At 48.8% G+C, this 204,835-nt stretch overlaps 1 protein-coding gene across 4 annotated transcripts; it reads left to right on the top strand.

Annotated features, from left to right (window-relative positions):
* Positions 1–1,689: 1,689 nt before the first annotated feature.
* On the top strand, positions 1,690–144,885 carry SF1 (splicing factor 1). 4 transcript variants are annotated; one of them, XM_030219674.1, is made up of 13 exons: positions 1,690–2,073; positions 2,605–2,733; positions 4,484–4,559; positions 7,599–7,751; positions 8,231–8,320; positions 44,734–44,917; positions 45,006–45,121; positions 45,210–45,317; positions 78,068–78,082; positions 105,402–105,585; positions 105,735–105,963; positions 143,812–143,979; positions 144,066–144,885. In XM_030219674.1, exons 1-13 carry the CDS (start codon positions 2,043–2,045, stop codon positions 144,392–144,394), a joined length of 1,812 nt encoding a protein of 603 aa, XP_030075534.1. In that variant the 5' UTR covers positions 1,690–2,042; the 3' UTR covers positions 144,395–144,885. The 4 variants fall into 4 exon arrangements, with proteins under 4 accessions (XP_030075534.1, XP_030075535.1, XP_030075537.1 ...); XM_030219675.1 differs by having other exon boundaries at positions 2,608–2,733; XM_030219677.1 differs by lacking the exon at positions 1,690–2,073 and adding an exon at positions 2,167–2,362.
* The last annotated feature ends 59,950 nt before the right edge of the window (positions 144,886–204,835 follow it).

Genomic DNA, 204,835 nt, shown 5'->3' on the forward strand with positions numbered 1-204,835 from the left:
AGAACCATAATTCGAGACAGCTTCAGCCTCCATCGATTCTGAGGTGGATATAGACCATCGCATTTTCTGGAGGGAAGAGAGATGAACGTGGAAGGGTTATGTCTGAGTAGCAGACATGTGCCGTAGTGAGTGCAAAGATGGCTTGTAGGCATGTTGATGCTGCTGGAGGATTTGCTTTAATAAGTCAAGCATTTGTGTACATTTAAGTTAGAGAGCGTAGATGTGAGGTAGCAGAATAAGCATGCAAACTAGATGGTGAGGCAGAGGTTGATGGATATCTGCAGTCAGAATGGTGAGAAGTATGTGACTTACTTGAGGTAGAGCTAGAGTCATGGGACCAATGAGAGTGTGACTTATAGTGTCACTTAGAAGAACTCCTGTGATAGTGGTAAGATGCAGGGCTATGTGAGGCTGCAGGAGCTGCAGGTATCAAGGGGTGTACTGAAGCTTCCAGTGCCAGCATTTGCTTTTGGTGATTTGGAGGGGGTGTGTACCATGAAAGAGATGCCGATTCAAGGGAGTAGGGGAAAGCCCTCTGCTGGTAGGGCCCAAATGCATCATATGAAGGTGGAGCCGGCCCCATGACACCAAGTCAAAGAGTGAAGGCATCAGTGTCGAATGCTGAGCCAAATCAGTGTTTGAGCTAGCATGTTTATGCCAGACTCCATGCATTAAAGCGTCACAGTTTGAGATAGGCTTGTTTACTGTAGAATTAATGGAGCTCACTTTTGAAGCAGAGGAAATTTTTATAAGTCTGCGGACTTACAGTGCTTCTTAGAGATCATATTCACAATGTGAATCATAACTTGGTTGATAGAAGGCTAAGGGCAGGATTGAAGGTAATCCCTTAGTTTAAGTTCCATGAATTTTCAGTGCTCTAGGCAGCATCTGGGCACAGAGCACTACCTCACATTATAGTCACAGCTCTGACAACGTATATATTTTGGGTGAGTATCCCTTAGACACTTTTCCTTACAGCGCTCACCGTGTTTAAAACCAGATTTCTTGTCACTCATGGTTATCAATAGAAATCAAACAAAATAAAACATGGAAAAGAAAATAAGATGATACCTTTTTTATTGGACAAAACTTAATACATTTCTTGATTAGCTTTCGAAGGTTGCCCTTCTTCGTCAGATCGGAAATAAACAAATGTGGTAGCAGATAGTATATATAAGAGAAACTTCAAAGCAAAACAGTCCGACTCATGGTGAAGAATATAGCTGCAGTATAAAATTCTGTTAAACGCTTAAGAGTTGGACTTGAGAACAGAAGAACTGACAGGAGAACCAACTGGCCAGTTTGATAGGGACAGTACCCGCACTTGTGCACAAATGGATTCTGTCACCTGTCCTGAAGTGAAGACACCAAGATGCTGAATATGCTAAATCGACCAATCCGATGCTTTCCATTATAGTCTCCAATAGTACCGCTCCATTTTCCCCACACGACATCCTAGCAACGGCCAATCAAAAGGAAGAAAAGAAACTCTTCCTATCTGCTCCTCCTCACGTCTTGTATTCCTTTTAGCAGACGCAGAATGACTGACAACAGTCTGAACCAATCTTCTTTCGCATTTGATATTCAGCCAATAGCAGTAAGGGGTGAAAAAAGGTTGACGAACGCTATTCGTCCTACTCCCAGCCTTTATGACGGACGTCTGTTCCGACCAATAAGGTGAGAGGAAAGAAGAAGAGGGGACGCTCAAAAGACCTTTACCGAGTTTCGGGAAAGTTCTCGCGCCGCTTATGTCTTGGCGACGGTTAAATTTCTGTTGAAGTGGGATTTGTTGTTATTATTATTTATATATGATTTAAATTATGTAAACAGAAAATTTGCTGCGTGGTAAAAAAAACCCCAAAACAAACAAAAAAGGAATTCTATCGCCACGCGTAACGCGTCAGGGAAAAGAGAGAGGTCCGCCATTTTGTTTTGTCTTTCCTCCGTCGCCGCTGTGTGAAGAGAATTCTTTATAGTATAAGAACAAAAAGGGGTGCATTTTTTATTTTTCTGGTATCTGTGCGGGGAGTGGCGGCTGTCAGATGGCGACCGGCGCGAACGCCACACCGCTGGGTAAGATATAGCTGCCGCCGTTCGCTGGCTCCAAGCGGGGCTTCGAGCTGCCGGGGCCCGTTGCTACTTGTGTCTTCCCTTTCCTACCCTTCTCGGCCCGGCTCCTCAGCTATAACCTGCTTATCCTCCTCCCCCATCGCTTCCTCTTCAAGCGCATCCGCACTGGGTGCACTCCCCACCTCCGGTCCCCTCTCCGCCTCCGTTCGATTCTTTCCCGACGGCCATGGTGCTGTATCAGCAGCAGCTGTCAATGGCCAGTTGCAGAAATCGGGCAAAGCTGCAGGGGGAGGTGAGTGAGGAGTTAGGGAATGGGAAGAGAGGTTAATATGAGAAAAGACAGTTAAGGTCCCTGAGCACTGAGATGCCAAAGAAGAAGAGTCGATGATAGGGATGGGGGCATTAGAGGAGTGAAGGCGGTTCAGATTAGCACCTAAAGGGAGATGAGACCCGTGGTGGGAGAGACAGAGTTGTTATAACTTTCTCCTAAACTGTTATCTCTTATTTTTGTGTGTGATTGGTTTTGTCTTGCAGTAGATTTCAGCAGGAAGCGGAAGAGAAGCCGCTGGAACAGCGAGACATGTGACCAGAAAACTGTAATCCCGGGAATGCCGACGGTCATCCCTCCAGGACTTTCTCGAGATCAGGAGAGAGCTTACATAGGTAACCAGTTTTGTTTTCCTACCGTGTTTGCTTGGCCGAATCGTGTATGTACACTTGAAGTGTTCTATTACTAGAGATGTAGATTTCATGTCGTTTTCGTGGCCCCCACTACCCGTGATTGCATTTACAGCTTTTTTTTTTTTTTTTTTTTTGTGATATTCAGTATATTGCTCACCAGTAGCCTGCCTCCATTACAGCTTTGTGGTGTTCGTGGCCAAGGAGGATTCTTCACAGGGTGGCAAAATTGGGTGTACAAGTGGCAAGGTGTTTGTAGAAAGCTTAAAAATTGTAGTTGGGAATCTGCTGCTATGTACAATGGTTAATATTGCTGAGAGGGAGGTAATGTTTTAATGCCTGGTGATAAAGTGGTTTATTCTGTTGTGTAATGGTGAAACAGATGTGCAAACTAGGTATATATGTTATCCGTCTCAACAATTTAAAAGTTGTTTAATTTTAACTGTGTGCAATGTTTTTGTTTCACATCTGCCTTTGAGCCAAATTCAAAACTATTTGTGAAAATATTGATAACTAAATTCAGGTTTCTGTCAACATTATACTCTCCACCTCTAAAGCATGATGATATACATAATGGTCTTTTTACAGCCCTTCCCCTATTCTTTGTTACTTTCTAAATAGGTGGCATTGTTTAGCAACACTGGTACAAAATACAAACCTTATTTATTGTACTTGTGGTTGGAATCCACTTGATAAGAACTTGCCTCTTCCCTTTACAGAAGAACTGAGGTATCTTGAGTTTTTTTTTATTTTATTTTTCTACAGCAAGTTCTCTTCCTGTGCAGGCTGAGTAGGGTGGATTTTGTTAGTAGAGCTCAAATCTTTAGGTATGGTATAGTAGTGTATAAGAAAAAAAAAAATAGCTACGCTTATAGATTTGGAGAATTTGTGTGTTGGAGACTACTATGGAAGTAGTTGGTGAAGCTGGCAATTTTAGTGATTAGTTTGAGAAACTACCTTGACATTAGCTTATTAGCTGCTGGTTTTCTATTATTTGGATTTATGAAGACCAGTTTGGTAAACAGACCCTTTTTTTATTATTCATCAATTCCCCTGAAAACACATAGTGACATTGTATTTAAATAGGTTAATGCAATCAGATACAGGGGTGTAAGATTGACTTTATTTGTGTGATAGGGTTTTGACAATGTAGAGAATGCACAGGACAAGAGTGGAATGTTGCAGTCTGGAGATGGGAGAGGGTATCCAGCACCATTGCTTCATTTTGCTGTATTGGTAAATAAAAACCATGGTGACTCCTTTACTGAATTAGAACAGTTCTATTAATCTAATTTTTTTGTAGTTTCTCTGCCAGTTTAGAAACATTTAGCTGAGAGTTGGTACCAGATAAACTGACCAGCCCAGCTGTTATATAGCGTATGCTTATAAAATAGACTGGGCTAGTGTTCTGCTGGCTTGCATACACTATTTGCTACTAGTTCTAGTTTCTGACCCACTTGAAATTGATTGCATATGGTCAAGGGAGCAGGCAGCTCCTTCACCTAACGCCCTGTTTAATTGCTGGTAAAGGCTGTGATCTTTAATAAGAATAGTCCTACTTCAGCAGGGATATGAGAAAAGATGTCTGGAGCATTTTGGAGGGAGTTTTTCCCCCTCTAAACATTGACATGTCAATCTCCAGTTCTTCATACTTTTGTTGTAAAGATTTGAGTTGTTTTGTGGTAACATTGTCTTTTTTCCATCCTTTTTTCTTTCCTAACCTGGTTTCTTCCAGTGCAACTACAGATAGAAGACCTGACTCGTAAACTGCGCACAGGAGACCTGGGGATCCCCCCTAACCCTGAGGACAGGTTGGGAATACAGTTGTACAGCTGACAGTAACACTTTTTACCTTTCTCAATACATTTTTTTGGTCGCAACATAATAGCAGTTTCGCTTATGAAACTTTTTTTTCAAGTCAGGATGCTTGGGGCTGGGAATTTGTTTTAATGGATAGAATAAGAAATTGCCTGAGAAATCAAGTTGCACCAGTGATGAGAGTAACTAATTTTTGATTTCTGGTCCTGATCTCTCTAACCAAAATTGTATTTACTGTGATTTTTTTTTAAGTAAAAAGCCACAAGCAAATATGCTTGGTTTTAGCAGTTTTTCCAGACATGTTGGATTTCTTTCATATAGAAAAGGAACAGTGAAAGTGAAATCTTTGGGTTTTCTGATTTCTTCAGCTTTCTGGTCATAGCTGCTAATTTTACTTGTTAAACGAACCATTTTACACAGTCGGGTTTTTCAGAGGAATTAGAATACCACATTTGGATGTTTCTTAGTAGAATCATACTTTTAGGGTGCTCATTCTGAGTCATCTGTGTGCTCGCTCTTCCCTGAGGAGAACTGTGAATTTTCTTTGTAGGAATAACTGAGGTCTGTGCAACAGACTATAAGAAAAACCCGTTTTTGAGACAGTGGCCCAGCAAACAGTATTAAATGGCCAGGCTTTGCTGATGGGTGACAGCAGTTCTGTGTAGCCTTTTGATTGCTGGTTTTATTAGTAGTTTTCAGCTGTCAGGAAGGTTAGAGCAGCTTGGGTTCTATGATCTTGGTCTATGCTGTTAATAGCAGCAGTCGCCACAGCTGTATTTTTTAAATTTTTTTTTTTTTTTTTTTTTTGGGGGGGGGGGGGGGGGGGCGGAGTTTAGACTTTCACTGAATGAATCCATTGTATCATAGCATTTGACCAGCCTGAAAACTGTGGTTACTAAACTGGACAAACACCTTTTGTGATTTTTGGTGACCTTTGCATAGATATCTACTTTAGCAAAACAGAATAGGTTAAACACGCATCATTGAGCATCCTTTTGGGATATTACATCCAGAGACTTGATTTTTAAATTGAAGGGGTTTAGTTTATTTCTACAGACTTGTTGCAGCTTGGAAAGTTGCTGTCAAACTTTTGAAGGGGTTTAAAACTTGTTTTGTGTGTGTATACCTAATTCAACAAACAGTTTAGAAATGGACTGAACACCCCCTTTTACTCCTGGGATTTCTGTTGTGTAATAGCATGGGACACAACCGAAAGTCTTTTTTTTTTTTTTTTTTTCTTTTGGATCCAAAATGATTGTATTTCTTTGTAATAAAAGATAATTTTATTAAGGTGATGCAATGGCTGCTAAAACAATTTACTTGTATATATGTACTTGAAAATGTGGCCTCATTAAATTCTCACTTCGAATCATTAATTCTTCATAATAGAACTGGTTGCATTTCAAGCACCACTTGGAAATTTGGGTCTCCTAAAGTGGTCTGGTTTTGTGAATTAGTTTTAATGTTACTCAATCTTTCACCAAGGTTCTTAATCTCTTCAGGAGATTGAGAATTAAATAGTTTTTGCATATTGCTTGCTGTTCCTCTGTTCAGTTGAATTGATATGTGCTAATATGGCAAGACAACTTCAAAGTGAATCCCTTCAAATTTAATCTGTTTTTGCTATAGGTCTAGCATGTTAGATAAGTATTTTTCATGAAAATAATGCTGTTGAATTCAGTAGAGCCTGATAGGTCTTGAAATCTCAGGCCTTATTTAAAGAACAAGGAATTGATGCTATGTATACTGATGGCTGGTTCTTTTCAATGCCAAGATTCTGTTAAAATAAAGCTATCCAATGGGAATGTTGGGGGGGAGGGGTTATAGACCTTCTGCAAGAAACAAAATGCAACCTAATTCCTGTCAAGGTACTGTACATTGCAGAAGTCCTTCACTTCTTCATTACTATTTATTTTAAGTTTTATAGACGTTAAAGGCTAGATTAAAAATTTATTAGTAAGAAGTTTAGGATGCTGGATGGCTCTCTCTTCTGTTGCTTTTGGGGTTCTGAGTGTTTTGATATGTTAGGTATAGAAGTATAATGTTCAGTTATGATCCAACTTTTCTTTCTGGTATTTAACAGTGTGACCAAATGTCTACTTTAGGTTAAGAAGACAGCTGAAAAATGCCCAGATATTAATTCTTGTTCTCTAATCAGTAGAAAAGGTTCAATAACAAAAGGTGTTTAATAACTTGACACCAGTAACTTCTTCCATTCTTGCAGCTTGCAGTTAAAATTTTGCGTTGATGAAATTTTAAAATTGTAGATCTGTAACTTTTTTTTCTTACTGTAAATAAAAACAACACTGTGGTGAATAAAACTGACACTTGTTTACTTGTAGCTATGGCTTACCTTTAACCCACTTTCTGAGCGTCTAAACCTTTTTTGTGGAGTAGGTTGATCTCTCCTGTTTTAGTGGTTTACAGGTCCAGAATGTGGGTGAGATAAGGTTTTACAGGCACTGCAGCCTCTGCTGGAAGCTGCAGAATAATTTTAACACTTGGTTTTTCTCTAACCCAGCAATCCCCTCTCCCTCAGCCTGAACTGGTTGAAACTTGACACTGAAGCTGGCGACACATTGAAGGGGAACAGAGCAGAAGTTCTCAACCATGGTTTTGGCTGCCGTAGAACTCCTGCATTTTGATTTAGCTACCAAACTTGTCCATGTTAGCTGAATTATTACAGTATCCTGTAGCACACCTGCCCCTTTTGTTCCACAGTGCTAAATCTTTCAAGCCATTTGGGTGTGTTCCTAATTAAAAAAAAAATATATATATATGGCTACATTGATTTGAGTCAAAAGCTCACTTTGGCATAATGTTCACACTTTCTACTGTTGACATTTTCTACTATCACATTACTTTTTTTTTTGTCCCACCCTTGCTGCAATTTGTGTCCCGTCCCTGCCCCCCCCCCCCCCCTTTAACTTAGCATTTAGCAGATTAGGATTTATAGGTCTATTATGCAAGATGGGTTTTAATGTTCATGGTGTTCATTACAAGATGGAATAATTACTGGGTGCTTCCTGCAGGTCTCCTTCCCCTGAGCCAATTTACAATAGTGAGGGGAAGCGCCTAAATACTCGTGAGTTCAGAACGCGGAAGAAGCTGGAAGAGGAGCGGCACAACCTAATCACAGAGATGGTGGGCCTCAACCCAGACTTTAAGCCACCAGCTGATTACAAGTGAGCATGAGTGGGCACAGAGATCTGTGTACAAATCCTGATAGAATAGAAATGTGTAACTTTGCTTACTGCTTACGGTCTGTCCTTTTTTTTTTTTTTTTTTTTTTTGAAAGTTGAGGTTAATGGCATGGTAGAGAGGGTATGGTTACACTTGATTTTAGTTTGGAAGAGTTTTCTCAACTCGCTTCCATTCTAAATGGACCTGTCCTGCCATGTTTTGTATATCGCCTTTTCACTCATGCGCTAGTTGGAGACTAAACCACATTTAAAGGGATTCTTGTTACTTTAACTCTTCTGAGTTGTTGCCAACAATTTATGGTTTAGTGTACAGAAATGCTGAAGTTGTTTAGTAATGAAGGTGAAATAAAGGAAGCCAACATGTTCCTCTTTATATCAGACCCATAAACTGCCTGCCTTGTGGAGGGGTGCTTATATACCATCAGTGTGGAGCTAGCTTTAGAATGTGATTTGTGTTTCAGACCCCCAGCAACCCGTGTAAGTGACAAGGTGATGATTCCGCAGGATGAATACCCAGAGATTAACTTTGTGGGGCTTCTAATTGGACCCAGGTGAGTTTACTTAAAACTCCTGTAGTTCTCTTTTAAAATGTTGCTCTATATTCCTGGATAAGTATTTCTAAGAATGGAGTCCAGATCAATGAGTTGTATTTCCCGACCAGCAGATGGAGGTAGAGAAACCTGTTTCCAGTGACATCACAGCAGATGCAGCCTAGAGAGAGTCAATATTTTTGCAGCAGCAAGTCCATCCAGTAGATGGTGCAGATTGGACTAGTGCAGCTTCTTTTTTTTTTTTTTTTTTCTGTTTCCTGACTCCCAGGACCGAGTCCTAGGGCTGGTTGGTCTTCCAGGATTGGACTAAGTTGAGTCATGGTGCTCCAGTGGGCCATAATATTAGCAAGAAGTCGGTGGACAGGCTGGTTCACTACCCTTTATATAATCAATTCCACCACAATAGAGTGCTTCTTCGAACCCATCCGCAAAATTTTGCACAGTCATTTCAGAATTTCATCTCAAGTTCTGTGTGTTGGTCGTGTCTCCCCCCCCCCCCCCCCCCCCATTCTACAGAAACAGTCTTCCCTTCATATCCTTGACTGCAGGCATGCATTACCCTACTACTTAGATGGAACAAAAGAGATCAGAAGTTCTTCCCAATCCTAAAATTCTTGCTCTTCTGCCTTGAAATGCAGTCTGATACTGGTATAAGTGAGCTGTGTAGTCCCCTGAAGACCAGTCTGTTCTTGGTCTCAGCAGATGTTAGCAGTGGTAAGCCTGTGCAGTCCCGGTTTGCTTATTGGTACCTGGGGGTTTGGTTCCTTCTTTCCCTGTTTGGGTCTTCCTGGTTTTCAGATGAGAGAAGATAAGCGAAACACCTAGTAAAACAAATCCTCTTTCTGCTGCTGGACTGGGGTTGAGGCCAGTTGGGGGGGGGGGGGGGGGGTGTTAGGTGGCTGAGTCACCCCCTTCCCCCTCCTTGGTTCCTGATTTTTATATTTGCTGTCCTTCTCTACCTGGGGTTAGACAGGCAGTCTTGATGTCTCTCTTTGTTTCCCTGTGAAAGTTCAGTGGTTTGTAGTATGGGGTTCCCTGGTAATTTGAGCTCAGAAGGGTATTTATACCTGGTGCCTTGAATTTGCAGCGCTTGAAGCACTGTACTCTGTTTCATGCAGTGGACTCTGGGGCACTGTGGCTCTGCTGGGCTTGGTTAGGGAGTGAGCGGTGACACAAAATGCAGAACAGACGAAGAAATCTCTATGAAGATGAATTTATTCAACCAACAATGCCCGATACATGCTGTGTTTCACCCACACATGGGCTGTCTCGGGCTATAAATAAATACAATCACATTAACAGTATACAGATTAATACATAAAATAGAGTAAATTAAAACAAATTCCATATAAATAAAAATATGAATATACAGATACACCTAAAGCATAATATACAGCAACACAGATATGGAAAAAAAAAATATAAAATCAAGCATGTTATTAAAAAAGACACATCACTAAAATATAAACACTAAAAATATGCATATATATATATATATATATATATGTATATATAAACATAAAAACATGATGGCAGATAAAGGCCAGATGGCCCATCCAGTCTGCCCATCCTCTGTAACCCCCAACTCTTACTTTTCCTAAGCGAACCCACATCTTTTAAAATTCTGACACAGTCCTTGACTCAACAACCTCCACTGGGAGGCCATTCCACGCCTCCACCACCCTTTCCATGAAATACTTTCCTCAGCGACCCTCCAGACCTGCCAAGACGCTTGGGTTATGCACACCTACCAGCAGAGGGAGACTGAGAACACTAAAACTTAACAATGCATAAGCCACCTGCCAACCCCCAAGCAACCAGTAAATCTTGGTCTCCAGCAGAGGGTGGACGTGCAGCCTGAGCAGTCTGGTCTGTAGGCTTAGGGGTTGTTTTTAGGCCTCTTGTTTCAATTAGCACCCTGTACTTGGGCTAAAACTGTGTGCTTCGGGGAAGTGGGTCCGGTGGGGCTCCGTTTTCCCCTGGGGTGTCACACCGGTGGTTGGGTCCCTCCCCCTGCTGTGCTCTCCTGAGTAGTCAGCCCTGTGCCTCGGCTCCTGTGATCTTGCAGGAACCTTGAGTGCCTTTGCCCTTGTCAGCTATTAGCAACCGGGCTGGGAAGAAGAAGAAAAAAAAAAAAAATGGAACACTCTGTTTGGTTTGGGTCTGGCTGCGAGAGCTGCAGTGCAGTTCATGAGAGTGAGTGAGTAGGCCGCTGCTGCCTTTTGTTTTGCTTACCTCCTCCCTTCCCTGAGGGATGTCGTCGGGGAAACTGTCCCGTTGCCGTTTTTGTTTGCGCCGAGGTCTGGACGTGCCGGGGGCACAATGCAGGCTCTGTGGGGAGCTGAAGCCGCCTCTTCACCTCTGGTCTTGTCTGCGGAGGTTCCCGGGGTCAGTTCGGGCTCAGCTGATGCATCCTCGCACTCGGGTGCTGAGGCGGCGGTTCCGATTTTGGCGGGAACCGCTGCCATTTTTTATTCCGCCGGCCGTGCGGCTTCGCCTCAGCCGTTGCAGGATTTTCCGGGCCAGAACGTAGGCTGGTTTCCGGAGAGCGCAGGGGGCATGGGTTTCCCTCCTGACTTTTATTTGGTCTGTTCCAGGCATGGAAGTCAGGATCCCAGCAGGCAGACCTTCAGAAGGGGGTAAGGTGCCAAGCCCCCACGTCTGGATTGGTCAGAGGACCCTGAGTTTTTGTCCTTACAGCACTCGGACGAAGAGTGCAGTGTTCTTGGGGACGAAGTTCTTTGGGACACCTGTCCTGAGGAGGAGGGTTCCTTGCCAGATGAAGATCCCTCGGTAGTGAGGATCTTTCATAGAGATGAGCTGTCTGAATTGATCAGGTGGTGATCAATCTCCTGAGACTACAGTGGGGGAGGTAAAGCAGGTAGACCCGTTGGTTAAGGGTATTCGTCAGTCCCGTACTTTTCCCATGAATAAAGACCTCGGAGATATGGTCATGCAGGAGTGGCTCTCCCCAGATTCTGCCTTTAGGGTGGCTAGAGCCATGGCGAGGCTTTGTCCTCTTCCGCAGGAAGATAGGGGACTAAGGCTTCCTACAGTAGATGCGGTGGTGACGGCGGTCACCAAAGCCACTGCTATTCTTGTTGATGGGGGGGGGGGGGCTGCTCTTCAGGATCCCCAAGATAGGAAGTTAGAGTCCTTTATTAGGCGTAGTTTTGATCTGTCTGCCTTGTCGCTGCAGGCCTCAGTGTGTGGAGGTTTAGTGGCTCGGGCTTGCTTCCGCTGGGCTGAAGAGCTCTTGGATGATCCGATGGTGGACAGATCTTTCTGGGTGCAGGAACTGGCCAAGCTGGGGATGGGCTCTTCTTTCTTGGCGGATGCTGTTTATGATTTACTGCGAGCGTCTGCAAAAAATATGGCATTGGTTGTGGGAGCTTGTCGGGCTCTTTGGCTTCGAGGTTGGGTCGCAGATGCGGCTTCCAAGTCCAGGTTGTGTTCTCTTCCCTTCAAGGGTTCTGTGCTTTTTGGAGAAGAGCTGGATAAGTTGGTACGCAGTCTTGGGGATGCTAAGGTTCCACGTCTGCCAGAGATGCGTCCTGGATCAGGTGGTCTAGGGCTGTTGGGGTGTGGTTGTCTGCGAGATGCTTGGCGGTACAGGCTGGCTAGGTCACATGGTGCGCCTAGAGGCTGGTTTTTTTCAGGTTACTCAGCCCTTTCGTGGAGGCCATCTGGGAGGTCAGGATGCATCTTCAGCGGGTTCTGCCACGGTGCGTGCTTCTCAATGAAGATGTGTGGGTCCAGCCTCTGGTTTGAGTGGGTGCTCGTCTACATCAGTTTTACCAGAGGTGGACCCACATCATGTCAGATCAGTGGGTGCTCGAATTGGTGCGCAACAGGGTATGCCCTAGAGTTCGACGGTCCTCTTCCTGGGATCTCCGTGTCGCTCTCGGCTCAAGGCCAGGGCAATTCGCCAGACCCTCCTTCGTTTGATCGATCTGGCTCAAGGCCAGGGCAATTCGCCAGACCCTCCTTCGTTTGATCGATCTGGCTCAAGGCCAGGGCAATTCGCCAGACTCTCCTTCGTTTGATCGATCTGGGGGCTCTGGTTCCCGTTCCCACCTCGGAGGGGGAGGGCGGGTTGTTCGATTCATTTCGTGGTTCCCAAGAAGGAGGGTTCCTTTCGGCCTATTTTAGATCTGAAAAAGGGTCAACGGGGCGCTGAAGGTTCCCTCCTTTCGGATGGAGATGTGTTCGATCATCTTAGCAGTTCAGTCGGGGGAGTTCCTCACTTCATTGGATCTCAGTCGAGGGAGTTCCTCACTTCGTTGGATCTGACGGAAGCCTATCTACATATTCCCATCCGGGCGACGCATCAGCGTTTTTCTTCATTTTGCTGTCTTAGGGCAGCATTTTCAATTCTGTGCTCTGCCGTTCGGTCTTGAGACGGCACCTCATACTTTTTCCAAGGTTATGGTGGTTATGGCGGCGGCGTTGAGGAAGCAAGGAGTCTTGGTCCATCCGTATCTCGACGATTAGCTGATTCGAGTCAAGGCAAGAGAGTGCAGAGGCGACCGCGAGAGTATTGAGTTTCTTGGAGTTGCTCGGTTGGTTGGTGAACGTGGACAAGTCACCTAGTTCCTTTGCAGTCCCTGGAGCATCTAGGGGTTCGTTTCGACACGTCGAAGGGGCGAGTGTTCTTGCCGTCAGCTCGGATTGCCAAGATGCAGGTTCTGATTTGTCAGCTTTGCTCCGAGAGGCTTCCTTCCGCTCATGGCAGCATTGATAGAAGTAGTCTCATGGGCCACGGCCGTGTGTGGCGAATTTTTGAAAATTGGTGTCAGGAGTGATCTTATTTGCCTTGGCACATTTCGGTTCCAGAAGTGCTAGAATTTTTGCAGGATGGTATGGTTAGAGGTCTTGCTCTTTCATCTTTGAAGGTACAGGTGGCTGCTCTGGCTTGTTTTCGGGGGAAGGTACAGTATCCTTGGCATCTTCTCCGGATGTGGTTCGATCGAGATGGCCTCCATTCTTGCTTACGGCTTGGCTCTTGAAAGGCACAGATTGAGAAAGAAGGGTTTCTTGGCCAGGGTAATTGATACGATGTTGCAGTCGCGTAAGAAGTCCACGTCGTTGGCGTATGTGCGGGTGTGGCGCATTTTTGAGAATTGGTGTCATGAGCGGAATTTGGTCCCTTTGCGGGCTTCGGTGATGGAGGTTTTGGAGTTTTTGCAGGATGGTTTGGACAGGGGGCTCTCGCTTTCTTCCTTGAAGGTGCAGGTTTCCGCTTTGTCTTGTTTCAGAGGTAAGATTCGGAGAGTCTCCTTGGCGGCTTCTCCGGACGTAGGGCGGTTCCTGAGGGCAGTGAAGTTGATTCGGCCGCCCCGTCGTCTGATGGTTCCGCCTTGGGATTTGAATCCGGTCTTGGAGAGACTGGTGGGTCCTCCGTTTGAACCATTGGTGTCCATCACATGTAAAGATCTTACGTTGAAAACTGTTTTTCTGGTGGCCATTGCTTCCGCTCGTAGAATTTCAGAGCTGCAAGCTTTGTCTTGTAGGGAGCCTTTTCTGTCCTTTGCGAAAGAGAAAGTGACTTTGCGTACGGTTCCTTCTTTTGTTCCTAAGGTGGTTTCGGCGTTTCATGTGAATCAAGTGATTTCGTTACCGGTGTTGGGGGATCGTTCGGGGGATATCTCTCAGCATTGGTTGGCTAAGTTGGATGTTCGGCGCGCCTTGCGGTCCTATTTGAACAGAACGAGAGAATTCCGGGCTTCGGATAGGTTGTTTGTTTTGTTTGGAGGTCCCAAGAAAGGAGCTGCGGCCTCCAAGGGGACTGTGGCTAGGTGGTTGAAGGAGGCTATTGCCTCAGCTTATTTGTTGAAGCGGCGTATGGTGTCCCTGTTAAGGCACATTCTACTCGGGGGGGGGGGGGGGTTTGCTGCTTCCTGGGCGGAGAGTAGTTTTGTTCCTCCGCAGGATATTTGTAAGGCAGCGGCAAGGTCATCCATTCATTCCTTTGTGAAGCATTATAGGATTGATCAGGCAAAAGAGGATGCGTGTTTTGGAGCGGCGGTGCTGTCTTCTGCTCTTCGAGGGTCCCACCCTTAAGTTTCTACTGCTTTAGTACTTCCCACGCGTCTTGACCGGTCTGGAGGGTCGCTGAGGAAGGTGAAATTAGGCCTTACTTGCTAATTTTCTTTTCTCTAGACCCTCCAGACCGGTCAAGATCCCGCCCTATTGATTATCAGAAGTATTGTTAGTATTGTTAGTATCGGAAGTATTTGAGCCGTGTTCTGCTATGACTATTCTTTACTTTTTGTGGGTTGTAGAGTTTTCTTCGACTATAATATTTTACAGAGCGGGGCGCTTGACGTTCCGTCTGAGCACACTGTTTGTGTTTGGCTATTGGTTTTCCAGGTACAGGAGTTTTCTAGATTCAGAGTTACTGTTGCAGGGGGTTTCTCTGCTTTGCTAAGTGTATACTGGCTATTGTGGGCTGGGCACAGGTTATATGTACATAGTTTGAAGTTAGTGTTCTCTGTCTCTCTCTGCTGGTAGGCGAGCATAACCCACGCGTCTTGACCGGTCTGGAGGGTCTAGAGGATAGAAAATTAGCAGGTAAGGCCTAATTTCACCATTTATGTGAATGGCCTAATTTCACCATTTATGTGAATGAACATACCTATTGATTTCCAATACAAAAATAATCTTGTAGAGCAAATTACATACAGTTAACTTTCTGCTAACTGAGAAACCTATGACAAAAAATAACACATGTTACAAAAACATGCACCTCAAAACAAATCAAATCAACATATAGCGGTAATGCGATACATAAGTCAAAATTATATTTAAAAATATATATTGAACACACGTACATAAATAATTGTATAGTATATACATATATCTATAAAATAGAAGGATGATATATATAACCATTAAAATTATCACAAATATATGTACATATATATCTTAAAAGAAACAATATTTTATTTTAACGAGGAGTACCAAATCAAATTTCTTTAGGACACACTGCTTTGCGGAGGGTATCAAACGTGAGAACTATGTAAATTGGTATAATTATTCCAAAAGTAACTGGACAATAAAGATACGGGTTTCAAAAATGCAATGACACAAAACCAAACACAATGAAAACATATTGAAAATTATATTTTTAAGATATCAATAAATTGATAAAAATAAGAAAGAAGAAAACATATGAAAAAAGTGTTAAAAATAATATCTTAATATGTATAGAGAAGCTTCTTTAAGCCTACCAAATTATGTTGAGAACTGGTGTAACTCACATATGTGGCGTAACTCATGACTTCAGTTATATGTGAAGAGCTATCTATATTTCTCTGAGGACAAGCGGGCTGCTTGTTCTCACATGTAGGTCGATGTCCGCGTTGGGCTGAGAATCGGCAATTTTGCAAGCAAAATATGGCGCTTGTGCAGCACGCACCATGCATGCGCAGCCGTCTTCCCACTGTAATCCGTTGGGTTGGTCGTGAGCCCTTGGGCCCTGGCCAAGGCCAGCAGGGCGCCGACCCAGGCCAAGGGGAGACCGACCCACCACCGCACACCCCAGCTACACAATACCCCCTAAGCTATCCCTCCCCACAGTCCCTCAGGAAGAAGGGAAATAGGCATACAGGCGGGCCTCGCGGCCGAACCGGAACCCACGCACACAGAGCCACTCGTGCGAGCCTCACGGCTGAACTGGAACCCAATCACACACAGGGAGGGGTGAAAGAACCCAGAGGGCCCGAAGATGCCAGACACGCGCTGAACACCAGCAATAGGGCAGAGGGTGAAACAAAGGACCAGAGCGGGCCACGCCCACGTAGGGGACTAGCGCAGGACAGGGGAACTAACACAGCACCCCCCCCCCCCCCCCCCCACCAGGTTAGGAGCCCCAGGCAGAAGCCAGAGGAACCAGATACAAAAGGAAGGCAGAAAGCCTTTGCCTCAAACCCACTGTAGACAGAGGCACACGGAACACAAAGGGTTAAGCTTGTAGAGCCAGCAGAGAGAGAGTGCCATAAATCAACAAACAATCAGAGAGAACGCTTCCCCTCCCAAGAGGGAGTGGGGCCCATCCAGCAAACACACTGGCAGAGGCAGGAATACAATACACTCAGTACACAAAGAGTTAAACTCACTGAGCCAGCAAGCCGGGACAGTGGGAAGAGAAATCCTTAAAACAAACAAACAAAGGAGAAGGCTCTCACTCAGCCCAGAGCCCCGGAGGCTGAGCAATGCCCAGCCCCCACTAAACAAATGAGCAGCTGACCCTGATTACAGAGCTACGCGCGCACACACACACAGCAGCAGCTAACCCAGAGGGAAGGAAAAGAATACTCTAATACAACACAGATCCCTGTCAGAACCTAGAGCACGTTCTGAGAGAAACCTATCAGGCTTTCCTGTTACCACCAAGTAAGTAACGCAAAAGCAGAGAAACTCTTCAGCTGCAGGCTAAAGTACTATCCCCTGACGTCAGCACAACCCCTGGCAGCCAATCAGAAGAGACGTCCCCCCTCCCCCTCAGCCAAACCGGCAGAATCATAACACCCACCAATCGCGTGAGCATTCCCGCTCAGTTACTTTTTTTCTCCGCAGTGTGAGGTGCAGTCGAATTTTTCCCCGCTCCTCGCAGGCCCAGGAGAGTTTTTCTGCATTGATTTCTTTCTTTCTATTTTGCTTTTACGATTTACTGTTTAAAAAAAAAAAACTCCCATAGTTTTCTTTACTTTTATGCCCTGTGTCAAGTTTCCTTTGTTTTTCGACGTGGCCGGCTTAGGAAGTGCGGTCAGGTTGCTCCCTTATTTTCGTGCCCTTTTTTTCTTTTAACAAGCACGATCATGTCTCTTGATTTCGCCGAAGCCGTTTTTTCTTCCATGTCATCGAAGACACCCAGCAGCTTCAAACGTTGTACTCGGTGCAACCGGATTAGCTCTGGTACCGATACCCATGCTTGGTGTATCCAGTGCCTTGGGCCTGACCACGGCCCAGCCACTTGTAGTCTGTGTCTTTGCATGAAGAAACGGACCCAAGAGTCTCGAGAGGCCCAACGAGAGAAGCTTTTTGGGGCTCAGTCCGGTCCTTCGACATCGGTACCGAGGTCGGCGGTATCGACATCGAGGGACGCATCAACGTTGGGAGTGAAGGTAATGGATGCGGAACGACCTACTCATGCTGGGAGCAGTGAGGCATCGAGTGGGTCTCCACCTGTATCGAGGCCTCCTGTTATGCAGGCACCCCGGTACCGACCTTTATTGGACCCGGCCTCGAGGAGACATGAGGATTCCACGTCTTCCTCATCGATACCGATGAGTCTCGTTAACGGGCATCGAGTGAAGGCAAAGAAGCACCGTTGTCGTTCTCCTTCGACACATGGTGCCAGGAGCTCCGGAGCGTTGAGGGATTTGGCACCAGAGAAGCATCGGCGCCAAGAGGATTGCTCTTCCTATATTCAGGAGGTGCCGATGCGTCGGTCTAGCAGCCCGGTACCTGCTCCCGAGCTTCAAGAGATTCTGCCACCGGCTCCTATGCCAACCCTGCAGCCTTGTCCAACGGCGGCTCTCAACAAGCGCATCGGGGCCCTGCTTCCAGAGCTTCTGGAAGGATTACTGCGGCAGTCTGCTTCGGTGTCGGGTGCTTAAACGTTCCGGCTCGTGTTCGTCACTCTTCTTTTGTCCGCGCTCGGTACGGTCGTGTTTGCGCCATTCGCGCCCCTTAAGTTGACCCTCGCGCGTCTTTTTGACTTTTCGCTAGTTAAAAAAAAAAATGGAATTTTGGAGAGATGCCTTTTCGGTCTTTTTCCCCTTCCCGTATTTCCAGTTTTTGCCCTGTTAAGTTTCCTTTCGTTTTCGGGGTAGGCCCTTTTGAGGCCTCGGTTCGAGTTTTTTCTCTCCCTCTTTTTGGTGCCGCAATTACGAGTTTTGATTTCGCTGGCATGATTTTTCCGCCCATGTCATTGAAGTCTCCCAGCGGCTTCAAGAAGTGCACCCAGTGCGCCCGGGTAATCTCGCTCACTGATAGGCACGCGTTGTGTCTTCAGTGTCTGGGGGCTGGGCACCGCCCGCAGGCCTGTAGTCTTTGCGCCCTTTTACAAAAAAGGACTCGGGTAGCGAGATTGGCCCAGTGGAATGTGTTGTTCTCGGGCTCTTCGTCGACGACAGCACCGGGAGTATCGAGTGCATCGACGTCGTCAGCGTCAAGACCTCCGACCTCGGCATCGACCCTCTGCATTGTCGGTACCGAGACATCGGAAGGCTGCGTCGGCGTCGGTGGTACCGGGACCTCCACTAGTGCTGATGTCGTCGGATGGTGGTGCTTCGACTGGCGTGCAGGTGAGGGAGGGCTGTCCATTCCCCTGCTGGTGGCGGTGAGCCTTCGGGTGGGTCTCCCCCTACCCTGAGGGCTATTGCGGTACAGCCCCCCCCCCCCCCCACCCCCGTGACCGACCTTCTTCGGCCTCGGCCCCGAGGAAGAGATGGTTGGATTCTATGTCCTCCTCGTCGGTACCGGGAAGTTCCGGTGACATGCTTCGTTTGAAAAAGTCAAGCATCGACACCGGTCTCCTTCCCGCATCGGTACCGAGAGCTCTGGGTCGCCGAGGGAGTCGGCACCCAGTAGGCATCGGCACCGGGAGGACCGCTCACCCTCTGTTCAGGAGGTGTCGATGCGCTCCACCTTGGACAGCCTGGAACAGCCTCCACGCCCGGAACAGACTCTGACTTCGACGCCTGCATCGGCTTCCATGTCTTTCTCCACAGCTGCCCTGCACGAGAGTCTCCGGGCCGTTCTTCCAGAGATCCTGGGAGAGCTGTTGCGCCCTTCCCCTCCGGTACCGGGGGTGCTTGCGCCTCCGGTACCGTCGAGTGAGGCGCCGGCTGGCCCCTTGCCCGGGGTGAGGTCTCCGACATCGGTGCCGCTTGCGGTACCGACTGCGGTCGCCTCCCAGGAAGGCTCCCCGACTATGTCGGCCGAGGCAGCTTCGCCGGTGCGAGCGAGGGAGTCTACCTCTCGACGCTCACACCGTGGCCGTGTTTCCACAGAGCCGGGCACGGCTTCAGACACAGGTTCATGAACTTGTCTGATACCGATGGTGAGGTCTCGTGGGAGGAGGAGGAGGACATCAGGTATTTCTCTGACGAGGAGTCTGATGGCCTTCCTTCTGATCCCACTCCCTTCCCTGAAAGGCAGCTTTCTCCTCCCGAGAGTCTGTCTTTTGCGGCCTTTGTCCGGGAGATGTCTACGGCTATCCCCTTCCCGGTGGTTGTGGAGGACGAGCCCAGGGCTGAAATGTTTGAGCTCCTGGACTATCCTTCTCCACCTAAGGAAGCGTCCACAGTACCCATGCATCATGTCCTAAAAAAGACATTGCTGGCGAACTGGACCAAGCCTTTAAGTAATCCCCACATTCCCAAGAAGATCGAGTCCCAGTACCGGATCCATGGGGACCCAGAGCTGATGCGCACTCAGTTGCCTCATGACTCTGGGGTTGTGGATCTGGCCCTAAAGAAGGCTAAGAGTTCTAGAGAGCATGCTTCGGCGCCCCCGGGCAAAGACTCTAGAACCTTAGACTCCTTTGGGAGGAAGGCCTACCATTCCTCTATGCTCGTGGCCAAAATTCAGTCTTACCAGCTCTACACGAGCATACACATGCGGAACAATGTGCGGCAGTTGGCGGGCTTGGTGGACAAGCTCCCTCCTGAGCAAGCCAAGCCATTTCAGGAGGTGGTCAGGCAGCTGAAGGCATGCAGAAAATTCCTGGCCAGAGGGGTATATGATACCTTTGATGTTGTGTCCAGGGCCGCTGCTCAAGGTGTGGTGATGCGCAGATTCTCATGGCTGCGTGCCTCCGACCTGGAAAATAGGATCCAGCAGCGGATTGCGGACTAGCCTTGCCGTGCGGACAATATTTTTGGAGAGAAGATCGAACAGGTGGTAGAGCAGCTCCACCAGCGGGATACCGTTTTCGACAAGTTCTCCCGCCGGCAGCCTTCAGCTTCTACCTCCACAGGTAGACGTTTTTATGGGGGAAGGAAGACTGTTCCCTACTCTTCTGGTAAGCGTAGGTACAATCCTCCTTCTCGACAGCCTGCGGCCCAGGCTAAGCCCCAGCGCGCTCGCTCTCGTCAGCAGCGTGCGCCTCAGCAAGGCCCCTCGGCTCCCCAGCAAAAGCAAGGGGCGAGCTTTTGACTGGCTCCAGCAGAGCATAGCCGGCATCAACGTGTCAGTGCCGGGCGACCTGCCGGTCGGGGGGGAGGTTGAAAGTTTTTCACCAAAGGTGGCCTCTCATAACCTCTGACCAGTGGGTTCTCCAAATAGTCTGGCAAGGATACACCCTCAATTTGGCCTCAAAACCTCCAAATTGCCCACCAGGAGATCAGTCTTACAGCTTCCAGCACACGCAGGTACTTGCAGAGGAACTCTCCGCCCTTCTCAGCGCCAATGCGGTCGAGCCCGTGCCATCCGGGCAAGAAGGGCTGGGATTCTATTCCAGGTACTTCCTTGTGGAAAAGAAAACAGGGGGGATGCGTCCCATCCTAGACCTAAGGGCCCTGAACAAATATCTGGTCAAGGAAAAGTTCAGGATGCTTTCCCTGGGCACCCTTCTTCCCATGATTCAGGAAAACGACTGGCTATGCTGTCTGGACTTGAAGGACGCCTACACGCACATCCCGATACTGCCAGCTCACAGAGTATCTGCGATTTCAGCCGGGCACACGTCACTTCCAGTACTGTGTGCTACCCTTTGTGCTCGCCTCTGCGCCCAGAGTGTTCACGAAGTGCTTGGCTGTAGTAGCAGCGGCGCTTCGCAGGCTGGGAGTGCACGTGTTCCCCTATCTCGACGATTGGCTGGTGAAGAACACATCTGAGGCAGGAGCTCTACAGTCCATGCGGATGACTATTCGTCTCCTGGAGCTACTGGGGTTTGTGATAAATTATCCAAAGTCCCATCTTCTCCCAGTGCAGAGACTCGGATTCATAGGAGCTCTGTTGGATTCTCGGACGGCTCGTGCCTATCTCCCAGAGACGAGAGCCAACAACTTGTTGTATCTCGTCTCGCGGGTGCGAGCGTTCCAGCAGATCACAGCTCGGCAGATGTTGAGATTGCTGGGCCACATGGCCTCCACAGTTCATGTGACTCCCATGGCCCGCATTCACATGCGATCTGCTCAATGGACCCTAGCCTCCCAGTGGTTTCAGGCTGCTGGGGATCTAGAAGACGTGATCCACATGTCCACGAGTTTTCTCAAATCCCTGTATTGGACGATTTGGTCCAATTTGATTCTGGGACGCCCTTTCCAAATTCCTCAGCCACGAAAAGTGCTGACTACGGATGCGTCTCTCCTGGGGTGGGGGGGCTCATGTTGATGGGCTCCACACCTAGGGAAACTGGTTCCTCCAGGAACGCGATCTGCAGATCAATCTCCTGGAGTTACGAGCGGTCTGGAACGCTCTGAAGGCTTTCAGAGATCGGCTGTCCCACCAAATTATCCAAATTCAGACAACCAGGTTGCCATGTATTACATCAACAAGCAGGGGGGCACCGGATCTCGCCCCCTGTGTCAGGAAGCCGTCAGCATGTGGCTCTGGGCTCGCCGTCACGGCATGGTGCTCCAAGCCACATATCTGGCAGGCGTAAACAGTCTGGCTGACAGGTTGAGCAGGATTATGCAACCTCACGAGTGGTCGCTCAATTCCCGAGTAGTGCGCCAGATCTTCCAGGTGTGGGGCACCCCCTTGGTAGATCTCTTTGCATCTCGAGCCAACCACAAGGTCCCTCAGTTCTGTTCCAGGCTTCAGGCCAACGGCAGACTGGCATCGGATGCCTTCCTCCTGGACTGGGGGGAAGGTCTGCTGTATGCTTATCCTCCCATACCTCTGGTGGGGAAGACTTTGTTGAAACTCAAGCAAGACCGAGGCACCATGATTCTGATTGCTCCCTTTTGGCCGTGTCAGATCTGGTTCCCTCTTCTTCTGGAGTTGTCCTCCGAAGAACCGTGTTTTCCGACCCTCATCACACAGGACGAAGGGGCGCTTCTGCATCCCAACCTCCAGTCTCTGGCTCTCACGGCCTGGATGTTGAGAGCGTAGACTTTGCCTCTTTGGGTCTATCAGAGGGTGTCTCCCGCATCTTGCTTGCTTCCAGGAAAGATTCCACTAAGAGGAGTTACTTCTTTCTATGGAGGAGGTTTGCCGTCTGGTGTGACAGCAAGGCCCTAGATCCTCGCTCTTGTCCTACACAGACCCTGCTTGAATACCTTCTGCACTTGTCTGAGTCTGGTCTCAAGACCAACTCTGTAAGGGTTCACCTTAGTGCAATCAGTGCATACCATTACCGTGTGGAAGGTAAGCCGATCTCAGGACAGCCTTTAGTTGTTCGCTTCATGAGAGGTTTGCTTTTGTCAAAGCCCCCCGTCAAACCTCCTACAGTGTCATGGGATCTCATTGTCGTTCTCACCCAGCTGATGAAACCTTTTGAGCTACTGAACTCCTGCCATCTGAAGTACTTGACCTGGAAGGTCATTTTCTTGGTGGTAGTTACTTCAGCTCGTAGAGTCAGTGAGCTTCAGGCCCTGGTAGCCCAGGCCCCTTACACCAAATTTCATCATAACAGAGTAGTCCTCCGCACTCACCCTAAGTTCTTGCCAAAGGTTGTGTCGGAGTTCCATCTGAACCAGTCAATAGTCTTGCCAACATTCTTTCCCCGTCCTCATTCCTGCCCTGCTGAACGTCAGCTGCGCACATTGGACTGCAAAAGAGCTTTGGCCTTCTATCTGGAGCGGACACAGCCCAACAGACAGTCCGCCCAATTGTTTGTTTCTTTTGATCCCAACAGGAGGGGAGTGGCTGTGGGGAAACGCACCATATCCAATTGGCTAGCAGATTGCATTTCCTTCACTTACGCCCAGGCTGGACTGGCTCTTGAGGGTTATGTCACGGCTCATAATGTTAGAGCCATGGCAGCGTCGGTAGCCCACTTGAAGTCAGCCACTATTGAAGAGATTTGCAAAGCTGCGACGTGGTCATCTGTCCACATATTCACATCTCATTACTGCCTGCAGCAGGATACCCGACGCGACAGTCGGTTCGGGCAGTCAGTGCTTCAGAATCTGTTCGGGGTTTAGAATCCAACTCCACCCCCCTAGGCCCATGTTTATTCTGTTCCAGGCTACACTCTGTTAGTTGGATAAATTGTTAGGTCAATCTCAGTTATGTCCTCGCCGTTGCGAGGCCCAGTTGACCATGTTTGTTGTTTTGAGTGAGCCTGGGGGCTAGGGATACCCCATCAGTGAGAACAAGCAGCCTGCTTGTCCTCGGAGAAAGCGAATGCTACGTACCTGTAGAAGGTATTCTCCGAGGATGGCAGGCTGATTGATCTCACAAACACGCCCGCCTCCCCTTTGGAGTTGTCTTTTCCATTGTCTTTGTCTTGCTACATATGGGACTGACTAACACGAGCTGGTTCGGGCGGGAAGACGGCCGCGCATGCGCATCGGTGCGCGAGGACTAAGAAAGGCCTTTGCTAGTAAAGTGTTCCGATTGGAGGGGCTGCCGTGGACGTCACCCATCAGTGAGAACAATCAGCCTGCTGTCCTCGGATAATACCTTCTACAGGTATGTAGCATTCGCTTTACTTCCTTTGTCTGGGAAATGGCTGCGGCTATTCCTTTCCCTATGGAGGTTGAGGATGAACCCAGGGCTGAGATGCTTGAGGTCCTGGATTATCCTTCTCAACCTAGAGAGGCTGCAACGGCTCCTTTGCATAATGTACTGAAGGAAGTCCTTATGCGAAACTGGTCATTCCCTCTGTCTAACCCCATGATCCCGAAGAGAACTGAATCCCAATATCGGATCCATGGGGAACCTGGATTGATGAAGTCTCAGCTACCTCACAACTCCATGGTGGTGGACTCCGCTCTTAAAAGAGCCAAGAGTACTAGGGACTATGCCTCGGTGCCCACAGGCAGAGAATCTAGAGCCTTGGACTCTTTTGGGAGGAAGGCATATCAGGCCGGCTATGCTGCTATGCTCGCCAAAATCCAGACATACCAGCTCTTCATGAGCATCCACTTGCGGAACTCTGTGAGGCAACTGTCTAGCTTGATTGATGCGCTCCCTCCGCAGCAGGCCGAGCTGTTTCGCTAGGTGGTCAGGCAGCAGAAGGCGTGTCAAATTCCTGGCCAGAGGTACGTTTGACACTTTTGATGTAGCATCCAGAATCGCTGCTCAAGGGCTCTCATGGCTGCGTGTCTCTGACCTGGATCATTCGTTCCAGCAGCGGATGGCGGGTGTTCATTGCCGTTGGATAACCTTTTTGGTGAGAAAGTAGAGGATCTGGTTGACCAGCTCATAAAGCACAATGATACTATGGCTTCTGTCTCCCGCCGGGCGTCTTCTGCTACTACTTTAATTCAGACATACAGTCAGGTTGCCATGTACTACACCAACAAGCAGGGGGCACCGGATCTCACCCTCTGTGTCAGGAAGCTGTCTAGATGTGGCTTTGGGCACGCCGTCATGGCATTTTTTCTCCAAGCCTCTTATCTGGCAGGTGTAAACAGTCTGGCTGACAGACTGAGCAGGATAATGCAACCTCACGAGTGGTCACAACATGGGCGTAGTCCACAAGATCTTCCGAGCATGGGGCACCCCCTCGGTCGACCTTTGTGCCACTCAGATCAATCACAAGGTCCCTCAGTTCTGTTCCAGGCTTCAGGCCCACGATAGACTAGTGTCAAATGCCTTTCTCCTACATTGGGGGACAGGCCTCCTGTATGCGTATCCTTCCATACCTGTAGTAGAGAAGACTTTGCTGAAACTCAAGCAAGACTGCAGAACCACGATCCTGAGTGCACCTTTCTGGCTGCGTCAGACCTGGTTCCCTCTTCTGGAGTTGTCCTCCGAGGAACCGTGGAGATTGTAGTGCTTTCTAACCCTCATCGCTCAGAATGAGGGGTCATTTTTACATCCCAACCCCCAGTCTCTGGCTCTCAGGGCCTGGATGTTAAGAGCTTAGAATTCGCCTCCTTAGGCCTTTCAGAGGGTGTCTCCCGAGTCTTGCTTACGTATAGGAAAGATTCCACAAAGAGGTGTTACTCTTTTAAATGGAGGAGGTTTGCCGTCTGGTGTGACAGCAAGGCCCTAGATCCTCTTTCTTGTCTAAACAGACCCTGCTTGAATACCTTCTACACTTATCAGAGTCTGGTCTCAAGACCAACTCCGTAACGGTTCACCTTAGTGCGATTAGTGCTTATCACCGCCGTGTAGAGAGTAAGCCTATCTGTGGACAGTCTGTAGTTCGATTCATGAGAGGTTTGCTTTTGTCAAAGCCCCCTGTCAAACCTCCACCAGTGTCATGGGATCTCAACGTTCTGTCACCCAGCTGATGAAAGCTCCTTTTGAGCCACTGAATTCCTGCCATCTGAAGTACTTGACCTTGGAAGGTCGTTTTCTTGATGGCTGTTACTTCAGCTCGTAGAGTCAGTGAGCTTCAGGCCTTGGTAGTGCATGCACCTTATATATTAAGTTCCATCAGAACAGAGTAGTCCTCTGCACGCACCCTAAGTTCCTGCCAAAGGTGGTGTCTGAGTTCCATCTGATTGTCAATTGTCTTGCCAACATTCTTTCCCCTTCCTTGTACCTGCCCTGGCGAAAGCAGTTTGCACACCTTGGACTGCAAGAGAGCTTTGGCCTTTTATGTGGAGCGGACAAAACCCTTTAGACAGTCTGCCCAGTTTGTTTCTTTTGACCCCCAACAGGAGGGGAGTCGTCATCGGAAAACGCACAGTCTCCAATTGGCTAGCAGATTGCACATACTTCACTTATGCCCAAACTGGGTTGATTCTGGAGGGCCCTGTCACGGCTCACAATGTCAGAGCCATGGCTGCGTCAGTGGTTTACTTAAAGTCAGCCTCCATTGAAGAGATTTGCATTTCTGCAACGTGCTCATCAGTCCACACATTCACATCTCACTACTGCCTTCAGCAGGACACCCGATGCGACAGTCGGTTTGGGCAGTCGGTGCTGCATAATCTGTTCGGGGTTTAGAATCCAACTCCACCCCCCTCGACCTGTTTTTGTTCTGTTCCAGACTGCACTCTCAAGTTAGTTGTTTATGATTTCAGGTCAATCTGTTATGTCCTTGCCGTTGCGAGGCTCAATTGACCAATGTTCATTGTTTTCAGTGAGCCTGGGTGCTAGGGATACCCCACATGTGAGAACAAGCAGCCTGCTTGTCCTTGAAGAAAGCGAAGATACATACCTGTAGCAGGTATTCTCCGAAGACATCAGGCTGATTATTCTCACAAACCCGCCCACCTCCCCTTTGGAGTTGTTGTTTGTTGTTTATTTGCTTTTTGATTAAACTGAGTGGGAACGCTCATGTGATGGGTTGGAAGATGGCCGCGCTGTGCGCGCTGCACGTGCACCAGAAGACTCTGACAAAACGTTTTTTATATTTTGCTTGCAAAATTGCCAATTCTCGGGCCGATGCGGACGTTGACCCACATGTGAGAACAATCAGCCTGCTGTCCTCGGAGAATATCTGCTACAGATATGTATCTTCACTTTATCTAATGTGTCTTTATTTTTTTAATAACATGTTTGGTTTTATATATGCTTTTTACATATCTTTGTCTTGCTGTTATGGTTTAGATGTATTTGTATATTCATATTTATATGTATTTTATTCATGTATTCATGTTTTAATTCATACTTTTCTCAGCAATCCTCCAGACCGTTCAAGACGCTTGGGTTATGCACTCTACCAGCAGAGGGAGACTGAGAACACTAAAACTTCTTATACCAGTAGCCTGTGCAGACCTACTAACCAGTATTTTCTCAGCCTCAGCAGAGGGTAGACGTTTGCAGCCTGTGCAGTGTACTCAGTCTGGTAGGCCCATTTGGGGTTTCTAGGTTGGGTTGTAAATGTTAGAGAACCCAAACTTGGATCTCTATTACAGGGTGTAAGTCCTAAGGGGCTTCTTATTCCCTGTGGGGTGTCACACCCGGGTGGCCGGGTCCCTCCCCCTGTGCTCTTCCTCTGGAGGACTGCTTGACCTCGGCTACAGACCTTGTTCTGTACCCTTGAGGCGTTTAGGCTTCAGCAACGAGGTTTTAAAATAAATTAAATGTTTTTAAAAGGCGGCTATTTTGGCCATTCTTGTGGCAGTCGAGAGATAAAAATGTCTTCAAGAGCGTTCTTGCCTTAGGTGGTTTTGCCTATTAGTCTGTCAGAGCACAAAGCAACTGATCGCTGCCGTTATGTCTAAGCCGGCGAGGTGTCGATTTTGCGCAAAGTGCGGCGTTGAAGTGAAAGGTGGCCAATGTAGATTTTGTGGGAAGCCTACGTTGTCAGTGCTCCTGCCCCCCTGAGTTGGCGGAGGTGTTCGGCGGCGTTTTGACCGCACATTCCAGGCTGGCAACGGCGGGGCGGTTGGCAGGAAACGCGGCCATTTTGGCTGTGCGTCCTGGGTCGGCCTCGACGGAGCCATTTTTGGCGGGAAGCGCGGTCCTTTTGGCTGCGCATTCCGTACCAGCGCCAGGGCACCTGTGTGTGGCGGGAAGCACGCCTAGTTTAGCTGCGGATCACGCGATGGATCTGCTGCCGTGGGAGCGAGGGGGTCCGGCACGGTGACTGCGGGAAGTGTTGGTGCTTCAGCAGCGTCGGGGGGGGGGGGTCTGGTTTCCCCCCTGAGTTTGTTTGGTCTCTGTATAATGCCTGGAGAGCTGGCCCCACTCAGGCTTTTTGTTCCCCGGGGGCTGCTAGCTCAGTGGGAGCTAAGCGCCCACGGGTGGATATTTCGGAGCCTATGGAGATACTATCTCTGCCTGGGTCGGAGGTTTGGAGTGACCCAGGAGAGGAAGATCTCTTAGATGAGTCTGAGGATCAGGATTGGCTAAGGCCTGGGGAAGATTCTTCAGTGGTTCGCATTTTTCATGAGGAGGAGGAGTTAGATCTCATTGATCAGGTGATGTCTACTTTGAAGTTTGCTCTGGCAGCCACTTCTTCTGCGGAGGGACCCCAGGTAGATCCCTTGGTTAAGGGGATTCGGAGAGCCTCCCGTTCCTTTCCCATGAATTCAGACATTAGAGACATGGTTTTTCCGGAATGGTCTGTGCCGGAGGCTGCTTGTAAGGTGTCCAGGGCTATGGCGCGGCTGTATCCCTTGCCTCCAGAAGATTTGGCCCTGCTGAAACCCACCTACTGTGGATGCGGTGGTTACGGAGGTTACTAAGGCTACGGCCATTCTGGTGGATGGTGGTACAGCCTTACAGGATCCTCAGGATAGGAAGCTAGAGTCCTTTCTGAAGCACAGCTTTGATTTGTCGGCTTTGGCCTTGCAAGCCTCTGTGTGTGGGGGCTTGGTAGCCAGAGCTTGTTTCCGTTGAACAGAGAAGCTCTTGGATGAGCCTGCGTTAGATAGTACTGGTTTGGTTCAGGACCTGGCCAAATTGGAGATGGGGTCTTCGTTTTTGGCAGACACCCTTTATGATTTGCTAAGGGCTTCGGCTAAGAATATGGCTCTGGCGGTGACGGCTCGCAGGGCTCTTTGGCTTAGGGGCTGGGTGGCAGATGCAGCCTCTAAAGCAAAGTTGTGTTCTCTACCTTTCAAAGGTTCTATGTTGTTGGGAGAGGACTTGGATAAACTGATGAGTGGTCTTGGGGATACCAAGGTCTCACGGTTGCCGGAGTTACGGCCTAAGGCGGCTAGTCGAGGGGGTTCGGCTAGAGGTCGGTTTAAGGATGCGAGGCGGTACAGGCTGGGCAGATTTGTATCTCCTTCTAAAAGCCGGTTTTTCCAGCGGACACAGTCATTTCGAGGGGGTCGCCGAGGAGGTCGGGACTCCTCCGGAGGTGCTGGAAATGATGGTAAGTCCTCCTTATGAAGGTGTGCGGGTCCAGCCTCTGGTGAAGGTCGGGGCGCGACTTCCTCTGTTTTATCAGGGGTGCACCCAAATTACTTCAGATCAGTGGGTGCTGGAGGTCATTCGCGACGGTTATGCGCTCGAGTTTGAGCACCTGCTGCCGGATCTGTTTCTTCCCTCTCCTTGTCACTCTCGAGTCAAGTTAAAGGCTATTCAAGAGACTCTGGGTCGCTTAATCCAGTTGGGAGCTGTGGTACCCATTCCTCAGCACGAGCAGGGAATGGGTTGTTGTTCCATTTACTTTGTGGTGCCGAAGAAGGAGGACCAGTTTTGATCAATTTTAGATGTCAAGAGGGTCAATGGGGCGCTCAAGGTGCCATCCTTCTGCATGGAGACTCTGCGCTCGGTCATAGTGGCTGTTCGTCAGGGAGAATTTCTCACGTCACTGGATCTCACGGAAGCGTATCTGCACGTGCCGATTCGAGAGGCCCATCAGCGTTTCCTTCGTTTTGCTGTTTTAGGGAGGCATTTTCAGTTCTGTGCTCTGCCTTTTGGTCCGTTAACGGCTCCACGCACCTTTTCCAAGATAATGGTGGTGGTAGCAGCAGCTTTGCGGAGGCAGGGAATTCTGGTACATCGGTATCTGGACGACTTGTTGATCCGGGCGAAGTCTCAGGCTCACAGTGTTGCGGCGATGGCTCAGGTGGTCGCGTTTCTGGAATCGCTCGGATGGGTAGAGAATGTAGTCAAGTCAGTTGATCCCATCGCAAAGTCTGGAGTACTTAGGAGTGCGGTTCGACACGGCAGTGGGTGGTGGTTTTCTGCCAGATTCTCGGATCGCCTCTCTTCAGCAGCAGGTCCGGCTGTTAATGTCCATTCAGAGTCCGACGGTTCGAATGTACCTTTGGGTTCTGGGCCAAATGGCAGTGACAATAGAGGTAGTACCATGGGCCAGGGCGCATATGCGTCAGCTTCAGGTGGCTCCGTTGTCCCGGTGGTCTCCCCAGGTACACAGTTTGGAGTTGCGGTAGCCATTGAGGGGGGCTCCTCAGCGCAGTCTCCAGTGGTGGCTGTGCTATGCCCATCTGAAAAAGGGCATGCCGTTGGAACCTCCTCCTCAGTGGGTGATTCTGGTAACGGATGCCAGTCTGCTGGGCTGGGGAGCTCAGTGTCTCGGTCGGTCCACGCAGGGGCGGTGGTCGACGGAGGAAGCTCAGTGGTCTATCAACCGGTTGGAGACGAGGGCGATTCAGCTAGCTCTGTTGGCGTTTCGCTCAAGTGTAGTCGGAAAGGCGGTAAGAGTCATGTCCGTCAACATGACAGTGGTAGCGTATGTCAACTGGCAGGGCGGTACAAAGAGTCCGCGGTTGGCAATCGAGACGGCTCTGCTCATGAGTTGGGCGGAAAGGCATCTAGTGCAGATTTCGGTTGCGCACGTGGCCAGGGTGGACTACATGAACGTGGATTTTCTAAGCAGACACATGTTGGACCCCGGAGAATGGTCTCTGCACTGGTCGGCGTTCGACCAGATAGTTCTAAAGTGGGGAATGCCAGTAGTGGATCTCATGGCGTCGGCACAGAGTGCTCAGGTTCTACTCTACTTGTATCATTTGTGTTCGAACAGGACTTGGACACTGTAATCTATATATATAAAAGGCAACCCCAACGTTCTATGAAGCCTCCAGCCCGAAGTGTGAAGCGTCAGAGATATCCGGTTTCCCCATGAGTGAAGGAAAACAGCACAGCACGAAATCCCTCTCTGTAACAGTGAAGGACTCAGAGGGGGGAGGAGAGAGATGCCCTCACTCTCTCTGTAACACAAACACAGCACAGCAGGAAACAACACTGAAGGACTGGACTCGGAGGGGGGAGGGGAGGGCAGAGGGCAGGGACACTCCCACATGCACACTCTGAAGAAAACCTTGCTAGCCCCCGTTTCATTTGCATCAGAAACGGGGCTTTTTTACTAGTGAGATTATATTTTAAAAATTCAAAATCCCTCTTTGGAGGGGAGAGAATATGGATCTACCCTGTCACGAAACAGACCCATATAAAGAGAGATGCATTCTTGGCCTTGAAAAAGGGGACATTGGAAGTGGGGGGAGGGGGTCTTTTTTCTAGCATGTCCGTGTAAATGTATAGTAAGACTGGGAACAACAAAATGTGTTTTATTCACCAGAACAGCTCAAATCATTCGTAGAAATGAAACAACTGAAAAGTTAAAATTAAATGAGACATGCGGCCTATTTAATTAAATATAAATATTATGATTATGTAAACTTCTCTGTTCATTTAGCCCCACTCGCACATTATTTTGTGGTTTAAGGAAGCATGATTATTATGATGGTTATTCATGTAATTTAGTGTTATATTATTGCTGTATTTCATAAACAATTTGTATGCTTGTTTATTGAAAAAAAAAAAAAAAAAAAAAGAAAGAAACAGGGAGAACAGAAGAGCAAGTTTGAGGCTCTTGGGTCTTGGGCTTTGGCCCCTGCACCATATTGCGGGTGCACACTCTGGATTCCGGGGTCTTCCCCCCTCCCCCCCCCCCCCTCGGTGAGCTCTGTGCCTCAGCCTCCTCCCCCGCTTTGCCTGGGATGAGTTCCTTGAGGGGAACCAGGAATAGCAGTGAGCACCATTTAAAAAAAAAAAACAACAAAAAACCCTAAAAGCAAACTTAGAGCCACGACATGGAGGAGCTGTGTGGTGTGTATTAGGGCAGCTACCAGATTCTCTGGGGCAGTGGGGTGTGTAGGTGATGGGACGCAATTAGCTGAGCACCGCTGAGGCGGCTTGTCTTCCCAGGCTGAAAAGGTGTGTGATCGGCCTGTTCAGCGCGCCATGTGGTGTCGGCACTCAGTCTTTGCTGCATGTTCGAGGATCCTGCTCCGGTTCTCAGAGCCGAGCCCGAATTGGGTGTCCTGGAAGCGGGAAGTCTGGGTAAGGTCCTTAGCCTGGTGAATGAAGTTGCGATATGGGAGACTACTTTGGCAGCACATTTGGTCTCGGATGCGGTGGTGGTGGGAATGTCTGCCACTTTGTTGCTGGCTGCACATGTGCTGGACTCAGGAGCAGTGCCTCCTGTACTTGCTAGATGAATGCCTTGACATTTTCTGCGGCATTCACGCCAGATTCTGTCCTACTGCATCAAGCATATATTGCCTTTAGTGGGGCTGCCCCTAGAATCTTTGGGAAGACAAATAGTAGGGACTCAGTATGTTCTGGGGCATCTGCAGTAGCGCTTGGACCTAAGAATGCCCAGAGGAGGATTTGGATGAGGTGCGGTCCTTGAGATCGGAGCTTCTGCTGGAGGGGGAGCATGTCCAGGGGAAACCTGGAATGAGGAGACTCTAGAGGACCCTTCTGCTGCTCTTCTGGGAGAGGATCCATCAGTGGTGAGAACTTTTCAGCGTCTGGAGTTCCTGGCCTGTTAGTGGAGGTTCTACAGGTGTTAAAGATTTTGGAGGATCTCCCTCAGGTGACCAGGATGGGTGACTCTCTTTTGAAGGGGGTTTGCGGCCTGCCCCAGACCTTTCCCTACCATGAAGACCTGAAGGAGTTGGTGGAGGGAGAGTGGTACACTCCGGATTTTCCATTATGCATAGGTAGGGCAATGGCTCGGCTTTACCAACTCCCTTTGGCGGATTTGGAATCCTTTCAAGTTCATAAGATAGACTCTCTAGTAACGGTTTTTACCAAGATGTCTATTCCCGTAGAAGGGGGATGGCTCTCAAAAGATCCTCAAGATTGTCAAATGGTGGTGCTCCTGAAGCATTCCTTTGAGGTTTTGGCCTTGGCCTTGCAGGCATCTATTTGCTTTGGTTATGTGACTTGAGACTGGTTTTTGGTGGGCTGATTCTCCAGCATCCTCTTCTTTGGACATGGTAAATTTGGAGTACTGCCCAGTGGTGTGCTGGTAAATGTTTAACAGGCTCTCTCCCCCGTCCCCCTCTGCACCCCCCCCCCCCCAAAATTGCAGAGCTGGCTATAGCCGGGGAGAGAGCCTGGGTGGGGGGTGGCAATGCATTACGCCAGGAAAAAAAATTAAATGATCCCAGTTTCCAATCTAATTCATGTTTAATGTCGATAAAATGCCATAAATATAAACTTTTAATGTTGAGCACCTGATTCTCAAAGTGAACATATTCCAAACACTATAATGAAAATAAAATGATTTTTTTCTACCTTCGTTGTTTGGTGACTGTTTTTCTGATCATGCTGGCCCAGTATCCGATTCTGCTGCTATCTGTCCTCATAACTCCGTTTCCAGGGCTTCCTTTCCATTTATTTCTTTCCTTTCCTCCTTTTTTCTTCATTTCTGGTCCTCAGCTTCTGCCTATTTTCTTCATCCATGTGCAGTTTTTCTCCTCTCTTCCTTTTCCCTCATCTCATCTCCTTCCTCACTCTTCCCTTCCCTCCATCCATGTCCAGCGGCCCTCCTCGCCCCCTGCCCTCCATCCACCCATGTCCAGCAGTGACCCTCCTCTCCCCTGCATGCACCCATACCCAGTGACCCTTCTCTCCCCTCCATCCACCCATGCCGAGCGACTCCATTCTTTCCCCTGCCACCCACTCTCGAGTTGTTCAGCGAATTCTCCTCCCTCCCTTCAGATCCGGTCCCTCACCGACTCCTTGTCCTTCGAATTCTTTGGGGCAGGCAGTCTTGCCTGCCTGCTGCCAGCGCTGACTCTCCACCGCTGCCGGATCGTGCTTCAAAATGGCCGCCGAGACTTCAGCAGAAGTCTCGCAAGGCCGCCTCTGGAAGTCTCGGGGGCCATTTTTAAAGCGCGAACCGGCAGCAGGGGAGAGTCAGCACTGGCAGTGGGCAGGCAAGACTGCCTGCCCCAAAGAATTAGGACAAGGAGTCGGTGAGGGTCTGGATCCGGAGGGAGGGAGGAGAGCCAGAGCCGGCTCACGCGTTTTAACAACCAGCTCGCAAGTTGGAAGAAAATTTAACAACTGGCTCTTATGAGCCGGCTCCAGCACACCACTGGTACTGCCTTTCTGGCAGACGCCTTGTATGACTTAGGTTCCTTGTGGAGGCACAAACCATCTCTAATGGTAGCTGAGCAATGGTTTCTGTGGCTCAGGAGTTGGGCGGCTGATGTAGCCTCCAAAGTCCGTTTGAGGCAGCTCCCCTCTTCGGGGAAGACTTAGAGAAGCTGGTGAAGAGCTTGGGAGAGTCCAAAGTGCCACCGCTTCCAGAGGATTGGTCATGATCGGCTGCCCGGTCAGCAGGTCGGAGGTGTCTGTGGGTATTTCAACGATATCGATTGGGTAGAGGAGCCTGGTCACAGCGAGCTCGTTTCTGGAGTAGGGGCTAGTCCTTTTTGAGGCGGTAGAAGAAAGGCCTTCCAGAGATGCCCGGGGATGTCCGGGCTTCCCAGTGTTCTGGGGACCCAGCCTTCATAGGCGGCAGATTGCAGCTGTCTTACTGGAGGTTGGTCCATATAACAGACCAATGAGTCCTCAATATTATCCAGAGCGGTTATGCCCTGGAGTTTCGTTGGCCTCTTCCGGATGCCTTCCTCATGTCGCCAGTCAAGGCAGAAGCTGTCCGTTGGACCTTACGTCTGCTAGCTCTTCGGGCGGTAGTTCCAGTTCCTCTGGGCAAGGGTTCTGGGAAGTATTCATTTTATTTTGTGCCCAAGAAGGAAGATTCCTTGCATCTGATTTTAGATCTCAAGTGGGTGAATCGGGCTCTGTGTGTTTCTCCCTTTCACATGGAAATCCTCTGGTCTGTCATAGTGGCGGTTTAGCTGGGGGAGTTTCCTACGTCAGATCTGACTGAGGCATACCTGCATATTTCGATGCTCCCGGAATATCAAATATCTTTGCTTTTCAGTTTTGGGGGAGTATTACCAGTTTCAAGCAATGCCCTTCAATTTGGCCACAGCACCGAGAACCTTTTCCAAGGTGATGGTTGTGGCAGCGGCCCATCTTCAGCAGGAGGGCATTCTAGTGCATCCTTACTTGAACAACTGGCTTTTTTGAGCATGAGAGCAGGAAAGTGGCTCGGGTTGGTCTACTCCAGCATCTGGTATGGATAGCCAATGTAGCCAAGAGTTCTGTAGCCCCCAGCCAGACGCTGGAGTACTTTTCGACACCCGGAACGGGATGGAGCATCTTCAGTGGCCAGAGTGCAGAAGATTCGGACTCTGATTCGCCGTCACCTCGCCCTGTCTTGATGGCACAGCGGAGAGTAGATCCCTTGGTGAAGGGGATCCTTAAATCAGTTAAGTCTTTTCCCATGCATCAAGAAGACAGAGAGAGTTCAAGTTCAGTACGATGTTCCGTATGCTCTATTTTGTTTAGCCAGGTCCATGATCTGGTTTTTATCTTGTTCCAGACCAGGATAAGACTTTGCTAAAACCCCAAGTCGTTGATGGCAGTGATCTCGGCGGTGTCCAAAAAAGGCTGCAGTGCCCGTTGATTGGGGTACGGTGCTAAAGACCCTCAAGATCGTATTGTGGGAAACTCTTTTGAAGTACTGTTTTGATGTTTCTGCTTTAGCGGTTCAGGCTTGGTTGCTGGAGCGTGCTTTCGGCGTCCATAGCCTGTTCTAAATAGATTCTCAAATGATTTGGCCTTGATCGGGAGGCCTCTCAAATTTGAGATGTTCCACTTTATTGGCAGATGCGCTGTATGATTTGTTTCAACCTTTGGCCAAATCTATGGCTCTGTGTGGCAGCGTGGCATTCTCTCTGGTTTCATGGTTGCTCTGCGGATGTGGCCTACAAATCCAAACTTAGTAAGTTTTTCTCTTTCGAGGGTCCTTGTTTGGTGAGGAGCTGGACAAATTAGTAATGAGTTTTGGAGAGTCCAAAGTACTGCGGCTTCCGGAGGATTGTCCTATATTTGGGGGGGGGGGGGGGGGGGAGAGCGCATGGGTTCTAGGCTAGTAGAGGCTGTGCGTGTGATTTCAGACATTTTCTGGTTGGCTGGTTCTCAAAGGTCACGTTTTTTTCAGTACTCTGCCCTTTCACGGGGGCAATGATGTTGTTCTGCTTCTCAGTCCCAAGGTCAAATGTCACAATGAAGGTGGGGCCCATCCTCTTGATTCTGGTAAGAGCTTGGTTGTGAGCTTTTTATTGGAGTTGGGCCCACATTTCCTCTGACCAGTGGGTTCTCAAGGTTATTCGCGACGGGTACACTCTCAGATGTCTTTTTGTTGTCTCCTTGTCGCTGCTGTGTGAAGGTGGCAAACAAATATCCTAGAGAGGCTTCTGAGGCTGCTGGTGGTCTGCCCATTCTTCGGGAAGAAGTTGGCACAGGCCATTATTCCATCTATTTTGTAGTACCAAAGAGGGAAGGCACTTTTGGGCCATTTTAGATCGCAAGAACATGAATTGGGCCTTAAGCCTTTGTTCAGAGTTGGACACATTTCAGGACCGTGTATTTCTTTCCCTCTCTCTCTGATTCACAAACTTCAGTGTTAGATTTGTGATTTCCTTTGCCGCCTGGCTCCCTGGGCAAGGGATTATCTTCAGGTTCTTGGTTCCATGGCAGTGGCCATAGATGTGGTACTGTGGGCCAAAGCTCATATGCAATCTCTGCAGTGGTCTCTTCTCTCCCGTGGTGCCTTCAGTCAGGTCTGTTGGAGGATCAGTTGCTACTTTGGGCAGCGACTCGCACGAGTCTCTGTTGGTGGCTCCTTACTCTGTGCATTCAAGGGTGTTCTGTTGGATCCTTCTCAATGTCTGTGGTGATGACTGATGCCAGCCTCATGGACTGGGGAGCCCATTCCTGGGGCAGTTGGCACAGGGACTCTGGTCACAGGAGGAAACATTTTGTCCCATCAACCTGTTGGAGACCAGGGCAATACGATTCGGCTCTTAGTGTGTTGCAGCCTGATCCTAGGGCAAGGCGGTATGAGTTCTCTGATAATTCTACGGCAGTGGCATACGTCAATCGCTAGGGTGGTACAAGGAGTTGCCAGCTGGTGGTGGAGACGGCCCTTCTCATGATTTTGGCAGAATCTTGGATCTGTTTGCAGCTCATGTGGCTGGGACGCAGAATGTTCAAGTCAATTTCTCAGTCATCAGACTCTGGACCCAGGAGAATGGGCTTTAAGTTCCGAGGCCTACGAAAGCATAGTCTGTCGGTGGGATGTTCCAGTCATGGATTTGATGGTGGTGCAGTACAATGCCAAGACAGCGCGGTTCTTCAATCAGAGGGCATCAATGCCCTGATTTGCCCCGCCTTATGTGTTTCCTCCATGGCCCCTGTTGGATCGAATCATTCAGCAAATTGAAAGTCGCATAGGGCTGGTAGTCCTGGTAGATCCAGATTGGCCGAGAAGACCGTATGCTGGTCTGATGCGGTAGAATCAACTCTGTGGTAGAATCGACGCTGAAGCTGCCAGATTTTGTGGAGCTTCTGATGTAAGGGCCAATAGCCATGCCAGTCCGGCTTTGTTTTGTCTTATGGCTTGGCTCTTAGAGGGCGCAGATAAGAGAGAAGTTATTCTTACAATGTTATTGCCATAATGCTATGGTCTTGCCATGCCTCTACCTCTCACTTATGAGGGTTTGGAGAGTTTGAGGCCTGATGTGCAGATTGGAATGTGGAGGCCTTGCATGCTTCGGTTGCACAGATTCAGGATTTTTTGCAGGTTGCGATTTTGACTTCCTCAGCGACCCTCCAGACCGGTCAAGACGCGTGGGTTATGCACTCCTACCAGCAGAGGGAGACTGAGAAAACACTGAGCTTTGGATACTGTATATATAACCTGTGCAGTACACCCACTAGCCAGTATTTTCTCAGTCTCAGCAGAGGTAGAAGGACAGCCTGTGCAGTCTTCACTGGTCTGGTGAGGTAGTTTTCCTCATAGGAAGTAAGAATTGGGTTGTTGGTTCCAATTTGGTTAATTCTGTGTCTCCCTGTACGTGGAAAAAAAAAAAAAAAAGTGTGCTTCGGGGCCCTGGGTCCGGTGGGGCCCAGTGTTTCCCCTGGGGTGTTACACCTGTGTTGCGGGTCCCTCCCCCTAAGCTGCTCTCCATCTTTGAATAAGTGGCAGCTCTGTGCCTCGGCTGCTTTCCATGTACTGGAGCCTTGAGTGCCTCACAATTTTCAGCTGCCAGCAGTGTTCTGGGCCTTTAAGAGCCTTTTATTATTTATTTAGTGCGGAACGGAAGGGAGTTCAGTTCCCTGCACTAGACGGGAGAGCAGTGCGAAATTGCTTAGCAGAGTATTTGGCGCGAAGCGGACTGTGTGGGGGTTTAATTATGACAGGCAAGCTGCTTCGTTGCCGCGCCTGTTCGCGGCGGGGATTAGAGACGGCGGGCGGTCAGTGTCGCCTCTGTGGTGAGCCTAAACAGCTGATTTCGGCGCCCCCCGTGTTGGCCGCGGAAGTGCCGACGGCTTCGCCGGTGTTGGTGACAGCGGGATCGCAGGCAGGCGCGATGTCGGCGGTTGCAGTTTCGGCGGGAACGGCCGCCATTTTGAATCAGGCGCGATCCGCGGAAGCGCCGAGTGTGGGGCCAGCTTCCTCCGGTTTAGGGCAGAAAGTTCCCTCGGAGGGCTCAGGAAGTGCCGGTTTTCCTCCAGATTTTGTGTGGACCCTGTTCCAAGCCTGGAAGGCCGGGCCTCCTCAAGTGGAGGAGGGTCATGGCTCTGTGCTAACTAAGAGGCCAAGGTTGGAATGGTCAGAAGATGGGGACTGTTTGTCTCAGCTGGGTTCTGAAGACCCAATAGGTATTGAGGAGGAGGTAGAGGGGTTTGAAGACTCTCTAAGCCTTATTGATGCCTTGCCTGGTGAGGATCCCTCTGTGGTCAGAATCTTCCATAGGGATGAGCTTGCGGAGCTCATAGACCAGGTCACGGTGACACTTAAGTTTGAGCCTGAGGTGCCCGTGGGTGAATCGGGACAGGACCCTTTGGTAAAGGGTATTCACAGTAAGGCGCGGTCCTTTCCTATGAACAAGGATCTCCGGGAGATGATTTCCCAGGAGTGGAAGTCACCGGATGCTCCATGCAAAGTCTCTAAGGCAATGGCGCGGCTCTATCCTCTGCCTCAGCAGGATAAGATTCCTTGAGGGCCCCTACGGTAGATGCAGTGGTTACAGCAGTGACTAGAGCGACGGCGATCCCGGTAGACGGCGGAGCCGCTCTTCGCGACCCCCAGGATAGGAGGGTTGACGCCTTCCTTAAGCGTAGTTTTGATTTGTCGGCGCTCGCGCTCCAGGCCTCGGTATGTGGGGGTCTAGTAGCCCGAGCATGTTTTCGCTGGGCCGAGAAACTCCTGGATGAGTCAGTGGAGGTTGGGGCCTCCGGAGTTCAGGAATTAGCCAAGCTCGAGATGGGTTCGTCTTTCTTGTCGGATGCCCTTTATGATTTGTTGAGGGCGTCCGCCAAGAATATGGCTATGATAGTGGGAGCGCGTAGGGCCCTATGGCTGAGAGGCTGGGTCGCGGATGCGGCTTCTAAAGCGAAGTTGTGCTCTCTTCCCTTTAAGGGAACCATGCTCTTTGGAGAGGATTTGGACAATTTGGTGAAGGGCCTTAGTGAGGCGAAGATTCCTCGCCTGCCGGATTTACGTCCCAAGTTGGGCACCAGGGGGGTGTCTGCTCGTGGTCGTTTTGCTGAGGCCCGGCGGTATAGGCCGGGACGGACTAGTGGGTCTTTTAGAGGACGGTTTTTTCAGCGCACCCAGTCCTTTCGAGGGAATCGTCGCGGAGGGCGTGACTTTGCCTCGAGAGGACAGTCTTCCGGACGGAATGTGCAATGAAGGTGTGCGGACCCAGGCTCTGGTACGAGTAGGGGCTCGGCTGAGTCGGTTTTACCAGAGCTGGGTCCAAATCACGTCCGATCAGTGGGTTCTCGAGGTGATTCGAGATGGGTATGCGCTGGAATTCGAAGAGTCGCCTCCCGAGAGGTTTCTGGAGTCCCCGTGTCATTCAAGAATAAAGAAAGCAGCAGTTCGGGACACGTTGCGTCGCCTTCTTGCCCTGGGAGCAGTGGTTCCTGTTCCGCCCGCGCAGAGATGCTTAGGGTGCTATTCCATCTATTTTGTAGTACCAAAGAAGGAGGATGCCTGGCGTCCGGTGTTGGATCTCAAGGGAGTCAATTCAGCGCTCAAGGTTCTCTCTTTTCGCATGGAGACGTTGCGGTCCGTTATTGTAGCGGTGCGGCAGGGAGAGTTCCTGACGTCGCTGGATTTGACGGAAGCTTATCTTCACATTCCCATTCGGACGGCGCATCAGCGTTTTCTGCGCTTTGCGGTCTTAGGAAAGCATTTTCAGTTTTGTGCTCTTCCCTTCGGGCTAGCTACAGCTCCCCGAACCTTCTCCAAGGTCATGGTAGTAGTGGCGGCGGCTTTGCGGAAACAGGGCGTGTTGGTACACCCGTATCTGGACGATTGGTTGATTCGGGCCAAGTCTCGGTCGGAGAGCGAAGTGGCTACAGCGCGAGTGGTAGCCTTGCTGGAATCGCTTGGTTGGGTAGTGAACCACAGCAAGAGCCATCTCGTCCCATCCCAATCTCTCGAGTATCTAGGAGTGCGCTTCGAGACGCTCAACGGTCGAGTGGTGTTGCCGGCTCTTCGGATCCGCAAATTACAGGAGCAGATTCGTCACTTCCTGGCGGGGGACAGACCGACAGCGCGTGCTTACCTTCAGGTCTTGGGCATGATGGCAGCGACGATAGAGGTGGTTCCCTGGGCCAGAGCACACATGCGGCAGTTGCAGTCGGCACTTCTCAGTCGGTGGTCTCCTCAATCGCAGGGGTTGGAGATGCGTTTGCCTCTGGCTGCTCTTCCGCGTCTCAGCCTCCGTTGGTGGCTAGACGTTCGAAACCTAGTGAAGGGAATGCCGCTGGAAGCTCCAGAATGGGTAATTCTCACCACGGATGCCAGCCTGTCAGGTTGGGGGGCTCATTGTCTCGGGCAGGTGGCGCAGGGACGGTGGTCTCAGGAGGAAGCCCAGTGGTCCATCAACCGGTTGGAGACACGGGCCATTCGTTTGGCTCTTCAGTATTTACAGACGATGCTTCAAGGCAAGGCTGTCAGAGTTCTCTGCGACAATGCCACGGCCGTAGCATACGTCAATCGGCAAGGGGGCACAAGGAGTCGCGCAGTCGCAGAGGAAGCAGCGCAGTTGTGCCAGTGGGCGGAACTTCATCTTCAGGCCTTGTCGGCAGCTCATGTGGCCGGGGTGGACAACGTAGACGCCGATTATCTGAGCAGACATACTCTAGACCCCGGGGAATGGGCTCTTCATCGATCGGTTTTCAATCGCATTGTGTCGGTGTGGGGGATTCCTGTGATGGATCTCATGGCAACGGCGTGCAATGCGCAAGTGCGGCGGTTCTTCAGTCGCAGAAGAGACCCGCGGTCGGAAGGGATCGACGCCCTGCTGCTGCCGTGGCCTCAGGAGTTGCTGTACGTGTTCTCTCCGTGGCCATTAGTGGGGAGAGTAGTTCAACGCATCGAACGGCACCCGGGTCGGGTGATTCTGATAGCTCCAAATTGGCCGCGTCGCCCGTGGTACGGAGATCTGGTGCGTCTGGCGGTGGCGGAGCCCCTGCCGTTGACAGAGACAGTGTTGTTGTGTCAAGGTCCCATCACTCTCCCAGATCCGGCTCAGTTCTCGCTTATGGCTTGGCTCTTGAAAGGAGCAAGTTGAGGAAGAAGGGTTTTTCTTCCAGAGTTGTGGCTACGATGTTGAGTTCCCGGAGGCAGTCCACTTCACTGGCGTACGTTCGAGTCTGGAGGCTTTTTGAGCACTGGTGCCTGGCTCGGGATTTGAGGGCGATACACGCTTCGGTCGCGGATGTGTTAGAATTTTTGCAGGATGGTCTGGACAAGGGGCTGGCCTTGTCTACGTTGAAGGTTCAGGTGGCAGCCTTGTCTTGTTTTCGTGGCAAGGTTCAAGGTAGGTCATTGGCTTCGTCTCCGGATGTGATTCGATTTTTGAAGGGAGTGAAATTGCTTCGGCCTCCGCAACGCCGGCTGGTTCCTCCGTGGGATTTGAATCTGGTTTTGGAAGCGTTAATTCGGCCTCCGTTTGAACCGTTGGCTTCGGCTACGGACAAGGATCTATCCTTAAAGACGGTGTTTTTGGTAGCCATTTCTTCAGCGCGCAGAGTTTCGGAACTCCAGGCTTTGTCTTGTAGAACGCCATTCTTGTCTTTTTCCAAGGAAAGGGTTTCTCTGCGACCGGTGCCCTCATTTTTGCCCAAGGTAGTGTCCGACTTTCATGTGAATCAGGTCATTTCTCTGCCAGTCTTGGGGAATCTGGCTGGAGACTCGGAACAGCGTCGACTGGCGAAGTTGGACGTGAAGCGAGTGTTGCGGTGTTATCTATCTAGAACTCGGGAGTTCAGAACGTCTGATCGGCTGTTCGTTCTTTTTGGCGGTTCTAAAAAGGGAGCAGCTGCGTCCAAGGCAACGATAGCTCGGTGGTTGAAGGAGGCGATTGCGTCTGCTTACGTCTTGAAGGGTCGTACGGTACCTAAGGGTTTTTCGGCTCATTCCACCAGGGGAGTAGCAGCCTCTTGGGCGGAAAGTAGTATGCTTCCTCCTCTAGAGGTTTGTCGGGCGGCAGTCTGGTCCTCTCTGCATTCGTTTGTTAAACATTATCGGATTGATGTGCATGCTAGAGAGGAGGCAGGTTTTGGGGCTGCTGTGTTGACCTCTGGCCTAAGGGGGTCCCACCCGTAGAGATTTACTGCTTTGGTACGTCCCACGTGTCTTGACCGGTCTGGAGGGTCGCTGAGGAAGGTGAAATTAGGTCTTACCTGCTAATTTTCTTTCCTCTAGACCCTCCAGACCGGTCAAGGGCCCGCCCGGTGGGTTTCTGTAGGCCAGGAGGTAGACTTTAGTAATTGGATATCTCTTGGCAGCTGATGATTGTATTTACATAATTCAGACTCTGGTTCCTTTCAGATGTTGGTTAGTATGAGTCTGAATCAGGTGTGGTTGGATAGCCCACCGGTAGAAGCACAAGCAGAATTCAGTGAATAAAACAGATTAAAAGAACATAAATCTGTTCTGCCATTTGGCAATGTCCACGTACAGGGTTGATAGTTTTGGTTAGGGTTTTAGTTTCTCTGCTTTGTTACGGTTATACTGGCTAGTGGGTGTACTGCACAGGTTATATATACAGTATCCAAAGCTCAGTGTTTTCTCAGTCTCCCTCTGCTGGTAGGAGTGCATAACCCACGCGTCTTGACCGGTCTGGAGGGTCTAGAGGAAAGAAAATTAGCAGGTAAGACCTAATTTCACCTTGTTTTCAGGGCCAAGTCAAAGGTAAGCCTTTGGCGAGTCATCTGGATTGGTGTTTTCTCTGGGCTGTTAGTCTCCAGCATCCGAGGTGAGATCACTTTCCTGCTTGGGACCTGAATTAGTCCTCTTTGTTGATTTGGCCTCCTTTTGACTCTGAAGTCTGTTTTCTTGGTTCCATGTCTTTGGTTCACCATTTTGGAATTGCAGGCTCTTTCCTGCAGAACGCCCTTCTTGGAGTTTTCGAGAGTGTGATTTTGTGATCTCTTCCTTTCTTCCTAAGGTCTTGGTTGTCCTTTCATTTGAACCAGGCAGTGGTCTTGCACACTCTGGGGTCATATTTTGGCTCAGATGAGCAGTGTTGTCTGCATAAGCTAGATTTGGGGAGAGTTTTGCAGGTGTATATGTGTAGGATGGAGGATTTTTGGTGTTCAAACCGTCTTTTTGTTCTGTTTGGTGGTTGTTGCAAAGGTTTGGCTGACTTTAAGGCTACTATTATACATCGTATTAAGGAAGTGATCGGTTCTGCCTATCAGTGACCTGGTCTTCTCTCCATACCTTTGTCATTACTGGGTAGATATTCAAGCACGTAGGGACGCGGTTTTAGGGGAGCGCATTCTTACAGCGGGGCTTTCTGGGTCCCAGTCTTAAATGCACTGCAGTGGTACTTCCCATCAGGCATATCTGGGCCAGTCTGGAGGGATGCTAAGGAAGGACAAATTAGGTTTTACCTGTTAATTTTCTTTTTTTTTTTTTTTATAGTCTCTCTTGACCATCCCAGATCCCTCTGTGCAGTATGCCGATTCCTTTTTTTTTTTCTTTTTTCCTGGATAGTCGTGTTTTTGGCTTTGCAGAGAGAGAGAGCTGGTTCTGATTTATGTTGAGCTCTAATTTTATTGTTCAAAAAAAAAAGTAGCACACAATTCATCCTTTTTATTGGATTATTAGCCAGTGCTATTGCTTGTTTTGTGAGTGGCTGATGTGGGCCCAGCGAGCACAGATAGTTTCCTTTCTCTTTTGTCCACTTTTGATTTGATACGCAGATACTGATTCAAGCTGAGTTTGGATAAAAGGTATTATTGGCTCACACAGCAATCCAGAATTCTCAGTCTCCTCCTGCTGGTAGGCATGCACAACCCATTAGTCATTTCTGGGCTGGTCCGGCAGGACTAAAGGAAAAAAAAATTAGCAGGTAAGATCTAATTTGTCCTTTCACGTGTAATTCTTGGTTTCAAATCAGATATTAAGTGTTTAATGAAATCCTTATGTAGAAGAAATACATTGTCTCAGTGATTCAACTGAAAAGTGGTTTAAATAAGCATGTTGTGTGTTTATTTTCCAGGGGAAATACCTTAAAAAATATTGAGAAGGAATGCAATGCCAAGATCATGATCCGTGGTAAAGGTTCTGTAAAAGAAGGGAAGGTGGGACGTAAAGATGGCCAAATGTTGCCTGGGGAGGACGAGCCTTTGCATGCGTTGGTCACTGCCAACACGATGGAGAATGTGAAGAAAGCAGTGGAACAGGTACAGGGCCTCTTTGACTTGAACAAGTCTGAGACAAAATTGGTGTGATGGTGAAGGGTGTTGGTATTTATGAAATTGATTCTTGCAGATCAGGAATATCCTGAAACAAGGTATTGAGACCCCAGAAGACCAAAATGACCTAAGGAAGATGCAGCTGCGGGAATTGGCCCGTCTGAATGGAACACTTCGTGAAGATGACAATAGGTAGGCTGTGCTAGTATGAAGAATATAGTAAGTACTTGAAAGTTCTTTTCCTGCTAATAGAGCTTGACCTATCTTGTTGTATTTGTAGGATTTTGAGACCCTGGCAAAACACAGAGACACGCAGCATTACCAACAATACGCTGTGTGCCAAATGTGGAGGTGCTGGACACATTGCATCAGACTGCAAATTTGCAAGGTAAGCTTACAGGATGTTGACCTGAGTTTTATTAAGTACTATTTCTACCACTCTAATTGCCCCCCCCCCCCCCCCCCCCCCCCCCCCCCCCGGAGTGTTCCTTAAGGCAGGATTTGACAAACAAGGTGCCAGGTCACCATGGCACCTAGAAATTGCATTCTGGGTCCCAGAATCAATCTCTTGAAAGCCTTTTTTTCTTTTGCAGAGCTGCTTCACAAATTGTCTCCCCACTCTGCACTGCAATTTGGCTCTATAAACTTGAGCTGCATGGACTTCTGCACCCCATGGCTCAAGTCTGTAGGGAGCCAAATGAGTGGAGAGCTAAGAGACCCAGGTCCATATGTGTCAGACTTCCAAGTACCTGGGAATGAGAGACTTGGTGAAGGCTGGGTGTGGGGACCCAGGCCATGGATGATATATGAAACAGTCTTTTGCCTCTCTGCTTCACCTTTCAAGGTGTTACCAATAAAATGTTTTGGGAAGGGAGGCTGTTGGCTTTGCCAGCGATTTGCAGAAGCAACTTTAACTGATTTACTAGAGTTTCATTGTCTGACACTGCCTTGTAGTCCATTCACTTTTGGACCCACAGTCTGCCCCTTATAACCATCTACCCCCTCCCCCAGACATGGTTGAGTGGATTACATGGCCCAATATTGCAGATAAGGGGTTCTGCCTGGGCTGTCTCTGGCTGAAGGGTGACTTGGTTCTTATGGGACATTAATGTTGCTTGTTGTCACTCTTCCAAGGAGAGACTGTTCTAGAGTTTTTCATTCTCTTTGCAAATATATTTCTCTGAGGACAAGCAGGCTGCTTGTTCTCGCTGATGGGTGACGTCCACGGCAGCCCCTCCAATCAGAACTTCTCTAGCAAAGGCCTTTGCTAGTCCTCGCGCGCCGATGTGCACCGCGCATGCGCGGCCGTCTTCCCGCCTGAACCAGCTCGTGTTCGTCAGTCTTCTTTTGTCCGTGCTCGGTACGGTCGTGTTTGCGCCGTTCGCGCCCCTTAAGTTGACCCTCGCGCGTCTTTTGACTTTTCGCTTACAAAAAAAAAAGGGATTTCGGAAAAGGGCCTTACGGTCTTTTTCCCTTCCCCGTACTTCTAGTTTTTGGCCCCGATAAGTTTTCTTTCGTTTTCGGGGTAGGCCCCTTTGAGGCCTCGGGTCGAGTTTTTTTTCTCCCATTCTTTTTGGTGCCTTACCGCAATTACGAGTTTTGATTTTGCCGGCGTGATTTTTCCGCCCATGTCATCGAAGTCTCCCAGCGGCTTCAAGAAGTGCACCCAGTGTGCCCGGGTAATCTCGCTCACTGATAGGCACGCGTTGTGTCTTCAGTGTCTGGGGGCTGGGCACCGCCCGCAGGCCTGTAGTCTTTGCGCCCTTTTACAGAAAAGGACTCAGGTAGCGAGATTAGCCCAGTGGAACGTTTTGTTCTCGGGCTCTTCGTCGGCATCGGCACCGGGAGTATCGAGTGCGTCGACGTAGACAGCGTCAAGACCTCCGCCCTCGGCCGCAACTGTATCGATTGCATCGAGGCATCGACCCTCTGCATCGTCGGGGCCGAGACATCGGAAGGCTGCGTCGGTGGTACCGGGACCTCCACTAGTGCTGATGTCGTCGGACGGTGGTGCTTCGTCTGGAGTGCAGGTGAGGGCTGTCCATTCCCTTGCTGCTGGCGGTGAGCCTTCGGGTGGGTCTCCCCCTACCCTGAGGGCTCCTGCGGTACAGCCCCCACTGAGACCGACCTTCGGCCTGGGCCCCGATGAAGCGACGGCTGGATTCTACGTCCTCGTCGGTACCGGAAAGTTCCGATGACGTGCTTCGTTTGAAAAAGTCAAAGAAGCATCGACACCGGTCTCCTTCCCGCGTCGGTACCGAGAGCTCTGGGTCGCCGAGGGAGTCGGCACCCAGCAGGCATCGGCACCGGGAGGACGGCTCACTCTCTGTTCAGGAGGTGTCGATGTGCTCCACCTTGGACAGCCCGGAACAGCCTCCACGCCCGGGAACAGATTCTGACTTGGACTCCTGCATCGGCTTCCATGTCTTTCTCCACAGCCGCCCTGCACGAGAGTCTCCGGGCCGTTCTCCCAGAGATCCTGGGAGAGCTGTTGCGCCCTTCCCCTCCGGTACCGGGGGTGCTTGCACCACCGGTACCGTTGAGTGAGGTGCCGGCTGGCCCCTTGCCCGGGGTGAGGTCTCCGACATCGGTGCCGCTTGTGGTACCGACTGCGGTCGCCTCCCAGGAAGGCTCCCCGATGACGTCGGCGGAGGGAGCTTCGCCGGTGCGGGCGAGGGAGTCTACCTCTCGATGCTCCCACCGTGGCCGTGGTTCCACGGAGTCGAGCCGGGCACGGCTTCAGACGCAGGTCCGTGAACTTGTGTCTGATACTGATGGTGAGGCCTCGTGGGAGGAGGAGGAGGACATCAGATATTTCTCTGACGAGGAGTCTGATGGCCTTCCTTCTGATCCCACTCCCTCCCCTGAAAGGCAGCTTTCTCCTCCCGAGAGTCTGTCTTTTGCGGCCTTAGTCCGGGAGATGTCTACGGCCATCCCCTTCCCGGTGGTTGTGGAGGACGAGCCCAGGGCTGAAATGTTTGAGCTCCTGGACTATCCTTCTCCACCTAAGGAAGCGTCCACAGTACCCATGCATCATGTCCTAAAAAAGACATTGCTGGCGAACTGGACCAAGCCTTTAAGTAATCCCCACATTCCCAAGAAGATCGAGTCCCAGTACCGGATCCATGGGGACCCAGAGCTGATGCGCACTCAGTTGCCTCACTACTCTGGAGTTGTGGATTTGGCCCTAAAGAAGGCTAAGAGTTCTAGAGAGCATGCTTCGGCGCCCCCGTGGCAAAGACTCTAGAACCTTAGACTCCTTTGGGAGGAAGGCCTACCATTCCTCTATGCTCGTGGCCAAAATTCAGTCTTACCAGCTCTACACGAGCATACACATGCGGAACAAGCCAAGCCATTTCAGGAGGTGGTCAGGCAGCTGAAGGCGTGCAGAAAATTCCTGGCCAGAGGGGTGTATGACACCTTTGATGTTGCGTCCAGGGCCGCTGCTCAAGGTGTGGTGATGCGCAGACTCTCATGGCTGCGTGCCTCCGACCTGGAGAATAGGATCCAGCAGCGGATTGCGGACTCGCCTTGCCGTGCGGATAATGTTTTTGGAGGGAAGGTCGAACAGGTGGTAGAACAGCTCCACCAGCGGGATACCGCTTTCGACAAGTTCTCCCGCCGGCAGCCTTCAGCTTCTACCTCCACAGGTAGACGTTTTTATGGGGGAAGGAAGACTGTTCCCTACTCTTCTGGTAAGCGTAGGTACAATCCTCCTTCTCGACAGCCCGCAGCCCAGGCTAAGCCCCAGCGCGCTCGCTCTCGTCAGCAGCGTGCGCCTCAGCAAGGCCCCTCGGCTCCCCAGCAAAAGCAAGGGGCGAGCTTTTCACTGGCTCCAGCAGAGCATAGCCGACATCCAAGTGTCAGTGCCGGGCGATCTACCGGTCGGAGGGAGGTTGAAAGTTTTTCACCAAAGGTGGCCTCTCATAACCTCCGATCAGTGGGTTCTTCAAATAGTCCGGCAAGGATACACCCTCAATTTGGCCTCCAAACCTCCAAATTGTCCACCGGGAGCTCAGTCTTACAGCTTCCAACACAAGCAGGTACTTGCAGAGGAACTCTCCGCCCTTCTCAGCACCAATGCGGTTGAGCCCGTGCCTTCCGGGCAGGAAGGGCTGGGATTCTATTCCAGGTACTTCCTTGTGGAAAAGAAAACAGGGGGGATGCGTCCCATCCTAGACCTAAGGGCCCTGAACAAATATCTCGTAAAAGAAAAGTTCAGGATGCTTTCCCTGGGCACCCTTCTTCCCATGATTCAGGAAAACGATTGGCTATGCTCTCTGGACTTGAAGGACGCCTACACGCACATCCCGATACTGCCAGCTCACAGACAGTATCTGCGATTTCAGCTGGGCACACGTCACTTCCAGTACTGTGTGCTACCCTTTGGGCTTGCCTCTGCGCCCAGAGTGTTCATGAAGTGCTTGGCTGTAGTAGCTGCGGCACTTCGCAGGCTGGGGGTACACGTGTTCCCATATCTCGACGATTGGCTGGTGAAGAACACATCCGAGGCATGAGCTCTACAGTCCATGCAGATGACTATTCGCCTCCTGGAGCTACTGGGGTTTGTGATAAATTATCCAAAGTCCCATCTTCTCCCAGTACAGAGACTCAAATTCATAGGAGCTCTGCTGGATTCTCGGACGGCTCTTGCCTATCTCCCAGAGGCAAGAGCCAACAACTTGTTGTCCCTCGTCTCGCGGGTGCGAGCGTTCCAGCAGATCACAGCTCGGCAGATGTTGAGATTGCTGGGCCACATGGCCTCCACAGTTCATGTGACTCCCATGGCCCGCCTTCACATGAGATCTGCTCAATGGACCCTAGCTTCCCAGTGGTTTCAGGCTGCTGGGGATCTAGAAGACGTGATCCACCTGTCCACGAGTTTTCTCAAATCCCTGTATTGGTGGACGATTTGGTCCAATTTGACTCTGGGACGTCCTTTCCAAATTCCTCAGCCACAAAAAGTGCTGACTACGGATGCGTCTCTCCTGGGGTGGGGAGCTCATGTCGATGGGCTTCACACCAAGGGAAGCTGGTCCCTCCAGGAACGCGATCTGCAGATCAATCTCCTGGAGTTACGAGCGGTCTGGAACGCTCTGAAGGCTTTCAGAGATCGGCTGTCCCACCAAATTATCCAAATTCAGACAGATAACCAGGTTGCCATGTTTTACATAAACAAGCAGGGGGGCACCGGATCTCGCCCCCTGTGTCAGGAAGCCGTCAGCATGTGGCTTTGGGCTCGCCGTCAGGGCATGGTGCTCCAAGCCACTTATCTGGCAGGCGTAAACAACAGTCTAGCCGACAGGTTGAGCAGGATTATGCAACCTCACGAGTGGTCGCTCAATTCCCGTGTAGTGCGACAGATCTTCCAGGTGTGGGGCACCCCCTTGGTAGATCTCTTTGCATCTCGAGCCAACCACAAAGTCCCTCAGTTCTGTTCCAGGCTTCAGGCCCACGGCAGACTGGCATCGGATGCCTTCCTCCTGGACTGGGGGGAAGGTCTGCTGTATGCTTATCCTCCCATACCTCTGGTGGGGAAGACTTTGTTGAAACTCAAGCAAGACCGAGGCATCATGATTCTGATTTGCTCCTTTTTGGCCGCGTCAGATTTGGTTCCCTCTTCTTCTGGAGTTGTCCTCCGAAGAACCGTGGAGATTGGAGTGTTTTCTGACCCTCATCACACAGGACGAAGGGGCGCTTCTGCATCCCAACCTCCAGTCTCTGGCTCTCACGGCCTGGATGTTGAGAGCGTAGACTTTGCCTCTTTGGGTCTGTCAGAGGGTGTCTCCCGCATCTTGCTTGCTTCCAGGAAAGATTCCACTAAGGAGTTACTTCTTTCTATGGAGGAGGTTTGCAGTCTGGTGTGACAGCAAGGCCCTAGATCCTCGCTCTTGTCCTACACAGACCCTGCTTGAATATCTTCTGCACTTGTCTGAGTCTGGTCTCAAGACCAACTCTGTAAGGGTTCACCTTAGTGCAATCAGTGCATACCATTACCGTGTGGAAGGTAAGCCGATCTCAGGACAGCCTTTAGTTGTTCGCTTCATGAGAGGTTTGCTTTTGTCAAAGCCCCCTGTCAAACCTCCTACAGTGTCATGGGATCTCAATGTCGTTCTCACCCAGCTAATGAAACCTCCTTTTGAGCCACTGAACTCCTGCCATCTGAAGTACTTGACCTGGAAGGTCATTTTCTTGGTGGCAGTTACTTCAGCTCGTAGCGTCAGTGAGCTTCAGGCCCTGGTAGCCCAGGCCCCTTACACCAAATTTCATCATAACAGAGTAGTCCTCCGCACTCACCCTAAGTTCTTGCCAAAGTTTGTGTCGGAGTTCCATCTGAACCAGTCAATTGTCTTGCCAACATTCTTTCCCCGTCCTCATTCCTGCCCTGCTGAACGTCAGTTGCACACATTGGACTGCAAAAGAGCATTAGCCTTCTATCTGGAGCGGACACAGCCCAACAGACAGTCCGCCCAATTGTTTGTTTCTTTTGATCCCAACAGGAGGGGAGTGGCTGTGGGGAAACGCACCATATCCAATTGGCTAGCAGATTGCATTTCCTTCACTTACGCCCAGGCTGGGCTGGCTCTTGAGGGTCATGTCACGGCTCATAATGTTAGAGCCATGGCAGCGTTGGTAGCCCACTTGAAGTCAGCCACTATTGAAGAGATTTGCAAAGCTGCGACGTGGTCATCTGTCCACACATTCACATCTCATTACTGCCTGCAGCAGGATACCCGACGCGACAGTCGGTTCGGGCAGTCAGTGCTTCAGAATCTGTTCGGGGTTTAGGATCCAACTCCACCCCCCTAGGCCCATGTTTTATTCTGTTCCAGGCTACACTCTGTTAGTTGGAAAAATTGTTAGGTCAATCTCAGTTATGTCCTCGCCGTTGCGAGGCCCAGTTGACCATGTTTGTTGTTTTGAGTGAGCCTGGGGGCTAGGGATACCCCATCAGTGAGAACAAGCAGCCTGCTTGTCCTCGGAGAAAGCGAATGCTACATACCTGTAGAAGGTATTCCCCTGAGGACAGCAGGCCGATTGTTCTCACAAACCCGCCCGCCTCCCCTTTGGAGTTGTCTTCCCTTGTCTTGCTACATATGAGACTGACGAACACGAGCCGGTTCGGGCGGGAAGACAGCCGCGCATGCGCGGTGCGCATGGGCGCGCGAGGACTAGCAAAGTCCTTTGCTAGAGAAGTTCCGATTGGAGGGGCTGCCGTGGACGTCACCCATCAGTGAGAACAATCAGCCTGCTGTCCTCTGAGAATTCCTTCTACAGGTATGTAGCATTCGCTTTGTTGTTGATCTTGGTACTAATGTTGGACTTGTTGATGCTCTTGATGTAAATATTTGATAGCCGTTCTGTGCCTTGGGTGCTCAATTCCATTGAGTCTAATAGTTGTAAGTTATTTTTCGTACATATGCTTTTTGTGTGGTTTCTATGCCTATCGCCCATCCTTCCCTTGGCAGCTTCATTCTACTGCAGCACAGCAGGTTATAAAGGGTGCTGCACTCATGCAGACTCCTTTGTATTTTCTCCTTTACAACCCACTACCAAGAGTCTGTAGTCATCTCATCCTGCTTGTCCAAGGAGAAAGTGAGGTTACTTACCTGTAATGGAGTTTTCTATGTACAGTAGGAAAAATCAGTCTTGTGATCAATACCATACCAATGGGTTGTGTCCATCCACCAGCGGAAGGAGACAGAGAAAATAGTTTCAAGTACTTCACCTCTTAAGCATATTGTGCAGTCTGGAATGCTCAGTATTTTCTCTGTCTCCTAGTGGATGGTGGGTGGATTGTGCAGCTCTGGTGCCTGGCTGGCTGCTACTGCCCTCCTTGGATTTCCTTGGTGGCATTGAGCGGGAGTTATAGCTGATTACCTGGAGTTTGACTTGGACTAGATGATACCCAGTAACTAGGTCCCTCATCTCTCAACTGGGGTGACACTCGGTGATACCTGTTCCCTACCCCCTCCCCTTCCAGCTTCACCCTGCCCCTCTGTGGTGTCATGGGGAATGTTGTGAAGCTTTACTATTGAAGTTCTGCTGGAGTCCTGAACGCATATTACAGCACAACAAGTATATGCCTTTCTTTCTTTTCCAAGGTTGTGCTGCTGAGCAGACGACATGCTTCCTGTGGTTAGTTCCATATGGGTCTGTCTGGACTTGGAAAATTTTTGCTCCGGGGGGACCCCTTTTTGTTCAAGTTGGTTCTGAATTTTAGCAGAAAGCATTCATTTGGCGCCCATTTCATGTTTTTTCTCTGAGGCGTTTCCTAATGATGTGGCGCTAGTTTCTCACCCACCAGGAGAAAAAAAGACACTGGTTTTCTTTGTGCGTTCCCTTATGGCGCTGCTGCTAGCGATTTGTTTTTTTTCCTTGAGTGTCAGTGTGGCGGAATGGCTTAACATTTTTTGGTAGGATCCTTCCTTTCAAGTTCTGTAGCTTTGCTGTGGTGTGGTCCACTTCAGGATTCTGTTCTCAGAGGGGTTAACTGGAGTCTTCTTCCCCCGGTACTGCTTCCAGTCTCGAGTAGCGTTGTCTGTCTTGGGGCGGTTGGATGCCTCAGCGCTGTGTCCTTTTTTTGCCTTCCTGCGATGTTTTGTCAGTTTTTTTTTTCTTCTTTACCTATTCTGCCTTTGTGGCATCTGCTCAGCTGTTTAGTTTTTTGCACAGAAAAATACAACAAAAAAACCACCAGACATGACCCTCTTGGCAAGGCTGTCGTCTGACTGGCCTTTAGTTTTTCTTTTGGCTATATGGCAGTAACGAGCTGCAGGCTTTGGTAGCTAATCTTGTATTTGGGGGTGGCTGCAGCTCGTTAGCCTAGCAGTTTTTCAGTCTGCCTTTCTGCATTTTGTGTCTTGGGAGTCCGGTAGGGTCTTGTTGGGCTTGAGTGCGGATTGCTGTTTTCTGCATGCTCCTGCCATCTCCTTGCAGGGTAGATGTTCTGCCTTGGTTAGTGTCTGAGGTGGTTATTTGTTCCTCTTTGGCTCATGCAGGTCTGGATTCCCTGGTCCCAGGTGGCATTCTTATCATCTATCAGGCTGTTGACTGCACAACTTTCAGTCTTTGGCATTTCGATTGGTTTGGTTTTATTCTTGCACATCTCACTAGCCGTGCTGGTTCCTGCCTGACTCCGGTACACTTCTCAGTCCTGAGTGTACTTCACGCCCTTCCAGCATTGATCCTTCTGTAGGTTCTTTTATGTGATTTTTCTTGACGTTATGAGTGTCAATTCCTGGCTCCTTACCTATTCTTTCCTTTGAGAATACTTAGCGCTGCTTTCCCTCAGGGAGTTGCTTCTCCCTGTAATGCAAATCAGGTTTTTGTTGCCCTGCTTTTGAGTGGTCTGAAGCTATAGCAGTCTTTTATAGTGTTTGTTCTTTGTTTATTTCTTTTGGGAGGGGTCCTTTGCAGTTCTCCTTTGTTTTTCTTCAGGAACATTTTATTCCTTTGCGCATGTACTTGGCAGGGCTTAGGTGTTGGCATTCTAGAACTAGTATCTGATCTCTTTGCCTGGCAGTTTTTCTCTCCTGGATAGCATTCTGACGCTCTCTAAGGGACTGTTCTGTCTCAGGTCAGGTATGTCTACTTAAGGGGTTAACAGGCTGACATGTCAGCTCTCTCATCCTGAATTCTTCAGGATGCACTGTCATCCCGTCTCTCAGCTGACGCCCTGTTTTCTTCCCTGGACTTCCTATCTTGGGCATTGTTGCCTTCCAGTCTCTCTTAGGGTTCTTTCTGAAATTTCTTTCCCCCCCCCCCCCCCCCCCCCCCCAGGAGTTTCCTGTTGTTGCCTGCTGTTCTGCTTTCTATCTTTTCCAGGACAGCCATTATATTTCCAGGCATGATTTGCCACCTTCTGGCTTTGTCCCTGTCATGGCTTGCTAGGTCGACACTCCCTCCTCCTTTGGAGGTTGGGCCTTCTATCTCTGCCTGTAGAGACTGGCTCCATTGGCTCTACCTTGGTGTGTTGAATCTGGCTATCTCTTTGGATATTGAGCCGTACTCCCTCTCTGGGTTTTGAGTTTTGTCCCATTGCTGGATGTTAAATCTTATTCCATCTCTGCCTGTCCTGTAGGGCTCCATCTAGGGATGTTGAGCTTAAATCCTTTTCCGGAGGTGTAACCTTGCTTCGACTCTAGATGGCGAGCCTTGCTTAGTCTCTGGATGACGAGGCTACCTCCAGCTCTGGAGGACGACCCTTGCTACAGCTTTGGATAGTGAGCCTTGCTACGGCTCTGCAGGTCAAGCTACAGCGTTAGATGTCTAGTCTTGCTCCATCTTTTTCAAGCCGTCCTCCTTCTCTAGAGGCCGAGCCCTGCTCCATCGTTGTTTGTCTAGTTCTACTCCATCTCTGAACGTTGGGCCTTGCTTCATTTGTGGATGTTCTGGACTGACTATGAATCCTGATGATTGATTTGTGTTTTGGGTCTGAGGGTGTTTTCCTAGGAACTGTGGGACCCCTTAGAGTGTGGCCTCTGTCCTAGAAAACACCAGGGAATACCTTGAGAGTGGGACACTTGCCCAGAGGCAAGTGGGACCCAGTATGTGGGGTGGAGGGTGCTAGTGTAGAGCACAAGAGGCAGGTGGACCTGAGCAGTGCTGGGTTAGCCCCAGGCAGGTGGGTAGGCTTTTCGAGACACTTAATCTCTGGCTCTCGAGCATAGCTCTATTCCTGTTCCTTTGCCTCTGAGGAGAGATTTGTGTCTGGATTCTCCTGAGAGTTCGGAGTGCATATGCCACGGTTGCAATGGTTTTCTTCTCTAGTGGATTTTCGGCTCGTGTGGTGGCCTGCCTTCCATCTTTGTTGTTGCGACATAGTTCTTATGGTCCTTCAGTCATTTCTTGCGGTTCCAGTCTTGTGTTCTTGGCCTTTAGAACTCTTTAAGCTACTTCCTCGAGCTTTCCTAGGTCTCTGGACATTAGTTTCCTTCCAGGTGTTTCTACCTATCTCTCTCTTCATAGACTGTTTTCTCCCCACAGTCTGGAGGTCTCTTGGTGTCTACTCCAATTATGTTCTTACCTGATGATTTTCTTTCCTTTAATCATACCAGACCAGTCAGATGCCTGCCCTCTGTTTTCTTGTTTTGCTTCCTTGTGGCTTCTTCTAGGGTTCGACTCCGGGTCGGTGATAGGTCCATTTTTGAGTTCTGGAAATCTCTGGAGGACAGGATTCATCCTTACTGTCCTTGCCACTTTGAAGGATGATCTACAGCCATCAAGAGCAGGCATTCCAATGATGAGCCGCTTCTCCTACATGAGTGCATCTGCAGGTCAGACCAAATGGCTGAGGGGGGGGGGCCCTCCTTCCTTTTCAGTGGGTAGTTTGGCTGCCCTTAGTTGTGCAAGAGTCTGGAAGGTGGAGTTCTGGTAAACTCTGGTTTCCTGTTTTCTTGTTTGTAGCATTTGAGAACACCATTGCTTGGCTATTTGAAATACTGAGCATTCCAGGCTGCATGATATACCCTTAAGAGGCAAAGTATTATTATTTATTTGGATTTTGCTCATACCTTTTTCAGTAGTAGCTAAAGGTGAGTTACATTCAGGTACACTGGGTATTTCTCTGTCCCTGGAGGGCTCACAATCTAATTTTGAACCTGGCAATAGAGGGTTAAGTGACTTGCCCAAGATCACAAGGAGTAGCAGTGGGATTTGAACCGGCCACCTCTAGATGTCAAGACTAGTGCTCTAACCACTAGGCTACTCCTCCACTCCGTACTTGGGAGTTATTTTCTCTGTCTTCTTCCACTGGTGGATGGACAATAACCCATTGGTCTGGACTGGTCTGGTATGATGAAAGAAAATGACCAGTTAAGAACGTTTTTCCACAACCTTCTTTCTCCCAGCTGCCTGCTCCCCCCTTGCCAAAGAAGGAAATGAGCTGACTGAATGGTGGGGGGGGGGGTGCTGGTGGTACATTCTCATAATATCTTTGTAAAAGGTGGCTTTGAGCTCTGGGGGAGCAAATCTGTGGCTGATATTTTGTCCTCTGCAGAGGTCCCCTGTTCTCTGCAAACTACTACAAACAAAACGGGATTGCATGCACACACTATAGGTAGTTATACATGATGGAGCTTGTGTGCCAGTATTCTCTGAGGTCTAAAAGAAATCATTCCTCAGCAATCCTCCAGACCGTTCCAAGACGCTTGGGTTATGCACTCCTACCAGCAGAGGGAGACTGAGAACACTAAAACTTCTTATACAAGTAGCCTGTGCAGACCTTCTACTAACCAGTATTTTCTCAGTCTCAGCCGAGGGTAGAAGTGTGCAGCCTGTGCAGTGTACTCAGTCTGGTAGGCCCGTTTGGGGTTTCTAGGTTGGGTTGTAAATGTTAAAGAACCCACACTTGGATCGCTATTACAGGGTGTAAGTCCTAAGGGGCTTCTTATTCCCTGTGGGGTGTCACACCCGGGTGGCCAGGTCCCCTCCCCCTGTGCGCTTCCTCTGGAGGACTGCTTGACCTCTGCTACAGACCTCGTTCTGTACCCTTGAGGCGTTTAGGCATCAGCAATGAGGTTTAAAAAAAAAAAAGTTTTTAAAAGGTGGCTATTTTGGCCGTTCTTGTGGCAGTCCAGAGAGAGAACATTTTCAAGGGCGTTCTTGCCTTAGGCGGTTTTGCCTATTAGTCTGTCAGAGCACAAAGCAACTGTTTGTTTTTATTGTGTTCGTGGCCATTATGTCTAAGCCGGCGAGGTGTCGATTTTGTGCGAAGCGCGGCGTTGAAGTGAAAGGTGGCCAATTTAAATTTTGTGGGGAGCCTACGTTGTCAGCGCTCTTGCCCCCCATGCTTTCTCCTGAGTTGGTGGAGGTATTGGACGGCGATTTGACCACACGTTCTGGGCCGGCAATGGCGGGGACAGTTTTGGTGGGAAACGCAGCCATTTTGGCTACGCGTCCAGGGTCGGCCTCGAGCCGTTTTTGACGGGAAGCACGCATTCCGTACCAGCGCCGGGGGACCCGTGTGTGGCGGGAAGCGTGCCTAGTTTAGCCGCGGATCACACAATGGACATGCCGCCACGGGAGTGAGGGGGGTCTGTCACGGAGACTGTGGGAAGTGTTGTTTTGGGCTTCAGCATCGTCGGGGGGGGGGGGGGGGGGGGTCTGGTTTCCCTCCTGAGTTTGTTTGGTCTCTGTATAATGCCTGTAGAGCTGGCCCCTCTCAGGCTTTTTGTTCCCCGGAGGCTGCTAGCTCAGTGAGAGTTAAGCGCCTGCGGGTGGATATCTTGGAGCCTTTGGAGATACTTTCTCTGCCTGGGTCGGAGGTTTGGAGTTACCCAGGAGAGGAGGATCTCTGCCTGGGTCGGAGGTTTGGAGTGACCCAGGAGAGGAGGATCTCTCTTAGATGAGTCTGAGGATCAGGATGGGCTAAGGCCTGGGGAAGATTCTTAAGTGGTTCGCATTATTCATAAGGAGGGGTTGTTAGAGCTCATTGATCAGATGATCTCTACTTTTGAAGTTCGCTCCGGCGGCCACTCCCTCTGCGGAGGGACCCAAGGTAGATCCCTTGGTTAAGGAGATTCGGAGAGCCTCCCGTTCCTTTCCCATGAATTCAGACATTAGAGACATGGTTTTTCAGGACTGGTCTGTGCCGGAGACTGCTTGTAAGGTGTCTAGGGCTATGGCACGGCTGTATCCCTTGCCTCCGGAAGATTTGGCCCTGCTGAAACGGTGGTTACTAAGGCTACGGCCATTCCGGTAGATGGCGGTACAACCTTACGGGATCCTCAGGATTGGAAGCTAGAGTCCTTTCTGAAGCGCAGCTTTGATTTATCGTCTTTGGCCTTGCAAGCCTCTGTGTGTGGGGGCTTGGTAGCCAGAGCTTGTTTCCGTTGGGCGGAGAAGCTCTTGGATGAGCCTGTGTTAAGACTGGTCTGGTTCAGGACCTGGCCTAATTGGAGATGGGGTCTTCGTTTTTGGCGGACACCCTTTATGATTTGCTAAGGGCTTCGGCTAAGAATATGGCTCTGGCGGTGACGGCTCGCAGGGGCTCTTTGGCTTAGGGGCTGGGTGGCAGACGTGGCCTCTAAAGCAAAGTTGTGTTCTCTACCTTTCAAAGGTTCTATGTTGTTGGGAGAGGACGGATAAACTGATGAGTGGTCTTGGGGATACCAAGATCTCACGGTTGCTGGAGTTACGGCCTAAGGCGGCTAGTCGAGGGGGTTCGGCTAGAGGTCAGTTTAAGGATGCGAGGCGGTACAGGCCGGGCAGATTTGTATCTCCTTCTAAAAGCCGTTTTTTCCAGCGGACACAGTCATTTCGATGGGGTCGCCGAGGAGGTCGGGACTCCTCCGGAGGTGCCGGAAATGATGGTAAGTCCTCCTTATGAAGGTGTGCGGGTCCAGCCTCTGGTGAAGGTTGGGGCGCGACTTCCTCTGTTTTATCAGGGGTGCACCCAAATTACTTCAGATCAGTGGGTGCTGGAGGTCGTTCGCGACGGTTATGCGCTCGAGTTTGAGCACCCGCTGCTGGATCTGTTTCTTCCCTCTCCTTGTCACTCTCGAGTCAAGTTAAAGGCTATTCAAGAGACTCTGGGTCGCTTAATCCAGTTGGGAGCTGTGGTACCCATTCCTCAGCACGAGCAGGGAATGGGGGGTTGTTCCATTTACTTTGTGGTGCCGAAGGAGGACCAGTTTTGATCAATTTTAGATGTCAAGAGGGTCAATGGGGCGCTCAAGGTGCCATCCTTCTGCATGCAGACTCTGCGCTCGGTCATAGTGGCTGTTCGTCAGGGAGAATTTCTCACGTCACTGGATCTCACGGAAGCGTATCTGCACGTGCCGATTCGAGAGGCCCATCAGCGTTACCTTCGTTTTGCTGTTTTAGGGAGGCACTTTCAGTTCTGTGCTCTGCCTTTTGGTCCGGCAACGGCTCCACGCACCTTTTCCAAGATAATGGTGGTGGTAGCAGCAGCTTTGCGGAGGCAGGGAATTCTGGTACATCGGTATCTGGACGACTGGTTGATCCGGGCGAAGTCTCAGGCTCAGTGTGGCGGTGACGGCTCAGGTGGTCGCGTTTCTAGAATCGCTCGGATGGGTAGAGAATGTAGTCAAAAGTCAGTTGATCCCATCGCAGAGTCTGGAGTACTTGGGAGTGCGGTTCGACACGGCAGTGGGTGGTGTTTTTCTGCCGGATTCTTGGATCGCCTCTCTTCAGCAGCAGGTCTGGCTGTTAATGTCCGTTCAGAGTCCGACGGTTCGAATATACCTTTGGGTTCTGGGCCAAATGGCAGCCACAATAGAGGTAGTACCATGGGCCAGGGCACATATTTGTCAGCTTCAGTCGTCTCTGTTGTCCAGGTGATCTCCCCAGGTACACAGTTTGGAGTTGCGGTTGCCATTGTTGGGGGCTCCTCAGCGCAGTCTCCAGTGGTGGCTGTGCTCGGCCCATCTGAAAAAGGGCATGCCGTTGGAACCTCCTCAGTGGGTGATTCTGGTAACGGATGCCAGTCTGCTGGGCTGGGGAGCTCAGTGGCTCGGTCAGTCCGCGCAGGGGCGGTGGTCGACGGAGGAAGCTCAGTGGTCTATCAACCGGTTGGGCGGTACAAAGAGTCCGCGGCTGGCAATCGAGACGGCTCTGCTCATGAATTGGGCGGAAAGGCATCTAGTGCAGATTTCGGTGGCGCACGTGGCCGGGGTGGACAACGTAAAGGCGGATTTTCTAAGCAGACACATGTTGGACCCCGGAGAATGGTCTCTGCACCGGTCGGTGTTCGACCAGATAGTTCTAAAGTGGGGAATGCCAGTAGTGGATGTCGTGGCATCAGCACAGAATGCTCAGGTTCCTTGGTATTTCAGTCTGCTTCGGGATCCGCGAGCGGAAGGGATCGATGCGTTGGTCCTTGCGTCGGTCCTTCCGTGGCCTCAGCGGGTGGTGCTGTGTATGTATTTCCTCCGTGGCCCTTGATAGGTCGAGTCCTACAGAGGGTAGAATATCATGCGGGTCCAGTGTTGGTGGCTCCGAATTGGCCACGTCGGCCCTGGTTCGGGGATCTGATGCGCCTGTTAGAAGGCGAGCCTCTGCGGCTGGGGGGGCTCTGTGCTGTTGTGTCAGGGTCCAATTGTCATGCCGGATCCGGCTCGGTTCTCTCTTACAGTGTGGCCCTTGAGAAGGAAAGGATTTTCTCCTCAGGTGGATTCAGACGATGCTGCAGTCTCTCAAACGTTCGTCTGTGGCCTATGTGCATGTGTGGCGCATATTTGAAGATTGGTGTAGGGACCGGGCATGTGTCCCTTTGACAGCTTCTGTGTCGTGCATTTTAGATTTCTTGCAGGATGGTTTTGAGAAGGGCCTTTCATTGTCATCCTAGAAGGTGCAGCTGGCTGCTTTGGCATGTTTTTGGGGTAAGGTGCAGGGCAGGTCGGTTGCGTCTTTCCCAGATGTGGTCCGTTTTTTGAGGGGGCGTGAAGTTGCTTCGTCCTCCTCAGGGGCCGGTAGTTCCTCAGTGGGATCTTAATATCGTTCTTGACTCTTTGGCGGGTTCTCTTTTGAGCCCTTGGAGTCTTGTTCGATAAAAAAACCTTACTATGAAGGTGGTCTTTTTGGTAGCTATATCATCGGCTCGCAGGATTTCGGAACGTCAGGCTCTTTCATGTTGGCCTCCGTTTCTGTGCTTTTCTAAGGAAAAGGTTTTGCTGCGTCCAGTGCCTTCGTTTTTGCCTAAGGTGGTATCCTCCTTTCATGTCAATCAAGTGATTTTGTTGCCAGTCTTGGGGGACCGGACGGTGGATGCTTCCCAGCGCCGTTTGGCAAAATTGGATGTGCGCAGAGTGTTGAAGGTTTACTTGCGCAGGTCGGAGGAATTCAGGTCTTCGTACAGGTTATTTGTCCTTCATGGGGGGCCCAAGAAGGTAGCGCAGGTCCCACCATTAGATGTGTTTACTGCTTTGGTATGTCCCAAGCGTCTTGAATGGTCTGGAGGATTGCTGAGGAAGGTGAAATTAGGCCTTACCTGCTAATTTTCTTTCCTCTAGATCCTCCAAGACCGTTCAAGAGCCCACCCAGTGTTTCGAACAGTTCAGTATGATATTTTCTTTAGACTTCAGTTGCTGATATTTCTAGTAGCTCCTGTGATTTGGGTCCTGGAGTTTTACTAAGGGCAGTTTGTGGTACCGTTTGTGCCCATCTGCAGTTGAATTCCCCCGTCTTAGGAGGAGATCTGAGTGTGGATTCAGTGGTTTTGTTTAGGTGGAGGTGCTTTGTTCCTCTGCTTTGTTACTGTTTTACTGGTTAGTAGAAGGTCTGCACAGGCTACTTGTATAAGAAGTTTTAGTGTTCTCAGTCTCCTGCTGGTAGGAGTGCATAACTACTACTACTACTACTATTTAGCATTTCTATAGCGCTACAAGATATGCAGCCCAAGCGTCTTGAACGGTCTGGAGGATCTAGAGGAAAGAAAATTAGCAGGTAAGGCCTAATTTCACCTTCTCTGTATTTTTTATTACTTTTTATAATGCTGTGAGCCCCATCACCAACACATTGTGATTAAATATATTAAGAGTGCTCAGTGAAATACATATTACTCAGGCGAGTCTACTGGAAACATATTACTGAGACATATTACTGTTTCCAGTAGACTCGCTTGAGTAATATGTATTTCACTGAGCACTCGTAATATATTTAAACACAATGTTTTGGGGATGGGGCTCACAGCATTATAAAAAAAAAAATAAAAAGTACAGAGATAAGTGAGAATTATACAACTGTATCTATGTGACATGTGATTAGGGCCAATACTGGGCAGACTTGTATGGTCTGTGTCTAATATATGGAATTCTGGTTTAGGATGGACTGGAAAGGGCTTAGACAACAACTTCAGTGGCTGGAACATAAGGACAGTGCTGGACAGATTTTTATGATCTGTGTCCCACAAATGAGAAGACGCATAGACTGGAGTGGGCTTCAACGACAACTCCAGCAGCTGGAACATAAGGATAGGGCCAGATAGACTTCTATGGTCTATGTTCCAGAAACACAAAAGAAAAACCATAATCAAGTATATAATATCACATTCGTTGATTATCAATTCATGATTAAATGTGTGCCTATTGGGCAGACTGAGTGGACGATTCAGGTCTTTATTTGCTGTCACTATGTTACAATTAATCCTCTTTGCTACCGGGCTGATGAGCAGACCTCAGCTCTGACACAGGCATGAGCATTGGATGTCACCTGACCTACTCATGCTTGCATGTGGTGACCTCTCAGCACACAGTGCCAGTAAATCAGAGACAAATCTTACATGTACACATCAGAGTGTTCCAAGTTTCAGCTTCCATTTCTTCCTTGCCTACAGTGCTGTGGCTCAAATCCAGAGAGAGACTAAGGGAGCTGACTGGAATTTTCTTTTATGTACCATTAAATTCTTAGTGATGGGTGGGGATGGGTTAAATTCTTGTTGGGATGGGTTACATTTTTGCGGGGACTGGTGGGGATGTGGTAAGATTCCAGCGGGGACAGGTGGGGATGGCTAAGATTTCTGTCCCCGTGCAACTCTCTACTCCCAAGCCCCCTGAAAACCAAATGTTCTGGGATCATACCCCCTATAAAATTTATATATCACTGATATTGGTCTGGGAATCCTCCTCAACAAAAGCCACAGAGTTTCCAAACTTTCCTTTTCATGAGGGTTTCATCCCCTCTACCTCATGGCCCCTACAAAATGTTGAATCTGGATATAGGGAAAAATATCCCCCCCCCCCCCCCGGTAAACAACACATGGGAGCACAGCGTATCAAAACTCTTCATCCTCCCTCCCTGCAGCACAGCATGGAAATTTACAATACCCACTTGTTCCCACCGCACAAAAATGGCATTTACTCTCCCTGCCCCAAATGCTTGTTCCCATCTCAAATGCACCAGCGTCGATACCCCATCTGACTCCCCATTTCGTCCGCACTTTTCCTCACAATTTCACCAAATGCCTCACATATGGATTTTGTATCCCAGCCAAGATCACATCCACTTCCTCAGTAGTCCATAAATAAGAGCTCATCGGCCTATGCAAGCTATATGATTGCTCCAACTGACTAGCGGGCTTAGTTATCCCCCTCTCCCAGTCCATAATCAACCTCAGTTGAGCAGCAACATAATACCATTCAGTGTTGGGCACTGCTCTACCCCCCCTCCCCCCCCCACCTCAGGAGTGCCCCTTAACACTCGCCCTACCAACCGGGGATGCCCCCCCCCCCCCCCCCCACCATATAAACTGTGACACCAAACCCTGCAATTGTTTAAATATCCGTTTCAGAACCGCTACTGACAGCGCCTGAAACAAGAACAATCATCTCGGCAGCACATTCATCTTCACCACTGCCATACACCCCCACCACGAGAGCCACAGTCCTTTCCACCGGGACAGCTCCCCCTTAATCTGGTCTATTATGCACCCTTCCCAAGTCCCTAGAAATCTGAATCCCCAGATACCGAATGTGATGCTTGGCCCATTTAAACGCAAACAATGCTCTCAATCTACTTCCCCCCCCCCCCCCCCCCCCCCCTATTTCAGAGAAATACCCAAAAGCTCACTCTTATCCATGTTAACCCTTAGGCCAGCATATCGTTCAAATTTCCTAAAAATCTCCAACACTGCTGGTAATGCCTGCTCAGGATCCACTACATAAAGTAGGACATCTGCAAACACAATGTGATGTTCCATCCCCCCAACCCTAATACCCCGAAAAACTGGATGCTGATGTTATCAGTACTGTCAACGGTTATATGTACAGTGCAAAAAGGAGGGGTGACAAGGGACAACCCTGCCTTGTACCTCTACCAATTGGGAAAAAGGATGTATATCCTCCATTAATATTAATGCATGCCTTAGGAGCTGTGTACAAAGCTGCTAACCAAACCCCAAAATTGTCTCCCAAGCCCATGCACTTCATCACTTCTCTCAAAACCCCCCAGCTTACCCAGTCAAAAGCTTTCTCTGCATCTATAGCCAACAAAGCTGTACTAGACCAGGCTCTCTGTGCCTCCCATATTAAATGAAGAGTGCGCCTTATGTTATCCCTTACCTGCCTCTTCGGGATAAACCCAGATTGATCTGTATGGATCAACTTCGGAAACACCCTAGCCAACCTATTAGCCAGGACCTTAGCTACTATTTTTGCATCCACATTCAAGAGGGAAATAGGCCTATAGGAACCACAAATCACAGGATTTTTCCCAGGCTTAGACAAAACCGTTATCCCAGTCTCAGACATAGATACCGGTAGCCCACTACTCTCAAATTCCATTTCCCACCCTCACCAAGAGGTCTCCCAACTCCTCCGCAAAGCATTTATAAAACCTTGCCGAGTATCCATCTAAACCTGGTGCTTTACCATTAGGGAGCCGTTTTATCACACTCTGTACCTCCCCTAATCTAATAGGCTCCCCAAGCTGATCTTTCACACTCATCCAAACGTGGTAATGGGATCTGATCCAAAAACCGAGCCATATCTACCATCGATGTTTCCTCAGAAGCTCTATAAAGTTCTTGATAGTATTTTACAAAACAATTTCCAATATCTGAGTCAGCATAGTGCCATCCTCCCCTCTCATCCTTCAACTTCTGAATAAGGGTACGTACTCTCCGCGCCCACAAATAACGGGCCAACATTGCACTAGACTTATTAGCAAACTCAAAATATTGTTGCTTAAGCTTAGATCTCATAAAATCCACCTCTGCCATTTGCAATTGTGCTATTTCCCCCCTCACTTGCTTAAGGTCTGCCCATACCTGCAATGTAGGGTTCCTCTTGTGCCGCTGTTCTAGATAACAATAATCTGTTCTGTAAAGCCAACAATTGCTGCCCTTTTTCCCTTTTCTTATGCAACCCCACTTAATCAAAATCCCCCTTACCACTACCTTCAGCGCATCTCATAACATAACATCTGTAAAATCCGCCCCTTTCTTTCCGAGCACTCTACCAAAACCCTCATCCACACCCTTGTCACCTCTCGTTTAGACTACTGCAATCTGCTTTTTGCTGGCCTCCCACTTAGTCACCTCTCCCCTCTCCAGTCGGTTCAAAACTCTGCTGCCCGTCTCATCTTCCGCCAGGGTTGCTTTACTCATACTACCCTCTCCTCAAGACCCTTCACTGGCTCCCTATCCATTTTCACATCCTGTTCAAACTTCTTCTACTAACCTATAAATGTACTCACTCTGCTGCTCCCCAGTATCTCTCCACACTCGTCCTTCCCGTGCACTCCGCTCCATGGATAAATCCGTCTTATCTGTTCCCTTCTCCACTACTGCCAACTCCAGACTTCGCGCCTTCTGTCTCGCTGCACCCTACGCCTGGAATAAACTTCCTGAGCCCCTACGTCTTGCCCCATCCTTGGCCACCTTTAAATCTAGACTGAAAGCCCACCTCTTTAACATTGCTTTTGACTCGTAACCACTTGTAACCACTCGCCTCCACCTACCCTCCTCTCTTCCTTCCCGTTCACAATTGATTTGATTTGCTTACTTTATTTATTTTTTGTCTATTAGATTGTAAGCTCTTTGAGCAGGGACTGTCTTTCTTCTATGTTTGTGCAGCGCTACGTATGCCTTGTAGCGCTATAGAAATGCTAAGTAGTAGTAGTAGTAGTAAAGGCAGATTTTGTATAAAAATCAATGCACTTATTCTTCTAATTTCCCCTCTGCAGGGTTGTGGTTTACATGAATTGAGGTATGTTAGTAAGGCATACAGAGGGAGCAGGGTTCTATATAAAAGAACAGTTGTGTAAGTAGTTTAAGGATTAAGATACAGTAGTGGATCACATTGCTTCCTTGAAATGTTTGTGTTCTGAAAAACATAGTAAGTCGTAACACGTGTGCTGAATTGAGTTCATAGGGTAAATGCAGTAATGTACTCAATACATATTTTCTCTTAGAGGACAAGCAGGGTTTCGTATTCTCACAGCTGGGTAACGTCTGACTGGGCCAGGTGTGGACGCTGATTAGCGAGACTGAGAATTTTAACGCCCCACTGCGCATGTGCTGGTGCCTTCCCGCCTGCTCTACGAGCACAGGTCTTTCAGTCTTGTTTTTTCCGTGGCATAGGGAGGACATGTTTTGTGTTCTTGCAGTGCATTTACCTCTTTTTTTTTTTTTTTTTTTTTTTTTTGTTTGTTTTTTTTTTTGTGCCTTCCAGTGGTTAGTTTCCTAGGCTATCATTTTAAATTATTTTCTTTTCTAATTTCCCTTTACTTTGACTAGTTTTTGGGGCTCTTCAGGTTTTTTATTTTTCACCAGCTGCTAGGCCCCTTTTTGGTTCACAGTTGAGAAGTTTAATTTGGCTGCAATTCTTTTCTCGGTGTCCCAAAAAGACCCCTAGTGGCTTCAAGAGGTGTGCCCAATGTAATTGGTTGAGTTCTGTGACAGACCTGCACTCTTGGTTCATTGGGTGCCTTGGGCCTGACCTTAACTCTTGTTCTCTCTGTTTAAAAAATGCAGCTGAGGACGCAGAGGGTGCAGCAGGTCCAACATGTGAAATCTTTTGACTCCTTGAAGGCCAGTACACTGTCATGGGCACTGGGAGGATTGTAAATATGTAAAAATAAGACATTGTAAAAACATTTACAATATAAATAAGTCCTTAACAAAAAGCAAAGAGAAGTCCTGTTGCTAATACAATAAACAATATCTGTAGATATTAAGATAAGTAATCTAAATATCATACAATATTAACCAAAACAACTCTGGTATTAACTGATGATAAACATAACACTGTCAAATTGCACAAATAGAATTTAAGATATATATAAAAAAATAGTAATATAAACGAAAGAACTAATATATACAAATGTTTTTAATAAACCCAATTCCTCAGCAACCCTCCAGACCGGTCAAGACGCTTGGGTTATGCTCGCCTACCAGCAAAAGGAACAGAGAACACTAACTTCAAACTATGTACATATAACCTGTGCCTAGCCATCTATAGCCAGTATTTTCTCAGTCTCAGCAGAGGGTAGACAGGCAGCCTGTGCAGCTTGTCCGGTCTGGTAGGATTCAGAAATCAATTTAGAGAGCTTAGTTTCGTCTATTGGTCTGGATTAGGGAAAATCCCTGTACCTGGAATACTTTGGTGTGCTGAGGGTTGGTGGGTCCGGTGGGGCCTGCCGTTGTTCCCTCTGGGGTGTCACACCCGGGTGGCCGGGTCCCTCCCCCTATCTGGCTCCCCCGTTTGGGCAGCTTTGTGCCTTGGCTGCAGTTTTATGCTGCAGCCTTGAGTGCCGAGTAGTTTAGCAGCAGCAGGGATCAAATAAAGGCTGCAGTAAAGTTTTGAAAAAAAAAAAGAGTGGAGGCCCAGACGGTGTTGAGAGCTACTGCAGCTGCACTCCAGGGGTCCGGAGCTGTTCAGCTGTGTGAGGGGAGCTGAGGTTTGCTTTACTCTGGTGAGTTCCCTTTTGTTTTTCGCGGGGTTTTTTTGCTGTTGCGGTGTGCGCGGATGTCGGGGAAACCGCTTCGGTCCCGGTCTTGTGCGCGTCGGGGGGTCGATGTGGTTGGCGATTCCTGCCGTTTTTGTGGGGAACCCAAGTCTCCAGCTTTGGCGCCGCCGGTGTTAACGGTGGAGGTCCCCGCAGCTGGCTCTCAGGAGGCTGCAGCGCCTCAGGCTAGCGGTTCAGTGGTGGTCCCGATTTTGGCGGGAACCGCCGCCATTTTGGATTCGGCTCCGCAAGGCCCAGAGATGGTTGGAGGGACCTCAGGGCAGCCTGTTTTCAGGCCTTTCGGGGGGGGGGGGGGGATGCCTCTGGCAAGATGGGATTCCCTCCGGAATTTATTTGGAGCTTATTCCAGGCCTGGCAGGCCGGGCCAACGCGAGTGGAGCCCCTTAGTCTTGGGACGGGTGGGGCTAGCACTAAGAGACCATGTGTAGAGTGGTCTGAGGACTTAGAGAGTTTTTCTCCTCCGGATTCGGAGGGCGACTTTAGTCCCCTGGAGGAGGATGAGGGGTCATTGGCTGGTCGAGAGAGGGAGCTTGTGCTGCCTGGGGTGGACCCTTCGGTGGTGCGCATTTTCCACAGCGACGAATTGTCGGACCTTGTTGAGCAGCTGTCTGTGACTCTCATTTGATCCAGCGGCAGCTCCGTTAGCAGACGAGAAGCAGGATCCACTGGTTAAGGGGATCCGACGGGTATCTCGTACTTTTCCTATGAACGCGTATCTCGGAGAAATGATTATGCAGGAGTGACATTTGCTGGAAGCTCAGTGTAGAATAGCTCGGGCTATGGCTAAGCTCTACCCCCTTCCGCAGGAGGATAGAGATTCTTTTAAGCCTCCGACCGTGGATGCCGTGGTGACGGCAGTGACTAAGGCTACAGCAATTCCTGTGGATGGGGGGGCTGCGTTGCGGGACCCTCAGGACAGGAAATTGGAGACTTTCCTGAAGCACAGTTTTGATTTGTCTGCTTTGGCGTTGCAAGCGTCGGTTTGTGGAGGTCTGGTGGCTCGGGCGTGTTTCCATTGGGCTGAGCGGCTCCTAGATAGCCCGCAGGCTGATAGGGCCTCCTTAATTCAGGACTTGGCAAAGTTGGAGATGGGGTCGTCCTTCTTGACAGATTGACAGATGCGCTATATGATTTGTTGCGGGCTTCGGCCAAGAACATGACCCTAGCGGTGGCAGCGTGACGGGCCCTGTGGTTGTGGGGCTGGGTTGCAAATGCCGCTTCCAAGGCAAAACTTTGTTCGCTCCCTTTTAAAGGTTCTTTGCTTTTTGGGGAGGAATTGGATAAGTTGGTTAGGGGTCTTGGTGACGCTAAGGTTCCTTGGCTTCTGGAGCTTAGTCCTAAGGCTTCTAAAGGGGTCTGCGGTGCGTGGACAGTTTTGCGAAGCTCGGCGGTATCGGCCTGGTAGGTCATCTGGTGGGACATGGGGTCATTTTTTCCAGACAACCCAGTCCTTTCGAGGTGGCCGCCGTAGAGGGCGAGATTCCTCTTCAGGAGCGACTGGTCCGTCCCGTGTGTCGCAATGATGGTTTGGGGACCCAGCCTCTGGTTCGCGTGGGGGCTCGCTTACGCTTGTTCTACCAGAGGTGGGTCCAGATCACGTCAGACCAGTGGGTGCTGCAGATAGTGCAAGATGGGTACGCACTAGAGTTTGACGGTCCTCTGTCTGATTTATTCCTTGTATCTCCTTGTCATTCAAGGCGCAAGGCGAGAGCGGTGCGAGATACTGTGTCGCGTCTGTTTGGTTTAGGAGCAGTTGTGCCTGTTCCTCCAGGTGAACGAGGAGTGGGTTGTTACTCCATTTACTTTGTGGTTCCCAAAAAAGAGGGTTCTTTTCGGCCCATTTTGGACCTCAAGAAGGTCAATGCAACTCTAAAAGTTCCTTTTTTTTTTTTCCTACCCCGTGCTTTCCCACTCATGGCAGGCTCAGTGTGGCTTTTCCTTCCTTTCGGATGGAGACGTTACGCTCCAGTCATTGTAGCGGTGCAGGAAGGGGAGTTTCTGACTTTTTTAGATCTACAGAGGCTTACTTGCACATCCCCATCCTAGAGGCGCACCAGCGTTTCTTTCATTTTGTGGTGTTAGGGAGACACTTTGTTTTGTATGCTTTCATTTGGCCTGGCAACAGCTCTGCGCACCTTTTCCAAGGTGATGGTGGTTGTGGCGGCTGCTCTGCGGTTGCAGGGCATTTTGGTTCATCCGTATCTAGATGACTTGCTGATTCGGGCCAAAACAAAGAGAGCGAGGAGGCCACTGGCTGGGTGGTGACCTTTTTGCAGTCGCTGGGCTGGGTTGTCAATCTGGCCAAGAGTCACCTAGTACTGTTGCAGTCCCTAGAGTATCTGGGAGTCCGTTTCGACACAAAGAGAGGCCGGGTGTTTTTGACAGCTCCTCGCGTTTCCAAGCTGCAAGCTCAGATCCGTGAGTTCAGAGGGCGCCTTCGGCGTGGGAGTATCTTCAGGTACTGGGGCTGATGGCGGCAACCATAGAGGTAGTTCCTTGGGCCAGGGCCCATATGAGACCGTTGCAGGGAGCTTTGTTGTCTCGTTGGTCCCCTCAGTCCCAGTGTTTGGAGGAGAGGCTCTCTGCCGGAGGTTGCTCTTCGCAGCCTCCGCTGGTGGCTCCACTCTCCGAACCTAGCGAAAAGCATGCCACTAGAGACTCCGAATTGGGTGGTGCTGACCACGGATGCGAGTCTGACGGGCTGGGGGGAGCGCATTGTCTGGGGCAGGTGGCCCAAGGACTTTGGACGTTGGAGGAGGCGTGTTGGTCCATCAATTGCCTGGAGACGCGAGCAATTCGGTTAGCTCTTCGGTCCTTTCAGAGTCTTCTAGAAGGCAAGGCAGTCAGGGTTCTTTCCGACAATGCCACGGCCGTCGCTTATGTAAATCGACAGGGGGGAACGAAAAGTCCAGGGTTAGCTGTAGAGGCGGCAGAGTTGCTGTTGTGGGCAGAAGCTCATCTTCAGAGCCTCTCGGCGGGGCACGTGGCAGGGGTGGACAACGTGAGCGTGGATTATCTAAGCAGGCATATGTTGGATCCCGGAGAGTGGGCTCTCCATCCCTCCGTGTTCGAGCGGATAGTGTTGCAGTGGGGTCGACCGATGTTGGATCTCATGGCGTCGGCTGACAATGCGCAAGTCTCTCGGTTTTTCAGTCGAAGAGATGCTCGAGCCGAGGGCATCGACGCGTTGATTCTTCCGTGGCCGACTCAGCAGTTGCTCTACGTGTTTCCGCTGTGGCCGCTGGTGGGCCGAGTGCAGCGGATCGGTCGTCATTGCGCCCAATTGGCCTTGTCGTCCGTGGTATGGAGATCTGATGCGTTTGCTAGTACAGGATCCGATTCCCCTGGGGCCTCAGGTGAGACTGGTTCAGGGGCCGATTGAGATGGCCGACCCCTCTCCATTCTTGCTTACGACTTGGTTAGGATATTCTGAGCATCTACTACTGGCAGAGCCAGTTCTGGGGTAAGTGGCATACTGTCTCCCAGAGACAACCTCTGTCCACCCTACCTTAAAGCCAGCCCTGGTCATTTTATTGTCATTTACTACCATTTTCTGCATCCTGCCATTCAGATCATCTAGTTTACAACTTTGTTCTACTTACTCATTAGCATCCACATTGTTCTTCAGCCACATCACTCTCTACCAGTCAGCGGTTTTCATTACAATTCTTTCCTGCAGTTAGTCCCTGTGTCAATTTGCACTACTTATTCTTTAAAATATCCCATGATAGCCAGGGAGCATAGGAAAGTGTGTGTGTTGAATAAGGAAGGCCTCGACGAATCTCTGAGACGGGTCTCCGTGGCTTTCAAGTCCCACGAAGGTTATGTTTGCTGTACAGCTGCCTGCCTCACTTGAAAGCTTCTCGCTGAAACAGCGGAAGAGAAGGAAAAGTAGTTACCTCAGGTTTTTTATGTCGTCTAGCTCTGTTCTGGGGTGGCTTGCTTCCCTGTACCTCTCTGGCTCGCTTCTTCAATATTCCGGGCTGCTGGCAGTGTGAGTGCACTAAGCACACTGCCTTCGGCGGCTCCGGAAGCTCTCCCTCTGTTGCAGCATCCCGCCTATGCGGGACAGGAAACTGTAACAGAGGGAAAGCTTCCGGGCCGCCGAAGGCAGTGTGCTTACTGCACTGACCCTGCCGGCAGCCCAGAACATTGAAGAAGCGAGCCAGAGAGGTACAGGGAAGCAAGCCAGCCCAGAACAGAGCCAGACAATGTAAAAAACCTGAGGTAACTACTTTTCTCTCTCTGCTGGGAGAGTGGCTGGGCATGCTTGCCAACAGAGAGGGCTCTGTGTGCCCTCTCAGGCACGCGTGCCATAGGTTCGCCATCACTGGTCTAGAGCAAACAAAATTAGCAGGTAAGGCCTAATTTCACCTTCTGTTAGTAATACAACATGTGTGCAATTCTGATCACCACATCTCAAAAAAGATATAGTGGAATTAGGAAAGGTACAGAGAAGGGTGACAAAACTGATAAAGCAAATGGAACAACTTCTCTGTGAGGAAAGGGTAAAGTGGCTAGGGCTCTTAAGCTTGGAGAAAAGATGGCTGATTGGGAGATATGATAGAGGTCTACAAAATAATTAGTGGAAGAATGGAACGGATGGACATGAATCGCTTGTTTCTTCAGCAATCCTCCAGACCGTTCAAGACGCTTGGGTTATGCACGCCTACCAGCAGAGGGAGACTGAGAACGTTGTCAGCGCTCTTGCCCCCCGTGCTTTCCCCTGAGTCGGCGATTTGACCGTACATTTCGGGCCGGCAACGGCAGGGCCGGTTTTTGTGGGAAACGCGGCCATTTTGGCTGCGCGTCCCGGGTCAGCCTCGACAGAGCCATTTTTGGCGGGAAGCGCGGCCCTTTTGGTAGAGCATTCCGTACCAGCGCCGGGGGACCCGTGTGTGGCGGGAAGCGCGCCTAGTTTAGCAGCGGATCACGCGATGGACCTGCCGCCTCGGGAGCGAGGGGGTCCGTTGCAGAGACTGCGGGAAGTATTCGGGCTTCAGCATCGTCGGGGGGGGGGGGGTGGTCTGGCTTCCCCCCTGAGTTTGTTTGGTCTCTGTATAATGCCTGTAGAGCTGGCCCCTCTCAGGCTGTTTGTTCCCCGCAGGCTGCTAGCTCAGTGGGAGTTGAGCGCCCACGGGTGGATATTTCGGAGCCTATGGAGACTCTGGGTCGCTTAATCCAGTTGGGAGCTGTGGTACCCATTCCTCGGCACGAGCTGGGAATGGGTGGTTGTTCCATTTACTTTGTGGTGCCGAAGGAGGACCAGTTTTGACCCATTTTAGATCTCAAGAGGGTCAATGGGGCGCTCAAGGTGCCAACCTTCCGCATGGAGACTCTGTGCTCAGTCATAGTGGCTTTTTGTCAGGGAGAATTTTTCACGTCACTGGATCTCACGGAAGTGTATCTGCACGTGCCGATTCGAGAGGCCCATCAGCGTTTCCTTCGTTTTGCTGTTTTAGGGAGGCACTTTCAGTTCTGTGCTCTGCCTTTTGGTCTGGCAACGGCTCCACGCACCTTCTCCCAAGATAATGATGGAGGAGTGGCCTAGTAGTTAGAGTGGTGGACTTTGGTCCTGAGGAACTAAGTTTGATTCCCTTCAGGCACAGGCAGCTCCTTGTGACTCTGAGCAGGTCACTTAACCCTCCATTGTCCCAGGTACAAATAAGTACCTGTATATAATACGTAAGCCGCATTGAACCTGCTATGAGTGGGAAAGCGCAGGGTACAAATGTAAGTGGAGGAGTGGCCTAGTGGTTAGGGTGGTGGACTTTGGTCCTGGGGAACTGAGGAACTGATTTCGATTCCCACTTCAGGCACAGGCAGCCCCTTGTGACTCTGGGCAAGTCACTTAACCCTCCATTGCCTCATGTAAGCCACCTTCAGCCTGCCATGAGTGGGAAAGCACGGGGTATAAATGTAACAAAAAAATAAAAATCAGGAAAAAAAGTAAAAAAAAATAATGGTGGTTGTAGCAGCGGCTTTGCGGAGGCAGGGAATTCTGGTGCATCCGTATCTGGACGACTGGTTGATCTGGGCGAAGTCTCGGGCTCACAGTGTGGCAGCGACGGCTCAGGTGGTCGCGTTTCTGGAATCACTCGGATGGGTAGTGAATGAAGTCAAGTCAGTTGATCCCATCGCAGAGTCTGGAGTACTTGGGCGTGTGGTTCGACACGGCAGTGGGTGGTGTTTTTCTGCCGGATTCTCGGATCGCCTCTCTTCAGCAGCAGGTCCGGCTGTTAATGTCCGTTCAGAGTTCGAATGTACCTTCGGGTTCTGGTCCTCATGGCAGCCACAATAGAGGTAGTACCATGGGCCAGGGCGCAAATGCGTCAGCTTCAGGCAGCATTGTTGTCCAGGAGGTCTCCTCAGGTACACAGTTTGGGGTTGCGGTTGCCATTGAGGGGGGGCTCCTCGGCGCAGTCTCCAGTGGTGGCTGTACTCGGCTCATCGGAAAAAGGGTATGCCGTTGGAACCTCCTCCTCAGTGGGTGATTCTGGTAACGGATGCCAGTCTGCTGGGCTGGGGAGCTCAGTGTCCGTCGGTCCACACAGGGGCAGTGGTCTGTCAACCGGTTCGAGACTAGGGCCATTTGGCTAGCTCTGTTGGCATTTCGCTCAAGTGTGGTCGGAAAGGCGGTAAGAGTCATGTCCGACAACGCAACAGCGGTAACGTATGTCAACCGTCAGGGCGGTACAAAGAGTCCGCGGTTGGCAATCGAGACAGCTCTGCTCATGAGTTGGGCGGAAAGGCAGCTAGTGCAGATTTCGGCGGCGCACGTGGCCGGGGTGGACAACGTGAACGCAGATTTTCTAAGCAGACATGTTGGACCCCGGAGAATGGTCTCTGCACCGGTCGGTGTTTGACCAGATAGTTCTAAAGTGGGGAATGCCAGTAGTGGATCTCATGGCGTCGGCACAAAATGCTCAGGTTCCTCGGTATTTCAGTCGGCGTCGGGATCCGCGAGCAGAAGGGATCGATGCGTTGGTCCTTCCGTGGCCTCAGCGGATATTGCTGTACGTGTTTCCCCCGTGGCCCTTGATAGGTCGAGTCCTACAGAGGGTTGAAGGTTATGCGGGTCTGGTGTTGGTGGCTCCGAATTGGCTGCGTCGGCCGTGGTTCAGTGATCTGATGCGCTTGTTAGAAGGCAAGCCTCTGCGGCTGAGGGGCTCGGTGCTGTTGTGTCAGGGTCCACTTGTCATGCCGGATCAGAATGCCAAATTGCCCACCACTGAGCTTCATACATCAACAAGCAGGTACTTGTAGAGGAAATAGCCACCTTTCTACAGGCCAATGTGGTTGACCCTGTGCCACCAGGGCAAGAAGGGAAGGGATTCTATTTCAGGTACTCCTTTTGGTGCAAAATGGGGGGGGGGGGGGAGGGGGAGGTGAGATTTTGTCTCATCCTAAACCTAGGGGCCCTGAACAAATTCCTAGTCAAAGAAGTTCCAGATGATTTCCCTGGGCACCCTCTCCCTATGATTCAGGAGTATGATTGACTGTGCTCTGTGGACTTGAAGGATGCTTATACCCACATTTTGATACTTCCCAGTCATAGGAGGTATCTCAGATTTCGGAAACACCATTCCCAGTACTGCATTCTGCCATTTGGCCTCGCGTCAGCGCCCATGGTTTTCACCGTGTCTAGTGGTAATACTGTCATATTTATGCAATCTGGAAGTATGTGTTTAAGAGCACATCGCAGGAAGGGGTGACAGAATCAGTGCACCTAACGTTTTGGGTGTTTTGGAGCTATTAGGGTTTGTCATAAACTGCCACAAGTCCCACCTTCTTCCGGTCCAGCAGTTGGAGTACATAGGAGCCCTGTTTGATACATTTTAGTCTTGGGCTTTTCTCCCACAAGCAAGAGCGGACACCTTGACAGCACTATCCTTTGCAGTCCGCAGCAGCAAGCAGGTTACAGTTCGGCAAATGTTGATTGATCGGTCACATGGCCTCAACAGTGCATGTCTCTCCCACAACTCCAACGGGAGGTGGGAGAGTATTTTTCAGCTATTTTATATGACTGAGGGACCTGTGGTGGGTGGAGTGACACTAGCCAGGGCTTTTGTTTTTTTTTCTTTTTTTGGGGGGGAGGGGGGGGTACACAGGCAGCTGTCCTGGGCCCCACAGCTTCAAGGGGTCACTGTTACCTTTTAGTCCTCCAGCGGAATTGTCAGATTAACAGCAGCACGCAGGCGACACAGCACAAATTAATTAACATGTGCCTGCCCTAGTGCGGCGGTCCACAGCAGTTAGAGGGAGGAAGGAGGAAGCCGGAGAACTGAAGTTGTGAGGGGGGGGGGGGGGGAGATGCCACTGCGCTGCCTCATATTCAGTTCTCCAGCATCCTTCCTTCTTTCCTTCCTCTCACTGCTGTGGACCCCGGACTGCCGCACCAGGGCCAGTAGATATAAATAATGCAGCCCCTTTCTTTTGTTCAGAATTTAAAAGGAGACACCTCTCTATACACGTACAATCCATTCTGATGCTTTGAAGTGTAATAAGGCATTTAAAAAAAAACAACAAAGGGGGGGTCACTTGTGTTCTTTAAATCATACGAACAGAAAATTGTATTAAAAAGTGAATGGAACTTTTTTTTTTTTTAGTAGTTTTTTTTTTAGTAGTATTGGGGAAATTGTTTATTCTGTTTTCTTTAATACCAATTTTGCAAAGCGTTTGCTTTATTAGGGGTGGCTAGTCCCTTTGGTATGAAACAGTGACACAAGAAGAGCTCTAATTTAATTAAAGACGGGTTTCACTGATAGCCCGATGAGCAAAGGTAAATGCAGGCGCTAGAGGCCACTAGTGCACACATTTACTTGCGCCCCCATGATCATTGGGCTGAAAGCACTCTAGCGAAGCCATAACGCAGAGTTCATTTAAATTAGATTTAAATGAGCTCTGCTTGTATTCTGCCCATATGAACAGAGAACAGCACTCTGATCGTAGAAGCAGAATAGCACCTTAAACCTGTGCCAGTTCAGAGCTGGTATTAGTTTAGCCTCCCCCCCCCATTAATCAAGCAGACCAGGCTGTTGGCTGGACCCACCTCCCAAAATGAGCCTTGGTGGCCTAATGCCCTCCCAAGCACCCATCACCCCTCACGAGGACACATGGGGCTGGAGGTTCGGTGGATCTCCAAACCACCCCCAATCACACTCCCCAAATAATATACCTAGTGGCCCAAGTGGGCTTCTGAAACAACCCGCTGTACCTGTTGTTGGAGGAGGGAACAACCCTCCAAAGCAGGATTATTCTACAACTGAAGGTAATTTTGTTTACGGTTGCTATCTCCCTTTTACCTCCCTGTTCCAGTTTTTCTATTTACAGAATAAAGGTTATTTAAAGTTGTACTATGTGTGTTAGTAGTGGGGGGAGGGCAGGGAAGAGAATCAGAAGGGGCCTCTCCTTAATTTCTGTCCTGAGCCCCAGAAGGTCTAAAATTGGCCCTGGCACTTGCTCATGCGCAGTGGGATGCTACTAGAAAGTTCAGACTCGCTAGTCAGCGTCTGCCCTGGACTTCGTCAGATGTCACCCAGCTGTGAGAATACTTGGCCTGCTCTCCTTTTGAGAACACCTGCTACAGGTGAGTAACTTTGCTTTATTGGTAAAAAATCTTTGGGAGCCCTTTCTAATAATTGTTTTTTCTTTTTTCTTTTATAAATTTATTGCCTGGTTGACCCTGAATGCTGAATCTCCCTTCAGCATGAGCCTCTTAAAGTAAGTTATCCTTTCTTGCTGCTGTGAATTTTATATCATTCTACATGTTATATGTTGTGTGGTAGGACATAATTTGTTATTCAGTGTGGTCTAGTTTTAAATTGTATGATATTCTGTTTGTTACGATAACAAATATACCTTCTACTTTTAGTGCTTGAGATATCTGTATTTTCTCTTGTATGAGATGCATCATTGCATGTTTTGAATTCAAGTCCCTAACTAGTTCTGCAACACAAATGCTACATAATTTTAATAGGACTGAAGTAACCCAGGAGAGCTAAATTTTTTCCATCACATAGCTTCCCGCTATTCCACAACCTGTGGGATAGTTGTGTCCATCAACCAGCAGGTGGGGAATAAAGAACTGAAAATTGAGCTGAGACATCTCTTGGCATCCAGTCCAGCTCCTCAGTATTTTCTATCTCCAGCAGGTGGATGGGCACTTCAGCCTCTGGTTCTGAGTGCTTTGCTCCTGGTTCAGTTGATCAGTGTGTCCCCAGTTGAGCTTTGCGGGTGGCTTGAGTCTACAGAATCAGATCTGGATGTCTTCAGATCTCTGTCTCTGGTGCCCCGTGAGTTTTCTTCTTCCCTTCTTCACCTCTTCCCTGTTTCCTGTGGAGCTGTCCTTTTCCAGCAAAACAACCTTAAAAAAAAAAAGAGAGAGAGAAGGAAAGGTTTGCTGGAGCGTGAGGGACACAGAGTATGAGTGTTTCTCATCTGGGGTAAGACTTGTGAAGACTGTGAGCTTGGGAGGAGCATCCAGCAGTGGCAAGTCCGACTAAAGTTTGACTTTAGAATGATTGGAGCGCTGCAATTTCTGCTTGATGTAGGGGAGGGATCCTGCTTCACATTTGGGACACGTGCTGTGCTGGTGATGGGACTCTGCAGAGGTAGTTGAGCAGTGTTCCTGCTGTGGGACCTGAGAGCTAGCGGTGGGCATTGCATTGTGTAAGCCAATAATCACACGGAACATGGAGGAAACGGCCAGTGGCAGTACTTCTTTGGATTTGGCGCAGCATCTGTATATGCTGGGGTTTATGGGCTGTCCAGCAGGGTCAGTGAACTGATGCAGGAGAGCATGATAACGATCGCCATTTTATTGGGGCCGACTGTCAGTGAGGAGCAGCCTTGGGCATCACATTTGGAGCACAGCTTCCGTTTTATAGCCTCTGAGCCTGACAGAGCATTCAGCTGCATCGGGATCTTTGTTTTTTCCAGAGTTTGTATTGCTCTTACAGAAGGCCTATTTTTACTCAAGTGGTTAGAGTTGCTGCCCCTCTGACTCTTAAGAGAGCTCATTTAGACCTCCAGGAGTGGGCAGATAATCTCTGCTTCTCCCTCCTTATCTGATGTGGCCTCCTGTCTATTTAGAGGAGCCTTTGTTAAATGAGCTGTTAGAGGAGGGGGATGATCTGAAAGTACTGAGATTCTTTTTTTCATAAAGAGGAGCCCAGTACTCTTAAGAACATACAGTGGTGGAAATAAGTATTTGATCCCTTGCTGATTTTGTAAGTTTGCCCACTGACAAAGACATGAGCAGCCCATAATTGAAGGGTAGGTTATTGGTAACAGTGAGAGATAGCACATCACAAATTAAATCCGGAAAATCACATTGTGGAAAGTATATGAATTTATTTGCATTCTGCAGAGGGAAATAAGTATTTGATCCCTCTGGCAAACAAGACCTAATACTTGGTGGCAAAACCCTTGTTGGCAAGCACAGCGGTCAGACGTCTTCTGTAGTTGATGATGAGGTTTGCACACATGTCAGGAGGAATTTTGGTCCACTCCTCTTTGCAGATCATCTCTAAATCATTAAGAGTTCTGGGCTGTCGCTTGGCAACTCGCAGCTTCAGCTCCCTCCATAAGTTTTCAATGGGATTAAGGTCTGGTGACTGGCTAGGCCACTCCATGACCCTAATGTGCTTCTTCCTGAGCCACTCCTTTGTTGCCTTGGCTGTATGTTTTGGGTCATTGTCGTGCTGGAAGACCCAGCCACGACCCATTTTTAAGGCCCTGGCGGAGGGAAGGAGGTTGTCACTCAGAATTGTACGGTACATGGCCCCATCCATTCTCCCATTGATGCGGTGAAGTAGTCCTGTGCCCTTAGCAGAGAAACACCCCCAAAACATAACATTTCCACCTCCATGCTTGACAGTGGGGACGGTGTTCTTTGGGTCATAGGCAGCATTTCTCTTCCTCCAAACACGGCGAGTTGAGTTCATGCCAAAGAGCTCAATTTTTGTCTCATCTGACCACAGCACCTTCTCCCAATCACTCTCGGCATCATCCAGGTGTTCACTGGCAAACTTCAGACGGGCCGTCACATGTGCCTTCCGGAGCAGGGGGACCTTGCGGGCACTGCAGGATTGCAATCCGTTATGTCGTAATGTGTTACCAATGGTTTTCGTGGTGACAGTGGTCCCAGCTGCCTTGAGATCATTGACAAGTTCCCCCCTTGTAGTTGTAGGCTGATTTCTAACCTTCCTCATGATCAAGGATACCCCACGAGGTGAGATTTTGCGTGGAGCCCCAGATCTTTGTCGATTGACAGTCATTTTGTACTTCTTCCATTTTCTTACTATGGCACCAACAGTTGTCTCCTTCTCGCCCAGCGTCTTACTGATGGTTTTGTAGCCCATTCCAGCCTTGTGCAGGTGTATGATCTTGTCCCTGACATCCTTAGACAGCTCCTTGCTCTTGGCCATTTTGTAGAGGTTAGAGTCTGACTGATTCACTGAGTCTGTGGACAGGTGTCTTTCATACAGGTGACCATTGCCGACAGCTGTCTGTCATGCAGGTAACGAGTTGATTTGGAGCATCTACCTGGTCTGTAGGGGCCAGATCTCTTACTGGTTGGTGGGGGATCAAATACTTATTTCCCTCTGCAGAATGCAAATAAATTCATATACTTTCCACAATGTGATTTTCCGGATTTAATTTGTGATGTGCTATCTCTCACTGTTACCAATAACCTACCCTTCAATTATGGGCTGCTCATGTCTTTGTCAGTGGGCAAACTTACAAAATCAGCAAGGGATCAAATACTTATTTCCACCACTGTAAGAAGAACCATACTGGGTCAGGCCAGTGGTCTATCTAGCTCAGTATCCTGCTTCCAACAGTGGCCAATCCAGGTCACAACTACCTGGCAGAAACCCAGTTAGTAGCAACATTCCATTCTACCAATCTTGGGGCAAGCAGTGGTTTCCCTCATGTCCATATCAATAACAGACTAAGGACATTTCCTCCAGGAATTTGTCCAAACTTTTTAAAAATGTAGGTAAGCTAATCACTGTTACCACATCCTGAGTGGAAAAAAAATTTCCTGCTTTTTGTTTTAAAAGTATTTCCATGAAATTCCATTGAGCGTCACCTGGTCTTTTCACTTTTTAAAAGAGCAAAAAACCGATACTCTTTTACCTATTCTACTCCATGCAGGATTTTATAGACCACAATCATATCCCCCTCAGCAGTCTCTTCTTCATATGGGAGGAGTTCCATCTCCTTTATCATTTTGGTCGCTGTTCTTTGAACTTTTATCTAATTCCATTATCTTTTTTTTGTTTTTGGTGACCAGAATTAAATGCAGTACTCAAGATGAGGTTGCACCATGGCGCGATAGAGGCATTATAATCTTGCTCTCATTTTGTATCCCTTTCCTAATAATGGCTAGCATCCTGTTTGCTTTTTTTTGACCGCCGCTACCACACACTGGACAGAAGACTTCTACGGTGGACCCTATCATCAGATATTCATGATTCAGATTATTCCTAATATGTATCACTTTGCTTTTGTCCACATTACATTTTGTCTGCCATTTGGATGCCCAGACTTCCAGTTTCCTAAGGTGTTCCTGCAGTTTTTGACAACTTCGAATAGTTTGTCTCCTCTGCAAATTAAATCAGCTCGCTTGTCATTCCGATTTCCAGATCTTTTATAAATACCTTAAATAGCATTGGTCCCAGTACAGATCCCAGCGGCACGCCACTATTCACCTGCCTCCATTGAGAAAAATGGCCATTGCCTCAGCAATCCTCCGTCTTGACCATTCAAGACACTTGGGTTATGCACTCCTACCAGCAGAGGGAGACTGAGAACACAAAAACTTCTTATACCAGTAGCCTGTGCAGACCTTCTACTAACCAGTATTTTCTCAGTCTCAGCAGAGAGTAGATGTGTGCAGCCTGTGCAGTGTACTCAGTCTGGTAGGCCCGTTTGGGGTTTCTAGGTTGGTTGTAAATGTTAAAGAACCCACACTTGGATCTCTTTCACAGGGTGTAAGTTCTAAGGGGCTTCTTATTCCCTGTGGGGTGTCACACCCGGGTGGCCGGGTCCCTCTCCCTGTGCTCTTCCTCTGGAGGGCTGCTTGACCTCAGCTACAGACCTCGTTCTGTACCCTTGAGGCGTTTAGGCATCAGCAACGAGGTTTAAAAAAAACAAAACGTTTTTAAACGGCTGTTTTGGCCGTTCTTGTGGCAGTCCAGAGAGAAAACATCTTCAAGGGCGTTCTTGCCTTAGGCGGTTTTGCCTATTAGTCTGTCAGAGCACAAAGCAACTGTTTGTTTTTATTGTGTTCATGGCCATTATGTCTAAGCCGGCGAGGTGTCGGTTTTGTGCAAAGAGCGGCGTTGAAGTGAAAGGTGGCCAATGTAGACTTTGTGGGGAGCCTACGTTGTCAGTGCTTTCCCCCTGTACTTTCCTCTGAGTCGGTGGAGGTGTTGGGCGGCGATTTGACCACACATTCCGGGCCGGCAACGGCGAGGCTGGTTTTGGTGGGAAATGCGGCCATTTTGGCTGCGCGTCCCGGGTCGGCCTCGACGGGGCCGTTCTTGGCGGGAAGCGCGGCCCTTTTGGCCGCGCATTCTGTACCGGCGCCGGGGGACCCCGTGTGTGGCGGGAAGCGTGCCTAGTATAGCTGCGGATCACGCGATGGACCTGCCACCTTGGGAGTGAGGGGGGTCCATCGCGGAGACTGCGGGAAGTGTTGTGGCTTCAGCAGCATCGGGGGGGGGGGGGGGGTCTGGCTTCCCCCCTGAGTGAGTTTGGTCTCTGTATAATGCCTGGAGAGCTGGCCCCTCTCAGGCTGTTTGTTCCCCGGAGGCTGCTAGCTCAGTGGGAGTTGAGCGCCCACGGGTGGCTATTTCAGAGCCTATGGAGATACTTTCTCTGCCTGGGTCGGACGTTTGGAGGATCTCTTAGATGTGTCTGAGGATCAGGATGGGCTAAGACCTGGGGAAGATTCTTCAGTGGTTCGCATTTTTCATAAGGAGGGGTTGTTAGAGCTCATTGATCAGATGATCTCTACTTTGAAGTTTGCTCCAGCAGCCACTCCCTCTGCGGAGGGACCCCAGGTAGATCCCTTGGTTATGGGGATTCGGAGAGCCTCCCGTTCCTTTCCCATGAATTCAATTAGGGACATGGTTTTTCAGGACTGGTCTGTGCCGGAGGCTGCTTGTAAGGTGTCTAGGGCTATGGCGCGGCTGTATCCCTTGCCTCCAGAAGATTTGGCCCTGCTGAAAGCACCTACTGTTGATGCGGTGGTTACGGCGGTTACTAAGGCTATGGCCATTCCGGTGGATGGCGGTACAGCCTTACGGGATCCTCAGGATAGGAAGCTAGAGTCCTTTCTGAAGCGCAGCTTTGATTTGTCTGCTTTGGCCTTGCAAGCCTCTGTGTGGGGGGGGCTTGGTAGCCAGAGCTTGTTTCCGTTGGGCGGAGAAGCTCTTGGATGAGCCTGCGTTAGATAGGACTGGTTTGGTTCAGGACCTGGCCAAATTGGAGATGGGGGTCTTTGTTTTTGGCAGACACCCTTTATGATTTGCTAAGGGCTTCGGCTAAGAATATGGCTCTGGCGGTGACGGCTCGCAGGGCTCTTTGGCTTAGGGGCTAGGTGGCTGTTGCAGCCTCTAAAGCAAAGTTGTGTTCTCCACCTTTCAAAGGTTCTATGTTGTTGGGAGAGGACTTGGATAAACTGATGAGTGGTCTTGGGGATACCAAGGTCTCACGGTTGCCGGAGTTACGGCCTAAGGTGGCTAGTCGAGGGTGTTCAGCTAGAGGTCGGTTTAAGGACGCGAGGCGGTACAGACCGGGCAGATTTGTCTCTCCTTCTAAAAGCCGGTTTTTCCAGCGGACGCATTCCTTTCGAGGGGTTCGTCGAGGAGGTCGGGACTCCTTTGGAGGTGCCGGAATTGGTAATGTCCTCCTTATGAAGGTGTGCAGGTCAAGCCTCTGGTGAAGGTCGGGGCGCGACGTCGTTTGTTTTTATCAGGGGTGCACCAAAATTACTTCAGATCAGTGGGTGCTGGAGGTCGTTCGCGACGGTTATGCGCTCGAGTTCGAGCACCTGCTGCCGAATCTGTTTCTTCCCTCTCCTTGTCACTCTCGAGTCAAGTTAAAGGCTATTCAAGAGACTCTGGGTCGCTTAATCCAGTTGAGAACTGGGGTACCTGTTCCTCGGCACGAGCTGGGAATGAGTTGTTATTCCATTTACTATGTGGTGCCGAAGAAGGAGGACCAGTTTCGACCCATTTTAGATCTCAAGAGGGTCAATGGGGCGCTCAAGATGCCATCCTTCTGCATGGAGACTCTGTGCTCGGTCATAGTAGCTGTTCGTTAGGGAGAATTTCTCACGTCATTGGATCTCGCGGAAGCGTATCTGCACGTGCCGATTCGAGAGGCCCATCAGCGTTCCCTTCGTTTTGCTGTTTTAGGGAGGCACTTCCAGTTCTGTGCTCTTGCCTTTTGGTCCGGCAACGGCTCCACGCACCTTCTCCAAGATAATGGTGGTGGTAGCAGCAGCTTTGCGGAGGCAGGGAATTCTGGTGCATCCGTATCTGGACGACTGGTTGATCCGGGCGAAGTCTCGGGCTCATAGTGTGGCGACGACGGCTCAGGTGGTCGCGTTTCTGGAATCGCTCGGATGAGTAGTGAATGTAGTCAAGTCAGTTGATCACATCGCAGAGTCTGAAGTACTTGGGAGTGCGGTTCGACACGGCAGTGGGTGGTGTTTTTCTGCCGGATTCTCTGATCGCCTCTCTTCAGCAGCAGGTCCGGCTGTTAATGTCCGTTCAGAGTTCGAATGTACCTTCGGGTTCTGGTCCTCATGGCAGCCACAATAGAGGTAGTACCATGCGTCAGCTTCAGGTGGTTCTGTTGTCCAGGTGGTCTCCCCAGGTACACAGTTTGGAGTTGCGGTTGCCATTGAGGGGGGCTCCTCGGTGCAGTCTCCAGTGGTGGCTGTGCTCGGCCCATCTGAAAAAGGGTATGCCGTTGGAACCTCCTCAGTGGGTGATTCTAGTAACGGATGCCAGTCTGCCGGGCTGGGGAGCTCAGTGTCTCGGTCAGTCTGTGCAGGGGCGGTGGTCGACGGAGGAAGCTCAGCGGTGTATCAACCGGTTGGAGACAAGGACGATTCGGCTAGCTCTGTTGGCGTTTCGCTCAAGTGTGGTCGGAAAGGCAGTAAGAGTCATGTCCGACAACGCAACAGCGGTAGTGTATGTCAACCGTCAGGGTGGTACAAAGAGTCCGAGGTTGGCAATCGAGACAGCTCTGCTCATGAGTTGGGCGGAAAGGCAGCTAGTGCAGATTTCAGCGGCGCACGTGGCCAGGGTGGGCAACGTGAACGCGGATTTTCTGAGCAGACACATGTTGGACCCCAGAGAATGGTCTCTGCACTGGTTGGTGTTCGACCAGATAGTTCTAAAGTGGGGAATGCCAGTAGTGGATCTCATGGCGTCGGCACAGAATGCTCAGGTTCCTTGGTATTTCAGTTGGCGTCGGGATCCGCGAGCGGAAGGGATCAATGCGTTGGTCCTTCCGTGGCCTCAGTGGGTATTGCTGTATGTTTCCCCCGTGGCCCTTGATAGGTCGAGTCCTACAGAGGGTAGAACGTCATGCGGGTCTGGTGTTGTTTTTGGCTCCGAATTGGCCGCGTCGGCCGTGGTTCGGGGATCTGATGCGCCTGTTAGAAGGCGAGCCTCTGCGGCTGGGGGGCTCAGTGCTGTTGTGTCAGGGTCCACTTGTCATGCCGGATCGGTTCTCTCTTACAGTGTGGCCCTTGAGAGGGAACGGTTGAGAAGGAAAGGGTTTTCCCCTCAGGTGAGTCAGACGATGATGCAGTCTCGCAAACGTTCGACGTCTTTGGCCTATGTGCCTGTGTGGGGACCGGGCGTGTGTCCCTTTGACAGCTTCTGTGTCGTGCATTTTAGATTTCTTGCAGGATGGTTTTGAGAAGGGCCTTTCATTGTCATCTTTGAAGGTGCAGCAGGCTGCTTTGGCGTGCTTTCGGGGTAAGGTGCAGGGCAGGTCAGTTGCGTCTTTCCCGGATGTGGTCCGTTTTTTGAGGGGGGTGAAGTTGCTTCGTCCTCCTCAGGGGCCGGTAGTTCCTCAGTGGGATCTTAATATCGTTCTTGACTCTTTGGCGGGTTCTCTTTTTGAGCCCTTGGAGTCTTGTTTGATAAAAGACCTTACTATGAAGGTGGTCTTTTTGGTAGCCATATCGTCAGCTTGCCGGATTTCGGAACTTCAGGCTCTTTCATGTAGGCCTCCGTTTCTGTGGTTTTCTAAGGAAAAGGTTTTGCTCCGTCCAGTGCCTTCGTTTTTGCCTAAGGTGGTATCCTCCTTTCATGTCAATCAAGTGATTTCGTTGCCAGTCTTGGGGGACCGGACGGTGGATGCTTCTCAGCGCCGTTTGGCAAAATTGGATGTGCGCAGAGTGTTGAAGGTTTACTTGCGCAGGTCGGAGGAATTCAGGTCTTCGTACAGGTTTTGTCCTTCATGTGGGGCCCAAGAAGGGAGCGGCTGATTCTAAGGCATCTATAGCTCGGTGGTTGAAGGATGCCATCTCTTCGGCTTACATATTGCATGGTCGTACGGTGCCGGTGGGGCTCAAGGCACATTCCACTAGGGGGATGGCGGCTTCTTGGGCAGAGAGTAGTTTTGTTCCACCGGTGGACATTTGTAGAGCGGCGGTGTGGTCCTCCCTTCATTGTTTTGTCTAACATTACAGAGTGGATGTACAGGCAAGGGAGGATGCCAGTTTTGGAGCTGCAGTCCTGTCCTTTGGGCTTTGCAGGTCCCACCCTTAGATGTGTTTACTGCTTTGGTACGTCCCAAGCGTCTTGAACGGTCTGGAGGATTGCTGAGGAAGGTGAAATTAGGCCTTACCTGCTAATTTTCTTTCCTCTAGATCCTCCAGACCGTTCAAGAGCCCACCCAGTGTATCGGACAGTTCAAGAGCCCACCCAGTGTATCGGACAGTTCAGTATGATAATTTCTTTAGACTTCAGTTGCTGATATTTCTAGTAGCTCCTGTGATTTGGGTCCTGGAGTTTTACTAAGGGCAGTTTGTGGTACCGTTTGTGGTACCGTTTGTGCCCATCTGCAGTTGAATTCCCCCGTCTTAAGGGGAGGAGATCTGAGTGTGGATTCAGTGGTTTTGTTTAGGTGGCGGTGTTTTGTTCCTCTGCTTTGTTACTGTTTTACTGGTTAGTAGAAGGTCTGCACAGGCTAACTTGTATAAGAAGTTTTAGTGTTCTTAGTCTCCTTCTGCTGGTAGGAGTGCATAACCCAAGCGTCTTGAACGGTCTGGAGGATCTAGAGGAAAGAAAATTAGCAGGTAAGGCCTAATTTCACCTTACTAACAGTAGTTCTGCAAGTTCATTGTTGAATTCTATCAGTACTCTGGGATGAATATTGTCCGGTTCAGATTTGATACTCTTCAATTTGTCAAATTGAGCCATTACATCCTCCAAGTTTATAGAGATTTCATTCAGTTTCTCCGACTCGGCTTTGAATACCATTTCTGGCACCGGTAGCTCTCCCAGTTCTTCCTCAGTGAAGACTGAAGCAAAGACTTCATTTAATTTCTCAACTATGGCATTGTCTTCCCCGATTTGCTCTTTTTACCCCTCAGTCATCTAGCGGTTCAACCGATACTTCCCTATCATCAAGCCGATCAATCCATAGACTGGTAGGTTGTGTCCATCTACCAGCAGGTGGGGATAGAGAGTAATCTTTTGCTTCTCTATATGTGGTCATGTGCTGCTGGAAATTCCCCAGTATGTTCTCTATCTCAGCAGGTGTGTGGTCACACAGTAGCAGCTCTGGCTAGGTCTCCAAGCCTAATTGTTTAGGTTTTGTTGAGTACCTGGGGTTGAGGGCTCATCGTGAGCAAGTGCAAACCTGGTGGTGCCAGGTCCCTCCTTTTCTCTCCCCTCCCGCTGGCTCCGTTTAAATTTTTTTTTTTTTTTAACGTTCAAAAAGGACGTCCATTTGCAGCTGCTCACTGGAACAAGTCGTCGCTGCTCGGAGCAAGAAGCAGGTAATTTTTACTTTTTACTAGCGGGCAGGGGGTTCCCCGAACGGTCTCCACGTGGCTATGGCCTCGGATGGCAAGGGCGCGAAAAGACGCTCCCTGGAACGCGTTCGCACGCCTAGCGGGGGGATCTAAGGTAGAGTCACCCTTTTTGGGCGCCCTTTCAGAACCGGGAGAGTTCATCGGTTTCTCCGGCGCGGCGGCCTTTCCCGCCGTAGGTGCCCGTCACCCGCTGGCCGCCCTCCCGGTCGTGACCGGCCACGCGGCTCGGTCGGCTGCTTCTTCTTGGGCCGTCCTCGAGTTGGGAGACGTTAATAGCTTGGTTGCCCTTGAATTGGGCGACAGTAAGAAGTCGGTGAAATTAAAACACCCTTCTTCCCGCGCGGCTCCTTCTTGGAGTTTCGCGCCGGACGCCATTTTGGACGCGTAACGCGCCTCTCCCCCGCTACTGGGAGCGCAGATGGAGGGCGCCTCTAGGGCCGCGGCACAGGCTGCAGAAATGCACAGACTGGGGAGTTTCTTCCCTGAGTTCATTTTGCTGCTGCATCAAGCCTTCCTTATGCAGAGCACTGCCCCTGCCCACCTCCCTGATCGGGGTGATGAGTCCTCTATGCTTAAGCGCCCTCAGGTGGATCTTCCACCCTCGGGGGACTCGGTCTCCTCTGATGTGGATGACGGCAGCGTGTCTGAGTTCTCCCAGAGATCCTTAGCGGAATCGATGGAAGAGTCTGATCCTCGCTCGGATGGAGCGAACGACCCCTCTGCAGCGCGGCTTTTTCGCTCAGAGGATTTGCCCAACCTGCTTGTGCAGGCCATGAGCATTTTGAAGATTGCCTCTCCGGAGGAAGGCTCTCTCTCAGCCTCTACTGGCTCCGCCATTATGCTGGGAATGAAGCGCCTGCCTAGAACCTTCCACGTTCATGAAGCCATGCAGACCTTAATTTCAGCGCAATGGGATGCCCCTGAGGCGAGCCTGAAAGTAGCCAGGGCTATGTCCTGTCTGTACCCCTTTCCTGAGGGAGAACGGGAAGCCTTTGTCTGGCCCACGGTAGATTCCCTAATCGCTGCCGTGACTAAGAAAACGGCGCTGCCGGAGGAAGGTGGCACTGCCCTGAAGGACGCCCAAGATAGGAGAATGGAGGCGGCCTTAATGTCGTCCTTTGAGGCGGCCGCTCTGATTTTGCAAGCCTCGGTTTGCGGCTCCTACATGGCTAGGGCGTGCCTGACTGTTTTGCAGCGGGCTTCCCCCTCGGACCCTTGCTGGAGGGCGGAATGGCCGACCCTGGAGTTGGGTTTGGCCTACTTGGCAGACTTGCTGTATGATGTTTTGAGAGCCTCGGCCAAGGGCATGGCTCAGACATTCTCTGCGCTGCGGTGGCTATGGCTTAAGCACTGGTCTGCTGACCATGCCTCTAAATCTCGCCTAGCCAAGCTGCCTTTTAAAGGCAAGCTGCTCTTTGGGGACGAGCTGGACAAGATCCTGACGGAGCTCGGCACATCCAAGGGCAAGAGGTTGCCGGAGGTCAGGACTCGGGCCGGCAGTGCCTGTCCTGGTTCCTCTAAGGGCCGATTCCAGGAAGCCCGTCGGTATCGCCCGGGCAAGTCGACCTCCTCTGCCTCCGCTTCCTTCAAACGGAACTTCTCCCCCAAGCAGCATTCCTTTCGTAGGGACCGCTGTCCCGGAGGTTCGTCCTCCGGCCCGACCCCGGGGTCGCGTACCCAATGACGGGGACCTGGTCCATGGCCCAGTGCGGATAGGAGGAAGGTTGTCCTCTATTCTGGGCGAGTGGACCAGGGTAACTTCAGATGCTTGGGTTCTGGAAGTCATCAGACTGCTACAAGCTAGAGTTCTGCCGACCCCTAAGAGACGGGTTTGTAAACTCTCCTTGAAAGTCTCAGGTCAAAGCAGCTGCCGTGCAGCAGACTTTGAGCAACCTGATCCGCCTGGGTGCGGTGGTCCCGGTGCCAGCTTGGCAAGGGGTGCTACTCCATTTACTTTGTGGTGCCAAAGAAAGAAGGATCTGCTTGGCCTATTCTCGACCTCAAGGGAGTCAATCAGGCCTTGAAAGTTCGGCACTTCCGGATGGAGACCCTCTGCTCCGTAATAGCTGCGGTGAAGAAGGGAGAATTCCTGGCCTCCCTGGACATCAAGGAAGCTTACCTACATATTCCTATCTGGCCGCCTCATCAGCGCTTTCTGCGCTTTGCAGTGCTGGGCCGACACTTCCAGTTCAGAGCCCTCCCGTTCGGGTTGGCTACGGCTCCACGGACCTTCTCTAAAGTAATGGTGGTCATCGCGGCCTTCCTCCGCAAGGAGGGAGTGCAAGTCCATCCCTATCTGGACGACTGGCTGATCCGAGCCCCTTCCTATGCAGAGTGCGGGAGAGCTACAGACAGGGTCATTGCTCTTCTGAGCTCCCTAGGATGGATCATCAACTGGGAGAAAAGCCAGCTGCGCCCGACTCAGTCCCTAGAGTATCTGGGAGTTCGATTCGACACCCAAGTGGGCAGAGTGTTCCTGCCGGACAACCGGAGCGTCAAGCTTCAGACCCAGGTGGGCCAGTTCCTAGCCGCCTCTACTCTTTGGGCGTGGGACTATGTGCAGCTGTTGGGCTCCATGACGGCCACGATGGACCGCCTTCCTTTGGATCCAGCGGTGCGAAAGGCGCTGAGCTGGTGGCTGAGGCCAGGCAAACTGTCCACAGGCATGCCTCTTACGACCCCGGAGTGGGTTGTCGTCACGACGGACGCCTGCTTGACGGGCTGGGGAGGCCACTGCCTGGGACGGACAGCGCAGGGGCTCTGGTCTCCTGCAGAGACGAAATGGTCCATCAACCTCCTGGAGCTCCGAGCCATTCGGTTGGCGCTTCTAGAGTTTCTCCCGGTACTGGTGCTGAGGCCTGTACGGGTCCTGTTGGACAATGCCACGGCTGTGGCCTATGTCAATCGCCAGGGAGATACCAGGAGCGCCCCTCTAGCCAAGGAGGCCATGAAGCTATGCCTGTGGGCGGAAGCGAATCTGGAACAGCTGTCGGCGGCCCACATTGCGAAGCCTTTGCTAGCCCATGCACACCGCGCATGAGCGACCGTCTTCCTGCCCGAACCGGCTCGTGTTCATCAGTCTTCTTTTGTCCACGCTCGGGACGGTCGCGTTTTGCGCCGTTTCGGTCCCCTCAAGTTGACCTCGCGCGTCTTCGCGATTTTCACTTAAAAAAAAAAAAAAAAGAGAGAGAGACCGTTCAGGTCTTTACCCCTTTCCCGTGTTTCCAGCTTTTTCCCCGCGTAAGTTTCCTTTCGCTTTCGGGACTGGCCTATTTGGCCTCGGTACGGTTTTTTTTTCTCCCTTCTTTTTGGTGCCTTTCGTCATCATCGCTAATTTTGATTTCGCCGGCGTGATTTTTCCGCCCATGTCATCGAAGTCTTCCAGCGGCTTCAAGAAGTGCACCCAGTGCGCCCGGGTAATCTCGCTCACTGGTAGGCACGCTTCGTGTCTTCAGTGTCTGGGGGCTGGGCACCGGCCGCAGGCCTGTAGTCTTTGTGCTCTTTTGAAAAAGAGGACTCTGGTAGCGAGATTGGCCCAGTGGAACGTGGTGTTCTCGGGCTCTTCGTCGGCATCGGCACGGGACTCGAGTGCATCGACGTCGACAGCGTCAAGACCTCCGCCCTCGGCCGTGACTATCGATTGCATCGAGGCATCGACCCTCTGCATCATCGGGGCCGAGACATCGGAAGGCGGCGTCGGTGGTACCGGGACCTCCACTAGTGCTGATGTCGTCGGACGGTGGTGCTTCGTCTGGAGTGCAGGTGAGGGCTGTCCATTCCCCTGCTGGTGGCAGTGAGCCTTCGGGTGGGTCTCCCCCTACCCTGAGGGCTCCTGCGGTACAGCCCCCCCCGAGACCGACCGTCTTCGGCCTGGGCCCCGAGGAAGCGACGACTGGATTCTACGTCCTCGTTGGTACCGGGAAGCTCCGGTGACATGCTTCGTTTGAAAAAAATTCAAAGAAGCATCGACACCGGTCTCCTTCCCGCGTCGGTACCAAGAGCTCTGGGTCGCCGAGAGAGTCGGCACCCAGTAGGCATCGGCACCGGGAGGACCGCTCACCCTCTGTTCAGGACGTGTCAATGCGCTCCACCTTGGACAGCCCGGAACAGCCTCCACGCCCGGAACAGACTGACTTCGACTCCTGCATCGGCTTCCATGTCTTTCTCCACAGCCGCCCTGCACGAGAGTCTCCGGGCCGTTCTCCCAGAGATCCTGGGAGAGCTGTTGCACCCTTCCCCTCCGGTACCGGGGGTGCTTGCGCCTCCGGTACCGTCGAGTGAGGCGCCGGCTGGCCCCTTGCCCGGGGTGAGGTCTCCGACATCGGTGCCGCTTGCGGTACCGACTGCGGTCGCCTCCCAGGAAGGCTCCCCGACGACGTCGGCGGAGGGAGCTTCGCCAGTGCGGGCGAGGGAGTCTACCTCTCGACGCTCCCACCATGGCCGTGGTTCCATGGAGTCCAGCCGGGCACGGCTTCAAACATAGGTTTGTGAACTTGTGTCTGATACCGATGGTGAGGCCTCGTGGGAGGAGGAGGAGGACATCAGATATTTCTCTGACGAGGAGTCTGATGGCCTTCCTTCTGATCCCACTCCCTCCCCTGAAAGGCAGCTTTCTCCTCCCGAGAGTCTGTCTTTTGCGGCCTTAGTCCGGGAGATGTCTACGGCCATCCCCTTCCCGGTGGTTGTGGAGGACGAGCCCAGGGCTGAAATGTTTGAGCTCCTGGACTATCCTTCTCCACCTAAGGAAGCGTCCACAGTACCCATGCATAATATCCTAAAAAAAGACATTGCTGGCAAACTGGACCAAGCCTTTAAGTAATCCCCACATTCCCAAGAAGATCGAGTCCCAGTACCGGATCCATGGGGACCCAGAGCTGATGCGCACTCAGTTGCCTCACGACTCTGGAGTTGTGGATTTGGCCCTAAAGGAAGGCTAAGAGTTCTAGAGAGCATGCTTCGGCGCCCCCGTGGCAAAGACTCTAGAACCTTAGACTCCTTTGGGAGGAAGGCCTACCATTCCTCTATGCTCATGGCCAAAATTCAGTCTTACCAGCTCTACACGAGCATACACATGCGGAACAATGTGCGGCAGTTGGCGGGCTTGGTGGACAAGCTCCCTCCTGAGCCTTCAGCTTCTACCTCCACAGGTAGACGTTTTTATGGGGGAAGGAAGACTGTTCCCTACTCTTCTGGTAAGCGTAGGTACAATCCTCCTTCTCGACAGCCTGCGGCCCAGGCTAAGCCCCAGTGCGCTCGCTCTCGTCAGCAGCGTGCGCCTCAGCAAGGCCCCTCGGCTCCCCAGCAAAAGCAAGGGACGAGCTTTTGACTGGCTCCAGCAGAGCATAGCCGACATCCACGTGTCAGTGCCGGGCGATCTGCCGGTCGGAGGAAGGTTGAAAGTTTTTCACCAAAAGTGGCCTCTCATAACCTCCGATCAGTGGGTTCTTCAAATAGTCCAGCAAGGATACACCCTCAATTTGGCCTCCAAACCTCCAAATTGTCCACCGGGAGCTCAATCTTGCAGCTTCCAGCACAAGCAGGTACTTGCAGAAGAACTCTCCGCCCTTCTCAGCGCCAATGCGGTCGAGCCCGTGCCATCCGGGCAAGAAGGGCTGGGAGAATGGGCGTGCAAGTGGCAGATGAAGTTCAATGTTGACAAGTGCAAAGTGATGCATGTGGGTAAGAGGAACCCGAATTATAGCTACGTCTTGCAAGGTTCCGCGTTAGGAGTTACGGATCAAGAAAGGGATCTGGGTGTCGTCGTCGATGATACGCTGAAACCTTCTGCTCAGTGTGCTGCTGCGGCTAGGAAAGCGAATAGAATGTTGGGTGTTATTAAGAAGGGTATGGAGTCCAGGTGTGCGGATGTTATAATGCCGTTGTATCGCTCCATGGTGCGACCGCACCTGGAGTATTGTGTTCAGTACTGGTCTCCGTATCTCAAAAAAGATATAGTAGAATTGGAAAAGGTACAGCGAAGGGCGACGAAAATGATAGTGGGGATGGGACGACTTTCCTATGAAGAGAGGCTGAGAAGGCTAGGGCTTTTCAGCTTGGAGAAGAGACGGCTGAGGGGAGATATGATAGAAGTGTATAAAATAATGAGTGGAATGGATCGGGTGGATGTGAAGCGACTGTTCACGCTATCCAAAAATACTAGGACTAGAGGGCATGAGTTGAAGCTACAGTGTGGTAAATTTAAAACGAATCGGAGAAAATTTTTCTTCACCCAACGTGTAATTAGACTCTGGAATTCATTGCCGGAGAACGTGGTACGGGCGGTTAGCTTGACGGAGTTTAAAAAGGGTTAGATAGATTCCTAAAGGACAAGTCCATAGACCGCTATTAAATGGACTGGAAAAATTCCTCATTTTTAGGTATAACTTGTCTGGAATGTTTTTACGTTTGGGGAGCGTGCCAGGTGCCCTTGACCTGGATTGGCCACTGTCGGTGACAGGATGCTGGGCTAGATGGACCTTTGGTCTTTCCCAGTATGGCACTACTTATGTACTTATGTACTTATGTACTTATTCTATTCCAGGTACTTCCTTGTGGAAAAGAAAACGGGGGATGCGTCCCATCCTAGACCTAAGGGCCCTCAACAAATATCTGGTCAGGATGCTTTTCCTGGGCACCCTTCTCCCTATGATTCAGGAAAACGATTGGCTATGCTCTCTGGACTTGAAGGACGCGTACACCACATCCCGATACTGCCAGCTCACAGACAGTATCTGCGATTTCAGCTGGGCACACGTCACTTCCAGTACTGTGTGCTACCCTTTGGGTCGCCTCTGCGCCCAGAGTGTTCATGAAGTGCTTGGCTGTAGTAGCAGCGGCGCTTCGCAGGCTGGGGGTGCACGTGTTCCCATATCTCGGCGATTGGCTGGTGAAGAACACATCCGAGGCAGGAGCTCTACAGTCCATGCAGATGACTATTCGCCTCCTGGAGCTACTGGGGTTTGTGATAAATTATCCAAAGTCCCATCTTCTCCCAGTGCAGAGGCTCAAATTCATAGGAGCTCTGCTGGATTCTTGGACGGCTCGTGCCTATCTCCCAGAGACGAGAGCCAACAACTTGTTGTCCCTCGTCTCGCGGGTGCGAGCGTCCCAGCAGATCACAGCTCGGCAGATGTTGAGATTGCTGGGCCACATGGCCTCCACAGTTCATGTGACTCCCATGGCCCGCCTTCACATGAGATCTGCTCAATGGACCCTAGCTTCCCAGTGGTTTCAGGCTGCTGGGGATCTAGAAGACGTGATCCACCTGTCCATGAGTTTTCTCAAATCCCTGTATTGGTGGTCGATTTGGTCCAATTTGACTCTGGGGCGTCCTTTCCAAATTCCTCAGCCACAAAAAGTGCTGACTACGGATGCGTCTCTCCTGGGGTGGGGAGCTCATGTCGAGGGGCTTCACACCCAGGGAAGCTGGTCCCTCCAGGAACGCGATCTGCAGATCAATCTCCTGGAGTTACGAGCGGTCTGGAACGCTCTGAAGGCTTTCAGAGATCGGCTGTCCCACCAAATTATCCAAATTCAGACAGACAACCAGGTTGCCATGTTTTACATAAACAAGCAGGGGGGCACTGGATCTCGCCCCCCCCCTGTGTCAGGAAGCCGTCAGCATGTGGCTCTGGGCTCGCCGTCACGGCATGGTGCCCCAAGCCACATACCTGGCAGGCGTAAACAACAGTCTGGCTGACAGGTTGAGCAGGATTATGCAACCTCACGAGTGGTCGCTCAACTCCAGAGTAGTGCGCCAGATCTTCCAGGTGTGGGGCACCCCCTAGGTAGATCTCTTTGCATCTCGAGCCAACCACAAAGTCCCTCAGTTCTGTTCCAGGCTTCAGGCCCACGGCAGACTGGCATCGGATGCCTTCCTCCTGGACTGGGGGGAAGGTCTGCTGTATGCTTATCCTCCCATACCTCTGGTGGGGAAGACTTTGTTGAAACTCAAGCAAGACCGAGGCACCATGATTCTGATTGCTCCTTTTTGGCCGCGTCAGATCTGGTTCCCTCTTCTGGAGTTGTCCTCCGAAGAACCGTGGAGATTGGAGTGTTTTCTGACCCTCATCACACAGGACGAAGGGGCGCTTCTGCATCCCAACCTCCAGTCTCTGGCTCTCACGGCCTGGATGTTGAGAGAGTAGACTTTGCCTCTTTGGGTCTGTCAGAGGGTGTCTCCCGCATCTTGCTTGCTTCCAGGAAAGATTCCACTAAGAGGAGTTACTTCTTTTTTTTTTTTTTTTTTTTAATTTATAAATTTTTATTGAACATCAATCAATGTAACAGTTTGGAGCCCATGACTCCCCCAACTTTCCAACCAGGTAAACTTCAGTCCCGTTCCACAAGTGTTTTCGCTTCCCCCCCCCCCCCCCCCCCCCCACCCTTCCCACCCTTCAAAACTGTAGCTTAATCCTACTCTCTATGTTCCCAGTAAAGAGAGTCTCCAATTGCGTCCATTCATCAGCAGTGGAACAATATCTCCCTCTACGCCTGTCCGTCATCTTTTCCATAGCCGCTATTATCTTAAGCCTCTCCACCCAATCCTTCCCCGTGGGGCCCTTTGTTTGTTTCCAATTTAAGGCCACCATAGCTTTCGCCGCAGCCATACCCATTCGTTTTAGTCTGCATTGCCATCTCTTCCCCCTCCTATTGCCCCAACCCAACAAGCACCACTTAGGATCACATGGAACCGTACTGCCCAACATTGTAGTTAGTGATCCTGTTACTTCCCCCCCAAAATACCTGTAGTACCGAACACTCCCACCAAATATGGAAATATGTTCCCCTCCCATTCTTACATCTCCAACATGTGTCTGAGGCATATGGAAACATTGCTTTTATTTTATCCGGTGTGAAGTACCATCTGCTCAGTACCTTATATGCATTCTCCCTGATAAGAACACATATAGATGCTTTCTTGGCCTCTAAGCAAATTCGCCTCCAATCTATTTCAGTCAATTCAGATCCCTCTCCCACGCCTTCATGTACGGTAATTTTACAAAGTCCCCTCCCCTAATATAATCATAAAGTTTAGATATCCCTCTCCCCTGTAGATCTATGATACCCCACAAATTTTCAAATTTTTCAGTTATGGTTGGATCCTCTTTCATCCCTATCTCCCTACACATATAGTCCTTCACCTGCATATATGCAAATATGTCTGACGCAGGCAGATCATATTCCCTCCTAAGTACCTCAAAACTCTTGATCACCCCATTTTCCAGAAGTTCCCGAAACCGGATCAACCCCTTCTGAAACCATGTGAGAAACACCCGATTTTCTTTCCCTCCCATAAACCCTGGCTCTTGTGTTATCCAAGCATATGTGGATCTATTCCGGGTTTTCCTCAATCTTTTCTTAAGTGCTCCCCATATTCTCAGCAAATGGGATACAAAGGGATTCAAGGCCATCCTCTTATATTCTACCTCCGGGATCCAGCCCCACAAAAGTGCATCCAAATTTCCCCCCTGTACAAAGATCTGCTCCAAGTTAGTTATTGGTGAGAGGTCCACTTTACTCCACAATCCTATCTGCTGCAATTGGGCTGCCCAATAATACCACAGGATGTTCGGCATGCCCCTTCCTCCCTGTTCCACAGTCCGCCACATGAGTCTCCTAGACAAACGGGCCTGTTTCCCACCCCAAACGAAACCACACAGCTCTGCTTGCAATTTACACATCTCCCCTTTAGGGACTAGAATAGGCAATGTCTGGAACAGAAATAGCAACCTAGGGAGGATGTTCATTTTTATGGCTGCTATCCTACCCCACCAGGACAACCAACCCTGCTTCCATCTATATAAGTCCTTTCTGATTTCTCTAAAGAGGGGAATATAATTCAGCATATATAGATTATCAAGATCTCTCGAGATATTAATACCTGGATATTTAAAGCTAGTGGCAGTCACCCTGAAATCAAAATTACTCCCCAACTGTTCCATCTCTGGTTCTGATATCGTAATGCCCATTAATTCGGACTTATCCAAATTTACCTTAAAGCCCGATAAGGTTCCAAAAGACTTCAATTCCCTCACTATTATAGGTAACGTCAGGAGCGGGTAGCCCACATAGAACAATATGTCATCGGCAAATAGTGCCATTTTGTGGTCTCTCCCCCCCATTCGGATCCCCTTAGCATCTCTGAGCTTTCTAATTCTTTGTGCGAGTGGCTCTATAGATATAGCAAATAACAACGGAGAGAGGGGACAGCCCTGCCGCGTTCCCCTTTGAATGGCAAATGAATTTGACCAGCCCCCATTAACTTTGATCCGGGCCACCAGAGTCGTATACAGCCCTTTCACCCACCCCACAAACAAATTTCCTAGCCCCATTTCCAGCATAGCCTCCCATAAGTACTTCCATTCTACTCTGTCAAACGCTTTCTCAGCATCGACCGTGAGCAGCGCCAAAGAGTCCCCCCTTTTCTGTGCTCCCCAAATGATGTTTAAAGTGCGCCTAATATTATCGCTCACTTGTCTATGCATTATAAAACCTGACTGGTCTGTATGTATAAGCGAGGGGAGCAATACCTTCAATCTCTCCGCTATTACCTTTGCTAGAATCTTAACATCAACGTTAAGCAGGGATATCGGTCTATACGACCCACAAACTGTAGGGTCCCGTCCTTGCTTTAGTAGCACCGTGATCCCTGCCTCCCGCATGCTCAGTGGCGGATTGCCTTCCACAAAACATACATTCCCTACCCTTACCAAAAGCGGCCCTAATTCCTGCTGAAAAATCTTATAGAATTTGGCAGTATAGCCATCCAATCCCGGTGACTTCCCGCTCTTCAAACCTCTTATGACTGAAAGCACCTCCTCTAGGTCAATTGGGGCTTCCAGTTCCGCCCTCTGCTCAGCTGTTATCTTTGGTAGGTCTAACTCCCGTAGGAACTCATGGATCTCATGCTTTTGAGACCCTGCTCCCTTAGCATACAATTTAGCATAGAAGTTCACGAATTGTTCTCTAATTTCATCATCCTGGTAGTAGAGCGCATCTTTCACCCCCTTAATTTTTACAATTGTATTTTTTATCCTTCGTTCCCTAAGCCTCCTTGCTAGCATGTTTCCCGCCCTATTACTATATTCAAAAAAATTCTGTTGCATTAAGCTTCTATGAAACTCCATCCTTTTCATCTGAATAGTCTGTAATTCCCTTCTCCACTTCAGGAGTTCTTCCAAATACTGAGCTCCCCCTATCCTCTGGTGTCTAGCTTCCTGTCTTGCCAGCTCTTTCCGCACCTGTAGTTCATGTTGTTCTCTTTCCTTTTTCCGAAAAGCCCCTTTTCGGATAAGGTGTCCCCGTGTCACCACCTTCAGTGCATCCCACAAAGTTCCCACCCCCACCTCTCCGTTATCATTAAATTCTAGATATTCTTTAATGACTTCTCGAATTTCCTGACAGTCTGCCGTTTGATCTAGTAAAGTTTCATTGAGGCGCCACAACTTTCCCATACCCTTGCGTCCCACCCCTTCAGTGCGATCCAGACTGGGGCATGATCTGAGGCATGAATGCTCTCAATCTCTGTCTGATGAATTGCGCCCCATAGCTCCCTACTACCCCATATCATATCAATTCGTGCATAGGAGCTCTGAGCATGGGAATAATGGGTATATGTTCTTTGGGCTGGGTGCTGGAGTCGCCACACATCGATTAGATCTAATTCCCTCATCAATTTACGCAGCATACATCGATTAGCTCCCCCCCACCCACTCCTCTTTTAGAATGGTCAATCTCTTCTACCGTGTAATTAAAATCCCCCCCCCCCCCCCAGGAGAATCTTCCCCTCCACAAAGTTCGCTAGTTCTTGCCTAAGATGGTCATAAAACCTCCCCTGACCTGCATTGGGTGCATAAACATTAATTAGTGTGAGTGGGCCCTCCTTTGTTCTCCCCTTAATGGCAATGCATCTCCCTTCCCCTTCTTTATAGATGTCTTCTTTAACAAATTGCAAATGATCCTTTACATAAATTGCCAACCCCCCCGTTTTGCTCCCCTTGGGGTCTGCCAGCGTTTAACCTTCTCCTATACCTTTGTTGAGTATTAAGTGTGTATCTTGCGACCTGATATGCGTTTCTTGTAGGAAAGCTATGTCCCAGTTCATTCTGCGCAGCTCCCTAAAAATGATGCTCCTCTTATTAGGACTGTTCAAACCATTTATATTCCATGACCCCACCCTTAACCCCCCTCCCCCCCTCCCCTGGTTCCCTCCCCCCGACTTCCCAATTATGGGCCTTGCCCTCAACTGGCCATCACCCCCGTCTGCCAGTTATGCCCCTCAGGAAGTGAGCCCTCCCCAGAGGACCGCTTAGTAACAATTAACTCAATCAGCAGCATTCCCCGACCTTTCTTCCCCCCCTGCAACACTATCCCATAATACACCAACCGATAACAACCTACAGGTCACCCCGTTTGTCTGTCTTCAGACCAAAAGTCAAACCAAAAAGTCTAAACTTGACTTTCTTCAGGTGCCATCTTCATTTTCAAACTCCGATTGCCCCATGGACTGTGATCGGTGTTCCTTCTGTCTGGTAACCTTCTGCCATCCGTTCCGCTCCTTTCGAACCGGACTATGTGGCTTCTGCAGCTGTGTATCCTCCACCTCTCTCGGCAGATCTGTACATCCCATGTCACGCAGGAGTTTCCATGCCCCCAGATGAGTTTGTAGCCTCTGGGTGTTATTCCCAACTGTAATTTGTATTCCAAAGGGATGTAGCCACCTATACCTCAGACCAGCCTTCTGAAGGTATGATGTAACTTCTTTGAAGTCTCTCCTCCTTTGTAGTGTTTTCTTTGCCAAATCCTGGAACACTTTAATCTTCCCATTTTTCCATTCTATTTCTCCCATATTTTTCGCTTTTCGCCACACCGCTTCCTTCACAGTAAACTTGTGGAAGCAGGCAACTATGTCTTTCGGCACTCCACCTCGTTGGGGCCCCAGACTCCTATGAGCCCTCTCGATTTCCACCGGCTCCCCTCTTACTTCTTCTTCAGAGCTAGTGTCTTGCTGTAATAAGACGGCACATATATCCTTAACCGTCTGGGCCGCGTCCCTAAATTGGTCTTCCTCCGGGACCCCTTTGAATCTCAAATTGCACCGCCGTGAGCGGTTCTCCAAGTCCTCCAGCAACATCTCCATCTTTTGCTTAGATTGCTGTTCCAATTTGAGAGACTTCTGCAGTTCCCGAACCTCTGCTGAGACAGCTTCAGTCTTTTCCTCCGCTTCCGCCAGCCGATTTCCAACCTCCTTCATTTCCTCCCGCAACTCCGCCACTGCTGTGTGCAGGCTGCGCCTTGTTGTTACCAGTTCAGTCTTTATCTCCTTAAACCACCTTACAAAATCCTGTTTACAGATTTCTGTGTCACTTTCCCCGTTCTCCTCGAGGTCCGGGTCGGATTCATAATCCTCGACCGCCATTTTGGAGCCTCGTGTCGTCGTTCGCGCTCCTGCACTCCCGCTTGGTTTCGGAGCCTCTGACGCGAATTTAAATTTGGCCAGCTTCTTCTTCGCCGCCATAGCGCTTGCGATTTCGTTTTTTGAAGACAGATCTCCTCGATTTAAGTGGGGAATAGCTTATTTTCGCTCCGGAGCTAACAGAGCTCTTTAGCTAAGCAGCCATCTCCGTGAGCTGACGTCACTTCCTCCCGGAGTTACTTCTTTCTATGGAGGAGGTTTGCCGTCTGGTGTGACAGCAAGGCCCTAGATCCTCGCTCTTGTCCTACACAGACCCTGCTTGAATATCTTCTGCACTTGTCTGAGTCTGGTCTCAAGACCAACTCTGTAAGGGTTCACCTTAGCGCAAACAGTGCATACCATTACCGTGTGGAAGGTAAGCCGATCTCAGGACAGCCTTTAGTTCGCTTCATGAGAGGTTTGCTTTTGTCAAAGCCCCCCGTCAAGCCTCTTAGTGTCATGGGATCTCAATGTCGTTCTCACCCAGCTGATGAAACCTCCTTTTGAGCCACTGAACTCCTGCCATCTGAAGTACTTGACCTGGAAGGTCATTTTCTTGGTGGCAGTTACTTCAGCTCGTAGTCAGTGAGCTTCAGGCCCTGGTAGCCCAGGCTCCTTACACCAAATTTCATCATAACAGAGTAGTCCTCCGCACTCACCCTAAGTTCTTGCCAAAGGTTGTGTCTGAGTTCCATCTGAACCAGTCAATTGTCTTGCCAACATTTTTCCCCATCCTCATTCCTGCCCTGCTGAACGTCAGCTGCACACATTGGACTGCAAAAGAGCATTGGCCTTCTATCTGGAGCGGACACAGCCCAACAGACAGTCCGCCCAATTGTTTGTTTCTTTTGATCCCAACAGGAGGGGAGTGGCTGTGGGGAAACGCACCATATCCAATTGGCTAGCAGATTGCATTTCCTTCACTTACACCCAGGCTGGGCTGGCGCTTGAGGGTCATGTCATGGCTCATAATGTTAGAGCCATGGCAGCGTCAGTGGCCCACTTGAAGTCAGCTACTATTGAAGAGATCTGCAAAGCTGCGACGTGGTCATCTGTCCACACATTCACATCTCATTACTGCCTGCAGCAGGATACCCGACGCGACAGTCGGTTCGGGCAGTCAGTGCTTCAGAATCTGTTCGGGGTTTAGGATCCAACTCCACCCCCCTAGGCCCATGTTTTTTCTGTTCCAGGCTACACTCTCAGTTAGTTGGATAAGTTGTGAGGTCAATCTCAGTTATGTCCTCGCCGTTGCGAGGCCCAATTGACCATGTTTGTTGTTTTGAGTGAGCCTGGGGGCTAGGGATACCCCATCAGTGAGAACAAGCAGCCTGCTTGTCTTCGGAGAAAGCGAATGCTACATACCTGTAGCAGGTATTCTCCGAGGACAGCAGGCTGATTGTTCTCACAAACCCGCCCGCCTCCCCTTTGGAGTTGTGTCTTCCCTTGTCTTTGTCTTGCTACATATGGGACTGACGAACACGAGCCGGTTCGGGCGGGAAGACGGCCGCGCATGCGCGGTGCGCATGGGCGCGCGAGGACTAGCAAAGGCCTTTGCTAGTGAAGTTTCCGATTGGAGGGGCTGCCGTGGACGTCACCCATCAGTGAGAACAATCAGCCTGCTGTCCTCGGAGAAAACCTTCTACAGGTATGTAGCATTCGCTATACTCAGATCGAGAGAGTTTGTATGAGTTGATCCTGAATCTGTGGGCACACTGTGGAGTGAAATCTGTTTTACCACACCATATCACCCTGACACTAATGGGCTGGTGAAGAGATTTAATGGTACATTTAAAGCACATGTTATAGACTTTCATAGAAACAGGAGACCGTGACTGGGAGAAGTACTTGCCCTATCTACTGTTTGCATACAGAGAAGTATTATTCCAGGAGTCTACAGGGTTCTATCCATTTGAATTGCTTTATGGCCAGAAGGTGAAAGGGCCTCTTGACTTAATAAGAGAACATTGGGAAGGGAAAGTTGATACCTTCACCCCTGTAATTGAATATGTAGTTAATATGCGGCAGAGATAAGGCGCCTGAATGATACAAACTGTTTTATCTGTCTTGAGACAGAAAGCGGTATACTTTTCATATAAATATATTGGCCTATGCAAATCGCACAGCTATGGTGCTAGCTGTATGCAACCTGCCAGAAGAATGTCAGGATAGTGAGCCCATACTCTTAGCAGAGACATTATCAGAGGGATTTGACATTGAAGAGAGACCATCTAAACGTACAGACTGTGAAAAAAACCTTCAGTCAAAAGGGAGAACTAGAACAAGAAACATGCACAAAAGACACACATTTTACATGCACATGCAAACACACATTCAACCCTTTAAGTTTTGTTTTTTATATCATTCTTTTCTAATTAGAGATACTCTGTTCATACCACGCCTTTTTGAATTCGTTCCCCCACCTTCCTTGGGAGGGCATTCCAGACATCAACCATCCTCTCTGTGAAAAATAATTTTTGACATTACTCCTGCAACCTCAATTCATGTCCTCTAGTTTTACCACTTTCCCTTCTCTGGAAAATGTTTTCTATATTAATACTTTTAAAGTATTTAAACATCTGTATCATACCTTCCCTGTCCCTCCTCTCCTCTAGGGTATACTTATTTAGGTTTTCCAGTCTTTTCTCATATGTCCTTTGGCGCAAGCCCCATATCATTCTTGTTGCCTTCCTGTGGACTGCTTCAGTCTTCCTACTTCTTTAGCAAGATAATGGCCTCTAAAACTGAAGACGGTACTCCAGGTGGGGCCTCACCAACGACTTGTACAAGGGCATCAACACTTCCTTTCTTCTGCTGGTTACATCTCTCTATACAGCCTAGCATCCTTCTGACTATGGCCACTGCCTTGTCACACACTTTCACTTTTTCAAAAAGTACAAAGACCGGGACACTTGATGAAATTACATGGAAATATTTTTTCACTCAAAGAATAGTTAAGCTGTGGAACTCGCTGCCAGAGGATGTGGTCCAAAAGGTTTGGACAGGTTCCTGGAGAAAATATCCGTAGTCTGTTTATTCAGATGGACATGGGGGGAAGCCACTTCTTGCCCCAAGACTGGAAGCATAAAATGTTGCTACTAATTGGGTTTTTGCCAGGTACTTGTGACCTGGGTTGGAAGCAGGATATTATGGTGGATGGACCATTGGTCTGACCTAGTATAGCTATTCTTAAGTTTTTATGTTCTTGCATGGTGCTTCCTGCATCTCTTGTTCTCTACAAGTTACACAGAGATGAGGTCTACACATGTTTGGTTAGTTTTAGGTTAGTGAGTTTGTTGGTTGTGTTTAGTCTGAGTTTCTCCTTACTGCTTGTCTGTGTAAATACTGAGGAGCATTCAGTTCTTTATCTCCACCTGCTGATTGGACACAACCATCCCACAGATTCTGTATTAGTGGGAAGGACTAATGGAATGAAAATTCTGGTAAGATCTTTTATCCTTCTTTGTGGAGCTTCTGTAGATTTCTAATTTTCCCTCCCTCAGGCCTGGTGAGCCGCAGTCTGCTCAGGATAAGGCACGCATGGATAAAGAGTACCTTTCTCTCATGGCTGAACTGGGAGAAGCTCCTGTACCTGTATCAATGGGATCCTCATCTGTGCCCACCAACTCAACTCTTCAGGGTGGACCGAGACCATCAGCGGGTCCAGGGAGCAACCAGCTTCCTCCGGTGAGTATGTTTCTGGCTACTTTTCCAGCATTGTGTGTAGGTTCAGTCACCGTCGGAGACAAAGTGGTATTATACTTTAGAAGCAGGATTTAATTCTACAGCCTTGTTTTTCTTCTCTTCCCCCCCACACCCCCTTCCCCCAATTTTAGAACCGTGTCCCATGGATGAGCTCAAGCCCTTCAGATAATCGGGCCTATCATAGCATGCATGGAGGTGGACCAAATGGCCCCGGGGCCCCACACAGTTTTACTCATGCCATGCCCAGCATGGGTGCACACCATATGTCCCATAATCCCAATGGGCCACCTCCACCTTGGATGCAACCCCCTCCACCTCCAATGAATCAAGGTCCACACCCTCCTGGTCCTCTTCCAATGGGTAAGTAGTAATGGTAGTGGTTTACAGGTTGCAAATCACTATTTGATGTATACTAGATTTGACAGGTCATCTGATGGATGCATAGTAGATTACTGCTGTGACAAATGGGCTGAAGTACAAGTCTTGTTATATTTTTATACAAACTAGTATACAGGTCTTCATTTTCTATTGTATTTTGTCTTTGTGAAAGTAAAGAAATAACATGCTGCTCGATTTTTCTGTCTAGTCTTACTCTTTGTATACCTTTTATTGTAGATTTGAAAAAAAAAAAAAAAAAAAAGTTTGTACCTAGAGGCCAACCAAGTTTTGGCTTCAGTTTGTTGGTTTTATTGAATTTGGGCGGCGAATTTGGTTTCATCTGAAATAGAAAAACCTGGTTTCTGTTGGCTTCAGTGTTTTTCTGACACAAGTACACAGTCTTGAGATTTCTAGCTTAATTTTTTTCTTTAACAAGTGAATATGGCACACCAGGTTCAGTTGTGGGCTTCATGGGGACTTCCATAATCTGACGTATGTCTGGCTGCATTCAGAATGTGAGGCCTGGACAGTTTTATTGCCAAGTTGTGTGCATCGTGGTCTAGTTGGACCTCTTGTACCCAAAGGAATGCTATGGGAGTATTCAAGTCCAAGCAGGCCATCCTGTTCTCAATGCTGGGTGATGTCATCCGATGGAGCCTGGTGGAGATGCCGACTAGTGAGATCAAGAAATCTATACTAGCGTCGCACTGCGCATGTGCTGGAGTTTTCCCGCCCAACGCTCAGTCTTAATTTTTCCATGGAGCAGGGAGGACGTGTCTTCATGTTCTCCACAAGTGCAATTCGTGTGGGGTTTTTTTTTTGTGTGTGTGTGTCTTGTGCTTTCCCATGTGGGATTTCAAGTCAATCTCGGATATTTTTCTTTTTATTTTACCCTTTTTTTTTTTTTCAGCTTCCCTTTTAATTTCTTTTCCATACCATCAAGCAGATTAATCCATAGACTGGTGGGTTGTGTCCATCTACCAGCAGGTGGAGATAGAGAGCAATCTTTTGCTTCCCTATATATGTGGTCATGTGCTGCCGGAACATCCCCAGTATGTTCTCTATCTCAGCAGGTGTGTGGTCACACAGCAGCAGCTCTGGCTAGGTCTCCACGCCTATTTACTTAGGCTTTGTTGAGTACCTGGGGTTGAGGGCTCTTCCTGAGCAAGTGCAAACCTGGTGGAGCCAGGTCCCTCCTTTTCTCCCCCCTCCCGCTGGCTCCATTTAAAAGGAAAAAAAAAAAAAAATGTTCTGGAAGCTTTTATCTTCAGCTGTTCACTGGGACACCAAATCGTCGCAGCTCGGGGCAAGAAGCAGGTAATTTTACCTTTTATTGGCGGGCAGGGGGTCCCCGAACGTTCTCCATGTGGCTCATGGCGGTGGATGGAAAAGGCGCGAAAAAGCGCTCCCTGGATCGCGTTCGCGCGTCTAGCGGGAAGCGCGGGGATCGGAGGTAGCGAAGCCCTTTTTGGGCACCTTTCAAGATTTGAGCCGGTTTTTCCTCCGTTGGAGCGTTGGCGGCTTGTCCCTCTTTGGGCGCCCATCCCCCGATGTCTGCCCTTCCAGCGTTGGCCGGCCACGCTACTCGGACGGCTTCTGTTGTATCTGCCTTGAGTTGGGAGACAGTATAAAGATGGCTGCCCTTGAATTGGGCGGCGGTAAGAATCAGGCAAAATTTAAGCGCCATGCTTCCCACATGGCTCCTTCGCGGAGTGCAGCGACGGATGCCATTTTGAAGCAGCATTCCTTTTGCAGAGACCGCCGCCCAGGAGGTTCTTCCTCCGGTCCTCCCCCAGGGTCACGTACCCAATGACGGGGCCCTGGTCCATGGCCCAGAGCAGATTGGAGGAAGGCTGTCCTCGTTTCTGGGCGAGTGGACCAGGGTAACTTCAGACGCTTGGGTTCTGGAAGCCATCAGAGACGGCTACAAGTTGGAGTTTTGCCTGCCCCTGAGAGATGGGTTTGTGAACTCTCCCTGCAAGTCTCCCCTCAAAGTGGCGGCAGTTCAGCAGACTTTGGACAACTTGCTCCGCCTTGGTTCGGTGGTCCCAGTGCCAGTAGATCAGCTTGGCACGGGACGTTACTCCATTTACTTTGTGGTGCCAAAGAAAGGAGGCTCTTCTCGGCCTATTCGCGACCTCAAGGGAGTCAATCAAGCCTCGAGAATATGGCATTTCAGAATGGAGACTCTCCGCTCCGTGATAGCTGCCGTACAAGAAGGAGAATTCCTGGCATCCTTGGACATCAAGGAAGCTTACTTGCACATTCCCATCTGGCTGCCTCATCAGCGCTTCCTGCGCTTTGCAGTGCTGGGCCGGCACTTTCAGTTCAGAGCCCTCCCATTTGGGTTGGCTACGGCTCCGCGGACCTTCTCCAAAGTAATGGTGGTCATCGCAGCTTATCTCCGCAAGGAAGGAGTACAAGTCCATCCCTATCTGGACGACTGGCTGATTCGAGCCCCCCTCCTTTGCAGAGTGTGGGAGAGCTACAGACAGGGTCATTGCTCTTCTGAGCTCCCTGGGATGGATCATCAACTGGGAGAAAAGTCAGTTGCGACCGACTCAGTCCCTGGAGTATCTGGGTGTTCGGTTCGATACCCAAGTGGGCAGAGTGTTCCTGCCAGACAACCGGAGTCTCAAGCTTCGGGCCCAGGTGGGCCGGTTCCTAGTCTCCTCTACTCCTCGGGCTTGGGATTATATGCAACTGTTGGGCTCCATGACGGCCACGATGGAGGTAGTGCCCTGGGCCAGGGCCCATATGAGACCACTACAGCACTCTCTTCTACGGCGTTGGACTCTGGTTTAGGAGGATTACGCTATTCGCCTTACCTTGGATCCAGCGATGCGCAAGGCGCTGAGTTGGTGGCTGAGGTCAGACAAGCTGTCCGCCGGAATGCCTCTTACGACCCCGGAGTGGATTGTCGTCACGACGGACGCCTGTTTGACGGGCTGGGGAGCCCACTGCCTGGGAAGGACAGCGCAGGGGCTATGGTCTCCTGCGGTGGCGAAGTGGTCCATCAACCTCTTGGAACTCCGAGCCATTCGGTTGGCACTTCTAGAGTTTTTCCAGGTACTGGTACTGAGACCAGTTCGGGTCCTGTCAGACAATGCCATGGCTGTGGCCTATGTCAATCGCCAGGGAGGTACCAGGAGCGCCTGTCTAGCCAGGGAGGCCATGAAGTTATGCCTGTGGGCAGAAGCGAATCTGGAACAGCTGTCGGCGGCTCACATTGCGGGAGTCATGAAAGTCAAGGCGGACTTTCTCAGTCGCCATACCATGGATCTCGGAGAGTGGCAGCTATCTGCTTGGGCGTTCTTGGAGATCACGAAGCACTGGGGCATGCCGAGCTTGGATCTGATGACGACCTTGGCCAAGTGCCACGGTTCTTCAGCAGAGGACGGGACCCTCAAGCTCTGGGGGTCGATGCTCTTCTCCAGCAGTGGCCGGTACAGGAGCTTCTCTACTTGTTCCCGGCCTGGCCAATGATGGGCAGAGTTCTGGGCCGGGTGGCGAAGCATCCAGGCCGTGTGGTCCTGATGGGTCCAGATTGGCACAGACGTCCTGGGTATGCAGATCTAATCCGGCTTTCCGTGGACAGTCCTCTGCGGCTGCCAGCAGAGCGGGGCCACTTGCATCAGGGTCCCGTGGTGATGGAGGATCCCTCCCTCTTTGGCCTTACGGCCTGGCTCTTGAGCGGAAGCGGCTGAGGAAGAAGAGCTTCTCGGACAAGGTCATCGCCACTATGCTGAGAGCGAGGAAGCGCTTTACTTCTACTGCTTACACCAGGGTTTGGCGTACCTTTGCATTGTGGTGCGAGGCAGGCTCCTTATCGCCCTTCACGGCGCCTATTACTTCAGTGTTGGCGTTCCTGCAAGAAGGTCTGGAGAAAGGCCTGTCGCTCAGTTCGCTTAAAGTCCAGGTAGCGGCTCTAGCTTGCGTCGCCTGAAGGGTGCTTCCCTGGCTTCGCAGCCAGATGTGGTGCGATTTCTCAAAGGAGTTAATCACCTACACCCTCCTCTGCGATCGATAGGGCCTATGTGGAATCTCAATTTGGTGCTGCGGACCCTGCAGAAGCTGCCCTTCGAGCCCTTATCGAGGATGTCTCTTAAGGACCTGACGTTGAAAGCGGTCTTTTTGGTGGCAATCGCTTCAGCCAGGAGGGTTTCCGAGCTTCAGGCGCTCTCGTGCAGAGAGCCGTTCCTGCGGTTCACTGAGGCAGGAGTGTCGATTCGCCCAGTTCCTTCCTTTCTGCCCAAGATTGTTTCTCGCTTCCATGTGAATCAGCAGCTTTGTCTACCCTCCTTCCGTAGGGAGGATTATCCAGAGCAGTACCCTGCTCTCAAATGTCTGGATGTTAGACGAGTCATCAGATACTTGGAGGCGACCAACGATTTCCGGAGGTCAGATCACCTGTTCGTGCTGTTCGCAGGCCCGCGTAAGGGTCTGCAGGCATCTAAGCCTACAGTGGCCCGGTGGGTCAAGGAGACAATAGTGGCGGCTTATGTGGCCGGAGGGAAGGTGCCGCCTATCCAGCTTGAAGGCTCATTCTACTAGAGCACAGGCAGCTTCGATGGCAGAGTCCAGATCCGTTCCCTTGGAGGAGATTTGCAGATCAGCGACTTGGGCGTCGTCTCATACCTTCTCACGACATTACCGCTTGGATGTGGCAGCACGGGCCGAGGCCCAGTTTGGAGCTTCAGTGTTGCGTTCTGGGATTTCTATGTCCCGCCCTGGGTGAGTACTGCTTCGGTACATCCCACCAGTCTATGGATTGATCTGCTTGATGATATGGAAGGTAAAATTATGTATCATAATTTTCTTTCCATTAATCATAGCAGATCAATCCATAGCCCCTCCCAGATATCTTGTTTTCTGTTTTTTTTCAGTTATGTTTGAGGTTCAAGTTCAGTCTTCAGTTCCTGTTCAGAAGGACTTCGAGTTCAAGTTCTTCCAATTTGTTTTTTGTTGAGTTCAGACTACTTTGTGTTATAGTGAGCTGCTGCTGCTTCTCCCCCCGTTTTGGCGGTGGCTGGATTGATAACTAAATTTTGCTGGCGCTCCCTCCCACTTCGCTTGGTAGTAGGGCAGCTTTGTTTCCCTCCCGCTTTGGCAGTGATGGGTTAAGCCAGCGCCTCCGCGGTTGCAGTAGCAGGATATGCCATTCCCCCCCCCCCCTGCCCCGCCCCGGTGGTGGTGGGCTGGAAAGAGTGTCCCTTTGTGGGTGTAATTCTCTGTTGATGAGTCCTGCGGATGGAGCTTTGATATCGACTATACTGAGGATGTTCCGGCAGCACATGACCACATACAGGGAGGCAAAAGATTGCTCTCTATCTCCACCTGCTGGTTGATGGACACAACCCACCAGTCTATGGATTGATCTGCTATGATTAGTAGTCAACGAGGCTGTTTCTTCTTACAACAATACTCTATCCTCTGCCTTAGACACTCCTGCACCTTTGATGACCCGCCCTGTAAGGCGTACAAAACCCCAACCTTGGCTGACTTCTAATATCCGCTACCTACGTTCCTGTACCCGCTCCGCCGAACGCCTCTGGTGGAAATCTCGGGCCCTTGCTGATTTCTTACACTTTAAGTTCACGCTGACCTCCTTCCAATCTGCTCTTTTACGTGCCAAACAGGACTATTATATCCAACTGACCAACTCTCTTGGCTCTAATCCTCGACTTCTCTTCACCACATTGAGCTCTCTCCTCAAGGTGCCCCCTCCCCCAACTCCCCCTTCATTATCTCCTCAGACCCTTGCTGAATTCTTTCACAACAAGGTTCAAAAGATAAACCTTGCTTTCTCTACCTCACCACCTCTCCCTCCACTAGTCCGTTCCCCTCATTCCCTTTCCTCCTTTCCTGAAGTTACTATTGAGGAAACTACACTTCTCCTTTCTTCCTCAAAATGTACCACCTGTTCCTCTGATCCCATTCCCACCCACCTTCTTAATGCCATCTCCCCTGCTCTTATTCCTTTTATCTGTCACATTCTCAACCTCTCACTTTCCACTGCGACTGTTCCTGCTGCCTTTAAACATGCTGTGGTCACACCTCTCCTTAAGAAGCCTTCACTCGACCCTACTTGTCCCTCTAATTACCGACCCATCTCCCTCCTTCCTTTTCTCTCCAAATTACTTGAGCGTGCTGTTCACCGCCGCTGCCTTGATTTTCTCTCCTCACATGCTATTCTTGACCCACTACAATCTGGTTTTCGCCCTCTCCACTCAACCGAAACTGCGCTTACTAAAGTCTCCAATGACCTATTACTGGCTAAATCCAGAGGTCAATATTCCATCCTCATTCTTCTTGATCTTTCCGCTGCTTTTGACACTGTCGATCACAGCATACTTCTCGATACCCTGTCCTCACTTGGATTCCAGGGCTCTGTCCTTTCCTGGTTCTCTTCCTACCTCTCCCTCCGCACCTTTAGTGTTCACTCTGGTGGATCCTCTTCTACTTCTATCCCTCTGCCTGTCGGCGTACCTCAGGGTTCTGTTCTTGGTCCCCTCCTCTTTTCTATCTACACTTCTTCCCTTGGTTCATTAATCTCATCCCATGGCTTTTCCTACCATCTCTATGCTGATGACTCCCAAATCTACCTTTCTACCCCTGATATCTCACCTTGCATCCAAACCAAAGTTTCAGCGTGCTTGTGTGACATTGCTGTCTGGATGTCTCAACGCCACCTGAAATTAAATATGACCAAAACCGAGCTTCTCATTTTCCCCCCCCCAAACCCACCTCCCCGCTCCCCCTGTTTGCTATTTCTGTTGATGGCTCTCTCATTCTCCCTGTCTCCTCAGCTCGAAACCTTGGGGTCATCTTTGACTCTTCTCTCTCCTCCTCTGCTCATATCCAGCAGATTGCCAAGACCTGCCGTTTCTTTCTTTACAACATCCGTAAAATCCGCCCCTTTCTTTCCGAGCACTCTACCAAAACCCTCATCCACACCCTTGTCACCTCTCGTTTAGACTACTGCAATCTGCTTCTTGCTGGCCTCCCACTTAGTCACCTCTCCCCTCTCCAGTCGGTTCAAAACTCTGCTGCCCGTCTCATCTTCCGCCAGGGTCGCTTTACTCATACTACCCCTTTTTTTTTTGTCTGATTGTAAGCTCTTTAAGCAGGGACTGTCTTTCTTCTATGTTTGTGCAGCGCTGCGTATGCCTTGTAGCGCTATAGAAATGCTAAATAGTAGTAGTAAAATAGTATTAATGGAAAGAAAATTATCAGGTATGATACATAATTTTACCTTAGTTTTTCAGCCCTTGAAATTTCCTTTATTTTTTGCGTATTGCTAGTCCCATGTAGGCCAGAGGCCTTACCTCGTTTTGAGCATTGCCCCCTTTTTTTTTGCGACTCAAAATTTAGTTTAATTTGGCTGCAGTCTTTTTCTCTTATGTCCAAGAAGACCCCCAGTGACTTCAAGAGGTGTGCCCAGTGTAATTGGGAGATTTCCGTGATGGACCTGCACAACTGGTGCATCGGGTGCCTTGGCCCTGATTAGGAGCCTAAGTTCTTTCTGTTTGCAAATGTAGCTGAGGACCCAGATGGTGCAGAAGGTTCATCAGGGGAAACTTTTGGTTCCTCAAAAGCTGATACATCGACATTGGCACTGGAAGCATCAACCTCAATGGCTGCCAAGACTTCAGCATCCACTGAGAGTATACCGATATTGAGGAGGTCTCCACCTCTCTCGATATCGGTCGCTGGGAGTAGAACCAAGAGCATGTACAGATTTGTAGTCATTGGCACAGAAGAGCCATGATGCTGTGCATCGGGGCAGCTCAAGAAGCCTGTGCATTGGTCCTCCTCGACGCACAGTACCAGGAGCGCTGGGGCATGAGCACCACCAGTACCAGAGGAGCACTCCCCCCTCCTTGGAAGAGGTGCTGGTTGCCAAGTCTCCTAGCAGCCAGGTCCCCACTTCTGTCTGACACCAACATGTTCTCAGGCTGCTTCTCTTCCGGTTCTCCCACTGTTATCGAATCCTTCCTTCTATGAGCGGTTCCGAGACATGCTCAGGGAAGATCTGGTGCAGGTGATGCAGTTGAAAATCCCTCAGGCATCAAGGGTGCTTGCACCAGCTGCAGATTAAATCTAGGTTTTTTTTCTGAGGCCTGTGCAGAGATCCTCGACACCAGCACTTCAAAGGGTGTTAACCTCGACTAATACAGTACCGCTTTCGACATCTAGGAAGGAAACTTCTCCAGAGTAGGTCTGTACCTCTATACTCTTTGGAGCATGGACATGGATCCATAGAGTTGAGGCAGGCACAGCTCTTTCAGTACAACCTGACTACGGTGAAGAGTCTGAACGGGACCGCTGAATGGCATTTAGAGGAGGACCCTGATCCCTCCTCAAGAGATATGTAAATCTCCACCTGAGGGTCTGGGAGATGGCTTCTGCCATCCCATTTAAGTTAGAATCGGAGGAAGAGCCCAGGTCAGAGATGTTGACTGATGAGTCCTCTCCTGAGGAAGAAGTCACTGTACCATTGCACCCTATCCTTAATGATACACAGATGAAGAGCTAGGAACCTTCCCTCTCAGTGCATGTTGTACCTAAGAAGATGGATATGTAGTACCATATCCAAAAGGCTCAGCTACCACACTATTCTCTGAAAAAGTCTATGCAGGTTAGTAAGAAAGGGATAGAATCTATGGTAGTGTAGAGTAGAATATCATCTGCGTAAATGGGGAGTTTAAAGGTGTCATTAATTGTACTCCTTGAATGGAGGGGTTAGATCGAATAGCCACTGCAAGGGGTTCTAGGACCAAGTTAAAAAGCAAGGGGGATAACTGGCATCCCTTTCATTCCTCTTCGTAACGAGAAGAGAAGTGGATCCGTTGACTGAAATGATGGCCTGAGGGTAATTATAAAGTAGTTTTATCTTATGTAGAAAATCATCCCCAAAACAAAACCACTTTAGTGTATGAAATAAGTATTCTCATTCTATTTTATCAAATGCTTTCTCACATCTAGGAGGAGATAGTACTATATAGGGACAGGATTTTCCAAAATCTTGAATTGTTGTTGGAAAGATGATTGAGAGTAAATCCGTTTTGATCTCTATGAATGAGTTGGGGTAGGAGTTTTTGTAAGCAGCTGGCAAGGATTTTGGCATATATTTTGTTAGTTAATTAGGGAGATTGGCCTAAAATTTTCAACATTATGGTCATTGTCAGGCTTGGGGATAACAGTAGTGGATTCTATAAAGGAGCCTTTGTAATAGGGATCATTTGGAGTTAGATTTTAAAATTGTAGTTTAGGGACTAAAATTTCTGAAAAGGCCATGTAAAATTCGGCATTAAAGCCATTATTGCCTGGTGCCTTGCCAGTGGGGAGAGCCTTAATGGCTGAAAGGATTTCCTCTTCAGTGATATCACAATCTAATTTAAAAAGAGAGAGAAATTGTAGGAGGGAATATTGCTGTGGCGGAGAGCAAAAATATAATCTCAGGACTGTAAAGTTGGTTTGGTTTTTTTTTTGCTTTTTTAATAAAAATTCTGGAATTGTGCAATATCGGAGTCACCTTGTGGGAAATAACCATTTGAGTCAATTTGTGGGACTCTAGATCTGTTGGTTTTGGATTTCAAAAGTTGGGCTAAAATATGTCTTTATTACTTTCTGCATAGAACTGTGATCTCTGTGAGTGAATATATGAAAGAACTTCCTATAAATAATTTCAATTTTAGATTTTTGCAGTTTGGCATATATAGATGTTTCTTGGTTGATTGTTCTAAAGATTTAATTTGAATTTTTTAATTTTCCAAAATTTCTTTTAGTTTTTACCAGCAGAGAAGTTGATTATAGCTCCCTTTACAGTGGCTTTGAAGGCATCCCACGAGCTGGAAGTGCTATCTTCAGATGGATGATTGCATTTAAAATCTATAATTCCTTAGCATCCCTCCGGACCGGCCCAGGATTGGACTGATGGGTTGTGCACGCCTTCCAGCAGGTTGGAGACTGAGAAAAAACTCTGACTCTAGCGAGCCAATAAGAGCCCTGGTCATGTGACCCTAGCCTCAGTATTTTCTCAGTCTCCCAGCAGGTAGAAAGTGAGCCCATTAGTCTCTCTTTCTAAATTTATAATTCTTTTATTATTATTATTCTTTCTTTCTCTGTGCCACAGGAATTCTTTTGAGGCTTGTTAGTATTTCTCAGCTTATTATCTCAGCCTCAGGGGTGTATACTCGGGTGCCCTGGGTCACTCCCCCTTTTCCTCCCCACCTCCCTCCTATACTTCAATTTGTTAAGGGAAGGGTTCCTCTTTTGGTTAGCAAAGAGGCTTTACCTTTGGGAGAGGCAGCCAGCTTAAATTTACAAAAGTGTGAATCTGAAGCACTGTTTCCCCATTGTTTTAACGAGCAGGCAGCTCTGTTTACTGTGTGGGGTGTCTGTGTTGTGTAGCTGCTCAGCGAAAAAAAAAAAAAGTAAAACCGCAGAGCAAAGGTTTTGTTGTTCTTGTTCTTACCTTCCATTTTCGGTGGGGCATTATTTCCTAGCGCTGGTTTGGTCGGCGGGAGCAGAGCCTTGTGTTTTTAAAACAAAAAGAATTGACGATTAAAGGATTTTAGGCGCGAACCGCGTGCACGCGCGTGACCGCCATGTCGGAAAAGTTGAAGCGATGCACTGTTTGCCAGCGTCGGGGGGAGTTTCTTCCGGAGCATGTAAATACTGTCCTGCGCCGGGAGGAGCGTCCACTTCTGTTTTACCTTCGACTTCGGGCACTCAGTTGTCGGTCTCGGGTTCCTTGCGTCGCGGTCCGTTTCTGCAGCTCCTGAGGAGTCGGGCGCGCCTCCGGAGGCCGCTCCAGCGAATTTGGCGCGAACGCCGGCCATTTTGAATCCGTCTTCGCCCTGCATGTGTACAGCCCGCGGCCCTAACTATTTCAAATTCTGATACTTTTAATTCGGGAGCTCTGGTGCAGTCTGGAGCCACTCAGGCAGGGGGTTTTCCTCTTGAGTTTGTGCTCCAGATGTACCAGGCGTTTTTGATGCAGAGGTGATGCAGGAGCTGGGACAGTGGCGGTTGTCCGACCTACACCTCCACCCTCTAAAAAATTTAGGGAAGATGATTTTCGCGGGGATTTTTGGCCCGATCGTGATCAGGAGATGCCCTATCTGGAAGAGGAGGAAGATTTTATTGAAAATCTCTGCAATGATCCTGATCTTTCTCCTAAAGATCCTGAGGCAGCTTCTTTTGTCCAGGGGGATGATCCTTCAGTGGCTAGAATCTTTCACAAAGACGATTTGCAGGAGCTTATTTCTATGGTCTCCTCTACTTTGAATTTTGAAGATCTTCTGTCGGTTTCTCAAACCCGTAAGGTAGACTTCTTGATTAAGGGGTCTAGATCCGCTGCCAAAACGTTTCCCATGCATCAGGACATTTGGGACGTTATTAAAGCACAATGGGAGGTTCCAGATGCGGCTTTTCGGCCGACTAGAACTATGTCTCGTCTCTATCAGATTCCAGAAGCGGATAAAGCTCTGCTTAAGGTGCCGATCGTGGATGCAGTGGTGTCTGCGGTGACTAAGCGTAATATGGTCACTGTGGATGGCGGAACGGCTCTTCGAGATGTTCAGGACAGAAGATTAGATTCTCTGCTCAGGACTAGTTTTGATGTTTCTTCCTTAGCAGTGCAGGCGGCCATTTGTGGTTCCTTAGTAGCTAGAGCCTGTTTTAGATGGGCGGAGAGAGTCCTGGACAGATCTGTGGATGACCTTCAAGCTATCGATGTAGAAGTGGCTAGAATTGAGACAGGGGCGGCTTTTCTAGCTGATGCTCTGTATGATTTGCTGCGAGCATCTTCTAAATCTCTGGCTTCGGGGGTCGCTGCTCGCCGATCTCTGTGGTTGAAAGGTTGGTTGGCGGACGCGGCCTCCTAATCAAAGTTGAGCAAGTTTCCTTTTAAGGGTTCTTTCTTGTTTGGAGAAGAATTAGATAAGTTGGTCAGTTCCTTAGGAGATGCTAAAGTTCCTCATCTACCACAAGATAGGCCTCGTCTGTCCGGTCGAGGTTCTTTGTTTGGTAGGAGTTCAGTGAGAGGTTTTTGTAGGTTTCAAGCTGGTCGGGGTTTTCAACCTCAGAGGTCTCGTCTTTACAATAGGGCTCAGTCCTTTCGGGGTTCTCGCAGAGGACCGGGTTTCTCCAATCCAGGTTTTCGTTCCCAGATCCGGCCTACCCAATGAAGGTGTGAGGGCCTCTCCTCTGGTCCCGGTCGGAGCTCGTCTTTCTCAGTTCTACCAGAGGTGGGTCCACATCACGTCAGATCAGTGGGTCTTCGAGGTTATTCAAGACGGTTATGCCTTAGAGTTCGTAAAGCCTATTTCAGATGCCTTTCTGGAGTCTCCCTGTCGCTCTCCTCTCAAGGCAAGGGCAGTTCGGGACACTCTACAGAGGCTCTTAGATCTTCAGGCTATCTGTCCAGTCCCTCCTTCCGAGTGCAGGCAAGGCCAGTATTCCATTTATTTTGTTGTTCCGAAGAAAGAAGACTCTCTTCGCCCTATTTTAGATCTCAAGGCTGTCAATTGCGCTCTGAGTCACAAGCTTTCGTATGGAGACTCTGCGATCAGTCATAGTGGCAGTGCGCCAGGGAGAGTATTTGACAGCCTTAGATCTCACAGAGGCCTACTTGCATATTCCTATTCGTCCAGCTCACCACAAGTTCTTGCGCTTTGTAATTCTAGGACGGCATTACCAGTTTCGTGCTCTGCCCTTCGGTCTTGCGACGGCTCCACGCACTTTTACCAAAGATATGATCGTGGTGGCCATGGCCCTCAGAAAAGAAGGGATTCTTGTTCATTCTTACCTAGACGACTGGTTAATCAGAGCGAAGTCTTATCAGGAGAGTTGTTGTGTCACAGGACGAGTGATGCAGTTCTTGCAGTCTCTAGGTTGGGTGGTAAAGGTAGCCAAGAGTCGACTACTTCCTTTTCAGTCTCTGGAGTATTTGGGCGTCAATTTCGATACGGCTCGCGGCTGTGTTTACCGTCGTTCTGTGCCCTGAGGAGACCCTCGCGCTTGCGTTCTTCCGTTTCGGAAGTCGTCTTATTTTACTAGTTTGCATGTTCTTTTTAAAACAAAAACTTTTGCCCATAACTGATGACCTGACTTATTCAATTGTAATTTTTAAGTCCGTTCATGCAACTTTTGATTTGACCTCCCCGCAATCAAAACTATTGGACGTTCTCCTCACTATTGCTCAACGGCATATTTTGCAAAACTGGAAAAACGCACAGTTGCTGAATATTCATTTCTGGTGGAATACAGTCCTGCAGCATCAGAAGTTTGAGCTCGCCATGGCTGCGAAAAGTCAGATGATAGTATCTAAGAAAAAAATTTGGTCTATTTTGGACAACTACCTCCAAACTATTCAGGCCACACCTTAAACCAGTACAAAGGACTTATTTGTTAAACACCTGGATGCTTTCCCCTCCTTTTTTCTCTTCTTTCCTTTCTCTTTTTTTTTTTTTTTTTTCCTTTCCCACCTGTTGTGTTTCTTGCTTCCTATGTTTTTCCATCATTGTTTTCCTGTTATTTGTATTCTTGGAAATTAATAAAATATTTGGAGAAAAAAAAAAAATCGACCTTCGGACCCGGCCCCGAGGAAGAGACGTTTGGATTCGACGTCCTCGTCGGTACTGGGAGGTTCCGGTGACATGCTTCGTGTGAAGGCAAAGAAGCATCGGCACTGGTCACCTTCCCATCGTGGTACCGAGAGCTCTGGATCGCCAAGGGAGTCGGCACCCACTAGGCATTGATGCCGGGAGGACCGCTCACCCTCCATTCAGGAGGTGTCGATGCACTCTACCCTGGACAGCCCGGTACCGCCTAGATTCTGAGTTCGTCGCTGTACCGGACTCCCAGCCTTCCTCGACAGCCGCTCTAAACGAACGCCTCAGGGCCATCATTTCAGGGATCCTGGAGGAGCTGTTGCGCCCTTCTCCGGTACTGGGGGTGCTTGCGGTGCCGTCGAGTGAGGCGACGGTTGGCCCTCTGCCCGTCGTGAGGTCTCCGGTGCTGGTACCACTAGCGGTGCCCATGTCGGCTGCTTCCCAAGCAGACACTCTGACGACGTCGATGGAGGGAGCTTCATCGCTGCCGATGCGGGAGTCTACTTCTCGACGTTCCAACCGTGGCCATGTGTCTACGGAGTCGAGGCGGGCACGGCTTCGGACAGAGGTTCATGAACTAGTGTCCGACACCGACGGTGAGGCCTCGTGGGAGGCAGAGGAAGACGTCAGATATTTCTCAGATGAGGAGTCTGACGGTCTTCCTTCTGATCCCACTCCCTCCCCTGAAAGACAGCTTTCTCCTCCCGAGAGTCTGTCTTTCGCGGCCTTTGTCCGGGAAATGTCTACAGCAATTCCCTTCCCGTGGTTACGGAGGATGAGCCAAGAGCTGAAATGTTTGAGCTTTTGGACTATCCTTCGCCACCTAAGGAATCGTCCACAGTACCCATGTATCATGTCTTCAAGAAGACACTGCTGGAGAACTGGGCGAAGCCGCTAACTAATCCCCACATTCCCAAGAAGATTGAGTCCCAGTATCGGATCCATGGGGACCCTGAGTTGATGCGGACTCAGTTGCCTCACAACTCTGGGGTTGTGGATCTGGCCCTTAAGAAGGTCAAGAGTTCTAGAGATGATGCTTCGGCGCCCCCCAGGCAGAGACTCTAGAACCTTAGATTCTTTTGGGAGGAAGGCCTACCATTCCTCGATGCTCGTAGCCAAGATCCAGTCTTACCAGCTCTACACGAGCATTCATATGCGGAACAATGTGTGGCAGTTGGCGGACTTGGTGGATAAGCTCCCTTCTGAGCAAGCCAAGCCATTTCATCAGGTGGTCAGGCAGCTGAAGGCGTATCGTAAATTCCTGGCCAGGGGTGTTTATGATACGTTTGATGTCGCGTCCAGGGCTGCTGCTCAAGGTGTGGTGATGCGCAGACTCTCATGGCTGCGTGCCTCCGACCTGGAAAATAGGATTCAGCAGCGGATTGCGAATTCTCCATGCCGGGGGGATAATATTTTTGGTGAAAAGGTCAAACAGGTGGTAGAGCAGCTCCACCAGTGGGACACGCTTTCGACAAATTCTCCCGCCGGGCGCCTTCAGCATCTACCTCAACTGGTAGACGTTTTTATGGTGGAAGGAGGACTTATCTATTCTTCTAATTAGACGTAGGTACAATCCTACCTCTCGCCAGCCTGCTGCCCAGGCCAAATCCCAGCGCGCTCGTTCCCGTCAACAGCGTGTGACTCAGCAGGCCCCTGCGGCTCCCCAGCAAAAGCAAGGTACGGGCTTTTGACTGGCTCCAGCAGAGCATAGCCGAAATCAGTGTCTGTGCCGGACGATCTGCCGGTCGGGGGGAGGTTAAAATATTTACACCAAAGGTGGCCTCTCATTACCTCCGACCAGTGGGTTCTTCAAATAGTCTGGCTAGGATACTCCCTCAATTTGGTTTCCAAGCCTCCAAATTGCCCACCGGGAACTCAATCCTTCAGCTTCCAGCACAAGCAGGTACTTGCAGAGGAACTCGCCGCCCTTCTCAGCGCCAATGCGGTCCGGCCCGTGCCATCCGGGCAGGAAGGGCTGGGATTCTATTCCAGGTACTTCTTGTGGAAAGGAAAACAGGGGGGATGCGTCCCATCCTAGACCTAAGGGCCCTGAACAAATATCTGGTCCGAGAAAAGTTCAGGATGCTTTCCCTGGGCACCCTTCTTCCCATGATTCAGGAAAACGATTGGCTATGCTCTCTGGACTTAAAGGATGCTTACACTCATATCCCGATACTGCCAGCCCACAGACAGTATCTTCGATTCCGTCTGGGAACACGGCACTTTCAGTATTGTGTGCTACCCTTTGGTCTCGCCCCTGCGCTCAGGGTGTTCACAAAGTGCCTGGCTGTAGTGGCGGCGTCTCTACGCAGACTGGGAGTGCACGTGTTCCCTTACCTCGACGATTGGCTGGTGAAGAACACCTCCGAGGCAGGAGCTCTACAGTCCATGCAGATGACTATTCGACTCCTGGAGCTACTGGGGTTTGTGATAAATTATCCAAAGTCCCACCTTCTTCCTGTTCAGAAACTCAAATTCATAGGGGCTCTGCTGGATTCTCAGATAGCTCGTGCCTACCTTCCGGAAGCGAGGGCCGACAATCTTCTGTCCCTTGTTTCCTGGGTACGAGCGTCTCGGCAGATGTTGAGACTGCTCGGCCACATGGCCTCCACAGTGCATGTGACTCCCATGGCCCGTCTCCGCATGAGATCAGCTCAATGGACCCTAGCGTCTCAGTGGTACCAAGCTGCTGGGGACCTAGAGGACGTAATCTTGCTGTCCACGAGTTTTCTTCAGTCCCTCCATTGGTGGACAATTCGGTCCAATTTGACTCTGGGACGTCCTTTCCAAATTCCTCAGTCACAAAAGGTGCTGACGACAGATGCGTCTCTCCTGGGGTGGGGAGCTCATGTCGATGGGCTTCACACCCAAGGGAGTTGGTCCCTCCAGGAACAAGGTCTACAGATCAACCTCCTGGAGTTACGAGCAGTCTGGAATGCTCTAAAGGCCTTCAGAGATTGGCTGTTCCATCAAATTATTGAAATTCAGACGGACAATCAGGTTGCCATGTATTAACATCAACAAGCAGGGGGGCACCGGATCTCGCCCCCTGTGTCAGGAAGCCGTCAGAATGTGGCTTTGGGCTCGCACGGAACGGCATGTTTCTTCAAGCCACGTATCTGGCCGACAGGTTGAGCAGGATCATGCAACCTCACGAGTGGTCACTCAGTTCCCGAGTGGTATGTGAGATCTTTCAAGTGTGGGGCACCCCCTTGGTGGATCTCTTCACCGCTCAAGTCAATCACAAAGTCCCTAAATTATGTTCCAGAGTTCAGGCCCACGGCAGACTAGCGTTGGATGCCTTCCTCCTGCATTGGGGGGGAGGGCCTCCTGTATACCTATCCTCCCATACCTTTGGTGGGGAAGACTTTGCAGAAACTCAAGCAGGATCGAGGCACCATGATTCTGATAGCTCCCTTTTGGCCACGTCAGATATGGTTCCCTCTTCTTCTGGAATTGTCTTCCGAAGAACCGTGGAGATTGGAGTGTTTTCTGACCCTCATCAGTCAGAACTAGGGGGCGCTTCTGCATCCCAACCTCCGGTCCCTGGCTCTCACGGCCTGGATGTTGAGAGCGTTGATTTGCCTCCTTGGGTCTCTCAGAGGGTGTCTCCAGAGTCTTGCTTGCTTCCAGGAAAGATTCCACTAAGAAGAGTTACTTCTTTCTATGGCAGAGGTTTGCCGTCTTGTGTGACAGCAAGGCCCTAGATCCTCGCTCTTGTCCTACACCACAGACCCTGCTTGAATACCTTCTGCACTTGTCCGAGTCTGGTCTTAAGACCAACTCTGTAAGAGTTCATCTTAGTGTGATTAGTGCATATCATTACCGTGTGGAAGGTAAGCCGATCTCTGGACAGCCTTTAGTTGTTCGATTCATGGGAGGTTTGCTTTTGTCAAAGCCCCCAGTCAAACCTCCTACAGTGTCATGGGATCTTAATGTCGTTCTCACCCAGCTGATGAAACCCCCTTTCGAGCCACTGAATTCCTGCCATCTGAAGTACTTGACCTGGAAGGTCCTTTTCTTGGTGTCAGTCACTTCAGCTCGTAGAGTCAGTGAGCTTCAGGCCCTGGTAGCTCATGCTCCTTATACCAAATTTCATCATAATAGAGTAGTCCTCCGCACTCACCCTAAGGTCTTGCCAAAGGTGGTGTCTGAGTTCCATCTGAACCAGTCAATTGTCTTGCCAACATTCTTCCCCCGTCCGCATACTCGCTCTGCTGAACGTCAACTGCACACGTTGGGCTGCAAGAGAACATTGGCCTTCTATCTGGAGCGGACACAGCCCCACAGACAATCCGCCCAATTTTGTTTCTTTTGATCCCAACAGGAGTGGAGTGGCTGTCGGGAAACGCACCATTTCTAACTGGCTAGCAGATTGCTTACGCCCAGTCTGGGCTGACTTGAGGGTCATGTGACGGCTCATAGTGTTAGAGCCATGGCAGTGTCAGTGGCCCACTTGAAGTCAGCCACTATCGGAGATTTGCAAGGCTGCGACGTGGTCATCTGTCCACACATTCACATTGCATTACTGCCTACAGCAGGATACCTGACGCGGCAGTTGGTGCTGCAGAATCTGTTCGAGGTTTAGAATCCAACTCCACCCCCCCTAGGCCCATTTTTATTCTGTTCCAGGCTGCACTCTGTTAGTTGTATAAGTTTAGGTCAATCTCAGTTATGTCTTCGCCGTTGCGAGGCCCAATTGACCATGTTTGTTGTTTTGAGTGAGCCTGGGGGCTAGGGGATACCTCATCAGTGAGAACAAGCAGCCTGCTTGTCCTCGGAGAAAGCGAAAGCTACATACCTGTAGAAGGTATTCTCTGAGGACAGCAGGCTGATTGTTCTCACTAACCCGCCCACCTCCCCTTTTGAGTTGTGTCTTCCCTTGTCTTTGTCTTTGCTATTTACTGGACTGACAAACACGAGCGAGTTCTGGTGGGAAGATGGTCGTGCATGCGCGCGAGGGCTAGCAAACGTCTTTGCTAGAGAAGATCTCCGGTTGGAGGGGCTGCCGCGGACGTCACCCATCAGTGAGAACAATCAGCCTGCTGTCCTCGGGGAATACCTTCTACAGGTATATAGCTTTCGCTTAATGGAAAGGTGAGGTAAAATGGAGGAGGAAATTAGAAAAAAGTCAGTGTGAGAGTAACTAGCATGTGGAGGGGAGAAGAAAGTGTATTCTCTTGCAGTGGGATGCAGAATTCTCCAGGGGTCTAAAAGGCCAATTTTTTTATTTCAGATTATTGATAATAGCCATTTGCGTCATAGGACATTTAGACTTTCTGTCCAAAATGCACTCCTGAATTAAATTGGTCTCCTCCTATAATGAGATTATTGAAGGCAGAATTCAGGAGTTCAGAGGTGGTAATCTGAAAAAAGGCTGGATTGTCTGAGTTAGGACCGTACACATTTAGTAATATATCAATATATTCCATTTTAAGATCCATCTCCCTTCAGTGTCAGAGGTTTGTTTACTAATAGTAGCAGAGAGGTTTTCACTTATAAGTAGCGCAACTCCATTACGTTTACCATGTGCAGCAGAATAGGCTGCTACACTAAAATATTTGTCAATCTAAAATTATCTACATTGTTAGTATTGGTTTCTTGGATTATGGCAACATCAGTTTTAAGATTCTTGAGATGGAGAGGTTTTTTTTTTTACATTTTAATGGGGTTATTTAATCCACGGACATTAACAGACTGTGCATGGGGGAAATATCATACTGAGGAGTCAAAAATAGAGGGACAGTTTCTGAAGAGATATACCGTATTTTTCGGACTATAAGATGCACCAGACCATAGGACGCACCTAGGTTTCCCTCCCAAATTTGGAGGGGAAAAAAGTGCATTTTATAGTCCGAAAAATAGTTATAGGCCCCACTGTTCCAGGCACTCCTTTCCTCTCTCCGTTACAGGCACTCCTTTCCTCTCTCCGTTACAGGCACTCCCTTCCTCCCTCCGTTACAGGCACTCCCTCTCTCCCTCCGTTGGAATTTTAAAAACTCCTCACCTCATTGGTGTGACTCGCGGTAGCAGCAGCGCTTCAGCGTGCACTTCGCTCTTCACTCAGCCTTCTCTCTCTAAGCTCTCTGGTCCTGCCCGCAAGTTAGATTTTAGCTCAGAAATGTCCTGCTTCATTTCTTCAGTGTAGTTATGATTATCATGAAGTTCTTTAATAGGATCTCATCCATAATGACATTTAAGGTGGTTTCTGTATCTGAGCTTGCCTGTGGTTTCATTAGAGAGAGCGAAGCTTGTCTCAGCTGCTTGGTGGCTTTAAGGACACCCAGCTTGTGTCCACTTCAGGATTTCTATAAGCCATAGACAAATTCGGTGAGTGTTCATTGAGATGTTATAAAAAAATTTTGTTAGAGTAGCTTGCTAACTTGGGATTATAGAAGAGGAGTCGGGAGCTAAGGAGTCGAGCGTCCATATTCAGCACTCACCAGCGCCTCTGAGTTGACCGTCTTTTACCCGCAGCTCTTGTGCATTGTTTCCTTGGATCTATGCCGCATACTAAGAGGAAGGGAGTGGTTCATGAAGTTCCCCTGGCTGTTCGAACCCCTTCCCTGGTGCATCAGTCAAGTGTACAGTATGCAGCCAAGACTCCTACCCTTTCTCCTGGAGGCTTGAGCTCAGCAACAGCTGCAGGCGAAGGAGAGCCCTCAGCTATCAGGCTGGATGTCACCTTGGCATCTCCGATGCTTGCTCATCTGCTGCACCTTGTCAAATCGGCAGTAGCGATAGGGGGAACCCCCTATGAAAGGCATTGGAGTGGAACCCCATGCTGGGGGTAGTTTTTCTTACCGGGACAGCAAAGTAGGAGCAAATATCCAGGACCAGCTGCCATTGCAGGCAGCATTAGAGCCGATCGCAGCACCTTCGTTGGAGAACATTTGGAAAGTTCTCAAACAAAATGGATGCCACAATTGAAAGGTTCTCAGAGGAAGTGATAACTAATAAAACTGATACTTTGACCAAGAATTTAGAAGATACCAGGAAGAAGTTTTCTGAGCAGATCAGTATTCTTAAATCTGTTGATAAATCTCTGCACAATGTCTACTTCTTTTGATAATGGATAAGAATTTGATAGAAGGTTAAATTTGCATTTCTTGAAATTTCCTAAAGCCCCAGGGATTTCTTCGGCAGATTGCCATAAAAAGTATGTCTACTACTATGATAATGGATAAGAATTTAATAGAAAGTTAAACTTGTGTTTCTTGAATTTTCCCAGAGCCCCAGGGATTTCTTCAGCAGATTGCCTTAAAAAGTATCTAGTGGATGTATTGAAATTTTCCTTAACCAGTATACCTCCTGTTGGAGGCCCAAATGTGGCTCTGGTGCAAGAGACTTGAATGGTTTCAAGAGGATCCTTTAGTAGATCTGAATGTGTCAATATTATTAGAGACATCTCTGAATGAAAATTCTGAAAGGATGACTTTGATTGCATCTTTTGTATTCAAACAAAATCTGAATGCAGTATTGAGACTATTTTAGAAACTTTTCTGTGGAAAGAGTCTGGATTTATCCAGACATAACTAAAAAGACTCAGGATTATAGGAAGGCCTTTTTGGGTTTACATCAAGAAGTGTTAACTTCGGAGGCCTCCTTTTTACTATCTTATCCTTGTAAATGTTTGATTAAATTTATGGGAACAAAGTATACTTTTTTTCCAACCAGAACAATTAAGATCGTTCTTGGACTTGAAGATCATAAGTGGATAGTCCCAGCAAGCTATGCTTGAATTGTTTGGGTAGGATTAATATCACGTTAATGGCCTTTCTTTGATATAGTTTCTTATTTTGACCTCCTTGTCATTATTGTTCCTCTCTCCCTTTATTGTGGTCTGAGAAGGAATATTTTGTTATTCCATATCATCAAGCTGATCAATCCATAGACTGGTGGGTTGTGTCCATCTACCAGCAGGTGGAGATAGAGAGCAAACTTTTGCCTCCCTATATGTGGTCATGTGCTGCCGGAAACTCCTCAGTATGTTCTCTATCTCAGCAGGTGGTGGTCACACACAGCAGCAGCTCTGGCTAGGCCTCCAAGCCTAATTTTTAGGTTTTGTTGAGTGCCTGGGGTTGAGGGCTCTTTTGAGCAAGTGCAAACCTGGTGGTGCCAGGTCCCTCCTTTTCTCCCCCCTCCCGCTGGCTCCGTTAAAAAAAAAAATAAAAAAAAAAATTTTGAACGTCCTTAAAGGCGTTTATTTCGACGTTTATTTAAGCGTCTATGGCAGCTACTCACTGGGACACCAGGTCGTTACAACTCGGAGCGGACAGCAGGTAATTTTTACCTTTTTATAGCGGGCAGGGGGTTCCCCGATTCTTCTCCTCATGGCATATGGCGTCGGAGGGCGAGGGCGCAAAGGGTCGCTCCCCGGGTCGCTTGAGCGCTTCTAGAGGGGATGCGGGGGTCTTAAGCCTGATTCGCCCTTGTTGGGTGACAGTTTCGTGACCGATGAATGTCCCGGTCCTTCCTCCGGCGTGGCGGTTTTTCCCGCCATAAACGCCCATCCCCCGCTCCTCGCCTCCGCCATCTTGGCCGGCCACGCGGCTCGGACGGCTTCTTCTTGGGCCGCCCTTGAGGTTGGAGACATTAATGCCATGAACGCCCTTAATTTGGGCGACGGCACAGAAGCGGCTAAAGTTAAGAGCCGTTCTTCCCGCGCGGCTCCTTCGCGGAGTTTCGCGCCGGACGCCATTTTGGATGCGCAGCATGTCTCTCCCCCGCTATTGCGAGCGCCGGTTGAGGGTGCGTCTAGGGCTGTTGCCCAGGCTGCGGAAGTGCACAGTCTGGGGGGTTTCTCCCCCGAGTTTGTTTTGCTGCTGCATCAGGCCTTCCTCATGCACAACGCTGCCCCTGCTCCCTCGTCTGGTAAAGAGGTTGAGGTTCCCAGAGGTAAACGCCCTCGGGTTGATTCCCAGGCCTTGGAGGAATTTGTCTCCTCCGATGTAGATGAGGGCAGCGTGTCTGAGGTCTCCCAACGGTCCTTTACGGATTCCTTGGAGGAGATGGATCCCCGCTCGGATGGAGCGGATGACCCCTCTGCAGCGCGGCTTTTTAGCCCAGAGGATTTGCCCAACCTGTTGTTACAGGCCTTGGACACTTTGAAGATTTCCTCTCCGGAGGACGTCTCTCCCTCAGCCCCTGTTGGCTCTGCCATTATGCTGGGGACGAAGCGCCCGCCTAGAACCTTCCACGTGCATGATGCCATGCACACCTTAATTTCGGCTCAATGGGATGTCCCAGAAGCGAGCCTTAAAGTGGCTAGGGCTATGTCCCGCCTCTATCCTTTGGCTGTGAGTGAACGTGAGGCCTATCTGTGGCCTACCGTGGATTCTTTAATCACTGCGGTGACTAAGAAAACGGCGTTGCCGGTGGAAGGTGGCACGGCCCTAAAGGACGCCCAAGACAGAAGATTGGAGGCGGCCTTAAGGTCGTCCTTTGAGGCGGCTGCTTTAAGTTTGCAGGCCTCAGTTTGCGGCTCCTATGTGGCCAGGGCGTGCCTGACTATGGTGCAGCGGGCTTCCCCCTCGGATCATTCCTTGAGGGCTGATTGGCCGGCCCTGGAATCGGGCTTAGCCTATTTGGCAGACTTGCTGTATGATGTCTTGAGGGCCTCAGCAAAAGGCATGGCTCAGACAATCTCTGCGCGGCGGTGGCTTTGGCTGAAACATTGGTCTGCTGACCACGCCTCTAAATCCCGCCTGGCTAGGTTGCCTTTTAAAGGCAAGCTGCTCTTTGGGGTCGAGCTGGACAAAATCGTGACCGATCTTGGCACGTCTAAGGGCAAGAAATTACCAGAGGTCAGGGCTCGGGCTAGTACTCGTCCCGGTACCTCCAGAGGACGGTTGCAGGAAGCCCGTCGGTACCGCCCGGGCAAGTCGGGTTCCTCTGCCCCCTCTTCCTTCAAGAGGAATTTCTCCCCCAAGCAGCATTCCTTTCGCAGAGACCGCCGTCCCGGAGGTGCTCCCTCCGGTCCTCCCCCAGGGTCTCGTACCCAATGACGGGGTCTTGGTCCACGCCCCAGTGCAGATTGGAGGACGGCTGTCCTCGTTTCTGGGCGAGTGGACCACAATAACTTCAGACGCGTGGGTGCTGGAAGTCATCAGAGACGGCTACAAACTAGAGTTCTGCCGACCCTTAAAAGACGGGTTTGTACTCTCTCCCTGCAAGTCTCCGGTCAAAGCTGTGGCAGTGCAGCAGACCTTGGACAATCTGATCCGCCTGGGTGCGGTCGTTCCGGTGCCAGAAAGTCAGCTTGGCAAGGGACGTTACTCCATTTACTTTGTGGTACCAAAGAAAGGAGGTTCTGTGCGGCCTATCCTCGACCTCAAAGGGGTCAATCGGGCCTTGAAAGTGCGGCACTTTCGCATGGAGACTCTCCGCTCTGTTATAGCGGCAGTGAAGGCAGGAGAGTTCCTGGCATCCTTGGACATCAAGGAAGCGTACCTGCATATTCCCATCTGGCCTCCTCATCAACGCTTTCTGCGTTTTGCAGTCCTGGGACGACACTTCCAGTTCAGAGCCCTCCCTTTCGGGTTGGCTACTGCTCCGCGGACCTTTTCCAAAGTAATGGTGGTCATCGCGGCCTTCCTACGAAAGGAAGGGGTACAAGTCCATCCTTATCTGGACGACTGGTTGATCCGAGCCCCCTCTTATGCAGAGTGCGGCAAAGCTGTGGACCGGGTAGTTGCTCTTTTGAGCTCCCTGGGATGGATCATCAACTGGGAGAAGAGCCAGCTGCGCCCGACTCAGTCCCTGGAGTACCTGGGAGTTCGATTCGACACCCAAGTGAGCAGAGTGTTCCTGCCAGACAATCGGATTGTCAAACTTCAGGCTCAGGTGGACCAGTTCCTAGTAGCCTCTCCCCTTCGGGCTTGGGACTATGTGCAGCTGTTGGGCTCTATGACGGCCACGATGGAAGTTGTGCCCTGGGCCAGGGCTCATATGAGACCACTTCAACACTCTTTGCTGCAGCGCTGGACTCCGATGTCGGAGGATTATGCTGTGCGCCTTCCCTTGGACCCAGCAGTGCGCAAGGCGCTGAGCTGGTGGATGCAGACAGACAAGTTGTCTGCGGGAATGCGTCTGGTGACCCCAGAGTGGATTGTCGTCACAACGGACGCCTCGTTGTCGGGCTGGGGAGCCCACTGCTTGGGAAGGACAGCACAGGGGCTCTGGTCTCCTGCAGAGGCAAAGTGGTCTATCAACCTCCTGGAACTCAGAGCCATTCGGTTGGCGCTTTTGGGGTTCATCCCGGTACTGGTGTTGAAGCCTGTACGGGTCCTGTCGGACAATGCCACGGCTGTGGCCTATGTCAACCGCCAGGGAGGTACCAAGAGCGCCCCTCTAGCCAAGGAGGCTATGAATCTTTGCCAGTGGGCGGAAGTGAACCTGGAGCAGCTTTCAGCGGCCCACATTGCCGGAGTCATGAATGTCAAGGCGGACTTTCTCAGTCGCCATACCTTGGAGCCCGGAGAGTGGCAGCTATCTGCTCAGGCGTTCTTGGACATCACGAAGCGCTGGGGCCAGCCGAGCCTAGATCTGATGGCGTCATCGGCCAATTGCCAAGTGCCGCGCTTTTTCAGCAGAGGACGGGACCCTCGATCCCTGGGAGTAGATGCTCTTCTCCAACAGTGGCCGACACAAGAGCTTCTCTATGTGTTCCCGCCCTGGCCCATGTTGGGCAGGGTGCTAGACCGGGTGGCAAAGCATCCCGGCAGGGTAATCCTGGTGGGTCCGGATTGGCCCAGACGTCCCTGGTATGCGGACTTGATCAGGCTCTCAGTCGACGATCCTCTGCGGCTGCCAGTGGAGCAGGGCCTGTTACATCAGGGTCCCGTGGTGATGGAGGATCCCTCCCCCTTTGGTCTTATGGCCTGGCTATTGAGCGGCAGCGGCTGAGGAAGAAGGGCTTCTCAGACAAGGTCATCGCCACTATGCTGAGAGTGAGGAAGCGCTCTACTTCTACTGCTTACGCCAGGGTTTGGCGTATCTTTGCAGCGTGGTGTGAAGCAGGCTCACTTTCTCCCTTCACTGCTCCAATTTCTTCAGTGTTGGCGTTCCTGCAAGAAGGTCTGGAGAAAGGCCTGTCGCTCAGTTCCCTTAAAGTCCAGGTAGCGGCTCTGGCTTGCTTCAGGGGCCGCCTGAAGGGTGCTTCCCTGGCTTCGCAGCCAGATGTGGTGCGCTTTCTCAAGGGAGTTAATCACCTGCGCCCTCCTCTGCACTCAGTGGTGCCTGCGTGGAATCTCAACCTGGTGCTAAGAGCCTTGCAGAAGCCGCCTTTTGAACCCTTGTCGAGGGCATCTCTGAAAGACCTGACGTTGAAAGCAGTCTTTTTGGTGGCTATCACTTCAGCCAGAAGAGTTTCCGAGCTCCAGGCGCTCTCATGTCGAGAGCCTTTTCTGCAGTTCACTGAGGCAGGAGTGACTATTCGCACAGTGCCTTCCTTCCTGCCCAAGATTGTTTCTCGCTTCCATGTGAATCAGCAGCTCTGTCTCCCTTCCTTTCGTAGGGAGGACTACCCAGAGGAGTATTCTGCTCTTAAATATCTGGATGTGAGACGAGTCATCATCAGATACTTGGAAGTGACCAATGATTTCCGGAAATCGGATCATCTGTTTGTCCTGTTTGCAGGTCCTCGTAAGGGTCTGCAGGCTGCTAAGCCTACAGTGGCAAGATGGGTCAAGGAAGCCATTGCAGCGGCTTATGTGGCCGCGGGGAAGGTGCCGCCTATCCAGCTGAAGGCTCACTCCACGAGAGCTCAGGCGGCCTCGATGGCAGAGGCCGGATCCGTCTCCTTGGAAGAGATATGCAAGGCGGCAACTTGGGCTTCGGCTCATACATTCTCCAAGCATTACCGTTTGACTGTGGCTGCACGGGCGGAGGCCCGGTTTGGAGCTTCAGTGTTGAGGTCAGGGATTTCAATGTCCCGCCCTGGGTGAGTACTGCTTCGGTACATCCCACCAGTCTATGGATTGATCAGCTTGATGATATGGAAGGTAAAATTATGTATAATCATACCTGATAATTTTCTTTCCATTAATCATAGCTGATCAATCCATAGCCCCTCCCAGGTATCTGTACTGTTTTTATTCTGGTTGCATTTCAGGTTCAAGTTTAGTCTTCAGTTACTTCAGAAAGACTTCGTGTTCAAGTTTTTTCACTTGGATTCTTCAAGAGTTAAGACGAGTTTGTGTTACAGTGAGCTGCTGCATTCCTCTCCCCTCCGTTTTACGGGGCTGGATTGAGACTTAAAATTCTGCCGGCACTCCCTCCCGCTTCGTGCGGCTGTAGGGCAGCTTTGTACCCCTCCCGCTTCGGCGGTGTTAGGGTCAGTCAGCTCCTCCCGCGGTTGCGGTTGCAGGATAAGCCAGATCCCCCCGCATCGGCGGGTGTGGTGTCCCTCCCCCACTCCGCGGGGATGAGCTGGACGGATTCCCCTCCCCCACTTGTGTGGGGATGAGCTGGGTTAATTCCCCTCCCCCGTTTCGGCGGTGGTGAGCTGGGCAGAGTGTCCCTTCGTGGGTGTAATTCTCTAAGTGCTGAGTCCTGCGGATGGAGCTTTGATATCGACATACTGAGGAGTTTCCGGCAGCACATGACCACATATAGGGAGGCAAAAGTTTGCTCTCTATCTCCACCTGCTGGTAGATGGACACAACCCACCAGTCTATGGATTGATCAGCTATGATTAATGGAAAGAAAATTATCAGGTATGATTATACATAATTTTACCCTTTGTGTAATACTTCTTCCCCCTTTTTTTCTTGTTACCTTCCGTTTTTCATATGCAAGTGTTTAAATTTGTTAATTTTGAAATAACGAATACATAAAAATAGAATACAACTCTACCCCTGGCCCAGGTTTTTTTTTTTCTGTTCCAGGGTGCATCTCCATAACTAGTAACCAAATTTTTTCAGGTTGATTGAATAAGCCTCAATGTTTGGAGTCCCTATTATCTTAGCATCATTGCTTTCGGTGAGCCTGGTAGCTAGGGATTCCCATCTGCGAGAGTACAACGGCCTACTTGTCCTCGGAGAAAGCAAAGTTATTCACCTGTAGTAGTTGTTCTCCGACTACAGCAGGCTAAGAATTCTCACATACCCTCACATCTCCCCATGGAGTTGAATTCTTTAACTTAAATGACTGAGGGACCTGCGCTTGCATGTCGGGCATGAAGGTACCAGTGCATATGCAGTGGGGATTCTGCTAGAAAGTTCCTTATCTCACTTGTTAGTACACTGTCAGGGCTCTGTTGGATGACGTTACCCAGCTGTGAGAATACTTGGCCTGCTTTCCTTGTAGAACACCTGCTACAGATGAGTAACTGCTTTCCTGTTTCATGTATTCAGGAAACTGGTCTATTGGACAATGTATATATGAAAATTTCCTTCCATCAAATCGGTCCAGAACAGGTAGATTATGCCCCTCTACCAGAAGATGGAAACAAAAACTCGTGAACCTTGCCCCATAAAAGGCACCATGCTCTTCGCGGTATTTTCTGTCAACAGCAAATAGTAGGGATGCTGTCTGTTTTCAGTTGAACTTCTTTCTGGTCCCTATTGGACAGCTGCTTACCCAGTTGAGTCTTAACAGATGCTTTGCATGCACTCTGTTCCTTCCTAAAGTGTTGGGATTCCATCTGAACCAGTCAATTGTTCTGCCAACACATTTTCCAAAACCTCATACCCATGCTGGCAAAAGCACACTGCTTATCGTTTGTCTGCATGCAGGCCTTAGGTTTCTATTTGGAGCAGACTAAAGCCCATAGACCACCCAGCTTTTTGTTTCTTTTGATCCAAAGAGGGTGGGAGTGTCCATTGGCAAATGCACTCTTTTTCCAGTTGGCTAGCAGATTACATCTCTTTCACTTACGCCCAGGCTGGGATGACTTTTGAGGGTCATGTCATGGCTCATAATGTTAGAGCCATGGTTATGTCGGTAGCCCACTTGAGATCAGCCTCCGTTGAGATTTGCAAAGCTGCGACATGTTCTTTAGGCCACACAGTCACGTCTTGCTACTGCCTTGAGCAGGATACCTGATATGACAGCTGATTTAGTCAGTCCGGCAGAATTTGGTGTCTAGAATCCAACTTCTCTCCTAGGCCCGCTTTTGTTTTGTTTCCATGCTGCACCTTCACAACCAGTTTGTATAGAGTTTTAGGTTATTTGACTTCAAGGCCTCAATATTTCGAGTCCCTATTGTCCCAAGCCTTGTTTTAAGTGAGCTTGGTAGCTAAGGATTCCCACATGTAAAAATACATGGGGCCTGCTTGTCCTCGGATGAAGCGAAATTACTCACCTGTAGCATGTGTTCACTGATGACAGCAGACCCGGTATTCTCATGTACCCTCCCTCATCCCCTTGGCATTGTCATCTTCAGCTATTCCATTAGACTGAGGTGCTCGCATGTTGGGTGTGAAGGCACCTGTGCATGTGTGGTGGGACTTGCCAGAACTTTTTTAAAGTTATGCATACTAGGCAGCATCTGTAGTGGGCTGTCGGATGATGTCACCCACATATGTGACTATTGGGCCTGCTGTCCACGGTGAGTAACTTAGTTATATGGTAGACATTTAAATGCCTCCGTGGCATAAATGCACAGGAGGTGTCTTTCAATGAAAGCAAGCTGTGGAATGAGGGGGGCATAGGATGAAGGTTAAAGGAGACATACTTGACTAACCTAAAGAAATATTCATGGAAAGTATGATGAGTTTGTGGAACAGCTTCCCAGTGGCGATGATGGAAATGAAGACTATATCTGAACTCAAGAAATCTTGGGACAAGTACATAGGGTCGCTTAAGGATGAGGGGTGGGGAGTAACATAACATAGTGACATCAGATAAAGACTTGACTGGTCCATCCAGTCTGCCCAACAGTCACATTCATTATCAATTCAAGATTTAAATCAACATTGAAAGTGATTTTATGGAGGAAGTGACGTCACCAAATAGTCTGGACGTCTGAGAGCGGAGCTCCCGCTACCCCGCAAGACTTTTGCTAATAAAACTGAGCGAGCAGCTGCAAACGGAGCTCAGTGGGAACGGATATCCTCCCCTTCAACTAACGATCTTGCTACTATGAGTCAGAAAACGACGGGGTTGGATCTATCTCGCTTTCTTACCGGAGCGGAGACGGAGCGCCAGGATCCAACATGGCGACGGCCCGCGGAGAGCAAGAGAATCGGGAGGAGGTAAAGCAGCGCCGAGGCGGGGGATCGCCCGAGCGCCCCGCTTTGGAGGAGGGAGATGGAGAGATTGCTCCAGCGCTAAAAAACTGGCTGCAAGAAATTAGCTCAAACTTGAAAGCGCTACGAACGGAAGTTGCCACACTTGGAGTTGACCTAAGAAATGAAATTCTGGAGCTGGGGGGCACGCCTGGAGGAAACAGAAACCCAGGTGGAAGGCCACAGTGAAGTCCTAGGTCAGATGGAACAACTTGCGGGCCTGCGAAAAGAGCAGCAGCAACTGTGGTCCAAAGTGGAGGACTTAGAAAATAGGGGCCGACAGAACAACTTGCGTTTTCGTGGGCTACCGGAGACGCCCACCTATCAGGACAGCATAGCGGTGACCCAAAAGATGGTGGGCGAACTGCTGGCGGCGAATGGTACGGCTATTGATGCAGGCAGTCCAGATAGGGCCCATAGAGCGCTGGGCCCGGGCTGCAGTAACGCATCAAAAGATATAATAGCCTGCTTCACGAGCTTCAAGTTTAAAGAACAAGTCCTGAAAGCAGCACGTCAAGTTTCGGATTTCAAATGGGACTCGTAAAGAATTGAAATCTACCAAGACGTGGCCGCAGCAATGTTAAAGAGAAGTGAACTGAACCCCTTTACAAGAAAGCTGTGCGTGACCTAAACATACAGTATAGATGGCGATATCCCTTTGCCCTGGCATTTTACAAAGATGGCAAGCTGCACCAAGTGAGGTCTCTGGAGGAGGCCAGAATGACCTGCCTGGAAATGGAAGTGGAGGCGGACTTGGCTGTTCCCAGCGGGGATAAGAGAAATGGAACGCAATCTGCCCCGACAAAATGGAAGAGAGTGGGAAAAGGCCCTCGGAGACTACAGCGGCAACAATCTGCTACTAAAATCATGTGAGACCAAGGGACAAGACGACCCAGAACCAATGGAAGCTGGAGAAACACTGGACACCAGAGTAGCGGCTCGGGACCAGGTGGAAGGACATGTTTAAGTACTGTTAGTTTGCTCATGTTACGTTAATTGCTGTTTAAAGGGTATGCGGTAAGTGATCAATGAGTCACTTTCTCTTTGCTTGGGTGCCTGTCGACACTGTGAGACACCCAATTTGCATAGGTGGGGAGGAGGGAGGGGGGGAAGGGTGGGAAGTGGGAGGGAGAGGGGAGAAGGGAGGGGAATGAAGATGACACAGTTAGAGAGGTGCAAGGTGTGCATCAGAGTAAAGAGGCAGTGAAGAGACAATGGATTGGGCCTCGGGGTAATTATTGCTGATATAACCTGGCTATCACTAAATGTAAAGGGGCTAAACATACCCAGAAAGCGCCAATTGTTGTTCAGGGAGCTTTGCCGCCTGCAGGTGGATGTGGCGTTAATCCAGGAAACCCACCTTAAGCCCAGATACGAGAGACTCTGCACACATAGACATTACCCCTATATATACTTCGCCTCTTCCAATGCGAACACAAAAAGCAAAGGGGTTTTGATAGCACTTAGTAATTCCAAGCCCTGGGTGGTACGAAAAGTAGTATGGGACAAAGATGGGCGATATCTGATTGTGAACTTGCAACTGGCTGGAAAGGTTTACACTGTTTTAAACACTTATGAGCCCAATGCCAATCAGGAACAATTCTTTCTAGAATTAGACCAACAAATCACACAACATATTGAGGGATCTCTGTTACTGGGAGGAGACTTCAACATCACCTTGCATCCACATCTAGATAATTCCACAACGGGAGTAACATATGCCCAACAGGGTAGATGCCAATTTAGAGAGCTACTCACAAGGTGGCAGTTGGAACAGATTTGTGGCGTAGGGATAATCCCTCAGCACGCAGCTATACATTTTTTTTCTCTTCAGTTCATCACAGTTTTTCCCGAATAGATATGTGGCTGGGAGATGTGACGATATTGAGTATGGGTGCCACGTCCCAGATACTGCCGCGCACATGGTCGGACCACTCCCCAGTGCTGCTGCGCCTCTCGAACGTAGGGATGCCACGGAAAGAGAGCATATGATGCTTAGATGACACATTATTAGCGAGCCCAGATAACTTACTCTCAATTGAACAATATATTAGAGTATCTCACTTATAACGACAATGGGGAGGAATCCCCGGCCACACTCTGGGAGGGTCTTAAGGCAGTGCTACGAGGCCAGCTGATAGTGCTGCTCTCGTATTGCTGGAAAAAGAGATCTGCAGAGGAACAGAAATTGCGGGAGGAACTGCGGGTGGAGGGGGTGGCGCAGCAGGGGGGTGCACAACCCAGTTCAACATTGCTGAAACAGGCACAAGAGATAAGAAATCAGATCCTAGACCTGGAATTAGCAGACTTGTCGGTACAGGTACAGAGGGTGGGTCAAACGCATTTTGAATTTGGCAATAAGCCCAGTCGGTTATTAGCATATAAATTGAAACAGAGAGCCGCTAGGAATGGAGTAGGAAGTTTAATAGATGAACAAGGTGAGCTGCATTTGGATCTAGAGTTGGTAAAATCCATTTTTAGATCCTTCTATCAACAACTATGCACTCCAGAGATGGCCCCAAACCTAGAAAACATAGTGGAGTTTCTGGCGGGAGCTGAGCTGCCACAACTGTCTGAGGATGCTCAGCAAATGCTATCAAGGCCCATCACGTTAGAGGAGGTCAAATGCACCATTAAAGCGTTGGCTTCCAACAAGACGCCAGGCCCCAATGGATATACAAATCGATTTTATAAAATCTTTGGAGGGTTGTTGGCCCCCATTCTGGTGAGGGTCTTCAACTGCATAGATACGACCACGGGGCTGCCGCCAACTTGGGACCTTGCTACTATAACTGTGATCCCCAAAGCAGGCAAGGACCCACAGAAATGTGGTTCATACAGGCCCATCTCCCTACTAGGCGTGGATTACAAAATATTTACTAAAATATTGGCAACCAGATTGCAGAAGTATCTTCCGAAACTAGTCCACGAAGATCAGGCTGGGTTTGTAGAAGGTCGACAGACTTTTGACAATGTCAGGAGGGCCCTTTTTATGGTTCAGAACGCACAACTTCACAACACCCCCTTATGTATCTTATCTCTGGACGCCGAAAAAGCGTTTGACAGGGTGAGTTGGCCTTTTTTATTTGAAGTACTAAGGCAGGTAGGCATTGGAGGGCGGTTTGGGTCCTGGCTACATATGATATACAAATCCCCAAAGGCTGCAGTGCGGGTTAATGGCCATCTCAAGCATTCCAGCTGTACAGGGGCACCAGGCAGGGCTGCGCGCTGTCCTCGTTATTGTTCGCCCTAGTAATGGAACCGTTGGCTATTCAACTTAGAGCCCAGAGAGAGATCAGGGGCCCGAGATGGGGAGGAATAGAGACCAAAGTTCTCATGTTTGCTGATGATATACTACTCACACTTAGTGGAGCCCCTTGTCTCCTTCCCAAAAATAAATGAGGTTATACAAAGATATGGGGAGGTGTCCGGATTTAAAATCAACTTTGACAAATCTGAAGCATTGGAGGTAGGGATCCCTGGAGTACAGTTGGCACAGCTCCAACAGCAATCCCAGTATAGGTGGGTGACCAAATACATTCGCTACCTAGGGGTTAATATTCCACGCAGAATAGAGGAAATCTTCAAGCACAACTTCCCAGACAAGGTGCGAGACCTCTTTTTGGAGATGGAACGATGGGAGGGCCTGACTCTGTCATGGATGGGAAGAATTAGCGCAGTAAAAATGATAGTTCTCCCCAAACTCTTATCTTTTCATGGCGCTGCCAATTGCTATATCAGAGGGCTTTCTGCGAAACTTGCAGAGGAAGGCATTTGCGTTCATCTGGAAGAAGAAGCCCCCTAGGGTGCGGAGAGAGGTGTTATATCAATCACGTAAGCGGGGCGGGATGGGGGTCCCCTCCTTTAAGGCATATTATCAGGCGGCTCACTTAAAAAATTTTAGCCGCATGGCAGCAAAACCCGGTAAAGATCGGCATTAAAACGGAACAGAGATAGGCAGATCCAGTACCCCTGAGAGCGTTGCCGTGGCTTCCGGGACATCAATTAGATGAAGTAATTAAGAGAAGTCCCCCCCTGCTGCGGTGGCCCCTTATGACCTAGAGAAAGATAAGGAAACAGCACTTCCCAGAAAGGACATACTTTAAAAACATGTTCCTCAGGTTCGCTCCACAGTTTGGGCCGGGTCAACTAGACGGGGCATACTTAGAATGGGAAGAGCGAGGCTTGTGTGAATTGGGACAAATGTGGGAACAAGGGGTAGTGGCCTCATACGTAGAATTATGCCAAGAGCATGGACTCTTCCCTCTGCAAGCTTTCCAATTTTATCAGGTTCGTGATTTTATAAAGAAGAGGGTGGCAGAAAAGCTTATTCTAACTGAGACGCTACTGGAACAGGGTTTGACAAGGGGAAGGGTAGTAAAGGAGGGATAACTAGAATTTACGGGGCCCTGCTGTCCAGGGATAATCCGATAGAACACTATACCATGAAATGGGAGACAGCAATGGGTTCCACCTTTGACCCCTCTTAGTGGGCGCAGGCCTTCCAATCACTACTAAGAGTATCAATTTCTAGTGCCCTGATAGGAAATGGGCATAAGCTGGCCACAATGTATAAAATGGGTTCTGGTAACTGTTGGAGGCAGTGTGAGATAAAAGGGGATACGTTTCATATGTGGTGGGCCTGTAGACACAATGGTTTTGGACCGAGGTAGTGGGTTTCCTGTGTGAAGTGACGAATCAGACGTATCCCATGGGGGTTGAGAGCTGTTTGCTACACTTTAAACCTCCAGGGATCAAAAAACTCACGCACAGCTTTGCCACTCAGCTTTTTGTGGCAGGCAAACTGGTCATTGCCTCAGCTTGGAGGAAGCCCGCGATTCCGGGGATGCATACTGTCCGGGAAAGATTGGATAAGATGATGTCAAAGCTCACAGCCATGAGAATTGGTCAAGTTGTACATTACCATAAAATATGGGATACATATATTAAATGGAAAGCAACTACTGCTATATAAGACCTGTCGCACACCCAGTATGATGGGGGGGGGGGGGGGGGGTAGAGTGGGAAGGTTTAAAGGGAGGGGGATATGGTTAATCTAGGCAGAGGAGTATAATAGTTCAGCTGATGTATTTAAGCGATGTTCGAAATCTTTTTGCTGTTTTTGAAGCCATGTATCTACAGAATTAATATACAGTTGTGTATTGTGTTTCAAAATGTTAAAACAATAAATATTAAAAAAAAAAAGTGATTTTATATATTTGATCATGGTCTGTTTTTGGTGTTTCTGGGACATAGACCATAGAAGTACGCCAGGCTCCTTCCTTATGTTCCAACTACTGGGGTTGCCGTCAAAGTCCACTCCAGCCTATCCAAGTCCGTCTTATTTGCGGGACAAAGACCGTAAAAGTCTGCCTGGCAATGTCCTCGTGTTCCAAACCACCAGAGTTTCCGTAGAAGCTCTCTCCAGCCCATCCTAAACCGGATCGTCATATGCGGGACTCAGACCGTATAAGCAGCCCAGCACCAGTCTTAGTTGATGCAACCAGAGTTGCCATCTAAGCACCACTTGACATGCAAACACATATGCAACCCTTTAAGTTTTGTTTTTTATATCTTTCATTTTCTAATTAGAGATCCTCGGTGTTCATCTCATGCCTTTTTGAATTCTGCCACAGTGGGGAGTTTTTCACCATCTCCCTCAGATGGTCGTTCCAGGCATCCACCACCTTCTCCGTGAAAAATTATTTTCTGACATTACTGCAACCTCAATTCATGTCCTAGTTTTACCACTTTACCTTTTCTGGAAAATATTTGTTTCTATATTAACACTTTTCAAGTATTTAAACATCCGTATCATATCTTCCCTGTCCCTCCTCTCCTCTAGGGTATACATATTCAGGTCTTCCAATCTCATATGACCTTCGGTGCAAGCCCCATATCATTTTTGTCCACCACTTTGGGTCCTAAGTTCAACCCGTCGTTTATTCAAGGGCCTATAAGGAACAGTGTCAAAGGCTTTGCTGAAATCTAAGTAGATTACATCTAGCGCACATCCTCAATCCAGTTCTCTGGTCACCCAAAGAATTCAATCAGATTTGGCACAATTTACCTTTGGTAAAACCATGGTGTCTCAGATCTTGTAACCTGTTGGATTCCAGGAAATTCACTAGCCTTTCCTTCAGCATCGCTTCCATTACTTTTCCGATGACCAAAGTGAGGCTTACTGGACTATAGTTTCGTGCTTCTTCACTGTCACCACTTTTGTGAAGAGGGATCACATCCGCTCTTCTCCAATCCCAAGGTACCTCCCCTGTCTCCAAGGGTTTATTAAATCTTTAAGAGGGACCCGCCAGAACCTCTCTGAGCTCCCTCAATATCCTGGGTTGGGTCCTGTCCGGTCCCATGGCTTTGTCGTCCTCCAACACTTTCTTCCGTGAACGGTGCCATATCCCCTCCATTCTCATATGTACCTTCTCCAGGATTTTCTTCATGAACGCAGAACAAGTATTTAGCACGTTTGAAAAATGCTGTGAACAACTATGTGAAGAGTGATGAGGAAAAAGCAGTCTCATAATTCTGTTTTTAGTCATCCTCCTTTCACTAATCTAACTGAAAAAATTCTTGTTGCCTCTCATTACATTTCTAGCCATTTGTTCCTCTCTCTGCTTCTTTCAGTTTTATTCGGTATTCCTCTCTGTTTTCCTCCTGTTTAGTTTTTCTGTATTTCATGAATGCCAAGCCATTTATTTTCTCAGTCACTTGCTTGGAGAGCCATATTGGTTTCCTTTTTCTCTTGCTTTTATTTATTTTACTTATATAAAGGTTAGTAGCCATATTTATAGCTCCTTTCAGTCTGGACCACTGCCTTTCCACTCCTTGTATGTCCTTCCAGCCTGTCAGCTCTTCCTTCAGATATGCCCTCATTTTGCTAAAGTCAGCATGTTTGTAGGCTGCCCTCCACTTTATCTGTTATATCAAACCAAACTGTTTGATAACTGCTGCCCAGGTGGGCTCCCACTTGGACTATACACACACTTTCCCCATTTGTGAGCACCAGATCCAGCATCGCTCCTTCCCTCATGGGTTCTGTCACCATTTGAACAGAGCACTTTTTAAGGCATGCACGATCTCTCTACTTCTTTCCAATTCCGCAGATGGAACTTTCCAATCAGAATCCGGCAGGTTGAAATTTCCCAGCAACAGCACCTATTTTCTTTCCCAAAATCTGTAACCAGATCTTTATCTAGTTCTTCCAATTGTGTCGTATGTCTGTAGACAAACCCCCATGTGGACAGAGGTTCCATGGGGAGGAAGAGATTAGTGGATGGTGTTCACAGGCAGACTGGACAGGCGATGTGTATGGTCTTTATCTGCCTTCATTCTCTGTTTCTATGTTAACTTGCATCACCAATCTACATTCATCCTCCATAATTTAAAATATGCAAAACTTCAACAAGGTCTTCTGTCTACACCTTAACCACACACTACAATCTGCATTCATTCTTCTGGTTCTATTACCTCTGGGCAAGCAGAAATTGCCTTCAACTCTGTCCAGAACCCGTCTGGTGAGCTTTGCCAAATTCTCCCTATGTTTAGCCTTTGATTTTGTAGTTCCCATTGTGTGGCTGTTATTGCTCTGCTTGTCAAAGAATATGGAGTTGTTTACTTGTAGTAGCAAGGGTTATCTGTAAACGGCAGGCTAATGCAGCTACCCTTTTCCTAACCTCTCCCCTCTTAGTTTAGTAGCTTTAACAATGACCAGAGGACATGCTATACAGGAATCCTTGTGCATGTATGTTCCTGAAAACCTTGAAGTACTCTTGGGTTCTAGGAGAGCAAATTATCTGATCCTGGATCCATCCTGATGTCACTTGCAACTGTAGCTGCATTATCCCACTGTCTGTGAGGAGAAACCCCCCCTCCCCCTATTACAGATAAGCAACTCCGCTTTGTCTTTGGCCTCTAGCATTATGCTGAATGAAATAAACTGCTCTACTTTCACTTCTTCTCTACAGGTATGATGCATCCTATGGGAATGATGCCGCCGCCACCACCTCCGCCCAGTAATCAGCCGCCTCCTCCACCATCAGGACCTCTACCACCATGGCAACAGCAGCAACCCCAACCTCCACCCCCACCTCCCAACAACAGCATGGCCTCCAGTGCACCAATACCATGGCAAAGTAAGTAGAAAAGTGATGCTTAACCTTCACTTGTTTCCTTCCTTACTGGAAACTACAACTTAAAAAAAAAATGTTTTCCTCTACAGGTACTCCTACTACCACTGGTGGCACAGCAGCCATTCCACCTTGGCAGCAGCAGCAAGGAGCAACGGCAGCCTCTACTAGTGCCCCTCAAATACAAGGCAATCCATCCATGGGGCATCCACCCTCAGGGGTGCAACCTCCACTACCTCCTGGTGCCCCACCTCCACCACCACCACCCCCACCTGGTTCAGCAAGTATGATGTATGCACCACCTCCACCACCACCCCCCATGGACCCTTCCAACTTTGTCACCATGATGGGCATGGGTGTGCCAGGCATGCCACATTTTGGAATGCCACCTGCGCCACCTCCACCTCCACCACAGAACTAACAGTGATCCTTAGTAAGGAAAAGTAGCTCCTGTTAAACATTTAGTTGGCATTTTTTTTATTCCATACATCCTTGTTCCTTAAGGAGCTGCCATGTTGCTCCATTTGTCTTGCACACTGATCGTGAAGGGGTGGTAGGGTTGTCTCCCTGTTTTTTGCAGATAATTGTGTGCTTGATGTTAATAAAGCAGTTGATTGTGTTATAGTGGAGCCTTTTAGAGAAATTAGTGGGATGGGGAGGATGTAGAGAGACAGACCCCTGGCCATATTGACTGGATATACATTTGCTTGCTAATGCCTGAGGTCGTTATCTGTCTGAATGTTTTGTAGCTTCGATTGGGAACCTTGTCTCACCCAGACAACGTGATTATGTTGATGGTAATGTGTAAATGCCTCATTGAGTTTACCTGGTCAGTTTATAATGCTTTTTTTGTATGTATGATTAAGCTACATTAAAGGGGAGGCTTCAGAAAATAAAATTATTTTTTAAATATTCATTTGATAATGTAGTATTTTGGGTTTATATAATATTGACTGCCTTATATCTAATTATGCAATTTATTAATTTTTTTTTTTTTGGGGGGGGGGTTGGGGGGGTAGAGTTGTAAAGCTTTTGTGTAATGGTTTTATCTTTCATTTAAACTACACAAGCACACCTGCTGGTCTTTCTGTAGTTAAAATGGACAGGCTCCGTAGAGCTTCAAGTGCTTTTGTCATGAATTTAACTTACCAGATTATATTTGTCTGTGGAGGACAAGCAGGTCGCTCAGCAAGCAAGCAGGTGACTTGTAGGCACACTAGGTAATAGTGTGATCCTGCTTATTCCAATGTAGACCTGCTCTCCGTAGCTCAGGAAGGCTTTGAGCTACTGGTGATTACTGCTTCTCCTTTTCAGTCTTCTGATTTTGACAGATGGCCTCTCCTCGGTCAAGAAAAGCAGTTGAGGCATGATGCCTGCCCTTTTTTAAAAACTTTGGATCTTATCTTCACTGTGGTCCCCAACAAAACAGGAAGATAGTAAATAAGGTGATCTCCTTAGCTAGTCATTCAGCATGCTGCCCAGGCCCCTTGGGGAAGGATGTAGACTGTACCAGCAAGAATGGATGGGAACCAGCTTCACCAGTCCAAAAACAAGCAACACCACAAACGAACCAGTGGCTGTAGATGTATACAACTCTATTAGAAGAGCAGTCTCTTTTGGTGTGTATCAGTGTCCTACCATTTGGTTGCTACAGTTGATGCCTGACATCAGGGGCACAGTTAAAACACTGCAGCTAGGACTCATAACACACATAAGGACATATATACATTTAAAAATATTTATAAGGGCATAAGGAGGTCACTGACATCTGCCTACCCTTGCTCAAGTAGACTGAAACTATTCTCTCCCCCCCCCCCCCCCATTCTTTTTCTTAATGCTCAAAAATATACTGAGTTCAAAGGATCACACAGACAAAACTTTACAAGAATATAAGCCTATATAATCCCGCCAACCCTGAACTTTTGCAAACTGAACAGATAGATTTTGTTTTCTCCTCCCCTCTCCTCCTTTGGAGTAGTAATACTTCAAAAATCTAGAGTCTGTGTTACAGAACAACTTTTTAAGAGGAAGAATTTGGCTATATGGCCTTGATTCTGATTTCTCCAGGAAGAATAAGCATCCCATACCTTATGAAAAGCTAACCCAGCTTTGTTCCAAAAGGCTTGAAATGTAAGAGAGTGACCTCTGCTTGCAAAACGTAGTGCACGTGGGTGATTTGTTGCAACAGGGTGATAATTGTCATCCAGAAGGACATATCTCCTAAGGCTCTACAGTCGCCAACAGCATCTATCCCAATGCTGAAACACTTTGAACAGTCTTTGAGGGGTATAGTATCAGTGGTAGAATATCTTATACCCATTTACTATCCTGTTACTAGTTACAGAAACTTTTAAAACAAATAATGCAAGCCCCCCCCCCCCCCCCCCCCATTGCTGCTTCTCAAAACATATTGCCAGACTAGTCTCACATTGTGTGATATAATATGTGATGGGGTGTGTGAAAAGATAGAAGAGCTAAATATAGCCTAGATATACAACCCTTATCACTACCCCCTCCTCATTGCCTGCTCCAAAAGTGTATCCTCTAAACCCAAGTGCCTCCATGCCCAAGGGGCCACATAGTGAAGCTGGCCATATTGAAAAATGTGGGACTGAGGAAGCCCATATTCCTTCTGCAAGTCTGAATACAGAATTATTTCACCTTCCCAGATTTGACTCTGGTTGTGATGTCCTTGTGCCGCCTATTGCCGAAAGCAGGGATCAGTGTGTTGTCTGGGACAAAACCCAGGGCATAATGTTATTGCTGTCTGTAAAAATAAATAGATATAGCCGCTGTGGAAAAAATTGGGCCTGAACTTGATACCATGGGTAAGTTAAAGGTGTTTGTTTTACTGTATCATACAAGTGCCTGGGAAGCCAAGGAACTGCCCAGAGTGGGGTGAGGCCCAGACATGTCTGACACACCCAAATCTTAGGGGAACCAGACAGCTAATCGGCTAAAATACAGAACTGTGCTGCCTGGTAGTAAAGGACAAAATAGGAAACTGCCATCTCTCCCTTCATTTTAGGTTACTGGTCTGTGGTGGACACTTTCTCCAAATATATACAAATGTTTTTCTCTACAAGGTATTTAAAAAAAAAAAAAAAAAAAAACTGCTCTGGGATGAGCAAAAGCCATGAGTAGATAAAGCAGTTTCGGTAAGACCATCATTTTTAAAGCCTGAAACCTGGCCATCCATGACAGATTAAGATCCCCCATGTGAAGAGCTCAGTGATGTTAGAGGGAAAATTAACCTTAAATAGTTCCTCATGGGTTCATCCGATAATACCCAAATATAGTGTGGGGCCCTTCTGTAGGGAAAATGCTGTTGCAAGTGGCACTCATCCTCTAAAGCTATTGTAATGTTGAGAGAATCTTGATTTTGGACATGTTCACCCTAAACCCCGATACCCTCCCATATGCATCTAATAATGTAGTTATCGGAGGCAAGGAGGACCCTGGCTGCATCAGAGTAAAAAGGATATCATCTGTGAAGAGTAAATCTTTGACTTGAATGAACCCCATGGGACACCAGCCCCCCCCCCCCCCCCCCCCTTCATATGTACGAATAGCTTAGGCCAGAGGTTATAGCACACAAACATTGCCATACTGGGACAGATTGAAGGTCCATCAAGCCCAGTATCTTGTTTCCAACAGTGGCCAATCCAGGTCACAAGTACCTGGCAAGATCCCAGAATAGCAAAACAGATTTTATGTTTGTGACAATAGTGTGTTTTAAACCTGTAAAATTGCCTTTTTTAAACCTTGAAGTGCATTTCTCTAGTTTGGCCAGCAGATGGTGCATGTTTTGTTAAAGCTGTTATAGAAAAGTGAATTCCCTCTTTTAGTTTCACTTAGTGAATAAGTGAATCTACGGTATTGTAAGCAATATACTTTTAAAACTTGTTGGCTGGGCTCTGATTGGCCTAGATTTTGAAATTACCCAGCAGTTTCTGGCTGCTGTTTCAGTCCGGGAGAAGAGAGCGAGAGAGCTCTCTGCTGAAGCCCTGTAAAAAAAAATAGTTATTTGATAACTGGTGAACAGCTATATATGTCCTGATCTCCCCAGGTACTTTTAAGGAAGTAACCAAATGTTCAGTTAGTGTTATAATTGATCCATTTTTCAGTTACCTGTTATTTGCTGATTGCAGTTTTTTTTTTTTTTTTTGTTCATTGTTCAAGTGTGACTGTAAATCTGTTTGTTGACTGTGCCTGTCTGGAATGATAAATGATCCTGGTGGGTCTGTGAGTGCTTTCTGGGAACTACGGGACCACTGGGAGTGTGGCCCCACTAATCTAGAAATCACTGGGGATAATTTGAGAGTGGGAGACTCGCCCAGAGGAAGTTGTTGCCCAGTTGGTGGGAGGAGGGTGCTAGTGTAAAGCACATGCGGCAGGTGCAGGTGGACATGAGCTGTGCTTTGGGAACATATTTCAGAGTTTATTTTACTTAAGTAACGAGAAATGGAAATGGGACTTGATATACCACCTTTCTGTGGTATTTTGCAACTACATTCAAAGCGGCTTACATATATACAGGTACTTATTTTGTACCTGGGGCAATGGAGGGTTAAGTGACTTGCCCACAGTCACAAGGAGCGGCGGTGGGAATCGAACCCAGTTCCCCAGGATCAAAGTCCGCTTCACTAACCACTAGGCTACTCGTCCAATTAATTTTTTTTTTTTTAATTTTATATATGCCTTGAGTTATAACAGCATAGCATCAAAAAGTCAAATATTTAACATAATACAGTCATCAAATCCAACATTTAACATTCAAGATGTCTAATAACCTGACCTTCTTGCAACCCCGTCTTGTACCCCCCCTCCCTCCTCCCTATCTCCTTTTAAAGGAGTTCCTCGCTGTTCAATATTATAACACAGTTATCCTGGTTAGTTATAGTTAGTCTCTACTGATCTGGAGTATGTTTCTCTCATAGTCCTTGGTCCTCACATCCGAGGCACAATTAGCTGAGGAGCATCAAGCTCTATCCCAGTTTGTGCTCTCCATGCTTTGTATATGTCCCATACCTTGATAAATTGGCTCATTTGTCCATTTCGAATCGCTGTCAATTTCGACATCTGGTAGAAATAATCCATTTTATGTATCACCTTTATCGTTGGTGGGGCCACCAGATTTCTCCATGCTGCCACCACATTTATTTTACTTGCCACCAGGAATGTGGTGGCCAATTGATATAATGATGGTGGCAATCCCTGTGGTCTAAAGTGTAGTAAACATTGTTCTGTCGTCAATGGGAAGGTTCTGTCTAACATTTGTTCAATTGTTCTATGAATTTCTTCCCAATAAGTTTTGATTTTTGGACATGACCACCATATGTGGAGCATATCTCCCACCTCTAAACAGCCTCTCCAGCATTGATTGGATACCCCCGGTATCATCTTTGCTATTCTATCCGGTGTGTAATACCAGCGATATAATATCTTGTAACCACTCTCTATCATAGCACTACTTACAGAGCCTCTCAGTAGCGAGCCTAGTGCTCGCTCCCATTGTGAGTGGTCATGATTGATCCCCATATCCTTGTCCCACTTTCGTGTATAGTGTATAAGTGGGTTTTTAAGTGACTGCATATAGTCGTGTAATGCTTTTCCGACTATCCCCCCCTCCTTCCGTCCGTTCTATTTCCGTCTCTTCATGTTGCAACTCTTTCTTAGCTTTCCTAGTGATATAATCTCGTATCCTCGCAAAATACATGATATGGTGTGTTGGGAGACCAAATTCCTCCTGTATCTTCTCATATGAGCACATTGTTCCCTCTTCCCACAGTTGCCCTAAATGTTTCAGTCCTCTCTGCTCCCATTGTTTATAGATTTTCTCCGAGGACAAGCAGGCTGCTTGTTCTCACTGATGGGTGACGTCCACGGCAGCCCCTCCAATAGGAAACTTCACTAGCAAAGGCCTTTGCTAGTCCTCGCGCGCCCATGCGCACTGCGCATGCGCGGCCGTCTTCCAGCCCGAACCGGCTCGTGTTCGTCAGTCTTCTTTTGTCCGCGCTCGGTACGGTCGTGTTTGCGCCCCTTAAGTTGACCCTTGCGCGACTTTTGACTTTTCGCTTTAATAAAAAAAAAAAAAGGGATTTCGGAAAAGGGCCTTTCCTTAGCATCCCTCCGGACCGGACCAGGATTGGACTGATGGGGTTGTGCTCGCCTACCAGCAGGTGGAGACTGAGAAAAAACTCTGACTCTAGAGAGCCAATAGGAGCCCTGGCCATGTGACCTTAGCCTCAGTATTTTCTCAGTCTCCCAGCAGGTAGGAAGTGAGCCCATTAGTCTCTCTCCTTTTCTCTTTAGATATTACAGATATTTGTGATAATTCTTCTGTGCCTGGAATCTTATTTAGAGGCTTGACAGGGTTTCCTTTCTCTTCTTTCTTTGACAGCCTCGGAGGTGTTAAACTCGGGTGTCTCGAGTCCACCCCCCTTCCTCCCCATCTCCCTGGCTTAGCAGGGAAGGGCCGTCCCTTTCTCTGGAAAGGTGTACCGTCTTTGGGAGAGGCAGCCACTTTTAACAGGTAGCTGCTTTAAAAGAATTAAATCAAATAAAAGTAAATTCAAAGAAGCAGCCTTTCTTTCCCCAGACTTCTAACGAGCAGGCAGCTCCAGTGTTTTATTATGATTGAGGGGTTATAAAAAAAAAAAAAAAAAAAAAACAGAAGAAAATAATTCAGTATCTGTGACTTTAAACAGCGATTTTTCTCGTCAGATTTAATTTCCTCCATTTTCTTGCGTTTTGGCGGCGGCAGTTTAAACAAATGAAAAAAAAAAAAAAGAAAGGTGCGAACCGTGTAAGCGCGGCCACCTGTTTTTTCCGATATGGCTTAAAAGTTCAAACAGCTGCTGTCGGTCAGCGTCGCGCAGTTCACGCAGCCGGAACATGTAAATTTTGCTCTCCCTTCAAGGTTTCTTCGGGTCCGGTGCTGCCTCCAGTTTTTTCGGGGCCTTTTTCGCCGGCTGTTGTTTCTTCGCCGTTCCACTGGGCTCCGCTTGTTCGGAGGTGTCGGGCGCGCTGTCGACGATCGCCACAGGGCCAGTGGAGCGAACGGCGGCCATTTTGTTTCTCCCTCCATCTTATCAGTCGGGGATCTCTCTGCTGAAGGTAAGGCTGCAGTTCATAGAGCAGTTCGGCTCCAAGATGTGTACACTTTTGTATGTGCTGAACGGCGTATTCTAAAATGCTCTTCACATCAGCAGGCAATATTTGGTTGAAAGGGGGCTCCTTTCATATATGGATATATAACAAGCTTTTCTTCTTTTAAATTTCTATGTATCACGGGGCTGTTAACACTAGTTTTTTCTGGTGCTCAGTCATTTTTCATTGCCTGATGGAAAATCTACATCTTATCATAATATCATAATTCATTTCAAGCATTTTCCTCAATAGCTGTAGTATTATACAGTGTTTTAAGAACTTTAGAAACTTCTGTCTTTCTCATTCCCTGGTGAATAGGACTACATTGTCTAAGAGTCAATTGATTGGTACTTTGCAATTCTGACCATAATATCTTAGTTCCTTTCAAGCATTTTACTCCATGCGTATGATGTTATATAGTGTTTTAAGAACTTAACAGACACTCTCAATGGCTGTAGTGTTATACAGTGTTTTCTTTTTCCGACTTTAAGAAGCCTTCTCTAGAGGCATACAGTATATTGTTCAGATGCCATGGGGATATATCAGCTCTTTCATATTCTCTGAGGGACAGTCCTGTCTACCAAGCTCCCAGTCACTCAGCTGCCTTAGCAGGCATGCTTTATTCATGTCTTCCCTTCTTTTCCAACTGCCTTGAAGCCTCTCATTTTTCATTTTAGCTTTCTTCTGGTTTTTACAGGACATATGGTCACTTAGAGAATAAAGTCATCCTTTCACTTAAAGATAGTGGACGGTCCTCAAACCATCTACTCGTGTTTGTCTCTACTCTATCAGTTCAGCATTGGCAGATTATAAACATCCTGGTTTGGTCCAGTATGCCTATACATACCATCTGCTATCTCTTCCTCTTCCTTAGAGACCTGATGTTATATCAAGCTTTCTTGAATTCAGATAGTCTTGTCTACACTGCCTTCACCAAGTTGCTGTGGCACAACTTCACTTTTTTCGTTACAGGTAATTTCCAAGTTTGTCCTTTTTCATTTTCATTCTATGCGCCTTCACTCCAGAGTGTTCTTTCAATTGGAAGGGGATTCACTCACTTCCTGTGTATTTATACCATAGGTACATAAGTATGGTTATGCTGGGTAAGGCCTAAAGTCCATCAAGTCCAGCATTCATATCTAATGGGCATAGGTACATAAGTTTTGCCATTCTGGGGAAGCTCAAATGTCCACCTTTCTACAGCCAGAACAGCATTAAAGAAAAGAAAAAAAAATAAAATAAAACCTCTCACGAGAGTATCGAACAGAAATCTCTGCTCCAAAAGCAAGGCTTTGCAGTAATTCTGCAAACTAACGCATACAATATTTGCCATGGCTGTTCACCACTAGGAACACCGGGGACCCTGGGCCTAGGTTCGGTGTTTTAACCTGAAACAAGCTCAACATTCATATCTATTGGGTGTGAGTCTGGTACTACTACTACTACTTAACATTTCTAGAGCGCTACTAGGGTTACGCAGCGCTGTACAAATTAACAAAGAAGGACGTTCCCTGCTCAAAGGAGCTTACAATCTACATCTCAGTGAGGGAGGACGCATGACCGTGGTACGTGGATTAGTGGTATGTGGATTAGGGAGATCCAAGAAATTACAGGCCGGTGAATCAGACGTTCATACTGGGACAATTTTTTTCTGTCCGGAGCGTACTACCATAGCTGGTGGACTCCTATATTCAGAACTTTTTATATTCAGAACTTACCCAACTATGGAACGCCATAGAGATAGGGTTGGAGTTTGTAGCCCTATTTAACTGGTGTCCTTGGTCACCCTTCCTCTTCTCCTCAGGATCCAGAGAATGGCTAGTTTTTTGCTTATGCATTAACCGGTCATTTTCAGCAGTACTCTCTCTTCCGTTCTTTTATAGATCTAAGAGGATGTTCATTGCGCTCTTAGGGTCATTTCATTCTTACCTAGACGACTGCCTAATTGGAGAAAGTCTTATCAGCAGAGTTCTCAGGTCACGCACCGGGTGTTGCATTTCTTACAGTCTTTAGGTTGGGTGGTGATTGTAGCCAGGCCTCTCATTTGATCTCTCATTTGATCTCTCATCAGATATCTCTGATTTTCTCTTTGTTTAGTCAGGTTGGCGCACAGTCTTTTGTCTCCTCTGCAAACATCCCAGTTTATATTTTTCTTGGTGACCTTGGGCCTTCGGCCATTTCCTCGCTCTATTCTGCAGAATGCAATTTTACTTTCTAATGCCTAAGAAGGAATTTTCCTTCATCCTATTGCGAATCTCAGGGTCATCAATCGCACTATTTAAGTGTCATCTAGTTATCTCAAGAACCTTAGTTCTGTCATTGGGATGCTTCGTGCAGTACACTTTTTGGCAGAAGCTTGTTTGTATATATTTTTTTTTTCTGGGGGACCTCAGCAATTCGTTTTACCTTCGGGTGAATTTTGTTTTCCCTACTGACAAACAAGGCGGAGAGAGCTATGTTGGTCCTTGCCATGGCAATGGGTTATGTCATCCGCCAAGGAGGAGTTAAGAGTATACTCTTGAGTTTGTACTCATTTTTTCTTAGTTGTGTCACCCTGCATTTAGGTGAATGGACTCTCATTTTTTCAGCCTTACTTCCTCACTGCGACACTTCAGGGCTATCTCTTTTTGCCTTCAGGCTCGCGAACATTTCTTGCTTCTTCCGTTCAGCAACAGTCTTGACGGAGACAGGGACAGATGCCAACGTCCAGCAAGGGTTTTTCAGCCTTCTTTATGCGTTTCTTCCATCATCTCACTAGGTGTTTACGCAGAACCAAGGCACCCTTCTACATCCGGACCCCCAGTCACTCAAACTTATGGCGTGGTTACTGGGTCTGCAACATCTTTGATATTTTCGCAGGAAGTACTTCAAGTTTTAATTGCTTCCAGACAGAAATCTACATTAAAGTCCTATGAATCAAAGTGGCGACGGTTCACTCTGTGGTACTCCTCTCGCCACTTCATTCAACAAACAGTATCCATTTTGCATGTTTTGGAATATCTTCTGCATCTTGCGAAATCTTGTCTGTCTTACTCATCCATTAGAGTTCATTTGGCAGCTCTATCAGTGATGCATGATACTGTTGACAACCGCACGCTTATGCAGCATCCACTGTCAAAGCGGTTTCTTAAAGGAGTCCTGCACCTGTACCTCCCGCTTCGTCCACCAGCTAGGTGAACTAGGTGAACAGACTCTTAAAGTTCTGTTTTCTAGTAGCCATAACTTTTTCTATAAAGTTTTCCTCTTCAAGCAGTGTTTCCCAGTAGCCATTGCAGCAAGTAGATCTATGTGTGGAATACTTCTACGGTTGGTAACTTCTTTTCGGTCTGCTGTAGTTTAAAGTTTTCACCTTTCCCAATCGGGTTTTTTCTTATTGGTTTTTTCCTTCTAGCCAGTAGGCGTTAAAGGTTTTCATTGTTTCTAACCCGCTATATTGCGAAGGATCAAGGAAATGAGAATGTCTATTTCTCTTCTCGCTGAGAGGGCAGTTCCACAGCGTATTACAACATATTCCACAACTTCAGAAGCGGGCTCTATTCTTACTATGGCGATTTTTGGTGCTCTCGGTGCACATTGGTAAGTTGGCAACTTAGTCCTAGTTTCATTTTATTTTGCTCATTGGGACACACTACATGTTAGTTGTCGCCAGGTGGCCTATGCAGCATGAGCATTTCTCTGCAGTTTTCATAGGGTCCCTCCCTTCAGATTACTGCTTTGGTACTTCCCATCAGTCCAATCCTGGTCCGGTCCGGAGGGATGCTAAGGAAGGAGAAATTAGATCTTACCTGCTAATTTGCTTTCCTTTAGTCCCTCCGGACCGGACCAGGCCCCTCCCATGTTCTCTCTACTCTTTAGCTTCTTTTATTAAGTAGGAAGTGTATTCAGTAGGAAGTGTATTCATTCCTTTACGATTCGTGGAACAATACTATATATATACAGAACTTTACGTGGTCTATACCACTTCTCTGGTGGTTGCTGGTGAGCTCAATTGCTGGAATCTATCTATAAAACCTTAAATACGCCATACCACTTCTCTGGTGAGAGTTGTGGCTGAGCTCAGTTGCTGGAATATCTATAAAACCTTAAATATGATTTACCACTTTTCTGGTGAGAGTTGCTGGTAAGCTCAGTTGATGGAATATATATAAAATCTTAAGTGGGCCATACCACTTCTCTGGTGAGAGTTGCTGGTGAGCTATAAGACAAGTGAGCCATACCACTTCTCTGGTGAGAGTTGCGGGTGAGCTATATTATACGTGAGCCATACCACTTCTCTGGGGAGAGTTGCTGGTGAGCTATATTACATGTGAGCCATATCGCTTCTCTGGGGAGAGTTGCTGGTGAGCTACAGTGGGGGAAATAAGTATTTGATCCCTTGCTGATTTTGTAAGTTTGCCCACTGACAAAGACATGAGCAGCCCATAATTGAAGGGTAGGTTATTGGTAACAGTGAGAGATAGCACATCACAAATTAAATCCGGAAAATCACATTTTGGAAAGTATATGAATTTATTTGCATTCTGCAGAGGGAAATAAGTATTTAATCCCTCTGGCAAACAAGACCTAATACTTGGTGGCAAAACCCTTGTTGGCAAGCACAGCGGTCAGACGTCTTCTGTAGTTGATGATGAGGTTTGCACACATGTCAGGAGGAATTTTGGTCCACTCCTCTTTGCAGATCATCTCTAAATCATTAAGAGTTCTGGGCTGTCGCTTGGCAACTCGCAGCTTCAGCTCCCTCCATAAGTTTTCAATGGGATTAAGGTCTGGTGACTGGCTAGGCCACTCCATGACCCTAATGTGCTTCTTCCTGAGCCACTCCTTTGTTGCCTTGGCTGTATGTTTTGGGTCATTGTCGTGCTGGAAGACCCAGCCACGACCCATTTTAAGGCCCTGGCGGAGGGAAGGAGGTTGTCACTCAGAATTGTACGGTACATGGCCCCATCCATTCTCCCATTGATGCGGTGAAGTAGTCCTGTGCCCTTAGCAGAGAAACACCCCCAAAACATAACATTTCCACCTCCATGCTTGACAGTGGGGACGGTGTTCTTTGGGTCATAGGCAGCATTTCTCTTCCTCCAAACACGGCGAGTTGAGTTCATGCCAAAGAGCTCAATTTTTGTCTCATCTGACCACAGCACCTTCTCCCAATCACTCTCGGCATCATCCAGGTGTTCACTGGCAAACTTCAGACGGGCCGTCACATGTGCCTTCCGGAGCAGGGGGACCTTGCGGGCACTGCAGGATTGCAATCCGTTATGTCGTAATGTGTTACCAATGGTTTTCGTGGTGACAGTGGTCCCAGCTGCCTTGAGATCATTGACAAGTTCCCCCCTTGTAGTTGTAGGCTGATTTCTAACCTTCCTCATGATCAAGGATACCCCACGAGGTGAGATTTTGCGTGGAGCCCCAGATCTTTGTCGATTGACAGTCATTTTGTACTTCTTCCATTTTCTTACTATGGCACCAACAGTTGTCTCCTTCTCGCCCAGCGTCTTACTGATGGTTTTGTAGCCCATTCCAGCCTTGTGCAGGTGTATGATCTTGTCCCTGACATCCTTAGACAGCTCCTTGCTCTTGGCCATTTTGTAGAGGTTAGAGTCTGACTGATTCACTGAGTCTGTGGACAGGTGTCTTTCATACAGGTGACCATTGCCGACAGCTGTCTGTCATGCAGGTAACGAGTTGATTTGGAGCATCTACCTGGTCTGTAGGGGCCAGATCTCTTACTGGTTGGTGGGGGATCAAATACTTATTTCCCTCTGCAGAATGCAAATAAATTCATATACTTTCCACAATGTGATTTTCCGGATTTAATTTGTGATGTGCTATCTCTCACTGTTACCAATAACCTACCCTTCAATTATGGGCTGCTCATGTCTTTGTCAGTGGGCAAACTTACAAAATCAGCAAGGGATCAAATACTTATTTCCCCCACTGTATATTACATGTGAGCCATATCGCTTCTCTGGTGAGAGTTGCTGGTGAGCTATAGTACAAGTGAGCCATACCACTTCTCTAGTGAGAGTTGCTGGTGAGCTGTAATACATATTGGGCCATACCACTTCTCTGGTGAGAGTTGCTGGTGAGCTCTGATACTTGGCATTGCCGAGTGCTTTGTGGCTGCTAGGATTCCATACGGCACAGAAGGTCTTTCTTTCTTTCCTGCTTTGTTATTCAAATACTGAGGCTAAGGTCACATGGCCAGGGCTCCTATTGGCTCTCTAGAGTCAGAGTTTTTTCTCAGTCTCCACCTGCTGGTAGGCGAGCACAACCCCATCAGTCCAATCCTGGTCCGGTCCGGAGGGACTAAAGGAAAGCAAATTAGCAGGTAAGATCTAATTTCTCCTTCGGTCTTTTTTTTTCCCCTTCCCGTATTTCCAGGTTTTGGCCCCATTTAGTTTTCTTTCGTTTTCGGGGTCGAGTTTTTTTCTCCCCCACTTTTTGGTGCCTTACCGCAATTACGAGTTTTGATTTCGCCGGCATGATTTTTCCGCCCATGTCATCGAAGTCTCCCAGCGGCTTCAAGAAGTGCACCCAGTGCGCCCGGGTAATCTCGCTCACTGATCGGCACGCGTCGTGTCTTCAGTGTCTGGGGGCTGGGCACCGCCCGCAGGCCTGTAGTCTTTGCGCCCTTTTACAGAAAAGGACTCAGGTAGCGAGATTGGCCCAGTGGAACGTTTTGTTCTCGGGCTCTTCGTCGGCACCGGGAGTATCGAGTGTGTCGACGTCGACAGCGTCAAGACCTCCGCCCTTGGCCGCGACTATCGATTGCATCGAGGCATCGACCCTCTGCATCGTCGGGGACGAGACATCGGAAGGCTGCGTCGGCGTCGGTGGTACCGGGACCTCCACTAGTGCTGATGTCGTCGGACGGTGGTGCTTCGTCTGGAGTGCAGGTGAGGGCTGTCCATTCCCCTGCTGGTGGCGGTGAGCCTTCGGGTGGGTCTCCCCCTACCCTGAGGGTTCCTGCGGTACAGCCCCCCCGAGACCGACCTTCTTCGGCCCCAGCCCCGAGGAAGCGACGGCTGGATTCTACGTCCTCCTCGTCGGTACCGGGAAGCTCCGGTGACATGCTTCGTTTGAAAAAGTAAAAGAAGCATCGACACCGGTCTCCTTCCCGCGTCGGTACCGAGAGCTCTGGGTCGCCGAGGGAGTCGGCACCCAGTAGGCATCGGCACCGGGAGGACCGCTAACCCTCTGTTCAGGACGTGTCGATGCGCTCCACCTTGGACAGCCCGGAACAGCCTCCACGCCCGGAACAGACTCTGACTTCGACTCCTGCATCGGCTTCCATGTCTTTCTCCACAGCCGCCCTGCATGAGAGTCTCTGGGCCGTTCTCCCAGAGATCCTGGGAGAGCTGTTGCGCCCTTCCCCTCCGGTACCGGGGGTGCTTGCGCCTCCGGTACCGTCGAGTGAGGCGCCGGCTGGCCCCTTGCCCGGGGTGAGGTCTCCGACATCGGTGCCGCTTGTGGTACCGACTGCGGTCGCCTCCCAGGAAGGCTCCCCGTCGGCGGAGGGAGCTTCGCCGGTGAGGGAGTCTACCTCTCGACGCTCACACCGTGGCCGTGTTTCCACGGAGTCGAGCCAGGCACGGCTTCAGACACAGGTTCATGAACTTGTGTCTGATACCGATGGTGAGGCCTCGTGGGAGGAGGAGGAGGACATCAGATATTTCTCTGACGAGGAGTCTGATGGCCTTCCTTCTGATCCCACTCCCTCCCCTGAAAGGCAGCTTTCTCCTCCCGAGAGTCTGTCTTTTGCGGCCTTTGTCCGGGAGATGTCTACGGCCATCCCCTTCCCGGTGGTTGTGGAGGACGAGCCCAGGGCTGAAATGTTTGAGCTCCTGGACTATCCTTCTCCACGTAAGGAAACGTCCACAGTACCCATGCATCATGTCCTCAAAAAGACATTGCTGGCGAACTGGACCAAGCCTCTAAGTAATCCCCACATTCCCAAGAAGATCGAGTCCCAGTACCGGATCCATGGGGACCCAGAGCTGATGTGCACTCAGTTGCCTCACGACTCTGGAGTTGTGGTTTTGGCCCTAAAGAAGGCTAAGAGTTCTAGGGAGCATGCTTCGGCGCCCCCGGGCAAGGACTCTAGAACCATAGACTCCTTTGGGAGGAAGGCCTACCATTCTTCTATGCTCGTGGCCAAAATCCAGTCTTACCAGCTCTACACGAGCATACACATGCGGAATAATGTGCGGCAGTTGGCGGGCTTGGTGGACAAGCTCCCTCCTGAGCAAGCCAAGCCATTTCAGGAGGTGGTCAGGCAGCTGAAGGCGTGCAGAAAATTCATGGCCAGAGGGGTGTATGACACCTTTGATGTTGCGTCCAGGGCCGCTGCTCAAGGTGTGGTGACGCGCAGACTCTCATGGCTGCGTGCCTCCGACCTGGAGAATAGGATCCAGCAGCGGATTGCGGACTCGCCTTGCCGTGCGGACAATATTTTTGGAGAGAAGGTCAAACAGGTGGTAGAGCAGCTCCACCAGTGGGATACCGCTTTCGACAAGTTCTCCCGCCGGCAGCCTTCAGCTTCTACCTCCACAGGTAGACGTTTTTATGGGGGAAGGAAGACTGTTCCCTACTCTTCTGGTAAGCGTAGGTACAATCCTCCTTCTCGACAGTTTGCGGCCCAGGCTAAAACCCCAGTGCGCTCGCTCTCGTCAGCAGCGTGCGCCTCAGCAAGGCCCCTCGGCTCCCCAGCAAAAGCAAGGGACGAACTTTTGACTGGCTCCAGCAGAGCATAGCCGACATCAATGTGTCAGTGCCGGGCGATCTGCCGGTCGGGGGGAGGTTGAAAGTTTTTCACCAAAGGTGGCCTCTCATAACCTCCGACCAGTGGGTTCTCCAAATAGTCCGGCAAGGATACACCCTCAATTTGGTTTCCAAACCTCCAAATTGCCCACCGGGAGCTCAATCCTACAGCTTCCAGCACAAGCAGGTACTTGCAGAGGAACTCTCCGCCCTTCTCAGCGCCAATGCGGTCGAGCCCGTGCCATCCGGGCAAGAAGGGCTGGGATTCTATTCCAGGTACTTCCTTGTGGAAAAGAAAACAGGGGGGATGCGTCCCATCCTAGACCTAAGGGCCCTGAACAAATATCTGGTCAAAGAAAAGTTCAGGATGCTTTCCCTGGGCACCCTTCTTCCCATGATTCAGGAAAACAACTGGCTATGCTCTCTGGACTTGAAGGACGCCTACACGCACATCCCGATACTGCCAGCTCACAGACAGTATCTGCGATTTCAGCTGGGCACACGTCACTTCCAGTACTGTGTGCTACCCTTTGGGCTCGCCTCTGCACCCAGAGTGTTCACGAAGTGCTTGGCTGTAGTAGCAGCGGCGCTTCGCAGGCTGGGAGTGCACGTGTTCCCCTATCTCGACGATTGGCTGGTGAAGAACACATCCGATGCAGGAGCTCTACAGTTCATGCAGATGACTATTCTCGGACGGCTCGTGCCTATCTGCCAGAGACGAGAGCCAACAACTACTTGTCCCTCGTCTCGCGGGTGCGAGCGTCCCAGCAGATCACAGCTCGGCAGATGTTGAGATTGCTGGGCCACATGGCCTCCACAGTTCATGTGACTCCCATGGCCCGCCTTCACATGCGATCTGCTCAATGGGCCCTAGCTTCCCAGTGGTTTCAGGCTGCTGGGGATCTAGAAGACGTGATCCACCTGTCCACGAGTTTTCTCAAATCCCTGTATTGGTGGACGATTTGGTCCAATTTGACTCTGGGACGTCCTTTCCAAATTCCTCAGCCACAAAAAGTGCTGACTACGGATGCGTCTCTCCTGGGGTGGGGAGCTCATGTCGAGGGGCTTCACACCCAGGGAAGCTGGTCCCTCCAGGAACGCGATCTGCAGATCAATCTCCTGGAGTTACGAGCGGTCTGGAACGCTCTGAAGGCTTTCAGAGATCGGCTGTCCCACCAAATTATCCAAATTCAGACAGACAACCAGGTTGCCATGTTTTACATCAACAAGCGGGGGGGCACCGGATCTCGCCCCCTGTGTCAGGAAGCCGTCAGCATGTGGCTCTGGGCTCGCCGTCACGGCATGGTGCTCCAAGCCACCTATCTGGCAGGCGTAAACAACAGTCTGGCCGACAGGTTGAGCAGGATTATGCAACCTCACGAGTGGTCGCTCAACTCCAGAGTAGTGCGCCAGATCTTCCAGGTGTGGGGCACCCCCTTGGTAGATCTCTTTGCATCTCGAGCCAACCACAAAGTCCCTCAGTTCTGTTCCAGGCTTCAGGCCCATGGCAGACTGGCATCGGATGCCTTCCTCCTGGACTGGGGGGAAGGTCTGCTGTATGCTTATCCTCCCATACCTCTGGTGGGGAAGACTTTGTTGAAACTCAAGCAAGACCGAGGCACCATGATTCTGATTGCTCCTTTTTGGCCGCGTCAGATCTGGTTCCCTCTTCTTCTGGAGTTGTCCTCCGAAGAACCGTGGAGATTGGAGTGTTTTCCGACCCTCATCACACAGGACGAAGGGGCGCTTCTGCATCCCAACCTCCAGTCTCTGGCTCTCACGGCCTGGATGTTGAGAGCGTAGACTTTGCCTCTTTGGGTCTGTCAGAGGGTGTCTCCCGCATCTTGCTTGCTTCCAGGAAAGATTCCACTAAGAGGAGTTACTTCTTTCTATGGAGGAGGTTTGCAGTCTGGTGTGACAGCAAGGCCCTAGATCCTCGCTCTTGTCCTACACAGACCCTGCTTGAATACCTTCTGCACTTGTCTGAGTCTGGTCTCAAGACCAACTCTGTAAGGGTTCACCTTAGTGCAATCAGTGCATACCATTACTGTGTGGAAGGTAAGCCGATCTCAGGACTGCCTTTAGTTGTTCGCTTCATGAGAGGTTTGCTTTTGTCAAAGCCCCCTGTCAAACCTCCTACAGTGTCATGGGATCTCAATGTCGTTCTCACCCAGCTGATGAAACCTCCACTGAACACCTGCCATCTGAAGTACTTGACCTGGAAGGTCATTTTCTTGGTGGCAGTTACTTCAGCTCGTAGAGTCAGTGAGCTTCAGGCCCTGGTAGCCCAGGCCCCTACACCAAATTTCATCATAACAGAGTAGTCCTCCGCACTCACCCTAAGTTCTTGCCAAAGGTTGTGTCGGAGTTCCATCTGAACCAGTCAATTGTCTTGCCAACATTCTTTCCCCGTCCTCATTCCTGCCCTGCTGAACGTCAGCTGCACACATTGGACTGCAAGAGAGCATTGGCCTTCTATCTGGAGCGGACACAGCCCAACAGACAGTCCGCCCAATTGTTTGTTTCTTTTGATCCCAACAGGAGGGGAGTGGCTGTAGGAAAAAGCACCATATCCAATTGGCTAGCAGATTGCATTTCCTTCACTTACGCCCAGGCTGGGCTGGCTCTTGAGTACATAAGTACATAAGTAGTGCCATACTGGGAAAGACCAAAGGTCCATCTAGCCCAGCATCCTGTCACCGACAGTGGCCAATCCAGGTCAAGGGCACCTGGCACGCTCCCCAAACGTAAAAACATTCCAGACAAGTTATACCTAAAAATGCGGAATTTTTCCAAGTCCATTTAATAGCGGTCTATGGACTTGTCCTTTAGGAATCTATCTAACCCCTTTTTAAACTCCGTCAAGCTAACCGCCCGTACCACATTCTCCGGCAACGAATTCCAGAGTCTAATTACACGTTGGGTGAAGAAAAATTTTCTCCGATTCGTTTTAAATTTACCACACTGTAGCTTCAACTCATGCCCTCTAGTCCTAGTATTTTTGGATAGCGTGAACAGTCGCTTCACATCCACCCGATCCATTCCACTCATTATTTTATACACTTCCATCATATCTCCCCTCAGCCGTCTCTTCTCCAAGCTGAAAAGCCCTAGCCTTCTCAGCCTCTCTTCATAGGAAAGTCGTCCCATCCCCACTATCATTTTCGTCGCCCTTCGCTGTACCTTTTCCAATTCTACTATATCTTTTTTGAGATACGGAGACCAGTACTGAACACAATACTCCAGGTGCGGTCGCACCATGGAGCGATACAACGGCATTATAACATCCGCACACCTGGACTCCATACCCTTCCTAATAACACCCAACATTCTATTCGCTTTCCTAGCCGCAGCAGCACACTGAGCAGAAGGTTTCAGCGTATCATCGACGACGACACCCAGATCCCTTTCTTGATCCGTAACTCCTAACGCGGAACCTTGCAAGACGTAGCTATAATTCGGGTTCCTCTTACCCACATGCATCACTTTGCACTTGTCAACATTGAACTTCATCTGCCACTTGTACGCCCATTCTCCCAGTCTCGCAAGGTCCTCCTGTAATCGTTCACATTCCTCCTGCGACTTGACGACCCTGAATAATTTTGTGTCATCGGCGAATTTAATTACTAGTTATTCCCATCTCTAGGTCATTTATAAATACATTAAAAAGCAACGGACCCAGCACAGACCCCTGCGGGACCCCACTAACTACCCTCCTCCACTGAGAATACTGGCCACGCAATCCTACTCTCTGCTTCCTATCTTTCAACCAGTTCTTAATCCATAATAATACCCTACCTCCGATTCCATGACTCTGCAATTTCTTCAGGAGTCTTTCGTGCGGCACTTTGTCAAACGCCTTCTGAAAATCCAGATATACAATATCAACCGGCTCCCCATTGTCCACATGTTTGCTTACCCCCTCAAAAAAATGCATTAGATTGGTGAGGCAAGACTTCCCTTCACTAAATCCGTGCTGACTTTGTCTCATCAGTCCATGTTTTTGTATATGCTCTGCAATTTTATTCTTAATAATAGCCTCCACCATCTTGCCCGGCACCGACGTCAGACTCACCGGTCTATAATTTCCCGGATCTCCTCTGGAACCCTTCTTAAAAATCGGAGTAACATTGGCTACCCTCCAGTCTTCCGGTACTACACTCGATTTTAGGGACAGATTGCATATTTCTAACAGTAGCTCCGCAAGTTCATTTTTTAGTTCTATTAATACTCTGGGATGAATACCATCAGGTCCCGGTGATTTACTACTCTTCAGCTTGCTGAACTGACCCATTACATCCTTCAAGGTTACAGAGAATTTGTTTAGTTTCTCCGACTCCCCCGCTTCAAATATTCTTTCCGGCACCGGAGGGTCATGTCACGGCTCATAATGTTAGAGCCATGGTAGCGTCGGTAGCCCACTTGAAGTCAGCCACTATTGAAGAGATTTGCAAAGCTGCGACGTGGTCATCTGTCCACACATTCACATCTCATTACTGCCTGCAGCAGGATACCCGACGCGACAGTCGGTTCGGGCAGTCAGTGCTTCAGAATCTGTTCGGGGTTTAGAGTCCAACTCCACCCCCCTAGGCCCATGTTTTTATCTGTTCCAGGCTACACTCTCAGTTAGTTGGATAAAATGTTAGGTCAATCTCAGTTATGTCCTCGCCGTTGCGAGCCCCAATTGACCATGTTTGTTGTTTTGAGTGAGCCTGGGGGCTAGGGATACCCCATCAGTGAGAACAAGCAGCCTGCTTGTCCTCGGAGAAAGCGAATGCTACATACCTGTAGAAGGTATTCTCCGAGGACAGCAGGCTGATTGTTCTCACAAACCCGCCCGCCTCCCCTTTGGAGTTGTGTCTTCCCTTGTCTTTGTCTTGCTACATATGGGACTGACGAACACGAGCCGGTTCGGGCGGGAAGATGGCCGTGCATGCGCTGCGCAGGGGCGCGCGAGGACTAGCAAAGGCCTTTGCTAGTGAAGTTTCCGATTGGAGGGGCTGCCGTGGACGTCACCCATCAGTGAGAACAATCAGCCTGCTGTCCTCGGAGAATACCTTCTACAGGTATGTAGCGTTCGCTTTATCCCCTTCTTCCCATCCAAAGTCTGGTGCGCCCCGTATGTACATTTTACGAAAATATTGTCTCTTAGGGCAGAACCACTGTCGAACTGCACTCCATGTTAGTAAGGGGAATTGCAAGGCCACTGGCAAAAGTTGTGCCATTGCTTGTATACGCTTTCTGGGCAGCCATAAGAGCATAGCTGGTTGATTAAGCCCTACTCAGTGCTTTTCAATTTGTAACCATGGTTTTTTAACATCCCTGACCCAAGACGCTAGCACCCGTAGCTTTGCTGCCTAAAAATAGTGGAAGAAATTTGGTACTCCCATTCCCCCTTTCCTCTTAGGCATGTAGAGCATCTCAGCTTGAACTCGTGGTGGCTTATGATGCCAGATGAATGCAAATGTTTTACGCTTTAGTTGCCTAAAGAATTTGTATGGTATTGGGAGCGGCAGCGCTAGAAATAGGTACAACAGTTTAGGTAATATCATCATTTTGATAGCTTGTACCCTCCCCATCCAGGATAGTTCAAGCCCTTCCCATCTGTCTAAATCCTGAAAGAGCTCCCGCATTTTGGAAGGAAAGTTGGCTTTAAATAAGTCCTGTGTCCTAGGTGTGAGGTTAACTCCCAAATATCTCAGATGTTTTGTGGTCCAACTAAAGGGGAACTGTCGTTGTATCTGTCTGATATTATCACCCTCCATGTGTATCCCCATAAGTTCAGACTTAGCCATGTTGATCTTGAAGCCCAAAACTATCCCAAATTGTTGTAAACAGTGCTCTATACCCTCCAATGATTGCTGGGGCTCCGTCACTGTTAGCAATATATCGTCTGCGAATAGCATGAGTTTGTGTTCTCTGTGTCCTATTTTGATACCATGTATATTAGGCTGCGATCTAATTATCTGGGCCAGGGGTTCCAATGTTAAGGCAAATAAGGGTGACAGGGCACACCCCTGTCGCGTCCCCCTCTCTAAATGGAACCCATCTGAACGTTCTCCATTGATACTCAGCGCCGCTAGAGGCTGATCATATAGGCATTTGTAACCAAGTTATAAATCGGCCTAATATTCCTATTTTCTTAAGTACCTCAAACATATAAGGCCAATGCACTCTATCGAATGCCTTCTCTGCGTCCAAGGAGAGAAGGAGCGTTGGTTGTTGTGTGCTATTAACTTCTTCTATGATATGTATGGCTCTTCTGATGTTATCAAAGGTTTGCCTACCCTCTATAAACCCTGTCTGATCATCACCGATCAATTGAGGCATATGTGTCTGTAGGCGCCTAGTAAGTATCTTAGTCAATATTTTATAATCCGTATCTAGCAATGATATTGGTCGATAGGATCCACATTGCTTCGGATCCTTCCCCGGTTTCAAAATGACACTTATGTGGGCCAACCTCCACGAGTAAGGTAGGTCCTTGTGTTCAATTTCATTAATTGCTCTAGTCAGTAGGGGTGCCAGGATTTTTCCAAAGCTTTTATAAAATTTATTTGTGTATCCATCAGGCCGGGCGCCTTCCCATTAGGAAGTTGTTTAATAGCCCAATGTACTTCATCTACTGTGATGGGCCTGGAGAGCTTATCATTGTCTGAGGATGTTATTTGTGGAAGCTCCACCTCTTTCAAATAATCCCCTATGTTCTGCCCACTCGGGTTTGTGTCTTCCGCATACAATTGCTCATAAAAGCGCTTAAACGCTCTGCTGATCTCTTCAGTCGTATCTACTCGTTGTCCCACATTCTCCTCTATCACCTGTATATAATTCTTGGTTCTATTATTCTTTAATTTATGTGCTAACAATCTTGAGGCTTTATTTCCAAATTCAAAGTATTGCTGATTCACCTTTTGAAGGTGTTCTGCCACCTCAGCTAACTGTAGCTCTCTAAGCTCCATCCGGATTTGGTGTCCCTGCCTTTCTGAAATTTGCTGTTGCTGCTGATTATTAGCCTCCTGCTGTAGTTTAGCTAGGTCCTCATGCAACTGTTGCATTTTTTCCTTTTTTTTCCTATTTCTATATGATATGATATGATATGATCTGTCCACGTATAACTGTTTTCAAGCTCTCCCATAGAATCAGGTCATCTACCTCATCCGTATCATTATTTATAACAAATTCCTTTATCTCTTCTTCTATGGTATGCCGAATAGTCGGGTCAGCTAGCAAACTATCATCCATTCGCCATAGCGGACGCCTAACATTAGCTGATGTACATTCTAATTTTAAGATTAACGGTGCATGATCAGACCATGTCCTATTCTGTATTTGTATGTGCTGTATCCGTTGAAGCAAAGATTGTCCCCCCAACCATAAACCTATTCGTGAGTGTGATCCATGTACGGCCGAATAGTATGTATATTCGCGATTGACTGGGTAATAGTGTCGCCATAAATCTATCATTTGCCATGTGCTCAGGAACTTATGGAGCTTTGCTCTATCCGCCCGAGCATATCTAATCCCTTGTGTTATATTGTCCATCTGTGAATTTAATGTTAAATTGAAATCCCCCCCCCCCAATCAGCAGCTCCCCGTCTATATAGTGACCCAATCGATCTGAGAGTGCCACATAGAAGTTTCCTTGTTTCTCATTTGGGGCGTATATGTTCACCAGGGTGAAGGTTTTGCTACCCAGTTGTACATTTAATATTATATAGCGTCCTCCTTTATCCCTTACTATATGTTGTACCTGCCAGGGATGTTTATTAGTCAATGCGATCAACACCCCCCCCTTTTTTTTCTCTAAGTGGTTAGATGCAAAATATATCTCCATGTAATGATTATGTTTACATACTCGTTCATGGTTTGGTAATAAGTGTGTCTCTTGTGCAAAAATTATATCTGCCTCCAATCTCCGCGCCTCCTTGAATAATAATTGCCGCTTTGCTGGGGAATTTAGGCCTTTTGTATTAAGTGTTAATAAAGTGAGTGCCCCCATCTGTGTATGTTATAGTGAAAACTCATACTCCTCCTTTGCTGTTTTACCAGGCAACTTACTCGTGTATCCCATCTTAGCTCGTTGTCATGTCCCTCCCCCCTCCCTTGTTCCCTCCCCTTCAACCAAAATGCACCCTCCATATTTCGGATAGGTGTATAAGGGGTCTGTTTCAATCCCGTGCCCCAGAGCTTCCATCTTGCTTTAACTTTCTTAATTCAATCTTAGATTAAACCTCATCAACAGTTATTATTGCTTACACATGCTTACACCGTTTATATCAGCTAAACCAACATTGTACTCATCTGACTTTCAGTCTGATTTATGACGTCTTTCAGTGTTCTTTCTGGTATGAGGGTGAATCCCCATCAAGTATTTCTCATCGCTGGGGTATCGCCCCGCCTCAGGGTAGCGTCTGATTGTTGTCTTTGAAGTCTCCCTTTACCAGTTGCTACTCGCTGCCATCTGGGTTTAGCCTGGCGCTGTGTTCCCACTTGCCTTGAAGCTGCTGCTAAATTTGCCAGCTCTTTCTCCGGAAATATCGTCGCTGCATCTGTTGCTTGTCGGATTTGGTGAAGTTTGCCATCCTTATAAAAGCGCAATGCGAATGGGTGACTCCATCGATATTGTATATTCTGCTCCCGCAAGTATTGCGTCACCGGACGCAATTCTGCACGTCATCGGAGCGTGGTTAGTGCAAGATCTTGGTATATTCCAACTCGATATGTGTCCCAACGAAATTCTGGATGGTCTCTCGATGCTTTTAGCAAGTTTTCTTTGAATTTGTAATCCACAAAGCATGCCACCAAATCTCTGGGTTGATTATTTCGAGGCGCCCCCAGCGCCCTATGTGCCCACTCTAATGCAATCTCTGATGGCTCTTTATCAATTTGCATTTCTTTCAACAGTGCACTTGCTATCTGTTGTATAGTCCTCTCACAGTCAGTACATGTTGGGATTTCCGGTATGCCACGAAATCTCAGATTATGGCGCCTGCTCCGGTTTTCGATGTCCTCCATTTTATCCCATAGTTGTTGAATATTTTGTTTATCTTCTCCAGCCTGCTCATTGATCGAGTGCAATATTTCCATTTGCTCTTCTAGCCGCTCTTCTGTTTCAGTGACTCGGATTCCCAGCGTGCCGATTTCTCCTCTGAGATCCGCCCCTAGGGTATTCAAGTCAGTACGCATCGCTTTCAGCTCTCCCATAATTTCTTTCAGCCATTCTTGAATCTCTACCAAGGGGTCTCTTTCCGAAGGTTGCTCAGCTTCCTGGGTAAAAAGCAATTGGGATCTCAGCTCCGTTGGTTGCGACACTTGTGTTTGCTTGGCCTGCTCCATCACCGGGTTTTTGCGCGCCACTTCAGTGTGCGGCACCGACGTGCTAGGCCCCGTATAAGCGAATCCCACTAGTGATGTTTTCTATGCTCGGGAATTTACGCTCATTCTGTGCCTTCTTGCTTCCAAGTTTGTTCAATATTGCTGGTGTCCCGTTTTCGCCACTTTAAATGCTCTCGGTTGATGGTTTTGCTCTGGGGCAGCTGGAGCTCTTCACTCAAGCAGCCATCTTGGCTCGGTGACGTCACTTCCCCCCCCTCGTCCAATTCATTTTAAGTTAAATTAATTTTAAATTTACTACTACTTAGCTTCTTTGTGTGCCCCCTAATCCTAGTATCTTTAGAAAGAGTAAACAAATGAAACATCTACATGTTCCACTCAGAATTTTATAAACCTCTATCATATGTTCCCTCTGCTGTCTCTTCTGCACGCTGAAGAGCCCTAGTCACTTTAGCCTTTCCTCCTAGGAAAATCGTACATCCCCTTTATCATTTTTGTCACCCTTTTCTGTACCTTTTCTAATTCCACTATATCTTTTTTGAAATGACCTGAACTGCACACAGAATTTGAGGTGCGGTAACACCATGGAGTGATACAAAGTCATTATAACATTCTCATTTTTGTTTTCCATTCCTTTCCTAATAATTCCAAACATTCTATTTGCTTTCTTAGCAGCTTCTACACATTGAGCAGAGGGTTTCAACTTATCAACTACAATGACATCTAGATCCTTTTTTCTGGGCGGTGGTTCGTAATGTGGAACCTTGCATCATGTATCTATAATTTGGGTTTATTGTAACCACACAATCCCAAATGACCAACAGTTCAGCAAGAGCGTATACTGTTCCACTTTTAAGCTCAGCCGGTCCTGACAAGCACTCGTTTCGTTGTCACTTTCTCAAGGAACTGGAGCTGGGAACATCTGAAATAAACCATAATGTAAGTCATTCGGCACAGACATTCATGAATTTTGAAGGAACAGAAAAAAACATTCTTATACATCTTGGCTGGATCTTACTTTAGGTTCTCGCTGCTGTATTCTGTCAGTATTATTGAATATAAAATGGCCGTGGCGACTTTTAAACTCAGCAGAAGTCACTGTCTACTGATGCCAAAAACTGCCATTTCCAGTTAGTTTACATAAAACATCCACTGCTTGTTGGTATTTAAACTATCCTTCTTTTCTCAATCTACACCTCCTCCCTGGGCTCGCTGATCTCGTCTCATGGTTTTCAGTATCATCTTTATGCTGATGACACCCAGCTATACCTCTCCACACCTGACATCACTGCGGAGACACAGGCCAAGGTATCTGCCTGTTTATCCGACATTGCGGCATGGATGTCCAACCGTCACCTTAAACTGAACATGTCCAAGACCGAGCTCCTCGTCTTTCCTCCTAAACCCACTTCTCCTCTTCCTCCAGTCTCTATCTCAGTTGATAACACCCTCATCCTCCCCGTCCCATCTGCCCGCAACCTCGGAGTCATCTTCGACTCCTCCCTCTCCTCTGCGCATATCCAACAGACTGCCAAGACCTGTCGCTTCTTCCTCTTCAACATCAGCAAAATTCGCCCTTTCCTCTCTGAGCACACCACCAGAACTCTCGTCCACGCTCTCATTACCTCTCGCCTCAATTACTGCAACTTACTCCTCACCGGCCTCCCACTCAGCCATCTATCCCCCCTTCAATCCGTTCAGAACGCTGCCGCACGTCTTATATTCCGCCAGAACCGATATACTCGTATCACCCCTCTCCTCAAATCACTTCATTGGCTTCCGATCAGATGTCGCATACAATTCAAGCTCCTCCTCCTTACCTACAAATGCACTCAGTCTGCGGCTCCTCACTACCTCTCCACCCTCATCTCCCCCTATGTTCCCGCCCGTAACATGTGTCCTCCGCTCACAGGACAAAGCCCTTCTCTCTGTACCCTTCTCCACCACTGCCAACTCCAGGCTCCGCTCATTCTGCCTTGCCTCACCCTATGCCTGGAACAATCTTCCTTTACCCATATGCCATGCCCCCTCCCTACCCATCTTCAAATCTCTGCTTAAAACTCACCTCTTCAATGCTGCCTTCGGCGCCTAACCGCTTGAGAAATATAGAATGCCCCAATCTATCCACCCTATTAGATTAACTGTTCACTTGTCCTCTAGATTGTACACTTGTCTTTAGGTTGTTGTCTTGTCTTTTAGATTGTAAGCTCTTTGAGCAGGGACTGTCCTATGTTTAAATTGTACAGCGCTGCGTAACCCTAGTAGCGCTTTAGAAATGTTAGTAGTAGTAGTTCTAAGGAGCGTAAATGATAGGTTATTACAACGTGAATGATTTTGGATCTATCTAGGTCTCTCCAGGTGGAGAAGAATCAACGTGTTTGATCGCTAGACATGTTAAATCCTCAAAGCCATGGATGTGTGTGATATAATGCCTTACCAGTGGTGCCCCAATGTTCTGTCCCTTGATCTTAGAATGATGTTCCATTATACGTATACATAGGGTCTTTTGGTCTTACTATATATAGCTTATTGCAAGGGCATTTAATCATATAAACATTGGTGCTCATGCACGTGGTATGATGTCTTAATGTGTATGTTTTATTATTAAATGGGTTCTGAAAACTGCCTATTTCCAATGTTGTTATACAGGTTTTACAACCAATCCTACCACATTTGAAGTGGCCTTTTTCCTTTTCGTCTTCGGCGTCCATTCTCTTCACTTAGAGCTGGTAACTGGGCTGGACTGACAAGTTCTTTGAGATTCTTTGCCCCCTAGAGAATGCAACTCTTAGACGACGATTGGTAAAAAGTTGGTGTGTTCTCATGATATCCCAATTTCTCTTAACATCAGCTGCTGCGTCTCCTGCGGTGTAGCGCATGACAATATCGGATGAGAAAGGTGGCTATCGGATCATCAGAGTTCAGATTTTACGCTTTCTGTAGTACCCACTCTCTGTTATTTAGTCCATTTATATGTCTGTGTAATATACGTTGTGTATAATTTCTTTTGATTAAATTCTGAGAGAATCTCCTGGATTGCGTTTTGAGCCCCTGTTCTGTTGAACAAATCCTACGGAATTTCAGAAATTGAGAAAAGGGTAAACTCATAGCCTTTACGGGTGACGACGCTTGCATTCTAATATGGTATTATGGTCTGTAAGCTTCACAAAAACATCTGTTTGAAATTCGCCATCTACTAATTTAAATGTATTTGGGTCTGAGAACTTGAGGAAGTGAACCTTATGTCTGCATGTTGCAAATTCAACCATTCTAGGAACAATGCTAGGGTGCTTTCATCCCCTGTCCATAGCAAAAAACAAATATCTGTGAACCTTCTCCAAAGGTATATGTTCAAAGCATATGGTGAATTGATGATTCATTTGTTCTCAAAAGCTGCTATGTATAAGTTGGCTATAGTTGGAGCGAAAGTGGCTCCCATGGCCACTCCCGATTTCTGTAGGTATAGGTCTCTTGAATACATGAAAAAATTCTCACAGAGAGCCAATTCTGCCAGTTTATACAGAAAAGTGGAAGGTACCTCATGTGGCCTTGGTCTAGATTCTACAATTTCCCAGATGATTTCAAGTGCTTCTCTTTGGGGGATCATTGTATATAATGATTTAATGTTGAGTGTGACCATCAGAGGGGAAAGACTTGTATCTATCACAACGTCCACCAGCATGTTCAAAAAGTTTGTGGTATCTTTTATGTATGAAAAATGTTCCATCACTCTTGGTTTAAGGAAAACTTCAGTGAAAATGAATAGGGGTTCTAGTAAGGAGCCTCTTGACGACATTATTGGTCTCCCTGGGCGTTCCATATGTCTTTATGAATTTTTGGTAAAACGTATAGCACTGGAACAGTTGGGTGCATTTTGTTAAGAAAACAATATTCTGTTTTGGTTAGGAATCCTTGATCCACTGCTTCTTAGGTCAAGGTAGTTCGACGAGGACAAGCAGGCTGCTTGTTCTCACGACTGGGTTGACGTCCACGGCAGCCCCCACCAACCGGAACAAAATTTTGCGGGCGGTCCCGCACGCAGGGCACGCCCACCGCGCATGCGCGGCCGTCTTCCCGCCCGTGCACGACCGTTCCCGCTCAGTTTTTTCTTTTCCGCGCTGGAGAGAGCCGCGTTCGTCTCTCTCTCTGTCAGCCCCGGAAACCGGATCGCGCTTTCGCCGCGAGATTTTCTTCGTTGTGTTTTCTTTGCTTCTCGGTTTTATTTTGTCAAAAAAAAAAACGAGAAGAACTTGTTTTCCCTCGTCTTTTTAGCGGGGGCGTCTCGTTTATTTTTCGAGGTGTGAATTTTACCGCCACCATCGACGACTTTGACTTCGCTGACGCGATTTTTCCGTCGATGTCCTCGAAGGTCCCGAGTGGATTTAAGAAGTGTGGTCGGTGCGGCCGGCATATCTCGCAGACCGACACACGCTTGGTGCCTCCAGTGCCTCGGGCCGGAGCACGATACCAAGACGTGCACCTTGTGTCTCGGTTTACGGAAACGGACACAGGTGGCGAGGCAAGTTCTACGGGACCGTCTTTTTGGAACTTGCGCCGGCCCCTCGACTTCAACGGCATCGGTATCGACGGCCGGGTCTTCGGTACCGGTACCGATGTCCACGAAATCGGCACCGACCCTAGGAGTACAGGTCCCGTCGGCCCGCCGGTCCTCCGGAGACGGCAGGGGTGAGCAGCCGCGTGGGCACTCGGCCCCGGTCACTCCCTCTACCCAGGGCCCTCGGGACCGAACCCTGTCGGACTCGAGGCCGAGGGGGATCTACCTCCTCTTCGGTACCGCCGAGCGCCGATGACGGGCACCGAAAAAAGACAAAGAAGCACCGTCATCGGTCGCCCACGGCGCATATGGCTCCCGGCTCCAGAGACGATTCCACGCCGAGGAAGCGGCAGCGCCGAGAGGAGCGGTCCCCCTCTGTAGTAGAGGTATCGTCACGTCAGGGTGCCAGCACTTCGGTGCCGTCTCCTGGACCCGAACAGCTTCTGGCACCGACACCTCTACCGGCCCCCTCGCCTTTCCCGAAAGCGGGCCTGAACGAGTGCCTCCGAGCCATCCTTCCGGGGATCCTGGAAGGGCTGATGCGCCGGGGGTGCTTGCGCCCTCGGCGCCGTTGATGGAGGCGCCGGCGTGCTCTAGCCCGGTGCCGAGGCCTTTGATGCCGCCGCCGCTTGCGGCGCCGGTCTCGACCGCCACGCAGGTGGAGTCCCCGTCGACGTCGATGGAGGGAGCTTCATCCCCGCCGGCTCAGGAGTCCACCGCTCGACGACGCCACCGAGACCTCGGTGCCTCGAAGTCGAGCCGGGCCCGGTTGAGGACTGAGCTACAGGAGCTCATGTCCGACACCGAGGAAGAGGCCTTGTGGGGGGAGGAGGAGGACCCCAGATATTTCTCCTCAGAGGAGTCTGTGGGCCTTCCCTCCGACCCCACTCCTTCACCAGAGAGAAAGCTCTCGCCACCTGAGAGCCTCTCCTTTGCTTCCTTCGTCAGGGATATGTCGATTTGCATTCCCTTCCCCGTGGTCTCTGTGGATGAGCCGAGGGCTGAGATGCTCGAGGTCCTTGACTATCCATCACCACCTAGAGAGTACTCCACGGTGCCGTTGCACAATGTCCTCAAAGAGACACTGCTTCGGAACTGGTTGAGACCATTATCTAATCCCACCATCCCCAAGAAAGCGGAGTCCCAATACAGGATCCACTCGGACCCAGAGTTAATGCGGCCTCAACTGCCTCATGACTCGGTGGTCGTGGACTCTGCTCTCAAGAGGGCACGGAGTTCGAGGGATACCGCCTCGGCGCCCCCGGGGCGGGAGTCTCGCACTCTGGACTCATTTGGGAGGAAGGCCTACCAATCTTCAATGCTCATGACCCACATCCAGTCCTACCAGCTCTACACGAGCATACACATGCGGAATAATGTGGCGGACCTGGTCGACAAGCTCCCCCCGGAGCAGTCCAGGCCTTTTCAGGAGGTGGTCAGGCAGCTGAAGGCGTGCAGAAAGTTCCTGTCCAGGGGTATATATGACACCTGTGATGTGGCATCTCGTGCTGCGGCCCAAGGTATAGTGATGCGCAGGCTCTCATGGCTGCGTGCCTCTGACCTGGACAACCGCACCCAGCAGAGGCTGGCTGATGTCCCTTGCCGGGGGGATAATATTTTTGGTGAGAAAGTCGAGCAGTTGGTGGACCAACTTCATCAGCGGGAAACCGCTCTCGACAAACTCTCCCACCGGGCGCCTTCAGCATCCACCTCAGCAGGTGGACGTTTTTCCCGGGCCAGGCAGGCTGTGCCCTACGCCTACAACAAGCGTAGGTACACCCAGCCGGCCCGAAGGCCTCATCAGGCACAGGGACAGCCCCAGCGCGCTCGTTCCCGTCAACAGCGTGCGCCTAAGCAGCCCCCTGCGCCTCCACAGCAAAAGCCGGGGACAGGCTTTTGACTGGATCCATGGGAACATAGCCGCCATCAAAGTGTCCGTGCCGGACGATCTGCCAGTCGGGGGGAGGTTAAAACTTTTTCACCAAAGGTGGCCTCTTATAACCTCGGACCAGTGGGTTCTCCAAATAGTGCGGTGCGGATAAGCCCTGAATTTGGCCTCCCCTCCACCAAATTGTCCTCCGGGAGCCCTATCCTTCAGCTCCCATCACAAGCAGGTACTTGCAGAGGAACTCTCCGCCCTTCTCAGCGCCAATGCGGTCGAGCCCATGCCACCCGGGCAGGAAGGGCAGGGATTCTATTCCAGGTACTCCCTTGTGGAAAAGAAGACAGGGGGGATGCGCCCTATCCTAGACCTGAGAGGCCTGAACAAATACCTGGTGAAAGAGAAGTTCAGGATGCTTTCCTTGGGCACCCTTCTACCAATGATTCAGAAAAACGATTGGCTATGTTCCCTGGATTTAAAGGACGCATACACTCACATCCCGATACTGCCAGCTCACAGACAGTATCTCAGATTCCGCCTGGGCACACGGCACTTTCAGTATTGTGTGCTGCCCTTTGGGCTTGCCTCTGCCCCACGGGTGTTCACGAAGTGCCTCGTGGTGGTAGCGGCGTATCTATGCAAGCTGGGAGTGCACGTGTTCCCGTATCTCGACGATTGGCTGGTCAAGAACACCTCGGAGGCAGGAGCTCTCCGGTCCATGCAGTACACTATTCACCTCCTAGAGCTGCTGGGGTTTGTGATAAATTACCCAAAGTCCCATCTCCAGCCAGTCCAGTCTCTGGAATTCATAGGAGCTCTGCTGAATTCTCAGACGGCTCAGGCCTTTCTTCCCGAAGCGAGGGCCCACAACCTCCTGTCCCTCGCTTCCCAGACCAGAGCGTCTCAGCAGGTCACAGCTCGGCAGATGTTGAGACTCCTAGGTCATATGGCCTCTACAGTTCATGTGACTCCCATGGCTCGTCTTCACATGAGATCTGCTCATGTCCAGGGGTATATATGACACCTGTGATGTGGCATCTCGTGCTGCGGCCAAGGTATAGTGATGTGCAGGCTCTCATGGCTGCGTGCCTCTGACCTGGACAACCGCACCCAGCAGAGGCTGGCTGATGTCCCTTGCCGGGGGGATAATATTTTTGGTGAGAAAGTTGAGCAGTTGGACCCTAGCTGCCAGGCCACCGGGAATCTAGAAGATGTCATCCGCCTGTCCATCAGTTGCTGCACTTCACTGCACTGGTGGACCATTCGGACCAATTTGACCCTGGGACGCCCATTCCAAATTCCACAGCCCACGAAAGTGCTAACGACGGATGCATCTCGCCTGGGGTGGGGAGCTCATGTCGATGGGCTTCACACCCAGGGACTGTGGTCCCTCCAGGAAAAGGATCTGCAGATCAACCTCCTGGAGCTCCGAGCGGTCTGGAACGCACTGAAGGCTTTCAGAGATCGGCTGTCCTGTCAAATTATCCAAATTCGGACAGACAATCAGGTTGCAATGTATTACATCAACAAGCAGGGGGGCACCGGATCTCGCCGCCTGTGTCAGGAAGCCGTCGGGATGTGGCGTTGGGCCTGCCAGTTCGGCATGCTTCTCCAAGCCACATACCTGGCAGGTGTAAACAGTCTGGCCGACAGACTGAGCAGAGTCATGCAACCGCACGAGTGGTCGCTCCATTCCAGAGTGGTAAGCAAGATCTTCCGAGAGTGGGGCACTCCCTCGGTGGATCTTTTCGCCTCTCAGACCAACCACAAGCTGCCTCTGTTCTGTTCCAGACTACAGGCACACGGCAGACTAGCGTCGGATGCCTTTCTCCTCCATTGGGGGACCGGCCTCCTGTATGCTTATCCTGCCATACCTTTGGTGGGGAAGACCTTACTGAAGCTCAAGCAAGACCACGGCACCTGATTCTGATAGCGCCCTTTTGGCCCCGCCAGATCTGGTTCCCTCTTCTTCTGGAGTTGTCCTCCGAAGAACCGTGGAGATTGGACTGTTTTCCGACTCTCATTTCGCAGAACGACAGAGCGCTTCTGCACCCCAACCTTCAGTCTCTGGCTCTCACGGCTTGGATGTTGAGGGCGTAGACTTCGCTGCGTTGGGTCTGTCTGAGGGTGTCTCCCGTGTCTTGCTTGCCTCTAGGAAGGATTCCACTAAAGAGTTACTTTTTCAAGTGGAGGAGGTTTGTCGTTTGGTGTGAGAGCAAGGCCCTAGAACCTCGTTCTTGTCCTGCACAGAACCTGCTTGAATACCTTCTGCACTTATCAGAGTCTGGCCTCAAGACCAACTCAGTAAGGAATCACCTTAGTGCGATTAGTGCTTACCATCTTCGTGTAGAGGGTAAAGCCATCTCTGGAGAGCCTTTAGTCGTTCGATTCATGAGAGGCTTGCTTTTGTCAAAGCCCCCTGTCAAGCCTCCTGCAGTGTCATGGGATCTGAACGTCGTCCTCACCCAGCTGATGAAACCTCCTTTTGAGCCACTGAATTCATGCCATCTGAAGTACTTGACCTGGAAGGTCATTTTCTTGGTGGCAGTTACTTCAGCTCGTAGGGTCAGTGAGCTTCAAGCCCTGGTAGCTCATGCTCCGTATACTAAATTTCATCATAGAGTAGTGCTCCGCACTCACCCTAAGTTCCTGCCAAAGGTGGTGTCTGAGTTCCATCTTAACCAGTCAATTGTCTTGCTAACATTCTTTCCCAGACCACATACCCGCCCTGCTGAACATCAGTTGCACACATTGGACTGCAAGCGAGCGTTGGCCTTCTATTTGGAGCGGACACAGCCCCACAGACAATCCGCCCAATTGTTTGTTTCTTTCGACCCTAACAGGAAAGGGGTCGCTGTCGGGAAACGCACCATCTCCAATTGGCTAGCAGATTGCATTTCCTTCACTTACGCCCAGGCTGGGCTGACTCTTGAGGGTCATGTCACGGCTCATAGTGTCAGAGCCATGGCAGCGTCGGTGGCTCACCTGAGGTCAGCCACTATTGAAGAGATTTGCAAGGCTGCGACGTGGTCATCTGTCCACACATTCACATCACATTACTGCCTCCAGCAGGATACCCGACGCGACAGTCGGTTCGGGCAGTCGGTGCTGCAGAATCTGTTTGGGGTTTAAATCCAACTCCACCCTCCAGGACCCAAATTTATTCTGGTCAGGCTGCACTCTCAGCTAGTTGTTCTTCGTAGGTCAATTTCTGTTATACCCTCGCCGTTGTGAGGTTCAATTGACCTGGGTTATTATTTTGAGTGAGCCTGAGAGCTAGGGATACCCCAGTCGTGAGAACAAGCAGCCTGCTTGTCCTCGGAGAAAGCGAATGATACATACTTGTAGCAGGTGTTCTCCGAGGACAGCAGGCTGATTGTTCTCACCTACCCTCCCTCCTCCCCTTTGGAGTTGCGTTTTACTCTTTTTGCTTGTCATTCAACTGAGCGGGAACGGTCGCACACGGGCGGGAAGACGGCCGCGCATGCGCGGTGGGCGTGCCCTGCGTGCGGGACCGCCCGCAAAGTTTTGTTCCGGTTGGTGGGGGCTGCTGTGGACGTCAACCCAGTCGTGAGAACAATCAGCCTGCTGTCCTCGGAGAACACCTGCTACAGGTATGTATCATTCGCTTTATGGTAGCCTGTAACCGTGTCGTCGGATCTTGTTGAAGTCTTTCATATGCTGGTATGTCTGATAGTTGTGATTGTATTTCCTGCATGTAGTCCTCTCTATTTAGGACTACTATTGCACCGCCTTTATCAGCTCTTTTGACTACTTGGGGGTTATTTGTCAATGCTTTAAGAGCTGTTTGCTCTTTCTTTGTGAGATTGTCATGAAACCGATGATGGTCTCAGTGTAAATTCATATCCCTTGTAACCATCTCTTCAAAAACTTTTACTACTGGATCAAGTGGAACTGGGGGCATCAATTGTGACTTGACCTGAATTCTTGATTTGTCTCTTCCTTGTCTGCAAAGAATATACGTAATTGAAGTGAACGCACAAATTTCTCTAGATCAATTTGGAACTGAAAAGGGTCATAACCTCATGCTGGAACAAAATTTATTTATTTATTTATTAGGATTTATTTACCACCTTTTTGAAGGAGTTCACTGAAGGTGGTGTACAGTAAGAATAGATCAAACATGAGCAATAGGCAATTACAGCAGTAAAAATATTCGAAAACAATACAAAGTATGGCATGGTATAGTAGCAATGTCAACACAATACGTAATAACATTCCTCAGCAATCCTCCAGACCATTCAAGATGCTTGGGTTATGCACTCCTACCAGCAGAGGGAGACTGAGAACATTAAAACTTCTTATACAAGTAGCCTGTGCAGACCTTCTACTAACCAGTATTTTCTCAGTCTCAGCAGAGGGTAGATGTGTGCAGCCTGTGCAGTGTACTCAGTCTGGTAGGCCTGTTTGGGGTTTCTAGGTTGGGTTGTAAATGTTAGAGAACCCACACTTGCATCTCTGTTACAGGGTGTAAGTCCTAAGGGGCTTCTTATTCCCTGTGGGGTGTCACACTCGGGTGGCCGGGTCCCTCCCCCTGCGCTCTTCCTCTGGAGGACTGCTTGACCTCGGCTACAGACATCGTTCTGTACCCTTGCGGCGTTTAGGCATCCGCAACGAGGTTTAAATGTTTTAAAAAGGCGGCTATTTTGGCCGTTCTTGTGGCAGTCCAGAGATAAAACGTCTTCAAGGGCGTTCTTGCCTTAGACAGTTTTGCCTATTAGTCTGTCAGAGCACAAAGCAACTGTTTTCATTGTGTTCGCGGCCATTATGTCTAAGCGGGTGAGGTGTCGGTTTTGCGCGAAGCGCGGCGTTGAAGTGAAAGGTGGGCAATGTAGATTTTGTGGGGAGCCTACGTTGTCAGCGCTCTTGCCCCCCGTGCTTTCCCCTGAATCGGCGGAGGTGTTGGGCGGCGATTTGACCGCACATTCTGGGCCGGCAACATCGGGGCCGGTTTTGGCGGGAAATATGGCCATTTTGGCTGCGTGTCCCGGGTCAGCCTCGACAGAGCCGGTTTTAGCAGGAAGCGCAGCCCTTTTGGCCGTGCATTCCGTACCGGCGCCGGGGGACCCATGTATGGCGGGAAGTGCGCCTAGTTTAGCCGAGGATCACGCAATGGACCTGCCGCCTCGGGAGCGAGGGGGGTCCATCGCAGAGACTGTGGGAAGTGTTGTTGAGGCTTCAGCAGCTTTGGGAGGGTCTGGCTTCCCTTTGTTTGGTCTCTGTATAATGCCTGGAGAGCTGGCCCCTCTCAGGCTGTTTGTTCCCCGGAGGCTGCTAGCTCAGTGGGAGTTAAGCGCCCACGGGTGGATATTTTGGAGCCTATGGAGATACTTTGGCCTTGCAAGCCTCTGTGTGTGGGGACTTGGTAGCCAGAGCTTGTTTCCGTTGGGTGGAGAAGCTCTTGGATGAGCCTGCGTTAGATAGGACTGGTTTGGTTCAGGACCTGGCCAAATTGGAGATGGGGTCTTCGTTTTTGGCAGACACCCTTTATGATTTGCTAAGGGCTTCGGTTAAGAATATGGCTCTGGCGGTGACAGCTCGCAGGGCTCTTTGGCTTAGGGGCTGGGTGGCAGATGCAGCCTCTAAAGCAAAGTTGTATTCTCTACTTTTCAAAGGTTCTATGTTGTTGGGAGAGGACATGGATAAACTGATGAGTGGTCTTGGGGATACTAAGGTCTCACGGTTGCTGGAGTTACGGCCTAAGGCGGCTAGTCGAGGTAGTTCGGCTAGAGGTCAGTTTAAGAACACGAGGCGGTACAGACCGGGCAGATTTGTGTCTCCTTCTAAAAGCTGTTTTTTTCCAGCGGACGCAGTCCTTTCGAGGGGGTCATCGAGGAGGTCGGGACTCCTCCGGAGGTGCCGGAAATGGTAATAAGTCCTCCTTATGAAGGTGTGCAGGTCCAGCTTCTGGTGAAGGTTGGGGCGCGACTTCGTCTGTTTTATCAGGGGTGCACCAAAATTACTTCAGATCAGTGGGTGCTGGAGGTCGTTTGCGACGGTTATGCGCTCGAGTTCAAGCACCCGCTGCCGGATCTGTTTCTTCCCTCTCCTTGTCACTCTCGAGTCAAGTTAAAGGCTATTCACGAGACTCTGGGTCGCTTAATCCATTTGGGAGCTGTGGTACCCGTTCCTCGGCACGAGTAGGGAATGGGTGGTTGTTCCATTTACTTTGTGGTGCTGAAGAAGGAGGACCAGTTTCGGCCCATTTTAGATCTCAAGAGGGTCAATGGGGCGCTCAAGGTGCTATCCTTCCGCATGAAGACTCTGCGCTTGGTCATAGTGGCTGTTCATCAGGGAGAATTTCTCACGTCACTGGATCTCACGGAAGCATATCTGCACGTGCCGATTCGAGAGGCCCATCAGCGTTTCCTTCATTTTGCTGTTTTAGTGGGGCACTTTCAGTTCTGTGCTCTGCCTTTTGGTGTGGCAACAGCTCCACGCACCTTCTCCAAGATAATGGTGGTGGTGGTAGCAGCGGCTTTGCGGAGGCAGGGAAATCTTGTGCATCCGTATCTGGACGACTGGTTGATCCGGGCGAAGTCTCGGGCTCACAGTGTGGCGGTGACGGCTCAGGTGGTCGCGTTTCTGGAATCGCTCGGATGGGTAGTGAATGTAGTCAAATCAGTTGATCCCATCGCAGTCTGGAGTACTTGGGAATGCGGTTTGACACGGCAGTGGGTCGTGTTTTTCTGCCGGATTCTCGGAGTGCCTCTCTTCAGCAGCAGGTCCAGCTGTTAATGTCCGTTCAGAGTCCGACGGTTCGAATGTACCTTCGGGTTCTGGGCCTCATGGCAGCGACAATAGAGGTAGTACCATGGGCCAAGACGCATATGCGTCAGCTTCAGGCGGCTGTGTCCATGTGGTCTCCTCAGGTACACAGAGTTTGGAGTTGCGGTTGCCTTTGAGGGGGGCTCCTCGGCGCAGTCTCCAGTGATGGCTGTGCTCGGCCCATCTGAAAAAGGGCATGCCGTTGGAACCTCCTCAGTGGGTGATTCTGGTAATGGATACCAGTCTGCTGTGCTGCGGAGCTCAGTGTCTCGGTCGGTCCGCGCAGGGGCGGTGGTCTATCAACCGGTTGGAAATGACGGCGATTCGGCTAGCTCTGTTGGCGTTTCGCTCAAGTGTGGTCGGAAAGGTGGTAAGAGTCATGTCCGACAACGCAACAGCGGTAGCGTATGTCAACCGGCAGTCGAGATGGCTCTGCTCATGAGTTGGGCGGAAAGGCACCTAGTGCAGATTTTGGCGGCGCAAGTGGCCGGGGTGGACAACGTAAACGCGGATTTTCTAAGCAGACACATGTTGGACCCCGGAGAATGGTCTCTGCACCGGTCGGTGTTCGACCAGATAGTTCTAAAGTGGGGAATGCCAGTAGTGGATCTCATGGCTCAGGTTCCTCGGTATTTCAGTCGGCGTCGGGATCCGCGAGTGGAAGGGATCGATGCATTGGTCCTTCCGTGGCCTCAGCGGGTGGTGCTATACATATTTCCCCCGTGGCCCTTGATAGGTCGAGTCCTACAGAGGGTAGAATGTCATGCGTGTCTGGTGGTGTTGGTGGCTCCGAATTGGCTGTGGCGGCCGTGGTTCGGGGATCTGATGCGCCTGTTAGAAGGCGAGCCTCTGCAGCTGGGGGGCTCGGTGCTGTTGTGTCAGGGTCCAGTTGTCATGCTGGATTCGGATCGGTTCTCTCTTACGGTGTGGCCCTTGAGGGAACGGTTGAGAGGGAAAGGGTTTTCCCCTCATGTGAGTCAAGACGATGGTGCAGTCTCGCAAACGTTTGACGTGTTTGGCCTATGTGCGTGTGTGGCGCATATTTGAAGATTGGTATGGGGACCAGGCGTGTGTCCCTTCAACAGCTTCTGTGTCGTGCATTTTAGATTTCTTGCAGGATGGTTTTGAGAAGGGCCTTTCATTGTCATCTTTGAAGGTGCAGCAGGCTGCTTTGGCGTGTTTTCGGGGTAAGGTGCAGGGCAGGTCGGTTGCGTCTTCCCTGGATGTGGTCCGTTTTTTGAGGGGGGTGAAGTTGCTTCGTCCTCCTCAGCGGCCGGTAGTTCCTCAGTGGGATCTTAATATCGTTCTTGACTCTTTGGCGGGTTCTCCTTTTGAGCCCTTGGAGTCTTGTTCGATAAAAGACCTTACTATGAAGGTGGTCTTTTTGGTAGCCATATCGTCTGCTCGCTGGATTTCGGAACTTCAGGCTCTTTCATGTAGGCCTCCGTTTCTGTGGTTTTCTAAGGAAAAGGTTTCACTGCGTCCAGTGCCTTCGTTTTTGCCTAAGGTGGTATCCTCCTTTCATGTCAATCAGGTGATTTCGTTGTCGGTCTTGGGGGACCGGATGGGGGATGCTTCTCAGTGTCGTTTGGCAAAATTGGATGTGCGCAGAGTGTTGAAGGTTTACTTGCGCAGGTCGGAGGAATTCAGGTCTTCGGACAGGTTATTTGTCCTTCATGGGGGGCCCAAGAAGGGAGCGGCTGCTTCTAAGGCATCTATAGCTCGGTGGTTGAAGGATACCTTCTCTTCGGCTTACATATTGCACGGCCGTACGGTGCCGGTGGGGCTCAAGGCACATTCCACTAGGGGGATGGCGGCTTCTTGGGCAGAGAGTAGTTTTGTTCCACCAGTGGACATTTGTAGAGCAGCGGTGTGGTCCTCCCTGCATTCTTTTGTCAAACATTACAGAGTGGATGTACAGGCAAGGGAGGATGCCAGTTTTGGAGCTGCATCCTGTCCTCTGGGCTTCGCAGGTCCCACCCTTAGATGTGTTTACTGCTTTGGTACGTCCCAAGCGTCTTGAACGGTTGTGCGATAGGTGGAAGGATTTGCCTCTCTGATGGGTAGGATAGCCTTAGTAAAAATGATTCTTTTTTTTTTTTTTTTTTAATTATTTTTTTATTTATAACCATTTAAATTTTTACAAGCGATAAAACAACTTGCCAGAAATACAGAGAAAGTAATATATAGGAATTATTTCAGTCAGGTAATTCTATTCTCTTCCTTAGACCACTAAATAGGGAGAGTGAAACAAGACAAGGAGATCAATTAAACAGTAAACAGAAAAAAAAAAAGTGGTATTATCCCCAGATATTACTCGTCTAATTCATTATTCCACATTGATCATCTGGTTGGCTTCTTCAAGGCCAATACGGTGTATAGTCAAATCATTTCATTGAAAACATACTTATTGTCCAATATTAGTTAGAGATACCGTATTTTTCAGACTATAAGACGCACCTAGGTTTTCCTCCCAAATTTGAAGGAAAAAAAAAGTGCATCTTATAGTCCGAAAAATAGTTACAGGCACCTCCCTCCCTCCCTCCGTTGGAATTTTAAAACTCCTTACCTCGTCGGTGTGACTCGCAGCTTCAGCGTGCACGTCACTCTTCACTCAGACAGCCTTCTCTCTCTCAGCTCTCTGGTCCCACCCACAAGGGCGGGAGAGCTGAGTGAGAGAAGGCTGAGTGAAGAGCGATGTGCACGCTGAAGCGCTGCTGCTACCGCGAGTCACACCGATGAGGTGAGGAGTTTTAAAATTCCAACGGAGGGAGGGAGGTGCCTGTAATGGAGGGAGGGAGGCTACATTCGGACTATAAGACGCACACCCCATTTTCCTCCCAAATTTGGGAGGAAAAAAGTGCGTCTTATAGTCCGAAAAATACGGTACATCTGATTACATTCTTTCTCTTTTAAAAACCAGAACTTATTTAACAATACATATGTTTAAATCGTTTTTATTGACATATCATCAAGAAATACATTCACCATATTCTAACTGAAAAACAAGACTGATACAACAAGCAACTACCAATCCTACTTATGTCGTCAACCTTTTTTCCTTTTATGCCTAAATAACCCATCCCACTCTCTCACCCACCCCATCCCTTCTAATATTTAAAATCTTTTTTTGATTGTACAGTGCACGTACTAAAAGTTCACCAATAGTTAAAAAAAAGTCCATATCCTTCAACCACAAACTATTACAAAAGAACAGTCACCGGCTCAACCACTTGCCTACTTTCCCCCTACCCGATACCAAATCCCCCCACCCATCTTCCCTATCTTGATATCAAACAAAAACCTCCTATCTTCCCATGCCATACCATATCTTAAGAATTTAAAATTCTGCTCCGTGCCACCGCCGTCAGCGAGTCCCAAAATGGGGCCCAGGTGCGACAGAAACCATCACCCCTAGGTGAGGCTAAGTCGTATCCGTGCTTGAATCGGTAGAGCCACTGACTTCTGCACACTGGCAGAACTCCAAAACATATAAATGACCTTATCATGCATGGTATGGCATCTTCCCTCCTCCCTCCCCTCCTTCCACATGCAGTCTCCCAATTGACCAGCTTCACTCTATCTCTTCCCATCCCCCTCCCCCCTTCCCTTGCCCCCTCTAGGATGTATCCAGGCACTCCCATGGGTTGGCACCAACCCACAAGACCACTTACCAATGCCTAACAGGTTCCTCCCCCCTAATTTAGATCATAATTTTGTAATGGCCGATTCTTCATGCTAAAAATTCCTACTTTCGATAGGGGCCTTGCTTCCCTCATATTCACATACTCTCTTCCCCACCATACAGCCCACATTCACACTCTAAAACGTCAGTAGTACCATTATCCCTTCTTATCTTCTCCCATCAAAACCCTTTATAACTTTTCCCAACCAGAACCGGAAGGAAATCAAACAAGAAACTTAGTATTTCTTAACAAAATAGAAGAGAACACTCTCAGTACTATTATATTGTTTGCTCTGTTAGCTAGTAGATCAGGCGCCCAGTACACAGTAATGTCTTGAAAACTAGACATAATGCTGCAATTCCTTGCGCCGTTTCTAATCAGCCTCTGTACTCGCATCTCTGTCTCAAGGATTAACTGGCTTTTAAACAGCTCAACCGAAACCGAAGCTCCACTTTCAGGGAAATAGTCACCCTGGGCTTTGTGTTGCATTGCTCTCGACCTCTCCTTGCAGCCATTTCAGAGCACTTTCTGGAGATTCATGGGAGCGCCACTGACCTTTGTCAAAGATACGCAGTTGCGCTGGATACCTCAGCTGGAAGCGATAATTTTGTGCCACGAGTCGAGCACAGACAGGTGAGAACAGTCGCTGCTTTGCTGAAAGTTCCACCGAATAGTCTTGAAATATTCGCACTGGCACACCTTCATACTGCGTCTCTTCCCGATGTGCCCGATGGTAGCATAAAATTAAATCCTTCTGTGCAGAATGATGAAATTTCGCTATTACTATCCTCGGCCTCTGATCATCCGTTTTCTTAACCCCAATTCAGTGCGTGCATTCCAGCTTCACCTTTCCTGATTGTTCCGTCGTCGTCAACATTGTTGCCAGCCAGCGCTCTACCTCTTGATGCAGGTTTGTTTCTTGTACTGCCTCAGGGATACCCACGAATCGCAGGTTGTCCCTGCGTGATCGATTCTCCAAATCCTCGATCTTCATCTGTTGAGCTTTCACCACTGACGCCAAGCATGTCAGTTCCTCACTGCTTTCTTGGGTGCCATCTTCTAGATCGGACACTCGAACTTCTAATTTTCCCGTTCTCTGAGTTAAATCTGCGGTCATTTGAGATTTAACAATACATATACTTAAGTCGCTAATTCAGATCCCACTGATTAAAGTAATCCCAGTTTTTACAGGCTTTACTCCTTTTAAAGTAATAATTGAGGAAATATTTCTGAGGAAAACTTTAGGAGTCATACCCAGAACTCTGGGAAAAACAATAATCTCGATATTAATCATCTATAATGTTCATTTTATTATTCAAAGTTTCTGGTCTATTATCATTTTCAAGATCATAACCACTTCTTGCTCGTGTAGAATCATTTGTTATATCAATTTTTCACTCTCAAAGGGTTCAGTTATATTGTCCAAGTAACTCTCTGATAAAATTATATCTGAAACAAAAATTATTTACTGCCACCGTTAGGTCCCGAAGCGCCTTCCAGATGGCATTCAATGTAACCTCCACGGGAGCCAAAAACTCCAAGTTGATTTCTCTTAGGTGTTTAGGAGTGGTTCTGCCGATTTGGGTTCTGCTGTAAACGTCCTCCGTTTCAGCATATGCCTCTAACTCACTACTCCACTCCTTTGGACATGGTGGTTGAATAATTCGGGAGTGATGGAGTTGTTTGTTCCAGGTCCAAGAGCGTCAACGCTCCTTCACCGGCGCTAATCAAAGGACTCGCCAACCCTTTTATCTGTGGGCAGTTTGTTGCGCAGCAGTCCTGCACTTGCTGCTCAGGGGACAAAAGGCTGGCCATTGGCGGCTGACCGCCGGTTGTCCCCTTCCTCTCAATTAAGGTAACTGCAATTGCAGAGAGGAAATTTACGTAAAGAAGACGAAACTTCAGAGGGCAGCTGGGCCGTTGGGCATAAGAACTTCAGGTCGCCATCTTACCACTCTCCCAGTTTGGAACACTCTTTGTCTGGTTTCTCCTCAGAGGCCTGTCTGATATGGGTAACCCTTCAGCATAGCCCTCTGAGTTATTGAAACACAGAAGCCCCTCCACCACTACAAGGTGGTGTCCCATCGGAGGGGAGTAAAAGTGATTCTATTACCTAAGATTCTATACCCGTTACAGGCAGCCCCAATATGGGTTCGTTGGAGGGAAGAACGTCTGTTTCGCTCTCTTATTCGGTCATTCATATGGCATGGGAAAGGGGCATGGATTGGGTATCAAAAACTATCTTTTACTAAGGATGGGGGGGGTCTGGGTCTACCGGATCTCCGCCGGTATAATGTGGCGGCGTTGATGCGCTTTATTTATGAGGGAGTGGGAGGTTGCTCTCAAGTTCTATTAATTTTAAGACAGGCCAGGGACTTGATATGAATCCAATGAAGAAATCTTTCCATAAAGCCCAGTTTGCCCAAAACAGAAAACATAAAAGGCCAAGATGCGGTCAAATGCTTTCTCCATGGTGAGAGAAAGCAGCAACATAGGCATGTCAGTTGAGGGCGCATAATGTATAAAGTGTATAGTCTATTGAATATCATCAACGTGTACCTCTATGTTATAAAACCTGCTTAGTCCTTGTGAATCAAGGAAGGCAAATACTCTATAATACTAAGATGCAGACAGCAGTCCAGCAGCAAGAGGGGTGCTATTCAGTCTTCTGCATTGTCACATGTATGATTATCTCCCAGTTGGTGAGAGGTTATATGTGTGTGCTCGATGCAAATAGCTCTCAGAGAATGAGTCAGTTCTCTTGAGGCTGGAGTAGCAGATTTGGAGGAGCTGAGGGAGACATAGAGGAGGCCTACAGTGATGTAAAGAAGTCCCACCTCCTGTTTGGCAGCCCCTGTGGAGGAGGGAGGTCTTCTAAAAGGAGAGCATCACCCTGGTGAAGCTGAAAGTAATCCTGTAGGCAGGACCTGCCCACCAGGGGATGCAATATCCTCTCGCACCGAGGATGTGTATCCAGGAGCTGCCGAGGAGGGGAAGGTTTAGGATGGCTGTTGTAGTTAGTGATTCGATTATTAGACATGTAGATATCTGGATGGCTGGTGGATGTGAGGATCATCTGGTCACAAGTCTGTAACAAACTTTCCTACATCCATGACCTCTTTATCTCTCATACTCTCCATCTGCTTGCCCTAACTGAAACTTGGCTTTACCCTGAAAACTCTGCTTCAGTCGCGGCCCTATGCCATGGAGGTTATCTTTTCTCCCATACTCCTCGGCCAGTTGGCCACGGAGGTGGTGTGGGGCTACTACTTTCACCCTCTTGTAGATTTCAACCTCTTCTTCTACCTCAGTCTCACTGTTTTTCTTCCTTCGACGTCCACTCCATCCATCTATTTGCTCCTCTGCCTCTCCGAGTAACAGTCATTTATCGACCCCCTGATAAGTCTCTTTCTTTCTTTCTCACTGACTTTGATGCTTGGCTTTCCTTCTTTCTTGTACCTTCATCTCCTTCCCTCATTCTTGGGGATTTTAACATTCATGCTAATGATCCCTCTGACTCTTATGCTTCACAGTTTCTTGCTTTAACATCCTCTTTCAATCTTCAATTGTGCTCCACTGCCCCCACTCACCAGAATGGCCACTGTCTTGATCTTATCCTCTTCTCAAACTGCTCACTTTCCAGTTTCTGTGCCTCAACTCTTCCCCTCTCTGACCATCATCTGATAACTTTCACACTTAAACACCCTCCTCCCCAGTCCCGTCCAATCTTAACCAATACATTTAGGAATCTTCAGGCTATTGACCCTTCTACTCTGTCCTCCAATGTTTCAAATCTCTTCTCTACCACTATGTTATCCAAGTCTGTCAATGAGGCTGTCTCTTCCTATAATACTGTTCTCTCCTCTGCTCTGGATACTCTTGCTCCTCCCATTCCCCGTTCTGTAAAACGTACCAAACCCCAGCCTTGGTTAACCTGTAGAATCCGCTACCTACGTTCCTGTGCCCGCTCTGCCAAACGCCTTTGGCTGAAATCCCGTGCCCATGCTGACTTAATACATTTCAAATTCTTGCTGACCTTCCAGTCTGCTCTTTTACTTGCCAAACAGGACTATTACATCCAGTTGACAAATTCTCTTGGCTCAAACCATCGACATCTCTTTGCCACACTGAACTCTCTCCTCAAAGTGCCTTCACCTCCAACCCCCCCTTCACTTTCCCCCCAGACTCTGGCTGAGTTCTTTCATGATAAGGTTCACAAGATTAAACTTGAATTCTCAACCATGTCACCTCCACCTCTCCTTCCCTTAGTCCATTCTGTCAACCCTCGAACCCCTGCCTCCTTTTCTTCCTTTTCTGAAATCACTGAAGAAGAAACTACACATCTTATTTCCTCCTCGAAACTAGCTACCTGTTCCTCTGATCCTATTCCCACCCATCTACTTAACACTATCTCTCCTACTGTCATCCCTTTTATCTGTCATAGCCTCAATCTTTCACTGTCCACTGAGACTGTTCCTGATGCCTTCAAACATGCTGTAGTCACACCACTCCTTAAAAAACCTTCATTGGACCCTACCTGTCCTTCCAACTATCACCCCATCTCCCTCCTCCCTTTCCTATCCAAGATACTTGAACGTGCTGTTCACCGCTGTTGCCTTGACTTTCTTTCATCTCAAGCTATTCTTGATCCACTTCAATCTGGCTTTCGCCCCCTTCATTCAACTGAAACAGCACTTGCTAAAGTCTCCAATGATCTGTTCCTAGCCAGATCCAAAGGTCTCTATTCTATCCTCATCCTTCTTGATCTATCTGCTGCTTTTGACACTGTTGATCACAGTCTACTCCTTAATACCCTGTCCTCACTTGGATTTCAGGGCTCTCTTCTTTCGTGGTTTTCTTCTAATCTCTCCCAGCGTACCGTTAGGGTATACTCTAGTGGATCTTCCTCTACTTCTTTCCCACTGTCAGTTGGTATACCTCAGGGATCTGTCCTGGGACCTCTTCTTTTCTCCATCTATACTTCTTCCCTTGGTAGTCTGATCTCATCCCATGGTTTTCAGTATCATCTTTACGTTGATGACTCCCAGATCTACATCTCCACACCAGAAATCTCAGCCGAAATCCAGGCCAAAGTATCAACCTGTCTGTCTGACATTGCTGCCTGGATGTCTCAGCGCCATCTGAAACTAAACATGACCAAGACTGAGCTTCTCATCTTTCCCCCTAAACCAACCTCTCCTCCTCCCCATTCTCTATTTCTGTGGATAACATTCTCATCCTGTCTCATCAGCTCGTAACCTTGGGGTCATCTTTGACTCCTCCCTCTCCTTCTCTGCACATATTCAAAGACTGCTAAAACATGTAGTTTCTTTCTCTATAATATCAGCAAAATTCGCCCTTTCCTTTCTGAGCACACTACCAGAACCCTCATCCACACTCTTTATCACCTCTCGCTTAGACTATTGCAACTTGCTTCTCATAGGTCTCCCACTTAGACATCTCTCTCCTGTTCAATCTGTTCAAAATTCTGCTGCACGACTAATATTCCGCCAGTGTCGTTATGCTCATATTAGCCCTCTCCTCAAGTCACTTCACTGGCTTCCTATCCGTTTCCGCATACAGTTCAAACTCCTCTTATTGACCTATAAGTGCATTCACTCTGCAGCTCCTCAGTACCTCTCCACTCTCATCTCTCCCTACATTCTTATTTATTTATTGCATTTGTATCCCACATTTTCCCACCTATTTGCAGGCTCAATGTGGCTTACAGAGTTCTGTTATGACATTGTCATTCCAGGGTATCAGATACAATTAGTGATGTGAAAATTATTAGTAAGGAAGAGAAGAAAAGGCTTAGGCGAGTAGGTATAGAAAATATTAGGTAAGGGAACTCCGTTCACTGGGTAAATCTCTCTTATCTGCACCCTTCTCCTCCACTGCTAACTCCAGACTCCGTTCCTTTTATCTTGCTGCACCATATGCCTGGAATAGACTTCCTGAGCCGGTACGTCAAGCTCCATCTCTGGCCGTCTTCAAATCAAAGCTAAAAGCCCACCTTTTTGATGCTGCTTTTAACTCCTAACCCTTATTCACTTGTTCAGAACCCTATCATCCTCACTTTAATATTACCTTATCTCTTGTTTGTCCTGTTTGTCTGTCCTAATTAGATTATAAGCTCTGTCGAGCAGGGATTGTCTCTTCATGTTCAAGTGTACAGCGCTGTGTACGTCTAGTAGCGCTTTAGAAATAATAAGTAGTAGTAGTACATACCTGCCTGGTACAAAGGTGGCAGACCTCGCGCCTCACCTAGGTAGGATTTTAGATAGTGCTGGGGTTGGAGCCAGCTGTCTTGATACATGTGGGTACCAATGACATAGGAAAATGTGGGAGGGAAGTTCTGGAAGCCAAATTTAGGCTCTTAGGTAGAAAGCTCAAAATTATAACCTCTAGGGTAGCATTTTCAGTAGCATTTCCCATTCCAAATGCAAGATCCAAAAGACAGGCAGAGCTCCAGAGTCTCAATGTGTGGATGATGCGATGGTATAGGGAGTAGGGTTTCAGATTTGTAAGGAACTGGGCACCATTCTGGGGAAGGGGGAGCCTATTCCAGAATGATAGGCTCCACCTTAGCCAGGGTGGGACCAGGCTGCTGGGCATCAACATTTAAAAAGAAGGTTTAGCAGCTTTTAAACTAGAAACTGGGGGAAGGCCAGTGGCGTACCAAGGGGGGGGGGCGGTGGGTGTGGTCTGCCCCGGGTGCACGCCGCTGGGGGGGGGGGGTGCCACGCGTCTGTCGGCAGCGCTCATTTCCTGCTCCCTCTGCCCCGGAACAGGTTACTTCCTGTTCTGGGGCACAGAGGGAGCAGGGAACGAGCGAAGCCGACAGGCGCGCAGCACCCCCCTCCCTAGCAGGTAAAAATGCACCCGGGGGGAGGTGTCCGTCCTTTCGCCGGGGGTGGGGGAGTCGCACTGCACCCGGGGGGGGGGGCGCCTTGGCGATCCGCCCCGGGTGTCAGCCACCCTAGGAACGCCACTGGGGAAGGCTGACAGTGTTTCAAAAGCGCATGGCTTGGAACAAGGTATCTTTCAAAGATATCACCAAAACAGTGAAGATATGGTATCCCGATAACGAGGTTGCAATAGAGACCATAGTAAACCAGGTGTCTTTTAAAGGAGACAAAAGATTACAAATTATCACTGTCAACTGTTGAGCAAGATGTAAATAGGCACAACAAACATAGTTTGAAATGTCTATATGCGAATGCCAGAAGCCTAAGAATATATTGCACTAAATTAAAAAATTAGATATAATAGGCATCTGAGACCTGTTAAAGGGAGGATAACCAGTGGGACACTGTCATACCAGGGTATAAGTTATATCATAGTGATAGGGTGGATTGAATTGGTGGAGGGGTAGCATTTTATGTTAAGGTGGGCCTTGAATCAAATAGATCGAAAATTCTGCAGGACATAAAACACATTTTGGAATACCTATGGATTGAAATTCCATGTGTAAAGGGGAAAAGGATAGTGATAGGAGTGTACTACTGTCCACCTGGTCAGGATGAACAGACAGATGTAGAAGTGTTAGCAGAAATTAGGGAGGCTAACAAACTGGGGAACACAATAATAATAGATGATTTCAGTTACCCTGATATCGACTGGGTAAATGTAATATCAGGGCATGCTAGGGAGGTAAAATTCCTTGAAGAAATCAAGGACTGCTTTATGGAGCAGCTGATCCAGGAGCCAACAAGAGGAGGAATAATTCTAGACTTAGTCCTTGGAGCGCATGATCTGGTGCAGGAGGCAGGGGCGTAGCCAGACAGCAGATTTTGGGTGGGCCTAGGCAAGAAGTGGGTGGGCACCAAATGTTCTCTCCCCCACCCCAAAAAAATATCTCAGCTGGTGGGAAAATGCTTCTCTCCAGTCTCCACTTGGTAGTCTGCAGCAGGCATACGCTGAAAACTGAGCATGCGAAGGTGTCAGTATTGTGGAGAGCAGCATTTTCATTACTATGTGCTACTGTTGGATGGGCCTCAGCCCTAAGTGGGTGGGCCCCGGCCCACCTGTGGCTGTGCTACTAGCAGGAGGTAATGGTGCTGGGGCCGCTTGCTAACGGTGATCATAATATGATCAGATTTGATATTGGCTCTGGAGTAAGTACACACATGAAATCCAATACATTAGCATTTAACCTTCAAAAAGGAGACTATGATAAAATGAGAATGGTGATAAAAAAGCTTAGAGGAATAGCTGCAAAGGTCAAAAATTTACATCAGGCATGAATGCTGTTGAAAAATACCATCCTGGAATCCCAGGCCACTTATATTCCATGTATTAAAAAAAGGAGGCAGGAAAGCCAAGTGACAGCTGGCATGATTAAAAAAATGAGGCAAAGGAAACTATTAGAACTAAAAGAAAATCTTTCAGAAAATGGAAGAAGGATCTGACTGAAAATAAGAAACAGCATAAGGAATGACAAGTCAAATGCAAAGCACTGATAAGGAAGGCAAAGAGGGGCTTTGAAAAAAAAAAAAGATTACGTTGGAGGCAAAAACAAATAGTAAAAACTTTTTTTTTAGGTATATTAAAAGCAAGAAACCAGCAAAAGAATCAGACTGCTAGATGACCGAGGGTTAAAAGGGGCACTCGGAAGACAAAGCCATAGGGGAGAGATTAAATGAATTCTTTGCTTCACCACTGAAGATTTGGGAAAGATACCGGTGCAAGAAATGGCATTCAAAGCTGACAAGTCAGAGAAACTGAAGGAAATCGCTATAAACCTGGAAGATGTAATGGTGAAATTTGACAAACTGAAGAGTAGCAAATCGCCTGGACCAGATGGTATTAATCCCAGAGTACTGACAGAATTAAAAAATGAACTTATAGAACTATTGTTAGTAATATGTAATTTATCTTTAAAATCAAGCATGGTAGGAAGATTGGAGGGTGGCCAATGTAATGCCGATTTTTTAAAAAAGGTTCCAGAGGTGATCCAGGAAGTTATAGACCGGTGAGCCTGACGTTGGTGCCGGACAAAATGGTAGAGACTATATTATAAAGAACAAAATTACAGAGCATATTCAAAAGCATGGATTAATGAGACAAAGCCAACATGGATTTAGTGAAGGGAAATCTTGCCTCACCAATCTATTACATTTCTTTGAAGGGGTGAACAAACATTTGGATAAAGGTGAGCCAGTTAATATTGTGTATCTGGATTTTGAAAAAGCATTTGACAAAGTACCTCATGAAAGATTCCAGAGGAAATTGGAGAGTCATGGAATATAAGGTAGTGTTCTGTTGTGGATTAAAAACTGGTTAAAAGCTAGAAAACAGAGTAGGGTTAAATAATATTCTCAAAGGAGAAGGGTAGATAGTGGGGTTCCTCAGGGGTCTGTGCTGGGACTGCTGCTTTTTAACATATTTATAAATGATCTAAAGATGGGAGTGTCACGACTGTGGTCATGACTCCACTTTCAGTCTTACCTTATCTTCTGGTGGTCAGCTTCAGAGGTGGCTCCAGTCTGTTCTTTTCCTTTGCCCCTGCTGCCACTTCCTGTGTGCTTCAAGCCTCATTCTGGTGTTCAGTGTGTTTCAAGCCTCTTTCCTGTAGTGCTTCCACTTCCTGTATGTTCCAAGCCTCACTCTGGTGTTCAGTGTGTTTCCTGCCTCTGTCCTGTAGATGTGGCATCATCAGTGAGGGCCTTTATAAGAAAGTTGAGGACATTTATTCAGGGCCTTTACAAAGCCAAACGTCTTCAGGTTTGTTGATGTGCTTGTTAGCACTTCTGCCCTGTTTCCTAGTTAGTATGCCTGTGTGGCACTTCAGCTTTAGTTCTGTTTGACTCTGTGTTAGGGTTAGCACTTCTGCTTTAGTTCTTCTGTTTGTATGTGTGCAAGGCTTAGTACTTCTGCCTTAGTTCTTCAGCTTGTCTGTGTGTTGGTGTTAGCACTTCTGTCTTGGTTTGCCTATTTGTTCTCTTGTGTGTTTGTGTGGCCATGTGGCCCAGCCTTGAGCTCTGCCTAGTCTGTCTCACCTTGAACTCTACCTAGTCTGTCCAGCCTTGAGTTCAGCCTAGTCTGCCTTGCCTAGAAGTTGTTCCAGTCCTGCCTGCCTACAGCTTCAGCTCCAGTCCTGCCTGCCTACAACTTCAGCTCCAATCCTGTTGTTCCAGTCCTGCCTGCCTACAGCTTCAGCTCCAGTCCTGTTGTTCCGGTTCTTCCTGCCTTCAGTTTCAGTTCCAGTCTTGCTTGTTTAGTCCAGTCCTGGTTAGAGGGTTTTGCCTGCTGCTGCCGCTCGTCGACAGCCCAAGAGCTCATGTTGTTCCTGAGTCTGTGACTGTTTGCTTAGAGCCTGAGACCATGACAGGGAGTAACCAGTGAGGTAATTATATTTGCTGATGACACAAAGTTATTCAAAGTTGTTAAATCGCAAGAGGATTGTGAAAAATTACAAGTGGACTTCTTAAAAGTCCATAAGTCATTATAAAAATGAACTTGGGAAAAATTCACTGCTTATTTCTAGGATAAGCAGCATAAAATGTATTGTACTGTTTTGGGATCTTGCCAGGTACTTGTAACCTGGATTGGCCACTGTTGGAAACAGGATATTCGGCTTGATGTACTTTCGGTCTGGCCCAGTACAGCAATATAGGCCAATAAGAGCTGCACAGAAAAGGATCTTTGGCTTCTGAAGAAGAGCAACCAAGACCAGATGGCCACATATGTGGAAGCTCCCATCTCTCTTATCAAGCTCACCAAAGACCTTAAGGAGCAAAGGAGCTAAATGCCCCGCTAAACAAGAGTAGCAAATCTCCTGGACCAGATGGTATGCATCCCAGAGTACTGATAGAACTGAAAAATGAGCTTGTGGAGCTATTGTTAGAAATATGTAATTTATCCTTAAAATCGAGCATGGTACCGGAAGATTGGAGGGTGGCCAATGTAACGCTGATTTTTTTTTTTAAAAGGTTCCAGAGGAGATCTGGGAAATTATAGACTGGTGAGTCTGACGTCGGTGCCAGGCAAAATGGTAGAGACTATTATTAAGAACAAATTTACAGAGCATATTCAAAAGCATGGATTAATGAGACAAAGTCAACATGGATAGTGAAGGGAAATCTTGCCTCACCAATCTACTACATTTCTTTGAAGGGGTGAACAAACATGGATAAAGGGGAGCCAGTTGATATTGTGTATCTGGATTTTCAGAAGGCGTTTGACAAAGTACCTCATGAAAGACTCCAGAGGAAATTGGAGAGTCATGGGATAGGAGGTAGTGTTCTATTGTGGATTAAAAAATGGTTAAAAGATAGAAAACAGGTCAGTATTCTCAATGGAGAAGGGTAGTTAGTGGGGTTCCCCAGGGCTCTGTGCTGGGACCGCTGCTTTTTAACATATTTATAAATGACCTAGAGATGGGAGTAACTAGTGAGGTAATTAAATTTGCTGATGACACAAAGTTATTCAAAGTCGTTAAATGGCGGGAGGATTGTGAAAAATTACAAGAGGACCTTACAAGACTGGGAGACTGGGCATCTAAATGGCAGATGACGTTTAATGTGAGCAAGTGCAAAGTGATGCATGTGAGAGGAACCCGAATTATAGCTACGCCATGCAAGGTTCCACGTTAGGAGTCACGGACCAAGAAAGTGATCTAGGTGTCGTTGTTGATGATACTTTGAAACCTTCTGCTCAGTGCGCTGCTGCTAAGAAAGCAAATAGAATGTTAGGTATTATTAGGAAAGGAATGGAAAACAAAAATGAGGATGTTATAATGCCTTTGTATCGCTCCATGGTGCGACCGCACCTCGAATATTGTGTTCAATTCTGGTCGCGCATATCAAAAAAGATATAGTGGAATTAGAAAAGGTGCAGAGAAGGGCGACGAAAATGATAAAGGGGATAGGACGACTTCCCTAAGAGGAAAGGCTAAAGCAGCTAGGGCTCTTCAGGTTGGAGAAAAGGCGGCTGAGGGGAGATATGATAGAGGTCTATAAAATAATGACTGGAGTTGAACGGGTAGATGTGAAGTGTCCACAGTTTCCAAAAATACTAGGACTAGGGGACATACGATGAAGCTACAATGTAGTAAATTTAAAACGAATCGGAGAAAAGTTTTCTTCACTCAACGTGTAATTAAACTCTGGACTTCGTTGCCGGAGAATGTGGTAAAGGCGGTTAGCTTAGCAGAGTTTTAAAAAGGTTTGGACGGCTTCCTAAAGGAAAAGTCCACAGACCGTTATTAAATGGACTTGGGGAAAATCCACTATTTCTGGGATAAGCAGTATAAAATGTTTTGTACATATTTGGGGTCTTGCCGGGTATTTGTGACCTGGATTGGCCACTGTTGGAAACAGGATGCTGGGCTCGATGGACCTTTGGTCTTTCCCAGTATGGCAATACTTATGTACTTATGTACATTTATAAAACTTATTGGAAAGGGGGTCACGTGACGCTATGGTAGAGAGAGGTCGCAGGTGAACTTCTCTCCGAAGCCTACCTGTTAATCCCCACATCTGCAAGAGAATCGCTCTCCCCTAATTTGCACTAATCGCTAGAGTAAGTTCTAGTGCAGATATCTGGTCAACAAAAAAGAGCGGAAAATCGGACATGGCGACAAAATCAGCCCAAAAGGAAAGGCTGAGGGGAAAGACAGCCGAAGACAAGATGGTGGCGACTTCCCCCGAAACGAGTCCTTCAGTATCGTCCGCATGGGTGGCTGAGATCACTTCCGAATTAACGGTGGTGATGGAAGATCTACTAGACCGACGACTGGCCCCGCTTGACCAAAAGCTGGACACCAAATTAGAGAAGTTGAACACAAAAATAGGAGATTTGACTAAAGAATGCGTGGCGTTTCAAACTAAAGTCAGCAAAGTGGAAAACAGTGACGGGAGTGGAAGACTACCAAAAAAATTTACAGAGAAAAATATCGGACCTAGAACTTAAAATCGAAGACTTGGAGAATCGCTCCAGGCGGAATAACATCCGCCTGGTGGGCCTGCCCGAAGCGCTGGGTGGAAGACAACTAGAGCGAGTCCTAGAACAATGGCTGACCAAAAGTATTGATTTTCCAGCGGAGCTTGGTCCCTTAAGAATTGAGCGCGCACACCGGTTGGGAGTCCGCCTGATGGACAACGTTAAGCCACATGTGATTGTTTGCAGAGTGCTCAATTTTATGCACAAGCAATACATACTACAGGCAGCAAGATTGAACAAATCTTTGACTTATGAAAATACAAAAGTACTCTGCTTCCAAGACTACTCGGCAGGAATTGCAGCCAAGAGAAAGGCGTTCTCACCAGTGTGCTCAAAATTATTCGATTTGAAGATCCATTTTAGCCTACAATACCCTGCTACTCTGAAAATAACACACAGGGCAAACTTTGCTGTTTTACATCGGAAAAGGAGGCGAAAGATTTTGTAGTAAAGCTGGAACACCCTGAAAAGGATAATTCTGAGGACACAGAGCCCACGTGAGCCACAAAGAAAATGCAGCCGCGATGAAAGGCTTATATAAATTTAATGTTCGAGAAGATTTCCTACAATAACAACATGAAGCAAGGGAACTCTTAAGGAGCAGGAAAGAGAGAGACTTTGAAAAGGAAGATGGCAGAACTGTTATCCGTTTTTGATGGTATTTAGTTTCATATGTTAATATTGTTTTGATTAATGTGTTCAGCACATCAGGGGAGGAGTTTAAGAAGGGGATTATAAAGTGATATTTACTTTTTGGGATACATTAGAATGTAAAACTGAGGTGACATGAAGATTATAGAAGAACTGGGAACTCAAAAGTGTAAAAATAAGGGGAAGGGTGGGTTAGCGTTATAAAGTGACGGCTTCACATAAGGAAGCACATGATAGAAGGGGACAAGGAAGAAGGGGAGGTCTGGGAGGGAGGGGTAAATTGGGGAAGAGGCGACAACAGAGAGGGGTAAGTTGGGGAAGAGGCGACAACAGAGAGGGGTAACACAGAGGGTTCAGCAAGTGCATGGAATTGATGGGCAGACAAGATGTACCATAAAATATATTGGAATCAGACATATAAAACAGCTACTATATAAAAAGAAGAGGAGCCATAGGCTGGGATGGCTTCTCTCATACACAATAACAATTTTTTCAGCTAAAGATAATGTGAGCATATACCATGCAAGATGATTAAAATAATTACTTGGAATGTAGGAGGTATACACTCCCCTATCAAAAGATCCAAAATCTTGCAACACCTACAAAGACTAGGAGCAGACATAGCATTACTGGAAGAAACTCACCTATCAGATGAAGAACATACAAAGTTGGTTAAATGGTGGGTAGGAGATTGCATAGCTTCCCCAGCGGTGGGCAATAAAGGGGGAGTGGCCATTCTTATCAGAAAAGGGGTGGTAACCCAGATTCATACTCAGCATAAAGACACAGGGGGCTGCTTTGTTTTTTGTACGGCTACTGTTGCCAGAAAGAAAATAATATTAGGTAGTGTATACGCCCCAAACACATTGGACCTCAAATTTTACAAAAAAGTAACGGTAACTATTGCAAAAATGGAGGCACTCCCGGCGATGATAGGCGGGGACTTCAACATGCCATGGGACTCCCAAATGGATAAATCCCATCCGCCACTGACGCGAGGGGATTAGACTACTAGAGGGTTACCAGATATGTGCAATACATTAGATCTAATAGATGTTTGGCGCACATTGCATCCAACAGAAAGGGAATACACCCACCAATCTAGAGCCCACCAAACCCACTCCAGGATTGATTTGTTAATCTCACGCAAGATTTTTACGTATATAAACGAAGTGGAGATAGGTCCCTGTGTGATTTCGGACCACGCCACAGTTTGGATGACCTGGCAGGTGGGGAAAAACAATTCTGAAGGAGAGGGAGGATGGTCATTTCCTAGTTACCTTTATAAGAATGGGAAATTTAGGGAACATCTAATAGCTAAATGGGAAGAATATAGACATTTCAACGAAGGATCAGTACAGGAGGCATCGACTTACTGGGAGGCAGCAAAGGCAGTCATCCGAGGGGAAGTTATCAGCTATGTTAGTAACTACAAAAAACAACGTGATAGAGAACTATTGAGACTGGAAAAACAACTTTTGCGCTTGAATAAACAATATGGGCAATACCTGACCCCAAGGGGACATAGAGAGCTGATTTCGGTTCAGACGGAGGTAATATTGCATGAGAGAGCAGTAAAGTCCTAAACCTATTACCGATTTCAACTTTATAAACATGGTAATAAGAGTGGCAAGTTCTTGGCTAAATTGATAGCCCCACAATCTAATTCAAGATATATAGCTGCTATTAAAAGCAAAGACGGAAGGTTATTAAATAAAGATAAAGAAATAAATAATACCTTTCAGGAATACTACCAGCAGTTATATAGTGCTGGAGAAAGCCAGGGCTTACAAAATGACTTTTATTTGCAAAATATCGAAACCCCTTCGCTGAGACAGACAGAGTTGCAGCACCTGAGTGAACCCATAAGTTGCGATGAAGTCACTTGGGCAATTGCCCAAAGTAAATTGGGGAAAGCGCCAGGGCCTGATGGATTAAAAACTGAATTTTACAAATTGATGGGGGAACACATAGTTCCCATATTAACTGAGGTATTTAATGAATGGGTGGCAAAGGGGAAACTCCCGGAAAATCTCAACTTAGCCCAGATAATAGTGCTGCTAAAACCACAGCGTGATGAGCAGTGAGTGTCCTCCTACAGACCCATCTCTTTATTAAACTATGAGGTAAAATTGCTTGCTAAAATATTAGCTAAGAGACTAGGGACAGTATTACCACACTTGATACATGAAGCACAGGTGGGATTCGTGCAGGGGCGCTCTGTAACCAAGAACTTGCGAAGTATACTGCTGTCTTTAGAACACCTCGAGGACTTCAGAACACACGTTATTGGTCAGTTTTGATGCCAAAAAGGCATTTGACCGTGTGGAGTGGCCTTTTTTATTTTCAGTTTTAGATAACTATGGTTTCTCTGGCTGGTTTTTGCAAGCAATTAAAGCATTATATAACTCGCCTAGAGCAAGGGTCATGGTAAATGGAATGTTGTCGGCGAACTTTGAGATCACTAGGGGGACCCGTCAGGGATGTCCATTCTCCCCATTGCTCTTTGCATTGTATCTGGATCCGTTGATTCGAGTCATAACCTCAGCTAGATACATTAGGGGAGTAGAAGTTGGAGCGATGGAATTTAAAATTGCAGTGTTTGCCGACGATCTGCTAGTGACTCTTACTAATCCAAAAAGGTCACTTGCAAACCTTATAGAAGTAATCAAGGAATTCGGGGATTATTCAGGATTTAAATTAAATTTAGAAAAGTTGGAGGCCCTGGCGATTCCATTAAGTACTAAATCCCTCTGGAGAGGAGATTTCCCTCTCAGATGGACAGAAGGATCATTTAAATATCTGGGAATTCTGCTTGCACCTCAGACGGAAGACATCTATAGACTAAATGTTAATAGATTGTTAAGTCAAACAGAACAACAGTTGGCAACATGGAGGATGTTACCGGTGCCATTGATCGGTAGAGTCTGTCTCATACGAATGGTAATTTTGCCCAGATGGCTATATGTGTTACAAGTTCTACCGCTGAGATTAATACAGAAAGACATCAAGCGTTTTACTCAACTAGTGGGACGGTTTTGTTGGGCAAAGAAAAAGGCTAAGCTGAAGCTACAGTTGCTGCTGGGAGCCTGGCAGCAGGGTGGACTAGGTTTGCCTAACTTGTAATACTATAATTTAGCTTGTCTATTCCGGTTGGTGAGAGACTGGATTTTCTCCACGAGCACATACTCCCCACTAGAACTAGAAAGAACATATTTCAGTCCTTATAATTTAGTTACTTTGTTGCATCTTAACAAAACCTCAGTGCCAAAGGATTTTAGACGTAGTACCCTACTGATTCCTTTACAAGAGGCATGGAAAACCCTTGGGACAAAATTGGGGGGTAAACCAAGTACGTCAGAATTACTGACCATAAGAGGGAATCCGATGTTCACACCAGGATTGGAAAACCAGGTCTTTCAGAGGTGGACAAGGAGGGGCATCACAAGTCTAAAAACACTATTAGACACGGAAGGAAAAGTTAAGCCTCTCAGTCAACTCATACCCGCTGCTGACGGGGATTGGGGAGATATTTTTGGATATGGTCAGGTAAAACATTATGTTCAAACATTAGACACAGAAGGGCTTAAGTTTAAATTGGGAGGAAAAGTCAAGCAGTTCTATGACAAAATATCAGATGAAGCTCCCACAATTTCTCAGATCCAAAAGGTTATCAATAGAAATCAAACAAAATAAAACATGGAAAAGAAAATAAGATGATACATTTTTATTGGACATAACTTAATACATTTCTTGATTAGCTTTCAAAGGTTGCCCTTCTTCGTTAGATCGGAAATAAGCAAATGTGCTAGCTGACAGTGTATATAAGTGAAAACATTCAAGCATTACTATGACAGTCTGACAGGGTGGGAGGATGGGGGTGGGTAGGAGGTTGATCACCCCACCCCTCACCTATCCACACCCATCCTGTTAGAATATCAATGATATGCTTTGATGTCCCCATGCATACCTCCTACCCACCCCCATCCTCCCACCCTGTCAGACTGTCATAGTAATGCTTGAATGTTTTCACTTATATACACTGTCAGCTAGCACATTTGCTTATTTCCGATCTGACGAAGAAGGGCAACCTTCGAAAGCTAATCAAGAAATGTATTAAGTTATGTCCAATAAAAAAGGTATCATCTTATTCTCTTGTCCATGTTTTATTTTGTTTGATTTCTATTGATAACCTTAAGAGTGGACTAACACGGCTACCACACTTCTCTACTTCAGATCCAAAAAAAATGTGGACTTTGGTGACGAGTAGGGACTGGTCTCCGCTTCGTCACAGATGGGAGGCAGATACAGGAGCAGATCTAGCTAATTGGGACATAGCAGCCTACATTCGGAACATCCTCAAACTGATCAGTGGTGCAAATTATAGAGAATGTGCATTTCGGGTGACACACAGAGCATACTTTACACAACGCCAGCTTTTTAAAATGGGAGGGATTAATACACCAACCTGTTTGAAATGCACGCTGGCGGAAAATTCATTTTACCATGCATTTTGGGAATGTATAAAGATACAGTATTTTTGGAGAAAGATAGTGGCCTTTATGACCTCAATCACGTCACGTAAAATAGTGGGCACCTCACTCCAACTACTATTGGACTGCCCAGGGGCATTCCGAGGTCTCACGGCAGACGAGACATTGCTATGTCGCAAGCTATGCTTAGTGGCAAAAAAATGCATTTTGCAATACTGGACGTCAGATAAACCCCCTGAATATTGGCACTGGCGTAACCAGGTACTTTTTTTAATGTCATGGGAAGCAAGAGATGCAACAGGATTTTGCCGTCAAAAAAAATGTTTTCTTAAAATCTGGGGGCCTATGTTAGACATATTATCTCAGAGAGGCCGGAGCCTAATACTCAACACGCTCTGATAAGAACATTGAATATTAGTACACACACACAGAACAACAAGCATAAACATGCCTTTATTGAGACATTAGGGAGGGGAAGGGTGGGGGAGGTATTGATAGGGGAAGGAGGGTAAAGAAGCATAAGTTTAAATACAAAACTTTATTGTGATGTTTATTTAACAATAAAACTGTAAACATTTTGATTACTCTGAGAACGATTGGAGAGGAAGGA

Source organism: Microcaecilia unicolor, chromosome 11 (genome assembly GCF_901765095.1).
Source record: "Microcaecilia unicolor chromosome 11, aMicUni1.1, whole genome shotgun sequence".
NCBI lineage: Eukaryota > Metazoa > Chordata > Amphibia > Gymnophiona > Siphonopidae > Microcaecilia > Microcaecilia unicolor.

Excerpts from the sequence above, each read along its gene's own strand:
- SF1 (XM_030219674.1), top strand. The coding sequence starts at position 2,043 with ATGGCGACCGGCGCGAACGCCACACCGCTGG. Across the intron at positions 44,918-45,005 it reads TGAAGAAAGCAGTGGAACAG|ATCAGGAATATCCTGAAACA; the intron begins GTACAGGGCCTC and ends TGATTCTTGCAG. Across the intron at positions 143,980-144,065 it reads TGCACCAATACCATGGCAAA|GTACTCCTACTACCACTGGT; the intron begins GTAAGTAGAAAA and ends TTTCCTCTACAG.